Source organism: Panulirus ornatus, chromosome 50 (genome assembly GCF_036320965.1).
Source record: "Panulirus ornatus isolate Po-2019 chromosome 50, ASM3632096v1, whole genome shotgun sequence".
Taxonomy (NCBI): Eukaryota; Metazoa; Arthropoda; class Malacostraca; order Decapoda; family Palinuridae; genus Panulirus; species Panulirus ornatus.
Window position 1 is genome coordinate 3,167,564 of NC_092273.1, and position 288,358 is coordinate 3,455,921.

Here is a 288,358-nt window from a genome sequence, read left to right on the forward strand (position 1 = left end):
ACACCTCCCCGCCCTGGTTAAGACAAGAGGTCTGGGCGCGTGTCTTTTGTCTCTCGCTGCCATTGTCACAACACCTTTTGACGCGAGGCTCATCACGATATTGAAATAGACCTTCCATGGTCGGAGGACGGCGGAAAACGCTTACTTTTATCAGGACTAAAAAGAGAAAGGTTCCTCATCAATGACATCTTAAGTTACCCCCAGAGAATCTAACTCCATTTCTGTGACGAGTGTGTTTCTGCGTTGATACAAATCAGTTTTGATGATGATGAGTAAATGTCGTAATATTAGTTATGTCTCAGTGTCATGTGAAGAATATAGTTAAGTGGGAATATCATGTCGGACACTTGTATATAATACGTTGCAACCCTTGAGCACGACGCTCCGACCCCTGAACACAGCAGTAAGGCCTCTTGGGTATGATGACCTGGCCCTTGACGTAAGGGTCAAGGCAAAGACCCGGCCATCATACGTAAGGGTGACAGCCTCATACTCAAGGGTGGCAGTTCTGACCCCTCTGGCTGACACAAACACTGACACATCTGTAAAACGTATACATGTACGAGAACGTACATGTACACATGTGGCAGAGTCAGTCATGTGTGTAAATATATATAGGGAGTAAAAACATGCATGTGATCACAGACGGTGTTACTTACACCATATATATATATATATATATATATATATATATATATATATATATATATATATATATATATATATATATATATATATATAACATTTTGAATACAGAAAACATGAAAGATTTCAGTTTCCGCCCCATGGCTATATAGCCTGGGGGTCGCTGAGCCCAAGGCGGCTGCGACAAAGTCAATGGGTTTATATTTTTAGCGTAGTCTCCCCCTCGTCCGGGTCCTGGGGGGGGGGGGGGTTGCCATGTAGTGGTATCAGGGTATGGACTCACTGTTTATGTCTCATATGGTTCACTTAGTATTAGCTCAAGTTAACCCTTGAGCGTCATACTGGGACCCTTGGAAGGCAGAAAGTGTTCCTGGGAAAGCAATTAACACTCCCCAGTTTGGAATTTGAATAATTAAGGTATACAGGAAGTGTTTGCATCTGTTGTGCATACATGTTAAGCCACAGTCAGTTGGGATGTAAGGTATAGCTGTATATGGTCTTATAGAAAGACAGATAATGAGGAGACTTTGTGACGTAGCTGAGGTTAGAGGTCATTGTAGAGGAAAAGGAAATATTTCTCTCTTAAGAAGCGAGAGTAAACACAAGCAAATTATTCAGGTCTTCATTACAAGGAGAAGGTCAACAATCGTCCATGTCGGGAAACATGTAACGTAAACACTGCTGCTGTTGTTGTCGGTGTGACGTGGAGCGTTACACAGGGCGGTAACGATACTCTCTTAGTAACGATGATTATCATGGAGCGTTACACAGGGCGGTAACGATACTGTCGCAGCGTTATGTAAGAGCGGTAACAATGATGACTTGCAGAGTTGTACAGGAACACTTCAGTCCTTATGGTAGAGGACGTTACAGCAGCTAGTCTCTGTAACGAGATAACAGCGTGATAGCTCTTATCAATATAGGATGATCATAGTTCTGTACCAGCCACAGGAGACACTGGATGATAGTCCTGTCGTTAAGATAGAGTTCAGTATCTACGAATTAAACATCGTTACAACAATCATTTTACCTTGTCTTGTGCACGATGCCTTACAAGTTACCCCTGATCTACACCCATCTGAGTCTCAGCCTTGTGGTGTGTCCTGTGAAATACAAGAAAACTGTAATAGTTATTTCCACGTCTTCACAATGGATGACACTCAATGCAAGCGTCAGACGAAAAGTTTGAATCTTGTATTAGTCTTCTTACAGTTTACAGCTTCCAACAGTCGAGGTGAACAGATTTAAACGTGAAAGCCAATATTGCGTATAAGTGGGTCGTAGCTCTTGCCTGTCATAGCTATTCTGAACCTCCAGTGACTGTGTTCTGTTGAGCTGTCGTGGGTGGCAGTCGGCATATCGGGAGAAAGAAGCTCTTAAAGCACACACTTAATACTCCTGCTCGCTCCCTCATCCCCCTTAAGAAAACGGGATGTGTATCGAGGTTCGTGTGTGTGTGTGTGTGTGTGTGTGTGTGTGTGTGTGTGTGTGTGTGTGTGTGTGTGTGTGGAGGACCTCTGAGGTCGCCAAGGGTTCCAGCCGCCAGTGACCCTTGACCTTCCCCCCTCCACCCGACTCTCCCTGCCTCCCTGCCTCCCTGCCTCCCTGCTCCTCATGCAGGGAGAGGACCGGCCTGTGAGAGCTCTCACTATAATGAAGGATGGGCTTTGTTCTCCCTGGCTGCTGGGGGATAACTGGGGGATCAGAAGGGGAGTAGAAATGGGTGAAGATAAAGGACCCCACCACACAGTGTCCTGACCCCACCACACAATGTCCTGACCCCACCACACAGTGTCCTGACCCCACCACACAGTGTCCTGACCCCACCACACAGTGTCCTGACCCCACCACACAATGTCCTGACCCCACCACACAATGTCCTGACCCCACCACACAGTGTCTTGACCCCACCACACAGTGTCTTGACCCCACCACACAGTGTCCTGATCCCACCACACAGTATCTTGACCCCACCACACAGTGTCTTGACCCCACCACACAGTGTCCTGACCCCACCACACAATGTCCTGACCCCACCACACAATGTCCTGACCCCACCACACAATGTCCTGACCCCACCACACAGTGTCCTGACCCCACCACACAATGTCCTGACCCCGCCACACAGTGTCTTGACCCCACCACACAATGTCCTGACCCCACCACACACCAGTGCACCACATTTCATTACTTCCACAAGTTTATGATAATGTCTGTAAATAAATTTTGCAAGAGGCTGTACATCTTCCTGTAAACGACTGTAAATGCATTTTGTAAATTCCTTTCTCTCTGGAGCAAGAGGGAAGACCATACGTCAGGTTTACAACAGACGAATATTTCTGGGAAAGACAGGAAGAAATATTATTTTTTCCTCAGGATTCTGGGAATTGTGGAAAAGGGAGAGAATATCTTGCTTACCTTCCTGGGAATGAGAGGTTAACACACACATTGAATTATACAGAGTTAATTGTCCAAATTCATTCTTGATGCAGAACTAATACGAACCCAACCTGAACACGAGGCAGTTCACGCATCACTCACGATTACCCTCACAACATGAACTGCCACCACAACTGGTCAAGGAAAAGAACCTCTCATTATCCTGTACGAAGACTTCATCCCCTCGTGCCTAACCTATCCCACACCTGCCTCCTCTCCCAGCCTGGCCGATGCAAACACACCAAACCCGTCAACCACACAAGACAGAGAACCTAGAGCAATCACCGGCTACCCCAGCGACCACACACTCTCGTGACCAACATAACTGTATACACTTCCTCCTAGTGTACCACACCACCTCAACATAACTGTATACACTTCCTCCTAGTGTACCACACCACCTCAACATAACTGTATACACTTCCTCCTAGTGTACCACACCACCTCAACATAACTGTATACACTTCCTCCTAGTGTACCACACCACCTCAACATAACTGTATACACTTCCTCCTAGTGTACCACACCACCTCAACATAACTGTATACACTTCCTCCTAGTGTACCACACCACCTCAACATAACTGTATACACTTCCTCCTAGTGTACCACACCACCTCAACATAACTGTATACACTTCCTCCCAGTGTACCACACCACCTCAACATAACTGTATACACTTCCTCCCAGTGTACCACACCACCTCAACATAACTGTATACACTTCCTCCCAGTGTACCACACCACCTCAACATACACGCCACTCAGGTCTGTGCAGCAACACAATATACTCCTCCCTTGCACACCAGCAACACACCAGAACGTACCATGAATCCACAACTGGGACTCTCACCCGTGCCTGACTCGCGCCTCATCATCAGCTGCACTTACTCCCCCAGCTAACATAACACCGACACACACACACACACACACACACACACACACACACACACACACACACAACGAAATGACTACAAACACCAAACACTTGACCCTCCCAACTCAGTCTTGTACCTGTAATGACTGTTCTTATGTGTGTGTGTGTGTGTGTGTGTGTGTGTGTGTGTGTGTGTGTGTGTGTGTGTGTGTGTGTGTGTGTGTGTGTGTGTGTGTGTGTGTGTGTGTGTGTGTGTGTGTGTGTGTGTGTGTGTGTGTGTGTGTGTGTGTGTGTGTGTGTGTGTGTGTGTGTGTGTGTGTGTGTGTGTGTGGTGTGTGTGTGTGTGTGTGTGTGTGTGTGTGTGTGTGTGTGTGTGTGTGTGTGTGTGTGTGTGTGTGTGTGTGTGTGTACAGGTAATATAGATACATGAGGTCAGGTTGTGTCGTTTCACAAAAGCTTCACAATAGTGTTGTCCAGGAAGCAGCTCCTCACAGGCAGGTCCCTCCACCACAAAAGCTAAGCCTTTTATCCCAAACTCTCGCTAAAAAGCTAAGCCTTTGCTTGCAACTCCCTTTAAAAAGCTAAATCCCGACTGGTTCTAAAAGCTAAGTCGTTATTCCCGCGTCTTTAACACGACACAGAAGCTATGTACTGCCTCAGACCTTCCTACAAGGAAGACACAAGAGCCAGTGCCAAGTTTGGAAGCTCCGGCAAAGTTGAAATCCCATCAGGCTTTAGCGGGCGTCGTCTGTGGCAAGCTTTAGCCAAGATAATGCTGTACCGTCGTGCTTAAGGGTTTTCCCGTTACGCTCAAGTTGACCCGAGATGATCCTTATGTTATCTTCCACTTTACTGAGAGTCTCGAGCTGATACTTTCCCCAGCTCGAGCGAAGTCATGAAGGAAAATCGTCAAAGAATTTCGAGAAAGGAAAGTATTGTGATGATGTGGTAATGGTAGGGAGGTGGGTCTTGCCATAGTTACAGTGTTACTGTTGGCGGTAGTGGTAGTAGTAGTAGTAGTAGTAGTAGTAGTAGTAGTTGTAGTAGTTGTAGTGGTAGTAGTAGTATTAGTCACTGCTAGACAGACACAGACATCAACAGTTAGTGTGGACGAGCAGAAGACACTGGCCATTAAACAGTGAGTGTTGCCCCGGAGACATGATGGACCAGACGTAAACGGTGTTGATATTATGGTGTCGGGGGTTGGCACCCCTGGTGTCGGGGGTTGGCACCCTGGTGTCGGGGGTTGGCACCCCTGGTGTCGGGGGTTGGCACCCCTGGTGTCGGGGGTCAGTGCCACAGTGACTCCCACCACACACGTAGGCCTAGTGGCACTCCTCTCCCCAGTAGGCCTAGAGTTATCCCTCTCCCCAGTAGGCCTACAGTCCTCCTCCCCCTTACCTCTGGGGGCACCTCAAGTGGTCGTCTGCTTCGCACGACTGCAGGTGGAAGACGACCCGGGGGGGGGGGGGCACCGCGGGCCATCTTGTTGAGTCATGTATTGACGCCGTTTCCCGCGTTCGTGAAGTAGTGCCAGGAACACATGAAGAAATGACCTCACTCACTCACTCACTCACATTCCTGCTCCAGCTGCCATGTGTCATGCAATGAAACCACAGTTCCCTGTCTTCAACCAGGCCCTACAGACCTCTCCATGGTTTACTACTGTTTTCTGGTTTCATTGGGTGGACGTGGCTAGCTTCCTGGGCGCTGCGGGAACCCCACGGAAGTGAGTCGTGAGGCAGAAAGTAAAGTATTGCAATGTTGCTCAGAGATTGAGAATTGATGGAGGATTTTGCAAAGTGATATCGCTTCACCACCACAGTAGATCAACCAAGTTAGGAGCAGACCTTCTGGTCCTAGACCACATATATATATATATATATATATATATATATATATATATATATATATATATATATTTTTTTTTTTTTTTTTTTTTATACTTTGTCGCTGTCTCCCGCGTTTGCGAGGTAGCGCAAGGAAACAGACGAAAGAAATGGCCCAACCCCCCCCCCATACACATGTACATACACACGTCCACACACGCAAATATACATACCTACACAGCTTTCCATGGTTTACCCCAGACGCTTCACATGCCTTGATTCAATCCACTGACAGCACGTCAACCCCTGTATACCACATCGCTCCAATTCACTCAATTCCTTGCCCTCCTTTCACCCTCCTGCATGTTCAGGCCCCGATCACACAAAATCTTTTTCACTCCATCTTTCCACCTCCAATTTGGTCTCCCTCTTCTCCTCGTTCCCTCCACCTCCGACACATATATCCTCTTGGTCAATCTTTCCTCACTCATTCTCTCCATGTGCCCAAACCATTTCAAAACACCCTCTTCTGCTCTCTCAACCACGCTCTTTTTATTTCCACACATCTCTCTTACCCTTACGTTACTTACTCGATCAAACCACCTCACACCACACATTTTCCTCAAACATCTCATTTCCAGCACATCCATCCTCCTGCGCACATCTCTATCCATAGCCCACGCCTCGCAACCATACAACATTGTTGGTACCACTATTCCTTCAAACATACCCATTTTTGCTTTCCGAGATAATGTTCTCGACTTCCACACATTTTTCAAGGCTCCCAAAATTTTCGCCCCCTCCCCCACCCTATGATCCACTTCCGCTTCCATGGTTCCATCCGCTGACAGATCCACTCCCAGATATCTAAAACACTTCACTTCCTCCAGTTTTTCTCCATTCAAACTCACCTCCCAGTTGACTTGACCCTCACCCCTACTGTACCTAATAACCTTGCTCTTATTCACATTTACTCTTAACTTTCTTCTTCCACACACTTTACCAAACTCAGTCACCAGCTTCTGCAGTTTCTCACATGAATCAGCCACCAGCGCTGTATCATCAGCGAACAACAACTGACTCACTTCCCAAGCTCTCTCATCCCCAACAGACTTCATACTTGCCCCTCTTTCCAGGACTCTTGCATTTACCTCCCTAACAACCCCATCCATAAACAAATTAAACAACCATGGAGACATCACACACCCCTGCCGCAAACCTACATTCACTGAGAACCAATCACTTTCCTCTCTTCCTACACGTACACATGCCTTACATCCTCGATAAAAACTTTTCACTGCTTCTAACAACTTGCCTCCCACACCATATATTCTTAATACCTTCCACAGAGCATCTCTATCAACTCTATCATATGCCTTCTCCAGATCCATAAATGCTACATACAAATCCATTTGCTTTTCTAAGTATTTCTCACATACATTCTTCAAAGCAAACACCTGATCCACACATCCTCTACCACTTCTGAAACCGCACTGCACTGTATATATATATATATATACAGTATTTTGGTACAAAATGAATACCTTTCTGGCCAGTAGGTAGGCCAAGGTGAGGGAGCCAGCTGATGCCACACACCTGTTAACCTCATCCATGTGTGAGGGAGGGAGTGAGGGAGACGAACGATATACCACACGTCTTGCTCAGTCGAGAGAGAGAGAGAGAGAGAGAGAGAGAGAGAGAGAGAGAGAGTAGCCCCCTGATGGACGAGTTGCCGATGATGGCTCGTGGGAGAAGCAATGAGGAAACAAACTTGCCAGATAAGAGAGGTGTGGCAGGGCCGCTGAGAGATATCGGAGATAAGATGGGAGCCTCACCCCCTGACGCCTCCGCCCCGCATGACTGATAATAACGTGCCCGGAAAAAAGTTCGTGTGTGTGTCACTTTCTCGGTGAGGAAGCAAACACCTTGATAACAGTGTCGCCTGGAGGCATGGGGTCCGCCAGCTACCTCGCGCCTCCATCACCTTCAACAAGTAATTTCGGCGGAGTCACAGTTGGTGGCAGGTTGTGACGGGAGGAGTACGGTAGTGTAGATGTTGTTTCACCCCCCCCCAACACCCACACCCACACACACCCCCAACACCCACATCCACACACACATCATCTTACTTGCACTTAAACTCTACTGTTACCTCTTTGTTTACCTTAATCTACCTCTCTAATTACCTATTTATCTACTTCTTTATTTCCGTTTATGTCTGTCTGTGTGTCTGTTTGTTCGTACGTGTGTCTGTCCCAGTGTCTGGGTCTGTCTTTACCGATCCTTTTGCTTGTAAGTTCCCCCAAGCCTGTTTTGTATGGATTTCTATAAATGTGTTTGATTCTCTTAATCTGGCTTTGTGCGTGTGTGTGTGTGTGTGTGTGTGTGTGTGTGTGTGTGTGTGTGTGTGTGTGTGTGTGTGTGTGTGTGTGTGTACACCTCACGTGGAGCAGGTTCCCAGCATCAAACCTCCACTTCTACCAGAACTACATGACTTAAGAAGTCATTATTTCTGTATATTTTGTACGTGAACATAAGGTCGATCATCCTGATCCAGTACCATCACCATGTAGGCTTACTGACACCAACCAACATACATCACCTGATACCACGGTCAGACTCACCTGATACCACGGTCAGACTCACCTGATACCACGGTTAGAAGATACAGGGTGATGAGGTGCCACATCCTGCCATTGCCATAGGTAAGGGATTATGGCACCCGTGTTGCCAGCAGATGCCATACTGACGACCTGTGCCAATATATTCATCTTATTGTATTTTCTGGGATGGATGTCCCAGGACTGATCCCAGGCTGGGACATCCACCATTTCAGCACACTATATCTGACCCAAATACACCAACAAACACAATATATCATAAACTCATACATCATAAACTCATAACACTAATACAGTATCCTTATGTCATACAACTTATACAATATCCTTATAAGTCATACAACTTATACAATATCCTTATAAGTGATACATCTTATACAATATCCTTATAAGTCTTTCCTGTGCCTTATACGGGTCGTTATACCAGATCCCTCATCCTCCCTTATACCAGAGTATGTAAGAGACGTGTAAGGACATAGTGTATCTTCATCTCAAAATATACCGTAAGAAAATATCTTGTATAGAAAGATATGTTTTAAGATACATTATCTTGCAGCTCGCCTGCTCCTGGCTGCTCTTGCTTGAGCTAATCAACTCTAGGCACAAAACACAAGAACCTGCTTTCATATGCAAATTAGTTTGTAAAGGGTAAAGTTAAAGCTTTGTACCGGTGTGATCAGCTTAGCTGGCAAGCTCAGCTCTTCCACGATCTCTCTCTCTTACCTCCCGTACCTCTCCCTGTGCGTGGCCACAGTGCCACTCTCACAGTAGCTGGTCGTAACTCTCCCAACTCTCACTCACTGCCACATATTTCCATTTATCAAGACCCCCCCCCCTCCCCTCCTCCACCCCTACCCTTGACCCAGCAACCCCCCCCTCACGTGACAAGGGCCAGCCATAGCCCGCCCATAGCCATCTTGTGCTGGGGAAGATTTGAGTTTATGAAAAAGATTGAGGAAATTAATGCGAGGTGAGAAGGTGTTTGTAGACCTGGTTCTTAAAGAGAGAGAGAGAGAGAGAGAGAGAGAGAGAGAGAGAGAGAGAGAGAGAGAGAGGTTATGGGAGGAAGGAGAGAACGCACAGGGAAGAGAGTTGTACACCATCATTGTTTGAGAGAAGAACGAGGCATCATAACGGTCCATCCTCGTGTTCCTGGCCTCCACACTGATACTAGGGGAAGCCGCAGCCACGACACGCGTTCATCGGGTCCAAACCTTGGTGTCAGGGTCGACACACGCTGGTTACATCCAGTGGCAGAAATAATACCTGTAGAACAGAGATACAACGGTATTGTCCTAGCAGACAGGAAGGCGAGGGGACGCCCTGCAGTACAAACCAGAGAGGAGCAGAGAAACCAATGGAAGAAGTTTGGAAAGCAAGTCTTGTGCCACGTCGTAATGCTTCGGAAATGTCCAGGACCAACACAGAACCAACACAGGACCAACACAGGACCAACACAGGACCAACACAGAACCAACACAGGACCAACACAGGACCAACACAGAACCAACACAGGACCAACACAGGAGATAAGGTCATATCTCCCTCGTCTGGTGTGTGTTGTATGGTCGACCACTTGTGTTTCGTGTGTTGTGTTACATGTGTTACGTGCGTCTGACGTCACGTGATGTGTTCCGCTTGTGTGTGTGTGTGTCATCAATATCTCTCATTACTTGTTGTGATAACTTGCTTTCAGCTGATCAAACAAACTATGTTAGCAAAAATTAATTTGTGTTTACCATGCAAGGATTGGCTTATATTTGTGTGTGGTTGGGTGTGTTGGTCTCCAAATGTTTATATGTATACATGGATAGGTATAAAGTGAATGAATCACTCTCTCTCTCTCTCTCTCTCTCTCTCTCTCTCTCTCTCTCTCTCTCTCTCTCTCTCTCTCTCTCTCTCTCTCTCTCTCTCTCTCTCTGATTAGCCCTGCGTCTGTACGTGCATCTGACATTCCATTTATGTTTTTTCTTGTTTTTCAATTATGACATTGCACCTAGCAGACCCTACCTCAATCACCTCCTCTCAACGCACGAACCTCCAAACTAATGACCAACTTTAATGTTTGTTGTCCACATATTAACCTGTAAACAGCGTCATGTTTGGGGTTAATCATGATTCATTTAATTCATCATTTGTGAGGACGTTAAGAAATCTGGCATCTTAGTGACAAGTGATATCGCTGTTTTCCAATCCTTTTTTTCATTAAAGTTTGTGAAATAACTAGATGGAAATAGTTACGGCATTTGAAAACATACCGAAAAATGCATGACGAAAATAACAGTAATTGTCATGCACTCCGTTAACAACCAGCGCATGAACATCACAAACAACCAGTTTGATTAATGACGTGGTTGTTGTATAGAACGAGAGAGGACGATATAACCAGGTAGTAACGAAGTAATCACTTAACACTATCATGACAACTAACAAGTCATGGTCATTGACATTCAAGCAGTTAATGGAGCAATTAACCTTAATATCAGGGACAAATGACAATAACTACATGACAGCTCGTTTCATAGACCTTTTCCCGTCCCACGAGAGAGAACGGGAAATTACGAGAATTATTTTTCATTAAGATTTTTGTGATTAATTAATCGTTTCCAGTGGATGAGTCGTGGGTTAGAACTGCACAGTTTAGCGTGCCATCTAATTACCGGCGCTCATTAACATTTTCCACTGTGATGAAGAGTGACGGAATCGTAGTAATTGTAAATGTCATTTTTGTCTTTCTGGCTCTGATGAATACCCTGGCCTGACAGTGGTCCGTGTGTGTGGGTGTGTCTGTCTGTCTGTGTCTGTGTCATCTCCAGTACCGTGTGACCTGTCGTACAGAAACATATCTTCCCAGCCACAACAGGTGCCATAGATCGTGCCATAGATCGTGCCATAGATGGGTGTCATAGTTGTTGCCATGCCACAGATTGTGTCATATATGGAGGACAGAGTGGGTGTCATATACGGGTTGCCAGAGGAAGAAAGTCATTCGGTTCCCTGCTGTTGACGAGCGAGACACAGACTGATCCACAACAGCCACTGCTCTTGTTCAGAACTCGTCCAGGAATACAAGTACGGAAATGTGGAGACCATAATTCCCAGGCCAGGTCGTACACAAGCATGAACGACCCCTGATCATGCCGGACGATGTAACCTGCCGTGAAGAAGGCCCACCTGCTTGCTGCCGTGTTCAAACCTGCAATATGAATTTCATGTTGGGTTTACCTTTATGTTCGTGGTGTGCGGTCGTGCCATGCGTAACCCCGTCCATCACCAGACCAGGTTACCTGGCCAGGTGTGTCATCACCAGACGTAATGAGAGGTTGGACACCTTTCTCATAGTAAACATGGCATTATTACCATCTATATCGTCTGCTAGAATCATTATAAGGTTAATGAGTTTCTTTACATTGTGTTTATGAGTGGTTGTAACGTAGACAACCAGCTTACCTTCGTGCTCATTAAAGCAAATCGTAAACCTTGGTCGTGTTAAGTGCTCATTAGCATACTCCACGACCCCTTCCCTGTTGTGGGAGGGGCGACATCCCCCCCCCCTCTCTCTCTCTCTCTCTCTCTCTCTCTCTCTCTCTCTCTCTCTCTCTCTCTCTCTCTCTCTCTCTCTCTCTCTCTCTCTCTCTCTCTCTCTCCGGGTCAGGTCAGGTCAGACCAGGCCATTGGGTTCAGTCGGACAGTCGTGCTCAAGGGTCGTACCATTGTGATCAAAGGTCGTACTGTCGTGCTCAAGGGTCGTGCTTCAGTTGTTAATAACATGGTCCCATCAGCCCAGAACCACTCTAACCACGCCATACATGTCTTTTCTGGATCAATGTATTCCAGGACTGTGGTTGTATCCATCCCTGGCTCGTACGTTCTGCAAGTGTCCATCTCTGGCTCGCACGTACAGCTGGCCTTCATCTCTGGCTCGCACGTACAGCTGGCCTCCATCTCTGGCTCGCACGTACAGCTGGCCTCCATCTCTGGCTCGTATGGGAACAGAGTAAGATTCCAGATACCAATTCATGTTTCCAGTAGTGGTTGAGATCCTCCTGAGGCTTGTATCTTGTGCGTTTTATCTCCTTCTTTTGTTCCCGAGATATTAAACTCTTTTTCCGTGTCTGGCAATGTTTATTGCGATCTTCCTGTGTGTCTGAGTTGACTACGCCTCTTACTGCTTTTGTGATGTAAATACCTCCTACATCCACGTCTCTCATATGCTAATTAGATCATTTATCTTAACTCGCTTGCGTTTTATCAGCATTTGTTGTGTATCTGTTTCATGAGCTCTGTGGTGTAGGGGTTAGTCTTGCTGACCATGACTAATTCACAGCTCGGCCGGATATATATATATATATATATATATATATATATATATATATATATATATATATATATATATATATATATATATATATATATATATATGAAAAAAGTTAAGTTTCAGTATTGCCGACTCCATCTGTAGTACAAGATCCAGAATTTCACAACAAAATTTCTCTATGAATATTAAAGTGTGTTTGTGGCGAGGTTTCTGAATGTCTACTTCCCTGGTGTAGGTTCAAGCAGTAATGGAGGATTGGAATCTCTCATGGAGATTCAAGGAGTGATTGGGGATTAGATTCCTCACGTGGGTTTAGACTCGAGTGTTGGGCCGTTGGATTCCCTCGTGTAGGATCCAGGTGTAATAAGGGATAGGATTCTCTTCCTCACACAGGATAAGGAAGCAGAACGTGGGATCAGATCCTCCGTGAGGGACCAGCCTTCCTGAGGGAGACTCGCTAATCTAATATGTCTTATATAAAAGATAGCAGACGTTAGCAGCAGGTCTTCATGTGAAGCTGGTCCCTGAGGCTGGGAAGGATTTTAACATTCTCTCTCTCTCTCTCTCTCTCTCTCTCTCTCTCTCTCTCTCTCTCTCTCTCTCTCTCTCTCTCTCTCTCTCTCTCTCTCTCTCTCTCTCTCTCTCTCTCTCTTGTAGGATACCTGCGTACACACACACACACACACACACACACACACACAAATAGAGAAACACTTTAATCTTGGTTTGGATCTTGTCGTGGTTGGTGTTTATCATTTATTAATCCATTTCGTGAGTCGTAAGGTTCATGTATCCTCAAGCTATACATCCGGGCGCTGAGCTGACCAACATTATCTATAGATACGTTAGAAGCATCATAGCACTATCTTCTGCCGTAGATAACACCAATCAGTCATCAGGCCATGATGATAACAGAGGATGTGGTCCTTCCAGTACTTGCAGACCTCGCTGGTCTGGAATCACTTCGAGTCTTGTGGTGCTGGAATATCTGTTCAGTCTTCAGAAGACTCCAGGGGTGACGAAGCTGGAATGCTCCGGGCGCAGAAGAACCCTTCCATGATTAAAACATTTGAGGCATCCTGGAATGATTTCAGTCCAGACAAGCACAGCTTTCGTCCAGACATTCCAGGGAGGTCTGGAATGCCCCCGTGACTCTTGTGGGCAGCTGGAAGTTCCAGAGGTTAAACCTGGAACCTTGCTTGGCTGTGCGGGGCGTGATGTGTTCCAGGGAGGGTCAGTGGACGGCAGGCCTGGAAGCTGGAAGTTGTGTTAATGGTTATACTACAGATGAAAATGTACTGTTTTTAAATACAATTCTTGAAAAAAACAATATTTATGTCTTGGAAAGTATACTGGGCATTTGGGAAGCAGATAACGTCTCAGAAAAAGTATATTGATAAAGATATCTTGAAAAAGTATATTGATAAAGTTACTTGAAAAGATAATGTTGGAAGAGGATTGTAAAGTATGGAATACGTGGGAAGTATGTATAACTTTTGTGTTGTGGTGAAGGTTATAGTCATGCAACACGTATGTGTAATCAATCCCTTCATTTGTATTCATAACCTGATTATATGTTGACGCAAATCACAACAACAACAACAACAACAACTTGAATGTATTGAAGGAACATTTGGTTATGGATCATTACGTCAGAAGGGCCACCCCTGACGTCACTACCCTGGCCATCTGGTGGCCAACTGGGAACTCCACCACCTGTCCACCCCGTCATCAATCTTACATATAATTCAAACTTTAGCGTAGCGCCATCTGTCCACTGGCTGGGTTGACAGACGCCGTCAGCAGACGGGAGATGGTAGAATGGACGGGAAATTCCTGTATGTATTTTCAGTCATTTCATTTCTTGATTTTGACGTTTGTAGGTTAGTTCAAACCATCATTTATGCAACAAACGTTTATTAAATCATTTAAATTAGTGTTTCTCATAAATTATTTATAAAAAATGTTTAATTATCTCATAAACACGTATAGAACCAGTATAGAGACTCCAGACATATAACACATTCATGATCACACAAGTGGAATTCATGACCTATATTGAGAAAGAATATAACAATATACCCAGGATCCTACACTCAGTTATTCATCTTACAACAAGTGAAGAATCATTTACCGAATAACTTACAATCACACAAGAAACTTTGATGACCCGAAATGACTCAAAGATGATTGTTGAAACACATGATGATAAATGTCTGTGTTATTAATGTTTATCAATATTATGTAACCCCGCCAAGTCTGTAATGCTGCCCTGAGGCTGCGCTCCAACCAGGAGCTGGGTAATGGTGGACTTCTTTAGGGAGAGAAGGTCCTGGAGGAAAATATACTCCTTTCCGTCCAGTGATGATGGTAGATACATACATGATTATGTAATTTATGTAGATATTATCTAGAAAGATCGGTGGACTCACGCTACCAGCAGCTGCAGGGCAAGTTAAACAACTAGCCAGGTTCCAATCATTTTCCCTCCATCAGTCTTGTATTCCTTGACCGTCTCGCTCACGTCGCGGTCTTTCAAAACGCCGGCAGCTCCAGCCCTGAGCGGTCAACGCAGCTAAAACGCGTTTAATTATGTCCTAATGGTGTTGACTCGACCATCTGGCCCAGAGCCAGGTCACGGGTCAGTTCACGGGGCCAGGGGTCAAGGTCGGAGGTCAGGAACCAAGGGTAAAGGCTCAGATGTTAGGGAGAAAGGGCGAGGGGAAGTCTGTCTGTCTCTACGTCTGTCCTTCTGTCTGTCTGTTCGTCTGTCTGTCCTTCTGTCTGAGTGCCAGACCAGGGTTCTCACCAGCTGCTTGGCCCTTGACGTACCCTGAGGGTCGCCCTGTGTCGTACATCCTACTCATGCCGCCTTCAGTAGGCCCCAGGGCGTCCCGGACACCAGACATCACATTAAGAAGTTGTATGGTAGAACTCCCCGCTTGTAGTGTACATGGACGTGATGAGAAAGCGGTAATTGTACACACACACACACACACACACACACACACACACACACACACACACACACACACACACACACACATACACACATACGTACGTACATACACGCCCCTAATAAGGCCTAGTATGTATAATTGGTTCAGTGATCGCTTTTCTCTCGTGCCGTTGTCGATGTAAGTCATTATGATTCCCTCTGCCTCCCCATGATCCCCCACCCACCCCCCGTCCCCTGTCCCCCTCTAGTGGCGAGAATCAGCAGGATTAGCCAGTCAGAATCGCCCTTCCCTGCTTCCAATATTACGCTGTCCTCATTATACACCGACGCTACTGCAACGATAATGAGTTTAAATCTATGATATATATATATATATATATATATATATATATATATATATATATATATATATATATATATATATATATATATATATATATATATATATATATATATGTGTGTGTGTGTGTGTATGTGTGTGTTGTAATCATCTTTGATTATCAAGTTCAAAATACTTTATCACGTTATATAAGGTAAATTTCCTTGACAATAAGTATGGACTTTTAAAACAGAAATCAGTATTTGGAATAGTATGACAAAATAATCCTCTATTATTGGCTTTACAATATTGAAATGCAATTTGTCTGTTTGATTAAGTTGCAGTAAACTATGATGACGAAGGAAACTGGGAAAAACATAACATTGTCCAATCAGGGAAAATATCACATACAATAATATTGCCGTGATTGGCTGTCTGTTGACGGTGTATATCGACTTAATTGGTTGGGAATATAATCCAATGTAACTGTTGTCTGTTACATGTGTCTAGCCTCACGTTACACACCGCACGAAGCACAAACAAACTAACGGCTTTTGCTTTGTTTTTTTTTCCTCTGCTTTTGTCTTGAAGGATTCGATGCGGTGTTCTGGCCGTATTTGGACGACATGTTACCCGCTCAGCCATCCAGGTGACTCCGACGGGTTCTAACGAGCTTTGTGACGTAGTTAACCACCACCTCTGTCATCTATACACATACCCGGGAACCCAAGGACCTGAGTTCGAACCCTCGAGTGACTGACTGGTTCTCTGGCCTCCATCTCGACCCCGACTCGGGAGGTGTTGGGTTCGAAACCAGGGCAGTCGTTCTCAGAATCACCGCTAGAGGTACAGAGAGGAACCTCTCTACCTCTGTCTTATACATCGAGTTGGTACCGATGCTGACACCTGCCATGTGTTGGTACCGCTGCTGACACCCGCCATGTGTTGGTAGTGCTGCTGACACCTGCCAAATCTAAACCTGACGTTGCTGACCAGCTGAGATAATGTATCCAAGTCTCATGTAGAAACACGAGAGAGAGAGAGAGAGAGAGAGAGAGAGAGAGAGAGAGAGAGAGAGAGAGAGAGAGAGAGAGAGAGAGAGAGGAGGGGGAGAGGAACAGTTTCATTACACCAATTTCAGGGTAAGTGAGAGTTAAGACCGCGTTAAGAATGGTAACCCCTCCCTCCCTCCCTCCCTCCCTCCCTCCCTCCCTCCCTCCCTCTCCCTGCCACGCTCCTCCTGTACCCTCCCTCCCCCTCCCCCCCCCTCCCCCCAGCTATCCCAGAGGCCTTACTAAGTTATCCCAGCTGCCTGGGGGGTGGGGGGGTTCCCCCCCCGCCTACCCCTCCCTCCCCCCTCCTCCACCAGGTCCCAGGCGAGTATTGGAAGAATTGACCAAATTCTCACTTGGGCCAGATTAACCCAGGAAGGAACCGTGACTCTAGTTGGGCAAGGAAGAGAGATTGACTCCAGTTGGGCAGGAACTGGTGAGGTGGTTTCTGCGGGAAATACTGCTGGGGTCAGACACAGGTGTTGTCACTGCTGGGGTCAGACACAGGTGTTGCCAAGTACCAATGTAGGCTTATTACAGCTGTAACTACCTGTAGACTGGCATATTACAGCTGTAACAAACTGTAGACTAACGCTCTATAGCTGTTACAGACTACAGACCTGCACATTACAGCTGTTGTGACTGTAGTCGGTAGATTACGACTGTAACCTGGCATAGAGAGACACAGACAAGACCACAGCGTTCTCTGTAACGCTAAACTTAGACAGGTATGGATCAAGCACTGTAACCTGTAGATCAAATAGGGCGTCGTAAGGTATCTTAGACCATCATGTAGCCAGAATCTGATTAAATGATACGTATTTTATTATATAATCAGTACATATCTGGCAGGTGTGTGTGGTGCACAGCTCCCCGCCACGGAGGGAGGGTTCGTATTGGTCAGGGGAGGATCAAGACCAGCCAATAGGGAGGTGTGTTTATGGACGTGGTTCTGGTAATGGACACCAGGAGGCGTCGTCTACAGTAGATTCCCTAATATATGGCCTTATATTGAGGAAATACCTGGACGCTGACTGGAAACAGAAGAATAATGTAAATATTATTATATCTTGTGGTACAGATGGCAGCAGGTAGTGGGAGACCAGGCCACAGTGTTCCTGTGTTACACAGATGTGTTGATTCTGGAACCAACTTTGTTGCCCTCCTCTGGACCTTCTCTAGTGCCTCTCTGTGGTGACCAAACTTGACACTCATGTTGTAGTTCTGAGTCCTTTTGTAGGATATGGGAGAGAGAGAGAGAGAGAGAGAGAGAGAGAGAGAGAGAGAGAGAGAGAGAGAGAGAGAGAGAGTCCTCCTCCGTGAACACGTAGACCCAGCCTTTGTTTACCATGATCCTTGGCGTACATCACTGTTAGGGATGCCCTAAGACCCTGACCATACACGTCTTGAACCGGTACAGTGAGAGCTGCCACTCTCCCACACCTCTCCCACACCTTACCCATACTTCTCCCATACCTCTCCCATCTCTCTCTCTCTCTCTCTCTCTCTCTCTCTCTCTCTCTCTCTCTCTCTCTCTCTCTCTCTCTCTCTCTCATCCATTATTCCTAACCGGTTACATCACAACAAGAGAACCAAGGTCCGGGAGTTGCATGAACCAGTTCTGGTGTAGGAAGGAAGATATGATACCTTCATTTGCATACCCATTTCTATGCCATTTGAATGTCTTCCATCCTGCCCTCAATTCCGACATCCCGTTTGAAGGCTGTCTATCGTGCCTTCAACTCGCGTGTCGTGAAAAAATTGATTTCTTTGGCCCAGAAGCGAGGCGAGGCAGAAGGTGTAGTCAGAATTGAGTTAGTCGGTGAGAGAGTCACACGAAGGGAAAGGAATGGTGGGAAAGGTCAGGGGATGGGTGAGAGAGGGAGAGGTAGGTCGTCAGTACTGTGAGAGAGAGAGAGAGAGAGAGAGAGAGAGAGAGAGAGAGAGAGAGAGAGAGAGAGAGAGTCTTGTCTATGTTACCATAATTCATATTTTCTCTTGTTCGAGTTCATATGTGTTTTGTGTTTGTGTTTGCGCTTTTTTTTAGTTTCTGTGTTTGTTTCCGTCTCCTTGTGTGTGTGTGTGTGTGTGTGTGTGTGGTGTGTGTGTGTGTGTGAGTGTGTGTGTGTGTGTGTGTGTGTGTGTGTGTCCCTTCCCTCCTCAGCGCTGCCAACGTAAACAATAATTGAATGTTGTCCAAGAGTTTCCCTTCAGTGTTGTTTCTCGTCATTTCCCCTCCTTCCCTGCCCCAGTATGTGGCCCTCCATGCTCAGGTGTTTGCGCTACACACGCTCACCAACCACAACCTCCACACAATATAACCACAACCTCCAAATAATATAACCACAACCTCCAAATAATATAACAAACACACGTCAGCCAACGTGGTCTTCATTTGTTATCTCGGAGACTACAATGTCGTACCCACTTGACCAAGTTGTTTTTTAAGCTGTTTCTGTTTTGTATTTGCACTCCACTGATCGCATCTCCCATGTGTACACTCGCTCGTGTCTCCCGTGGGTGGCTTATATCCCACACACACACACACACACACACACACACACACACGGCTGGCTCTATTTTTTCTTGATTGTGTCATGTTGTAAGATCTTACTTACATCTTTCTAAGCCAGTTTCTTGCATATCTTCCTGTGTTGTTCTCTAGTTGTTCTGTATTTACATCTGTTGAAGAACTGTTCACTGTTGACGTCATCAGACCGGTTAAGAGACTTGAAGGTTGTGATCATGGCACCCCTTACTCTTCTCTCTTCCATAGTGTGCATGTTTATGGCCTCTAAGTATAACTCAGCTAACCTGACCATGATGTCATCTTTGTGGCTCTCCTCTGGACCTTCTCTAGTAGTTCTTTGTGATTCTTATCCACCTTGGGGAACATTTTCCAAAGTTGACATAATCAACGGTTTACCCAGTTTTCTGAAGGTTTCCATATCCTGTACGTAAATAACATCCCAATATTTTCCATCACACAGTTAGACTCCTGGGCTGCTCTCCTGAGCTGTGGCTGTGACAACAATTTAACTACAATGTTTCCTCCTGAGTCTCTCTCACGCAGACATTCCTGCAGCTTCTGCATTGCTGAAGTTAGATGTCATCGTTCAATCTGTCCACATCTTCGTTAATGGACACTTTCTCTGGTTTAGTTTCATCAGTGTTGTATGTAACGGACCAACATGTATGTACCGGACCAACATGTATGTACCGGACCAACACTATATTTTGTCTAGGGTTGTAAGTTCATGTAATCTTCATCTCTCTTTAGTTTCCTCATGACCTCGGCATCATCTGCAAACATATACAGGTGAGTTCACTTTTCTGTCAAGTCAGATACTAAGATTAAGAACAACTGTGGCTTCAGGACTGATCCTTGCGATATCTCGACTCATTTCAGGAAACCAACGTCAGGTATAGTGAGGGTAAGGTCCTACACTCACCTGTCGGGGTACAAGACCAATTATCTCCTCCCATCTTCAGTGTGAGGGATGAGTACATGTCTCCATGTGTGTACGTGGATATCCTGCATATGTAAACACGATTAGCGAGCAGTCAGGCTCTCACCACACACGACCCTCCATAACTTCCCAACATTTCGAAGAACGACACGAACACAAACTCACAAACCCGCTCACACAAACTCACAAACCTTTCGTCGTTATTAGTAATAGAATTCTTCAAAAGGCACACGGCCGCTCGCACACCCACATCCAATTTTCCGGTGGGTGGCGCGCGAGCAAACATGGCCGCCTCTCCTACCAGAATGGCTCCCACCTGCCTAAATCTTTTTTCTGCCGTCGACGGATAATATGAGTTTTCAGACGAATTTGAAGATCCAGACGTCACTATTATATGTGAGTGGCTGTGCCGACTGAAGTGTTATAGATGAAGAAACGAACAGTTGAATATTGGAGTTGGTTTCACTATCATCTCAAGATGGACATGTTTGGTTCACGTCCCTACGAGCGTAGTTAATGTATCGCGAGGCATCATCATCATCATCATCATCATCATCATCCAGAGCGTCACAAAGTGTTTTTCTTCTGGTTGGGTTACAGAAGAGCGTGAAGGTTCTGCCCTGGACGATCAACCTCAACCAAACGACCACTTGACAACTTTCCTCCACCTGGATGGAGGCAGGTGGAGGGAGGGGGCGTCCTTGATCACCTAACTAGAAAGTGAGTCCGGCCACACTGGCTCCCCGGACCTGGCCACACTGGCTCCCCGGACCTGGCCACACTGGCTCCCCGGACCTGGCCACACTGGCTCCCCGGACCTGGCCACACTGGCTCCCCGGACCTGGCCACACTGGCTCCCCGGACCTGGCCACACTGGCTCCCCGGACCTGGCCACACTGGCTCCCCGGACCTGGCCACACTGGTGGAGGGAATGAAGCAAGTGTGTCAGGTACACAGGAGTGACTTCCTCCCTCCTTCCACGTGGACTGAGATGCGACCAATATTTAATGTATATACACCAACACATCATCTACCTTCCCAACCTCTCTCTCTCTCTCTCTCTCTCTCTCTCTCTCTCTCTCTCTCTCTCTCTCTCTCTCTCTCTCTCTCTCTCTCTCTCTCTCTCTCTCTCTCTCTCTCTCTCTCTCTCTTCCTCTCTCTCTCTCTCAGCTCTTCTGCTATACTCCCATCTTGTCAGCATCAACAACTTCCCCAATAATTCCCTCGTGTCGTAAAGATCTGGGCCACGTGAGCCGGTCTGGGTGAGGGGGAGGCCCCCACCCCCCCATCTCTTCACCCTCGGCAGGACACACACAAAGGCTCAGGCTTTTTAGAAGTCTTGTTGTATATCCTCCTCCACCGAGCTAAAAGCACTTCTCGTGTCTCCGGCTCCGATACCGAATATCTATACGACCATTGTCCTGGGTCAAAGGTCGAATTACCCCCGTGACCTGTCTTGTTTAGAGGAGGAGCTGGGCGGAACACGGGGTCAGCAGCCGGGCTGAAACACTGTCGTGGAACGTGGTTTATCCTGGGTACTGGAACACGTCAGACACACGGCCTGGCTCGCCTCTGGTCAGGCTGATGACCTGACTCAACACCTGACACACTTGTTGTGACCTTTGGAGGTAACGAAGGTTTGGTCACTCTGGCTCTTCCTCCAGGACTGACCCCGGCCGGCAGACTGCTTGTGTCTAGTGTCATCCATTATGTTGACTCTCTCTCTCTCTCTCTCTCTCTCTCTCTCTCTCTCTCTCTCTCTCTCTCTCTCTCTCTCTCTCTCTCTCTGGGCGATGGTGTGAGCGTGCCGTTTCTTGGGCCTGTGGACCAATAGGGCCCATAACGAAGCTGTGAGAGTTGCTGCCTTCCACTGGTGATTAATTGGGAGAGTGAGGGAAGGGGGCCTGGGAGAGGGGGAGTGGGAGAGGATTAGGGACGGAGGGGGATGAGAAGAGAAGAGAGAGAGAGAGGCAAACCGATAAACCAAAAAGCAAGAGAAAAGCAGTCTTGCACACATACAGACACACAGACAGACTGATTATATGGAGAGAGAGAGAGAGAGAGAGAGAGAGAGAGAGAGAGAGAGAGAGAGAGAGAGAGAGAGAGAGGAGGGGCAGAGAGCGAGAGATCGTTTGTAAAACAAGTGAAGATTCAAAGACGAAAACCAGAGGGAAGTTAAACCAGATTGTGATAAACCGCTTTGGTGGGCCAGCCATGACAGACCACGCTAAGATAACAGACCCATGTTGTAGTCTGGTACAGCAGAGAGAGAGAGAGAGAGAGAGAGAGAGAGAGAGAGAGAGAGAGAGAGAGAGTTATTGTCTTAGAAGGCAGGGGTAGCGCGTAACGCTCACTGCTGTTCCTCAGCCACCTGTCGTTGTGTCTGTTATCTGGGAAGAACTGCCATTTATCAAGTTTTGTTTTGACTATTTTTTTTTTGCGATTGTTTCCTTCCTCATTCTCGTACGTGGTAATACAGAGGCCAGTCTTCACAACACTACAACCGGACTCATGTATGTGGTTGTAGATCTTCGTGTTGAGTGCCTGATGTCCCACCCTTGTTGTGAGGGTTTTACAGCCATATGATATCACATGTCTTCTGCTCTCTGTGAGGTGTTGTGGTCGAGTTCCCCCAGGCTGGCTTGATGGGTTGTATGTTCCAGCCTCGTGTCAAGCGTCTCGACATTAACTTGTTCATTTCCATCCGTTTGACTGGAGACCAGATGACGCTAGTGAAGTTTTATTCTCATGTCCACAGCAACTATTACCATCATCAACCATGTGTCTCTCGTCATGAAGTTTGCATCAGCAAACCATCCTGAAGCAGCTTTACATGGCACTCTCATGCCTGTGTTCCAGAAGGTTAGTTTTCTCCAATATAACAACTTCCAGACCTCTGACGCTGGTCCACTTCCTGAGTCTTCTTCGTGTCGAGTCTTTCCAGGGAGTCCTCGATGTGTTGTTCATCTTTCCATCACTTCATTATTCAAAATTGTCTTCGCTGAATTCTCACACGTTCTCCTGTGACGACCATGTCTGTATCAGCATCAGGTCCGCTTGTATTTTTTTGTGTCTTCGAGTGATGCCATCGTGTTCGTCGTCCTCGTGTGTGCTCAGGAACACACAACACTTTTCCTTTCCTCTCAGAGCCTTTGGTGTCTAAAGTCAGGATCACAAACACTGTTGAAATAACTGCCGAATCTTATGGCCCCCGCGAGAGCTGCAGCCCGTCCTCCTCCTCCTCCTCACTCATGCCTCCATCTGTTGCCAGTCTGGATTTCGTCTTGGTTAAAAACGTTTGATGCATTTGCGATGAGTGAGTGAGGGAGTGAGTGAGGGAGTGAGGGAGGGAGTGAGGGAATGAGTGAGGGAGTGAGTGAGGGAGGGAGGAGTGCTGGCTGGTCAGGTCCAGCGTGCTGCAGGAGAGTAACGCTGGCCCAACACGAGTTATCCCTTGATTACCTGGAGATGGAAATTTACTTTCTTAAGAAGGAAGTGAGAAACTAATTCCCCAGAAGGAAATTGAAAGATATTTTTTTTTCTATGATGAAGGAAGTAGTTGATTACCTTACAGGTTAACGAAGGAGCATGGCCGGGAAACACATATGGTGTAGTGTAGGGTGGCTATGATAACACGGCTGGGGCAGCCACCTGGCGAATGACAGAGATGGTGAATGAAAAGATCAATGTTTCCGGTTACTTCAGACGGCAGTAATTGTTCAGTGAAGACAGTGTGTGTGTGTGTGTGTGTGTGTGTGTCTGGCATGATCATCAACACACACTAGCCACTTGCTACTTCCGCTGGTTTCCATGAGTAGGTGGGTGAGTCTTCTCTTCAGTATATTTCCTCTCCACTCTCCTCCAGGTCTTCCCGAAGGACACGAACTTTATTGGAAATATCTGACGTCGCCCGAGACATATCACGTCCGATTTAGATGAAGTAAATGAGCTGGAAAATTGATGGTACGACACCAGTTATATGGCGGGAAGACGTGGCTTCCTTCACAGCTGTCAGCCGTCGTGATCTGCTACTGACGCCGCTCAGACCTACCTCCCGCTCTTCCTGGTGTGCTCCTACTGACGCTTCCTTCACATCTGCCGGGGGTCCTGAACTGCCGGTGGAGCTTCCTTCACATCCGCCGGGAGTCCTGAAGTGCCAATGGAGCTTCCTTCACATCTGCCGGGAGTCCTGAAGTGCCACTGGGGCTTCCGTCACAGTCCAAACAACGTCATAAAGTCAAGAAAACCAATTGCGTCGTTAACATTGAACACTGTGAGTGATTTCTGTACTCCTTGCGGCTTCGCTGGAAGACATTACGCTAGAATGGTGTACTTTCATCTTTGTCTGCGGACAATATGGAACATAACCATGTTGTGGCGAACACATGGGGATGCTCAGGGCAACATACAGCGTCACATAGTAACAACTTATACATTATAGATATGTATCTTCATACGCATACCCTCACACATACAAATATGTGCATTTATAGACACATTCATGCTTATAAGTGTACATAAACGTACATACAGACGCATATATCTACACACACACATACACACACACACACACACACACACACACACACACGTGTGTGCGCGCGCGCGTGCCACCTCCAGGGAGGAATCATTTAAGATCACATGAAATTGAGTTAAGAAATAGTGAATGACAGATTTCCCCGAGGACGAACAGCGGAGGATGGAGCGAGACAACAGTGAATCAACCTCCCGTTAACAGAAGGAAGAAGACAACAGGACTGTTGTTGGAGGTATCGTTGGAGGGCTGTTGTTGAGGGAGATGGCTGAGCTGTTGGTTTGCTGGACGGCTATTGTTTACAAGCTTTTATTAGCGAGAGTTGTTGTGTGAGAGACATCACCACACACCTCACAGGAGACGTGAGCAACATAAACTATATGAATGACCTCTCCAGGTCAACCACACACTCCACCAGGCTTCCCATACCCATGTCTTCACCCGATTACCCATCCTTTTAACCCCTTCTTCCCCCTTCACTCCCGTGAGGACCCCAGGTACAGCAACATTGATGACAAATCTTTCATTGCTGGTTCTCAGTACCGCCGGCCGACGTCGCTCAAGTGGAAAACCAAAAAGCTTGATCCAGTCCAGCGATTGTGGGTGGCCACTCGTGGCAGCAGAAGTGGAGTGGGTGATGGTGGAGGAGAGAGGGTGGGGTGGGGGGGGACAGAGGTGGAGCAGTAAGTGGAGGAGGGGAAGGGATGGGGGGTTGGTGGAGTCAAGAGCTGTAGTGTGTTATGGTTGAGGCACAGGAAGCCGCAGTATGGCCCTCATACCCACCCTTGGGTCTTGCCCTGAATGATCCAGGGTCTGCAGGAGGGCGCCCCTAGCGGCACTCAGGCTCACTACCTTCCTAGGCTTCCTACACAATATATGTCGTCCTCTCACAACTGATAGATAATTATCTATTTCTCCTTCTCACACCAAATCGATAATCTATTTATTCCTCTTAAACTGACAGATAATCTATTTCCTCCTCTCGCAGCTGATAGATAATCTATTTCTTCCTCTCACAGCTGATAGATAATCTATTTCTTCCTATCACACAGTAATCAGGGCCGCTGAATCGATACGGTTGATATAGGATCTCTCTCTCTCTCTCTCTCTCTCTCTCTCTCTCTCTCTCTCTCTCTCTCTCTCTCTCTCTCTCTCTCTCTCTCTCCTGTGTTTATGGTTCAGGTAGTTTCAGTAAAAGAAATATAGGAATCTAAACGTAATAGACTTAATGTGTTTTATACCATAAAACACAAAACCACAAATACGAAGGCTTTTATAGACTTAAAAAAAAAGAGACAGAAAACCTCGAGATAATATTATAGTAAGTCCGAGAGGTCTCATGTCCGTGGTTCCTCAGGAGAATTCCGTCCTTCTGGTGAGAAATGGTTGAAACTGGATGCTTGATGCGGGGAATCTGTTTTCCTGGGGAGTATTACTAGGAATCCCGAATCCGGATTCAGAGCCGGGCGGTACGAACGCCGCCAGCACCAAGCATGATCCACACCGACCCGAGCCGCTGCCACCAGAAGCCCTGGGAATGTTTCGTTTGACATTCCAATTTGAGTGAAAGCCGAAAAGTTTGCGTTCCATACGGCGGACTGAAAGGAGATTCCTGATGAAATCTGAATCCAGTTTGCCGTGGGAACACGTCCGAACCTACACCCGGGGTTCGAACCTACTAGTCAGAACGAATTATTCTCCATGTGGCTTTGCTCATCTGCGGGGAAAATGAAAGAAAAATACTTTAATACCAGAAATGTACGTTAGTAGGGATAGTGAATAAGGATATAAGCTTATATAACTCTTGCATTAAAAGAAATGTTCATTTCCATATTTCAGCAACTTTTAGTTCTATGAATACTGGTAGGTAATCACGAGGGTTCACTCCTGAGTGGACCGGCTTCGTTCGAAACAGTACAGTGAGTTGGACCAGGGGAGTGGAGGGGTTGCCAGTCAATGCCAGAGTGACATCTGTTGAGAAAGTGGACTCTTCATGAGCTGAGGAAGTAACGTCTCTGTATATGAGTCACATAACATCACAAGAACCTTATCTGATAACATACCAAAGCCTTAAGTATGACCGAAGTATGTCCAGCATTGTTGTGGGTATGATGGCGGTATAATAAATATAACCAATGAAACGAACCATCATGGTTGTAAGTGCTGTGCCAAACATACTTCGTCCCGTATACCGGATGTCTGGATATGACAGGAACATATTGAACATATCTGGCCCCTCACGACCAACAAAGGCAGATATATGAGTCCCCCCGCTAAAGCTTAGTCAAGATTTATTTCCTTGTAACGTTTTATCGTCTCGAAATTTATAGCCTATCCTTTCAACAGCATGGTAGCTTTATGGTGATTGGCTGAGGCCGCTGGAGCCATTATCCAGTATAGACGCATCTTCGCCTGGATTAAGTACACACGAAGACCACAAGATGTTTATTTACCCACTTACCTACGAAGCATGATGGCTTTACGGCAGTTGGGTGTAATATATATATATATATATATATATATATATATATATATATATATATATATATATATATATATATATATATATGTATGTATGTATGTATATAAGTAATAACCACATGAGAGTCGTTCGTCTTCTTTTCCAAACACCAGACAAAGTTTATTTATATCGTCACCCAGACGGTATGGTAGGTTGGCTATGATTGGTTACAGCTCCCTCTTACGGTATGGTAGGTAGGCTGTGATTGGCTACAGATCTCTCTCTGACGCTTAGGAAGAACGTGTCATAATGTGTCAGAGTGCAGGACTTCCGCAGGGGTGGGCTTTTCCGTCTTATTTCGCTCCTCCGTCAGGTTTATGGTGAGTAAGGAGTTAATCTGTATTGTCATGATGTATTCAGGAAGTGAGTTATGGAGTTGTAAGAGTGGGTAGACCCTGTTTCTCCCTGTTATCATCATGATTACACCACCTTCCCCGGGAGTCATCACCTGATGTCAACTGTCCATTTTTTCGTTTCATATTTATTTCATTTTTTGTTTCGTTGTCAAGATGATTAACTTTTTGGAAGCCAAACGGGTTCTTGTGCTCCCTTCTTACTTCAGATCGATATAGATATGAACAGTCAGTCAACGAGTTTAACAGACACCATTATTGATATTAAATCATTTTAGTAAGAAAACGTATAAGGTCAGTGTTGTTTGGGTAAAACACTGATACATTGTAAGGTAAGAGATGTCACATAGGAGTCAAAATTCTTTGTTTAACCCCCAGGTTCATCTTTACGTCCCATGACCACGACGGTACGACCCTTGAGCACGACGGTACGACCTCTGAGCACCATGGTACGACCCTTGAGCACAGTCTTCTCAGAATGAAGGATGCGTCAAGACCCACGTGACTGCAGTTTGTTGAGGTGAGTCAGTGTTGAGTTTGTTGAGGTGAGTCAGTGTTGAGTTTGTTGAGGTGAGTCAGTGTTGAGTCTCTAGTGAGAAGGCCTTCCTCCCGGGGGGACCGGAGGCTACTCAAACAACGAGACAAACTGGTGATTAGGTAGTTGACCTTGTCAGCTCTCGGTCCAACACCACTAGAAACAGAGATACGTATTTTACCCAATTTATCTTGATTGTTAGAGACATGCAGTGTTGTGTATATATTCGTGTTTACGTTCGAAATGGGAGTGAACAAGGGCCGCAGTCATCAGTGGACACGGGAATGATGCATTTAAATGACCACTTCATAAGGTCGTTCCAAAGAGTCCAAAACTCACTACGCTCCACTTCATTCATTTCATTCATTCCCATCAATTTCAATCGTAGCCTCATTAGAACTCTGGACGTTCCAGATTTGTTTGGTTCATGTTGTCTAGCAAACATGAATTCGTATGTAACTTACCGATCGATAAAGGTTTTCTTAATTTTTCATCACACATAAATGTAGGCAATAAGGAGATGTATATACATTATACGTAAACTACCCAAAATAATCATGTAAATCGACCTATTAGTAACACTAAAAATTCCAAATGACTATTTGTGTGCATATCTCTAGGAGGCGCGGCTACCAACACATTCATAATGCAAAGATTGTTTTAATGTCGTCATTTGATTACAATGATTACAACCTCCTTCAATACGACGGGTCGGTCCTGGAACATTCCTTAGTGTACGGTTCTCATTGGTCGTTCCGACGTGCACAAGGGGGAGTGGATACCCCTGTGTGGAAGTGGTCGTACCGTCGTGTACCAGAGGGTCGTGTGGAAGTGGTCGTACCGTCGTGCACCAGAGGGTCATGGTTCTGTGCAACATGTAAGGATATGTCGAAGTATATCTGGACTGAATTATATTACAGTTGATCAAGTACGCCTCATATACGCGTATATCAGATTGGAGGATGTTTTAGATATGTTAGGTTTGGGGATATCTTTACTTCTTATCATTCAATATGTGGGACATCCCAACCCACGTGTTACACAAGGGATATCCCAAGCCAGCTGTGATATATACGACATGACACAGCTGGCGGCTCTCAAACAGATATTGCCATTTTACTGGGTTTTGTTTTGATATGTCTTCGTAGTAACTCGTAGAAATGGGGTGATAAGTCATATGATTTTTCAAGGAAAAGTAAAAATAGATTAAGAAAGAAAAAGGTGAAAATAGGGCGAAGGAAGTAGAAAGGGATTAGAAAGTAGATAAGATGAGGGAAGTTACTAAAGAATGTATTAGATGTGTAAGTAGGGAAAGTGCAGCATAAAAGTAAAAGTATCAAGGAAGTCAGGGAAAACGTGGACAGAGACGAATGAGTGTAAAGAAATCACAGAAAAGCCATACAGGTTAGTCAGGCTACAGATAGCAGAAGAGGGCAGTCCTGTTGCCCATCCAGAGGCCAAGCAGGAGAGAGAGAGAGGTAATTGGATTTCTGAGAGGAGCTTGGCTCGTGGCGAGGTATTGTCTTCCCCCAGGTGGGTGATCTTAGCCCACCCGTGGGATCTAAATGAAAGATCAGAAGTGATGTAATGGCTTGGCTCACCGCGGGAGGCGACGTGTGGGTACACTTTCCTGTCGATTTGGGTCATGACTCAAAGATTTTGATTCGCTGATTCTGTGTTTAAGAATAATGGTCGACAGGCATTAGCAGGGTCTTACAGAGGACAGTACGTAGCTGTATATAGCTAGCTAGTCGAGGTCGTCTGGTCGGGGCTGGCTGGTCGAGGTCGTCTGGTCGGGGCTGAGTGGTCGGTGCTGACTGGTCGGGGCTGAGTGGTCGAGGTCGGCTGGTCGGGGCTGAGTGGTCGAGGTCGGCTGGTCGGGGCCAGGGTGTCGCCACCACACGACCCACAACCAATAGGTCGGGGAATCTACTGATCCCAACTGAATCTCCTAGATTGATTTACCCCCCACGACCCCTCACGTCACCCCCCCACGACCCTCGGGGACACCCATGCCCCAAGGGGCGGCCCCGTGATCCTGGGGAGTTTACTATCATGACCCCCCTCGCCCAGGGTGCCCTTCACTACCTCTATAGTTCCATAGACCAACATGGTCCTCTCCTTCACAGGCCGGACACCCCCAGAGACCGCAACTTGTCCCCCACATTCCAGACGGCCCCCCCAGGTCCCTGGGACCCCTCCCCCCCCACTCCAGGAAGTGTACGGGGACCTGGGACCTCCACAGCGGGGGAGGGATGGGACCCCAGCAGTGCCGGGACGGACCTCAGCCAGTGGATGGATGGAAGTTATCCAGAGTATTTGTTTATCTTCCGAACTCCATTTGCATGTTATTGTTTTTTGTGTGGATGAAGTCAAGTTTTTTCTTTAATTTGGAAAGTTTCTTTTCGTCCTTCTCATTAACGATACATAACACCAGGAACGAAGGAAGTCTTTCGATATAGAATGTTAATGAAAACGGTATGATGAGCTACTGATTACTTGAGGCATCATAGCAGGACGGCAAAGGTCAAGTGAGGTTGAGGCAGGTCAGCAGAGGTCAAGGGTCACGTGATGTCATGGGTAGACTATCGATAATCAGGTGTTCCAGGTCCCCTGACCCTTACCAGGTGAACCCAGGTGACCCACCAGCGTCAGCTCTCTGTCCTCCCTCATGATGTACTCATGATGTACTCATGATGTACTCATGATGTCCTCATGATGTACTCATGATGTCTTCATGACTGTACTCATGATGTACTCATGATGTTCTCATGATGTACTCATGATGTACTCATGATGTACTCATGATGTACTCACGGAACTCAATACAAACCAGTGTATCCATTCCTGTAGCTTTCCTCACACAGGCATTCCATGACCCTGGTGCCAGACTCATGACCTGACCTCGTCATGTGGGTCTGCCCAACCTGGGTCATTCTCAGTGCGTCTTCGTCAGCGTAGGCACCTGAGGGTCGGGGGGGGGAGGGAATCATGGCTTACGATCTTAATGGAGAGCTTTGCTTGAGTGAGTAATGACGTCATACACTCACCTCTGGAGAGGCGAGAGCTGAGTAGGAGTGAGTAATGTGACCTCGTACTCACCCTGTGTGACGGGAAGATTCAAGATGGCCATTAAAAGGTGACACGAGAGTGTAGAAACACTCCAGTCATGACCAGTGGGTGTCTCTCTCTCTCTCTCTCTCTCTCTCTCTCTCTCTCTCTCTCTCTCTCTCTCTCTCTCTCATCAGTAATCGTACAGAAACAGGTAAACACTCAGGTCACGAGGGGTTGGTTGTTACAGGTCGTCTCCCAGGGTAGCCAACATTACGTGACACAGGTCGTCTCCCAGGGTTGCCAACATCACCGGTGGCTACACTTGATGGTGGCTGCTGGGGTGGGGTGGGGGGGGGGAGGAGCCTCAGTGTCTGGGCTGTACCAACACGGGTCGGGTCCTACCCTCGACATACTCATTTGCATACTCCAGTCTTCTCATTAAGATAGCGTCAGCCGATGTGATATGGCCAGCTGAACGTGCGGTTCAGTCAGCTGGCGACGCTGTACGTCCGTCAAGCTGGTGCAGGTCAACCATCTACATAACAGATGGTTCGTGGCCCTACATGGTGGGGTAAGGGCTCAGGTGCGATGCAGGTTCAGAGCCGTCTTCCGCCGTATTACACCCAAGGGTCGTACCGTCGTGCTAAAGAATCGGACCGTCGTGCTCAAGGGTCGTGCCGTCTAGGTCAAAGGTCTTACCGTCGTATTCAAGGGTCGTACCGTCGTGGTCAAAGGTCGTACGGTCGTGTTCAAGGGTCGTACCGTCGTGTTCAAGGGTCGCACCGTCGTGCTCAAGGGTCGCACCGTCGTGGTCAAGGGTCGTACCGTCGTGGTCAAGGGTCGGTACTCTATTCTCTGTACTCTATCTACTTTATCTACTTTGGAGAACATCAGTTGACCATGATGGAAAGAGACGCCACTGGCAATGCCATCATGTCTAGTAGGTCATACCTCTGCCGCCCTCCAATAGATGGCTCTGGTGGGCCCACGCCGCGTCATCTGCTTTACCGGACCATATTCCCACATTCCCCCAATAGATGGCTCTGGCGGGGCCTGGGGGAAGCATATGCTGGGTTTCTCAGGCAGTTGCGTGTCTTACTGGCGTCCAGCAAGGGCGCCGCGCGCTGTTGCCACATCAGATTTGTCCCAGGATTTTATTATTCGTCTTCCTCAGGGAAACTCGCTACAATATATTTTCACTTTATCTCGTCACCTTTTTTTCCCTGTGTATCTTTGAGAGTGATAACTGAATAAATGATAAATGTGGAAGTCTTGTGACGTGGAGGAGTTCCTGTATCATACCAGCAGTTATTTAACTGAAATTTTAGATAATTCTTTTCTTTCCTTGAAACTTGCTTCGTTCTGTGGGATTATGAGGGAGAGACAACACAGGGAGTGGGGCACAGGCAGTGGGAGAGGTGAATAACACAGGAAGTGGGGGGAAAGACTGGGAGGGGAAGTAGATGACACAGGGAGTGAGAAGTAGAGTGGGGGGAGAGGTGGATAACACAGGAAGTGGGAGACAGACAATGGGAGAAGGGGTGGTTATCACAGGGAGTGGGAGACGCAGGGAGGGCACCATCAGAGGGAGGGAAAGGTCATCGTGTGAATGAAGGAAAAAAGTTTATGGTGACTCTCTCTCTCTCTCTCTCTCTCTCTCTCTCTCTCTCTCTCTCTCTCTCTCTCTCTCTCTCTCCCTGGCAGCAGGAGGGGCCCCCCACCAGGCCAACACCAGTCACCACTCCCCACCCACACCAACACCCCACCATTAACCTCCCACTCATACCCTCCCCCACGCAAGCTCCTCCCTCTAACTCTCTCTCTCCCTCACCCCTGACAAACTCTCTCCTCTCTCTTCTCTCTTTAACATGTCTTCCGACCTCCTGCTGTACTGTCCTCTCTCCATCTATAGTGGTGAGTGGGGAGGAGCCTTCTGCTTTGCTACTCTGTCTTCATCCAGGGGTCGTACCTTCGTGCTGAGGGGGTCGTACCGTCGTGCTCAGGGGGCCGTACCGTCGTGTTCAGGAGGTCGTACCGTCGTGTTCAGGGGGTCGTGTCGTCGTGTTCGGGGGGTCGTACCGTCGTGTTCCGGGGTCGTGTCCGTCGTGTTCAGGGGGTCGTACCGTCGTGCTCAGTGGGGTCGTACCGTCGTGCTGAGGAGGTCGTAGCCGTCGTGTTCAGCAGGTCGTACCGTCGTGTTCAGGAGGTCGTACCGTCGTGTTCAGGAGGTCGTACTGTCTTGTTCAGGGGGTCGTACCGTCGTGCTGTAGAGGTCAGATTCGTTTCCCACACTTCCTCACGACCATCCCCTGTAACTGGGGTCAAACAACATGGTGTTAAGACGCGAGCAGATCTTCCCCAGTGTCCACACCAGCTACGGCTCTGGCCACACAAGTATGGCTTAAAATACCACTTCAGAGATAACGTAATCCAGGTTTGATCTTTGATCTCGTATAGCATTTTAACCATACTTAAGTTTTGACCTTTGACACCATTTCATTAAGGCCTGACCTTTGATGTCTAAACCACCTTATTACACTTTGACCCCTGACCTCTATCCAGACTGGAGATAGAAACTTAAAAAGATTCTCATTGCAAAAGACCAGAAGGATTTCAAACGTTCTTTTAAGTTAAAGAATCTAATTACTCGGCTTAAAGGAACGATACAAAGTGCTCATTTAAAAAGGCTTTAAGAAATATTTCTGTTTACATTCGTAGGTCTAATCTTCTTTCATTACGCTTAATTAATTCCAGGTTATTATTTTTAATTATATATTTTTGTTTGCATTCGTGGGTATAATCTTTCATTACGCTAAATTAATTTCGGTAATTATCTTGAATTATATTCTAAAAGAACGATTTATCTTGCTCCTCTGCCTGGTGTTTACGTTCATGCATAACGAACTTAATACAGACACAAGAAAATACAGAACGAATTTCTTGAATCCTTGCCTCTCCTCCTCCTCCTCTCTTCTTCTTCTTTTTCTTCTTCTTCTTCTTCCGTCTTGTGTGAGAGGCAGACATTAACAAAGTACTGTTGATAGATGATGGTGTGTGTGTGTGTGTGCGTGTGTGTGTGTGTGCGTGTGTGTGTGTGTGTTCAGGTATAGTTAATAGGGGCGACATGGTCCAGTGTTGTGGTCGCCCCTCCGCTGGTCCAGGACCGTGACCCCCCCTTCCTTCCTTCCTTCCTTCCTTCCACTGAGAACAAGACACACATCTCCTGGTCCAACCCAGACGGAAGAAAAAAACCTTTAATTGTTTGATAAAGAGGAGGTCCCCCTCCCTCCCCTCCCCCCCCATTCCCCTCCTCCAGGCCTTGTTGGATGAGGTCTGCCTCCCCCCCCTCCCCCCCCTCCCCCCCTCCCCCAGACCAAGTGAGGGGGGGGTGGGGGGAAAACACCCTGGCCGGGGGTAGAAACTCGTATATATATAATATTGGAACTGTTGTTGTTGTAGTACGTAAATTCTCAAAGTTTCTGTGAACCTCTTCTAAAACAAGCGTCTGTATATACTTTCGTTCACATTTACTGTGGCAAGAGCAGTGTTCTGGCCATTACAGGAATTTTGGGAGAGTTACGTACGAACTGTTGGCTGAACTCGGGTTATGAAATCGGCCAATCAGACGCCGCTGTGGTGTCACGTGACCAACATTCTCCCGCGCAAATTGACCCAACGACCTAGCTTTTGTCTTTGGCGGGGGGGGGGGGGGGGTAGGGCAGGCTGACCACGACCCGTGTTTGCCCTTCCCATGTCTCAGTCCTAGGAGGCCACCCACAACAAGCCTAGGAGATCACTGATAACCCTAGGAGGCCACTAGCGACAGTCCTAGGAGGCCACCCACACCAAGCCTAGGAAGCCTGAGAATACATCAGATTATGTATCATTGTATTACTGTATTACAAACTGTATTCCACCATCCACTCACCACATGACAATAGAGCCAGAATAAAGAAAATGTGATATGGAAACTAGGTAGGGAAGTTACGGAAATATAGATTTATAGAGAAACTATGGAGATAGAGCCTTGTGGTGGAGAATATAGGAATATAGATCCTTGGAGAACCTTCGAGATATATAGAGACAGTGGAGGACTACAGCAATACAGACTTGTGGTGAAAGCTATAGACATGTGGTAACTATAGAAATTAAGCCTTATGGAGGTTAGATAGACTTATAGAATGGGCAGGAATTTAGCTTTCGTGGTAGACAATATTTTCATGAATACATGACTTTGTTTTTTATTCTTTAGCATTAACAAAAACGTTTCTTAATTCTCCTTGTTATTATAAATGATATGATGTTATATTATCAATGAACAGACAGATAAGCTTTGAACTTGGCTTCAAAGTATAAGGCCAAATACAGGTGTCAGTCAAGATATAAGTATACTTTGCCGCTTTATGAGTTTACGTTAATTACAGCATATAATTACCCCAGTAATTACTGAATATTAACTAGGGTAACGTATGGTTTTGAGGGGTTGACAATATTGTGTATGTATATCCTGCTTTATGTTGGTTGATGTACCATTATGGTTTTATACTATCACTCGATTATAATCACTTTATGTTAATTATATTAATTAATTCATTACGAACCTCGTCATTAATAATTTGAAGGATACTAATCATATTCCCACCATACATTCTGGTACTTAGCTCAATGGCCGGGACATTGTACACCAAGGGTCGTCCCGTCGTGCTCAAGGGTCGTACCGTCGTACTCAAGGGTCGTACCGTCGTGCTCAAGGGTCGTACCGTCGTGCTCAAGGGCCACCTCCTTTCTTAACAAGATGGAGGATATATAGAGGGAAAATAGGGAAGGATGTCGCTCCTCCATCACCCTAGCTGGAAGAGAAGGATCCATAATTCTAGTGGGATAGAGGGTTGGGAGGGATCCCAGGCCGGGATGGGATAGAGGGTTGGGAGGGATCCCAGGCCGGGATGGGATAGAGGGTTGGGAGGGATCCCAGGCCGGGATGGGATAGAGGGTTGGGAGAGATCCCAGGCCGGGATGGGATAGGTCCCTGAGCGTCAGTAGGGCCACCCATATCTGCCCCCGTCCGTTGCGCCTGGCCCGTCTTATATCGTCTTAACCGAATATAGATGGGTATCCGGCGGCCGGTTATAGGGACAAATGAGCACATTATATCCGGTGGTCATAAGAAAATACCCGGATGTATCGAACAGGTTGGGGGGGGGGGGGGTGATGAAGGCGTAGGCTCCCCCCCCCCCCCCCCATCATGATGTGTTCTGCCAGCTTTAAGCCTTAGCTGTTGTGTCAGCTTACAGCATAGCGAGGAAGGGTCTCTCTCTCTCTCTCTCTCTCTCTCTCTCTCTCTCTCTCTCTCTCTCTCTCTCTCTCTCTCACTAGGTCGTCTGTACTGTAACGACTCCGTCACAGTCGCAACATTTCCCAACGTCACATGCGTCACACACGGAGGTAGGGGGGGGGGGGAGGGCGTTCACCAGTTTGAGTAACAGATAAGCTGGTGAGGTGCAGCAGCTTGAGCGTATGTAGATAATTACATTCAGCTTGTAATGAGCCATACTGCCGACCTCAGACAGATGAAGACCATAATAATGTTAGTAAAGTAATTATGGAATTATCTTTACTGAAATAATAATTTCTTAAACAGTAATTACCTAAGGAGGTGTTATCCGGGTTACAAAGGTAATCACTGATTACAGCACGTAATTAATGGACTTAATCTTTTACTTCAGAGGTTATTTAGGGAGATTAATGACGTGAGAGACGAAGTTATGGATCAGGTATCTCCAGTAATTACAACCTCATGAGAGATGACTCATGATTAACAGGTAACATGCACCACCGACTAATTGGGCCAATTATTACAAGGGTCATTAACAGGAATAATCAGACAGATGCCAACGGCAGGCCAAATGTCCGGCCAAATACCGACCTTCCTCCCGGCCAAGGGCTCCCGCTCCCCGGCCAAGGGCTCAGGGGTCCCCGGCAGGGCTCAGGGGTCCCCGGCCAAGGGTTCAAGGGACCCCCGCTAAGGGCCTAGATCCCGGCTAAGGGCTTTGGTCCCTGCCCAAGGGTTGAGGGTCCCTCGCTGAGGTGCTCGGGTTCCCGGCTAAGGGTTCAGGGGTCCCTGGTCAAGGGCTGAGGGTCCCCCACTAAGGGTGCCCCTGGTAAGGGCTTGGTGGCCGGGCAGGATGGAGAACTGGAGCATGATCAGTCATGGCCGAGGGTAGAGGTAGGAAGATGAAGACCTTGCCTCGCTCACATCACCAAACAATTCAACTTTAATGTTCGTAATTACCTCCTTGTCTCTCCTTTGTCTCTACCTGCCTTCCACTCTCATTTATCTCATCCATTATCACCATCTTTATCGTCTTTTCTCCTCATTATTCATAATAACTGGGAATCTTTATCTCTGCTTATTATTGTCTTTTCTCGCTGCAGCTTTCACTCGCTTTCTAATCAAGTTCATTTTTCTGTCACGTTGGACTGTAGCAAGGCGATGCCCCCTGAGTGGCCCTCGAGGTTGTCGTGCTCATTGAGTGGCTTACCCAATGCTTTGGTGCTTAGTGAGTGGCCTTATAGGCCATCATGCCTCCAGAGGGGATAGTGTTACTCACTGAGTGGCCCTCAAGGCTGTCATGCTCACTTAGGGGATGGCAGGTTATGATGTAAACAATATCAGTGGAGCCCAAGTGTTAATTAAGCTCAGGTTTTAGTTTGCTCAATATAGAAAACGTGATATACTTTGATGGATAGATAGATGAATAGATAGATAGATAGATAAAGACAATGCGATATGTTCATAGATAGAGAACAAGAAGAATAGATTGAGATGTTTAGTGTAGGTCAGGTTAGGTTAATGATACAGGATCGTGTGTGTGTGTGTAAGTGTGTGTGCGTGTGTGTGTGTGTGTGTGTGTGTGTGTGTGTGTGTGTGTGTGTGTCATCATGCAGGAAGCACTGTGTCTCGTCTCATGAAAAGTAAGCTCAAAAACTGATGGTCTCCTGTGTGAGTGATGGGGTTGCCAACCACTGTATATGAGACCATTCATTTCCGACCCCCCCCCCCCCCCCGGGGGGGATGAGAGATAGGCACGCCATGCCTTCAGGAAATAGTGTCAATTTCAACACCTCCGCCAATTTTTCCAAATGGTGCCAATTTCAGCAATACCATCAGGGGTTTGTAATGGTTCAAGATCAACACGTCTCTGCCAATTTTTCAAATTTACGTTTTTTTTTTCTTAAATAGTTCTGATCTCTTCACTGTTTCCGAGTTGTTTTTTAAATGCCAGTTTTAAAGCCTTTTTTTTTTTAAATGCCAGTTTTATCATATCCCAATTTCCGGTAATAATGGTCACATTAGTTATAGTGCCAATTTAGGTATAATTGTCAGAATCATTAGAGTTGATATTCGAGTGTTTATTTCCGTAATGATGCCAGGATCATTAATTAGGCTTAGGTCGTTAATAATGCCATTCTCGGTAAATCGCCAGCGTCATTACGTGACACTGAACATGATATCCCACTTCAACAAATACAGATGTTAGTAACACTGGTAACACTGGTAACACTGCCACCGTTTGCATCACTGACAACATTAGTAACAGTGACAACATCACTGGCAGTGCCAAAAGACAGAAACACTGCCAGTACCGCAAACAGTGACACACACACACACACACACACACACACACACACACACACACACACACACTAATTCATGAATATGTTAATGAGGAAAGAAAAAATTAAAATTGGCTGACTATAATGTCTGAGAGGTGGATAGACTTAAAGTCTAACTAATTCAAAGTAAATAAGAGCAAGGGCAAGAGTCGTTAGAATTACATGCAAGATAATGAGTGCATAATACAGGAGGAGGGGAGGTAATGACCATCTGGAGTTACATTAATGAAGAAGGTAATTACTTACACTCACACGTCTTGTGGAACCCCATCCTTGGCTGGTGAGTCACCAGGATAATTGTGACATCATGACCCTGAGCACCAGCATGAGGTGACCTTGACACTGTGACCTGGTCATTACTGGGTCACCATTACGACCTGGGGATCTGGTCTGCTGATGACTGGGTCACCAGGATGACCTGGTCATTTCTAGGTCACCAGGATGACCTGGGAGTGTGACCTGGTCATTACTGGGTCACCAGGATGACCTGGGAGTGTGACCTGGTCATTACTAGGTCACCAGGATGATCTGGGAGTGTGACCTGGTCATTACTGGGTCACCAGGATGACCTGGGAGTGTGACCTGGTCATTACTGGGTCACCAGGATGACCTGAGTGTCTAGGTCATTACTGGGTCACCAGGATGACTTGGGAGTGTGACCTGGTCATTACTGGGTCACCAGGATGACTTGGGAGTGTGACCTGGTCATTACTGGGTCACCAGGATGACCTGTGAGTGTCTAGGTCATTACTGGGTCACCAGGATGACCTGTGAGTGTCACCTGGTCATTATTGGGTCACCAGGATGACCTGGGAGTGTGACCTGGTCACTACTGGGTCACCAGGACGGGAGACAGATTGCGAGACAGTAAAGTGGACGGGTCCCGCTCACCACGACCCGCCAAAGCTTCTGCTCTGTCATTCTTTACGTCATTTTCATGAACTTACTTATGTACGTCCAGCATGAGTCCTGGGTCGGACTCACCTCCTACAGCATCACAACACATCATGGTGATGGAACATTCATTTTCATTCCTTCAGTCGTCCTTCATTCTTCATTCTTTCCCTCCCACGTCAGAAAATAGGTATGTAGTATGTGGTAAAAATTGCCTGGCTATGAATTTCAACACATGTCGTCAATGCAGAGCATGAATATTCATGAAGCTTTCATTCACATGTGAAAATTTATAATCAGTTGAATTTTTAATCTGTACCGCTATCAGTGGCAGTGTTGGTGTGTGGAGAACCTGAACTGGTATATACCAGTCTCTCTCACCTGATATATATATATATATATATATATATATATAGAGAGAGAGAGAGAGAGAGAGAGAGAGAGAGAGAGAGAGCCGTAAAGGCCATTCTCCATAAGACCAGAGAGCATTATCCCATGTATCACCTTCTGGGAGCATGATAGTGTGTATATAAGGAGCCTAAGGCAGGTTTTCTTAGTTAGGGACATTGGTAATTAGTCCCTGTACAACATGATACGAGTCACGCCACGTGTCCGGCTGCCAGTACACATGAGTCTAACTGTTATTTACCAAGGGAAAGTTGGTCACCCGCCCGCTGTGTTCTGAGGTTGGTCACCTGTGTACAGCTCATTGTACTGCTGCTGCTGCTGCTGTAATACGTCTAGTGTTCCGCTGCACAACGCTGGAGGCCTTCCCCACCCCCCTCACCCCGCTCTTTGTTATGCCCACAATAGACACTGATTGTATATTTTTCCGTCTGCTTTACGATACTCCGCCGCTCGACGTCATTGTAGATACGGCCACTGATTGTGTCGTTCGCCTCCACTTTACGAGACTTCCCCGGAGACATTGATTGTGATTTGTTGACCATAGTTCTGGAGGATGGTTGACACAGTCTGTCTGTGTTGCATGTCTCTGTTTACATTGTGTTCTGTGTCATGGGCATCTCCTCCCAGTGTGTGGGTCTGCCCCCTTCCTCACCAGCTCAAGGCTCCCCAGTCTCCCCCCCCCCACCACCAGGGGCTTCAGTCTCATGAAGGCTATTCTTCAGGAGCTGTGGGCTCCGTCATCACCTTCAGAACACCATTAGAGGGAATGTGTATGTTTGTGTGTCTTTGTGTACGTGTAATGTGTGTGTATATTGTGTTCTGTGTGTATGTTTGTGTGTCTGTGCGTACGTGTAGTGTGTGTGTGTATATTGTGTTCTGTGTATGTTGTGTGTCTGTGCGTACGTGTAGTGTGTGTGTGTATATTGTGTTCTGTGTGTATGTTTGTGTGTCTGTGCGTACGTGTAGGTGATATTTGTGAGGGTTGTTTTTGTTGCCCAGTCTCTTAACCTTATGCAGAAACGTCCATGTCGTAACTTTATGTACACACACACACACACACACACACACACACACACACACAGACACCCAGCTGCCGCCAGGTTTGTGTGTGTGTGTGTGTGTGTGTGTGTGTGTCTTCAGCAAGGACTTACGAGCAGTTCAGGGATCCACCACAAAAACCATTGAATTACCCAACATTTCCACACTGGCAGCCAAGCCTGACCTTCCACCGGGGGTTGACCTCGACCCCGCAAGGTCAACATCAGCCTAGGAGTCCCCATGAATGACCTTACAAGGTCAGGACAGGACTGGCACAGGTCCAGGTTTGTTCCGCCATATACCAGGTCAGCATCACTCTCCTCAGACACTCCAGGACTGTCTGTTTGCCCGGAGATCTAGTTATCAATGACCTCTAATTACACCAGGTACTTGGACCATAGATAACTTTCATAAGACTTGAACGGACACATATTAAGCACTTTATGTACATCTCCCTTAAGTAAGACTGTACGACCTTTGGTATGATGGTCTACCCTTTGACCTGATCTTTTAGGTATAGGTCAGGGACCGGGTCATCATGCTCAGTGGTCGTAACGTCGTGCTCAAGGGCCGTACCTCCTACTCAAGGGTCGTACCGTCGTGCTCAAGGGTCGTACCGTCGTGCTCAAGGGCCGTACCTCCTACTCAAGGGCCGTACCATCGTGATCAAGAGTCGTACCGTCGTGCTCAAGGGTCCTACCGTCTTTCTCCAGGGTTAACTTTGGCTGAGTGGCTACAGTCCCCCCCCCTCTCTCTGTGATGTCAGGGGACAGGGGTGTAATTAACCCATCTCTCCTGGTTGCTCCAACATCGTTTTAATGGTGAGTCTCATTCCCTCCTTTACGTTGTGGCGGCTGGAGCCAACTGAGAAACTCTCTCTCTCTCTCTCTCTCTCTCTCTCTCTCTCTCTCTCTCTCTCTCTCTCTCTCTCTCTCTCTCTCTCTCTCTCTCTCGGTGCGTGGTGAGAGAGACGGCGGTGTTTCGTGTTGTCATGGGAGACATAGAGTTTACCCTGACATACGTGATGTGTTCTCGTCTTCCAGGACCACCCCCCCCTCACCCCAGTTGGCAGGGCTTGAGGACTCCCTTCCCTTCGCCAGGGACTGCGGCAGGAGGCCTCCCTGCCGCAGTCCTCGTCATTAATATCGTCCATAGTAAACAAACGTCTCACAGCCTCCACTTAGCTCAGAGGAATCTCATTTGCATACGTCTCGGGTCCCTGGGGTGCTTATAGACGTAAGGGAGAGACCTGGTAGGGGTGATGACTCCCCACCACTCTCACACTCTCTCCCCACCACACTGGCTCCCCAGCTGGGTATCTGGTACCCCAGGGAAACCTTCACGTGTCCCCAGGAGCCGACCTATATACATTATGGTATTTCGTGCCCCACCCGGAGGTGTAACCCTTCACCACCAGTTACCATCCAGGCACCAGCACCACCTCCCACGCCATCTTCACCGAGCACTTAGCTTGATGACTTTATGACCCCGGCTTGGTGACCTCGTGGTCTTAGCCTGGTAACATGGGGGTCTTCGCTTGGTGCCCAGCAGGTCACCAACCACTGGCGACCACCATTAACATAAGACCTCACCAGCAGGCACTTAGTGCCGGGCAGTGAAATGTTTGACAGCCGCTGTTAAAGATAGGCAGTAGTGAAGGAGAAAAAAAAAAGCACAGTAGTTAAGCGCGATAAACGAGCTCGTTAGAGCTAGCTCGTTAACGACGATAGTAAGACTGGCGGCAGTGTTGTTAGGAGGGTGGTAATGGCCTTCCGGGATTGCCGTCAGGGTATGAGATGTGACTAAGATTAGACCAAGAGTTAGGTGTAAACAAACATATATTTACCAGGATGTGTGGCCATTACTGCCGCTCACCTAACCCACACACACACACACACACACACATACACACACACACACACACACATACACACCCACCCACACACACATACACACACACACACACACACACACACACACACACACACACACATACATACATGGCTCAACTCATCTTTATAAGTGACTACAGTCACGTGCTTCAGCCTGGCGTGCCATCAAGGAAACACGAGGAAGATAAAGATGCAAAGGTAAATAGAACTCTGATTTTTGATGAGGTGGCCAACTTCGTCTTCGATTAACTTGAGAGAGTGAAAAGTTCCAAAGTTTAGCGACAGAGAGAAGAAATAAAGATAGCAAGGTATCATGGCGACCCACCCACCTGGAGGGTTGACACAGAAGCTGACCCTCGCACCACAACCTCACCTCACCAGCGTTGATAAAGATTGTGATCGTATATATTCATCAATGTCATGATCACCTTCAGCCACATGGGAGACGATATGTGGAGGAAGCTACGTGTACTGTGCATAGATCATACACCTGACCTGACGTATGGGGCTGGTAGAGAAGGTCTAGTGGAGGACAACAAAGATTCTTCCTGAAGTAAGAAAGTTGAACCACAGGGACAGTATTCCCAGCCATAGACCCAACCGCCAGGTAGGGAGAAAGAAAACGGGAAGAGTTGATTACACATAAGGCGTTAACACACACACACACACACACCAACCATGCTCAGTTACCAAGGAATACGAAATAAAATCATTCTATTTACTAAACTGTGAGTGTGGCACATTGTGAATAAATTAGTTACCATAAACACAGCTGGGCCTGGAGCAGTGTGGACCTGACTCTGTATTAAGAAGTCCACCAAAAATCATGACAGGGAAAAGAAATGCAAGATCTTGTGTTGGCAAGAGTGGAGAGTGTTGCCACTCGGGCCAATACTATTGACAATATTACGGAGCGTATGTTGACATTTCGTATTGACTCGGGGGGAGTAAGGAGAGACACTCGTGACGTCACCAGCACACACACTCAAGTCTTAATAAACCAAATAGACCGCACAACCTAAACCTCCTCCCCCTCCCCTCCTCCTCCTCCCCCTCCTCCCCCAGGGTAAACCTCCCTCGATTTGTTTCGAGTTGTAAAGTGCGAGGTGGCAACTAGCAAAGTGTGAGGGGGCAACCATGTGAAGTGTGAGGTGGTAACCACTTCAGTACTACAGTAACACTTCAGTACTACGAAGGATTAACACTTCAGCAGGTGAACACCAGTGATCACTACAACCTGTTATGTGCAGGTTATGATGTATGAGTGTTTACCTGACTTGTGCACTACAGGAGCCACAGCTCGGGAGGAGCGACCTGGTCTGGTCCTTGAGGAACGACCTGGCCTGGTCCTTGAGGAACGACCTGGCCTGGTCCTTGAGGAACGACCTGGTCTGGTCCTTGAGGAACGACCTGGCCTGGTCCTTGAGGAACGACCTGGCCTGGTCCTTGAGGAACGACCTGGTCTGGTCCTTGAGGAACGACCTGGCCTGGTCCTTGAGGAACGACCTGGCCTGGTCCTTGAGGAACGACCTGGCCTGGTCCTTGAGGGTTGACCTGGTCTGGTCCTTGAGGAACGACCTGGTCTGGTCCTTGAGGAACGACCTGGCCTGGCCCTTGAGGAACGACCTGGCCTGGTCCTTGAGGGTTGACCTGGTCTGGTCCTTGAGGAACGACCTGGTCTGGTCCTTGAGGAACGACCTGGTCTGGTCCTTGAGGAACGACCTGGCCTGGTCCTTGAGGAACGACCTGGCCTGGTCCTTGAGGAACGACCTGGTCTGGTCCTTGAGGGTTGACCTGGTCTGGTCCTTGAGGAACGACCTGGTCTGGTCCTTGAGGAACGACCTGGCCTGGTCCTTGAGGAACGACCTGGCCTGGTCCTTGAGGAACGACCTGGTCTGGTCCTTGAGGAACGACCTGGTCTGGTCCTTGAGGGTTGACCTGGTCTGGTCCTTGAGGAACGACCTGGTCTGGTCTTTGAGAAACGACCTGGTCTGGTCCTTGAGGAACGACCTGGTCTGGTCCTTGAGGGTTGACCTGGTCTGGTCCTTGAGGAACGACCTGGTCTGGTCCTTGAGGAACGACCTGGCCTGGTCCTTGAGGAACGACCTGGTCTGGTCCTTGAGGAACGACCTGGCCTGGTCCTTGAGGAACGACCTGGCCTGGTCCTTGAGGAACGACCTGGTCTGGTCCTTGAGGGTTGACCTGGTCTGGTCCTTGAGGAACGACCTGGTCTGGTCCTTGAGGAACGACCTGGTCTGGTCCTTGAAGAACGACCTGGTCTGGTCCTTGAGGAACGACCTGGCCTGGTCCTTGAGGAACGACCTGGTCTGGTCCTTGAAGAACGACCTGGCCTGGTCCTTGAGGAACGACCTGGCCTGGTCCTTGAGGAACGACCTGGTCTGGTCCTTGAGGAACGACCTGGCCTGGTCCTTGAGGAACGACCTGGTCTGGTCCTTGAAGAACGACCTGGCCTGGTCCTTGAGGAACGACCTGGTCTGGTCCTTGAGGAACGACCTGGTCTGGTCCTTGAGGAACGACCTGGTCTGGTCCTTGAGGAACGACCTGGCCTGGTCCTTGAGGAACGACCTGGTCTGGTCCTTGAGGAACGACCCCACCACAGGTCTGGTGGTGCTCCAGGCACGACCTGGCTACACACGCCACATTTGCACTTCTCAGCTGATTATTGTAACTGACCTTAGCAATCAAAGAGATATAGGATCTGGATTTAGAGAACACGTGGGTTGGTGTGTTGGGGACGTGAGATTGGTGTAGTGTTGGGGACGTGGGGTTGGTGTAGTGTTGGGGACGTGGGGTTGGTGTAGTGTTGGGGACGTGGGGTTGGTGTAGTGTTACATAAAGAACTTCAAAAGGTCCTTAAACTTATCAGAAATTATTTCCAAACTTTTCCCATGACAACTTGTGGACTGTTCTTGCCCGGGGCTGATCACCTGCTCTGAAAATTGTGTATGTGTCGAAGAGAGAGAGAGAGAGAGAGAGAGAGAGAGAGAGAGAGAGAGAGAGAGAGAGAGAGAGAGAGAGAGAGAGAGATTAGCTGGTAGGAGTCAGAAAGCCCAGCTGTGAGGTAGGAAAAATTTATGCTCCAAAGTATTGTGAGAGTTTTGCTGACGACTTCAGCACCTCGATCCCGGCGCCGAGTAGTGTATGTATACACATGTATCCCTGCGTGGATGAAATGTGTATTTATACACATGCGACTCGCCAGGTGGTAATTTGTTTCCGTACGTCAGGTGCAGCAGAGGAAGTTGGGTGCCCGGCCAAGACAGATGGCTGGCCACTCGCAAGATATAATTGTTCTTATGTTTGTTGGACCTGCCTCGGGGTTGTGTGTGTTTCTGTCTGTCTGTCTGTCTGTCTGTTGTACTCTGTCTATGAGTCCATCTGAGAGAGAGAGAGGTTGTGAATAAAGAGGCGGGAGGTATCTAGAGTGAGTGATACCTTGTGTCGGGGTCACAGTTTGAATTCGTTGTACCTACTCGGCCCTGACCTCCTCCTGCCACGCAACCAAGATGTGTCGTGGCAATATCTGGGCCAGCGGTCCTGGACGGGCAGGTTCCTCCGCCCATATATGGGACGGACGGTATCCCAGCTTATGCAGGGTGAGGAGACATCATCAAAACATGTACAGACCTCGTATTGTCCCAGTAGTTGAAGGTGGGTAGAGGGTGGGAGGGGAATTACCCCACGAATGTGTTCCAGGATTTATGATTTCATTTGGACTGTTTGCTCGACACAATATGTAATCCAGTTTAGTAAACAAAAGACTATGTCATCAACGCGATAGAGAAAACAAAAGTCTTCCACTAATGTTGTTTTTCTGGTAGTCGGACGAAAATGTGGTGCTCCCCCGCCCACCAATCCGTTTTCTATCACGAACAAAAACTCCCATTTTCTCTCTGGATCACAAGAAAAACTAACAATAATTTCCATTATCAGTCTGGATCAATAGATAAGAATAACTTCCTTTCTCTGCTGCCGATTTTCTGTTAGTTATTGGAGGCATAATGGGAGGTTTCTGGTCTACAGGTTTTTTCCCCTCCATTTTATCTTCGTAAGAATTTATAAAGACACTTCAAGATAATGACGGTGATTGAGGACATTCGTGTGGAACGCACGTCTGGCCCTGGGGAAAGAAAACGGCCTCCTGCTTTAGGATTTTCCTCAGGAAATCCGGATTGGACCGATACAGTAAACAGGGCGCGACATTCCTTCATGTTTTCGTTCAAAAGGGAAAGTTATAAAGTACTCACATGCACATATATACTGCAATATATATGTGTATATATATATATATATATATATATATATATATATATATATATATATATAAAGACAGGAAGGAACTTTTTTTTTTCTATAGCAGACATCATGGCAAGATAAGGCAATTTACATGTATGAGGTAACGCTAAAAGCTATGCCCAAAAATGATTAATAAATTAGTTTACGAAAACGTGATTTCAAGAGAGACCAGGTGTGGCCGAGCGAAAAAGCTTAATCCTCATAAAATGATTAATCAAGGTTGTTGGGCCGCGTTATGTTATGAGGCACCGCTCATGAGAGTATGAGGATTAACATAAATAATGAGGGAAGAAATGGGGATAGTTTGTGAGTTTAGTGTGCAGGAAGAGCAGCACTTTACCCGGAAGCGGGATTAGGTCTTTCTTATAGAGCTGAAAGTCTTCAAGGCAAAAACATTCTTAGACGAACGCCAACGAAAACTATGTACACTTCGTATCACAAGCTAATTAATCCGCAGAGAAATCAATCCACATTACCGTAAAAGTATTTATACTTTGTACACAAGCAGGCGACCCATTTCGAAAGTGAAAATAGAAAAATCCATATGCACAAAAAGTTAATATATTTTGTATGCCATTGAGCCACCTAAACTTCTGCCGACCACAAACTTCCCGGGTAAAAGTTTTCCTAAAGTCGCGGCGGCGCGGGAGTACAGGAAAACATCCAACACAAAACACTTAAGTTAGCTTCCTGCTTAGGAGACTTTGTTCTTACGGATCCTCGGTCGGGCCGGCTGGGATGAATTGCTGTGCTTGGCCTGCCTGCTAGTGCCATCGTAAGAGCTACAGGGATTAAGTCTCCTGAAATACACGCAAACTTGTATTTCTGATCGTTTTCGTTCCTGAAGAGTGACGTATGGAAGTCGTGTCCTTCCCGTATGAGATACTATTTTTCATCTTCGCCGGACTTTGTAAAGTGTTACAGATGGACGGTTAACACCTCACTTGTTGTGTTGTTTATTCCACGTTGCTCTCGCAGAAGTAATGCTGTTTATTTTTTCTATTTTTTCTTCCCTCCTGGGCAGGTGGGTTATGGGCCGATACATTTGCTCCGGATGAAAGGTAAACCAATCCGGCCGGCTACAAGAACGTAATGTTTACAAACATGACCGCGGGGCCGCCAAGCTCTTTTCTAACTCCGGATTGTAATATATTTGTTTACATTTTTCTCTGATCAGTAGTCAGGGCATTTTTCCATTTCATTATTTTTTTCATTTGTTACTATCCATTCTCGGACAGACATAAGCGGAATGGGAAACATGTGTTTGAAAAGCCATATTCGATATTTTTATTTTTTGTTGAACTAGACACGGATATATGTCAGGTGATGACGTCAGACGGAATCAACACCTGAGCTACAGTGACGGGGAATGTTTTGTAATGAAGAAAATATGTTGTTGTGCAGAATATTAGAAAATCTTCGCAAATGTTCATAGTTACCTTCCTTTTTTCCTAAGTGTTACGTTTGAGGGTTAACAATGCTAACCACTATACATTCAGAACTATCAACTGATAATTCATCAGGGAAATTACTGATGGAGTATTTTAGAATATGAAGCTAATCGAAAGAAATTATTTGTTATACGTAATGGATCATCCTTCGTGAACTTTCTGTTGACAAAATAGTCAAGATAGACCATGTGTGGCATGATGACGTGTCGACTGTGGGAAACACCCGTGAAGGTCAGGTTGTACTGTTGTGATGTTGTAGGTCAGGTAGTGCTGTTGTGATGTTGTAGGTCAGGTTGTACTGTTGTGGTGGTGCTCAGCTTCATTTTTCTTCCATAACTTATGGGAGGCGGAGCTGATCCTCACAACCCACCCTGCCACACATACACATTCAGGATTGTATCCCAGTGACCCAGGAAGGGGACCCAACCCACTGGTGCTTTCACTCACCTGTACCCAGCTGCCAACGTGTGACACATGACCTCCGGGTCACATGTAATGTTATCTGGTACATCACAAATATAAATGTCGTCATAAAAGTAGAGAGCGAGAGAGATGACGACCATTAGGTATGATAGCCTGACCTCTGACCTGACCTTTTCTTAAAGGTCACGTCCGAGGCCAGGCTCTCATATCCTAGGGTCGTACCGTACCGCCCATGGGTCGTACCACCATCGTGCTCAAGGGTCGTTAGCCCGACCGTGCTCAATCGTTTAAATGCCATTATAGAAAACGGGAATGGACTAAAGAAGTCAGACGATATCTATAAAAGAATAAATTTCCATATAATTGTTAGTCATCGTTTTAAGGAGCGTCTGCCCTCTGTCCATAAATAGTGCTCGCAGAGAAACTGGTTCTTCTGTGACGCACCGTCTGTGGTGGCACAGGCAGGGCTGTGGCACAGTCTTATTAAATAAATATAAAAGAGAAATAAAATCGCTTTGAGTAAAATTCGTCCTAATGCACCCGATATCTTCTATATGGTGTTGTTATAACATGTTATAACACATGATAGTCGGTGTGTCATCATATAAGCTTGTGCAGACCATGATAAGGAAAGGTGTACCTACAGAATCACTGCTGAGATATCACAAGTCTACGATAGCGATAACGGGGGAATAAGAAGTTACCGATTGTGATAGCCAAGATAACAAGCGACACAGATGACGATAGCGAAGATGTCAATAGCCACAAATGATGAAAGACATCAAGAATTGCTGGTGAGACAAGTGGAGGCAACGATAATGATAGCCAGCATAACAAGCGTCAGCGACAATGATAGCCAGAGATGTGTATGGCAGGACATCAATAGCCAGGAAAAATGATCGCTAGTCTATCTAGAATCACCGATAATGATAGCCAGGACAACAAGCGTCAGCGACAATGATAGCCAGAGATGCGGATGGTAAGTTTTTAATGAAGGCTTGATGGATGTGGGAGGCTTGGGAATGAGCTGTGTCCTGCCCGGAGCTAACAATGATGCCGGTGATTAAGGCCGAACGATCGATCGATGGTAAGGTTTTCTCTCAATTGCATAGCGAGAGAGAGAGAGAGAGAGAGAGAGAGAGAGAGAGAGAGAGAGAGAGAGAGAGTGTGTGTTTGTGTTATCTCTGTAAATATTGACCAACACCATCGCGTCAGCTGGTAAATTCGTCTCGCCACGCATTACTGAGTGGGGCTCTGACGTATGGAGGGGGGGTGGGTGAGGGGAGGTTCGCCCCCTCCAGAAATGGCGGCACTAAGAGGCTAAAGGAATGTATTGTGCAGTGGGGATGTTTGTATACACTGGGATGCTGCATACATTACGTTCGCCGGGGAATATGTGGCTTTCCTACCCGCTTCCCGTTTTCTGTGAACGTTCCTGTAAATTTTCCGCTCGTTTTCATATGGAAATGACCCAATATTCTGGAGCCTCTACGAATTTGTATTAGAATCCCGGGTTTCCCCAGACATGTATTTGTTATGTTGTTGTTGTCAGACAGGCTCGGTACAAAGACAGGTTTGTTTGTTTGTTTCCAGACCGCTCTGTTATCATGTTGATTTACCGTTTTCTTTGCCAGTTTTATAAAAGAAAACTGTTGGTTATATATGTATGTATTACATGCTGACGTGCATTCTCTTAATATAAATTTAACTATTAAGTCTGTACCTTAGTATATATATACCCATTTCGATGGAGTGAAGGGGTTACGGTAATTATAGAAATAAATAGAATAATCATAGGTATTAGATTTATGATATAAGGAATAGTGCAAATATGGTGGGAGGGGGGGTGAATGACGGACACCCCTAATTAGAACCCCCCCCTCCCCTTCCCTTAACCGCCGTGGACCAAAATTTTAAAGATATTTTAAGACACCTTAAACGATAATTTGAAGAGAAAATGTGAGATCAATAGATCAGAAAACGTCTTTCTATTATCACAATATTTATTGTCACTCTCAAACGTTAGCCTTAATAACCAAAATGAGTCTGAAATTTACAAGTTCATTTCTTTATTTTTCTTTTCGTTTTTCCTGTTAAATACAGGCCTGTTCCTTACCTATGGTGCGATTATAGTCTTAAGAGTAATGGTAATTTCTGGTCCCTGTGTAGCAGTATATAATCATGATAACATAGCTATACCAATATCTTAATATTTTTGTCCATGGTATATATACTGTGTTCTACATACGTAACGTCTTCATAGTCTTTAGTTTGACGCATCTTCCAGTGAAATGTCTTGATGGTACGGCCACAAGAGGTGTAGATTACATCACAAATCAATTTTTCTAAACGTAAATTGGATTTTCCTGAATCGTTACATTCCATTTTACTGGTTACTTATTGTCCCCCATTCTCGAGTACTTAATCACTCCGTTTTCTACGGTGGGAGGAGAGAGCAGCAGTGGGACCTGGGCTCCTGAGAACTGTTTCTGTGTCATGTTTGCCCAAGCCAGGCGGAGGGAGGGTGTGAGGTGTGAGGCTCTGGCCCACCTCAGGGTCCACTCCTGTGAGGGACACGTTCATTGTTGTGCCTCATGAGGCCCGGCTGTATCCCGCAGTCCGCTCATCCGGTAGTTATGAGGGGCTGCTTATGAGGAACTCGAACGCTCCTCATAAATTATGAAGTGAATTGCCACCTTTTACTGATATTGCTCAGGAACGAACTCAGACTCATAAAATAACTCACCGGCAGTCCATTTATGAGATGTTACTTATCACCAGTTCTCCACTACACAAATTATGAGTAAATGTAAGTTATTATAATGAGATATGTCAAACCTCGTATTGTACCACACCAAAATAACGAGATCCTAACTCATACAATATCTAATTTACGAATGAATGATGAATTATGTGTCACTTTTATATGTTTTAGCCGAGACATGAGTTGAGTGATATATATATATATATATATATATATATATATATATATATATATATATATATATATATATATATATATATATATATATATTCTGGTAAATGGTGTGGTTATTACCTTCCCGAAGTGAGTGAGTGAGTGAGTCAATAATGAGGGTAATAATGATAGAGATGACTCATCTCCCACACAACTTGGGAGACCAGATCACGAGATGGACATGAATGCAAAACGAAAATGACCTTCCCTGGATTATAACTTGTAAGTGACTTAACCCGTTTATAAGTAATTGTAAGTATAAATTAAGATACTTTCAAGTCCCAAGTATGACTTGCCAGCCACTCGGGTTCTTCCTTTACTTGAAGGTGAGTTTAAATTAAGATCAGACGAGGAAAATATCATATAGTGTGGGAGCCATGATGAGGTGTCACTATGGGCATATACCTTTACCCAAGATTCTCGTGAGGAAAAAGCCTTAATGTTCAATGTACGTAAGGGTCAACTTCCATCCCTACCAGTCGCATTCAGCCAGAGGCATTTTTCCCATCTGATCAAATTCCAATTTTCATCTCAGGTTTCTATGGCTGCCTCAGGGGTCTCTCTCTCTCTCTCTCTCTCTCTCTCTCTCTCTCTCTCTCTCTCTCTCTCTCTCTCTCTCTCTCTCTCTCTCTCTCTCTCTCTTATATGGCTCGCGCAGCATTAAGGCTGCACTCCACTCAGGAGTAGGGAAATGTTGGACCCTTTAAGGAGTAAGTCTCCCCTACGAGAGTGTGGCTCCTTACCATGTAGTGACTGTGACCCATCCTGGCTAATGACGGGGGCCCCACACGTCCTTCTGGCTACTGACGGGGGCCCCACACGTCCTCCTAGCTACTGACGGGGGCCCCACACGTCCTCCTAGCTACTGACGGGGGCCCCACACGTCCTTCTGACTACTGACGGGGGCCCCACACGTCCTCCTGCCTACACTGTGCTACACATTACCACAAACTTCCTTACCAAATGTGTACTATCAAACACATATGGAAATACATAAACAAAATATGGCAATAGTACTCCGGAGAGTTCGTCACAGGGGCCCCGCCCGCCTCCCTCACCCACCCACGCAGGAGAAACAACGTAATTTATTTTGTTATACGTCTTATTGTTAAGACATAACAGCCTTCATAGCAAAGCTGAACACATTACCATTTTTCTCGGAGGGACTCCAGACACTTGACATGTAAAGGCTCAATATGGTTCAAGATGAAAAAGAGAGAGAAAAAAACTTGTTAGATATAAAAACAGTTTAGCTCCGCCCTCGCTCGTAAACACTTTAACCCTGGCCTCTCCCACGTCAACAGAAACCCAAGTACCGTCACCACCTTCCTCCCTCACACACACACACACACACACACACACACACACACACACACACACACGAAGATATATTTCTAATGTTTTCTGCTATAAACGTTATAATAGTATATATATATATATATATATATATATATATATATATATATATATATATATATATATATATATATATATAGGGGTCAGGCGCAGGTCATATACTCTGGTGTGTATGTGACTCAATTTTATAACCTTAACCTGTTTTCAAAGTGTTATGATTATAAATGTTTAGATCCTCCACCACCACAGCTTCCACCACCACAGCCTCCTCCACCACCACCATAGCTTCCACCACCACCACAGCCTCCTCCACCACCACCAGCACAGCCTCCACCACCACCAGCACAGCCTCCACCACCACCAGCACAGCCTCCACCTCCACCTTAGCCCACTTGAAATTTCAATGGTTTTCAACCATCTTTACCACAGACCTTCCAATCAGACCTCCCCACCATGCCAATCAGACTGGTCCCCCACGAGGATCTCTCGACCATTCCCAATTATTTAGGGAATATTCCTGATCCCAAACACTGGACTTCTTCTCACCAGGGAGGTCTTGCTAAAAGTAATTGTCTCAAAACTCATTATTTTTCTTGATATGAATATTGATGTAAACGTCAACACGTCACTTGTGAAGTGGGCTGGAGTGCAGTTGTACATCGTGTGTCTGGACTCCTTATGAGAGTGCGTCATGACCTGACCTGCAGGTCAGAGGGCGAATCATCATGTCCAGGGGTCGTACCGTCATCCTCGAAGATCGTACCGTCGTGGCTAATGATCATCCTTTTATGTTTGATGACCATATTGTCGTGCTCAAGGGTCGTACCGTCGTGCTCAAGGGTCGCACCGTCGTGTTCAAGGGTTGTACCGTCGTACTGAAGGGTCGCACCGTCGTGTTCAACGGTCGTACCGTCGTGTTCAACGGTTGTACCGTCGTGTTCAAGGATCGTACCGTCGTGTTCAAGGGTCGTACCGTCGTGTTCAAGGAACTGATCCTGGAATGTACTTGTCCCTTCCCCCATCTTCATCCCAAGCTCTCACTTCAGCATCCCAGATTTCTATCTTCTGTCGCTCTCATTTAAGTCCCCTTGATTCCTCTCTCATCTCACATTTTACCAAGAATCTTGCAATGGGAAACAACATTTAAGAGTCGCCACTCCAGTCATCGTAAAATTCTTATTAGTTTTCTGTAAAAACTTGTCACTTCAGTCCCGGGATCCAGGCGGGAAGTTCCTTGATTCTGATGGGGAGGTGGGGTCATGGTGAGGCTGCCGTGACGTCATCACCATCAAGGTCAAGCAAGGGTTAGAAAGTAAACATTGCCATCCACCAAAAATCAACAGAAAGTCTAGTGGAGATGAATTGACTCTTAAAATATGAATGTGGACGAATGTATTTGAAGTTAAGACAATCATTGATATTAAAATGAAGTTTGGAGAGTAAATGCCTTTATAGGAGTCAAGCGAGAGACTGTAATATCAAAATATCTAAAACGAAAATAACAATACGAAAGACAGGCCAGGAATACGATTTCCCAAAAATACAAACATGGACGTTATCAAGCGAGAAACTTTACAAAATGTCGAGGAAAATTCACCAGCAGCAGAGTCAAGCGAGCAACAAAATACATTATGTTGATGATATCAAGTGGTTGCATGGTGGACGCCTGATACATTGTGAAGCCTTCTCCAGGTATTCCCCCAATATGTCGCGGGGTAAGTGGGGCGACGCAGCCATTTTGGACGATAATAAAGTTGAATTTGAAAACCTTAAATTCTGGCGGGAGGTTTTGGAAAAGCGGAAGTGGAAGGGAGGCGGGTTTATTGATCCCGGGCGACGGTTTAGAGAAGTTTGTTTAAAGTCAAGACAGATAAAGAAGGAAGAAAACTTTTAAGAAAGAAATATATAATGGAGAGAGAGAGAGAGAGAGAGAGAGAGAGAGAGATAGTTTGATATCCCCCAACTAACTTTAACAAAAGGACGGTATTTTAGGTTCATTAAGCACCATATATAAATGGACAATGGGTCCTTCTATGTGCTCTCTCTCTCTCTCTCTCTCTCTCTCTCTCTCTCTCTCTCTCTCTCTCTCTCTCTCTCGTACTGCTTAACTCCCGTAAAAACACATGGTTTCACTTGTTTAAGTGGTAAGGAATATCCTGTGCAGCCAGAGATCCCCTGGGTATATGAATAAAGCCAAAACATCCTCCCTCCCAGTATTGAGTGACGTCTGGTGACCTGAGCACTATAGTTCCCCCTCGAGAAGAAAATGAGACGACCGGTAAATTTAGAAAACGTATCGTCCATCTATTTTATACTGTGTGTCACGTGACATTTGTAACCAAATGGTAGAACTGCAAATATTTTAGTGTTAAGGGACGTTTCATTGGTCGTTTACTGGATGAAATATATATATTGGAGTCACACTTACTGGCTCGTGTGCCTCACCTCGGCTCATACATGACATACTCAGGGAAAAGGTTAATTTTATGGCTATTTCATATATAAGTTTCAAGGTATATTTTCCAGCACGATTACCCTGCACTTCCCTGGTACCAGACCCCAGCCGGGGAATTGTCTGTCATTATTGATATAAACGACCACTGACCACCTTAGTTAATACGCACTTCAGGTAGATGTCCACAATTTCCCAGACTAATATGCCAGTTTAGATTTATGTGATGGCCGGCCATACATGTCCCTGTACTGCTGCCACCAGTGTCCCTGGACCGCCAGTGACCCTGGACCACTAGTGTCCCTGGACCACTAGTGTCTCTGGACCGCCAGTGTCCCTAGAGCACTACTGTCCCTGGACCACTAGTGTCCCTGGATCACTAGTGTCCCAAGACCACTTGTGTCCCAAGACCACTAGTGTCCCTGGACCACTAGTGTCCCAAGACCACTAGCGTCCCAAGACCACTTGTGTCCCAAGACCACTAGTGTCCCTGGACCACTCGTGTCCCAAGACCGCCAGTGTCCCTGGACCACTCGTGTCCCAAGACCACTCGTGTCCCAAGACCACCAGTGTCCCTGGACCACTAGTGTCCCAAGACCACTCGTGTCCCAAGACCACTAGTGTCCCTGGACGACTGTTGGTGCGGTGCGTGTCCCAGATGAACCCGGGTGCCACCTGTTAATCCCTTCTGCCGGTCGGATTAAGGGAGAGAGGGAGTGTGGGAGAGCAAGGTGAGAGTTGGCCATATGGGAGTGTGGGAGAGCAGGGTGAGAGTTGGCCATAAGGGAGTGTGGGAGAGCAAGGTGAGAGTTCGCCATAAGGGAGTGTGGGAGAGCAGGGTGAGAATTGGCCATAAGGGAGTGTGGGAGAGCAGGGTGAGAGTTGGCCATAAGGAAGTGTGGGAGAGCAAGGTGAGAGTTGGCCATAAGGGAGTGTGGGAGAGTAAGGTGAGAGTTGGCCATAAGGAAGTGTGGGAGAGCAGGGTGAGAGTTGGCCATAAGGGAGTGTGGGAGAGTAAGGTGAGAGTTGGCCATAAGGGAGTGTGGGAGAGCAAGGTGAGAGTTGGCCATAAGGGAGTGTGGGAGAGTAAGTGGTGTCACATAAGAAGACAGAATGTCACTTTACATACTAATGCTGTACGATAATGTTGACGTGGAGATGCCAAGTGTACAATAACAGTCAGTTGGGACTCAAAAGCTGCCAGGAGTACAATAACAGTCAAGTACGTAGGGATCCTCAGACAAACATGCCAGAGTTTTGAGAATAGACGTTAAAGTGACGTCATTCCCGGAGATACATCAAAAGACTATCTTCTCTTTCATCTTTTGCTCCAAAGAGAAAAAACAAATGTCGACTATGGTCGGGGTGGAGGGGTAGGGGGGGTTGTGCTGGAGACGGTAGCACGGGACGAAGCCCGGCTGCCGGGGCTTAACAGAAGTTATCGTACTGTCTCGAGTTTGGCCTCCGTTTTCTGTTGGTTCTGTTCTTCCGTATGTATGTATGTAAGTTCGTCTGAGGGTTGGCCTAACATTCTTACATGTTACAAGACACACACACACACACACACGCGTGCGTTATCAAGATCGTTTTTAACCTAACCACTAAAGTAACTTGATAAAAATAATGATATTATTAATGATGACTATAATAATTATTATTATCATATTTCAATTGATAGAATCTTCGGGCAGCCTTGAATACAGCCTGGTTTGGGAGCCAGGTCAACAAGGTCATCTTCACTACACCGTCATGATCACTACACCCTCATCATCACTACACCCTCATCATCACTACACCCTCATCATCACTACGCTTTTATCTTCACAACAGATTCACCGTGATATTAACTACCCTTTAGCCTCAGTGCATCCTGTCTTCACCTTACCCTTGTCTTCACTGACCAAGGAAGGTTCAAGGACAACTTTAAACCTACATTGAAATATTCTTTCACATTATTATTATTACAATTATTATTATTATTATTATTATTATTATTATTATCATCATCATTATTATTATTATTCTTCACAACGCCCTTATTTTCACGGCCATCTCACTACACCCTTCATACCTTCGACCTTTGACCTAATCCTTCCGGGTAAGGTGATAGGTTAACACACACACACACACACACACACACACACACACAGTAATATAAAGATGAAGTTGGTCACAGCATCACTTGTTTCTAACAGCTAAACCCTTTCAGATAAGAGCCGCCAGGCCATGTAACGTTTGCAATAAAGCATGAAATGCTTCCACTCAGCCATAAACGTTTCCATTAAACCATAAAATGTTTCTATTGATCCAGAAACGTTTCCATTTTACTATGTATATTGAAGGAAATGGGACAGTCTGGCCCGTATCGCTCCCTGTAGTATGCAGTACATGTAATATGTAGCATAATACATATGGCGAATATGTATTCTGTACCATGTGTGAGGGCTGACAGAGTGTAACGTCTGTACGACCTTCAGGGTCAGCTCAGGTCAAAGGTCAGTCTGTGACACAAAAGGGTCGTACAGTCATGCTGAAGAACTTAAACGATAGTTATATATATACCATTCACTATATATACCATTGGGTAAACATGTGATTGTCCAAGACAATCACATGTTTACCAAATGGCGTCCCAGCTACGTCTCTCCCCTGATGTGATTATTACACGAAAGTGCACTTGGGAACTTATCGTGTTTCGTTTTCCCCGTGGACTCATAGGAATTTACTTGATCACGCACAAAATTGTGATCCTTTCATATATATATATATATATATATATATATATATATATATATATATATATATGTGTGTGTGTGTGTGTGTGTGTGTGTGTGCTTCTTGCTTAGGGGTTTTCTTGATGTGAGGTCGCTGGGTTAAGATATTTCCCCCATAAAGTGCTGGTAGCTGGGTCAACCCCCCCCCCTCCCCTGTCCCTTTAATTATGTGGTGTTGGGTCAGACTGTTTCCTCCGTGAGGTGTTGGTCGCTGGGCTAAATCATCTGACACTAACGTAATTGTTAAACTGTTTGTTTTCATTTAAGGGTCGCTGGGTCAGAGCGTGTATATATCCCAGAAGTTTTGTTCGCCGGTTTAAAGCAATTTACAGTAACACGTAAATCATTGTGATTCATTTCACGTAGAGGTCGCTGGATTAGAATGTTTGTATCCCAGCAGTGTTGGTCGCTGGGTTAAAACAATGGGCACAAACTTGTTCATGGCTTGGCTTGCTGTCTGGCAGAGGTGGCTGGGTTAGCAACACTGGGTAAGGTGAGGTGTACATCATGAAACATGCATCATTAGGGTGTTGCTGGGTCAGAATATTTAGCACTGTCATCCTAATAACCTGACCATGCCTTCTGCACGACCATACGACCCTTAGGTATAATGGGCGGGCCTTTCACCTGACCTTCTGCAGGGGAGGTCAGAGGTCAGGTTGTCGTGGCCGCACAGGGTCGTCTCGTCGTGGTGGCAATGGTGGCACTGTCGTGTTGTAAGGTCGCATGGTGAGGACAACATGAGGTCATGCATATCTCATGACCCTCCCACCAGTAGTCCTCCCCCCCCCCTGCCCCAACACCTCCCCCACCACCCTGAATGGCACTACCCCCCCTGGGCCAGCCTGCGGCCCCGCCCGGCGGTCCTGGGCCAGCCTGCGGCCCGGGGCTGCCGCAATATGCCAAGGACGGCCGCAAGACGGACGTGTGTGCATGATATTACCGCAGGTGTGTGTGTGTGTGTGTGTGTGTGTAGGATGCCAGAGGTTGTGATAACGCTTATCTACCGCCGTTATCTGCATACTATTATTCCTGGGGGCGCCGTGTGAGGAGCCCTGGTAACGAGGTGGTTGGCGAGCAGTACGTGATGATGCGCCACGTCATTGTCCAGTAAACCGCCAGCACGACGTGACGACCGCCAGGGCGACGCTGGACGACCAGGCGATGTGCACTGTACATACATATACCATTCTCATGGGATACCATCACATAACCATCACATAACCATCACATAACCATCGCATAACCATCACATAACCATCTCATATCATCACATACCATCACATAACCATCGCATAACCATCATATAACCATCACATAACCATCATCACATAACATACAGGGTGAAGATTGCCAGTTGGTTTACGATCAGTCTTGTCAGTCATGAGAGCATTTCAGGTTTTATCATTATTTCTAATTCTTGAAGTTGTTCTGATTTTTCGATATGTGATTATAACGACGCTAACGACCCTTACAGTTGACAAGTGGAACGACCAGTCAGCCAACCATCGTAATTACTTCCTCTAGGACAATATTTCAATATATTTCTTCAAGTTATATTTGCGTTTCACTTTACTAGACTCCGAAAAGGTTTAATATATATATATATATATATATATATATATATATATATATATATATATATATATATATATATAAACAGGATGACCTCAGCTGTGAATGAGGTGAGCATGATGGCGGAGTCCATGGGAGGGTTGACCCGCTGTTATCTTGGTTTCAACTACGATAACATTATTCAGTACAAGTCACGTGACCAGATCCACCAATCAGCGCCGGCCATTATCTTCACAGGTGTGTGCGCGCGTTCGGACGCGACGCCACGACTCTGGTCTTGGCTTCGCCTCTCGGTCTCGCCAGGTTTGTGTGTCTGTTGGTGAAGGAGACGTGTGCAAGCTGGCTGGCTGGCTGGCCCTCTGTCTTCTATGTCCCTCGTGTGTCTGATTCTCCTGTGTGTGTGTGTGTGTGTGTGTGTGTGTGTGTATATGTGTGTGTGTGTGTGTGTGTGTGTGTGTGTGTGTGTGTGTGTGTGTGTGTGTCTTGAGAGAGTAGATTTATCTTGCTCTTATCACAGAGGAATTTTATGAATGGTTGACTATTATTTGAATGATCTACGATACAGATGTACCTTAATATCTGGACACCAATGCTTTATGGTCTTATACCTGAAGGCACATTACGTCTTCACTGTGGATGGTTTTGATGACCAGACATCAATACGACGAAAACACAAACAACAGCAGGAGCTCAGACAACTGAGGTAAACAACCCAATAATAGTAGTAGCTCAGACAACAGAGGTAAACAACCCAACAATAGTAGTAGCTCACATAACAGGTAAACAACCAAACAATAGTACTAGCTCACATAACAGGTAAACAACCAAACAATAGTAGTAGCTCACATAACAGGTAAACAACCAAACAATAGTACTAGCTCAGACAACAGAGGTAAACAACCAGCTGGTTCAGACAGCAGAGGATTACTGTATGATAAACATGTGTGTACATACAGTGGTTGTCACAGTGTGTTCTCATGATTTTACCGCCGGTGTTTTTTTTAAGTGCATGACAGGATTCAGTGTTTGTTTACCATATTTCATTTGTCTGACATGGACTTTGAACTTCATTTGGCATGACAAAAATGTCCACAGAGAGTGACAGTGCTTGGCAAGAATATGTTATGACCCCATGTTAAATTCTAGAATATATAACGGAATAATATGAATGTGTAACGTGTTGTGGCAGCCCTGACCTGGAAGCAGTGGTATTACAACTTTATAAACTAATTTGAACATGACGACTTAACTTACGTGTACATGGTGACCATACTTGATGTTGTAAGATTGTAGGGAAAAGTATATGTGTGACTGAAATGGTATGTGGTTATATTTACATGGTGTACATATTTGACGTGATCAGTATAATGCTTTTGTTGTTGACATGGAAATATGTGTACAGGGCGAGTAGTAGATGTAAGACCCCACGTCCGTTTTCAGTCTATCATGAATTTACGATGACCATCATCACATGATGACCAGATCTACACGACATGGAACTGCTAACGATCGTAGAGGGAAATGGTAATCATTATGAAAGTTTGCAGGTCATTGTCATTGTTACGTGAGGCACCAATCACTCCCAGATCACGTTTTCTGTGGCGTAGCTCTGCCCCTGCACGTTTCCTGCGGCTTGGGTGGGGGGGTGTATATCAGGTGACATTTACGGGTAATGAAGGTGTTTGTGTCAAGAACGACGCGTCACGTGAGCTGCAGGGGGCGGGGCTACACACACACCCTCCCACCCTCTGATTGGTCGGCGTCCGGGGCATTACTGTTTGCACAGTTAACAGTTCACAACTGAATTCCGCTTCCGTTAGCCGTATGTATGTCGAGAATATGGTGATTCTCAAAGGTTATCTACACTATTATGTACCATTGATACATGGATGAGAGAAAACACGTAGTAATAATACCTTCGCGAAGCACAACACGATATAGAAAATGAACCATAACAGGAAAGATACACGAGTCTGAGTTGGGTCGTGACCCAGCCTAATGAAGCCACCTCCTGTATTACCGTGAACGAAACTAATATTGTGAGGAGACACTGGAATATGTACACTAATGATCCCGGGGCGAGCAATACAGACACCGGGGGAATGATGGTAATTATCTGGGTTGGTTGGTGCTTGTTTGCCCGGCGCTGTACGTCGTCATTAGGGCCATTCCGTCATAGTCCCCTCACGGAACGACCCCCCCCCCCTACGACTCTTGAGCAGGTAGCTACGACCTTTGAGAACCACGCCACGACCTGTATATGATGGCGTGGTTAAAGGCCGCGCCATCATATTTAAGAGCGGTGTATATCATATTTAAGAGCGGGGTATATCTGGTTTGATACGAGTATATGGTCCCATTTAGGTTATTTATGATAATTATTCCTCTAAAACAACCCGAGGTGAATCCAGGGAAGGTGGCCAAGTTTTATAGTGTTGGTGAAATATGTGTTGTTGAGCCGGTAAGCAAGGAAGGAGGGTTGTGTGCGTTAGTCAACACGTAACTTATTAATCAACTGTTTAATGGGTCAATATAATGACGTTATCCCTAACTTTAAAATACTGTGTCCTTCACCCAGTCTTAAATGTACGGGGTACAAAAAAAAAACAATTTGTTTGGACTCATTATTGAAATGTGGGTCACAGACGTGTGTGTGTGTGTGTGTGTGTGCATGGGAAGCACGGGTTGGTATAACCATACAAGATATAGTGTAATAGTGAAATGTTTGTTGATGTGTCCGTAGACATTATGGTAACGTGGGTCAGGTCGTACAGTCATCAGTGTTACAGAACTATACTATACAGGTTTGATAAGTTTGTTCATATTATGTGTGGACATTATCCCATATATGGGCTAGTAGCGAGTGTGTGTGTGTGTGTGTGTGTGTGTGTGTGTGTGTGATCCATCCAACACAAGTATATGTTTCACAATGAACAAACCATCTGGTAATGTAGAAATATCTTCAGTTTGGTGTTGTATTTGATGATGCGTCTCTTATCTCCTTCCACCAAGATAATGTTCTGTTCATCTAGGATGTGTTATCAGTGTTCGTGGTTGGTGATATGGTTTATCTAATGAGCCATCCTTGCTGTGTGGTGTCAGAGGGTTGCTGGTAGTGCAGATGTAAACAAACCACTCAGCTTCCTCTTCCTTCCACATGACCTTTCCCTGACACCTTGATGACATATCGTCATAACCATGACCTTTGTAAGGGTCAAGACCTTTCTGTACATTGCTGGTGTGTTTCCTGATAACATACACAGTTTTGAACTTGTGTAGTTGGTCACATATCCTCACATTATTATATACAGTAATATACTCTGACTCCCACACCTGTGTACCCGCTCCACAACAAACAATTGATCGTGTTCCTATTTTTCTCCTGCCTTGTTTACAATAGGTTTTTTTTTTTTTTTCAAAGTTCCTTTGTGTGTCATTTTCTTATCCCGCTACAGTAACCGTTCCTTCCTCCCTCATACCACCATTCCTGTGCTGGCTGGGTGTAGTAATGTCATTGCACATCTCGTATCTCCTACATTCTCTGACATCTTATTAAACCATCTGTCTTATGTGTTGTCATTCGTTTGGATTTAAGCTGGAGAGAACCAGTTTCTTGCTTCTTCATTGTAAATGTCACCTTTTTGATTATACCATATATATATATATATATATATATATATATATATATATATATATATATATATATATATATATATATATATATATATATATATTACTTAACCGCCGTCCCCCGCGTTAGTGAGATAGCGCAAGGAAACAGACGAGGAATGGCCCATCGGATCACTCATATACACACATATGTATATATTAACGCCAACACACGCACATATACATATACATATCACATATAAATGCATATACATACACAGACATATACATAAATACACATGTACATTCATACTTGCTTGCCTTCATCCATTCCTATCGCTACCTCGCCCAACAGGAAACAGCATCGCTTCATGTGTCCACAACACGATCACTTACATAGTCTCCCGTGCAGGAAGGCCAGTAACACTTACGTATAGCGACCGTCTGGGTCATAATGAAAGCGTCATACTACGAGATTTTAATGGAACTGTTTCGTTTTCTGTTCCTGGAAATCTACAGTGTATCCCCAACTCACGTTTTCACTGCCACCAAGGCATGGGATGCGTGTAACTCAGCTAGGCTTCATATTATCCTTTTTTTTTATAAATAACTGAAAATAGAATATCAGTAAAGAGGCGTCAAACCGTGTATCCTCTACCTAACATGAGGAAAACATTTGCCACCGTCAACAGCCACCAGAAATAATCATTCATACGTAGTATTACCTGATCAGCGGGCGGGCTCAGCTGGTTGCTCTCGCCATGAAAGAGGGTACCATCACGACCACAAGCGGCCCCTGATTGGTGCTCCCTGGCGGCGACACTCATCAAAATCCGCAATTATTACTGTGATTGGTTAATCGCCGGGGGTGTGGCTACTGTCCCATGCTAGATGTTGCTAGATTTTATTTTGTGAGTATATCTGATAGAAATAGAAATCGTCTCTTCTATTAAAGGTTAATATCAGTTAAAAAAGTGCGATAACTCATGAAAATGGATACGTTTTTGATGGATTCCGTGAATATTTTCACATATTGGCGGGAAATACGTTCTCTGTGAGAAAATATATATGTAATCTTGGACTACTTGATTGCAATGTGTTGCCTAAAGGCCAAAATTTCTTTGAAGTGACTTCCAGAACATGTTGTATTAGAAACGTTGGCAACACCTGGTTCCTTCACACACGTAACTATTCCTTCACAACCTTTGGTTCCTTCACACACACACATTCCTTCTCTCACAATCTTTACTATCTTCGCACATACGACCTTCCTTCACAAGCTGTTTGCGATCCATAATCCTTCGAACCATCCACTGAATGTGATTGACTGCAATACCTTAGTGAGTGTTGATGAGGTTGTGAAGCTTCAGTTCCTCGGGTTTGACGTGTTTGAAGGTGGTTGTGAGACAATTATCAGACCTGAAGCAGACAATACAAGTCATTGTATGAGGAACCTGTGATGGTATATCATTCAAGCAATGAATGATAACAACATGGTCTCCTCCTGATAACATATCGTGAAGGAAGTGTTGATGAGGTAGATTATAGAACACATAGAGGGAAGGAACAGATGGAGGCAGAGGATGTAGAGAGATTGGTGGCGAGCGCGATGCGTCGCCAGGTGTGGCGAGCGGAGGTGAACGGGTAGTAAATGAGTGTGTGGAGCTCAGGTGTGGAGGGTAGATGTGGATAGATAACCAGGTATCTAGAGATACTTGGTACACAGATACTGGTGCTTTCAGTATGGAAGAGACAGATGTAGGTATACGAAGCAGCGTCGTGCCCTAAGGCTGGTGTGCACGAAGCCTGGCCTGTGTACATGGGGTGTGACGTTGGATGCGTCCACTTGCGTCGCGTCGTGTGGCCACCTCAGCGTCATACAGTGGGCAGCAGCAGCACCACCCCAGCACCGGGATGCACCATCTCTTGTATCACCCTTCCCCAGGGCATACGTTTACACCTTCCTCCACAGTGCATGCCATTACACATGCTCCCTTGTCTGTCGTATTTCCACAATCGTGAGAACGTTCATCACCGAAGGACAAATAACATCTCTAGATCCTCCCGCATCAAATATAAGTCATGACACAAACGAACAAGATCCCGGGAGAGAGAGAGAGAGAGAGAGAGAGAGAGAGAGAGAGAGAGAGAGAGACCCCCTCCCCTCCAGCCGTCGTGGTCCGCGAGCCTAAAACAATATTGGTCGCTGGGGATTACAAAAGGATTTATCTTTTTGCCGCTGGTGGAGCTCATTAATATTGCACGAGTCATCAATATGTAAAGGCTCAGACTCTGATGAACAGCCACGGAAATTATCGAATTATTTCCAGTTTGGATAAGAAATATTTTTCCTTGTTCATCGAGTGAGATTTACTGCTGTCTGTAATGACTTGTGTGAAGATGTTATAGGTTGTATGGTTTTAGTTGTGAAAATAGATGTTATAAGCTCATTAGTGCATTGTCATTATATTTATGTTTGTGATTTGTTATATTTTTGCGTGTGTTTCAATTTAGACCTCCGTATTATTAGTTCTCTTAATCTCTTACAATAACGTTTATCATCATATTATTCTATGTTATGTATGCAACCTTTGGTGTTTTCAAAATCGAGCTAAACCTAAGGTTAGTGGAGGAGCGACCTGCCACAGACCACCTGCTGCTCTGACCCCGGCACGTATTGTGTGCGAGGCGTGAAGTGGTGTATGATGTTGACCATGGCTGTTACCACATTATTATTACCTTACGGACGACGGTACGACCCTTAGGAGGATCATTTTACCTGATCCTGGAACACCTGGTGCAGCAGGCGGCCCTGGTCAGTGCAGACCTGTAACGTAACGTGTATTAGTCCTGACCCCTGTCACACACAGTCTGCCACACACAGTCTGTCACACACCGTCTGTCACACACCGTCTGTCACACACCGTCTGTCACACACTGTCATACACAATCTGTCACACAGTGTGTCACACACAGTCTGTCATACACCGTCTGTCACACACAGTGTCACACACAGTCTGTCATACACCGTCTGTCACACACAGCCTGTCATACACCGTCTGTCACACACAGTCTGTCACACACCGTCTGTCACACGCGAGATGTTAGACACTTAGTATTTACACCAGTTCAACGTCTGTCAACAGAAGCAGATTTCTGTTGTTCATGTTACATTTTTTTTTTTTTTTGTAGGTTTCAGTCACGAGAACGGTCCACATCAAGACCGGGCAATAATTGAAATACATTATGAAACACAAAAGAAGAGACAAGGAAAAACATGTACGAATTTTGGAAGAAGTGAAAACTGTCATATTGCCATATCATAGTTTTTGGAAAAGACATGAGAAGTTAGAGTGTTTCAAAGCTTTCAGATGTAGGGAAAGAAGCAGATATCAAAACGGCCCACCCTTGACTTGCCGACGGCCACACAGTAATCGTGTGACACAGCAGCTTGCCGAGTATTGCGTGGTGTATCTGCTAGTGGGGGCACACAAGCAGCCAACTCTCGGGGGCAAACCCTAAGTAATACCTATAGAAGAACCAATATTTCGGCGTAGCAAGCGAATCAGTTTTGAAGTTATCCTGGGAGAGTTTATAAATATGACTGCTTTCGACACAACTGTGTCAGGTAAGGACGCAGAGCTAAAACCACCACAGATGTGAGAGTAGTACTCCATACAAGGACGCAGCAATCCTGTGTATAAAAGGAACAACTGTTCAGAAAAGGAATTTCGACATCTTAATAGAATTCCCAGTTTCTGAGAGGCAGACTCTGCTATTTCTGTAATGAGGTTATCATGGAAGTGTGGATGTTATGGTAATGCCAAGGATGTTCTCTGAGTCAAGAGGTGGAATTCCAGAACCGTCAAAGGAGAGACGAGAGTTGTGATGAGTTTTTGACCGAGAGAAAGGAAAATACTGGAATCTTGGAAGCATTAAACTTAACCAAATTTCGTCTGCCCCATTGAAATATCCTGTCCAAGTATATAGAGGAGGATGTGTTAAGACGAGATGCAGATCGAGTCAGAGAAGAAGAAGCGGAACTGAAGGATGTGGATGAACGCAGTGTTGAGTCGTCAGCACGTGAATGGACTTGCTTATTTGTGAAGGAGAAGAAATCGATGATATGATGGGAAAAGAAAAGTGTTGGAGCATGACAGTGCCTTGAGGAACACCGGTGTTGATGGAGGAAGGAATGGGAGTCTGATCCATCAACAACCACTGAGATAGATCGTCCAGAGAGGAGGCTAGATAGGAAGGAGCAAAGTGAGGGAGGGAAGCCAAAAAAAAGGGAGCTTAGAAATGAGATCCCGATCCCACACCGTCAAAAGCTTTGGATACATAGAATCCCAAAGATTTTTTTCGGAGAAGATGACCAGACTTTAGTAAGATAGGAAAGAATATCACCTGTGGACCTCGCCTTACTGAAGCCATACTGGTGATCAGGGAGATGACTGTGAGATTCAAGATGCCTGAGAATGTAGGAATTTAGGAGGGATTCAAAGACTTTGGAAATGGTGGATGTCAAAGCAATAGGACGATAGTTAGAGAGGTCAGAACGGTAACCCTTCTTAGGGATGGGATGTATCAACTTAGGCTTTTAGGAAGGAAAAGTTATGGTTTTTACACAGAAACGGAACAGACGAGCAAGCACACAGGGATGGATTCCATCAGGACCATAAGCCTTGCTTGTGTCCAGAGAAAAGCACTTTATTACGGACAGTCCATAAAGAGATTACGGGAAGAGGCATAGGATTAGAAAGAGGATCATCAGGGGGTGAAATAATGTTTGTCATCCAAGGTGGAGTTAGATGAGAAACGGGAAGTTGCTCTTTCTACGGGAGAGACAGCTATAGTACCGTCAGAACGGAAAAGTGAAGGGAAGGCAGACCGACAGAAGTTGTTAGAGATGCCCTTAGCTAAAGACCAGAAAGACCCATCAGTGGATGACGAGGAGAGGTTATCGCACTGCATTTCAATAAAGGAATGCCTCGCCTCCCGGATAACGTGATTGCAGTGATAAAAGCTGAATGGGAGCCAGAGGAAGACGATTTTTTTCAAGCCCGATATGCCTTGTCCCTTTCGTGAATGGCCTCAGAACAGGAACGGTTGAAACATGGACTGGATGAAGTCGTCTTAGAGGAAGAGGGGATAAATGCTTGCATTCCTGCAAGAATAACCTCTGTTGTGCGTTTGGCGGAGACAGAAGCATCACACATAAGAGGCTAATTTACTCAAGGAAAGTCAGAAAAGAAGTTACATAAGTCATTCCACTCAGCTTTGTTGAGGTGCCAGTATTTACGCTTAGATGGGGCTGTGGAGTGGGGGGGGGGGGAGGCGGCGTTTAGATAGCGTGTGAGCGTTGTGAGAAGTGTGTTTACTGTTGTGCATCTGTTGTGTGGGACAGAGCCCTGTGGTTCATCTGTGAGCCGTCGCGGGGGGAAAACAGGAGTTAGTGTGGTGTTCTGTAGGGCGAAGCAGCCAAGGTTTAGCTGGCGTCAATCGCCCTTATGGTGCTACGTGTTTCCTTTTCCCCCCTCGCTTGTGGGGAGGGTCAAGACGGCTCTCTCTCTCTCTCTCTCTCTCTCTCTCTCTCTCTCTCTCTCTCTCTCTCTCTCTCTCTCTCTCTCTCTGTCATTACTGCACATCCAACCGTCTCCAGCGGCCGTTAGCAGAGAGGAAATTCTTGACAGATTACCACGCCGGCGGGCGGGCCAGTGAGGCACCACCTCGGTCATCGCTTCATAAACTTTCAATTTTCCTCTTCATAAATAATTATGTGATTACTTTAAAGTGATTTTTTGATTCAGATATGGATTATAATGATCGTGAAGTTCACCCTATATAAGTTGTGGAGAGTAATAATTCATTGGTATATTTTTTCATCACAAAAAACGGGAAGTGGAGTGGTTGAGGGGAGACTCGAGCGGTGGGGAGGTCCGGGTTGTGACGGGGTGCCACGAAAATAGTGCGAGGGTGGAGGTGTTGGCCTGTCTGTCTGGCTCACTAGTCCTCACGCGCGCCTCCACACACCAACCACACCTCACGACTGCCATCCCAGCCACTACACGCACTGCCACAGCATTTACCAATACCCAACTACCTCACCGCCATTTTCCTCACCATTTACGAACCATAACACACGACATCGTACATAGAAAAAAATATACCGTTATCTAGTGACCGTGTTTATACTCTTGTGTTGTGTGCTTACCGACATATTACCTCATTCAGGGAGGGACAAGTAAGTTTTTAAGTATTTCTGTGTTCCAGATTTAAATTTATGCCTGGAAGATAGTTGAACTCAAACGTCTGGCAGCGTGTTGACCGAGCTTGGCTTGCTCAGATAGCGAGGGAAACCCCCCCGTGTGCAAGGCTGTAGGTCTCCGTGTGTACATATATTTAAAGAGTCGGTGGCCATGTGAGTACATCAGTAAAAGCAACCAGCTCATGTACACACAGGCCGAGGAAACGTTTATGTATGTGTGTCTAGGGTCCAAGCTGTGTCGTCTGGCGGTGCCCAGTTTTTTGCCTTTATTATTTAATCTCTAGAGCTTTCCGGGTGGCAATACAGATTTTGAAGCAGAGAACAATAAATCACTTGATATAATGTATGTTGTTGGATAAAGTGCGAAGGAAAACGATGTTTACAGACTAAAAATAGAGGTAAAATGGTTACACCAAAGCGTCTGGCAATGAGCCTCACCTCTTGAGTACTGTACAGTTGCCAGATACCGCTATAAATTAAGCGAATATTGCCTTGCTAAATCAAAGTTTAAAAATATTGTGTTATTTTTTGTTTAAGTCTTCAGTATTAAGCATAAGAGTGAAGAACCAACCATGCAAATTAAAAGAACGTAATTCAGGTAATTCAAACTTATCACTGACACATTCTAAATCTTCATTTTCATGAGTCGTTACTCATCGGTCTAAATATCCCTGTGAGTCAGTCGACCAGATAAACACAGATTCCTTAATCTTCTAGTGCATATGATGTTTTCATACCCAGGCCATATTGATGTTAATATATTGTTGAGTTAACCAAGTCTTGTGGTGTGTGTGTGTGTGTGTGTCTGGGCGGATGGCAGCAAGCGGTCAGTCGTTGGTAATGGCGCCAAATAATGCGGGTGGTAGTTGTCGTGGTAGGCTGGTGGTACTTCTTTATTTCATATTGTTCCTCGATAACTTTCATCGAGAAATACGTTCATAAGCTTCTGAATGTACAAAAAGATTTTTTGTTATTTTGAGCGTTTATATTGTGGTTACAATCATATGTTCCCGAAGATATTTGTGAATATGTACTCACCTCCTCCTACACTCGTCCAGTTATACCCATGTGGGGATTGGTTTGTTTGTGTGTTGTTTGCTAGGTGTACATACACACATTCTTCTGTGTACATTGATGTACTCGTTCATACATAGATTTTGTTACGTGTGTGTGTGTGTGTGTGTGTGTGTGTGTGTGCCATTCAGCTGTTTGTATGTGTGGTAATTATATCCTGGTAATATAGTACCTCACGCTGGTACTTAGGTGTATTAGTTAGTGTAGGTTCGTGTAATGTACGTATGGATAATAGGTGTAGGTTGTGGGTAGTGTACGTGGGGATGAGTTAGTGGGTGCAGTGGTGTGTAGGTGGGCATCACGTAGACCATGTGCCGTACATCCGGTGGTCGGTCCCAGCTGCTGGCCCCTCTCTCTCTCTCTCTCTCTCTCTCTCTCTCTCTCTCTCTCTCTCTCTCTCTCTCTCTCTCTCTCTCTCTCCCATCCTTGACTACTCTCCAGCACCCATTCACTCCCTTTTCCCCCCATTCCTCCTCTCAACCCATTTCTGATCTCCCTGCATCTTCTCTTCACTTCCTCCCCACGTATCATTCTCCCCATCTTATGTAAACTTCTCACATTTATTTATTTTGTTTCCCTCTCGACTCATGCCATCCACCCACTCTCTCGTGCCACACCTCATGCTCGTCCACACCAACCTCTCACACTCGTCCTGGTCCTCACCTGACCCCACTTGACCTGACCTCACTCACTCTCACACCTCTTCCAACTTTATCACCTACCCTATCACCCTCCCCAACCCTCCAGCAGCCACCGGAACCTCTGCTAACGTTCCTCGTGGTAAACAGAAAACGGGAGCGGCTCAGAAAACGGGTGTCTGGCGCCCTTCTGCCAGCCATAATATGATCATGACGTTTGACATTTACAGATAAGTGTGGTTCGTCTTAACCTAAGCTGTGTGTTGATATATGACACGGAGAGAGAGAGAGAGAGAGAGAGAGAGAGAGAGAGAGAGAGAGAGAGAGAGAGAGAGAGAGAGAGAGAGGAAAACGAAGGTGACACATACTTTTTAAGATAAGGTAAAGACAATGACTTGTAAAGTAATTGTGGAGTTGATGATCATTAGATGATGGGTTGTTTATGTTGATTATCTTGATGATAATGATACAGATGGAGCAAGAGGGACCCAGGGTGACCTTGTGTGCGGGGAAGACCAAGGTGGGGAAGACCATGCTGGGGAAGACCATGCTGGGGGAGGGAGAGGCGAGGTCGTGCGGACCATACCTGGTCTACGTACATGTGTTGTTGTAACCATCCTGTGTTGCCGTTACATTGTGTGTTGTCATCATCTGTCATCTTGGTCTGGGTGTTATGGTTTTACACTCAGGTTCGACTCCCGCTACGAATTGTCCATTAATATTACCTCCATAACGTTAACCCTTTATACCCAGTCAACCCAACATACATACATACATACATATATACATACATACATACATACATACATATATATATATATATATATATATATATATATATATATATATATATATATATATATATACATACATCATACATACATACATGCATCATACATACATCATACATACATACATGCATCATACATACATCATACATACATACATACACACATACATACATACATACATACATACATACATACATACATACATCATACATACTTACATCATACATACATACATACATACATACATGAGTAGTGTAAGGACCGGTCAAGGGGAGAGATTACTTGATAAACTCTAAATTATAGGCGTATGAACAGTAGTCCCCTCTCCCAAGTTTCACACACACACACACAACGCGTCAGACCTGCTTGTTTACACATTTGTGATCGAGGGGAAAATATTACTTGGCATCTTAACAAATAAGTCGTTGCCAACTAGACGTTTGATAAACTGTATTTTTAGCTTGGGCCGTGTGTGTGTACTTGTGTGTGTGTGTGTGTGTGTGTGTGTGTGTGTGTGTGTGTTTACTTGTGTGTGTGTGTGTGTGTGTGCTGGGGAAGGTAGTGTAGGTAAGATGTCAGTTGTGGTTCTCGTGTGTATGTGTGTGTGTGTGCCGGGGGAGGTAGTGTAAGTCATAGGTCAGGTGTGGTTCTTGTGTATGTGTGTGTGCTGGGGGAGGTAGTGTAGGTCAGAGGTCAGGTGTGGTTCTTGTGTACATCATGTCATCTCCCCCAGGATGCTCAACCCCAGGATCGTCTCCCTCCGTCGTGGCATGGAAGAGTTAGAATCCCGTGTGACCTCACTGGAGGAGCAGGTGAGCCGGGAACCTCTTCTAGGGGTCAAGTCTCACCACCTGCTCAAAAACGCTCACAAACACATCAACGAGCTCACATTCCAGGTCAGTGCCAGCTTAACTGGGAGGCTCTTGTGAGATGATGCTAGGTTAAGATGTGTCAGGTCAGGTTTCTGTCATTAGGTCATACCTTGTCTTCTAGTTAAGGTATTATGTACATTCAGGGTGACCTCAGGTCAGGCAGGTCAGGTCTCGGGCACTTACAGGTCTTGACCTTCGTATCTCAGGTCAATTCGGGCTCATAATACGGCCTTCAGGTCATTATAGGTCATGGTTGTAGCATCTCCAGGTCTCTGCAGGTCTGGTACCAACGTATGTCTCACCCGGTCCTGCAGGTCCTGCTCGTAGCGTCTTCCAGGTCCTCTACACCCGGGCCTGCAGGTCTTGTGGTGGTCCTCGGCCTGGTCCGCCTGGCCTAGATTACCGTCACTATCATGACCAGACCACAAGGTCCGTAAGGTCTTGTCCACCGTCACTATCATGACCAGACCACATGGTCCGTAAGGTCTTGTCCACTGTCACTATCATGACCAGACCACAAGGTCCGTAAGGTCTTGTCCACCGTCACTATCATGACCAGACCACATGGTCCGTAAGGTCTTGTCCACCGTCACTATCATAACCAGACCACATGGTCCGTAAGGTCTTGTCCACCGTCACTATCATAACCAGACCACATGGTCCGTAAGGTCTTGTCCACCGTCACTATCATAACCAGACCACATGGTCCGTAAGGTCTTGTCCACCGTCACTATCATAACCAGACCACATGGTCCGAAAGGTCTTGTCCACTGTCACTATCATAACCAGACCACATGGTCCGTAAGGTCTTGTCCACTGTCACTATCATAACCAGACCACAAGGTCCGTAAGGTCTTGTCCACCGTCACTATCATAACCAGACCACATGGTCCGTAAGGTCTTGTCCACCGTCACTATCATAACCAGACCACATGGTCCGTAAGGTCTTGTCCACTGTCACTATCATAACCAGACCACATGGTCCGTAAGGTCTTGTACACTTCCCTGTCCAGTCCATTCCCACCGATTCGTTCCCGCCAGCTGCATTCCCGGCGTCCTGGAATCCAGATACTTGCATTCCAAGCGGATTCCTGAATCGCTTTGACCATTTCGCCGGTAAATTGCAAACTTTCACTTGTTGCACGGCGAGCAGACAAGGTGCCCGAGATAGCTGGAGTCCAGTACATTCCAGCGAGTGGCTGCTCGTGTTGCTGGCCTGCTGCTCGAGTCCCACTCATTCCATCCTCGGTGTTGTGCATCCTCGCTACCTCCACCGCAGTAGGGGCGCCCCCCCCCCCCCCCCAGCCCATACCGTCCACATCAGGTATCCCCATCGTTTCCATCGGGTTCCAGTCGGTATATCCAGTTTAATCGATTTTCCATTTGTCAGAACTAACAACCATGGCAGTCTGGAAGGTACGCCCCTCCCAGCGGCCTCGCTCCAGGCCAGCCTCCTGCAGGGGGACGTGGGGATAGGTCCTCCTGCAGGGGGACGTAGGGGTAGGTCCTCGTGCAGGGGGACGTGGGGGTAGGTCCTCCTGCAGGGGGACGTAGGGGTAGGTCCTCCTGCAGGGGGACGTGGGGGGTAGGTCCTCCTGTAGAGGGAGGTATGGGTGGGTGCTGGAGCCAGAGTGCCGGCCCACCACCACCACTACAGTGGTTGGTGTAGTGTGGTGGAGCAACACACCGTCGTCAGTAAGGTATGGTCAGACTCAGGCCTCACACCCGCCTACATCACGAAGGTCTTCACCGTCGGGTCGTAACCAACCGTGACAAACCTTGGTTGATCGCCTTCCTCAGACGTTCATCATCCTCATCATGGTACGTGTTCACGTACGTACGTGGCACGGCTGTATCCACCATGCGCACGTACGTACGTGGCGCTTCGTACGTGGCACGGCTGTGTCCACCATATCCTGGCTAGGGCCTCTGACAGCACTTCATGTTGGGATTTTTATAAACCATATCTGACACACCTCTGCCACTGAGTGCCCTTATCATGGCCACTTCTCATACAACATATATATATATATATATATATATATATATATATATATATATATATATATATATATATATAGGTTATAGTACATATGTTGTTGTGATTTCATGTGTCTGTTCGTGGAGTCAGTGTAGGTAGGGAGGCGCATGAGGTCACTCATGTTGTGAGGTCCTGGTCGGTCTTTAACAGAGTCAGGCCGGTGCTAACCTGCCTGGCTGGTGTAACCTGGCTGGTGTAACCTGGCTGATGTAACCTGGCTGATGTAACCTGGCTGGTGTAACCTGGCTGGTGTAACCTGGCTGATGTAACCTGGCTGATGTAACCTGGCTGATGTAACCTGGCTGGTGTAACCTGGCTGATGTAACCTGGCTGGTGTAACCTGGCTGATGTAACCTGGCTGGTGTAACCTGGCTGATGTAACCTGGCTGATGTAACCTGGCTGGTGTAACCTGGCTGATGTAACCTGGCTGATGTAACCTGGCTGGTGTAACCTGGCTGATGTAACCTGGCTGGTGTAACCTGGCTGATGTAACCTGGCTGGTGTAACCTGGCTGATGTAACCTGGCTGGTGTAACCTGGCTGGGTTTAACAAACATTACCTCTGTTGGTGGCGAGAGGCGTGGACAGCTAGGTTATATGTTAGGTGGGGAGTGCCTCACACAATACTATGTCAGGTTTAACTCTCTCTCTCTCTCTCTCTCTCTCTCTCTCTCTCTCTCTCTCTCTCTCTCTCTCTCTCTCTCTCTCTCTCGGGAACAGATATTGGAATATTCTTCACAACGGCTCATCCTCAATACACGGTGATTCCCACCAGTTCTTGGGTATTGGAAATTAAAGTCATATTGTCTGGTGATTATGAGGACGACCATCGATTGATCATTCCACTGTGCATGATGGCACGACCCTCGAGCTGGGTAATACGACCCCAGAGCGGTACGGTACGACCCTTGGGAACGCAGGCCTTGACCTTTGACCTTACCCTTTAACGGTCAGGTCAGAACTCAGACCAACTGGCGAAGGGTCGTACCACCGTGATCGATGTATTAATTGCTTGAGAATCAGCTGGGACGACTCGGGTCTCTCCCTCTGGCGGCCACAAAGACCAGTAGACCATCAGTGTGTGGTGTGCACGTGTGACGCTCACACACTCACGGGTTCAGGAGGCCACCTGGTCTATGAACCGTAGCATCGCTGGGGAGCAGCAGCCTCGCTCTGATTGACCACGAGCGTGATATTACCCCCGGCTGGTAAAGCTGTTACTGCACCAAACAGTTTGTTAGAACAATGTGCAGCCTGGCTTTGTTCAGGGCGAGTCCTTGGTAGGATGTCTTGCTTCGTGCCTCCCCCCCAATACCCAGGATTGCCAGAACCTCTGGTTAGTCTCCAAGGAAATGTATGCTTCTATCTGGCCAGTCTGGTATTTTCTTTATGTTCCTATTTATCTGGGGGTAAGCTCAAGAATCCAGGAGGGCGGTGAGTTGTAGATTAAAAGTCAGGATTGTACACAACATATTAGCAGTAAATAATGTTGTTATAATGTGCAGGCCACACGAACGGTAAAATGTTGCTTTCCTACTGCCTCAGTGTGCGTATGGTGTACGTACATGACTGCCTCAGTGTGGGTATGGTGTACGTACATGACTGCCTCAGTGTGGGTATGTTGTACGTACATGACTGCCTCAGTGTGGGTATGGTGTACGTACATGACTGCCTCAGTGTGCGTATGTTGTACGTACATGACTATCAGTGTGGGTATGTAGTACGTACATGACTGCCTCAGTGTGCGTATGTCGTACGTACATGACTGCCTCAGCCCAGGACATGTTGTTGGTGTAGACATAATTCATATTAATTATCTTACCCAGAGCTTTCAATATTGGCCAACAAACAAGGCTATATAAGCCTCGTCCAATAGTTCACTGTAGGTTTAGTGAACAGGAGTAGATGTTCAGGTGATCACATGTAGATGTTCAGGTGTTCACATGTAGATGTTCAGGTGTTCACATGTAGATGAGGTCAGTGCTCTACGTAGCCCTGGTGATGTAAAAATGATCATTTCAGTTCCCACAGAATATGGTTAAGAAATTCATCGCTTGTTGTCGTACTGAAATTCTTAATAATGTTGGAAATAATATGCCACTTGCTGGGTTCCACGTCGGTCGATGCAGAACGAAGGAAATTTCAGTGTTTCTGAAATTATTAGAAATAATACGAGGAACGTAGACACACAATACACACAAAATGTTTTCACTTCGTCCACCACAGAAGAAACATAAACTGACTGTGGTCTTTGCCTGCCCGCCCTACCAAAATTATGTTTTGCAAAGACCACCATGAATAACCCGGGGGGGTCCGTCTGTAAATACAACCCACGAATATTCTATTTGAAATTACTCTCAAGCACGAAGGTGTACATGCACGACAACCTCACACACACACACACACACACACACACACACACACACACAGCTTTCATGTACACTCACATGGTTCCTCATGCACACATCTCGTACACACACACGTTCTTATGTACGTACACACACACACACACACATACCCAGCTACGTACATGAATCATGCTGGGACTGCCCATACCCATATTTCCCTACGTGTCATCACCATTCTCAACTCCCACGAGCGTCAGGGTGTGCGACCCCCTGGAGCACGCAGGTGTGAGCTCAGTTTGAAGCCATCGTTGGTAATGTCATGCGTCAGGGGCACAACACCGCACATTGCTCTCACATACGTACAGTTGATTGTGAGGGCAGTAGACGGCGCTACAGGGTAAGGGAAGGACTGTACTAGGTTGTGGGTAAGGGAAGGACTGTACTAGGTTGTGGGTTGTGGGTTGTTATTCCCGGGAGACGCCACAGCTGGGCTGGTCCGGCCGGCAGGGTAGACATAGAGAATTCCTTATAGCAACATTGAGGTGGCTCTGGCTGGGTCATACTGTTGACTGTCGTGTGGCAACGGAGGAAATCATGATCAATGTTTGTTAGCGTTACCTAACCACAGTCATACCAACGGTCTGGTAATCCTTGAGATGGTGGTGGTGGTGTGGTAACGCATTTGTGGCAACACTACCTAAATAGTTGTAGTTAAAACTCGTTTTCTATTTCAGCCAAATTTAGGAATAACATCTTGTTTTTTGTCAAGTGATAATTGATTTGAATCACTCATGTGGGACAAGTTACACATACACAGTTTTAAACAAAATATATATACTGTGATAATTACCTGTGATACAGGAATCACTAACTGGGTCATTTGTGATTAGACAAGATGCAATGATAACAACACACACACACACACACACACACCACACACACACACACACCACACACACACACACACCACACACACACACACACACACACACCACACACACACCACACACACACATACACACACACACACACACACACACACACACACACACACACACACAGTAACTAACTAACTAATGGCGGTGGAAGCCAGGCATTGTGAGGCCAACTTTCTTAATCCTCTTATCTCATTTTTCAAGTCAGTAAAGAAGGCGAACATTTGGTATTTCAACACTGATAATTCTGCAGCTAAAAATGTCAGCAATGTTAAGGATTAGTTGAGGAATAACCAGTGTGTGGTGATGGGCAGTGATAACCAGTGTGTGGTGATGGGCAGTGATAACCAGTGTGTGGTGATGGGCAGTGATTACCAGTGTGTGGTGATGGGCAGTGATAACCAGTGTGTGGTGATGGGCAGTGATTACCAGTGTGTGGTGATGGGCAGTGATAACCAGTGTGTGGTGATGGGCAGTGATTACCAGTGTGTGGTGATGGGCAGTGATTACCAGTGTGTGGTGATGGGCAGTGATAACCAGTGTGTGGTGATGGGCAGTGATTACCAGTGTGTGGTGATGGGCAGTGATGTGTGTGGTGATGGGCAGTGATGTGTGTGGTGATGGGCAGTGATGTGTGTGGTGATGGGCAGTGGTCTTCTGTCAGTGCTGAGGCCACATCATTATGTGACTCATGAATCTCACATGGTAGCCCCATCATGCCTAGAAGGCGAACTGTACATTATCATGGCTGTCATGCAGTCATGGCTGTCATGCAGTCATGGCAGTCATGCAGTCATGGCAGTCATGGCTGTCATGCAGTTATGAACGTACAGTAGGAAGATAATGTCTGACCCAGTCACCTTTCCATGTCCTTGATGACCCTGAGCCAAGGTTATACAGTCAACAATATTGTAAATGTAGATTAAGAACAGAAGTCATGTATTCATTGCATTACTGTTGTACCATAACAACAATTTTTTATTTAGATGTTAAAGTTTAGCAACACTGGGCACCGTTGATAATGCTGTAAATGAGGAATATATCACATGGGAAAAATATTCCATGACAGTTTATTATATTACATCAAACTCTGACACAATGACACATTCTGGGGGGGTTTCAACAGTTGTTACATTGTGGCTGTACTGACGATATTATGGCAACACTGATCACAGACGAACATAAAGTTTCCAAGTATTAGTAACACTGCTGATTGCTCTCTCTCTCTCTCTCTCTCTCTCTCTCTCTCTCTCTCTCTCTCTCTCTCTCTCTCTCTCTCTCTCTCTCATAACATCCTAATATATTTGATATCATGTTATTCCAAGATGTGATAATATTGATCATTTCAAGTACTGGGATGATGAACATACAAACATGTGAGATGATTGTTCTCACACTTTGACCTGAAACCATGTGAGAAGCTGGTCTCATGGTGAAGCTGTCGGGGTCTCTCAGAAAAGAGGGGAAGAAAACTTGAATTAGATCACGTTCAAGTTTTCTAACTGCTTCTAACTACGGAGGGGAGGGGGGGTATTAGTGTAAGGAGGGGGTTGTTACAACAGTATGAACTGTTTTGTGATTGTCGTCTTGTAATGCATGATGTTGATGTGTGTGTGTGTGTGTGTGTGTGTGTGTGTGTGCAGCTGATTGGACAGTATTAACGTTAATGTAGCAGAATGTTAACACACTCACACTGACCTCAGTATATTGTGAAAGTGTTGTACATTTGACTACAACAGACAGTAGAGGCGTTACGTCCGTGTTCTCACACATGAACGTGTTTAAGGTTAGGAAAAGTTTACTGTACATGTGTACTTCAGAGGTAACACAACTGTACATGTGTACTTCAGAGGTAACACAACTGTACATGTGTACTTCAGAGGTAACACAACTGTACATGTGTACTTCAGAGCTAACACAACTGTACATGTGTACTTCAGAGGTAACACAACTGTACATGTGTACTTCAGAAGTAACAAGTTACCCTGGAGTGTATCAGGCACGCTCATTGGTCGAGAGCTTAAAACTTGGCAGGTTACAGCGGTAGTTAACCATGTCCGTCAGTCCCACCTGTTGAATATAACTGGGAGGAAGGAAGCGTCGAGAATGCCTGGGGGACATCCTGGGTGAACCCCGGAGCCTGGTCAACACAGGGGACATCCTGGGTGAACCCCGGAGCCTGGTCAACACAGGGGACATCCTGGGTGAACCCCGGAGCCTGGTCAACACAGGGGACATCCTGGGTGAACCCCGGAGCCTGGTCAACACAGGGGACATCCTGGGTGAACCCCGGAGCCTGGTCAACACAGGGGACATCCTGGGTGAACCCCGGAGCCTGGTCAACACAGGGGACATCCTGGGTGAACCCCGGAGCCTGGTCAACACAGGGGACATCCTGGGTGAACCCCGGAGCCTGGTCAACACAGGGGACATCCTGGGTGAACCCCGGAGCCTGGTCAACACAGCTACACGTTTGTAGTAAGAAAACTGAACATGTCATTGTCAACACGTTGACCCACACACGACGATATGATATTAATATCTGTCTCTAAACCTGACATTCAAGCTCAGGGTTTACCTGTAGTTTGTATTGTGTGTTCTTCGTCGAACACTTGGCATGTACAATGTGTCGTGGATTACAGAAGAGGTCCCACTGTATCGTACATTCCTCATGCATAGTACAGCGTAGTGGCTTCAGGTCAACGGTAAACTATGTTTGATTTACATATTTACAAAAGAAAATCCGATCATTATATGTGTATGTACTGCTGTAGCATTATATGTGTATGTACTGCTGTAGCATTATATGTGTATGTACTGCTGTAGCATTATATGTGTATGTACTGCTGTAGCATTATATGTGTATGTACTGCTGTAGCATTATATGTGTATGTACTGCTGTATCATTATATGTGTATGTACTGTTGTAGCATTATATGTGTATGTACTGCTGTAGCATTATATGTGTATGTACTGCTGTAGCATTATATGTGTATGTACTGCTGTATCATTATATGTGTATGTACTGCTGTAGCATTATATGTGTATGTACTGCTATAGCATCATATGTGTATGTACTGCTGTAGCATTATATGTGTATGTACTGCTGTAGCATCATATGTGTATGTACTGCTGTAACATTTGAAAGCTTTCGTTTGTACTCTAATGCTATGTACTTCATTGAAGTTTCTTATTCATATATGTAAGTAAAACTAGATCATGATGTGGGGGGGGGGGTCGTGCCGATCTAAGATTAGTCAAAAAAAAAATTGAAACATTTATGTTTGAGTCATATCAATGAAGTAGTTTTCGTATTGGTCATAAGAAAAAGAAAATGCCTGGGGGGGGGTAAGTATCCATCTATAAAGCTTTTATTGAATGTTAGATTTATTGTTTCATAAAAGATGAAATACCAGTTGTTTTACACAGCTGGTAGTTTACTAGTGATGACGTTAAGATATAACAATGATGCACAACTGCAGAACACCTGAGGTAGACCATAATCCTAACTCACAACATCTTTTACTAACTCTAACATAACAGTGTTGATCAGCTGGTCTTCAAGTGTGGTTTCTGACTGAATTTCAGTCACCAGGTTCGACCAGTTATCACTCTCACTAGAGAGATCACATGTGTTTACATTTGTTAGTATTTCCCGATAAGATATTTCAGGAGATAAAAACCTCAGGTATCGTACCGTACCTGACAGGTGCATCACTGACGTACGGTTGGCAGTTCAGTTTGACAGTGCAGGAGTGTGTGCGCTGCCTAGCGGCTGGCAGAAACTGTCGTACGCTGCCACACGCGGGATATCCACGATATTACGCGGTAATATTAGTATCACAGGATCATGTCTAGAAAACTGGCGTTACGCAAGAACTTCAGGAAATCTGTTCTGTAACTAGAATGAATATTTGCGCCCAATTGATCACTGTAGGTCAGACTGGCTAAACCCTTTTTATTTTGTGCGTTTAACTGGCAAATTCTGATGTACGAATGTAAGACGTAGAGTCGTTCAGTATTCACTATGATTCATTTCCATAAACTTTACTCTCAGATCCCATTCCATTGATGTGCACGACCTACAGAAAGTGGTAGTAAAATGTAAATTTGATCCTTTGACTATCAGACGGTAGAGTATGTGTATTTACCGTGTCACATCCTGGAAACAAGTGAATGTTAATTCGAGCGTTGGTATAAAAACTAAGGATACACTCAGATAAAAGATGTAGCTAGCACAGTGGACAACGGTTCAGCATCCATACGTTGGTAATTTGAGCGTGGATTACGGCGGGAAAATGGCGACTTAGCGCTAGATCCGTGAATAACCCAGAGTTGGCCTAACCATGGCACACGAGCGCGACCACAGTTCCCAACACTGGCAGGAAGGGATTATAATAACAGTTTAGTTAACAAAGTTGGTCGTAAGGTATTGGTAATGGGTTATCTAGGCGAGGTTAGGGTCGGCAGGTGGAGCGGGGAGCCAGACGCTACACACACTTCATGCTACTGTTATGTAGCGCAGGCAGCCATGTCAGCTGTTGCCCCTCCCTCAATATGTCTGAGGAAAACATCAACGAACACTACAGGCTCTTAACATTACTTCCATATCTAATATATATCTTTCTTTTCTTTCATACCATGCGCCATTTCCCGCCTCAGCGAGGTAGTGTTGAGAACTGAGGACTGGGCCTCTGAGGGAATATCCTCACCTGGTCCCCTTTCTCTGTTCGTTCCTTTGGGGGAAAAAAAGGGGGGGAAGATTTCCAGCCCCCCGCTCCCATCCCTTTTAGTCGCCTTCTACGACACGCAGGGAATACGTGGGAAGTATTCTTTCTCCCCTATCCCCAGGGATATATATATATATATATATATATATATATATATATATATATATATATATATATATATATATATATATATATATATGTCAAACTCCAGAATCCCTTTAATGGGGTTCCTACGGCTTCGGGTTTGCACTCCAACCCGTTGCAGGGAAATGGTGGGCTTCGTGGAGCGAGAATGTCTTTGACAAGACTGTTTTCCTTTCCCTCCACTGACGATGAAACAGCCTCGCCGAAGGTGATTTTTCGCTCAAAGTTTAACCACTGCGGTTGCCGGACACACACAGACACACACACACACCACACACCACAGACACACACATCTTGCGTCTTCGATAAAGTTTCTCTGACGTATTTTGTTTTTCGACGTCCTTCCATTGTTGTTATCCATAAGCGTCACGTATTGAATGTTTCTGTAGTCACTCTTGTGTGTATTACGAATCTGTTCCATCGTTGGGTGTACATGTACGATGTCATACGACCAACGTTACCCAGCTCACAGCTTAGTATAAAGGTGGGTAGGTAGAGTGTGGCACCATAATTGTGTACATCCGTAGGACAGGCAGCTCACGAGGCTACACCTGATGGTTGCCTCCTGTTCTAATGATTGGTCAGAACCTACCAGTAAGATGGTTCTGACGTCACAAGAGATTAGGAAGCTATGAATATATGATGACCCCCCCCCCTAAAAACTCCCGTTTCATTTGGTATGATAATTTGCTTACTGCATTATCACGTACATGAAGCTAATTATCGTATTGAATTAGTGTTGAATCTTGAACGAGTGATGAACAAATAAGTAATTTTGTCATCATAGAAAAGATATTGTTATGCTGATGACTGGTTATTGGTGCATGATGTTCTCCAGAATTTCATGCTGCTCGTACTAACACATCATGCACCACGTACATCCTACACCTGTCTCACGTCATGGTCGCACATGTTATCACTTCCTTCAATGACCAGTCCACCACACTGATGTGGCGTTCCATCATACTAGGTGAACCTTTCATAACATATACACACAGTACAACAGCAGTAGAGCGCATAATTGTTTATCTCTGTATAAGATCATTAGTAAACAAACATAGATTAACAATATTTGATTGCAAAGTTCATCTCGACATTACCTTTCTGGGGTCAACTGAGAGTATATACTAGTCGAGTATATTGACCTTGTGTGACCTGATCAACAACATCCGTGTGAAGTTTGAAATTTATTTATGACAGGAAGTTTGTTAGGAACTGATGGTAAATGTCAACCATTTTTGAAAAAACAAAATGTCGTAATTCCACAATAATGTTCCTAATATTGGTTTAGAAGAATATTTCATGTTTAAGTTTATATATATATATATATATATATATATATATATATATATATATATATATATATATATATATATATATATTAGAGGATCGATCATTAAGAGTGAGCGTAGGTAGTGGAGGTATCATCGCATGGCACGGGTGGCCGGTAATACTGAAGCACACGGTGCTCGCCCACAGGCGGAGGAGGATCGGAGCAACACGGCCATGATGGTGGATCGCGTGGTACACCTGCAGGACCAGCTCAGGACCTACGCTGCCCACCTGCAGGACGTACGGCAGGTCGCTGACGCCAATCTGGCCAAGTATAGACAAGCCCAGCTCGCCAAAAACCTCGCCGGTGTGAAGGAGGAGCGCGCCAAAACCGCCGGCATGAAGGAATGACACTGTTACCAGTGGACACAAGTGTTGTTATATCCCATGTTTACCCCCATAAGTACGATGACTTAACACCGCGACGAGCACGATGACTGGACCCCCTTGAGTACGACGACTCGATCCCATGAGTACGATGACTTAACACCACGACGAGCACGATGACTGGACCCCCTTGAGTACGACGACTCGATCCCATGAGTACGATGACTTAACACCACGACGAGCACGATGACTGGACCCCCTTGAGTACGACGACTCGATCCCATGAGTACGATGACAACCCCTTGAGTACAACAGCTTTACCCCTTGAGTACGATAACATCCTGAGTATGATGACTCAACCCCATGCGCACGATTACTTGCGTACGATAACAACCAGTTGTTAAGACGATTTGCATCCCATGAGGAGGAGGATCTAACCCCCTGAGTACGACAGCTTAACCCTTACTGAGGTGTTTGAGTCGTCCTTATTAAGGTAGTGACCCATCTCTGTCATGGGTTGCCTTAAGGTGAAGAAGGGCCTCATGAGATCGTATGTAGTCTTATAATTATCTTGAACACCAGAAGAAGGAATTCGATTTTTCAAATGGTTGTTATGATTTGACCCTTATGGCCTACGACCCTGGTGGTTAATAGGCTTAATGCCCATATAACCAGTAAACGAAGTTGTTCCAGCGAGGCTAATTTTAATTAAACCCCAGGCCAAGCTTAATATTATATCCTGGGTGTAATGAACTTTGTTAAGATGGTGCAATCGTACCATGTCATCAGGTAAATGCAGTTAAGACTTGCTAACCCAGACATGAGAGACATGGTAAACAGACCGCTGGGTAGTGCAGCCTAACTTGTGAAGAATGTTACACAAGTCAGTTCGTTACCAACAACTTCTCATGACAAAACTTTTCTCCACGACATGAAAAGCCAAGAAGTTGTGAAACTTAACACAGCAGCACAAGGCTGATATAACAATGACCTGCCCCGCGCCGAACTACCACTGCTGTGTCTGTCGTAATTAGTGAACTAACTCTGGTGTGTCTGTCGTAATTAGTGAACTACCACTGCTGTGTCTGTCGTAATTAGTGAACTAACACTGGTGTGTCTGTCGTAATTAGTGAACTACCACTGCTGTGTCTGTCGTAATTAGTGAACTACCACTGCTGTGTCTGTCGTAATTAGTGAACTAACTCTGGTGTGTCTGTCGTAATTAGTGAACTAACACTGGTGTGTCTGTCGTAATTAGTGAACTAACACTGGTGTGTCTGTCGTAATTAGTGAACTACCACTGCTGTGTCTGTGGTAATTAGTGAACTACCACTAAATATTCCAAATATTCGATAGAAAATTGTATTCATTTTTCAATGATTGTTACCATTTGTTATGAATCGGTAAGATAGCTGTAGTGATATGTACCTGGTGATCAGCAGGATATGGTCTGAGTACTACCAGTACACAGCATCCGGTGTACATGTGTTAAGATTGATCTTGTAGTGTTGCATCACTTCTACACTACGGATAAGCGCTGATGTTTTACAGTTATGGCAGGGTCACATGCATCTGCAAATACATCTTGCTTTATATGTTAGATATTTACCAGTATCTGTGTATAGCGTCATCGCCGGAGAGTTAGCAGTGCATGTTCAGGTTTCGTTATCAATGTACATTGATTCTTGGAATGTTATGTTAATTCATTTATTTTTGAGGATTTTTTTTTTGTTGTTTACATGTTTATGAAGCTGCAAATATTTGTAAATCGTTTTCCTGAGTAACTATACCGTTTTGGGTCGTTCATCGTCAACACGGCATGACCAGAATTAAGAGTTTAAAGGATACATGAAATTGAAATAAGATGGATTACATTGGCGAGGTACATAGCGGCCTGAAGTACAGTGAGAATCATGGCGAGCAACTGAAGTTTCATCTTTGGAGAAAGATATGTTCAAGCTGTTTGACCGGGGGTTGTCTAACATAGCTAGCAGTAATGTTTCTTGAAGCCATCTTGTTAGTTCACACTGAAATTCACCTAAAAGTTTTACGCAGTTACTAGTAACGAAACTCTTAAGTGCATACATTATTTTTCACTTACAGACTCTTACAATATATCATATTGAAACAGTCATAAAACTGTGAATTTAAACTTACGAGCGTGGATGTCCTGAAGAGAAATATGTACTTAAAAGACATCTTTCTCATTTGCAAGCTATAAACAGTGTGCCAAACAGGGTCATATACAAGGTCAGGGTGTATGAGTCTCTGATTTATCTTAAACTTTCTAATTATTTAATTATTTTTCGGTCGAAGATGTCATGAGGTTGATGGCCCTACTGACCACCATAGCTGTCGACACGCCTAAAACCCAAATAACAAGCCATATATATATATATATATATATATATATATATATATATATATATATATATATATATATATATATATATATATATATCATGATGTCTAATTTGTACGTAATAGTTTATGGTTATATGACCATTATTAAGACAACTGCCATTAAGACCAATATAAACATACTGGTCACAGTTTAATGTAGTAGTCAGCAGCAATAACTACATACCAGACATCAATATGTTGTAATGCCACTCGCATGGTTATAATTTACTTAGATCTTTCATTTGGTCTATTTAATGAAGTTTTCAAATTTTTAAGGAATTTTTATTTTTATTATTTATAGATATTATTAGACTGTCCTCTTGTATTTCAAAGCCTTGACTGTTTTCTTATTGTGTATTTCTTTCTCATTATAAATATTTGTGCATTTTTGTGGTCATCCCTGAGTAGTGACTGTGTGTGCCAATAACACAGTTACAGTTTGACCAGTTTGGTTGATAGCAACACATACTAACCCTGTTGTTTTATAAGAACGTGGATTGTTACTTGTGCTGTATACGTCCTTGTGTTCCGTAAATAATATGGCATAAACTTACAGGAAATGAAAACTATTTACAGATATAATAGGAAAATAGAAAATCAAAAACCAGTGGAGAGAGAGTAATACACTGGTGTTGCATAAGTTCCGTCAACATAATAATATGCTAGATACATGAAGTAATACTACATCAATGATGATAACAATGCCAGTATGTATGAAGGAATGAAAAGATAATCTAGCAAAATTTTCTTATAGTGTTAGGTGGTGGAAAAGGCACGCCGGGCAGGCGCATAAAATTGTCCTGTTAACCCAAGCTTGCACCTCCGGGGAATTATCCACCATTAAAAATCTCTTTTTTTTTTCCTGCCCTGTAATGAGGTCTTTGATATTTTCAGGCAGTGACGAAATAGTTGCGACAGAGTTTAATGAATTTATTGATATTTTCAATTTAGTTAATTAAAATATAAATATCTCATTGTGTTGGTAAAGTTCTATCGGTGTGTCCTTTGTTCATGTACAAATTAACTTGAATATTAAACTAATGTGATTCATATTTGTGTTTAACCTTAATCTGAAATGTTACTTTTATTGAAAATCGTCCAATTTGGCTTTTACTATTTTAAGGATGAATCGTTTTGAAGCAGGAAGATCACTCGCTACGTCTTCATGTTTGCATAATTAACTCAAACACATTTTTAACAATCTTTCCTTGTTCATCTCTTATTTGTCTATCCTTATACGCATCCACTTTCCACGACTTCATTTGTTAGCCGTAATAATATACATCATTTCTCATATATATGAGAGTTGGGGTGAGAGAGTATCATTAAATTTTAGGGAAAATAAAAAGATGTTCTGGAAGGAGGTAAATAAAGTGCGTAAGACAAGGGAGCAAATGGGAACTTCAGTGAAGGGCGCAAATGGGGAGGTGATAACAAGTAGTGGTGATGTGAGAAGGAGATGGAGTGAGTATTTTGAAGGTTTGTGAATGTGTTTGATGATAGAGTGGCAGATATAGGGTGTTTTGGTCGAGGTGGTGTGCAAAGTGAGCGGGTTAGGGAAAATGATTTGGTAAACAGAGAAGAGGTAGTAAAAGCTTTGCGGAAGATGAAAGCCGGCAAGGCAGCAGGTTTGGATGGTATTGCAGTGGAATTTATTAAAAAAGGGGGTGACTGTATTATTGACTGGTTGGTAAGGTTATTTAATGTATGTATGACTCATGGTGAGGTGCCTGAGGATTGGCGGAATGCGTGCATAGTGCCATTGTACAAAGGCAAAGGGGATAAGAGTGAGTGCTCAAATTTCAGAGGTATAAGTTTGTTGAGTATTCCTGGTAAATTATATGGGAGGGTATTGATTGAGAGGGTGAAGGCATGTACAGAGCATCAGATTGGGGAAGAGCAGAGTGGTTTCAGAAGTGGTAGAGGATGTGTGGATCAGGTGTTTGCTTTGAAGAATGTATGTGAGAAATACTTAGAAAAGCAAATGGATTTGTATGTAGCATTTATGGATCTAGAGAAGGCATATGATAGAGTTGATAGAGATGCTCTGTGGAAGGTATTAAGAATATATGGTGTGGGAGGCAAGTTGTTAGAAGCAGTGAAAAGTTTTTATCGAGGATGTAAGGCATGTGTACGTGTAGGAAGAGAGGAAAGTGATTGGTTCTCAGTGAATGTAGGTTTGCGGCAGGGGTGTGTGATGTCTCCATGGTTGTTTAATTTGTTTATGGATGGGGTTGTTAGGGAGGTGAATGCAAGAGTTTTGGAAAGAGGTGCAAGTATGAAGTCTGTTGTGGATGAGAGAGCTTGGGAAGTGATTCAGTTGTTCGCTGATGATACAGCGCTGATGGCTGATTCGTGTGAGAAACTGCAGAAGCTGGTGACTGAGTTTGGTAAAGTGTGTGAAAGAAGAAAGTTAAGAGTAAATGTGAATAAGAGCAAGGTTATTAGGTACAGTAGGGTTGAGGGTCAAGTCAATTGGGAGGTAAGGTTGAATGGAGAAAAACTGGAGGAAGTAAAGTGTTTTAGATATCTGGGAGTGGATCTGGCAGCGGATGGAACCATGGAAGCGGAAGTGGATCATAGGGTGGGGGAGGGGGCGAAAGTCCTGGGAGCCTTGAAGAATGTGTGGAAGTCGAGAACATTATCTCGGAAAGCAAAAATGGTTATGTTTGAAGGAATAGTGGTTCCAACAATGTTGTATGGTTGCGAGGCGTGGGCTATGGATAGAGTTGTGCGCAGGAGGATGGATGTGCTGGAAATGAGATGTTTGAGGACAATGTGTGGTATGAGGTGGTTTGATCGAGTAAGTAACGTAAGGGTAAGAGAGATGTGTGGAAATAAAAAGCGCGTGGTTGAGAGAGCAGAAGAGGGTGTTTTGAAATGGTTTGGGCACATGGAGAGAATGAGTGAGGAAAGATTGACCAAGAGGATATATGTGTCGGAGGTGGAGGGAACGAGGAGAAGCGGGACACCAAATTGGAGGTGGAAAGATGGAGTGAAAAAGATTTTGTGTGATCGGGGCCTGAACATGCAGGAGGGTGAAAGGAGGGCAAGGAATAGAGTGAATTGGATCGATGTGGTATACCGGGGTTGACGTGCTGTCAGTGGATTGAATCAGGGCATGTGAAGCGTCTGGAGTAAACCATGGAAAGCTGTGTAGGTATGTATATTTGCGTGTGTGGACGTATGTATATACATGTGTATGGGGGTGGGTTGGGCCATTTCTTTCGTCTCTTTCCTTGCGCTACCTTGCAAACACGGGAGACTGCGACAAAGCAAAATATATATATATATATATATATATATATATATGAAGGTGAAATTGCACTTCAGTAAAAGTTCATACAATTATATTTAACGTAATTTTTCTATACATGTGACACATGTTTCGTGGAGACACTCCACCTCATCATCATCATCAGGTACCAGTGCTTAACAAGGATATTTCAAACCCAACATCACACTTGCTTCCCGCTGTCCAACACCAGTCTTTCCAGGCCATGCAGTCTGCTTTGTTTGGTCGTAACCCTTGTAAGGGAGAGTGATGAAGTGGGGTCAGGTGATGGGGGTTAAACCTGGGTAGCTGGGTGTATCTGAACAACTTTTTTTATGTTATCGTGTTTTGTCAGTTCTCTCATAATGATTTGGTTAATGCTAGGATGGGCTTTGAAATTGTCTGGGGACAAATCAAGGTTTTTAGTATTAGCAATTAAGACAGATTCATTGACGTTACATGTGGCACAATCAGCAGAGGGGTATAAAAGAATGGGATTTTCAAGATTTTTTGGGTGGTTATTATCATGACACTGTTTAGCGATCCCATTTTTGTGGTCATCCCTGCGTAGTGAAGGTCTGTGTCAGTAAGACCTTTGTTCCAGTTTGACCAGTCTGGCCTACATATATACGTGCCTTACTATTGATGCCGTAAACACTCCCAATCATTGCATGATTTGGCCTACTATTCATTAAGGTCTTGCTGATATATATATATATATATATATATATATATATATATATATATATATTATTTTTTTTTTTTATTATACTTTGTCGCTGTCTCCCGCGTTTGCGAGGTAGCACAAGGAAACAGACGAAAGAAATGGCCCAACCCCCCCCCCATACACATGTATATACATACGTCCACACACACAAATATACATACCTACACAGCTTTCCATGGTTTACCCCAGACGCTTCACATGCCTTGATTCAATCCACTGACAGCACGTCAACCCCGGTATACCACATCGCTCCAATTCACTCTATTCCTTGCCCTCCTTTCACCCTCCTGCATGTTCAGGCCCCGATCACACAAAATCTTTTTCACTCCATCTTTCCACCTCCTATTTGGTCTCCCTCTTCTCCTCGTTCCCTCCACCTCCGACACATATATCCTCTTGGTCAATCTTTCCTCACTCATTCTCTCCATGTGCCCAAACCACTTCAAAACACCCTCTTCTGCTCTCTCAACCACGCTCTTTTTATTTCCACACATCTCTCTTACCCTTACGTTACTCACTCGATCAAACCACCTCACACCACACATTGTCCTCAAGTATCTCATTTCCAGCACATCCATCCTCCTGCACACAACTCTATCCATAGCCCACGCCTTGCAACCATACAACATTGTTGGAACCACTATTCCTTCAAACATACCCATTTTTGCTTTCCGAGATAATGTTCTCGACTTCCACACATTCTTCAAGGCCCCCAGAATTTTCGCCCCCTCCCCCACCCTATGATCCACTTCCGCTTCCATGGTTCCATCCGCTGCCAGATCCACTCCCAGATATCTAAAACACTTCACTTCCTCCAGTTTTTCTCCATTCAAACTCACCTCCCAATTGACTTGACCCTCAACCCTACTGTACCTAATAACCTTGCTCTTATTCACATTTACTCTTAACTTTCTTCTTCCACACACTTTACCAAACTCAGTCACCAGCTTCTGCAGTTTCTCACATGAATCAGCCACCAGCGCTGTATCATCAGCGAACAACAACTGACTCACTTCCCAAGCTCTCTCATCCCCAACAGACTTCATACTTGCCCCTCTTTCCAAAACTCTTGCATTTACCTCCCTAACAACCCCATCCATAAACAAATTAAACAACCATGGAGACATCACACACCCCTGCTGCAAACCTACATTCACTGAGAACCAATCACTTTCCTCTCTTCCTACACGTACACATGCCTTACATCCTCGATAAAAACTTTTCACTGCTTCTAACAACTTTCCTCCCACACCATATATTCTTAATACCTTCCACAGAGCATCTCTATCAACTCTATCATATGCCTTCTCCAGATCCATAAATGCTACATACAAATCCATTTGCTTTTCTAAGTATTTCTCACATACATTCTTCAAAGCAAACACCTGATCCACACATCCTCTACCACTTCTGAAACCACACTGCTCTTCCCCAATCTGATGCTCTGTACATGCCTTCACCCTCTCAATCAATACCCTCCCATATAATTTACCAGGAATACTCAACAAACTTATACCTCTGTAATTTGAGCACTCACTCTTATATATATATTTATTGGAAAGGATCACAATTTTGCACGTGACCAAGTATATTCGTATGAGTCCACGGGGAAAATGAAACACACCATTGGAGTTCTTTAGTTATGGAGACTGTTGCCGTGGCCACCCCTTTGAGTGAGTCCCAATTGGAACAGGCATCGGAGATATAGATAGATAGATAGATAGATAGATAGTAATCTCTATTTTGATGATATGAAGGTCCCAATGTACATGAATTGCATAGGTTTTGGTGTTGTGCAGCTCTGAGGCAAGATATGGAATGACTTGTGGAAAAATCTGTTTTCATTGTCAGAAAATTGGTTGCAATATGTCTTAAAAGATACATTTTCTCCACTCTTAACTGAATTTTTTTGGTTAACTGTGATGCAGTGAGCAATGAGCACAGTGAACCTTTCCATCAAAATGTCTCAGCAGTAAAGAAATGGCACCAGGGCAAATGGAATTCAGCAATGTTAGTGGACTGTTGCTGGATGTTAATGAAATGGTCCTGGACTTGTATACATTTGACAGGCAAAGAGGTGTCACATTTAATCAAGGCAAGCCAGTGACTGTACCCAATACAATGTGTAATACATGTAAAACATAGTAAATTTTTCTTGGAAACTGTGGCCAGTTATATTCCGTTTAGCTTTGTAAAGCAAAACACTTACTCTTTGTCTGCTGATCAAACACATAACCATTCTACATGACAAGTAAAGTATTTGAGAGGAGAATTTGGTGATTCTGTTTAAGGGGAATTGGGAAGATTTAGACCCTTTTCAGAATCATACCCATTCCAGAGGCTCACCATGGGATACACAGATTTATGACATAAATTCATATCAGATTCATATCATACTCTTATATGATATCTGTTACATACCATGTGAATATCCTGTGACATACAGTATTTACAACTTTCATATCCATTGATACAAATATTCTGTGTTTTTTCACCATCTTCATTTTCATGTGACCCCATACCTACATATCATTCAGTTTTTTAATATTCCAGGAGTTTTTCACCACTTCTGTTTTCTTGTAACCCCATAAGTGCCTATCATTCCTTCTTTTATGTTAATCATGCACCAATCTTTCACCATGATCATTTTCATCTGTGACCCTATACCTACCTAACATTCATATCTTTACAATTATTCATGCAACACAATTACAGAACAGTTTAGAGTTCACAAGATTTGCTCATCATACAAGTGACAAAAGTTTATCCAAGCTAAATGAAAGCCATCGGAGTAGTTCTAATGAATTTATTTATATTAATAAATTGAAAAGCCTAAATACAAATGTGTACCCAAACAAGAACATTATATAACTAATTGTTTATGCTCTTTGTATTTTATATATGTTACAGCTCTTGTGCAGATCAGTTTAGTTATGAGCAAATATTTTTCAAACTATCACTTTTAAGCTTAAAATAAAAGTAATTGCACTTAAATCAAAGTGAGAAGTACAATTGAAGTGAGAAGTACAATTTCATATTTTCAAGGAAAAACGTAAAATCCCTTAAATGACTGTCTTGCTTATGAAATTAACATAATGAGTGTGCTCAAAGTCACTGTATATTACTTCAGATCTGCACCTACACAGAGCAAAATTCCAATTTACAAATCTTGGCAATGCATGCCATAGCTTATGCACTTAATTTTAGTTCAGAAGAGCTAGTTACTATACATTCTAACGCTATTCATGTAATTACAGTACTTAAGGTTTAGTTTGTAATAGAAAGTTAACACCAATCACATGAGTATTTTATGGTTACTTTTTAACAGATCTTGTAAGGTGAATATGGAAACATATCAGTCATCTGATGTGAGAACTAGTAAAGATAGGAAAATCATAGGTCTGTTGTGAACCACTGATACATTATGGGTACAATAGCATACTCCATGGAGTGTTACTAAACAAAAAGTTCTGGACATTAACAGTTATTAACAACTCTTATGGAGTAAATGTTTTCAAGTTAAAAACAAAACTCCAAAAAATCATGAAATTTGCACACAGTATACTGTTCGCTACAAAAATAAATTGCTCAGAGATAACCATGCCATACTTTCATAATCATTTTTGAACTTGTGCAGATTCTAACTTGCAGACGTGAGTAAATTTCCCAGCATAACCACAGTGGAGTCGGTCTAGCACTGGTTAATAACAGCAGCTGCCTGTTCAGTGTAAAGGGAAGTACCCTTGGATTTCTAGAACATTGGTTAGGTGTACATCACAGTTCATACATTGCAGGTATAGCAGGATATTGCTTGAAGTTGCCCACACCAGAAGCTGTAGAAATTGTTATAGAAAATTATCAGAGTTCTGTAACTTCTTTAAAATCATATTAAATTTAACTTTTACACCCAAATTCTCAAATGACATACATCATTACTGTGCAAAGATATATACATCACTGGTGAATCACATAATAAATATTGAACATAAATAATTGATCATAATCACCTGCTATGCAAATACTGAAGTGCTTTTTTCAATAATTTACCTATTTCATGCCCACCTCATAACACTGAGTTCAGAGCTACAGAATATATTATCTATTTATGATACCTCATGACCATTTTCTAAGTAAAGGTCCTGCAGCTGAAGACTGCAGTACGTCCAGTTGCAGGGAAATGATGGGCTCCTTTGGAGTACGAAGCTCTTTGGCAAGACTGTAATCCCAGTGATACAACCATGCCAGAGGTGACTTTTCACTTACAGCGTAACCTTGTATAGGCAGTCTGGTAACACTGAGCTAAAGAATCACATTATAATACCAGACTGTGCTATATCTTACCTATAAAGATTTTACTAACATCTATTCTGAAATTCATCATTAACTGACAAATCATATAACAGGATAATTGACCCTAAATACATAGTCTCTCTGGAAACCTACTTGGTTTACTAAAAGTGACTCACCAAAAGTATGAATTTTTTTTTTCTCTTTTTTTTTTCATAAGGTATGTATGCAAGTAAGGAAAAAAGGAGGATGGGTCGTTTCAGGATAAAGTGGTGAGGGAAATGAATGAACAGGTCTTGGAGAAAAGCAGCCAGGATGTATGGGGTAAGGGGGCTTGGGAGGTAAGTCAGTTATTGTATGCTGCTGACATGTTGCTGGTGCCTAATTCAAGTAAAAAGCAGCATTAGTTGTCATTAGATGGTTTCTGTGTCTTGAAGTGTTTGTGAAAGAAAAGTTTAAGTGTAAAATATTTAATAAAAGTGGGGTTATGAGAATTAGAACTGGAGAACAGTAGGTAAGTTGGAATGTGTGTGAATGCCAAAAACTCAAAGAAAGTAATGTATTATAGATACCTGATAGTGGACATGGCAGCAAATGGAAACATGGAAGATGAACTGAGCTGTAGAATGGGTGATGAGGTGAAGGTTCTTGGAGCATTAAGGAATGTGTGGAAGGAGATGTGAAGAAGGTCATGTTTGAAGAAATAGTTGTCCAGATGGTGGATGCATATTATGGCTCTGGATGAGCATGTACAGAAAAGGGTGAAATCAAATGTTTGAAGGAAATATATTTATAGGAAGAGGATTGACCAAGTAAGAATTGATAGGGTAAGGGAGAGGGTGCGGTAGTACAAAGAATATGGTTGAGAGCTGAGGAGTGTGTGCTTTATGTCAAATGGTTTGGAAATATGGAGAGAATAAGTGATGAGAGGTGGACAAAAAGGATATATGTATCAGAAGTAGAAGGGATAAAAAAGGGGGTTGACTGACTTGGAGATGAATGGAGTGAAAGGGGCACTGAGTACTAAGGGCCTGAACATGTAGAAGGATGTAAGACATGCATGGGACAGAGTGAATTGAACCAGTGTGGTATACAGGGGGCGACGTGCTGTCAATGGACTGAACCAGAGCATCTGATGTGACTGGAGAAATCAAGGAAAGCTGTAGGATATGATTGTGAATAAGTGCTTGTTATTTCTGTGCATTTCACATGACAGCTAGAGATGAGGCCATTTCTTCATGTGATCCTAGTGCTACCTCACTTACACGAGAAACAGTGAACAGGTAGGATGGGTACAGAGGAAGGTGGATGTGTTGGAAATGAAATGTTTAGGGACAATATGTGGTGTAAGGTGGTTTGCTCAGGTAAGTAATGAAAGGGTATGAGAGGTGTGTGGCAATAAAAAGAGTGTGGTTGAGAGCTGAAGAGGGTGTGCTAAAATGTTTTGGACATACGGAGAGAATGAAAGGAAAGGTTGCCAATGAGTATATATATGTTTTAGAAGTGGAGAAAACAAGAACTGGGAGACCAAATTGGAAACAGAAGGATGGAGTGAAAAAGATTTTGAGTGACCAGGGCCTAAACATGCTGGAGGATGAAAAATGAGTAGAGGACAGAGTGAATAGGAATGATGTGGTATACAATGTGCTATTCATGGACCAAACCCTGTTCCTGGTACTCCCTCACTAATGCTGTGGTTTCATTGCATTACACATGACAGCTAGAGACCGAGTGTGAACAAATGTGGCCTTTGTTGTCTTTTCCTAGCGCTACCTTGTGCATGTGGGGGGAGGGGGGGTGCTGTTTTTCATGTTTGGCGGGGTGGCAACAGGAATGGATAAAGGCAGCAAGTATGAATTTGCACATGTGTATATATGTATATGTCTGTGTATGTATATGTATATATACCTTGAAATGTATAGGTATGTATATGTGCGTGTGTGGATGTTTATGTATCTACATGTGTATTTGGGTGGGTTGGGCCATTCTTTCGTCTGTTTCCTTGCGCTATCTCACTAACTTGAGAGACAGCGACTAAGTATAGTAAATAAATATAATAATAAATATATACCATACTATATATGCTATACCACTTAGTAAATGGTGTGGGAGGTAAGTTGCTAGAAGCAGTGAAAAGTTTTTATCAAGGATGTAACGCATGTGTACGAGTAGGAAGAAAGGAGTGATTGGTTCCTAGTGAATGTCGGTTTGTGGCAAGGGTGCGTGATGTCTCCATGGTTGTTTAATTTGTTTATGGATGGGGTTGTTAGGGACGTGAATGCAAGACTTTTAGAGGGGCAAGTATGCAGTCTGTTGTGGATGAGAGAGGGCTTGGGAAGTGAGTCAGTTGTTCTGACAGCACTGATGGCTGATTTGGGTGAGAAACTGCAGAAGTTGGTGACTGAGTTTGGTAAAGTGTGTGAGAGAAGAAAGCTGAGAGTAAATGTGAATAAGGGCAAGTTTACTAGGTTCAGTAGGGTTGAGGGACAAGTTAATTGGAAGGTAAGTTTGAATGGAGAAAAACTGGAGGATATGGGATAGGGGAGAAAGAATGCTTCCTATGTATTCCCTGCATGTCGTAAAAGGCAACTAAAAGGGGAGGGAGTGGGGGGCTGGAAATCCTCCCCTCTAGTTTTTATTTTTCCAAAAGAAGAAACAGAGAAGGGGGCCAAGTGAGGAATTTCCCTCTTAGGCTCAGTCCTCTGTTCTTAATACTACCTCACTAATGCAGGAAATGGCAAATATGTATGAAATAAAAAATATATATATTCATATATATAGGGAGCTGTGATTTCAGTGCATTAAACGTGACAGGTCCTGTAGGGATATGAGCGGATGTGGCCTTTCATCTCCTGTTTCGTGGCACTACTTCACTAATGCATGGGGGGTGGTGCTGCTGTTTCATGTGGGGTGGGGTAGCATCAAGAATTGATGAAGGCAAGGAAGTATGAGTATGTAGATGTGCGTACATGTATGTGTATGTATATGGACATTTATGTGTATGTATGCATATGTGCATATATGTATATATAATGTAAGAAAGGATCACAATTTTGGGCATGATCAAGATATTCCTATGAGTCCATGGGGAAAATGAAACACAATAAGTTCCCAAGTGCACTTTCATGTAATAATCACATCATCAGGGGAGACACTAGAGATATATAAGTCAGTTGATATACATTGAAGAGACGAAGCTAGGACGCCACTTGGTAAACGTGATTGTCCATGTTTGCCAAATGGCGTCCTATCTTTGTCTCTTCGATGTATATCAACTGACATATTTCTCTCTTGTGTCTCCCCTGATGATGTGATTATTACACGAAAGTGCACTTGGAAACTTATCGTGTTTCATTTTCCCTGTGGACTCATAGGAATGTATATATAAATGTATGTTATAGGATGTTTCTTCGTGTTTCCTGGCACTGCCTACTAACACAGGAAATGGCAATCAAACACAAAAAAATAGATGAATAGATACATAAAAAGATAGAAAAGTAGACAGATATGTGTATATAGATATGTATCAGAAGTAGAGGCGAATGGGAGATCAAATTGAATATGGAAGGATGGGGTGAAACGTTATATCGATACAGGGAAAATACCACCTTACTATGCTTGCCTCAATTAAGGACAATACCACTAAAAGGATTAAGCATTGGTTCTTAATATTTATTCAACACTTAAACTATGTAAACCAAATCCTTAACCATTATAATTCTAATTTTGAAGCAGCCTGTTTCACTGCAAACATTAGTCACATGAGAATTCAGTTTATGCTATACTGTAAAGCTCATGGTTTTTAATCTCTGCCATCGTTTTTAAAATGGCATCCTTCAAATTGGAGATATAAAATCCATCTCTTTATATAACAACTGTATTGCAGTTCATACAAAAATTTGAAAAATAATAAAGAAACAATAATTCCTCACCATGATATCCCAATGGGGCATTTGAAATCTTACCAACACATCCGTCATCTGCAACCCACTGTTGAAAATCGGTGCCAATCATGGATGACTGTGTTTACGGTCCGTGAATTTGCTTGTGCTGGTATGGCATCTATACCTCAATCCTAATAGGGGTAGGCAGCTGGACAAGATATTAATTGGACTGCAATTCTAATAATTTAGGAGAATATTTCTTCTTTCTTTCTACAATTTCCTCAATGTGCTTAACTTAGCCACTTTAAAGGCAACTTATTTTTAAAAGCTTAACTTTATATAATATTTATAGTACTGAAAGATGGTCAGCAAGGCTAGACTAACATGGTGAATCACATTGCAAGTGTTTTATACTTGACTTATGAATGTGTTGGAAGGCAAGATTCTTTTTCTCTCATACTATTCGCCATTTCCCGCCTCAGCGAGGTAGCATTAAGAACAGAGGACTGGGCCTCTGAGGGAATATCCTCACCCGGGCCCCTTCTCTGTTCCTTCCTTTGGAAAAAAAAAAAAGATTCATGGTAGACAAATGTTTTAGCTCCTAAGCATACATATTCTTATCTTAATATATCATTCCAAAAATATAGTGGGAATAAACAACTATTTTCTAAACTCTGTTTTCTAAATCTCAACTCTTTACTTACCTTGTTCCATTTGTCTGCAACACAATAAAAAGGGAAATACTTTACATTTCTTATTTTCCTCTTAGTTTCTTCCTGTGTTCTTCAATCAGCAAGCGCCTCCATTTCAAAGAACTGTTAAATACTGACAGGTAAATTAGATTTAGAAACATCATTTCTACTTCACTCTTTCAATGCCGACAAGACTGTAAATGCTAACTTATACCTGGAGCAGTGTTCCCTTACCTAGAGAAAAAATTTGGTTTTCTGTAATTGCATCTTTTCTAACAAATGTCACCTCAAATAGGGTGACCAAAATGGTAATGCAGTTATTTGCACACAGGCTTGTTATTTTCTTTATCCATGTACTTGAGGGTAGTTTTGAAATTGATCAACGGGTAAATTTAGCTCTCTAACAACTCTCCTAATGACATTATTTGGTCAAAGGTTTGGTACCACAACAAACTTTAGGTCCCCCACAAGGGAAGATTCCAACTGGCCTAATTTAATTTCAACTGGCCTAATTTCACTGCATCCCAACTTATGTTTTTAAACATTAGTTAACTTGGATTTCACTAGTCATGTATCTCAAAAAATGGAGCCTAGGTGTCCTTGTGAGATTAAACAAAGTTGTTCCGATCACTCATCTTTTGTTTGGATAACAGATCTTAATGAGTGGCTAGGTTGAGTATGAAACTCCCCAAAACACTTACCTCAATAGCTTACCACAGCACATAATACCTTAAATAGCCAGTCTAGCATTTCTGCAGAAGTAGGAGCATTCGGTAGAAACATCAGGTAATAGTAGGTAGGAATACTTGATGGGGGCACTGGGTAGAAATACTAGGTTGGAACATTAGGCAGGGGCATTAGGTAGAAGTACTAGGTTGGAAAATTTGGTGGGAACATTAGGTGGACACTTTGTAAGTAGTAGTAGTCATAAGGAACATTAGGCAGGAGCCTCTGGAAAAATTGCTCCACAATTGCCCTCTGCCAGTGACATGAAAGGCTAAGGAGCATGACAAGAGTTCACCTGTTACCGAGACTCTTCTGCCATGGCCACCCCCTAGAGGAAGTTAATGGATGTCAAGGCTTTAGACAGATAGTACTTCTGTACATTCCTTGAGGATATAGGGGAAAATATGATAAAGATTATGCACCTGATAGGCATTTAGGTTCTTTAAGAACTTGCTTATATCTTGTCTGACATTCTGAATGTTTTCCATAGTTTCATAACACCTAATTAAATTAGCGTCCATGTCCTCCATTGTGAATAAACCTTGAAATGTCGTATTTATCCTCAACCGTAATTTTCCTCTGAATTCTGTCTTCTGGTAATCAGTCACCTGAAAAGTACTTATGATTGATTTATTGAACAGTTTTGACTTTCTCTGGAGAAAGTACAGAACTCAATGTGCATCTTGCTTGTTTCTCATTACTTAAGTGTTCTGTAGCAACATATTTTCTAATTAAGTATTCCGGGTTGATTGTATTAAGTATTCCGGGTTGATTTAGCCACGACCAGAGTTTCCTCATGGTTTCAGTGCTCAATGTTCATATTTCTGATCTCTATGGACACAATCTCTGCTTGCCAGGCTTTCAGGTATTTTTGTTTGGTGTCTATTTCAAGATATATCACTTTATAAGAATACTTAGTTTTAATTATTCTGTATGTTCCAACATGAGGCTTTTTTGTATTGAAATATTTTTTCAATTTTATGATAGTTCAAGTGTCCCATTCCTTCAGTTTTTCTTAAAGAAAGCATGCATATTTTCTTCAGTGTATCAATTTTAGTGATTAGATGGTGACCATACAATGCATGGTAGCATTCATCTTTATGTACACACTGAACATTTTCATCATCTACTTTCTATCCCTCATTGTGAAAGCTCTTATCATAGCACCCATTACGTGGCTCAGTAATACAGTCTTTAAGTGTCTTTTGTAAATACCAACTTATTGTTTATAATGACCTCTTGGTCTTACACATATAATTCACTTTGTTTCTTTCCCTCCTTGGACCTTTTCACAGAAACAAGCATGAAAGCAAGAACACAAATGCATATGAATATTTATGCACCACACTACTCAAGGGAAGGGAGCCTTATACTTTGCAGTGACATGTCAAAGATTTCTATTATAGACTTTCAAGTTTTCCAATCTTATCTACATTTTCTGCATCTTTGCTTCATGCATTGGCAGAAACCTGCTGTATTTACTTTAATATTACTACTATTGAGAATATTCCATTCAGTTCTGTTAGAATGCTTTGTTCATTTCATTTTTTCGGAGTAGATATGGAAATTATTTGTAATATTCATGTCTCCATAATTTCATTATTATTATTATCTGTTTTTACCATATGGTTCACAGACATTCTGTTATGTTATCTGTCTCTATATCTCTGGCAAATTCATGAGACAAAGTACAAAAGCTGGTGTCTTGAGTTTGGGATAAAGTGTGAAAGGAGAATGTTAAGAATAAATATTAATTTAAGCTTGTAATAGCTTTCTTCAAGACCATAAATTCATAACATCTTCCAAAAAGCATCTCTATCGACCTTAATACATGCATTTTTCCAGGTCCACTAATGCCGTATAAAGATCTAAAAGAACTAATTATTTCTCTCATTCTTTGAAGCAAACACATGATCCACATCCTCTAACCACTCATCAAGCCACATTGTTCCTCCCCAATCTAATGTTCTGTGCATGCCATCATCTTTTCAATCAATACTCTTGCATACAACATAGCAGATACACTCCATAACCTTACACCTTTTTAATTCAAAAACACACCTTTGACCCACTTGCCTTTATACAATGGCACTATACATGTGTTCTGCCACTCCTCAGGCACCTTACCATGATTCAAACATACACTGGATATCCTAACAAGCCAAAAAAAACATATTCACCCCTTTTCTGAAGAAATTCAACTGCAGTACCATCCACTCCACCCACCTTTGCCACATTTCATCTAATGCAAGGTTTCCAACACATCTCATTTCATCATACAGCCTGTCATGACTTTCTCAAGCTGCATAATTCCCCAACCCAAATACCCTATATCTCCTGCACTAATATCAAACACATTCAGTAATCCCCTCGTCACCTCATATCTGCCAGTTTTGCCCTCTTCACCAGTTCCCATTTATCTTTTGTTTTTCTCATTCTGTTAACCTCCTTCCAAAAGGTTTTCTTATTCTCTGAGGTTGCTGGTACTCACCCACCCTCTTTTTCAACCCTTGCATCTTTCTCTTGATCTCCCGCCATTTCTCTTGAAAATCTCCCAATCATTTGCACCCTTCCTCTCTTTTCACTCACTAGCTTCCGAGAGAGATTCTAGGTAACACCAGGACTCTTCCTTAGGAGGAGGTCCTGGGGCAATTATATGTGTGTGTGCATGTATCATCATCCATTTGTAATTGACAGGGATGAAGTTTTACATTCATAGGGCCTTATCTAATGAACATTCTCTTCCGCACAGCTTTAATTTCTGGGTGATTCCTGCATTAACCGTCTTTGACCATTTTATTACACTCGTCCACCACTCTTACAATATAAATGTACTTTCTTGTATCATTTTTACCAAGTTTCTTGCTTACCATATCTTTCTTTTTTCAGTTTCTTGCTAAATTTCACATTACATCCTGCGTATTTACTTATTTATATATACCTACACTATATGTAATGCATGACAGGGATTTCTACACGTGTGGCTCCATCTCTTTTACATTCTGTATCATAAAACTAATTAACTTAATTCCTGCTGTATGTATTAATCATGTCATTCATCCACCATTCTTACACTATGAAAGTACATCATTTTTTTAACTTTTTTTTTGCTTAATTTCAATACAGCTTCTGGTTATCTTATCCCTACATCTTCTGAAGAACTGTTCACTGCTTACATCATAATTCTGGTTTAAAATCTTAAAGGTTGTGATTAGGTTACCCCTTACACCTCTCTCTTCCATATTGGGCAAATTGAAGGCTTATAGCCTTCCCTGTAACTCAGCTCACATAATTCTATACCATCTTTGTTGCCCTCTATTAACCTTCTCACTTGGCTCTTTTTAATTGCCTATTTGTCCTGTTTGATTTCATATTTGTGCTTCTTTAGGTGTGGAGACTAAAGTTAAGAAGCTTAATTCTGGCATTACATAGAGTGTTAAGAGCTTGCTAAATATTTCCTTATCCATATATTTGAAAGCAGTCTTCTAAAATTTGTCTGCAAATATTTTGCCTCCAATATTCCACATTAGTGGCAAAGTTTTGCAATGTTGGCTCCTATAACCCCTTCACAAACAGATTCCTGAAGTTTATTTCCTCATAGATAATAATCATATTGATACCCATCACTGTCCCTTTCTCATTGAAGGTCCTTGGCCTGACTTTGCTAAACCATGTCTCAGACTATCTTTGGAGTCTGTCTAGGTCCCCTTCAAGTTGATGCAATCTTCCTTGCTTCTCCCCTTCCTCTTAAACTTTGCATCATCTGCAAACACATTCAGGTAGGAGGCCATACTTTTTAGCAAGTCATTCACATACATCTAGAGGAGTAACTGTCCCAGAACAGAATGCTGCAGCACTCCTCTAGTAACCTCCATCCATTTGAAAAAAGTTCCTCCACTGTTTCCTTTGGTCCCTTCCACTGCGATGATAATATGTCCATCAATAGAGTTTCTTCCCTTATTCCTGCCTGGTGATTCTGCTTTAATCAGCCTTGTTTGGGGTACAGTGTCAAATGCCTTCTGGCAGTCCAGATGCAATCAATGCACTCAGCCTTCCCTTTTGTCTAAGACAGCTTGCACACTGGTAAAAAAATACAAGATTCATTACACGACTTTCCCTAAAAACAGTCTTCTCTCACCTCAGTAATTACTCCTCTACAGCAAATCTCTTTTCCCAGTATCTTACAGACCACACTCATTACATTTACTGGTCTGTCATTTAGCACCTCTCCCTGGTCTCCTTTCATGTAGATTGATAAGATGTTTGCCCTTTTCCACTCCTTTGGCACTTCGCCATTTAACACTGACACCTTCAAAAGTATTTCAAAAACTGTGTGCATGTCCAAGAACATATTGAATAGTATGTCAAGAGGTGTGTGTATGTATACACTTAAAGTTACTGTCACCTAATAACTTATAGATAGTACTCTTTACTAAAAAGTGGCACTGGAGTTCACTAGTTATGGATACTCTATTGCTGTGGCCACCCCCTTCAGGGAGTTCCAGTTGGGAACAGGTGTCAGAGATATAGAAAGACAGATAGCTCTGATCCTAATTAAATCACCAATTAAATCACACACTTTTCTGTATTTTCTATAAACATTACAGATTCAAATAGTCTGCTCTAAACACCTCTCATTTACCTCAAGTTTTGTGTAGAAGGACCACTGTCAGCTGACAGTATTCTGCATGGTTACAGATGCTACAACAGTATCAAATTGTATTCCCATGAAAACTGACCATTCAGATAAGAGCAGTTATACACTGTGTCTTGTTTCAGATTTAAGTGCTTTTCAACATATTTCTGGGGTATTCTTCAGAACACACTATAATCATTAACCTTACATCAAATTTATTTGTAAGAACAGTGTCATCTAAGTTAGTTGGGACAATCCTGAAAACATCCCTACACAGTATTTATAAAGACAAATAATTGAGACCACCTCTGTAAAAGTTAATGCTATGAAACATGGACACTGTACTTACCCTCAGTAAGCTTTTAGTAAATGTACACTAAACCTAATTGCTCTTAATGCTACTAAATGACATTATTATCCATGTACAATGTAACTTCTCACTATATCTTTACTATTATCAATCATCTTTAACATCAGCTTCAACTAAAACTTACAGCAATATCACTTCATTAAAGGAGCATCATTAAATCATTTACCATTAATTTTTTCCCCACCTTTTGGATGCACTAACAGAACTGTGAGTGGCCTGCATCAGACAGACTATGGGGAATTGATAATACTGCTACTAAGATCTACGCTGAAAATTATATCCTTCAAAACTAATTATGTCCCTCATAATGGTCTACAAAAACCCTAAATTTTTAGTGAAATGCATATATTTTCATTGTTTATGTAGTGTACATAAAATTCTTTCTTTATGATGAACAAAAAATACTGACTTCCCTCCAGCCCTTGAAATGAAATGACAAAATTGGAGTATAACCCACACCAGTAGTGCTATCAATATAATGAGAAATAAATTTTGCATAACAAAAGTGAGGTAAAGAGAAGGAAACATCAAAAAGAGTAAAATCTGACCTCTCTACATATACTTCAAATGATATATTTCAATACTCTCATCCTCAAATTCTAAAACAAATATGAGTAAATGACTGACCTAAATTTTTATATAATTAAGAGAAGAGGAATGATTAGTGCAACATTTTTTGTCTACTGGTAAGATACAATATTTCCTTAATTGTGAACTATTTATAAACACAAACAAAACTATGCATTTGCCAAATGTCATCTAGAAGGGGAAAAGGGACTTCTTTTTCTGTACCTCAAACATTCTGGAGAAGGGTGATTCCTTAAAATTTACATTAAACAAAACTGATTTATTTAACTTAATGCAAGTTTTATTCATGGAATAAATCACAGCTAATATAGATTCTAAGCTGATCATAATACCAGTACATTCACTTACATTTTGAAACATTCTATCACTAATACATTAAAGATCTTGGATCAGTAGTTTATATTCTTTTTAAAACTTTATATGTACACGTAACCATGGGAAATTTCATGCAACTACTATGTTCATATTGTAAATGATCAAAAGATATCAATATTTTACCAAACAATTCAGTGAATCGCCCTTCTGGTTTCATCATCACAAAAGTCACATATTAAGAATAGGGCATAATAAAAAATAACAGACATAAACACACTATATTTCACGTTTAACAGAGTAATATTACTACTACTTTGATACATCTCTATAGAGCAGTAGATATGTTGGACTCCTAAAGAATAATAATATTGTTAATAATAATAATAATATAATCATTAGGCTTCTGGATGTAAACATCAGGTTATACCAAGCCTATTCACACACCATCTAACAAGCCATAAAGTCTTTGGGGATATTATGATACAATAATAATTTGGGCACTTCAGTCCGAGTTTCTGGGTCATTAATACGAGGCTCCCCTCAAATCAAGCAATAGTTCATGATGTCAACCCTGTGACTTGAAGCACAGCTTGCCTAACTCATAATCTGTTGACAATTACAATGTATAAAAACACATGTCAAACCAGTATAAGAATTAATGACATCAATGCCTCAAGGCATGAACTGACAACACAACTTCCCATGGGTATCACTTGATACAGTATGCCTCTTATTATGACAATTACTTTCCTATGCACCTAAAATTAACTTCCCAGAAAGGAGGAACCAGTGGACAGGACAATTTAAATGAAACTGCAGAAGGCACATACTCAAACCACTAATGAGTTCTTGCCAATTGGGCATTATCTGTTTGTAATGACATTCACAGGTCCTTCCTCTCTGGGACTATAACGATGGAAGATGTGAAAACTTCCCTTTGCCAAATGAGCAGAAAACATTAAAATGGGTACACACTAATGGTGTGGAATGATGAAACAGGGCTGTTCCAGGAGGACCTCTCATATAAAAATCAGAAGACAAAAAGGCTCTCAAACACAGGAATTATGATCAGTGCTGACAAAGGAAAGGCCCTTTACATGAAAAATATTAATGACAGGCATCAGGATAGTGGACAAGCACTGAATAATTTATATATATCTAGATCTATCCTATAATCAGCATATATATATATATATATATATATATATATATATATATATATATATATATATCAAATGACTAGCTAGAGATTCATAATTACAAAAAGGTATGTTATTATGAAGCAAAAGTCTTACTAAAACTTCTCTGATGACAAAGCAAAACATGTTGAGACCCTTGTTATGAGATGCTGGATCTGCTGGTAGCACTCTAGCCATTTAGTGAAGATCCTTATGCTGTACTTCCCACACTACACTGATACCATGGGTGTTGACACAGATGATTCATAGTAAATATTTACATGGGAGGCATTCAATCAGGACCTAAAGATTTACATCCATCGACAGTCATCACATTGTTTCATCGTTCTTCTCTTCAAAGCCCAGCTGCTTATCTTCACTCCGAATCGCTTATGGCCCAAACTAGTTTAAAAACAAGAACAAAAAACAGAATGACAGCCTTGAGGCAAAACAAATAATGGGTAAACTAAAACGTTACAACAGTATCTAACACAAGCTGTAGGCATTCTTATTTATGCATTATGAGATCAATGGGTGAAAGCTGACTGTTACAAGTAGTTTCACTTCTTAAAATCTAAGTATCTAAAGCAGATCCGTTCGTACCAGATACATCTTACTCTAGTGACTGGGTAAACATGGTCAAGATTATCAACAACTGATACATTAAGGAACTCTTGTAATTAAAACAAAGAATTCTATTCTCTATGAAGAGGAAAGTATCTAGTCAAAGTTAATAGTTAAACACCTTGCATAAAGAACATCTAGAGTTAAAACTGTACAGACCATGAGAATTAGACTAAAAGACTGTACAGGGTAAGCCAGCTGCCAGAAACGGCTGACTTAACCTGGAAACAACTTTGCCTTAACTAAACAGCCAACAGCTTGTGTTTGAAAAGCAACAAATAAGGCACATCAAAATCATAAATCTGGAACAACCCTCGTTCAAGAATATATCAATAACAACAAAATATTACTGAAAAGAAGATAACAAATAGTAATTAATTCTGGTGCAGACAAAGGGCAGAATTCTTTCTACTGACACCCATTAGTTAATTTATACATATATATGTACATATACACATGTATTTGCAAGATCAGTTGTTTGAGGGCACTGGACACACCCTAAACAAGAACCTTTCAGGTAGTAACGCCACACACACCCTACCCATGCATTCCAATCATTATATGCAAGCCCAGTTCACCATGGGAGGGTCTGGACCATACCCACCCCTGGATTCCCTGGGCTTGGGGGGTCAACCATATTCAAGTATTCATTACAAATCAAAAGGTAATTGGGGTGTGCTTAATACTACGAAAAAAAGAGGAAGTTCTTAACATATCCATATTTTCTAAGATCTCACCCTTCAGATCTGCACTCAGTCTGCACAGGAATAGAACAAAATAGACATTACAGAAAATCTGCATTAACATCAATATGTGAGAAAAATCTTCAAAGTCTACTGCTCCTCCTGGCTATGATCCTAACTAGTGGTATCTTAGCAAGACCTTATGTTCAAAAAAACTTTTTTTTCTTGTCATGAAGCTCTCACCCACAGATTCACCAACACCTGTCCTGAAAAGCAATTTAGCTCGCTGCCCAGGCTGCATGTAAGAGAGAGGCTTTGCATCAGTTGTTGCTGGTTAGAAGCATTTAGGAGGAACACACTGGCAGGCAGACAACCAAATCTTCTCAGTCTTCCTAACATTCACAACTCTCATTTCCTCATCAGAGCAAACAAACATCCTTGTAAAGGAACCAGAAATTCCTTCACCCCAAAGTTGAAGACAATCCCCATTCCAAAATACACAAAATATTCCACACAAAAATTAAAAGTTCAGTCACTTACTCTCCATATGAAACATCAGGAGCACAGCTAGATGCAAATAAAAGAAAGCAACATTTACATAGTCAAAACAATGCACTTCCAGATTTTTCTTGTTGAAGCTGTGATGTACAAAAAAATATGCAAGTCCATGTAAAACCCAATGTTTAACATTTACTGACAATGTTTGGAAAACACCATGTGGCACTGTTGCTTAATGTGAGTCTGGTCTAGCTCTTCTTCTGATAATCAAGCATTTACTAACATTTACAAATTCTCAAAAATAAGCTTAATACTGCACTCGGTCTCCAGAGACAAGGCTGAAATGTATTTACAAAGGTTACAAATTTTCCTCCTAATCAGGATAATATAACAATATATACATCAAGAAAATCAACATATATTGATCCACAAAATTAAATTTAAAAAACTTCTACAAATTCTCTCCTACCACATATTCTTCATAATCCTTCCATGCATAAATCTTACACATTCTTTCATCAATAAATACGACATCACTTGTGTCAAAATATTGACACTATTATCTCTCTCCAACCACAAAAATCTGCATAGTCTCCTCATATACAATATCATCCAACAAGCTTTCTATCTATCTAGAGTAACTTTCAACCTCTCTCCTATTCATGTAACATGAGGTGGATAAGTATACAGTTCACCCAAAAGAGCACATGCACCCCTACTCTCTTAGTAGCCTACAATACCCAAGACATAAGTGAAAAGTACTCTCTCTCATCAAGCAAGACATGTCATCATAAGTCATTTGTGAAAACCCTGCCACTATGGCAAAATCTCATCCTAAATACACAAAGGTTTTACATACTATCTTTTCCCTTATCCACTGAATAAGATGTACAATGAGTACTTCGTGCTATCTCATCATAGGTACTTGAAGGTACAAGGTACCCTCTCTCTCTCTCTCTCTCTCTCTCTCTCTCTCTCTCTCTCTCTATATATATATATATATATATATATATATATATATATATATATTATTTTTTTATTATACTTTGTTGCTGTCTCTTGCATTAGCAAGGTAGCGCAAGGAAACAGACGAAAGAATGGCCCAAACCACCCACATACACATGCATATACATAAACACCCACACATGCACATATACATATCTATACATTTCAACATATACATACATATGCACAGACATATACATATATACACATGTACATATACATACGTGCTGCCTTCGTCCATTCCCGCCAAAACCCCGCTACATATGAAATGACACCCCCTCCCCCGCATGCGCGTGAAGTAGCACTAGGAAAAGACAACAAACGCTACATTCGTTCACATTCAGTCTCTAGCTGTCATGTGTAATGCACTGAAACCACAGCTCCCTTTCCACATCCAGGCCTCGCAAAACTTTCCATGGTTTACCCCAGATGCTTCACATGCCCTGGTTCAATCCATTGACAGCAAGTCGAACCCGGTATACCACATTGTTCCAATTCACTCATATTCCTTGCATGCCTTTCACCCTCCTGTATGTTCAGGCCCTAATTGCTCAAAATCCTTTTCACTCCATCCTTCCACCTCCAATTTGGTCTCCCATTTCTCCTCGTTCCCTCCACCTCTGACACATATATCCTCTTGGTCAATCTTTCCTCACTCATTCTCTCCATGTGACCAAACCATTTCAATACACCCTCTTCTGCTCTCTCCACCACAACCTTTATTACCACACATCTCTCTTACCCTTTCATTACTTACTCGATAAAACCACCTCACACCACATATTGTCATCAAGCATCTCATTTCCAACACATCCACCCTTCTCTGCACAATCCAATCTATGCCTCACAACCACATAACATTGTTAGAACTATTCGTTCAAACATACCCATTTTTGCTCTCCGAGATAACGTTCTCGCCTTCCACACATTCTTCAACACTCCCAGAACCTTCACCCCCTCCTCCACCCTGTAACTCACTTCCTCTTCCATGGTTCCATCTGCTGCCAAATCCACTCCCAGATATCTAAAACACTTCACTTCCTCCAGATTTTCTCCATTCTAACTTACCTCCCAATTGACTTGTCCCTCAACCCTACTGAACCTAACCTCATGGATACAGGAAACAGCGATCATAATTAGATAATATATATATATATATTTTTTTCATACATATTTGCCATTTCCCGTGTTAGCAAGGTAGCGTTAAGAACAGAGGACTGAGCCTTGGAGGGAAATCCTCACTTAGCCCCCTTCTCTGTTCCCTCTTTTGGAAAATCGAAAATGAGAGGGGAGGATTTCCAGCCTCCCGCTCCCTCCCCTTTTAGTCACCTTCTATGACACGCAGGGAATACGTGGGAAGTATTCTTTCTCCCCCATCCCCAGGGATAATATATATATTTTCCAGGAACAGAGAAGGGGGCCAAGGAGGATATGCCCTCTAAGGTTCAGCCCTCAGCGCTACCTTACTAACACAGGAAATGGCAAATATGTATGAAAAAAATATATATATATATATATTATCTAATTATAATCGCCGTTTCCTGTATCCATGAGATAGCACCAAGAAACAGACGAAGAATGGCCTAACCACTCATATATGCATATATATACATTTTCATACTTGATTGCCATTTCCCGCGTTAGCGAGGTAGCATCAGGAAACACATGAAGAAAGACACATTCACTCAAATACACACATGTGCATATACATGACAGCTAGAGACTGAATGTGAATGAATGTTACCTCTTTTGTCTCTTTTCCTAGTGCTACCTCAATGACACAGGGTGGCGGTGCTGTTTCCTGTGGGGCATGGGGGCACCAGGAATGGATGAAGGCAAGTATGAATATGTATATGTCTACATGTATGCATATGTTGATAAGTACATGTATGTATATATGTGTGTATGCAAGTGGATGGGTTTTTCTTCCTCTATTTCCTAGAGCTGCCTCATTAGCACACAAAACAGCGATCAAGTATAATAATAATAATATATATTCTTTTTTTTTTTCCATTCTTGTTTGTTGTTTCCAGTAACAGTGAGGTAGAGCCATGAACAGAAGAAATGGCCTCACTTGCTCACTTCCACTTACCAGCTGTAATGTGTTTTGAACTGAAATCACTACCCCATAACCACAACCAGGCCCCAGAGGCCTTTCCATGGTCTTCCCTGGCCACTTCATATGCCCTAGTTATCTCCATTGACAGTGCATCATCCCCTGTATACCTCATCTCTCCAATTACTTTACCCCATGCATGCCTTACAATCTCTGGCATGTTCCAGTCCTGAGTACTTGAAATCTTTTCCACTCCATTCCATCACCAATATGGACTCCCTCTTCTTAACCCCTCCACTTCTAACTCGTATATCCTCTATGTTAACCTTTCCTCTCATTCTCTCCATATGTCCAAACCATTTCTGTACACCCTCTTCAGCTCTCTCTCAAGCATTCTCTTATTACAATACTTCTCTCTTATGCTATAATTTCTTACTTCAGCCTTCCTCATAACACTAATTGTCTTTAAACATTTCATTTCCAACACATTCACCCTCTTCTGTACATTCTCATCAACAGCCCATGCCTCCATCTATACAATTCAGAGAGACCAATATACCTTCCCCAGATATGATCTCTCTCATTGTAAATTCCTTAATATTCCCAGAATCTTCATCCACCCATCCATCCTACAACCCACCTCATCTCCCATGGTTCTATTTGTTGCCATGCCCATTCCCATGTATCCAAAACACTTCATCAAAGTTTTCTCCTTTCCAACTCACACCCCAACTAACCTGTCTCTGCACAGCTAAATCTTATATAACTTGCTTTTATTTACATTTGCTTCAAAATTTCTTTTCACACACACTCCCAAACTCAGGCACCAACTTTTATTTCTCACTAAAATCGGCCACCACTGCCATATCATCAGCAAACAGCAACCACATTATTCCTCCCAATCTGATGCTCTATTTATATCACCACCCACTCAATCACCACTCTTCCATACAACTTACCAAGTATACTCAAGAATCTTAAATATCTGTAATATGAACACTCACCTCTATCCCTTGCCTTTATTTAATGGCACTTGTAGATACAGGCATTGTGCCAATCCCAGGCTCCTCACCATGATCTATAAATGAACTGAAAACCCTAAATAACAATTCAACAACACAATCCCCTCCTTTCTTAAGAAATTCAATAGCAATACCATTCATTCCAGCTGCCATACCACGTACATTTCATCTTACGCAAAGCTTTATCCACCACCTCTATTTTTACCAAATCACTTGTCTCGACTCATCTCATCACTGCAACCCAAACGCCCAACATCAAGCGCAATCAACAATTCTCACTCCATCTTGTCTTCAACTCATCATTGCCTGTTACCACTTCTTCATTTGCCCCCTTCACTAATATTCCCATATCTTCTCTTGTTTTTCTCATACTAATAACCCCCTTCAAAAATAGTTTCTTCACCCTGACATCTGCTGATATTTGCACACCCCAACTGAATCCACAACCAGGCCCCAAAGAACCATCCATGGTTTTCCCTGGTTTAATTCATTAATGGCACATTGCCCCGTGTAACACTGCTCCAATGCCCTCCATCCCATGCACAGCCTACATCCTCCAGCACATCAAGTCTCTAAGCATTCACATCACTTTCCACAATATCTTTCCATCTCCAATTTAATCTACCCTTCTCCTCATCCCCTCAACTTCTGACATATCCTACCTTTTTTTTTCTCTCCACACTCATCTTTTCCATATGACCAAACCACTTCAATACAACCTCTTCAGCTCTTAACCATTCTCGTCTTATCATTACATCTTTTTCTTACCCTAACATTTTTTTTTCAATCAACCCTCCTCATATTATATACTGCCCTTAAGCATTTAATTTCCAACACTCTCACCTTCTTCCACACTTTCTTGTCTACTACAATCGATGCCTTACATCCATATAAACACCGCTGGGTCTACTACTCCATAAATCATGCCTATCTTTGCCCTGTGGTTTCGATGCATTTCACAAGACAGCTATAGAAAAAATGTGAACAAATGAGGCCTTTCTTTGTTCCTGGCAATACCTTACAAATGTGGGAAATGGCGAACAAGTATAAAAAATACACAGGGTATTCTCACAAAATAATTCAAAATATTACAAAATACTCTCAACATTCTTCTTACCTCAACAGTGACAATGCATATATTCTACTAATCAACAAATATGTAAACCATCCACAAATTCTTGTAAAAAAAAAAACTAAGCACATCAACATAAAAATCTAGGCAAAATTATCAGCATTCAGGAAATCATATAATCTCAATATCCATCAGTCCCCTAGATCTCTCTAACAAAAAACCATTAATTACCTTTATAAGAATAAGAAATATTCCCAAACCATATAATAATCTTGCTATCAACAGCAAACACACTTTCCTACTACATAATCAACTAGTATTCACTTTCACTCATTCACTCTTAAGTTTATAACCATTATTCTCATTCACAAAATGTCATTTAGTTCTCACCTTGGAACTACCGAACAATGTCCACTTAAGAAATGCTAAATAATATCTCCATCCACACTGCACTACCAATTTTTCTCCATTCAGTCGTGAATCCAAAATAAATTCCAACACCCAGCTCTTGACTTTGATCACACTGACATCTGTAAACACTGATGAGTATTTTATTCTAAGAGATACACAACAATAGATTCATACAGTACACGTACCTTGAGGATGGAATAATTTTCCCGAGGAATAATTTTCTCCTAATATTTAAACTATTTTCTCTGAAAACCCCAAAAGCAAATCCTGAACACTAACTTTAGGTTCATTCTGTAAGGTTAAACCATATTGTTGCATGAGTAACTTCACTATTACTGACAAGCAATCCTGGCTGTTATTTTACTGAAGAGCAATTTCAACTACCAACGCATAAAAGTAGCAACAATACGTGGGTGTACAGAGGTGCAGTAAACACAGCATCTGGAGATTTTGCATGGGCCTTCTTTGAATTCAGAAAATGGTGTGAGATGGATAAAAACAGATTGGAAGTTTGTTTATACCAATAAAATTGTGGTGCCATTATTATGCCAAGATTCTGCTTTCAGTCATCATCAGCATTTACATACCCAATTCATCATTAGTCAAGAGCTGCTGAGGGTGATAAGATGATGAATGAACAGTATCTGTTCAGTTTTGATTTACAAGACCCAAAATTAGTGTTAAGCTTCATGCTACTTTGTGCAACCACCAGCCAGCAGCTGTGCAGTTTCTGGCCAAGAGAAGAACATTAGTCTGCCAATGATATAAGTGTTATAGCATACACTGATAAGCTTAATTCTAAGACTGTGCAACATTTACCCAGTGACTGCACAGTTGCCATCCATCAACTGTATGGTATGTAGTCAGTTGCCAAATAACCGATTACAGTCAGATCTTGCTAATCCAATGTATTTACAGTTTCCCCAAAAATACAGTAAGATCTTGCTAATCCAATGTATTTACAGTATCCCCAAAAATACAGTAACAGCAATAAATCAGTGACCCTCAACCCTAAAATTAGATATAGTGGTTATATTGTACAGCTTAGGACATAATTTCTTGCCTACCCACATATAGAAATGCATAACCAAGATTGTTCATGGGAAAACTTGAAAGTGCTTAACACATTTCATTTGTTCTAACACTTGTAACTAGTAATGGTAACTGCTCAAATAGTGCATTTATCTATTGTGAAACCTAGGGTTCCAACCGAAAGATTCCTCAAAATCAGATTTCAACATGCATTACTTGCATTGATGTGTAAGATGAATACAGCAAAGAATGAATAGAACACATCTGGAAAATGGCATGAAAAACAGGTCTGTGTAAACTGAATAATCCAATTTCTTAAGTAAAAAACATCAGGCCAGAGTTGATTAAGACCCTACTCCAATGTCATGTTGTTATCATCAAAAGTAAAAAATGCCAATGAAAAAAATTCCATCAAGTCCCAGCAACATCATCAATTCCTCTATAGAACTAGACAGAACTAGGGATCATGAAGAGTTTTCACAGAGCACTGCACAATCATGTCCACTCTAATGTCACACTACTGGTTCCCTGATAAGGATGATGGCACACATTCAGTATGCGTGATCTGTCAGATTTGATGCATAGCTGCACAAACATCAACCATAAGATCCATTCCCAAATAAGCTCAGGTGATTTCCTGGACCTCAAATTTTTCTCTTGCAAAACTTTTACCTAACTTTTACTTCAAAGCAATAAAAATACAGAGCTCTTCTTGAAACTAATTCACCATCTTGCATTCTACAGGAGCGAGGACAAATTTCTAAATGTGTCAAAAACTACTGTACAACCTAACAATCAAAGGGTGTTCAAAAATATAATATAGTTTCTCAGACTTATATCAACTTCACTTTCATTTGATATATGTTTGTAAGTAAGCAACAATCAAATCAAAGGGGACTAAAACCACCTTTTATCAATCTTTCACACTGTTTTGTATGCTGCAGACTGTTCTGTACAACTGAAACTACTATTGTGCACCATTTTGTGATTGCACAATCTACAGTCTTGTTACCAATTATGACACAGCTGCATAGGTTTGGTTTGTGAATCATCCATTGGGAAGAAGATCTGTTCCAAAATACAGATAACTCAAAGTGTAAGCTGAAAACATATACATTTCCCTATTTCTAAGGGATGGCAAACTGCCAGGATAGAAGGGTTAGCTCACAGTTTTTGACATGACAGTGATTGATTATGCTCACAAAAATAAAGTAATGACCTGCTAACCCTGCCAGCCACAGAACTGAACTAGTTTCATGGGATATGAGTGGAAAGTATGACTAATACTATGATGCCTCACTTGCTCTAAAACACACTTGGTTTCTTCTCTGGACTTTACTGTTATATTTCACCAACCTTAATTTGAAAATCTTTTACTTTTGCAGTACTAATAATGAAAGAGATAAAGTGGCTATTCCAATACATCTACTCCCTCTACCCCTACAACACTTACATACTTGGATTAGCCTGTGCAGGATTTGCAAGAGCTGACTGTACTTTTTGTATTACATCCAACCTAAGATTTAATGTAGTTGGCTGAATTTTTCACAGTCACATGTACAGTAACTGTAAAATGTACATGCAGAAGAAAGCAAACAGAAGTACCTAGGGTGGGAAAACTTGTGTTATTTTACAAAATCTGAAACCTGTAAAATATGTAAAGTTGCCAGTATCCATCCCACGAGATGTGCATTCTTTTCTCTCCTACTCGTCATGTAAACGAGGTATTTTCTTACATGTGAAAAGACTACAAAGTCAAGAATGCATTAGAATAAAAAATATTATGCTAGTTAAATTCCTCTAGTACCAGGCAAGATGTGTTAGGATATATTTTCCCACTCTGGTGCAGTTGCCAACCAACAACTGCAGTATTTCAGTTATTTGGTAACTAACTATTTGTGCAATATTAGCAAGGTGGCCCACAGATCCTGGACAACAGATATTCTAAATTACCCAATCATAGGTGTAGTTCATATTATTTTTACTTAATGCCTAACATCTGTGATGCTTCTAACCAATATACAAACATTAGCTAGCTTATTACCTTTCAGTATCCATCCAGCAGCCCCATAACACTCCAAGCTATACTCTTTACCTGCCAAAAACATTCGAGGAGAACAGGGCAAGGATTTTCTCCTAATTATTCTTTACCTTCCCAGTTTCCAAATTTTACTGGTGTGTAATGATGCATTCCAAGTTTTATGAAAAACTTGACACTGCATCAAATGAAACTGGCCTTCAAAAGGGAAACTGGTACACTGGATACATTCCACCCTCAACCATACGAAGAGTACACCAGTACCTTGAGATTAGAAGTTCCAGTAATCCATGATAATTATCCAGTGACATCTCTCAAATTTGGAACGCTGATGCTAAATCATGCATCATAATACATATGTATAAAAATATTATTAACAATGTTCTGAATCATCAACACATACTGGAACTTTACACAAACAAGGTATTATGTAAATGAAAATGCACAAGTCCACAATAAAGAAATAAAAATCACTGAACACATCCACCAGTACAATATGTTAATTGATTCTATTCAACAGTGGACCAAAGAAATACAATAAAACTAAAATCTGACTCGCTCTTTACTAAGCCTAGAGCAGGGGAGTTGAGGGTACTGCAACTCTCATATCTCTTGACACAGATTTGGACTACAAACTATCCAGTAGGCCTTAAGAATGAGTATAATGACCCTCCAAAATACATAAATGACCAAAAACTGGTAATTAGCCTTTCACTCATAATGTAAGCAAACATATTCTGTTGCCTGTCAACCATCAGATGGCAGCACCTATAAATCTTGGGACAATCTGCTTATCAAGTACCAGAATACACTTGACCAATGGGATGAATACAAAAATGCATCTCATTAGCTTCTTCACCCATCTACATTCACTATTGAAAAGGTTCAATCCAATTCTCTGAGATATGTGTGAGCCAACTGCACTAAAGCTCTCAAACACAGTATAAACACCTCTATAAATAAGTGAAAGCCATTCACTTTCCCTCTCCCATAATTATGGAGATGATTAAACATATGGGCTACTGCCTGTATAAAGTCTGAACAGGGTATCGGGGTGAGGTAGGTATTGCTATGAGCCTAATTTCTAAAATGAAGACATAAACCAGTATGAAAGACAAACTATATACAATTTGACCTGATAAAGTGCAAAACAATATCACCTGGAAACCAAACTGCTTCAAAGAAGTGGTAAAACTGTTCATAGAAGGCTAGCTTCCACAGTTACCCCTTAAAAATATGTATTAGCTAATCTCAGAGTATGACAAGTAATGTTCAACAAAACTTTAAATTGTGATGCCAACTAACAGTTGCCCTACCCCCTATTCCCCAAACTTCAACTCATTAATAGAGGTAAGCATAAAACCAAACAAAATAAAACTGTTCAGTCACTTGTGGTGCAGGTAGGAGGGTAACTGTCTTCATAGTCTGTTATGTAAATGTAGAGAAATTTCTCTTAATAGAACTTACTTTCTGCATAGGAAAACCATAGCTGTAAACATGCATATCATTTGATAAAATTGTTACATTTCAAGGCAGGTGACCACTAACTAGTCCAAGTTTAAGTATGCATGCCTAAAAACTCAAAGGAATATGTTATCAAAGACCCTTCTTGAGATGCCCAAGCAGCTGCAGTTATCAAATCCTATTATCTAAATATTTGCTCTGTATATGTGATCAACACACACTAACCTCATTAGACTAGAAACTCCCACGTTACAAAGGATGATTACATATCAATCAATCTGAGAAGGAAGCTACACAAGAAATATCCATCAGACAACAGGATAAAGTCTTACTTGCCTCCCTTAACTGCTTAAAGTGAGAGTTCTCCAATATTAAGATGGGAAAAATAATTTGTGTGTGTGTCGAGCAGAGTAACCATAAGATGAAGTACTGCAAGCTTATGGTGGATTCAAGCACCAGAACAAATCTTTGTAACAGCTGATGAAAAGTTAACTTTTATTCATCAGTCATTTGTGGTGATTTTGAGACAATACACTTTCTTTTCATTCACACTCCCTAAATAATTTATTAGTCTAAATCTGTGCCTTTACAAAACAAAGCTGTAGTACCCTAAGCTCACCTTCTGTCTGAGAAAAAGCCCATTCTTCACCAAAGGGGCCCAAAGTCTCCCCAAGCCATGTGGTTAGTTTCACTTTACTAGTTAATAACCAGCATCAACAGGGAACACATCCACATGAAATGTCCTTCCAAAAAATTTGATTCTATCCCACCAAAATGAATTTCTGATAAATGATAGAAAAACATTACTGGAAACCCATGAAAAATAATACAAAAGCTAATAGATGTTAAGGAAACATAATAAACAAAACTATGCAAATAATTTTTTTCTCCATTGTATACCAATTAAAAAACAAAGATTTAACCATTACATTTGAGTAACGTTAAGTTCTCTATCAAAATGCTGACTTAAGAAAACAATACAAGAATGGAAACCTAATTTCAAACATTAGAATCATTATGAATATTCATAATTGAGTAAATCAGAATAATAACCAGAATATATGGGAAAATATTAAATTTTTGTAATTCAAAAGAAATGCAACATACATCAAAAGTTTTAATATAAATACAAAACATACAATATAAAATGCTCATGCAATTATTGGGTCCATCTGAAGTCATGCTGAATTTTGAAAAACAATGATAAACATGTAATATAAAATGTGTGATAGTGACATAGAAAGGCAGGTCAATATCTAGAACATAGTGTCCAGCCATTTTGCCACCTTCTGGTAGTCATCATGTGCAAAGATGGCCTTCTAATGTCTTTACAGCCATCAACAAGTCTCTATGCTTAAGATCTTTAGTCAGCACTCTTGCTTACTTTGTTCAATGTCTATGTAACTGCAAAACTCTAACATGATTATCTTCAAACTCTGTTGTAATTCCTAATTGAGAGAAGCAAGAATAAAGACTGATGACTACTCTAATTCACTAAACATCTAACCTCTTGATTAATCCATCAATACAGTGCTCTAAATGCATATACAAAAGTACTGCTACCATACCTAGATAAATATCCAACAAAAAATCACATGGTTAATGTGAAAATGTGCTTTCCAAACTTCAATGCCAGAGACTGTGCACCCACAAATGTTTGTAATGCTATGGATTTCATTGCGAACATTAAATTTAAACATCACTCTTGCAAGTGTCTTTTCTGTTAAAGGTAAGTTGTAGAGTTATAAAATTACTAGAATCTACATACTCTCATGTGAAGATTATGATCAATCTTATCCCTGATACATAATATCATGAGCAAAATCTTTAGTGATTTTCTTTCCAGCCACATATTTTTTTTGTGTGTGTGTGTGTGTGAGTGTGTCTTTATTATGAAAAAACACAGGCAGCCCCCAAAACAGCCTTTTGGAAATGTATCAAGATTATATTTTACCCTTTCAGTGTAGGGTTATTTGCTGGCCTTACCTATGGATGGGGCAAAATATTTACTCTAGAGCAATGGTTGTAATGATAAAATAAAAATGAGATTTGGAACAAAAATATCAAAATATTCACTGCATGAATATATCAAGATGGACTCATGCACTATCTTTTTTGAAGTCAACATATTTGAGAGCAAAAATATAAATCTCAAGAGCAGTACTTTCACTAAATAAGCATGATTCTGTCACTATGCAAGTTACATCTCAGGGGAAAAAAATTCTTCACATTCCTCTCAACTTTTTACTGATTTCTAGTTCTTAAAAGGATCTATCTGTTCATTAAACTGAAATTCTATAGTTATAAGGTGCAACCTGAATAACGACAGAGGTGCCAAGTGTGAGAATGATGCATGAAAAGTGCATGAGAAATGCATGACCATGTGCATTTAAAGGACCATTCTTGCGGATGGCCCAAACAAGCAAGTACGACCAACAAGCTCCGTGCATGACCAACAGGCTGGCACCAGTGTCTCTCATGTAGGGCCTAAGACTTGACTTCTCTAATCAATGTATCCCAACTTATTCACTGTAAATATATTGCCTAAATTCAGGAATTTACTTTAACTTCATTATTAATTGAAAGCCTCTGATACACCATCAGAAAAGTCAGGCCATATATAGATGAGTCATTCCTCAAAAACCGAGGTAACCAGGCAACCACGCAACCTCCGCGAAAAAAATGGATGCTACCCCTAGTGTAATGTGAGAGCGAGGTGACTGCATGTTCCTCGTTTACGGCATTCTGTGTCTCTAACGGAGGCACTTTTGCATTCTGCCTTAAGTATAAATGTTTACAAATAAGAGTGTAAACTTTGTCCCAACGGACCATTCCCGTGAACTGCAGATCTCGTTACCTCACAGTAGGTGAGAGGAGAGAGGTGACTCACTACACCTCGACTAAGCCCAACTTGACTGCAAAGAGTGAGGGGCGTTATTGGCGTTATTCATCATGTTGTTGGTTGTTGGGTTGATGGGTTGAGCGTTAGGGTTGACTACAACATTGTCCGTCTTGTTTTCACCTCCCTTTGGAAGGTAGGGCCCTTTGCATTGAAAAGAAGGCAGGAAAGGAAAAGTGGTGTGAATTTTTATAAGTTCTAAAAGACATAATCAACTTGAAGAAGGGAGACAGGTACATAACGCCGAGACGATGATGATGGTGTTGAAGAGAAAGAGGTCGAGCCCACCTGTGCCACCGCAAAGAGTTGAAAAGGCGCCCAGCAACACAGGCCTGACTCAGGTCTACAGAGTAACAAGAGGTATTAGTATCATGTAATCTTTTAATATATATATATATATATATATATATATATATATATATATATATGAACAGAAGAAAACAAGAAGGAAACCCTCCACCCCCCGCCAGCCATCATCAGTTGTACAGGTTCCTCGGTAACTGCACATGCATGATGGGGTCAGCTATTGTGAACCTTAATGCATCTCTGCAGAAGGCTCAAAACTGCTGCACATGTCACTTAGTGATGATTTGTGAATGCCCTACACTAACAGACACCTGGGAGGGAGCTGTAGTTCATGGGTTACAACAGCTAAGAAAATCACTACCTACTGGAAAGCTACTCACTAAGACGTATCACAATACTTTTGAAGCATGGATTTTATAATCAAAGTGCCAATGTTACGAAATTGAAAATGTTGCATACATGAATACTAGCATTTTAGATAGCACTGCACGTGTAATTTCTTTTGAAGAGGTCTTACCGAAATATATCTTTCTGTAAGCAAAAGTTAGCTGTTACCCATAAACTGTAGCTTTCACAAGTGCTGCTACTGCCAATCAACCACTACATCAGAGCTACAACCACCAACATCAATAATCACCAGAGGCACCAGCCCTCACCTTCATGGAGTTAATAATCCAATTAAATGCCTGTGAGTGAGCAAAGACAAAATTGGTCAATATCAAGACAACTAATGACAATATTAGGGTATGGATGATATCTGAAAAAACTTACCACATAAAAATAGTTTATCCATTCTTGTCTCTACAACGATGATTTATAGCAAGATTTGGGTCATTACTTTAGTTTGTTAGTTTGCTAAATAGGAAGGTTATAGTACTCCATGAAGGAGAGTGAGTCTGTGTGAGCAACAGTTAGTACACACGTTATTACACATGTTAAAACAAAAGTTAAGACACACGTCAACACACACTAGGGCACCATACATCCAAATAGAGCCTGACCTTGTTTTTTGTTTCAAGAGTGCACATACAGAAGACATTGATACACGGCGATTTACATGAAGTTAACTATAAGAGAAAAACTCGGGGTTAGACTTCATGTTAATTTATGGTATCAAAATAATTACTAAAATTAAGGAAATAAAACCCACAAAACCAAACTGTAAACACCAACACCATATTGAAGCTGAAACTGGATCTCAGCCCCTCACACACATGCCCAGAATTACATGAAGTGATCTCTTAATTCTTGACACAAAATCTGTACATCTCTAACTGTATAATGAATAGTGTACATCTATTATCATTTACCTAGACTGCTGCAAAATCATGATGAATTTCACTTAAACAGTATTTCATCCCCTCAGAATTGGAAGGAAGAACTGACCTAACTTACCAATCATATTAGAGTAAATAGCACTTACCAAGCCAAAGGCTCAAATCAAAGTGCCACCTCTACATCAATGAGCTCCCTTAAGATCTTCCTGGAAAACATTATAAAAAGCACTGCCAAAGTATATAAAACAAAATTTTTAAAAATTACTCACAGTTTTTCTGCTTTAGCAAAGTAACATCAGGAACGGGTAACATGCTACAGTTGCTATTTAAAATGCACTTCACGTAAACTTATATCAGTCCTTTTACTATGAATAAAGTTGTACGGTGTATATACAACATGAAACCTAAGGCTATGCTTCTTGGCTTGTGAGTGAGGGCCTGATTCCAGAAACACCAAACTTTGTTACAACACACTGCTCATTAATAACTCAAGTAAGCATTAGTTGCACATGTCTGGGGGTGAAGTCATGTTTTCATGGGAAAATGTTGACAAAAAGCTCAACTTTAAAGTGTCCTGGGTCAAGACTGCTAATTTATTTACTCTTTAGTGTCATTCAAAGCCTTTAATAAAAGATGAAATTGCCAACACTTAAGAGATTAATGACCCAAGATACAGAAATTATTCAAAAATAAATAAATGCACAAGATTAACCCCATCATTGGCATCCTAACTCATGCTATCCCTAACTACTAACAAAACTCCCCCTCATTACCAGCTCAACAGCCAAACCTCTAGATGTAACACCCATATTCCAAAAGCATTACTTCACAATCTTACTTTCTATTACTTACCACACTATAATCTTAAACATTATAAGGGTTATGAAGGTTGCCATGAGATTTCTTCAAAACCGTAGTAATCAAGTGCCATTTTTATTAAAAGACTAAAAAAATTCATGTTTATTTACTGTAGGTACGTGTCTATAATTCCATCTGTAAAGTATTTCAATTCTTTCTAAAACCAAAGATATGAAGGAACTATCATGATCCATAATTAACAGTATTAAAAAGCATACTAATTTTCTCTACATTACTCAATAAAAAACTACAAAACACAATTTCTCTACTAAAACATATATTACACACAATTTTATATATATATATATATATATATATATATATTCCCTACAAAGTTTATCCCATCACCACTTGAATCAGTATCAACTATGAAATGTGGATTACAGTAGATACTATAACAGTAAATAATGAGAAATTGTCCCATTTTGAATTATGCTATAAATTCATATTCTGCAACTTCATCTAAGAGTCATAAAACAAAATATAAGAAACACTTATTAAACAAACTTTTGATGGCTAACCATAATAATCTAAAATTTGCTGTGATGCTCTACATGGGCTGAATTTTCATTATTTCTGAGTGATATCTTGTAATTCCAAAATAAGAACTCAGAAAACAGGATTTATTCCCAATCAATTTATGCTTAATCATTAGATATTATATTTTTATGTATCCATAAAAGTTCCTTTAGATGAAACAATATGTTTCACAATTGGAATGAAAAGCAGTCTGACAACAGCAAAATAACTTGTGATGATATATGCACAAAAATAAAGCTATACAGCAAAAACATTTCCTATTATGGTTAAAGAGTCTTCTAAACCCCTCATCCATCCCATCCCACTCTGCCTCAATACTCATATTGTAGAAATAAAAAAAATCACCAACGTTACTTACCAACAATGATGATGAGGACGATAATACCGATGACACCCATAATGATCATCATCTGTCATTAAAAGCAGTTATCAAAAGCTGACAGAATTACGAGTCATATATACTAAAATCCTATCTCAAATTAATAATACTTTACATCATATGAATGATTCATATGATTACCTCAATATAAAATAAAATCTTGAGATGGCATTTTGCCCAAAAAAGTTCTCAAACACAATCTTTTAAAAAAATATCGAACATAACCAACTACATTATTCAGTAGGGTATTTCAAATGGTCATTCACACATCCCAATCCTTGCAAATGTTCACATACTACTCTGTCACAATTTGTTTTCTTTTCTTTTCATTTTTTAAACCTGAGGCTTGCTCTCTCACTTACTCTTTCTTTTTCATTTTTCATTTCCTTGTATAGTCAGACACCCTTCCATTACGATAAGATCACCTGAAATAATTCTTTATCATTACAGCTACCTGTACTCTTTTTCCATGCATCTACCTAAATTTGCTCATGGTGACAATCCAAATAGTACAGAAAACTACTCATGACAAGGATTTCATTGACAATGTTGAAGCTGGAGAAAAGTTTGGTAAAACTGATCAGTGACAAATAACTTTTGAGGTCGCTTTCCACACTGCATATAATACTGGTCAACATGACAGTTGCAAAAACAAAAAATACCCAATTTTAAACCAGCAAATTTTAATTATCTTTGCTTTGCTCTTAACAGACAAACTGGGGTAATACGATCAATGAAAATGATATGAGCGTATCTTGGAAAAGCTCAAGTAAACCTCAAAGAAGTAGAACATATGTGTAGGTGCCAATGCGTCATTTCTAACACAAAGCCAAGGTGGAATTGATATAAATTAGTGCCTGTTGTCTAAGGAAAAAGCTAGTATGAAACTCTGAGACCAATAACCAACATGACAAATTAATTTATATAAATGTGAATAGAGAAACTAAAGGATTTGTACAGCAAAGTAAATGTCAATATGAACTGATATTGCTGAAAATAGCACATGTAACCCTAAGGAGCTTTATAGTTAAAAGCAAAATATTTTTTACCCATTTAATTGGTCCAGTTATCACAAAAAATAGCAACTTGATTCAAGAAAACTTTTTTTTTTTTTTTTTTTTTTTTTTGCTTTGTCGCTGTCTCCCGCGTTTGCGAGGTAGCGCAAGAAAACAATACAATGGCAAAAATATTTTTTTGCATCAGTACTGATAATCAAAAGGCAACTCAAGTCCCAAATCAAGTTTCACTGACAGCATAGGACAACATTCTGCAACAAACTGACAAAAATGAAAGATACACTATCAGCAATGAATGGAACATAAAAGCTAAAGGTAGTAATAAATGGAACGAAGCACATAAAATGACAGGCCCTAAAGTGTCTGCAAAAAGCCTTGTACACCCCTACATATTTTCAAAGAAAATACATATATATACACACACAGACATATACATATATACACATGTACATAATTCATACTGTCTACCTTTATTTATTCCCATCGCCACCTCGCCACACATGGAATAACATCCCCCTCCCCCCCTCATGTGTGCGACGTAGCGCTAGGAAAAGACAACAAAGGCCCCATTCGTTCACACTCAGTCTCTAGCTGTCATGTAATAATGCCCGAAACCACAGCTCCCTTTCCACATCCAGGCCCCACAGAACTTTCCATGGTTTACCCCAGACGCTTCACATGCCCTGATTCAATCCATTGACAGCACGTCGACCCCGGTATACCACATCGATCCAATTCGATGTGGTATATATATTTATATTTATTTATTTATTTGCTTTGTCGCTGTCTCCCGCGTTTGCGAGGTAGCGCAAGGAAACATGAAAGAAATGGCCCAACCCACCCCCATACACATGTATAAACATACATGTCCACACACACAAATATACATACCTATACATCTCAATGTACACATATATATACACACACAGACACATACATATATACACATGCGCACAATTCACACTGTCTGCCTTTATTCATTCCCATCGCCACCTCGCCACACATGGAATAACATCCCCCTCCCCCCTCATGTGTGCGAGGTAGCACTAGGAAAAGACAACAAAGGCCCCATTCGTTCACACTCAGTCTCTAGCTGTCATGTAATAATGCCCGAAACCACAGCTCCCTTTCCACATCCAGGCCCAACAGAACTTTCCATGGTTTACCCCAGACGCTTCACATGCCCTTGTTCAATCCACTGACAGCACGTTGACCCCAGTATACCACATCGATCCAATTCACTCTATTCCTTGCCCGCCTTTCACCCTCCTGCATGTTCAGGCCCTGATCACTCAAAATCTTTTTCACTCCATCTTTCCACCTCCAATTTGGTCTCCCACTTCTCCTTGTTCCCTCCACCTCCGACACATATATCCTCTTGGTTAATCTTTCCTCACTCATTCTCTCCATGTGCCCAAACCATTTCAAAACACCCTCTTCTGCTCTCTCAACCACGCTCTTTTTATTTCCACACATCTCTCTTACCCTTACGTTACTTACTCGATCAAACCACCTCACACCGCACATTGTCCTCAAACATCTCATTTCCAGCACATCCACCCTCCTGTGCACAACTCTATCCATAGCCCACGCCTCACAACCATACATCATTGTTGGAACCACTATTCCTTCAAACATAGCCATTTTTGCTTTCCGAGATAATGTTCTCGACTTCCACACATTCTTCAAGGCTCCCAGGATTTTCGGCCCCACCCTATGATTCACTTCCACTTCCATGGTTCCATCCGCTGCCAGATCAATTCCCAGATATCTAAAACACTTTACTTCCTCCAGTTTTTCTCCATTCAAACTTACCTCCCAATTGACTTGACCCTCAACCCTACGGTACCTAATAACCTTGCTCTTATTCACATTTACTCTTAACTTTCTTCTTTCACACACTTTACCAAACTCAGTCACCAGCTTCTGCAGTTTTTCACATGAATCAGCCACCAGCACTGTATCATCAGCAAACAACAACTGACACTTCCCAAGCTCTCTCATCCCCAACAGACTTCATACTTGCCCCTCTTTCCAAAACTCTTGCATTCACCTCCCTAACCACCCCATCCATAAACAAATTAAACAACTATGGAGACATCACGCAGCCCTGCCACAAACCAACATTCACAGGGAACAATTCACTTACCTCTCTTCCTACTCGTACACATACCTTACATCCTTGGTAAAAAAAAATTTCACTGCTTCTAGCAACTTACCTCCAACACCATATACTCTTAAAACCTTCCACAAAGCATCTCTATCAACCCTATCATATGCCTTCTCCAGATCCATAAATGCTACATACAAATCCATCTATTTTTCTATGTATTTCTCACATACATTCTTCAAAGCAAGCACCTGACTCACACATCCTCTACCACTTCTGAAACCACACTGCTCTTCCCCAATCTGATGCTCAATCAATATACTCCCACATAATTTCCCAAGAATACTTAAACTTATGCCTCTGTCATTTGAACACTCACCTTTATCCCTTTTGCCTTTGTATGATGGCACTATGCATGCATTCTGCCAATCTTCAGGCACTTCACCATGATCCATATTTACATTGAATATCCTTACCAACCAATCAAAAACACAAGTCACCCCATTTTTTAATAAATTCCCCTGCAATACCATCCAAACCCACCAGCTTGCTGCCTTGCATCTTCTGCAAAACTTTCACTACCTCTCCTCTGTTTACCAAACCACTGTCCCTGACCCTCTCACTTTGCACACCACCCCGACTAAAATACCCTTTATCTGCCATTCAATCATCAAACACATTCAACAAACCTTCAAAATACTCACTCAATCTTCTAACTTCACCACTACTTGTTACTACCTCCCCATTTGCCCTTTGGGTGAAATCATCATATATCTGGTCACTGAGACTACTGTTTCTAACAGTATGAGCACCAGCAACCCAACCTGGTGTACCCCAAGGGAGCCACATTCTTTCTTTACTCTTCCAGGATGCCACTTCATTTTTTGAATTTCTGAGTGCTGTATTTCTTCCACCTGCATTTCAAGATGGTTGGCTCTTACCTTCCTAAAGGGTAGAAAGCTCAAATTCTCAACTGGAAGTAAGGAAACGTGGGTACACATGAGGTTTCTAAGTGCACTGGGTGCCGAGTCAGAACTTCCTGCAACAACTCATCAGTACCTCACCTTATTAAAAAGAATGAAACCTTATGGTCCTAGAATGTTTCAGGAACCCTGCCAATTCCATGTCCAGACATCTGCAGCAGGTAATCAAGGCCAAAGGACAGGTAAAGTAATACAACATAAAGGGAGGCAGACAAGGCTTTTTGTGGACAGAGTAAAAGGACAGATAAAGTAATACAACATAAAGGGAGGCAGACAAGGCTTTTTGTAGACAGAGTAGCAGACAAGGCTTTTTGTAGACAGTAACAAGTTTTATCCAAAGGCAATGAGAGGCAAAAACAAGATAGTTAAGCCCTTAACTGCCTTTTTCAACAAGCTGCAACAGGAAAAGTTCCAAATGAATGTATGTTTAAAAAAATGACACCAGTATTCAAAAAAGGTAACAAGTTACTGCCAAGAAATTATTTTCCAATTAGGCTATGTCTTAAATGTGACAACCTTGCATTTATTTGCATTTATTTTCAACTTTCTCCTTTCACACATAATCCCAAACTTAAACAACAGTTTCCACAGTTTCTCACTCAAATCTACCCCAGTGCCATATAAACAAACAACAACTGATTCACCTTCTAGGTCCCCCATCACCATCAGACTGCATAAATACTCCATTCTTCAAGACCCTTGCATTCACCTTCCTCAGCACCCCATCCAAAAACATAAACATGCCTTACTCTCTTGATAAAAACATTTCACTGCTTCTATAAGCTTACCTACCTTTCACACCATATATCTGTAGCACCTTTCACAAGGTATCTCTGTCAACCCTGTCACATGCCTTCTCCAAATCCATGAACACCACATACAATTCCTTCTGTTTCCCTTAGTATTCCTTACATACATTCTTCAAAGAACACCTGAACCACAAACCCTCTATTTCTCCTGAAACCACATTGTTCTTCTCCAGTATGATGCTCTGACCATGCCATCACCCTCTCCACCTCTACTCTTCCATACAACTTACTATGTGCACTAAATAAACTTATACCTCTGTAATTTGAACACTCTCCTTTGTTCCTCTTGTCTTTATACAATGGCAATATTCATGCATTTTACCATTCCTCAGGTACCTCTCCATGATTTGTGCTTACGTTGAAAATCCGAACCAACCACTCGACAACAAAGTCACTTCTTTCTTAAGAAATTCAAATGCAATACCATCTACTCCAATCGTCTTGCACATTTCATCTTATCCAAATTTTTCACTACCTTTTCTCTTTTCAACATACCATGTGTTATGACCCTCTCATGGTGCATTCCCCCACCCTCCCTCAAACACCCTACCTCTTCCAACCCATCATTAAACACATTTAACAATCCTTCAAAGCACTCAAACCATCTTCTCTTCATTTCATCTCTGCCAATTACCACTTCCCCATTTGCCTCCTCCATATTACAATTTGTTCTCTCATTTTTCTCATTATCAACTTCTTTCCACAACATTATCTTACTCTCCCTGAAGTTTGCTGATAAAGTTAATAATTCAGAATAATAACCCTAAAGTATATTGCTTAAATGACTCTAGTGGAATAATTCAGAAAATTAAAGCTGAAAAATGTGGTCCTGTTTGCAGAAACTCTCAAAGGAACACATTCCCAGAAACTAATCCAACCAAAGGGAGTATTACACGATACACTGTAAGAATCATTACAAGATATCAAAACCAAAAGTGTGAGGGTTATTATCTGAAACAACACATTTGCTTACATTAAAATGAACATCAAAGCCCCCCCTTTTTTTTTTTTACTAATAAGCAGATAGGTTACAGAAAAAATGAAGTTATGAAGCAAAATATGAAATACATTACTTCTTACCTTGAGGTTCTTCCACCACATTTTCCTCTTTAGCTTGCCAGCCTGTTGTTCAAACTGTGAAGCTCCCTGCTGGAGAGCATCTGAAGCATACCAATATATATTATCAATAAAACATGAAGTTTCTATACTTCGTTATAAAAAGTTTAAAGATATAATACAGCAGAATTCCTAGCTATCACCCAGGTGTACTATCATTATATTTACTATACCTGACTAATGTAAATGACTGTAACTTAGTAATTGGCAAGTTAATCATAAAAACCATTTCTTATTTAATCTTCAACAAATGTAATGAATATCAAGCAAGCTTAGCTACTTTTAATCTTATAATAAATAATGTTTTGAGTAAAGCAACTTAATATCTGCAATATGTCAAAAGGCCTTGATGGATTCTGTAACAAAAGAGGCCGGAAGGATTCATGCTACTAAATACTATCTAATCAAGGCAACTGGACCCTGACAAGGAATGTCCAACTACACTAAAAGTATCCAGCACTCCCATGAAACCATCTTCGATGAGAAATACAATTACAGCTCCATGCAGCAAATGAAATGAAACTGAGTAGTTATTTCTGCTACCCACCACCACCACCACATGGGTCATTGGGTTCACAGTCTGAGTACCAGCCACATTTCCAAGGAAAAAAATAGAAGGGGAATCACAAACTGATGTAGAGAGATAGGATATGCATTTGCCCTAAAACCCTCCTCTATGATTAAAAAACTCTTCTCTCCATTCAAAACTTACTCTGCACTGAATAAAACTGAACACATATGATTATCAAAATGAAAGACATCTGTATAAACAGAGACGTAGATAGAAGCTTCCATATAGCAAGGATACATCCATGCCTCTCTATTTACAAAAAAACAAGATAGTAGTTAGAACAAGAAAACAAACTGAACTTCTTTCCAACTCCAACTGACTGATCACAAACAACATGCCCATGAAAAGTAGCAAATTACTATTCTAAAATGACAACAAATGATATTTCATTTTGAAGTACATGAAAAGCTGTTCTTAATTAACATGAACATCACCAAACCAACATTTTCATGAAATTCTGCTGACCACTTATCAAACTTGAAAATAGACAATGCCAGTCGACTTTATCAGATTTATTAAGGTTACAACTGAGGTAGTGAGCATTCCTAATATGTAGGACAGTTATAAGTCACAAAAGGAAGTGTCTGAAAGCGGCAGACACAAACCTAAGCACGTGATACAGTATATTACCTCCATCAAACTGATCAGAAATAACTGCTTTAAACTAAACTGATGAGTATTTGTCACAGTGATCCCGAATGCTACATGACAAATGTTGCTCATGCTTCTGCCATCAATAGCAAAAAGCAATAAACTTAAGAGCTACAAGATAAACACTTACAAATCTCAAATTTCTATTGGTTCGAGGAGGAATTTAGTACCTTAACTTCTAAACAAGTATGAAAACATCTAGCTTTAATCACAGGACCGCAGTTAACAACCTTCATAAAAAGCTTTAAGTAAACAAAAGATGAATTATTTGGAATCAGTATATATATATACCCACTTAACTTGCCAGCTAACAGAGCAAATAAATAGATCAAATTAGGGTAACACTGTCTTTTTCTTAAAGGACACTGCGAAGAGTACATAAAGTATATAATTTCTAAGTTATTACAAATCTTCACATCCTCAAAGTAATCATCAGCAATACCAAAATCAACATTAACAAATCTCAAGAATGGGTCCCAAGTGCAACATAAGTGTAGGAATAGTTACACTACTGATCCCAGGATAACAAAAGCCCTCTCAAGAAATCCAAGGATAGCAAAATCCCTATTAAGAAAAATCTGATGAAAACCCTTTTGGAAAAATCTTGAGAGAATATAATTACCAAATAATAATTGGGGGTACTTGCAGTATTACCAGTATACCTGTGCACCAGTATTTTTAACCGCTGTGAAGGCTACAAAGATAGTGTGTGTTTTAGTGAGATCTTAGAACTACCTTTAACACCTGGAGGAGTCAAGTGATATTTCGTTTGGTGGTAATAGCCTGATGCTGGTGGCCTTAATGATTCTGAAAGTTGAAAGGCCTAACGCCCAATCAACCAACCAATTCACCTTCATGGTTCATGGTATGTCCTGTGGTACCTTTGTGCTGTTATGGTACGTCCCTGCAGTATTAATAGCCAAAAACAAAAATCCTAATTAAGTGATAATTTATCAATTTCATGAACATAAATACATATCTAACTGCAATTACATTAAGAGTAAATATCATGTCAAATCTTGAAAAATTCCATAAACAAATCTTTGAAGAAAGTGTAATTTTCAAAACTTCCAGCAGCACGTGATCACAACTTGACTACCACTAGTCTAGAATATGGCTGCTGAGGCAACTATTAATGTATTATGGAGAACGTAGTATAATATGGTATATACTATGATATTTTGAGTGGACTGAAGTTTGGATCTTCAGGGAAATGCAAAATGTTAAAAGTTGAGATTTGTTGCAAAAGGGTTAACAAATATGTTATTATCATTACATTATCATTATACTTTGTCGCTGTCTCCCCCATTAGCAAGGTAATGCAAGTAAACTGACGAAAGAATGGCCCAACCTACCCATGTGTATGTGGGTGGGTTGGAACATTCTTTCGTCTGTTTCCTTGCACTACCTCGCTAATGCAGGAGACAGCAACAAAGTATAATAATAATAATACTATTATATTTGTTAACCCTCTTGCAACAAATCTCAACTTTTAACATTTTGCATTTCACTGAATGTCCAAACTTCAGTCCACTCAAAATTCTTAACTTAGCATCTTTAAGACAGCATCAACGTCAATGGCATGGGACAAAGTTGCCAGAGACCATAGTGCTCACTTATATGAAGGAGAATCAAGGTTTTAAAAACTTAAATTACCCGCTAGATGTCAGGAGAAGGAGTAAGATTTCACACTGCTGCAGCAGCAGAGTAAACTCCAGAAGAGTTTGCATAGTAATTCATTTAAAAATCTAACAATTTCAGCCAAAGAACATACTCATATAAACTAATGTGTTACCAAAACACTTTAAAAGTGCTAAAACGAACAATATTTACTAATGTACTAAACAAGAAAACTGCAATAGCACAATCATATATCCAGCTGCAGATAACCAGAGACATTTAGGGTTCAACACCTTTGTAATCAGGGAGTACTTTATTCCCCACAAGTAAAAATCATCTTTCTACATTCTATTTGGGATTTTTCCATTAGGAGTGAAAGTTCAAAAATAGTGGTATGCCATGAAAATTTTTCCAAGGTACACAACTCTGTTAATTACATTAAGAAAAATGAGGATATCTCATCAGTAATGTTCTACAAAACCACAAAGGATGGATGATGACAGTTACTGAAATATAACTCCAGTCACTGATATTCATCTAGTGTGACAAACAGTTGGTGATAACACCCAAAACTATTCTGAAAATGTTACCTCAAACAGTTGAAATGATTCGGTGACTTAATATCACACTCCTTAAAATACGCAGACACCAATAAGCTATCTCTACTAAGCATACCAATAAGACTGCACATGTTTGGCAACTAGCAGTTGAGCCAAAAGGTAACAAATCAATAACCTGGATGGAAGTGAGGCTAACCTCACCTAAAATGTCTTCAGGATGTGCATCTGGCCTTGGTAACAATAAACAACCACAAAATTTAACTTAACTCAAGGAACACTCCCTTTAACTGATCCTTACACATTTTACTGATCCTTAAACAGAGATATTAAAATGGTATTACTCCCATATGGTAAATGGTTACCCATGGGAAAAAGAGTGGCCTAATAACTTTTAAACTTAACACAATTACAATAAACAGTGTTTTCTCTCTATTCATTACCCTGTGGTACAAAAATCCAATAGGAAAACTACATACTTCACTCTGCCTGATTATTCAACTTTCACAAAGGTAGCTATGGCAAACAACTGAAGGCAGTATAAAACTCACTTCTGAGAATGAATAAGGAGAAAATACCTAACAATCAAAGTAAAAAGCTTTCCTTGATGCTGACCCCGTTCAAATGAATTACATGAAAAGTCATGGTAAAATAGTATAATGTGGCTGCTGTTCTCCTGGTTTCTCTAAACCATTAAAACAACTAAACTTTCCTATTTGCAGATTATGATAAACATTACAATGTAAACCATCTATTAATCCATTGGAAATACAGTATACCCCTTACTTGCAGGCAAATTAATAATCCTAATTTTGCGATTCACAATATACAGAAACTTTAAATCTTCATAACGACCATAGTAAATCATAAGGACATGTCTTTTCTGGTAACTGGCTGCCTTTCAACCATGAACTCCAATAACCCTTAGGGTGGGGCAAAGACACCATTACTAACTACACTTCCTTTAGTGGCTGCGATTCAGTAAGACATAAGCAACAGCTGAAAGTAGGGAGTGCTTCATATTTTCACAAAAACTGGAAAACAATTTGCCCTTCAAGTCCTGCTATATACAAAGGCAGTAACCACAATAACATTCTCATGATCACTAAGCATAAAGAATAATAAATTAAGTAAAATACTAAGAAAAGTAACATGTATATATCTAACATTTAAATATGAATGTCATTGTAACATTTCATAAGCAGGTTTATATGTTGCTTTTATAAATATACATCCAGTTATAAGTGTTTGTGTGTTCGCATAAATTTATATGTATATATATATATATATATATATATATATATATATATATATATATATATATATATATAGCAGGTCACAGTGGTGTGCGGGATCTAGTATCTGCTGATAACAACAAGGAAAATGAAACAGGATAAGTCCCAAGTGCACTTTCGAGTAATGATTACGTCGTCACGGTAGATAAAAGAATGAGATAGAAGATTTAGAACAGTCAGTTTATATACAAAGAAGAGATGGAGCTAAGACACCGTTGGTACACAAGTGTTTCCAGTTAGTGGTTCGTGTCTGGCTCTGTGCCTCTCAGGATCATTACACAAAAGTGCACTTGGGGCTTACTGTGTTTCATTTTCCTCATTAGAGGAAGTGAAGTGTTTCAGATATCTGGGAGTGGACTTAGCAGTGAATGGAACCATGGAAGCAGAAGTGAGTCACAGGGTGGGGGAAGGGGGGGGCCAAGTTTCTAAGAGTGATAAAGGATTGGGGGAAGGGGGGGGCCAAGTTTCTAAGAGTGATAAAGGATGTGTGGAAGGAGAGATTGTTATCTCAGAAAGCAAAAATGCAAAAATGGGTGTGTTTGAAGGAATAGTAGTTACAAAAATGTTAAACGGTTGCGAGACATGGGCTACAGATAGGGTTGTACGGAGGAGGGTTGATGTGTTGAAAATGAAATGCTTGTGGACAATATGTGGTGTTAGGTAGTTTGATTGAGTAAGTAATGAAAGGGTAAGAGGGATGTGTGGAAATAAAAAGAGCAGTTGAGAGAGCACAATGTGTGTTGAAATGGTTTGGACATATGGAGAGAATGAGTGAGGAAAGATTGACAAAGAGGATACATGTGTCGAAGGTGGAGGGAACAAGGAAAAAGCAGGAGACCAAATTGGAGGTGGAAGGATGGAGTGAAAAAGATTTTGAGCGATAGGAGCCTGAACATGCAGGAGGGTGAAAGGCATGCAAGGAACAAGAGTGAACTGAAACGATGTGGTATACCAGGGTCGACATGATAGAGGAAAGCAAAGAAAGAGTTGATGAAGATTGTAGAAGTGAAAAGTTTCTGGATAATGAATACTACACTGAAAGGAGATGAAAAAAGAAAGAGGTGGATGTATGAGTGGAAATGTTGATGTGAGAAGTAAGGAAGGGGAACTGCTGAATCAAAAGGAGGAAGTGAAAGAAAGATGGAAAGAATATTTTGAAGAACTGATGAATGTGAGAGAAGGAGAGGAAGCAGTTGTTACATGCATGGGTATGGTATGGAGGAGGGAAGGAAGAGGATACAAGTCTAGGGGCCTAAAGCAAAGAGGGAGGTAAGAAGGGCAATAATGAGGCTGAAGGTAAGAAAGGCACCTGGAGTGGATGGGATTTCGACTGAAATACTGAACTATGGAGAAGAAAGTGTGACAGGATGCATCTTATATGTAATTATGCATGGAAACAAGGTGGTGCCTCAGGATTGGGTGAAAGCTATTACTGTTCCTTTATTCAAAGCAAATGTAGGGGAATATCTGTAAAGTACACCAGGAAAAGTGTATGTAAGAATATCAACTGACAGGGATGGAAGAGACTGAATGCAGAATAAGTGAAGAGCAAAGGGGTTTTAGGAAAGGTAGAGGATGTGTGGATCGGATTTTTGTAGTAAAGATGACCATGGAAAAATATTTAGTGAAAGGTAAGAAGTTGTATGCAGCTTTTATGGATGTGGAGAAGCATATGACTGAATCAAGTGGAATGCTTTGCAGGATGTATTAAGGATATAAGGTAGGGATATAAGGTATAGAAGAAAATCTGTTGGATGGTGTAATAGCCTTCTATAGAGGAGCAAAGGCATGTGTAAGAGTGGATGGAGAGCTGAGTGAAAGTTCTGGGATACATGTAGGTGAGAGGCAGGGCTATGAGATGTCACCATGGCTTTTTAATAAACATATATATATGGATGGAGTGATGGGAGATGAAAGCAAAACTAGGGAAAAGGGGGGAAGAGATGGAATGTGCCAGTGAGATATGGTGGCTAGTGGCAAGCCTGTTTGTGGATGATACTGTATTGTTGCAGAGAGTGAAGAGGAGTTGCAGAAGGTTCCAAGTTGTTTTATGAAGTGTGTAGGTGGAGGAAATGGAAGGTAAATGCAAATAAAAAAGTAACTGTTTGAAAAGAAGCACAGTGAAAGTATATATTTTGTAAAACCATATAGAGTGAAAGAAGAAAGTGTACTAAACTGTGCTGTTGTATGTGGCAATTACGGGTCAGAAGAAAGCATGTCAAAGGACTGATAGAGACACCTTGTGAAAGGTCTTAAGAATATATGGTGTGGGAGGAAAGCTGTTCAAAGCAGAGAGAAGTTTTTATCAAGAGTGTATGGCATGTGTGCTCTTTTGTGTGACGATAAGTTGGGGAACAGTGCTGTCAAATGCTTTGTTGCCATTAGTACAGTGCAAAAGGGGTTGTGACTGGTTGAAGCCAAGTCCATTTGTATGATGGTAGTGGGGTGACAAGGTTTAAAATCATGCTGTGTGGCTAAGAAAAAGGAAGAATGCATGACTCTGCTGAGGCAGAACTTTGATACAGGGAAACGAGGGGGAGTTAGGAGGTTTGCAAAGTTTTCAAACCAGTACTATGTTGACAAATTTTCTGATGTTTGGGATGGAGTTGTGTAACCAATTGTTGATGATATTTGAATGCTCTCGATTGTAGTGCAGCCTAGAAGCTACACAAACCCACCCCCCAATAATAAAGGTCCTAACTATTGTGTGCTTTGTGTAAGAGGTTAAGCATACATTCATTATGCAATTATAGAAAAGTGCCTCTTCTGACTATTAGGTATTACTTAAAAAGTAGGGTCCTAGGCAAAAAATCATGCAGGGGAGAATATATAAGAAAAAAGCTACAACTAATGCCAAAGTGACTCTCCTATTTCAGCAGATAGTCATAATGAGCAGGTCTGTGTCTGGGGAGTGGACAGCCATGTCCAGCTCCCTACAACTTGACAAAACCTTGTTTCAACATAAACATCTAAAGACTAATTTAACAAACGAGCAACTCTGTCAACATGCAACTTTGTCAATCCACTTCTAAGCAACCTGTCAGGATGCCATTCCCTATCAAAAGGCTACAAAATTCATCTTAAGGAATAACTCCAATATTTTTCTGAATGCTTGAAATCATAAACTTACATAATTTGTATCTTTTAAAGGAAAATAAGTATGGAAGTACCATGTAATAATAAAAAGAAAAAAAAAAATCTTGACTTTCTACTATCCATTTTGTAGAGGTAAGAGAGGGATAACTATTTAAATATGCTACTTAACTCTCCATATGATGTTTTCATTCCAAACATAAGACAACACCTAGCACAAGTTTCTAACATTACCTCCTCAAAATCAAAAACATATTGCCTAATTCACAATAAAACCCGCAAAAATTTTCTATAGTTAGCAATTATCAATTTAACAAATATCCATGTACAACAAAAATAGGCTAACTGTTACAACTTAAAACAGCTTTATCTTGGCTTTTGTTTTCCACGGCACATGTTACTTTCCAGCACAAATGTGAGCAAAATTGCAGCAAAAATTTCATTTAAAATTTTTGTTACTGGAGTGCTTCCCTAAGATGATGTTAGCCATGCTGTGGGGATGTGTAAGACAATGTAAACAATCCCTAATTCATAAACACTAAGAGATGAAAAGACAAGACATTAGGTACTGCAGAGCCTTAAGTACCACACCATACAAGTCATACAAGCAGGTATACAATGATAAGTGTAACAATCAATGTTCTTGATCAGAAAGGCCCGCTTCAGTAAAGCCAATCGATTTGTAAATACTGTTATCAATGATAGTTCAGATATGACGTATCCATAATTTTCCAAAATGAAGACTAATTAGCACTTGGGTGATTTCTTTAAGATTATTTACATACTGCTTCCTGGTTGTCCATTATTTTGAAGTCACACACCTATAATTCATGACCACTACAGGTTTTAAAAGTCCATATAAACATAGCACCATTTCAGAGTATGTAATCAATCCTCCTAGCAGTGACCAAATCTTTGATAAACAGTAAATAAAACTAGGATTATCAGGTGAGGGCCACAAACACAACTGTTAATAACTAATCAACTCCCTCAGGTTGGTACAATACATGGCTACAGCACTTGACCCATTAAAATAAACACTCATACAATTCAAAGCCGTTCAGTGATGCAGTGACAAAATGCTCAAGTCGTGAATACGTGTGCAAGTCATTGAAGGACTTGTGAATGTAAATAATAGGCTTGAATTGAACCTGAAAGGAAATCCTGCTGAAGGTTAGCTAATCCTCCTTTTATGGATACTATAAAATACTGTAAATCACACCTAAATTATAGTTTCACTGGACTACCACGGACTAGATTACACATTGGTAGGCAGAGCAGCATCACGACTCAAAGGCAATACCGTAACTTGCAACTCCCATAAACACCTCATAATGAACATTATGATGTCATAAATTCCAAAGCAGAATTAAGATATTACACTAGATCCCTATGCCCATGAGGTAATGTAATGAACAATATGGTACCTTTGCCTAACAGTACAGATGCTCTAGATGCTCTGCTATAAAGAAATGTTATTCTGTTATACTGTGATATACTTTTCAATCTACAACACTTGTCTCTAAGTTACACACATCATGATTTAATACTACATATCCAATTTTGGAAATGCCAAATTACTTACACCATGACAAGAATTATTTTTTTCTAATGCTTTGCAGTTATAAAACAATGTTGTATATAAAATGCATTCAATGTTAGTCTAAAAATGTTTGTGATATAAATAACCCCCTCCCAAAACTAATACAGCAATCTTCAATCTTATATATCATCCTTGTTGCTGTCGCTGCTGGCTTCAGTTACCACCTCTAACAATACCAGACTTGTTAAGAAAGAAAGAAAGAAATCCTGTGGAGCAGGGTAGTGCCAGGAATGGATGTAGGCAAGCAAGTATGAATATGTACATGTGTATATATGTATATGTCTGTGTATGTGTATATATATGTATGTATATGTGCATGAATGGGCATTTATGCCTACATACGTGCATATGAGTGGATGGGCCATTCTTCATCTGTTTCCTGGTGCTACCTTGCTGATGCAGGAAATGGCAATTAAGTATAATAATTTATATTTTTTGATTCATTTATCATACATAGTCGCTGTTTCCTGCATGAGCGAGGTAGCACCAGGAAACAGACAAAGAACGGCCCATCCACTCATATACACATATATATATATACATAAATGCTCATATATGCACATATAAATACACAGACATATACATATATACACATGTACATATTCATACTTGCTTGCCTTGATCCATTCTGGTGCTACCCCGTCCCACAGGAAACAGCAACACTACCCCCTGCTTCAGTGAGGTAGTGCCAGGAAAACAGACAAAAAAGGCCACATTAGTTCACACTCAGTCTCTTGCTGTCATATGTAATGCACCGAAACCACAGCTCCCTATCCACATCCAGACCCCACAGACCTTTCAATGGTTTACCCAAGACATTTCACAAGCCCTGGTTCAATCCAGTGACAGCACGTCGGCCCTGGTATACCACAACATTCCAATTCACTATTCCTTGTACGCCTCTCTCCCTCCTGCATGCTCAGGCCACGATTGCTCAAAATCATTTTCACTCCATCATTCAACCCCCAATTTGGTCTCCCATTTCTCCTTGTTCCCTCCACCTCTGACACATATATCCTCTTTGTCAATCTTTCCTCACTCATTCTCTCCATATGTCCAATCCATTTTAACACAATCTCTTCTGCTATCTCAACCACAGTCTTTTTATTTCCACACATCTCTCTTACCCTTTCATTACTTAATCAAACCACCTCACACCACACATTGTCCTCAAACATTTCATTTCCAACACATCCACCCTCCTCCACACCACCCTATCTATAGCCCATGCCTTGCAACCATATAATATTGTTGAAACTACTATTCTCCTTTAAACATACCCATTTTTGCTCTCAGAGATAACGTTCTCTCCTTCCACACATTCTTCATCGCTCCCAAAACCTTTGCCTCCTCTCCCACTCTGTGACTCACTTCCACGTTCATGGTTCACTCACTGCAAAGTCCACTCCCAGATATCTAAAATACTTCACTTCCTCCAATATTTCTCCATTTAAACTTGCATCCCAATCAAAAGGCATCTCTACCTTACTGAACCTACCTTCCTCTCAACTTTCTCCTTTCACACACTTTTCCAAACTCACTACCTTCCTCTCAACTTTCTCCTTTCACACACTTTTCCAAACTCACTTACCAACTTCTGCAGAATCTACCTCGAATCAGCCATCGGAGCTGTATCATCAGCTAACAACAACCGACTCACTTCCCAGGCCCTCTCATCCCCGACAGACTGCATACTCGCCCCTCTCTCCAAAACTCTTGCATTTACCTCCCTAACCATCCCATCCACACACAAATTAAATAACCACGGGGACATCACCCATCCCTGCCGCAGACCAACCTTCACTGAGAACCAATCATTATCCTCTCTTCCAATTCGTACATATGCCTTATATCCTTGGTAAAAACTTTACACTGCTTCAAGTAGCTTAACTGCCACACCATATACTCTTCAAAGACCTTCCACTAGGATCTAAATCAACCCTATCATATGCCTTCAACAGATCCATAAATACAACATACAAATCCATCTGTTTTTCCAAGTACTTCATACTTGCATGTTATCAAGGTACCACCAGGAAACAGAAATGGAAAGGTACACACTCTCATACACATATGTATATATACATACACACACACACACACGTACATATACATGTATGTACTCATACATAGACATATTTCTTTTTAATTATTATACTTTGTAGCTGTCTCCCGCGTTAGTGAGGTAACGCAAGGAAACAGACGAAAGAATGGCCCAACCCGCCCACATACACATGTATATACATACATGTCCACACATGCACATATACATACCTATACATTTCAACATATACATATATATACATACACAAACATATACATGTATACACATTTACATAATTCATACTTGCTGCCTTTATTCATTCCCATTGCCACCCAGCTACACATAAAATGACAACCCCTTCCCCCCACACACGCACGAGGTAACACCAGGAAAAGACAACAAAGATCACATTCGTTCACACTCAGTCTCTAGCTGTCATGTATAATGCACCAAAACCACAGCTCCCTTTCCACATCCAGGACCCACAAAACTTTCCATGGTTTACCCCAGATGCTTCACATGCCCTGGTTCAATCCATTGACAGCACATCGACCCCGGTATATCACATCGTTCCAATTCACTCTATTCCTTGCACGCCTTTCACCCTCCTGCATGTTCAGGCCCCAATCGCTCAAAATCTTTTTCACTCCATCCTTCCACCTCCAATTTGGTCTCCCACTTCTCCTCGTTCCCTCCACATCTGACACATATATCCTCTTTGTCAATCTTTCCTCACTCACTCTCTCCATGTGACCAAACCATTTCAATGCACCCTCTTCTGCTCTCTCAACCACACTCTTTCTATTACCACACATCTCTCTTACACTTTCATTTCTTACTCAATCAAACCACCTCACACCACATACTGTCCTCAAACATCTCATTTCCAACACATGCACCCTCCTCCGCACAACCCCATCTATAGCCCACGCCTCACAACCATATAACATTGTTGGAAACACTTTTCCTTTTAGTTATCTTAAATACAGCACACTAGAGCATGGGATGCAGAAAGAATATCTCTGTCAAGAGTCTATTCTTATCACTGCAAATAAAACACTGTATAATAGCTTTTCTCAAAACCATGCGTCTGCACCATCTTCCTGAGGGAGTAATTGGAATTTTTTATCACATGTAGTCCAGGCAAAGATTTGAAGTCTGTAGTCTACTGATACGATATGTAAATCATGTAACGTTTGATCAGTTTAAATTCTTCATAGAACATATGATTGTTTTTGCAAAGTCCCAATTATTCATTCCTGTTAATCTTCACACTACAATGCTTATGTTTCCTTAATAGTTTAGCACTCACATGCATCTGATTAATGCTGTAATAAATTTCAGTGGAAAATAGCAAATCTCAAATGCTCCATTAATGGCATATTTCATTATAATTATGGTACTTAAAGCTCTGAGAACATTTAAAGTGTGCCATACCATTCACCTAAGAACCATTGTGTCCTGTTCCGATTCAAAGACTAAGCTGAATAAACGGTGCAGAGTACTGCCTACTAGCAGTCTAGAGTATTACAAGATCTGAAGTAATTTTCAACAAAATAACCTCAAACTCGTGGCACAGAGAGAGGCAACATATGCTGAAAAACCCAGAGCCATGCAATACCTTATGTTTAATATAAAGGATGTATGTGTACTTTTGCAAATAAAAAAAATAACTAGTGTCTGTAGGAATGATGCATCCCCTACATATACCTGCACGATCGTCAAGCTCGGAGAGTTTCTGGTCTCTCTCGAGCACCTTCTCCACGTTGGTTCTCATCATGTCCACAACCTAAACTTGGCAAGATGGCACAGTGTTCATAAGGGAAAGACATATACACTAACCAAAGCAAAACTTATCACAGGATAGATAAACTGTAGCTTAAATACATATACAGCTGAACTGTGCATACATATGTACTCCTGTTTCTCAATGGTATGGTTCAGTATCATATATTGTTGTAAATAAACATAAAAGTCTGGGAAGAAGTGTGAGAATAACATACAAGGTGATAAAATGCATGGCAAGAAACACCATCAGGTCAACTGTTAAAGCATCCGACAGCAGCAAGAAAAGAATATGCACATTAGAAAAACTAAAATACACAGATGAAGAAAAGACTGGAGTTATGTTAAACTACAGTACTACAAACTGGAACACTGTCAAATGCAACTCTGGATCTTCAATTATATTAATAATATCAACTTCGACTAACCAGGCAAAAACATTTGCCTACTGTCATCACAAACAGATTCAACACTCCAAAATTACATCTGACAACTTAGGAAGTAAAATGACTAATTCTACAGAATGGTTCTGTTTAAAAAGCTGCAGAATCATCTAAATAATACTTTTATAGATATGATGACCAGCTGAGCAAAGAAACTTTCCAAAATAAAAGAGTCAGTTCCTGACCTTGCAGTGTATAATAAGAGAGTCTATTTATTACAAGTTTTCAGCTTTTTTGGACAACCCTTTGGTACATATAAAATCCACCATTTATTTCTCTGTGAACTGTGCATCTGAATCACCAAAAAAAGTTACTTCAAACTTCCAAATTTTTAATCTTCATCCTACAGCAAAGACAAAAATTAAGAAACTCAATACGATACTTCATTATTAACCAATCAGTTAAGAGATGAAACACTTCAAGCTAGCAATTTGAAGAAAGCTGTACATTAATCCAGCATAAATATGATGCTACAAGATCTTTCAATGGCATTTTTTATTCCTTTAATGCTAATGTGAATAAAAAAGCATATTCTGTCAATTTTAGGTTCATATAGTGTGTTCTACATTATCTACCATTCTAAAATTAATTCACTTGAACCAGAATTCCATTCAATAACAGTAAGAGCACAATAACAGAGAAGTGTGGTTATCAAAAAGTAGATTTGCTGTCATTTCCTGAATAGTTTTCTTTGAGGTCTAATAGATGAGAAAATGGGCAACCATCAGACTGAATAAAAAATCAGTTGCAATTCAAATGACGTAGCATTATGTATCATCATATACTTGAAATATGAAACTTATTTATATTATGCTATCATATACAAGCTTCTGTAATATTCCTAAATTTCATGATCGCTCTCAATTTCGTGGTAAAGACCATGCTTACAATATAGTATGCAACTTTATATAACGCTCCAAAAACATACAAAACTAAAATTGACATCTTCAGCAAACACCATATACAATTAACTTTTGATACAAAAATCATGACAAGTGCAACGAATACAGAAAACCTGTCAACATAAAAGCTTAACCAAGTTTCTGAAGGGCATTCAATAATAATACTTAATCATTTCATATCCTATCCAGTGTACATAAATGAAAAGTGAGTTTAGCACAGCTTATCTGGTGTATACCTTTTCCACATGGGGCTAAGTGCTTTAGCTGCCATCTATGTGTAACAGTTATAAAGGACAGGTTGGAGGATGATGGTGAGGCTATATCAGTCAAAATGTTCCCAATTCATTGCCTAAGGTCTGCAACACGAGTGTCCAGCTTAATGCAATTAATGACATAATCAATATCAAACCTGCCTGACTCAATCTTTGAATACATTCCCCTGGTGGCAAATGCAGAGCTTTGCATGTCACTATGGTGTCTAATACGAGATATAAAAAAAGAAAACAAAAAAAGGACCATTCTGAGAGAAAGCATCTCTGATTCAGCTTAAGTGTAAGATAGTCTAAATATTCATTACAAATTAGTAACCCCAATATTTCAGTCAATCTGCAGCTCATAAACATAACCAAACAGTGTAATTTATTCTGAAAGACAGGGAACAAACATTTGGGCAAATTGAGTCGAGATGTAAACAATGCCTGGATTATGGGTACCTGCACGGTCATCCAGCTCTGAAAGTTTCTGATCCCTTTCCAGGACCTTTTCCACGTTTGTCCGCATGATGTCGACAACCTAGGGTTCACAAAAATCCACCACACATGATAACAATGAGATTGGGAAGAGGAAGAAAGAAGAGGCTAAATCAATCATAAAAAAATTACATATACACCTTGAATGACAACACAAAATAATAATGGGACACCTGCTAACATGAAATTAATACATAAACCCCATAAGCCAAACTCAAATGCAGAAATTCAGAGTTAACTGACAAAAACCCACGACAGGACAGAGATTAGTTACATTCAACTCAAAATGCCAGGTTCAAAATCCAAGCAATATAGTTTATAGTATATAGTCACCTGGAAAGCTGAACAAGAATGGTTAGTTCCATATAGCAGACTAAGAAATACAATAAGTACATGGTCAAAATCAGCTTAAAACATTGATTTTAAGTATCTCAAGTAAACTAAAAACTGCATCTCTTGTTCTGCTTAATACATTAAAATTATTCATCAAATTTGATACTTGGTTTTGCAAGAAGCAGCAGACTAAATGATGAAAACTCATCTTTACAACTATGCTTTAAAGTTTGACCCCAATTATCCACATATGCTAAAGAATGTACATTACTGTACCCAAATTTGCTGTTCTATATTTTTACCCTTTTCCCCTTTATACACCTTCTGTTCACTCTGACTGAGCATCTTTCAACATTATAAGAATGTTTACATACAATGATATGTACATGCATTCAGAAAAAACAAATCATACACAAAATGCATTAATAAAAAATAATAAGAATGCTCAGGAAAACCATGTCAAGTCCTATTACATTCACACACCATTCTTACTCAAATTTTTGTATAACAGAGTATGTTAAAAGTTATATTCACTGATAGTGAAAAATATGTAAATATTACAGAACAAACTCTGAGACAACTAAATATCCTTCTATCATGCCAACTTATTCATAATCATAAATAGTCATTACATGGTTAAGCATTCTTAGCCATATAAATGTTCCCACAGTAGCTGACCCCTCCCCATCCCACATTTCTCTTTCTCTCATACTACCATCTCCTCAGTGAGTGTAGTTCATTTACAGTCCACTCATTTTCTTTAACTCTCAAAGCTTTCCCAGTTATATCTAATTTCAAATAACTGATCTTCATAAACTTATAGTAACCAAAGCCAATATGACTCTTGAATCAATAAAGTTAACAGTCTACAGACTGCTATACCAGGTTCAAACAACATTTCTTGTTAAATCTGACAGGGAAAGCAATGGGAAAAATAATAATCAGAACAACAGTCTATATTCTGGGTTTTCAACATAAAGGCAATTAGAAAATACCTTCCAAAAAACAGGACAGATCAACTTTTGTCACCAAGGAAAATATTGTGAAACAGGATGTCTCCCTAATTTTCATAATGTGGAAAACTGGGGTTCTTTAAATGCAACAATGAAAAATTACATAACCATACATAATACACACATGAATGCGAAAAATATTTTTCAAAGGGCAACAAACACAGCTTATATATATAAAGTAGCTTCTTCCAAAACTCAAGTGCCATTGACCCTTACAATAAATCTAGAACCCTTAGCCTCACCAACAGCATGCAACAAGACATTTCACACTTCAGAAGAGAGGCCCCTGGAAGCACAACCTGAAAGGTTATCATTCCAACTAAAGCTCTAACATATGAGCAACAGTGTGGATATTAGTTAGTATGCAGTCTGTCTCCAACAAAAGTAATTAGTGAAAGCAAAGCCCCAACCATAATGTTTCCCTAAAGCTGGCAGGCAGGTGGATAACAGCTGGCCCAGACTCTTGGACTCTCACCTGCTCCTTGATCTAGTTCTGAAAGTTTCAGGTCACGTTCCAATACTCTCTCCACGTTGATTCGCATTATTCCAAAAACCTGTTTAGCCAAAATGCAAGCAATGCAAAAACAAAAATAATAAAAAAGAAATAGCAAACAATGTAATATCTGACACTCTTAGTCTTTATAAAAAAAAGAATTTTACAGGCCTTCCTGCTGGTCAAATTCCTCGTTCTTCTACTTTAAACGTCTCATTTCTAAACGGACTTCAGTGCTTAAACTAACACCCATAATCTCTAATCAAATTTTCATAGAATTTTCTGTCATCCCACAACTTCTAACTCAAAGCAGTGCCAAAATACTTCACAGTAACTACTTTCTACTGACGCATCCAAGGTCCTTTACTTTCTATGCAGCGATTCCTTTTCCTTATTTTTTTTTTCAAACTATTCGCCATTTCCCACGTTAGTGAGGTAGCGTTAAGAACAGAGGACTGGGCCTTTGAAGGAATATCCTCACCTGGCCCTCTTCTCTGTTCCTTCTTTTGGAAAATAAAAAAAAAAAAAGAGAGAGGGGAGGACTTCCAGCCCCCCACTCCCTCCCCTTTTACTCGCCTTCTACGACACGCAGGGAATACGTGGGAAGTATTCTTTCTCCCCCATCCGTGTATATATATATATTTTTTTTTTTTTGCCGCTGTATCCCGCGTTTGCGAGGTAGCGCAAGGAAACATACGAAAGAAATGGCCCAACCCACCCCCATACACATGTATATACATACGTCCACACACGCAAATATACATACCTACACAGCTTTCCATGGTTTACCCCAGACGCTTCACATGCCCTGTTTTAATCCACTGACAGCACGTCAACCACGGTATACCACATCGCTCCAATTCACTCTATTCCTTGCCCTCCTTTCACCCTCCTGCATGTTCAGGCCCCGATCACACAAAATCTTTTTCACTCCATCTTTCCACCTCCAATTTGGTCTCCCACTTCTCGTTCCCTCCACCTCTGACACATATATCCTCTTGGTCAATCTTTCCTCACTCATTCTCTCCATGTGCCCAAACCATTTCAAAACACCCTCTTCTGCTCTCTCAACCACGCCCTTTTTATTTCCACACATCTCTCTTACCCTTACGTTACTTACTCGATCAAACCACCTCACACCACACATTGTCCTCAAACATCTCATTTCCAGCACATCCATCCTCCTGTGCACAACTCTATCCATAGCACACGCCTCGCAACCATACAACATTGTTGGAACCACTATTCCTTCAAACATACCCATTTTTGCTTTCCGAGATAATGTTCTCAACTTCCAAACATTCTTCAAGGCTCCCAGAATTTTCGCCCCCTCCCCCACCCTAGGATTCACTTCCGCTTCCATGGTTCCATCCGCTGCCAGATCCACTCCCAGATATCTAAAACACTTCACTTCCTCCAGCTTTTCTCCATTCAAACTTACCTCCCAATTGACTTGACCCTCAACCCTACTGTACCTAATAACCTTGCTCTTATTCACATTTACTCTTAACTTTCTTCTTTCACACACTTTACCAAACTCAGTCACCAGCTTCTGCAGTTTCTCACATGAATCAGCCACCAGCACTGTATCATCAGCGAACAACAACTGACTCACTTCCCAAGCTCTCTCATCCACAACAGACTTCATACTTGCCCCTCTTTCCAAAACTCTTGCATTCACCTCCCTAACAACCCCATCCATAAACAAATTAAACAACCATGGAGACATCACGCAGCCCTGCCGCAAACCTACATTCACTGAGAACCAATCACTTTCCTCTCTTCCTACACGTACACATGCATGAGTGGGGAAAGATTGACCAAGAGGATATATGTGTCAGAGGTGGAGGGAACGAGGAGAAGTGGGAGACCAAATTGGAGGTGGAAAGATGGAGTGAAAAAGATTTTGAGTGATCGGGGCCTGAACATGCAGGAGGGTGAAAGGCGTGCAAGGAATAGAGTGAATTGGAACGATGTGGTATACCGGGGTCGACGTGCTGTCAATGGATTGAACCAGGGCATGTGAAGCGTCTGGGGTAAACCATGCAAAGTGTGTGGGGCCTGGATGTGGAAAGGGAGCTGTGGTTTCGGTGCATTATTACATGACAGCTAGAGACTGAGTGTGAACCAATGGGGCCTTTGGTGTTTTTTCCTAGTGCTACCTCACACACATGAGGGGGTTGTTATTCCATGTGGGGCGAGGTGGCGATGGGAACAAATAAAGGCAGACAGTATGTATTATGTACATGTGTATATATGTATATGTCTGTGTGTGTATATATATGTGTACATTGAGATGTATAGGTATGTATATTGTGCATGGGTGGACATGTATGTATATACATGTGTATGTGGGCGGGTTGGGCCATTCTTTCGTCTGTTTCCTTGCGCTACCTCGCTAACGCGGGAGACAGCGACAAAGCAAAAATAAATAAAAATAAATAAAAATATATATATATATTATATTATTTTTTATTAAACTTTGTCGCTGTCTCCCGCGTTTGCGAGGTAGCGCAAGGAAACAGACAAAAGAAATGGCCCAACCCCCCCCATACACATATATATACATACGTCCACACACGCAAATATACATACCTACACAGCTTTCCATGGTTTACCCCAGACGCTTCACATGCCTTGATTCAATCCACTGACAGCACATCAACCCCGGTATACCACATAGCTCCAATTCACTCTATTCCTTGCCCTCCTTTCACCCTCCTGCATGTTCAGGCCCCGATCACACAAAATCTTTTTCACTCCATCTTTCCACCTCCAATTTGGTCTCCCTCTTCTCCTCGTTCCCTCCACCTCCGACACATATATCCTCTTGGTCAATCTTTCCTCACTCATTCTCTCCATGTGCCCAAACCACTTCAAAACACCCTCTTCTGCTCTCTCAACCACGCTCTTTTCATTTCCACACATCTCTCTTACCCTTACGTTACTCACTCGATCAAACCACCTCACACCACACATTGTCCTCAAACATCTCATTTCCAGCACATCCATCCTCCTGTGCACAACTCTATCCATAGCCCACGCCTCGCAACCATACAACATTGTTGGAACCACTATTCCTTCAAACATACCCATTTTTGCTTTCCGAGATAATGTTCTCGACTTCCACACATTCTTCAAGGCCCCCAGAATTTTCGCCCCCTCCCCCACCCTATGATCCACTTCCGCTTCCATGGTTCCATCCGCTGCCAGATCCACTCCCAGATATCTAAAACACTTCACTTCCTCCAGTTTTTCTCCATTCAAACTCACCTCCCAATTAACTTGACCCTCAACCCTACTGTACCTAATAACCTTGCTCTTATTCACATTTACTCTTAACTTTCTTCTTCCACACACTTTACCAAACTCAGTCACCAGCTTCTGCAGTTTCTCACATGAATCAGCCACCAGCACTGTATCATCAGCGAACAACAACTGACTCACTTCCCAAGCTCTCTCATCCCCAACAGACTTCATACTTGCCCCTCTTTCCAAAACTCTTGCATTTACCTCCCTAACAACCCCATCCATAAACAAATTAAACAACCATGGAGACATCACACACCCGCGTTTGCGAGGACAGCGACAAAGTATAATAAAAAAAAAATATATATATATATATATATATATATATATATATATATATTTTTTTTTTATACTTTGTCGCTGTCCTCGCAAACGCGGGAGACAGCGACAAAGTATTAAAAAAAAAAAAATATATATATATATATATATATATATATACTTCCCTTAAAGCTTGATTATATATTCATTTCCTTCTTCAGATGCAAGACCTCTTTCTTCCATGGCACTGACAAACTTCCATCAAGCATAAAGCAATATTCCCAACAATCCTTTTAATTTATACTGTACCATGATGCTAAACTTGATCTTTTAAAAAACTAACTGATAGGTTCAAAAATCTTTATCAGTACAAAAGCATCTATTTCACTAACGATATTCACTAATTTCAATGCGTCATGAGAATAAGAACTTCATATATAAGGATATCTACCAAAGTATATCAATCATGAGAATGTTAACCTAAGGTTCGCATGAATTTTTTATAAGAATGAGAAACTAATATTCAAATAAAAAAAATTCAAAAGTTCTAAATTTTTATCAAGAGTGAGAAACTGTAAGAATCAGGAAGCCTGATCACTACTTGTTCCATGTTCCCAAATTCTATGTAACAATCCACAGCCATGTGACAAACACCAATTCAGTACTAATGGCTCATATAAAATACATCCATCCCCCACATAATGGCAGCCAGTTTACTGGAATTTCATTAAAAAATAACTCTTGAATTAGAAAACTAATCTATTTACTAGGATTAAATTCTTTATAACAAAATTCTAAATATGTATTGTCCCCCCCCCTCCAATCTTTCTTGTCTTGGCAACTAAATGACTTTCTGCTGCAATTAAATGACTGCTTTGTTCTCTAACTCTACTGTTTTCAGCAACATACTTATTGTAGTGCATTAATAAAACAAAAATATTATTATGCAACAAGTTTCAGTACATCTCCTTCCTGCTACCTAAACACACACAAATGTAAAAGATCCTCCCCATACATTACAAGTAAGTAAATACAAACAGGTAATTCCACAGGGATAAAAAGAGATTCCAAAGTTTGTCTGATATGATGGCTGACAAAATTCAACTTAAATATACTGAAAGTAGAAAGGGTAGGACACAATGAAAAAAGACCTCAATATGAATATTATCTAGCAGGAAATGACTTGTAGGGATCTACATGAAAGGGACTTGTAGTTGATATTGTCTCTAACCTGCTCTCCCAGAGTCCTACATTAGAACAGTACAGTAGACAATTTGTATGCTGTTAAATATCAGTACAGCATTTAAATTTGTTATTATTTTTATTATTACTTTGCTTTGTCGCTGTCTCCCGCGTTTGCGAGGTAGCACAAATTTATAGATTTAATTTAAGAATTTAATTTATGGATAGGGAAAAATTAAGCAAGCTGTTCACATCCCCCATTACACCAAATCAATAAGTACTTTTCTAGTATGGTCACTGCACCTATAGAATTCCAGACAATTTACAAAGGTCCAAGAAAGGGCAACAAAGATGGGACCAGAATCATGCAAGTTGAGAGCCAAGAGAGCTGAGTTACGAGGCTAGAAGCATTAAATTTGCCCAACATGGAGAAGACGAGAAAGAGGGGTAATACGACTGCAACCTTTTTAAAACAGACTGATACCAATAACAATGAAAAATATAAGGACAGAACAAAAAGACATAATATAAAATCGAGCAAGAAACCTGTTAAAAAAAATTTTTTAAAAAGTACTTATACAGAACAAAAAATAGTGGATGAATGTAATGAGCTGAGTGAAGACATGATAAATGCAGACATGATACAAGAATTGACAAGGTTGTGTGAGAGAAAGTGTTCAAGAGATGGGCCTTAAAAGCATAAAACTCCTTCCCCTTACAGTATATGGAGGTAATTACATAAAGGATGCATGTCAGAGAAGCCTTCTTAAGATGAGCAGAAATCAGTAGAGTGCCAAATGTTTCTGTTCTAGGACAGTTACTCGATGTACATGAATGACTTGCCAGAAGGTATGGACTCTTTCCTGAAAATGTTTGCAGACAATGCAAATGTCATGATGGAACTGAAAAGCAAGGAGGATTTCAAGTTACAAGGGGACCTAGAAAGACTCCACAGTTGGTCTGTAAACAAGTATTTGTAATGCCATCTACCGAGATGATGGGAATGATGGAAAACAAATCTGGAAACCCACATGAGTTATCCCAGGATAATCTTTCTAACATAAAGTGATTCAACCTGGTATAATAATTATTTACACAAGAGCTAAGTCCAAGTACATATGGGATAATGAGGGAAGGGGTAGACTCTAATGTTTTGATGGTGATGTTACTGATTTCTTGAGTCAACTATATATCAACTACTATGTAACTGTTATGCTTTATTTTTCCCTTTTATGCCAATACTGGCCAAAGCCTAGAGAATAAACTACTAAACAGATGATGCCAATACTGGCCAAAGCCTAGAGAATAAACTACTAAACCGAGTTCCTATTTTCAAAGTTTTGATTTCCAAAATGTTTCACTTTCCCATAGCAATCATAATAAGACAAAAGCTGATGCAGAAAAATGGTACTTTAAAAGCAAAGCCCCCAGAGGTTTTAAGTAGAAGCAGGAATCTCTCACGTTAATAATTCGAACTATTCTGACAAAAGTGCATTCCATGTGCATACAAACTCTCAATAACTGTGTAGTTTATTTTCCCACTTAATCATGTAAAACTGCTAATGAACTGAATCATATTTATACATAAAACAAATATAATTTGTACTGCTAAGCAACAGTTTCTATTTTATGGTTATTTTTTCATATACGATAAATAACATGGTTTATATAGCATTAGGAATGTTACTTAAAATGCAGATACCACTTATTCTTGCTGAAGAGAAACAGTAACTTTGTATGATATACAAAAACATTCTATTTAGAACACTTCTAGCATATTTGCATCAGCATAATGTATAGTGGGTTTGTTTATAATGAGTATGGCAGCATGCACAGAAAAGATCTTCTGCAAGCCTCCTGTGCCCCTAGTGCCTCACCCAGCATGATACCCATTAACATCTGCTTCTCCTGATGAAAACTGCAGACTTACTGCACAAGTGCAATGGTAGGCAACTATCCATTCTGCTGATGCAGATATGCCCAAGAAGCTCCAAATAAAAGATCTGTATATATGATGTGAAGTTGCTATTTCCTCTTAGTAAGATTAAGTGGCATCTGCACTTTAGATTGCAATCCTATTGACAATAAAAAACTATGCACACCATATCATTATCATGTATACAAAAAAAGTAACCCTAAGGCAGAAACTATGCAAATCAAGACAAATTTCAATTAATTTCTTATCTACCTATGCCTCTGATGCCTGTTCCCACTTGGAACTTCAAGGGTGTGGCCAAGCCAAGTGAGTTTCCATGATTTGTGAACCCCTCCTGAGAGATTTTAAGTGACTGGGGCCTAAACATGCAGGAGGGTGAAAAGGATTCACAGGATAGAGTGACTTGGAACGGTGTGTTATACTGGGGTCAAAATGCTGTCAACTGACTGAACATAAGCATATGAAGCTGCCAGGGGAAACCATGGAAAATTCTGTGTGGTCTGGTTGTGATTATGAAGTTGTGGTTTCAACAGTGAACTACGCAACAGCTAAAGAATGGACACGAGTTAATGCGGCCTATCTTCATCTGTTCCTTGTGTTACTACTTCACTAATTCTGGAAATAGCGATTATGTATGAAAACATATTTTTTTCTACACTTGATTGCCATTTCCCACATTAGGAACAAAGAAAGGCTGTATCTGCTCATATCCATTCTCTAGCTGTCACGTGTAATTCACTGAAGCCACAGCTCATATCAACAAACAGACGCCACAGACCTTTCAATGGTTTACCCTAGATTCTTCATAAGCCCTGGTGCAGTCCACAATGACCAAGTCAACCCCTGCATATCATATCATTCCAATTCTTTCTGTTCCACGCTACTGCATTTTCAGGAGCCAATCACTCAAAATATTTTTCACTCTATCCTTCCATCTCCAATTTGGTCTCCCTGTTCTACTTGTTCCCTCTACTTCTAACAAACATATCTCTCTCTCTGTCAACCTTTCCTCACTCATTCTCTCCATATGTCCAAACCATTTCAGCAAACCTCTTCAGCTCTCTCAAATGCACTTGTTTTATTACCAAACCTCTTTCTTACTCTTTCATCACTTCCTCGATCAAACCCTCACCACATACTGTCCTCAAACATTTCATTTCTAACACACCCACCTCAACCACACAGTCTTATCTAGAGCTCATGCCTCGCATCCACATAATAATGTTGGGACTACTGTAGCTTCAAACATATCCATTTTTGCCTTCCCAGATAATGATCATTTCCACAGACTTCAATGCTTCCAGAACCTCTGCCCCTTACCCAACCTATGACTCACTTCTACTTCCATGGTTCCATTCACTGCCTGTTCACTTCCAGATATCTAAAACACCACATCCAATTATTCTCCATTCAAACTCAAACTACAACTCACCTGTCCCTCTATATACATATAGCAAGCAGTCACACTAGTGTGCATGATCTAGTATATGCACATAACCAAGAGGAAAATGAAACATTAAGTTCCCAAGTGCACTTTCTTGCAATGATCACATCACTAAGGGAGATACAAGACTTAGGACAGCCTTTGCTACGTTTCCTCATCAACTGACTGTTCTACATCTTTTATCTCAATCTTGCATCCCCCTGACGATGTGATCATTACACAAAAGTGCACTTGGAAACTTATCATGTTTCATTTTCCTCGGGGTTATATATTTTTTACAATTATTATACTTTGTCGCTATCTCCTGCGTTAGCAAGGTAGCACAAGGAAACAGACGAAAGAATGAACCCCCCCCCACATACATATGTATATACATAAAATGCCCATACATGCACATATACATACCTATACATTTCAATGTACATACATACATACACAGACATATACATATATACACATGTACATATTCATACATGCTGCCTTCATCCATTCCTGCTGCCACCCCGCCACACATGAAATGAAACGCCCCTCACCCCACATGCACACGAGGTAGCGCGAGGAAAAGAAAACAAAGGCCACCTTCGTTCACACTTAGTCTCTAGCTGTCATGTGTAATGCACCGAAACCACAGCTCCCTTTCTTCCACATCCAGGCTCCACAAAACTTTCCATGATTTACCCAAGACGCTTCACATGCCCTGGTTCAATCCAGTGACAGCACATCAACTCCGGTATACCATATCATTCCAATTCACTCTATTCCTTGCACGCCTTTCACCCTCCTGTATGTTCAGGCCCTGATCACTCAATATCTTTTTCACTCCAACCTTCCACCTCCAATTTGGTCTCCAACTTCTCCTCGCTCCCCCCCCCCCCCCCACCCCCCCACCCGACAAACACGTCCCCCTTCTCAATCTCTCCCCATGCAACCAAACCACTTCAGCACACCCTCCTCTGCTCTCTTAATTACACTCCCTTTACCACCACCACCTCTCCTACCTCCTCACCACCTACTCAATCAAACCACCTCACACCATACAGTCCTCAAACATTTCATTTCCAACACATCCAACCTCCTCTGCACAACCTTATACACACACACACACACACACACACACACCTATATATATATATATATTTTTTTTTTTTTTGCTTTGTCGCTGTCTCCCGCGTTTGCGAGGTAGCGCAAGGGAACAGACGAAAGAAATGGCCCAACCCACCCCCATACACATGTATATACATACGTCCACACACGCAATATACATACCTACACAGCTTTCCATGGTTTACCCCAGACGCTTCACATGCCTTGATTCAATCCACTGACAGCACGTCAACCCCGGTATACCACATCGCTCCAATTCACTATTCCTTGCCCTCCTTTCACCCTCCTGCATGTTCAGGCCCCGATCACACAAAATCTTTTTCACTCCATCTTTCCACCTCCAATTTGGTCTCCCTCTTCTCCTCGTTCCCTCCACCTCCGACACATATATCCTCTTGGTCAATCTTTCCTCACTCATTCTCTCCATGTGACCAAACCATTTCAAAACACCCTCTTCTGCTCTCTCAACCACGCTCTTTTTATTTCCACACATCTCTCTTACCCTTACGTTACTTACTCGATCAAACCACCTCACACCACACATTGTCCTCAAACATCTCATTTCCAGCACATCCATCCTCCTGCACACAACTCTATCCATAGACCACGCCTCGCAACCATACAACATTGTTGGAACCACTATTCCTTCAAACATACCCATTTTTGCTTTCCGAGATAATGTTCTCGACTTCCACACATTCTTCAAGGCTCCCAGAATTTTCGCCCCCTCCCCCACCCTATGATCCACTTCCGCTTCCATGTTTCCATCCGCTGCCAGATCCACTCCCAGATATCTAAAACACTTCACTTCCTCCAGTTTTTCTCCATTCAAACTCACCTCCCAATTGACTTGACCCTCAACCCTACTGTACCTAATAACCTTGCTCTTATTCACATTTACTCTTAACTTTCTTCTTTCACACACTTTACCAAACTCAGTCACCAGCTTCTGCAGTTTCTCACATGAATCAGCCACCAGCGCTGTATCATCAGCGAACAACAACTGACTCACTTCCCAAGCTCTCTCATCCCCAACAGACTTCATACTTGCCCCTCTTTCCAAAACTCTTGCATTCACCTCCCTAACAACCCCATCCATAAACAAATTAAACAACCATGGAGACATCACACACCCCTGCCGCAAACCTACATTCACTGTGAACCAATCACTTTCCTCTCTTCCTACACGTACACATGCCTTACATTCTCGATAAAAACTTTTCACTGCTTCTAACAACTTGCCTCCCACACCATATATTCTTAATACCTTCCACAGAGCATCTCTATCAACTCTATCATATGCCTTCTCCAGATCCATAAATGCTACATACAAATCCATTTGCTTTTCTAAGTATTTCTCACATACATTCTTCAAAGCAAACACCTGATCCACACATCCTCTACCACTTCTGAAACAATATATATATATATATATATATATATATATATATATTTTTTTTTGCTTTGTCGCTGTCTCCTGCGTTTGCGAGGTAGCGCAAGGAAACAGACGAAAGAAATGGCCCAAACCACCCCCATACCCATGTATATACATACACGTCCACACACGCAAATATACATACCTACACAGCTTTCCATGGTTTACCCCAGACGCTTCACATGCCCTGATTCATATATATATATATATATATATATATATATATATATATATATATATATATATATATATATATATATATATATATATATATTTTTTTTTGCTTTGTCGCTGTCTCCCGCGTTTGCGAGGTAGCGCAAGGAAACAGACGAAAGAAATGGCCCAACCCACCCCCATACACATGCCTTGATTCAATCCACTGACAGCACGTCAACCCCGGTATACCACATCGCTCCAATTCACTCTATTCTTTGCCCTCCTTGCACCCTCCTGCATGTTCAGGCCCCGATCACTCAAAATCTTTTTCACTCCATCTTTCCACCCCCAATTTGGTCTCCCTCTTCTCCTCGTTCCCTCCACCTCCGACACACATATCCTCTTGGTCAATCTTTCCTCACTCATTCTCTCCATGAGACCAAACCATTTCAAAACACCCTCTTCTGCTCTCTCAACCACGCTCTTTTTATTTCCACACATCTCTCTTACCCTTACGTTACTTACTCGATCAAACCACCTCACACCACACATTGTCCTCAAACATCTCATTTCCAGCACATCCATCCTCCTGCGCACAACTCTATCCATAGTCCACGCCTCGCAACCATACAACATTGTTGGAACCACTATTCCTTCAAACATACCCATTTTTGCTTTCCGAGATAATGTTCTCGACTTCCACACATTCTTCAAGGCTCCCAGAATTTTCGCCCCCTCCCCCACCCTATGATCCACTTCCGCTTCCATGGTTCCATCCGCTGCCAGATCCACTCCCAGATATCTAAAACACTTCACTTCCTCCAGTTTTCCTCCATTCAAACTCACCTCCCAATTGAATTGACCCTCAACCCTACTGTACCTATATTTTTATGTATGTTTATTATACTTTGTCGCTGTCTTCCGCGTTAGTGAGGTAGCACAAGGAAACAGATAAAAGAATGGCCCAAGCCACCCACATACACATGTATATACATACATGTCCACACACAGCACATATACATCTCAACGTATACATATATACACACACACACAGACATATACATATATACACATGCACATAATTCATATTGTCTGCCCTTATTCATTCCTGTCGCCACCCCACCACACATGAAATGACAACCCCCTCCCCCGCATGTGCACGAGGTAGCGTTAGGAAAAAACAACAAAGGCCACATTCGTTCACACTCAGTCTCTAGCTGTCATGTATAATGCACCGAAACCACAGCTCCCTTTCCACATCCAGGCTCATGGTGAAGTGCCTGTGGATTGGCGGAATGCATGCATAGTGCCACTGTACAAAGGCAAAGGGGATAAAGGTGAGTGTTCAAATTACATTGGTATACATTTGTCGAGTAATCCTGAGAAATTATATGAGAGGGTACTGATTGAGAGGGTGAAGGCATGTACCGAGCATCACATTGGGGAAGAGCAGTGTGGTTTTATAAGTGGTAGAGGATGTGTGGATCAGGTGTTTGCTTTGAAGAATGTATGAGAAATACTTAGAAAAGCATATGTTTTTGTTAGTAGCATTTATAGATCTGGAGAAGGCATATGATAGAGTTGATAGAGATGCTCTGTGGAAGGTATTAAGAGGATATGGTGTGGGAGGCAAGTTGCTAGAAGCAGAGAAAAGTTTTTATCGAGGCATGTGTACGAGTAGGAAGAGAGGAAAGCGATTGGTTCTCAGTGAATGTCAGTTTGCGGCAGGGGTGTGTGATGTCTCCACGGTTATTTAATTTGTTTATGGATTGGGTTGTTAAGGATGTGAATGCAAGAGTTTTGGAGGGGCAAGTATGCAGTCTGTTGTGGACGAGAGGGCTTGGGAATTGAGTCAGTTGTTGTTCGCTGATGATACAGCGCTGGTGGCTGATTCGGGTGAGAAACTGCAGAAGCTGGTGACTGAATTTGGTTACGTGTGTGAAAGAAGAAAGCTGAGTAAATGTGAATAAGAGCAAGGTTGTTAAGTACAGTAGGGTTGAGGGACAAGTCAATTGGGAGGTGAGTTTGAATGGAGAAAAACTGGAGGAAGTGAAGTGTTTTTGATATCTGGGAGTTAATTTGGCAGCGGATGGAACCATGGAAACAGAAGCAAGTCACGGGTGGGGTGGGGGGAGGAGAGAGAGAGAGAGAGAGAGAGAGAGAGAGAGAGAGAGAGAGAGAGAGAGAGAGAGAGTTCTGGGCGTATTGAAGAATGTGTGGAAGGCGAGAAAATTATCTCAGAAAGCAAAAATGGATATGTTTGAAGGAAAAGTGGTTCCAACAATGTTATATGGTTGCAAGGCATGGGATATATATAGGGTTGTGCGGAGGAGGGTGGATGTGTTGAAAATGAGATGTTTGAGGCCAATATGTGATGTGAGGTGGTTTGATCAAGTAAGTAATGAAAGGGTAAGAGAGATGTATGGTAATAAAAGGAGTGTGGTTGAGGGTGGGCAAGGAATAGAGTGAATTGGATCGATGTGGTATACCAGGGTCGACGTGCTGTCAATGGATTGAATCAGGGCATGTGAAGCGTCTGGGGTAAACCATGGAAAGTTCTGTGGGGCCTGGATGTGGAAAGGGAGCTGTGGTTTTGGTGCATTATTACATGACAGCTAGAGACCGAGGGTGAACAAATATGGCTTTTGTTGTCTTTTCCTAGCACTACCTCGCACACATGCAGGGGGGAGGGGGTTGTTATTTCATGTGTGGCGGGGTGGCGATGGCAATGAATAAAGGCAGACAGTATGAATTATGTACATGTGTATATATGTATATGTCTGTGTGTATATATATGTATACGTTGAGATGAATAGGTATGTATATGTGCGTGTGTGGATGTGTATGTATATACATGTGTATGTGGGTGGGTTGGGCCATTCTTTCGTCTGTTTCCTTGCGCTACCTCGCTAACGCGGGAGACAGCGACAAAGCAAAATAAGTGAAATGAAATAAATATCAAGAAAATATATTTCCTTTGATAATGAAGATTTAGAAAATGTCAAATTAGTAATTATATTTTTTGGTGGATTACTGTCTCTTTTCAGGAAACCCACCCTGAAAATTAGTAATACAGTATGGCATATGTACATGTGTATATATGTATATGTCTATGTATGTTTGTATATGTTGAAATGTACATGTATGTATATGTGTGTGTGTGGGTGTTTATGTATAAACATGTGTATGTGGGTGGGTTGGGCCATTCCTCGTCTGTTTCTTTTATCTACCTCACTAACACGGGAGATGGCAGTTAAATATAATAAAAAAAATACTAAAAATCTATTTCTGTATTCTTAATTTTGGTTTTATCGTATCTTGGGGCCACATTTCTTTTCAGTACAAAACCTTCAGTTAAACAATTCATAGAAAAAGGGGTTTCTACCAGAAGCATTCAACTTGACCTACTTTTCAAAAACCACCTACTGTTATGCAGGGGATGGGTGTACCGGATCAAAATGTTAAGCTGAAGGGAGTAAGAAACCAAAACCAACTGCAAGATCCAGTATAAATACACTATGACATCAAAAGCCTCCTTTTCAATAATTCAAAATTAGATTTCTCCGAGTCATTTCAGGAGACAAAATTCACAATTTAAAAGTCCATCACTTTGTGGAAACTTACAATCCAAAAATCTTTATGAATTTGAGAAAATCTATAAAAATTCTGTAATCTAACTCCATTTACATGGGGTGCAAGTAGCCAAGTTCCTTCGTGGTAATTAATTCTGCAATGCTGGTGTGCCCTGACCCAACCTACAGGCTAACAAACATCTTGGACATGGACTCGCTATCACTACATCTAGACCACATACACATTTCATGTGACAGTCAAAAACAGGAAAAGTTAAACATCCATAAAATGCCACGGTACAATATTTTGCAAAGATAAAATGCCTGCAAGTCATATTATCAATACATTACTATGCTCTGTTATCGCCTCAAATAATACTGGAAAAATCAAGGAAATCTGCAGATCTGCCACAATTTCAATTACATTATGTCTATAAAATCTGTGAACTAAAGTTATATGTGTACGTAATGATATGTTAAGGACCTAAAATCTTATAACCTTAAACTGGAAAATAACTCAATTGGCTAATAATCTGCTACTCACATATGAGGTTGACGAGATTACATAGTGCCAGGAAACAGACGAAGAGTGGCCCATCCACTCATATACACATACATATATACATAAGCGTCCATACACACATACATACATATGCATATCAACATATACATACACAGATATATACACATTCATACCTGCTTGCCTTCATCCATTCCTGTAGCTACCCCACCACACAGGAAGTAGCATCCCTGCCCCTTCAGTGAGGTAGCACCAGGAAAAGACTAAAAAGGCCACATTCGTTCACATCCAGTCTCTAGCTGTCATGTGCAATGCATCCAAACCACAGCTCCCTTTCTATATCCAGGCACCACAGACCTTTCCATGCTTAACCCCAGATGCTTCACATGCCCTGGTTCAGTCCAATGACAGCATGTCGACCCCAGTACACCATATCATTCCGATTCACTCTATTCCTTGCAAGCCTTTCACCTTCCTGTATAATCAGGCCCGAGTTGCTCAAAATCTTTTTCACTCCATCGCTCCACCTCCAATTTGGTCTCATGCTTCTTCTTCCCTCCACCTCCGACACATATATCCTCTTTGTCAATCTTTCCTCACTCATTCTCTCCATACGTCCAAATCATTTCAACACACCCTCTTCTGCTTTCTCAACCACACACTTTTTATTACCACACGTCTCTCTTACCCTTTCATTACTTAATCAAACCACCTCACACCACATATTGTCTACAAGCATTTCATTTTAAGCACATTCACCCTCCTCTATACAACCCTATCTATAGCTCATGCCTCTCAACCATATACTGTTGTTTGGAATTACTATTCCTTCAAACATACCCGTATTTGTTCTCCGAGATAACATTCTCTCCATCACATTCTTCATCACTCCCAGAACCTTTGCCTGCTCCCCCATACAATTTAGGTGAAATTGTATTCAGTAGTTCATAACTTTTATCTGTGTACTTTTCCTATACATGTAGCATATGTTTCATAGAGACATTCTGCATCGTCTGGTGGAAATAAATCAGTTTTCAAATCCCAACACCGCAACAAATATAACAAGAAAATTTTTTCAATAATGAAATAGAGATGCCTGAATATGTGGTAAGAATGAAGTGGCAGCTTATTTGGCTCCTGAATTATTGAGTCAGTGATGTATTGGTGCACATAATATTATCCCTGGGGATAGGGGATTAAGAATACTTCCCACGTATTCCCTGCGTGTTGTAGAAGGCGACTAAAAGGGGAGGGAGTGGGGGGCTGGAAATCCTCCCCTCTCGTTTTTTTTTTTTTTTTTTAATTTTCCAAAAGAAGGAACAGAGGGGGCCAGGTGAGGATATTCCAAAAAAGGCCCAGTCCTCTGTTCTTAACGCTACCTCGCTAATGCGGGAAATGGCGAATAGTTTAAAAAAAAAGAAAAAAAAGATGCATAAAATTCCTTCATAACTTTATGAATTATTGGCACCTGATGAAGCAGATTCTCTCCATGAAACATACTGTATCACATGTATAGAAAAATTACAGGTTAAATTATATCATATGAACTACTGAATGGCAATTTCACCTACATAACTATCATAATGGACTAGTATGATTAATATATATATATATATATATATATATATATATATATATATATATATATATATATATATATAATCCCTGGGGATAGGGGAGAAAGAATACTTCCCACGTATTCCCTGCGTGTCGTAGAAGGTGACTAAAAGGTAAGGGAGCGGGGGGCTGGAAATCCTCCCCTCTCGTTTTTTTTCTTTTCCCCCAAAGAAGGAACAGAGAAGGGGGCCAGATGAGGATATTCCCTCAAAGGCCCAGTCCTCTGTTCTTAACGCTACCTCACTAACGCGGGAAATGGCGAATAGTTTGGTAAAGTGTGTGGAAGAAGAAAGTTAAGAGTAAATGTGAATAAGAGCAAGGTTATTAGGTACAGTAGGGTTGAGGGTCAAGTCAATTGGGAGGTGAGTTTGAATGGTGAAAAACTGGAGGAAGTGAAGTGTTTTAGATATCTGGGAGTGGATCTGTCAGCGGATGGAACCATGGAAGCGGAAGTGGATCATAGGGTGGGGGAGGGGGCGAAAATTTTGGGAGCCTTGAAAAATGTGTGGAAGTCGAGAACATTATCCCGGAAAGCAAAAATGGGTATGTTTGAAGGAATAGTAGTTCCAACAATGTTGTATGGTTGCGAGGCGTGGGCTATGGATAGAGTTGTGCGCAGGAGGATGGATGTACTGGAAATGAGATGTTTGAGGACAATGTGTGGTGTGAGGTGGTTTGATCGAGTAAGTAACGTAAGGGTAAGAGAGATGTGTGGAAATAAAAAGAGCGTGGTTGAGAGAGCAGAAGAGGGTGTTTTAAAATGGTTTGGGCACATGGAGAGAATGAGTGAGGAAAGATTGACCAAGAGGATATATGTGTCGGAGGTGGAGGGAACGAGGAGAAGAGGGAGACCAAATTGGAGGTGGAAAGATGGAGTGAAAAAGATTTTGTGTGATCGGGGCCTGAACATGCAGGAGGGTGAAAGGAGGGCAAGGAATAGAGTGAATTGGAGCGATGTGGTATACAGGGGTTGACGTGCTGTCAGTGGATTGAATCAAGGCATGTGAAGCGTCCGGGGTAAACCATGGAAAGCTGTGTAGGTATGTATATTTGTGTGTGGACGTGTGTATGTACATGTGTATGGGGGGGGTTGGGCCATTTCTTTCGTCTGTTTCCTTGCGCTACCTCGCAAACGCGGGAGACAGCGACAAAGTATAAAAAAAAAAAAAAAAAAAATATATATATATATATATATATTTTCTTTTCTTTCTTTTAAACTATTATCCCAGGGGATAGGGGAAAAAGAATACTTCCCATGTATTCCCTGCGTGTCGTAGAAGGCGACTAAAAGGGAAGGGAGCAGGGGGCTGGAAATCCTCCCCTCTCGTTTTCTTTTTTTTTTTATTTTCCAAAAGAAGGAACAGAGAAGGGGGCCAGGTGAGGATATTCCCTCAAAGGCCCATTCCTCTGTTCTTAACGCTACCTCGCTATCGCGGGAAATGGCGAATAGTGTGAAAGAAAGAAAATATATATATATATATATGTGTGTGTGTGTGTGTGTGTGTGTGGTTTCGGTGCATTATTACATGACAGCTAGAGACTGAGTGAGAACGAAAGTGGCCTTTGTTGTCTTTTCCTAGCACTACCTCGCGCACATTTGGGGGGAGGGTGTTGTTATTTCATGTGTGGCGGGATGGCGATGAGAATGAATAAAGGCAGACAGTATGAATTATGTACATGTGCATATGTATATGTCTGTGTGTGTATACATACGTATACATTGAGATGTATAGGTATGCATATTTGCGTGTGTGGATGTGTATGTATATACATGTGTATGTGGGTGGGTTGGGCCATTCCTTCGTCTATCTCTTTGCGCTACCTCGCTAACGTGGGAGACAGAGACAAAGCAAAATAAATATATATATATATATATATATATATATATATCTTTTATTATTTTGCCTTGTCACCGTCTCCCGCATTTGCGAGGTAGCACAAGGAAACAGATGAAAGAATGGCCCAACCCACCCACATACACATGCATATACATACACATCCACACACGCAAATATACATACCTATACATATCAACGTATGCATATATACACACACACAGACATATACATATATACATATGTGCATAATTCATAGTCTGCCTTTAATCATTCCCATCGCCACCTCGCCACACACACATTTATTTATCTGGTGGCTGATTCATGTGAGAAACTGCAGAAGCTGGTGACAGATTGGTAAAGTGTGTGAAAGAAGAAAGTTAAGAGTAAATGTGAATAAGAGCAAGGTTATTAGGTACAGTAGGGTTGAGAGTCAAGTCAATTGGGAGGTAAGTTGAATGGAGAAAAACTGGAGGAAGTAAAGTGTTTTAGATATCTGGGAGTGGATCTGGCAGCGGATGGAACCATGGAAGCAGAGGTGAATCATAGGGTGGGGGAGGGGGCGAAAATCCTGGGATCCTTGAAGAATGTTTGGAAGTCGAGAACATTATCTCGGAAAGCAAAAATGGGTATGTTTGAAGGAATAGTGGTTCCAACAATGTTGTATGGTTGCGAGGCATGGGCTATAGATAGAGTTATGCACAGGAGGGTGGATGTGCTGGAAATGAGATGTTTGAGGACAATATGTGGTGTGAGGTGGTTTGATCGAGTAGATCGAGTAAGTAATGTATGGGTAAGAGAGATGTGTTAAAATAATAAGAGCGTGGTTGAGAGAGCAGAAGAGGGTGTTTTGAAATGGTTTGGGCACATGGAGAGAATGAATGAGGAAAGATTGACCAAGAGGATACATGTGTCGGAGGTGGAGGGAACGAGGAGAAGTGGGAGACCAAATTGGAGGTGTAAAGATGGAGTGAAAAAGATTTTGAGTGATCGGGGCCTGAACATGCAGGAGGGTGAAAGGCAGGCAAGGGATATAGTAAATTGGATCGATGTGGTATACCAGGGTCGACGTGCTGTCAATGGATTGAATCAGGACATGTGAAGCGTTTGGGGTAAACCATGGAAAGTTCTGTGGGGCCTGGATGTGGAAAGGGAGCTGTGGTTTCAGGCATTATTGCATGACAGCTAGAGACTGAGTGTGAACGAATGGGGCCTTTGTTGTCTTTCCCTAGCGCTACCTCACACACATGAGGGGGGAGGGGGATGTTATTCCATGTGTGGCAAGGGGAATGAATAAAGGCAATGTGAATTGTGTGCATGTGTATATACGTATGTGTCTGTGTGTGTATATATATGTGTACATTGAGATGTATGGGTATGTATATTTGCGTGTGTGGACGTGTATGTATATACATGTGTATGGGGGTGGGTTGGGCCATTTCTTTCGTCTGTTCCTTGCGCTACCTCGCAAACGCGGGAGACAGCGACAAAGCAAAATAATAATAATAATAATGGTTCAGTCCATTGATGGCACGTCGACCCCTGTATACCACATCGTTCCAACTCACTCTATTCCTTGCATGCTTCTCAACTTCTTGTATGCTCAAGCCTCCATAACTCAAAATCTTTTTCATGGTCTGCTGATTCTCATTGTTCCCTTCAACCTCCAACACACATATCATCTCTGTCAACCTTTCCTCACTCATTCTGTCTATATGTCCAAACCATTTTAACACTTTTGCTCTCTCAACCACACTCTTTTTATTTCCACACATATATGAGAGATAACTACTTTATCAACCAACCCCTAGGGGTGGATGAACATCTGGGTTGACTGTGGACTAACCGCCACAATAAGGATTCGATCCTACGCATTCAACTTTGGGTGGCCCAAGAATATGTAATAGTCAGGAATGTTAACCATTACACCACAAAGTTTATGTAATAGTCAGGAATGCTAACCGTTAGACCACAGAGTATATGGACTTTTTCATTTTATGTCTTCTTATGCCAATATCTTTTCCAGCCACATATTCTTATCAGTGTGGATCTTGTAGGTAATAAAATTCACTGCACTATCATTGCAGTTTCTTGATGTCACAGTGTACTGTACAATAAAAAGTAGATCTTGCAATTAGATCAATTACCCTCTCCATCCCTCCAAAAGCCCTCCAAAATTCATAAATCCCTTTGCACAATTAGAACGAGAAGACAGCAGGAATTACAATATTACCCAGTTTAAAGCAAAAGTTTAACAACCATCAAGATATTTTAGCAAACAAACCCTTCACCAAGGCTGCAAACACATTTTCAAATACCAAAACACTTGAAAATGGCATTAATTATTTCTATTTTGCATGCTCTCACAAGCCTACCTGCATGGGCTTCAAGTTCTGACAGTTTCCCATCTCTGATCATCACGAGTTCCATGTTCTTACGCATTACTGAGGTCAGCTGTTCCACCACATAAGAAATCAGATCAAGCTTACTGTTTATGGTCAGAGCTAAGTGGCACTTGGAAACTAAGTTGCTGTAAGCAAACTTCCGCAGCAGTCATAAATGAAAAGGATTTCTTATACTGCTTTTCCTTTACAATATATAAAAAAATATCAGTGAAAAGGATTTCTTAAACTACTTTTCCTTTACAAAAAAATATCAGAAAAGTTGACACTCCAATCTTTACAAAAAGTTAACCAGAGAGACAACAAAATCCTTCTCATTTATTTAAAACCCAATTTAACATGTCAACACTAAGGACAACATATATACAAGGTCAGTCACTGCAAATTATCATTTGTAAATTAATTATAAATCAACAGTAACTGACCTTATCAAACACACACAAGAATCAAGATTAGTACATAGATAATACAATACTAAAACAGATGTCCTATTGGATTAAACATCATGTAACCAAGGCCATTGATGTCATGATCACAATGGTTCTAAACAAAGAACTTAAATGAACACTCTCTGGTTACCAAATAACAAACATCTACCTCACATTAAGCAACCCGAAACATATTAATCATGCTCCCTTCAATCTTTTTTGTGTTTGACTCAGTATCATATGTAAATAACTTAACTATTAATTTTCAAATGTAATTTTTGACAATAATAATCAAAACCCAAAAAATTCAGTAATTATGTACTACAATAGTACCAAAGCCACTTGCAGCTTCAATTTCAATTCATCATCTCAGTCAATCAATACTACATAGCACTGAAGTCTAAACGCCACTCTAATGCTCCTTAACTGCTAATGTACTATATCACTTTAAAGCAAAACTATAAACTCTGTGTGCAAGCAACAAAATACTCTCTCTCTCTCTCTCTCTCTCTCTCTCTTTAGTTAACAACTTCCAAGGTTAATATCCTGGGCACAGCGGTCAGCGCACAGCCAACCCAGCTGTTCCATAAACCCTTAGGGAATGGTTGATAAATAGATATTTGGCTTAAGCAGAGATAAGTGTACAGTATGTGTATGTATATATGTACACATATATACCTATATATATATTTTCATACTTGTCTGCAGTTTCCTGCATTAGCAAGGTAGCGCCAGCAACTTATGAAGTAGAGGCCTCATTAACTCATCACTTCTCTTGTTGTCATATGTAATGACCCGTATTGGTTCAGTCAACCAACAGTACATCACCCTCTTTATACTACACTGCTCCAATTCACTGTATCCAATGCATGCCTTTCACTGTCCTGCATGATCAAGTATATTCCTATGAGTCCATGGGGAAAATGAAACGTGATAAGTTCCCAAGTGCACCTTCGTGTAATAGTCACATCATCAGTTGTACATCAACTGACTGTTATATTTCTCTCTTGTGTCTCCCCGATGATGTGATTATTACATGAAAGTGCACTTGGGAACTTATCGTGTTTCATTTTCCCTCTGGACTCATAGGAATGTATATATATATATATATATATATATATATATATATATATATATATATATATATATATATATATATATAATTTACACATAAGTGTATCACTTACTAGATGACCATGAATAAGGCATTCAGTTGCCCATGCCATATAAGCAGTGTGCCATAAGAAAAAATAAACTGCATATCAAAAATATTTTACATTTCTAAACATTCATCTGGCCCTCACATTTAAATATATCAAATATTTACATATACATCAAATTCCAATCAAATTTTCCTTCACATCCTTCAGACACTCATACTCATTACCAACATTTCCATCATTACTACTTTTTAGCTTTTTCATTTTATTTTCACAAATCATCTTTCTACATACAATAAAGTAGTCTTGCAAAGCACGGTTACATGAATTGATCTGGGTTACAACAGATTTCTATTCAACATAAAATTCAACATGCCCTAAGTTAACACTTTTCAACTCTACATCTATTAATGCATTCACAATATTTCTACCTTAATGAAGCCCTCAGAAACAATCAGCCTTTAAGATTACTTATCACTAGATTATCTTTTCAATCTTCTAGTCTTCTATGTAATGTTTGCATATTACCCTGTACTCTCTTATGCCCTTACAATCTCATTTGCACTATTCAAATATTCAAAGAAACTTACTCTATTAGAACTCCTTACACCTTTCCAGTTGTACTTCCTAACCAAGTGCTACCCTCATACCTCATCAACTTGCGCTTGAGTCTGTTGCATTCGTTTCTGTGCTGCCACCTGCTGTGGTCCACGGGGTCCCCCCACAATTTCGCCATTTTCACCCGTGGGAGGGTCGCCCCCAGGAGCAGCACCCCCTGCAGCTGCCGCACCACCCTCAGCTGACCTGTAAGCCAGCAAAATAATTACTAACATGTACACAATAATTTGGTCAAAGGAAGACAGTATATCTTAGACTTGCTATACAATTAATGAATGACTATTTATAATGTACAGAACATTAAGGATGCAAACAATGCATATAATGATAAACTGAAAATGTGAAGAAAAAAATTTAAATAGCTACTACTATAATTACAAGTTCTACTTTACAAGGTTACTGTCGTATAAAGGAACAAACAAAAGCAAAGTGCATAACAGTATCATCAGCTAAAAAAGTGACATTCCCTGGATATAAAAGCAATCTACAATTTGACTAACAACTGATGAAGCTTTGTACTTCATTTTAAAACTCCATTTTGACACAGGGCTAAGGCATTCTCAAATCCCTCCAATCCTAAGAAATTCATAAACTAAATCAACTGAATCATCCTGAATTCACTTATATCCCAAAACAATCATTGCTGCTAAACAGAAAAAATATACACATTCAAAAATTACACTTGAGTTACACCTAATATCTGCACAGTTTACCAACAAATACAATGAGTTAAGCATATTAGTAAACACACATACAGCCATGTTGGGCATTTCCTTATTTCTGAATCTGAAATCAATTCAGGCTGGAAGCTACCATGAACATGATACTAAAGGAGCAATCAGAATGATACATGCAGCAATAAAACATGCATGTCTCAGTGATGGTCAAGTACTGATAATGGGGGTATTCTATTATAAATATAAAGACAAGAGGAACTTGGATTCTCATGGAGATTGATAACCGTGGAGACACGTTCTTAGAGTGGGTAAAGAAATCTTTCAATTACATGTCAATGAACATACTGAGTGGAACCAATACACTATTAGATCTTCACTATACATAGTTCCATGGAAATGATTAATATTGTACATGATACACCAACAAAAAAAAATGATCATGTAACATCCCAGTTACATTATGTGGTAAAGAGGATGCAAAATGGCAGAAATGGGACTAGACCTAAAGACAATATAATAGTGGAAGCCATAAAGAACTCAATTTCCACAAAATAAACAGTAGAAAGGAACGGAATTGTGGTTGAAAGTTCTGTGAAATATACAATGAATGAAAACAAACATAGGTACCTCAAGCCCTAAATAATGATGGAAGAAAGAGACAGCAGGAGTTGTGGATCAAAATGTGCTGTGAAGAAGGTGCAGGCAATGCTCCAGCCACCCATCATTTATAAGGCATAAGAAAGCAAGAAACATGTATATGGGGATAAAAAAGGGGGAACAATGGAAGAACATGGTGGTCAAGGCAGGGAATAATCCAAAACTTTCCCATAAATCCCTCCGGAGTAATTTGTTAGTAAAAGAACAGCTAATAGTTGTACAGGATAATGCAAAAGATATGCATGAAAATTCAAAATTTCAAAAGCTGTTTCATAGCTTAATACACTGCAGCCCCAACACCAGAGATGGAATGGAAGAAAGTATTGAAAAGCATAAATATATCTAAAGAACACAAACAGAACACAACAGGGTCGTGATCCACATAAGGTTCACAGTCCTGATGAAACATCTCCATGTTGATGATATGTGCAAATAAACTCTACAAAAAACTTGAAATGTTCAAGGTGTTGCAGGAAAATGGTAAAGTGTCAAGGGAGTGGAGGAAAGCAAACATACCCTTCTATAAGAAAGGAGATGAAGAGAAGGCAGTAAAACAGGGACTGATTTCTCTGATAAGTGTCCTTTGTAAGGTACAAGAAAAGATAACTGAACAAATGGATGACTTTATGCAGTGAAAAAACCAACTGCACAAGAGGAAGCAATTTTAGGGAAAGGAGGTCGTGCCTAGCAAACTTCTTTTATTTCTTAAGAAAGTGTGTGCACCATTTTACAAACTGTAAGCTGGTAACAAAGCTGGATCTTCAAGCAGGATTAAGGAGAGGACTCCTTTGATGTAGAGCTAATCTTAGTGGAACTGAAAGGACACTTCTCAGGAGAGCTTTCCAGAAATAGGTTGAGGTCACCACTGACATGCCTCAAGGGTCTGTTTTGAGACCATTACTGTTCTTGATCTTTCTAAAAAAAAAAAAAAATTACCACGACTGGACAGGTTTACAAATGATGTGAAGGTCTTAAGGGAAACAAGAAGTACAGCGCATTGCATTGACCTGCAAGAAGACCGACACTAAGTCCCAAATTAGTCCAATGCATGGTTGTGATTTAACCCATGTAAATGTAATAATGATGGGTAAAAATGAAAGAATGCCTCCCTATGCATATTATTAGCAGGATATAACCTTCAGGAGTCAGTATGTAAAAGAAACTTGGGAGCTGACATCATCCCTAACCTTTCCCAAAAATCCCATCTTACGAAAATACGTAGTTAAGATCAACTGTCCACATGCAAATATCAAAAATGCATTTAAGTTCATGATAAGGCAATATTCGATGAGATGTTCATGTTCTACATAAGGTTAAAACTAGATTATGTCTCTAAAGTTTGGTCATCACACCTAAAGGGAAAGATTGAAAAGATCCAGAGAAAGGCAACAAAGATATCAGAATTAAGACAGCAGAGTTACAGAGAAAGGCTGAAGGCCTTAAATTTCACACCATGGAAGGTAACAGAGCAAAGAGCAACAATCAGAACCTTCAGATTTTAAACCAGAGATAATATTTGCAATTACCTATTCATATAGCAAGGGAGAAGGAGAAGAGTTTACACTCATGGAGCCCTGTCTCCTGAACTTTCTAAGCTATCATGTAGTTAAACCTTTGTAAACTGCCACCATTCACTCTCTCCTTGGTTAGTTTATTCCAACCATCCACCATCTTAAGAACATACCAGTACTTCTTAACATCCAGCTTTTTGTTGTGGCTTCTGGTTACTCTGATGATGCATCTTTGGAAGAAATATTCCCAGTTAATATCACCCAGCTGATTTAGAAAACTGAAGGCTGTTATCACATCCCCTTTCTTTAGCCTTTCCTCCATGGTGGACAGCTTTGTAGCCCTCACCCTCTTATTGCAGCTTATTTCTCTTAATTCAAGTAACCATCGTTGGTGCTCTTCTATGTGCACCTCTTAATCACATCTTTGTGCTTAAGTATGGAGACCAGACTTGAGGCATAATCCAGTTTTGGTCTAATATATGTATGTAGTGTATAATTCTATAAATGCATCCTCATCCAAATATTAAAATGCATTTCTTATTTTTGCCAGCAGTTTGCCTCCCACAATCCTTCTGAGTATCACAGGCCACACATTAGACACAATGTCGACTCTAGGTCTCTTTCACACAGAGATTCCTTTAATTCATTTCCTGCTAGGTAATAATCACATTGAGGCCTTCTTTTACCCTGTCCCATCATCATCACCTTGCACTTACTTGGACTGAATCTCACCATCCATTTATCATACCAACACTGTTTCTTTAGGTGTCCTTAGGTTGATGCAATAATCATTTCTCTCATGATCTTGGCATCGCCCGCAAATATATTTAGATATGATTTGCGTCCAATGCACAAGTCATGTATATACACAAAGTTATAATACAGGCAATTAACAGTTATTTGAGAGATGAAGAGACCAACCACTGGACCTTAAGAAACTCATCTAAAAAGATATGTAGAAATACTTTTACAGTATAAGAGTGGTGGATGAATGGAATAAACCAAATTAAAAAAAACAGAAAATGTGGACAGCACACGGACATTTAAAAAGTTTTACAATTTTAGAAAAGGTTCAAAAGATGGGACTCAAGTGTAAATCTCCCTTCCCATACATTACAAAACGTCAATTACACACATACAAGAAGGGGCAACTAAGTGTAAAACTCTCCCCATAACACAAATAGTAATCACACACACACACCAAAAACTTGACAACAAAATAAGGGTACTGGGAGATGCTGTCACCTCATGAAAGCATAATTCAGGCAAGGCAGGGAATGACAAGCAAGAGTTTATAGCTAATCCCAACACTGAAGAAACAACAAAGCCAAGAAAATGGAGACTAAGAATGATAAAGTAAACAGCCAGATAATGGGTAAGTCTGAGACTGAAGAACATAGGTATGACAAAAAAATTAACCACCTCAACGAATGTATATTCATCCTCAACAAGAACATCTTCAATTCATTCTCTACGAACACATCTTCACCCTCAACAAATGGATCTTCACTTCACCCTCAATAAACATATTCTCACTTCACCTTTGAAAGATGCATCTTCGCCCTTGACAACTGCATCTTCACTTCACCATCCATGAACATATGTCCACCATGCTCTTAACAAACACATCCTCACTTCACCCTCAATGAATAAATCTCCACTTCACCCTTGACAAAAGCATCTCCACCGATGACACACACATCTCCACATCACCCCTGACAAACGCATCTCCACTTCACCATTGACAAATGCATTTCCACTTCATCCTTGACAAATACACCACTTCACCCTTGAAAAACACACCTCCACTTCACCCTTGACAAAAGCATCTCTATTTCACCCGTGACAAATGCATCTCTATTTCACTCGTGACAAATGCATCTCCATTTCACCCTTGACAAATGCATCTCCACTTCACCCTTAATAAACACATACTCATGTTACCCTAGACATACACATCACTTTACCCTAAACAAATGTATCTTCACCTCAACAAAAGCACCTTCATCCTCAAGAAACACATCTTCAGTAAACCATAAATAAAGCCAAATCTGCTTTATCTTTGACAAACTCATATTCACTTCAACACACTCTTCACAGCAAAGGACCTTACCCTGACCCTTATGGGGCAAGTCAAAGGCTAGGAACAGGGTGTCAAATGTTGGAAAGAAAAAGAAAAATAAGCTAATATTCCTGAATGAAAGCAATGTATCCTTTCCAACAAAGAAATCTTAACTTTACCAGAAACAAACCATTCTTCACTATACCCCTGACACTTTACACTTGATAAACAAACCATCACTATATCCTCAATACACCTAAATTCGCTTCATACTCGACGAACATACCAAACACACTGCTACGACCTTGATAGTGACCTGACTCTTCCAAGGTAGGTCAAAGGCCAAGATTAAGGTATTTGTTAAAAAGAAATAAAGAATTGAAGTGCCAACATTCAAATGAATGCAGTGTCTCCCTATATCAGTCACAATCGTTTCACTAAGGAGAAACCAAAATCTTCACTACACCACACCCTCAATAAACCTAATTCTGCTTCTAGGGCCTTTTACCAGACACTTATTGACTAGGTAAATGGCCATCTTCAATACACCCTTGATATCCTTGGTATTTTGGTCAAAGACCATCTTCACTACTTTCTCAGTACAAATGACCTTCAGATCAAAGGCTAATAACTGTGCTGTTATTTAATTCAGTTTTAGTCATTATGAAATTACCATATTTTGAATCTAGTTCAAATGTACTTTTGTTCTCTAATTGTTATTTTTCTCTAAATTTTGCCACCAATCATTTTGAATGACATGATAACCATACTGAAAAAGTTCTTCTAAATACTCTGTGCTATCTAGCCATCTATATTTCTGACCTACCATTTCCTCAAGGAACTCCCATCAAGGGGGTGGCCATACATGCCCATACATGTCTCCCTCACTTACACCAATCAATAAATTCTTCCAACATTTCCCTCCCTTCAACTCTTACATTCTATTTTTCCATGTCAAAGGTAATCTTCCTCCCACACCAGTCCCTTCAATTTTACTATCATATATCTTTGTGCTATACTCATGAAATATTCATACATGTACAATGTACAAGTATTTTGCCAAATATACCCAAAGCCAATGCCCATCTCTACAATATTTTCAACTTCACAACACCCTTGGCCTTTGACCTAACCCAACCCATAAGGGCCTGTTCACAGGTCAGGTTCAAGTTCTCTACTGACCCTTTCAGGTCAGTTCAAATGCACCTTCACTACACCCTGAACACCACTGGCCTGACCTGAAACAAAAGGGTCAAAAAAACCTTTACTACATTCTTGACAACTATAAGAGTTAGGTCAAAAGCATCTTTACATCATCTTCACTAAACCCTTGACACAACTGGTCTTTGACATAAACCTTCAATAGGCTACTCACACACATCTGCATTTCACCCTAAATACCACCGACATCTTCATGGTACACTTAACATAAATGGCCTTTGCCCTGAACCCTATGGATCATATCCAAGAACATGGTCACAATACTCAACAGGAAAGAAAAATATGAAAAACTGATCAAAAATACATTCATCTTAATATGAAGGTGGAAGACAAATGCGACTAGATTCTGCCTCCCATGTTAAAAGTAAAAGATTGAGGAATATATCTAAATTAAAACTCAAAAGTTATATTTCACTTGGAATGTGAAAATCTTTTTTTCATCAAATATTTTCTTACAACAGCACAAACACAAGGCTTAAAAGAAAAAAGTAAAACTCAAAAGAAAGATCACCTGTAATGGGGACGAGTAAAATGCAGAGTAAGGTTCAAATCAGGATAAAGAATGCAGATTTAACAGAAAAATCCACGGTAAGAGGAAATCATTTGAAAGAGCTATGGATGAAAGTCCCAGACTTATGATCAGAATGTACGAATGACAGGAAGTAAGTCAAAATTATACAGACTAGTTAAGCCAAGGGCACAAAGAGGAAGCAGACCATGTTAGATATGGACACATGCAATGAGAGAATCAAATAAAGCTATTTCTTGATTAGCGGTATGATTTGGAATCAAACACAAAAGAATTTTGCATACAGAGGTGGTGTGAATGGAGAATCTTCCCCTGGAATGAACTCAGAGCAGTACAAAATATGAATAACTTACAGAGTGTAGAAATTAATGTTTCACCTTAACTCACTGAGCATGGGATGGGGTGAAGACCATAAGCACCAGATCAACCCAATGAAAATGGAAGCAATACTAATTATGGAAAAGACATCACATGCACTAATGTATGAAAGAGCATTAATGAATAAATGGCAACAGTTCTGCTCAAAGAATAAATGCACATCTTGCATACGACGGGAAACATGAAGATTACTCATTCCCATACAAATTAATCAAATTTCATCTCAAACAGGAAAATGGACAAGAGAACTGGGATACATTTTCTAGGCAGAGTACCTGGTACATGAAATTGATGTATAGCTAAAGACACAGATTACTACATAAGGAATGCTTTTTCCCTTTTGTAACCAATATAAAAGAACTTTCTCCTAGAGTTCAGTCTCATACATGGAAAAAATCTATGTTGAGTCAATGATCAACCTGATTGCATAACTAATCTATTATCATGTTGTATTACTGCATTCAATTCTTTAAACATTGAGTACTACAGACACACACACACACACACACACTGCAACCACTTGACAGACTGAACCCAAATTTCAATTAATCTGGGAAATGAATGAGAAATTACACATATCTTGATGTGATGGCTTGACAATCAGCTATTGACGTGTATACATTTACAAGCATTGCAAATTACGTTCGCCCATCATCTTGACCCCACCCATATTGACTGGTGACCCAAGATAAATGAAGTGATCTTCTCCACTACTAATGCCACCAGTCACGCCTACACGTACTCCATCCTTATTATTACAGCTTCCATCTTCTCTCCTTCAGTCTCTACCCGTTACAACATATCACAGGTTACACTAGACACTCGACATCAGCCTTACATGTCTCGTCTTCAGTTGGTGAGCGACAGAGAAGGTCAAATGCGGCTCAAGTTGACAGTTGTTTCGTCTCCAAGTCCAGCCGATCGATGCCACTCCCGACACCCCCACAAATATTCACAGATTTTCCACCGCAACCAAACCAGTATTCACCACTCTCTACACCCGCTGCATCCACCAACCCTTCATGAAGGAGGGCAATACACCAAACTGCGGCGTTTACTTACATTTCCTGTGAAAGGGAGCCCAAAATTAAATGATACACAAACAAAAATGGCAGCAGCTGGTAAGATAGGTGTGCGCACTCGCCAGCCTCGGACCTCCTGATTGGCCAGCCTTCTTGCGACTTGTCAATACCATATATTTGAGTACATTTTGACCATTATTGCACTCATTAAATTGTTATTAAATATCAATTATGTAGGAAGATACATATTTAAGGAAATTAAAGTCAATTATCTATTGTTACTTGGAGAACTAAAAATATACTAAATTTCATTAATTACGCTCGTTTACTCTAGTTGTAATTATAGTTAAGTTTCTATTCAGACCAAAATATTAGCTTATATCTATACATATGATATGTGGAAAATAATCATCCATCTCTTCTTAGATCGTAAGAATAATGATACAACTTCACTGTATCATGACTCGTCGATATATAAACTCTAAATCAATAATTTAAGTATTTGATATCAATATGATTATCATATATTAATTATCGTTGACAATATGTAAAAGAAATTCTCACATTAACGAAAATCGGCTTCAATAGGAATTTGGTGTGGATGTTCGTGTGGTTGGGAGTGGCTGGGATTAGCCACGCTCGCCGTTTCTCTGACCTTTCCCAACACATGAGCCAGCATGACGGTGGTAAGTGATGGTTCTCTTATCCATTTTCCACTCTAGGCTAGTTATTTGATATTAATTAGGCTAGACTATGTTTAAATAGAAACATAGCTTCCTTATGAATCTTTTTTTTAAGGTAACATTTATAAAGGTGTTATTTTTGTGCGGCTAAAGTTACAATACCGCGTGGTGCACTGGACTTGGGGAACTCGTATATCATAACGAAGGTTGATGCAGTAATTCGTGTAATCGAATATTGTATCATTTTACAGATCGATGTTTTGTTGTTTATGTTATATTGTGTTTGTGCTGAGCCTGATAGCCCCGGTGGCAGCCTGGAGGAGGCAAGATGGTTAGGGTCACAGTGAGGGGTACTTGTAAGATTTCCGTGTGGCACCACAGACCACACTTAATGGTTGTTAGTGCCTTCCCACAGCCGGCAGCACCAGAGGAATGGTTGGTATTTGTGTTATAGTTAAGCATTAGAGTACGAATTATGAAAATTGTCCTATGGTCGATTGATTTTGAAATATGTAATTTGCAGGAAGTAGTCAGTTGTTAGATCAGAAGGAAGTCTTCGAGTTAATGATTTCGAAATTAACGAAGGCAAAGGTTTTCAACGTTTATTTAGAAAATACAACTTATTTCTCAAATCCAGTTCGATTGCTAAGAGGGGAAAACGTTTTTCAACATATTGAAATTAAATTTAAAGATATTCTATAAGACTGAATGGTCAGAAACAATACAGCAGGCCCAAAAAAGTTGACACAGGAGGTAAAAGATGAGGTAAACCATTTTTTGGCTTTTTTTTTTCAATGTCATTTGCTTCCAGAAATGGTTGGAGGAATGCAGTTTCCCAGTATAACACGTCCAAAAAAAGATGTAAATCACAGCCCAGGTTTTATTCTCCAATTATCTTGACATCTGTAATTGCTTAAATAATGGAAACCATTATTTCGGGGTAAAATTTTAAACCATTTAGAGGACCACCTCATAAATTCTTAGCTTGGTTTTCAGCAAAATCACTCGACGAACCTGCCAGATTTCTTTACGAAAGTAAAGTAGTTAGTAATCTATTTTAGATCTTTTAAAAACATTCAGTAAAGTTCATCAAAGCTTACTAACAAAACTTGTATCATAGTATAGATGGGGATGTATTTTTATGGTTAGGGTTTTTGGCCGACTGTAAACAAGAGTTTAAATAGTAGTGATCAAGAGGTCAAGCCCCAGAATGGGTAAACGTTTGGAGTTTTGGGACCTGTTCTCTTTCTCTTGTATATTAATGTCTGTAGCTTCAAGACTGTGGACTAAGCTAGCAGGTGGCAAATGATATTTAATGTATAGTACAAAGTTCTACATATTGGTAGTAAAAATGAAAAGGTAAGCTACAATATAAATTCTGTTGAGCTACAAATAGTGTCTGGTTTACCCCAGACGCTTCACATGCCCTGGTCCAGTCCATTGACAGCACAACCCATTTATACCACATCGTTCCAATTCTCTCCATTCCTAACACACCTCTCACCCTCCTGTATGTTCAGGCCCCAGAATTGTTCAAAATCTTTTTCACTCCATCCTTCCACCCACAATTTGGTCCCTTGCTTCTCATTCAACTCTTGACACATGTATATCCCCTTTGTAAATCTTTCCTGGTTCATTCTCACCATGTGTCCAAACCATTTCAGCACACCCTCTTCTGCTCTCTCAACCACACTCTTTATTTTCCACACCTCTCTTACCCTTTCGTTAATCAAACCACCTCACACCACATATTGTCCCCAGACATGTCATTTCCAACGCATCCACCCTCCTCTGTACAACCCTGTCTATAGCCCATGCCTTGCAATCATGTAACATTGTTGGAACTATTACTTCAAACTAACCTAGCCTTACATTGTAAGTAAGGTGGTATTGTTAAGGCTTGTGAAGACTAGGAAAAGTGTAAGGTTAATGTAAAAGTAGGTGAAATGCTTGAAAAAATTAAAACTTTCTCGAGCACAGATTTATTGTAATTTACTTTTTCCAGTGCCGTAACAATAGATTTTGACTTCATATACTTGGCTTTGCAGTGCATGAGCCAAGTATCTGCATTTTAATTTGTGTAGATTTTACACCACTTTTTAAAAAGGTGGAATGGGTTTCACGTGAGATTAGTAACACGGACAGGGAGCACACTGCCCTGGCCAGGCGTTGGTGCTACTTTTTATAAGTGTTATTTTCCAGGCTCCGTAATCACACAATTTGAAATGATGCTTTATCCCTATACTGAGTCATTGGCATTGCAGACAAGCTCATCACCCACAAGACTGATCATTAATTCCATATACTCCAAATTTTTGTTGATCGAGCTATTTTAACTTAGGGTTTTACACTCGCAGGCTAAGCCTCCAGCAAAACGGCCTGTGGCTAAGGCTACAAGTTCAAAGAAGCCACAGGTCCAAGCAAAGAAAGTACATGCAACAAAGGGGGGTAAGGCTGGCAAGGTTGGCAAGGCTGGCAAGGGACGCCGTGGCAAGAAGTTACAGCTCAAGTTCCACATTGACTGTAGACAGCCTGTTGAAGATGGCATCATGAATGCTGCTGACTTTGTAAGTATTAAACCTGTCTTATTAATGAAGTTCCAAAGAGTACCTTTAATGTCATAGTTCCCGTCAGAGTATATTCCTTTAATTTTTTTCCACACCATATATAGTTATTTTTGTAAGTTATTTGGTTTACGTAATGTACCTGAAAAGGAAATTTTATTGAATATCCTTTGTTGGGAAAGAGAGAGTAACCTTTAACTTTTAGGCAGGTTCAGATGATTGCTTTATTCTTGAAAGTTGGAAGGTATCTGCATTTTTATAACATTGACAAATCTTTTACTTTACAGTAAGACTTAGATTTCCTTATTCTCCCCTCTTTCATGATTCTCTAAAAAGAAAAAAAATATCAAATAATTGTGGTTGTTCCATTTCACTGTAGTGTGGGTGGCAAAAGTAATGTGATTTCTTGCATCTTCATCCCTTTCAAGCTCAGCAATTTAAGTCCATTTCCTTGATTGCCTTGTGGCTTACCCTGATCGGTTTGTCATCTCTCTCCTGTTGTGTATAAAGTGTTGACATTATTAGATTTCCATTATTTTAGTTCTGTACCAACAAGCTGTTGGTAGATAAGAATAGATTTAAACATTTCATTTTGGCATTTATTGTAATGATTAGCATGTTCTGGAATGTTCTAGCTTTGGACTATTCCACCTGTATCATGTTACTATTTGTCAATTTCTGAAGCTGTTTGGCTTGAAAAAATTGACAAATATCATCCTATCTTAGGTTTTGCAAAGAAGTAAAATGCTTTAAGCAGTAACAATTCACGAAGTAAGCTTTGTTGTCTGTCCTGGTTATTACATTTGTGTATCTTGCATGTGGACTGGTATTAATGAACTATCAGTTAGGGTGACCTTCCCTAGCTGGGTGCTAGTAGGGCCAACTTCCCTACAGTACTGCATCTGGATCATCCTTGCAGGAAACGTTCCTGCAGCAGCGCATCAAGGTCAACGGCAAGACTAAAAACTTTACCAACCAGGTTTCCTTGGAGCGAAACAAGCATAAGATTACTCTAAATGCCGACATTGCTTTCTCCAAAAGGTATGATATAAATATCAAGTGATTATATTTTACATATGTAAGCATTTGTACCAAAGTTCTGTTGTGGAGATTGAGATATATGTTGAATATCTTTGGTATGCAGGAGGGTGAAAGGCATGCAAGGAATAGAGTGAATTGGAGCGATGTGGTGTACTGGGGTCTAGGTGCTGTCAATGGATTGAACCAGGGCATGTGAAGCATCTGGGTAAACCATGGAAAGTTCTGTGGGGCCTAGATGTGGAAAGGCCATTCTTTCGTCTGTTTCCTTGCACTTCCTCGCTAACGCGGGAGACAGCAACAAAGTATAATAATAATCATCTTTGGTATATCACACTTTGTTAAAAGCTGTTTCATTCTAGTATTTTGAAATAGCTGTGTTAGTAACACGTTAGCAAAAGTGAAAATGCCATTTTTTATAAGTTATGTAAGTTGGCCTTTACGATCCAAAGGTGCTTAAGCTCTAGGTGGATTTGATATAAGTACCTGATACAAATACTTGTATTGTTGCTCTCCTGTGTATGTCTTTCATGCCTAATGTTTTTTACAGATACCTGAAGTACCTTACTAAAAAGTACCTGAAGAAGAATAACCTCCGCGATTGGCTTAGAGTGGTGGCCCCACCCACTGCCAAGGACACTTATGAGCTTCGGTACTTCCAGATCAACAATGAGGAAGATGATGATGATGATGGTGATGATTGATTTACAGCTCAATAAAGATGTGATCTGTGGAGGCCTTTGATTCATTCCCATGACTGATATAGGTAGATGCTTATGCAGTTTTTGCTCGGCTCAGCTGTCATTAAGACTGCAACCGTTACCACACCTCAGTCTTACATTTACAAATAATGCGCCTTGCACCAAATGGCTTCACCTGTCGCACCTTTATGTTCTCACAATCACTTGCAGACATTTCCTTTAGATACCTCACTGAAGAGGGGGAGGTAGTGCTAGAAATGGATGAAGGCAAGTTTATGCCTGTATATGTCTGTGTTATGTATATGGGTGTTTATGTAATTGTATGAGTGGATGTGCCATTCTTCATCTTTCCTGGTGCTACCTCGCTGATGCAGGAAACAGCGATTATGTATCATTAATAAATAATCGTCCTCATATATCTAATTCCTCTTGTTAGCAATATAACTTCATTCCACATATATCACTTTCATTGCAGGAGCGTTAGTATACTGTACGATGTCAGAGGTATTCTCAAATTTTCTCTAAGAAATTGGTTTTGTCTAAGATCCTCATAAATGATAAACTCAACTTGGTGAAAGTCTCGACTACCTGCCTTATACTGCTCCATTGCCATAAGTATGCCAGTGTGGTATTTCTAGATTTTTAATCACCATTTTCCATGTTAGGCAGCACTGATTTATGTACATATATACTTGTTTGCCATCATCCATTTCCAATGCCACCCCACAAGAAACAGCATAAATGGATGAAGGAAAAAGTAACTCCTTTCTCCCCACTTGATCGCTGCCCCCTGCATCAGGAAAGACTAAGAAAGGTTACATCTGCACTTGCCCATAATCAAGCTGTTACATGTAAATGTCTGTGATAGGCACAATAATTAAGTTAAGTATTTATTTATATATTATACTTTGTCGCTGTCTCCCGCGCTTGCGAGGTAGCGCAAGGAAACAGACGAAAGAAATGGCCCAACCCCCCCCCCCATACACATGTATATACATACGTCCACACACGCAAATATACATACCTACACAGCTTTCCATGGTTTACCCCAGACGCTTCACATGCCTTGATTCAATCCACTGACAGCACGTCAACCCCGGTATACCACATCGCTCCAATTCACTCTATTCCTTTCCCTCCTTTCACCCTCCTGCATGTTCAGGCCCCGATCACACAAAATCTTTTTCACTCCATCTTTCCACCTCCAATTTGGTCTCCCTCTTCTCGTTCCCTCCACCTCCGACACATATATCCTCTTGGTCAATCTTTCCTCACTCATTCTCTCCATGTGCCCAAACCACTTCAAAACACCCTCTTCTGCTCTCTCAACCACGCTCTTTTTATTTCCACACACCTCTCTTACCCTTACGTTACTCACTTGATCAAACCACCTCACACCACACATTGTCCTCAAACATCTCATTTCCAGCACATCCATCCTCCTGCGCACAACTCTATCCATAGCCCACGCCTCGCAACCATACAACATTGTTGGAACCACTATTCCTTCAAACATACCCATTTTTGCTTTCCGAGATAATGTTCTTAATTTGTAATTGTAGTGTTACACAGTCCTATGATATGCCACGATTTGAAGTAAAGTTACATATTTTTTGATATGCAAAGTAAGGAACAATGTGTTTCAGCAGTTCTACATAAAAATGTCCAGTATTCTTCAAGTACACATGCGCAAAAATTATCTTTACACCGGTAAATGGCAGGTCTCAGAATGATTACCTGTAAACTGTAAGAGGTTGTTTTACCTGATTGGGAAACATCCAACTGAAGTGAAAGGTCCCAAATAGGAACATACCTGAAGTGCAGTTACTTCCCACAAATCACATTATTGTTTTATTTGCAAGAAAAATATTTCTTCCTCCTTATGTCATATGTTACTTTTAAAAGTGTAAAGATTAAATTTTGTGCCGTGTATACATTTTAAGGATATTAATATTTGCCTTTCCAAATATTTTTTTTTCTCTATTAAGTAAATAGCTTAAGAGGACCAATGCCATGATTGTTGCGAAGCAAGATTTACATAAGGCTTCTTAACAGAGCTGAAGACATAATATTCTCATTGAAATATCCACTAATTGCATTATGATGCCCTCTTGTTTCAACCAGCAAGATGTCAACTACAAAGCCAATAGTTGCACAACCCTCCCAGCTTCACCCTAATATAAACATGAAAGAATCATTCAGAATTTTCAAATAGTAAGTAAGTAGTAATGAGAAGCCATTACTTATGGGTTGTAGCTGTGAAGAGCAACAAAGTAAAGCAAATCAATGCTATAGATACTACAGTGCCATACCTTTTCACCACATGAAAAATTTTTGACCCAAAATTATCTCCTTGTTACTTAACCTTTTTAATGTGTGATTAATATATTCAGCCTCCTCTGTGCCAAAACATGTTTTTATTTTTCACTATTTTTCTTCATAAGTTTCCACTCTTTCCTGCATGAGCAAGGTAGCATTACGAACAGATGAATGAGCCTACTGAATTTAATGCTTCTGACATAGAAAAAAAAATATTTCTTAGATTGGCCTGTACCAAGTATCCAAACACAAAGTAAATTTTGAATATGATTAGGTACACAAAAAAGTATCAGACTATTATCAAGGTTTTGTTTTAATGAAGAGATAAGCATTCTAAGCCTAAGAAAATAGCCAATTATCAGATTGACTGATCCTAAGTGAGGGCAGTAGTGGGTGCCCCAGCCATGGAGAGTCTTAAAAGAAGGAAGTGCAACCAACTATTAGTGGATTACTGAGGCCTCCAGGCAGCTCTAGTGACTTGCCTTTTATTCACAGTGCCATCATTTGCAAGCCAACAATGCACACTGAATTCATCATTGTAGAAAATTATGTTTGTAGATTAATGCCAGGATAATCAAAAAGGTTAATGTGCATGGGAAGTGTCTGAAAAAACAGTCAGCCTCTTTGAGTCTCCACCACCATATTGCCTTCATGTGGGACACTTGTGTTGATTTGCTATTAATGTCTCCTCAGTGAGGAAGTGATAATAGATTTCAAAAACGATGCAACAACAGTAGTTGTCATGACAGATTTTTGAACAGCTGGAAATGCAGCCCAGAGAAAATTGTGAGTTAAACAGATGAGTGATTGCAGATTTTGAAAAATAGAAAAGATGTATGAAGTTATATGCTATCATATTGATTATCCCTTACTGGAAAAACAATCACTCTTGAAGTAGAACCTTCAGACACAATTGAAAATGTGAAGGAAAATAGTGAAATTGGAAAAAAATGTAGCTTAGACATTGAAGCTTATTGATACAGTGGTTAAATTGATGAGAACTGCTATTGACGTTTGTGTAAATGAATTATACATTTCCTTTTTTCCATAGCCAGAGGTTGAACCATTATGTGACATTCATTTTTTTCATTCATTTCAAGCTAGAAGTTTCAGTTTTCTAAATTGTTTCTTACATTTTTCATATGTATATATATGTGTGCGTGTGCGTGTGTGTGTGTATGTGTATATATATATATGTATATTATCCCTGGGGATAGGGGTGAAAGAATACTTCCCACGTATTCCTCGCGTGTCGTAGAAAGCGACTAGAGGGGACGGGAGCGGGGGGCCAGAAATCCTCCCCTCCTTGTATTAACTTTCTAAAATGGGAAACAGAAGAAGGAGTCACGCGGGGAGTGCTCATCCTCCTCGAAGGCTCAGAGTGGGGTGCCTAAATGTGTGTGGATGTAACCAAGATGTGAAAAAAGGAGAGATAGGTAGTATGTTTGAGGAAAGGAACCTGGATGTTTTGGCTTTGAGTGAAACGAAGCTCAAGGGTAAAGGGGAAGAGTGGTTTGGGAATGTCTGGGGAGTAAAGTCAGGGGTTAGTGAGAGGACAAGAGCAAGGGAAGGAGTAGCAATACTCCTGAAACAGGAGTTGTGGGAGTATGTGATAGAGTGTAAGAAAGTAAATTCTCGATTAATATGGGTAAAACTGAAAGTTGATGGAGAGAGGTGGGTGATTATTGGTGCATATGCACCTGGGCATGAGAAGAAAGATCAAGAGAGGCAAGTGTTTTGGGAGCAGCTGAATGAGTGTGTTAGTGGTTTTGATGCACGAGACCGGGTTATAGTGATGGGTGATTTCAATGCAAAGGTGAGTAATGTGGCAGTTGAGGGAATAATTGGTATACATGGGGTGTTCAGTGTTGTAAATGGAAATGGTGAAGAGCTTGTAGATTTATGTGCTGAAAAAGGACTGATGATTGGGAATACCTGGTTTAAAAAGCGAGATATACATAAGTATACTTATGTAAGTAGGAGAGATGGCCAGAGAGCGTTATTGGATTACGTGTTAATTGACAGGCGTGCGAAAGAGAGACTTTTGGATGTTAATGTGCTGAGAGGTGCAACTGGAGGGATGTCTGATCATTATCTTGTGGAGGCTAAGGTGAAGATTTGTATGGGTTTTCAGAAAAGAAGAGTGAATGTTGGGGTGAAGAGGGTGGTGAGAGTAAGTGAGCTTGAGAAGGTGACCTGTGTGAGGAAGTACCAGGAGAGACTGAGTACAGAATGGAAAAAGGTGAGAACAATGGAAGCAAGGGGAGTGGGGGAGGAATGGGATGTATTTAGGGAATCAGTGATGGATTGCGCAAAGGATGCTTGTGGCATGAGAAGAGTGGGAGGTGGGTTGATTAGAAAGGGTAGTGAGTGGTGGGATGAAGAAGTAAGAGTATTAGTGAAAGAGAAGAGAGAGGCATTTGGACGATTTTTGCAGGGAAAAAATGCAATTGAGTGGGAGATGTATAAAAGAAAGAGACAGGAGGTCAAGAGAAAGGTGCAAGAGGTGAAAAAAAGGGCAAATGAGAGTTGGGGTGAGAGAGTATCATTAAATTTTAGGGAGAATAAAAAGATGTTCTGGAAGGAGGTAAATAAAGTGCGTAAGACAAGGGAGCAAATGGGAACTTCAGTGAAGGGCGCAAATGGGGAGGTGATAACAAGTAGTGGTGATGTGAGAAGGAGATGGAGTGAGTATTTTGAAGGTTTGTTGAATGTGTTTGATGATAGAGTGGCAGATATAGGGTGTTTTGGTCGAGGTGGTGTGCAAAGTGAGAGGGTTAGGGAAAATGATTTGGTAAACAGAGAAGAGGTAGTGAAAGCTTTGCGGAAGATGAAAGCCGGCAAGGCAGCAGGTTTGGATGGTATTGCAGTGGAATTTATTAAAAAAAGGGGTGACTGTATTGTTGACTGGTTGGTAAGGTTATTTAATGTATGTATGACTCATGGTGAGGTGCCTGAGGATTGGCAGAATGCGTGCATAGTGCCATTGTACAAAGGCAAAGGGGATAAGAGTGAGTGCTCAAATTACAGAGGTATAAGTTTGTTGAGTATTCCTGGTAAATTATATGGAAGGGTATTGATTGAGAGGGTGAAGGCATGTACAGAGCATCAGATTGGGGAAGAGCAGTGTGGTTTCAGAAGTGGTAGAGGATGTGTGGATCAGGTGTTTGCTTTGAAGAATGTATGTGAGAAATACTTAGAAAAGCAAATGGATTTGTATGTAGCATTTATGGATCTGGAGAAGGCATATGATAGAGTTGATAGAGATGCTCTGTGGAAGGTATTAAGAATATATGGTGTGGGAGGAAAGTTGTTAGAAGCAGTGAAAAGTTTTTATCGAGGATGTAAGGCATGTGTACGTGTAGGAAGAGAGGAAAGTGATTGGTTCTCAGTGAATGTAGGTTTGCGGCAGGGGTGTGTGATGTCTCCATGGTTGTTTAATTTGTTTATGGATGGGGTTGTTAGGGAGGTAAATGCTAGAATTTTGGAAAGAGGGGCAAGTATGAAGTCTGTTGGGGATGAGAGAGCTTGGGAAGTGAGTCAGTTGTTGTTCGCTGATGATACAGTGCTGGTGGCTGATTCATGTGAGAAACTGCAGAAGCTGGTGACTGAGTTTGGTAAAGTGTGTGGAAGAAGAAAGTTAAGAGTAAATGTGAATAAGAGCAAGGTTATTAGGTACAGTAGGGTTGAGGGTCAAGTCAATTGGGAGGTGAGTGTGAATGGAGAAAAACTGGAGGAAGTGAAGTGTTTTAGATATCTGGGAGTGGATCTGGCAGCGGATGGAACCATGGAAGCGGAAGTGGATCATAGGGTGGGGTAGGGGGCGAAAATTCTGGGGGCCTTGAAGAATGTGTGGAAGTCGAGAACATTATCTCGGAAAGCAAAAATGGGTATGTTTGAAGGAATAGTGGTTCCAACAATGTTGTATGGTTGCGAGGCGTGGGCTATGGATAGAGTTGTGCGCAGGAGGATGGATGTGCTGGAAATGAGATGTTTGAGGACAATGTGTGGTGTGAGGTGGTTTGATCGAGTGAGTAATGTAAGGGTAAGAGAGATGTGTGGAAATAAAAAGAGCGTGGTTGAGAGAGCAGAAGAGGGTGTTTTGAAGTGGTTTGGGCACATGGAGAGGATGAGTGAGGAAAGATTGACCAAGAGGATATATGTGTCGGAGGTGGATGGAGCAAGGAGAAGAGGGAGACCAAATTGGAGGTGGAAAGATGGAGTGAAAAAGATTTTGTGTGATCGGGGCCTGAACATGCAGGAGGGTGAAAGGAGGGCAAGGAATAGAGTGAATTGGAGCGATGTGGTATACCGGGGTTGACGTGCTGTCAGTGGATTGAATCAAGGCATGTGAAGCGTCTGGGGTAAACCATGGAAAGCTGTGTAGGTATGTATATTTGCGTGTGTGGACGTATGTATATACATGTGTATGGGGGGGGTTGGGCCATTTCTTTCGTCTGTTTCCTTGCGCTACCTCGCAAACGCGGGAGACAGCGACAAAGTATAAAAAAAAAAAAAAAAAAATGTAATTGTGTATTTGTTACATAAAAGTATTTTTATGGCTTATCATTAGCGTTGGAGTCTTAAACTGTGTTTGTGCCCCCACAACTAGCTGGACTATGCAGTACTCAGCAAGCTACTTTGTCTATGATTACTCTGGCTGTTGGCAATACGAGGGTGGGCAGTGTTGATAACCATTTCTCTTCCTATACCAATAAGCTTTGGAACTCAACTCCTGTGCCTTTCCCAGTAGATATGACCTAGCACATTAAACATGGTTTTCACTTCCTCCAAAATTCATGAAGACTTTTCATTAACATCTATTTTCGATTAATGCCTGAACTTATGTTAATGTCCGGAGTCTCCAACTTCAAAAAAAAAAATGCCCCTACAATAAGCACTTTAAACAAATGAGCATCCCCTCAACCATGGAAAAATGATCTTAAAAGGTTTTTACTAAGTCTGCAAAAAAATTAGCCTATTAGCTGGTTGTCCTACTCCATAAAACAATACACACAACTGTCAAACATTCAAGAGGGAAGATTGCTTTTAATTGCACAACATAAGAAACCTCTTGCATTGTTCTTGCTGCTTCAAATATGTGCTACAATCAAGTTTGCAAGTATTAGACTCCTTTGGAAAGAATTATAGTGGTGGTAATTTTATACAACCTCACTGAAGGCTCCTTATTACTCTGTACAACCTTGAACTGGCAGAGTCCAGGAACACTTGGCTAGTTAGTGAAATATACATTAAAAATGCAGTTAATATATTTTATTTTCTTTTTTAAAGAAATTTCATGCTATAAAAGCTGGGATTTTGTCCACAGTTTGGAAGGAATCATACCAATATTTAATTACATTTTTGTGTTCGTTTTACAAAATGAAATAGTTTTGCATTTATATGCCTTTTTCAAAGAATCTTGTCATTTTCTTCAAATTCATCATAATCAGAATGCACTGACTTGCTGGCAGTATATAAACATAATGCAAGTTGTCTTTTGCTTAATTCAAAAAGACGAAATACTTTCAGATTTAAATTCTTGACTTTAATTCCTTCGTTGTACACGAGAGACAATGGGTGTTACAATCTCTTTATGTGCATGGGACACCTGGCCACTTATCACTTTCTTTCTCAGTCGCTGAAATGAAAAAATAAAATTCATATATTAAACAATATATAGGGGTGGGGCAGGCCAAAACCCTTTCCATCAAAAATCTGAAAAGCAAACTGCACTGCTTGGAGTGCCTCTCAGACCTGCTGCTGCTCTATGTATGTGTTATTCAAATTCAATTTCTGGAATTTAGAATTTAAAAGTATCAATTAAAAGGGAAACCTGTATCATACCTGGCTATAAAGTCTTGCCATAAGTTGATTGGTGTGATTTTGAGCCAAACGTATTTGTTTGACACCTGGGATACTGGCCTCGGGCAGTAGCCGGTACAAGCGGCGGTTTTGCTCTCGAATATCCCTGTATGAGAAAAGTGGTGCCAGATCTGGAAAATTGGATACAAATAGGTAACCATTTTACTGAATTAGATATATAGGTAATCATTTTAAATTAATCAGTAATGCTGCTGGACTCCACCTGCTTGTGGTTGGACTGCAAGTGAAAAGACATCCACAATAAGACTATCCTCATCAGTTGACAAAAAAAAAGTTTATATATTTATATTCACTTATACTTTGTCGCTGTCTCCCGCATTAGCATTACAAGGAAACAGACGAAAGAATGCCCAACCCACCCACATCCACATGTATATACATACACATTCACATGCACATAATTTATTTTTTTTTTTTTTCAAACTATTCGCCATTTCCCGCGTTAGCGAGGTAGCGTTAAGAACAGAGGACTGGGCCATTGAGGGAATATAATAAATATATAAATATAATAAATTATAAATACAATCTCTTTTTTTAGATATCTGGGAGTGGATCTGGCAGCGGATGGAACCATGGAAGCGGAAGTGGATCATAGGCTGGGAAGGGGGGCGAAAATTCTGGGAGCCTTGAAGAATGTGTGGAAGTCGAGAACATTATCTCGGAAAGCAAAAATGGGTATGTTTGAAGGAATAGTGGTTCCAACAATGTTGTATGGTTGCGAGGCGTGGGCTATGGATAGAGTTGTGTGCAGGAGGATGGATGTGCTGGAAATGAGATGTTTGAGGACATTGTGTGGTGTGAGGTGGTTTGATCGAGTAAGTAACGTAAGGGTAAGAGAGATGTGTGGAAATAAAAAGAGCGTGGTTGAGAGAGCAGAAGAGGGTATTTTGAAATGGTTTGGGCACATGGAGAGAATGAGTGAGGAAAGATTGACCAAGAGGATATATGTGTTGGAGGTGGAGGGAACGAGGAGAAGAGGGAGACCACATTGGAGGTGGAAAGATGGAGTGAAAAAGATTTTGTGTGATCAGGGCCTGAACATGCAGGAGGGTGAAAGGAGGGCAAGGAATAGAGTGAATTGGAGCGATGTGGTATACCGGGGTTGACGTGCTGTCAGTGGATTGAATCAAGGCATGTGAAGCCTCTGGGGTAAACCATGGAAAGCTGTGTAGGTATGTATATTTGTGTGTGTGGACGTATGTATATACATGTGTATGGGGGTGGGTTGGGCCATTTCTTTCGTATGTTTCCTTGCGCTACCTCGCAAACGCGGGAGACCGACAAAGCAAAAAAAAAAAAATATATATATATATATATCCTGGGGATAGGGGAGAAAGAATACTTCCCACGTATTCCCTGCGTGTCGTAGAAGGCGACTAAAAGGGGAGGGAGCGGGGGGCTGGAAATCCTCCCCTCTTTTTTTTTTTTCTCTCCAAAAGAAGGAACAGAGAACGAGGCCAGGTGAGAATATTCCCTCAGAGGCCCAGTCCTCTGTTCTTAACGCTACCTTGCTAACGCGGGAAATGGCGAATAGTATGAAAGAAAAAAGATATATATATATATATATATATATATATATATATATATATATATATTCTTCTTCTTTCAAACTATTCGCCATTTCCCGCATTAGCGAGGTAGCGTTAAGAACAGAGGACTGGGCCTTTGAGGGAATACCCTCACCTGTCCCAATTCTCTGTTCCTTCTTTTAAAAAAAAAAAAAAATTCCAAAAGAAGGAACAGAGACGGGGTCCAGGTGAGGATATTCCCTCAAAGGCCCAGTCCTCTGTTCTTAACGCTACCTCGCAAATGCGGGAAATGGCAAATAGTGTGAAAGAAAGAAAAAGAATATATGAAAAAAATTATACATTTTTTTAATATTCGCCGTTTCCCATGGTAACGTGGTAGCGTTAAGAACAGAGGACTGAGCCTTTGAGGGAATATCCTCACTTGGCCCCCTTCTCCATTCCTTCTTTTGGAAAATTAAAAAAATAACGGGAGAAGAGTATTTCCAGCCCCCCACTCACTACCTTTTAGTCGCCTTTAATACATGCAGGAAATATGTGGGAAGTATTCTTTCTCCCATCCCCAGTTTTATCAAAGAATATGCCTCAAAAGACTCTAGCCTTTCCCTGCTACTGAGTGTAACTTGGAGCTGCAGGAGGCCCCAAAAGAGGAGTTGTACTGTAACAACAGGACCCTTTCCAAGAGAACTTCTGGGGTAGTAATGATAATGAAAGAAAGTTAAGAGTAAATATGATTAAAAGCAAGGTTATTTGGTTTAATGGACATTAACTTAATCATTGCACTTGTCTATACAAAGCACTTCTTGTGAAATTAAGAATGCACAAAAATTAAAAAACAGTAGTGCTACGTTAACGATTTGGGGTGACTAGTTGCAAAAGTAGGAGTCTGAATCTTCCACACCTAGGACAGAATCAGTTTCTCAGAACTTTCCTTGAAGTAATACAAATGAACAGTTACACAAAAGGGATCTCATGAAACTGAAGTGCCTGAGGATTGGTGGAATGCACGCATAGTGCCATTGTGGAAAGAGGATAAAGGTGAATGTTCAAACTACAGAGGCATAACTTTGTTGACTATTCCAAGGAAATTATATAGGAGGGTATTCGTTGATAGGGTAAAGACCTGTACAGAGCATCAGATTGGGGAAGAGCAGTGTGGTTTCAGAAGAGGTAGAGGATGTGTGGATCACGTGTTTGCTATGTAGAATGTATGTGAGAAATAGAAAAACATGGATATGTATGTAGCATATCTGGAGAAGGCATATGACAGGGTTCATAGAGGTGCTTTGTGGAAGGTTTCAAGAGTATGTAGTGTGGGAGGTAAGTTGCTAGCAGAAGTGAAAAGTTTGTACCAAGGATGTAAGGCATGTGTATGAGAAGGAAGATAGGAGAAAGACTGGGTCTCAGTGAATGTCAGTTTGCGGCAGGGTTAGTGATGTCCCTATGGTTGCTTAATTTGTTTATGGATGGGGTGGTTATGGAGGTAAATGCAAGAATTTTGGAGAGAGGGGCGAGTATGCAGTCTGTTGGGGGTGATAGGGCTAGGGAAATGAGTCTATTGTTCGCTAATTATACAGCTCTAGTGCCTGATTGTTTGAGAAACTGCAGAAGTTAGTGATTGAATTCGGGAAAGCGTAAGAAAGAAGAAAGTTGAGAGTAAATATGAGTAAGAGCAAGGTAGGGTTGAGAGACAAGTTAATTGGGATGTAAGTTTGAATGGAGAAAAATTGAAGAGAAGTGTTTTAGATATCTGGGAGTGGACTTAGCAGCAGATGGAACCATGGAAACGGAAGTGAGTCAGAGGTTGGGGAGGGGGCCAAGGTTCTGGGAGTGATGAAGAATGTGTGGAGGGAGATAATGTTATCTCGGAGAACAAGAAATGGGTATGTTTGAAGGAATAGTAGTTCCAACAATGCTATATGGTTGCAAGGCATGGTCTATAGATAGGGTTGTGTGGAGGAGGGTGAATGTGTTGGAAATGAAATGTTTGAGGACAATATGTGGTGTGAGATGGTTTGATCGAGTAAGTAATGAATGGGTAAGAGAGATGTGTGGTAATAAAAAGAGTGTGGTTGAGAAAGCAGAAGAGGGTGTGTTGAAATGGTTTGGACACATAGAGAGAATGAGTGCAGAAACACTGACAAAGAAGATATATGTGTCAGAGGTGGAGGGAAGAAGAAGCAGGAGACCAAATTGGAGGTGGAAGGATGGAGTGAAAAAGATTTTGAGCAATCGGGGCCTGAACAGACAGGAGGGTGAGGGGCGTGCGAGGAATAGAGTGAACTGGAATGAAGTGGTATATCAGGGTGGACGTGCTGTCAGTGGACTGAAACGAGGCATGTGAAATATCTGGGGTAAACCATGGAAAGGTCTGTGGGGCCTGGATGTGGATATGGAGCTATAGTTTTGGTGCATTACATAATTAAACATAGATAGAGATATAAAACTTTACTAACTTACCTGATTTGTACAAAAAGCGTTGCAATGTTGAAGGTGTCTGAAGATTTGCTGGAATTTGTGCAACTATTTGATGATTACGGTCCTGAGCATCTTGCCTCATTTCCCGCTTCAGACGAATCAGTGCACGACGGTCACTAGCCTCCCGTATGTAGTCTGGGCGGGCTTTTGCTAAGGCTTCCTATTCAAAAGCAATAGTTATGCAAAGGGGGTCTCAATTTCAAATAAGAAAAATTTTTATCCCACATCAACTACACTTTAGCAATATTCTATCTATCTATCTATATCTCTGATGCCTGTTCCCTCAAAATTTGATTCCTAATAATACTGTTAAACTCAATCCAGCCTTAAAGATGATACTTCATGAAAGAGTTATTATTAACCTCATTTTCATATGCATGGGATGGATGAAGTGCATCTTTTCTCTGGTTATTAAAATTTAGAGAACTGAGATTGAAAGCCTAACTGCTACTGGCTGATAAAAAGGACAAGGATGGCTGATTCCCTGAGACACGGTAACTTTACGCTGATGGAAACATTTTGACATCCATTCCTATTCTTTTTATATTTTTACTTTATTTCAAAGAATCACAAAGATCATCCTATGCTATCTATATCTGTTTCATTTTCCTAGGAGATGGTTATCCCTGCCCTTTTCATGACAAAAGTCTCCAATATGTCAGTAAAAACAATGAGAAAATCCCAGTGAGTGATTGTAATGTTCAGCACTGATGATTTAGTAAAGAGTTCTACATTAGTAATGTAGGCTTTTTAAATCCTACATGCATTACAGGAATATAAAAGTAAGCAAGATTGTAGACCTTAAGTCTGGGATCATCCCTCTATCAACCCCCTAAATCAAATCCTGAAGTGAACACGTTAGGTGTCCAGCAGACAACTGGTGAACACAGTATAAATTGAAGAATGATAGAAACCATGAGTTAAAAGAATAAAGAGGCTAAACAGGACTGAATACACTTTTCAGATCCTTGAAGAATATTATATGCAGTAGAAACGTTAATCTTACCTGAAGTGTCAAATTTTCCTTAGTCTTATCCACTTGCATGACAGCTTCTGAGGTAATACAATTTTCTGTTATTTGAGGCTGTCTTTGGTATAAATTTTCCTTGCCAAAAGATACATCAAATCTAATAGGTTTCTTGTTTCTTATGATTCTTTGCTTAACTGCTGTTTTTTCCTCACTGAATGTTTGTAGCACTGTTTTATTTTTTGGTCCTAAGACTTTTGTGTCACACTTCAAATCATCAGTGGTGTTACTAACATCTGATGATATCTGATTACTGTTAATGTACACAGACATATTTTTGCTGCTTCTGAGGGTACCTGAACCCTCACTCAATGCTGATGATGATCCAACTGGAGGTGAAGTCAAACCTTTTCTTCTGCTGAACTCCCTAAGACTTCCTGAGACTGATTTAGTTACCACTTGAATTCGTTTCTCACTTTCCTCCTTTTGTGAGGCAGAAGGTATTGCAAAGAGAGGTCTGTTATGATCTATGTCTAAGGATACTTTGGCTCTCTCCCTGTTGTACCCTTGTAAGAATGGCTCTGAATTCTGTTCATCCATAAAATAACTGCTTTTCTCTCTCTCGTTATGGATTCTTAATACATCCTGTCCTGTCTGATTTAAAACTTGCCATTTATCACTTTCAGCACCCTTCCTAATCAAGGAATTATTCTTGGTGCTGTCAGTGCACTGAAACTCTTTCCTACTAGAAACTGCATTGAGTGAGGTTTCTCTTGTACAGCCATCCGTGAATATATCATTTCTTGTAGACTCTACTCCAGATGATGCTTCACTTTCACTGCCACCATGGCTATCTTGAGTTTTTGCAGTTTCTGGCATAGATAAGTCTCCTGACCTAAAAGAGGGTTCTGCCCTAAACTCGACAACATGTGCCCTTTCACTTCTTGCAGATCCTGGCATAGATGATGTCAGAGCCTTACCCTCTTTCATATGTTTACTTTCTTGTTTCTTGTATCTTGGACTGGATAATTCTACAGTTCTATGTTCCTCTTCATGCCTACTCTCAGTGCATCTTGATGATGGTCTAGATAATGTCACAACTTCATTATCTCTCATATGCCTACTTGCATCTTTAGCAGATCCTACTCTATAAGAGGTTATACTCCTGTGACCACTGTTTATACCATTTCTGTCCCTTTTGGTTTTTTGTTTCGTGGTAGACATATTACCCATATCCTTTACAGATGCTTTTTTATTTCTATCAAAATCTGTTTTTGAAGATCTTTTATTCTCTCCATCTAAAGGCTCATTAAGTGGCACAATATCTCCCTGTATTTTACAAAGCCTCTTTTCATCTCTCATTGAACCCAGCCTTGATAACTGATTTTTGCCTTGTTCACTGGCATTTATATCATCACCTCTGTCTGACACAACACCTGAAGCTTGTCTGCAATCATTGACTTTCCTGTTTTTATTTTCTCCAGGTTGTAATCTTGAGGAAGTCGTATTTGTAGATGAATCACTACTCACATCCTCAGAAACTCTATCACTGGTAATGCTAGAACTTGGTCTAGAAGAGATTCTTCCCTTTGATTCCCTTGGGCTTCTAACTATATCTAATAATGAATCACTAGTCTGAACCCCAACACTGTGACCACTGAGATGCATGCTAGAAATACCTTTATCTTTCTTTACTAAAATATTTTCCCTACTTGGAAACATTTGACCAAAGTCTTTAAACAGTATATTTCTTGACTCCTCTTGTTGCCTCTCTACATTTCTATCTATAACCGGTGGAGACTGCAATGCAAAATTCTTGTCATCATCACTCTTATATATCAAGGGATCAACCTGACTTATCTGAGTTTGATCCCTTTCTTCACGTCCATCACCCTGTCTTGATATCTGACTGTCAGAGACGGCTCTGTTGGTGATTTCCCCCTCAGATATTGTATGTGTCTCAGATGGCAGTTCACCTACATTACTGCTTGTTCCCTCCCAATCCAATACATCTTTAAATGACTTATTTTTCAGAGATGTATTACTGTCTAATGTATTGTCTGAAATACTCCTTCTACCAGGAAGACGGGATTGCACTGGATCTTCCTCTCCCCGAGGATCTTCTCGTGGCATTTTCCTTATTTTGTCCTGGGACTGTAAGACTCCTCTTCTTACAACAGGTGGATGTAACCTTGAGTTTTTCATCAAATATCGTGACTTCTCTTCAGTAAAGGCCAACTTTCTGACCTCTTCCTCTACCTGCTTCAGTGTTGAGGTACGAGAGCTGGTTAAATCAGAGCTTAAATGGCTCAAAGTGACTCTTGGAGATGATGTGTGGGACTGTAGTGTTGTTGATCTCATGCTCTCACTCTTTCTCCCTGTAGAAAAAGAACTGTCCTGACCATCTGGTTGAGTTTCAATACCTTTGGTCTTGGAAAGTCTTCCCATCTGACAAAACTGGTATGGTTGTTTTTGTGTCATTTCATCACTGTAATCACTTGATATAATGCTGCTAGTTGCTGTTTCTGGAAAATAAATTTCCTTCATCATAAGTTATACAAAATGAATACTATTACTTTAAAAGCAGAACACAAATATCACCCATCAGCTAAAACATGTCCATCAATACAATATAAGAACTGAACAGTGAATGCTGATGAGTGTTGCATCCTTAAGAATAATCATCCATCAGCTAAAACATGTCCATCAATACAATATAAGAACTGAACAGTGAATTCTGATGAGTGTTGCATCCTTAAGAATAAGAAAGAAAATTTAAATGGGCAGTATAAAAATATAAAAAGCTACATGATATATGACCATTTAACAGGAAGTCTGAGCCCTTTTACTGAGTGAAACATTTGTTCTTGCTGCCTCTTTCTTAATTAATTCCATGCTTATTAGCATGAGGTAAATCAAATGTTTTTGTAAAACCTTAAATGTCTTTCATTTGGGTACATCAAGTTACATATATAAAATGTCATTCATACAGAGGGAACTTAACCAAATGATTACACTAATGTATTTCTGATGAGTCATTTCTCCATGAACAGTAAGATAGTCCATTAAATATTATGTACATGATGTGGAATAAAGAATAATTCCGCAGGTAACAGACAGGCCATACAAAGGGGAGACTTTTGAATGCACTAAGAGAAGCAGCTTGATGGAGATGAGGATAAAGGTTTATAGATGCTCTTGAGAAAAGAGAAAATGTATGGGTGGGAAGGTGGTGAAAGTGATTGATCTTGGAAAAAAGGCATGTATTAAGAGATGCTAGGAGATTTTGATTTTAGAATGGCAAAAGGTGAGAGTAAACGAAGCGAGGGGAGTGCATGAGGGATGGGAGATATTCATGGAAGCAATGACTGTTTACAAGTGCAAAAGTGGAGAGAACAAGGAGAAATGGGGGGACAACAAGGAGGAGCGGCTGGAGATCAACAGGATGGTGCAAGGACTAAAAAATTGTGCAAATGAGGGTTAGAGTGAGAGAGTATCAGCAAAATCAGGGAGGATAAGAAAATATTTTGGAAAGATATTAGCACTGTGAGAAAAAGAGCAAATGGAAGCATCATTAAAGGAAGCAAGCAAAGAAGACGTGATGAGCAGATGATGTGAGTATTTTGAGATGCTGAATTTATTAGGTAACTGCATAGCAAGGGGTGTTTGGGACTTGAATGTATGGAAAGCAAGAGAGTATTGGTGAAAAGAAAAGAGGTAATAAATTACTTGCACAAGTAAAGTGTGGCACAGCAGATGAAATGGGTGAGATTGCTGTTGAACTTCTCATGGGCTTACGTGGTGTAGTGATTAGTGTTCTTGACCATGATGAAAAATCCACACTACCAATATTTCTTGGCAACTTATCATAGATGGCCCAACAAATGAGAGGATGAAGGAATGACTGTGAGCCAGTCTCACAGTTCTTTACACATGGGCCAGCATATTACCAAAAATCACTTCATGCCGCAAAGGTAACTTACCAGACTGACCAAGAATATCTCGTGTCTGAGATTTGCCATTTGTATCTGACTCTGTGTGTGAACGTCCCTCCGTTACACATCTTCTGAAGCTATTTTCTGACCCTATGCTATCTCCTAACCGTACTAGCAGAGCTCTGGAAAACAATAAAATGGTTAATAACATTCTTACACTAATAACATCATTACAGAAGTGGTGTACGCAACAATATGAATACACCCTAATCACCTTTGTTTGCATGTCTTTTAATCTTGCCGTATCCTAACCCTTAAACTAATGGCCATCTATAATGCTCTTAGAAAACAGTTTCCAATGAAAAATAATGCTTTAATATATCCTGCCTCTTTTTAACATCCAGCAGACTTCCTGCACTATTAGTAGTCTACAAAGATCTCTTCCACCATTTAGGAGAAATCCACTGCACCCCTACAAATACTATCATAAGTCCACAGAAGTCCACCTGAATGTTATGCATGCATGGAGTTCTTGCAGAAAGTATGTAGTTTGTTGGACAACCTAACTTTTTAGGAGGAGCACTTATGTTGTGTAACAAATAAAGATAACAAAGAGGAATAACATGAAAAATGAAAAATAAGTTATTGGGAGTGATATTTCCTCGGATCAGATAAGGAGTTGAAGGCATCCCCAGTTATGGAAGAAATTACATAATTATGCTTTATTATCTATTCTAATTATCAAAGTTTAATGGAGGACATTGGTAACAGATGACAGGTGACGAGTAAGAATATTCAAAAAGAAACACACCTCCAATATCCTCCCTATAAGTGCCAACCACTCAGCCTCCTCACATATAGATACAGAGTGAAAGGTTTAATATTTCTACGTATATATTATTCAACTTGATCACTATCAATGTTGTGCTTGCATATGAAATATGAATGTGTGAAATACAACAGTGTATGAAAAGTGAAGTTTTCAGTGTAAAGAAACAAATCCTTCAATATCCTCTGCACACTTGTCAACCAATACCCTCATATTGAATATCATTGCAAATATGGTGTAATATTTCTAATACATTCATGTTATTTACAACTAACCACTAACACTGTGCCTGTGTATTAATCAAAAGTTCAGTAAGAAAACAAGTTATATCATTTCCATGTCTTCGTATCTTATCAGGAGCCATCAAACACCATTCGCAAACCCTTCAAGTGTTCACTTAGCACTGAACCAGACCTACACAAAAGTAAAAAATATAACTTTCAAAGTTTTCTGTTACTTTTTGATTGCTGATCCATCATTTCATGAAGGAATTACATTTTTCTATTTTACTTTTTCTGCACACTTCATATCTATTACCCATATTTCTAAGTAGAAAGACCAATACTGAACTTTCCTAAAATATTTACTTTCTACAAGACAGTTGGTACATACAATCTACACTTACTAAACAAGGGTGAAGTTCTCTTATGTACATCTCCCAAAATGGAGGGTTCCTAGGCTGAAAAAACATTTCTCTATCATTGGCAAAAGCATATGATGCATTTGAGAGAGTGCTTGCTCAGTGATGAGTTAAAATACTGTTTCACCCAAAAAACTAATGTCTGTCCACAAGGATTCATCCCCTATGACAACATAAAAGATATAAGGCTGGCTGATGTTCATTCACAGGGACTGTACAACAACACAATAAACTGTTCAGGCCTTTGAAATCACCTTAAGCAGCTGACGTAGTGCCACAAAGCCTGGTATCCTCATTCATTCAGTATTCCCTTGTGTCTGTGCATTTTTTTAAGTAGCCAATATGGCCCTAGCAATGCTGCTGTATATAAATAAAAACTAATACTGATGGTGTATAAGCCCCTTTGATTCTACTATATTCAGTGACATGCAGGTACAAAATATTTTCCTATATACACTCCAAGACCTTGTTTCCATGAGAAATTAATTCTCCAAGGATAATGCTTTACATGTGTGTAATTATCTATTTGTAATTGCCTATTTCCAATATATGGGGAGGGAGTTTTACACTCCTGTATCTCTTGAACATTCTCTACTATCATACAACATATCAAATTTCTGTATGCTGTCTGTATTAACCTTGTCTCCAGTCATTTATTCCATTCATCCACCACTCATACTATAAAAGTGCTTCATATCTTCTTTAACAAGGCCCTTGCTTAATTTTATGTTATGTCACCTGGTTGTCCTACCCATAAACCTTTCAAGGAAGTATTTACTGTCTGTATCATCAATCTGGTTTAAAAAATCTAAAAGTTTGTGATCAGATCACATCTCACTCTTCCTCTTCACAGGTGAACAAGTTTAAGGATTCTAGCCTTTCCCTGTAACTCAGCTTGTTTAATCAAGGAACCACTTATGATGCCCTCTTCTGGAGGGTATGTCTATGCACAGTGAGTCTGGGTGTATCATAAGCCATTATAAATTGTGAATTCTGACATGTGAACTTAATTCTTTTCCTTTTCTTTGTTTCATTAGTCTTTTTATTCTTATCCTGGCCTCAATACTAGGGATCTGAAAGAGAGCAATGATCCTGAGGATGATTATGATGAGCTTCACATCTCTCTGATTAAGACACATTAAATTCTGAACTGTATACCACATCCTAGAAAAACACTTCTCTATGTGATGGTGTATGAAACCACCAGGAAAGAGATGTAAGTGTAAGAATGTGAGACACATCACTGAGTAAGACATTTGTAAGTGTAAGGATGTGTAACATACTACTTGGTAGAAATGAGTGGGGGATTGGTCAACTCAAAAATTAAGACTAAGTCTGAGGATGTGTGATATACCACTAAATGCAACTGCCATGTGCAATACATCACACACTAAAACTTTACCAAGTACGAGAATATGACATTATCAAGCAAGATTGCGGTATGAATGCAAACCACTAGTGGAAGAAAGGAACCTAAATGAAATACATACCTTTCTAGTTTTTCAAGAGTATGGATATGACGTTGTATTTTTCGGACATAATGCTGTTTTTGCAGCTGGATGAAGGACACCTGGCTGCTGACATCCATTCCATCTGTTACATAAATACTATCTTTACTGTTTGCACTACAATAAAGGTCTAGGCTTATGACGATCTCCCTATTTCATATCTATGAATAATCTATATACATATCATAAGCAACACCTTTAACCAGCATAACTTAAAATTACAATGTTTATCTATCTACAGCAAATGAGTCCCCACAACAGATGAACTCCAGTGCAGCTTCCAAGCCTTTGGCACCTCACCCTTAACAGGCCACTTGCATAGGGCAACTCTTGCGCAATGTTTCTAGAGGTTCCTAGCTAATGTTCCTACTGTCTAATTCTACCTGAAGTGTCTGACTAATGTTCCAACTTCCTACTTTTACTTAGTGCTTCTGCCTAATGTTCCCACCTACTACTTCTAATTACTGTTTGTTCTTAATGCTCCTGTCTAATGTTCCTACCTACTACTTCTGTCTATTGCTCTTGCCATTTTGCCAAAAGACAGGGCTGGCACATAGGACTTAGTGCAGGAAAATCTAGAGTAATGAAAAATGAGTTGTGTAAATCAAGGGTTGTCAAAAGTTGTGTGACAAAGAGAGACTGTATGTTTGCAGACCGAATACCAGCAGTCCACAAGTGGTTGAGAAAGAAACAAAAGACAGCTACTTGGGTCAGAGCAGTGCAACTTGACAACCACAGAAGTGCTGGCTCACAACTCAGTTGTCATTAACCCTCCTGATAACCAGCAGGTATAATATCAATCCATCTATCTATAGTAAAATGAAAACCTTGTTTTCAACATTTCTTGCTGAGTGCAACAACCAGATTCCCTTCCAAATACATACTCAAGGCAATAACTCATAAAAATTACTGACTGAAATAAGCATAACATATAACAAACTTCAGTAGACTGCAGTTTTCATCATTTATCGACATCAGTGATGATGCATCCTGCACCTGATACCTGGTAAGTGCAATGAGTTTTGTCATATGTTACTAGTTCAGTAGAGTAATGCTACTTCATCCATATTAGCATCCATTGTGAGCAAATACATCTAACAGTATCTAGCAAACTGAATTTTCTAAAGCGTTATGGTGTATACAATCTTTTCCAAAAATGTTATCCTTCCATGCCTGAATTCTCACTTGTCCATATAATCCTTAACTGCCACTGATACTGCTTCATTAAAGCATAAAGTTGTTTTATAGTATTTGTACCATACTCATTTATGTCATGAGTGAACAACTGACAACGATTTGTTCCTTTCTCTGCAACTGCTTCCTTTACAGTTCGGTATCTTACTCCAATCTTGAACACATCTTATCACTCACCTCAGTGGCCTATGCCATCCCTTCTTGCAATATGTACCACAACTGAGTATGAGCCTTCTCTCCATCACTCTCAAGTCCTCAATTACCATTTCTCAATCTCTACTTAACTATCCTCTTATCAATAACTTTAAACATTCATGCCTCCTCAGTTCATTTAGCTATGTATCAGTCATAAAAGTATTTGCAAATTCTCTCAGGAGTGCCTTTAATTTGAGTATACCATATATTACATACAGCACACAAAAAAATCAACAATATTACATACAGCACGCAAAAAAAATCAACATTCATTCATCCAGCTGTTCTTCCCTTCTATAAAGAGCCTCTTATTACATCCTTAATGTGAACCAACAGCATTCATGAAGTAGGAGTACAGCGGTATTTGATCCACAAAGAATCTTTCTTACCTGTTTGGCTGGAAAGAGAAGAGTTTTGTCTGTCTGTCACCTGATGTTGCTGCTGCCTTTGAGAAACGTGTCTCTTTAGGCGAGCTGTTCCACTAGGTGCCAGCTCCTCACTTATAGGTGGACTTGGTGGTAGTGGCAGAGGTTCTGGGGATCCTTCTTTTTGTGACTGCTCCTCAAATTCTTCTGGATCCTGCACATGTACAAAACCGAGTTCAGATTCCTTCTGTTTCCCCTTGAAGAAAGTTAAAATACAAGGAGGGGAGGGTTTCTAGCCCCCTGCTCTGGACATGCTCTGTGGAGGGTGTTGGGAGTGTGTGGTGTGGGAGGTAAGTTGTTGGAGGCGGTGAAAAGTTTTTATCGGGGATGTGGGGCATGTGTGCGAGTGGGAGGGAAGGAGGGTGATTGGTTCCTGGTGAATGTCGATTTGTGGCAGGGGTGCGTGACGTCTCCATGGTTGTTTAATTTGTTTATGGATGAGGCTGTTAGGGAGGTGAATGCAAGAGATTTGGAGAGAGGGGCAAGTATGCAGTCTGTTGTGGATGAAAGGGTCTGGGAAGTGAGTCAGCTGTTGTTTGCTGATGATACAGCACTGGTGGCTGATTTGGGTGAGAAACTGCAGAAGCTGGTGACTGAGTTTGATAAAGTGTGTGAAAGAAGAGAGGCCCCACAAAACTTTCCATGCTTTACCCCAGACGCTTCACATGCCCTGGTTCAAACCACTGACAGCACGTTGACCCCAGTATACCACATCATTCCAATTCACTCTATTCCTTGCACGCCTTTCACCCACCTCCAATTTGGTCTCCCACTTCTCCTTGTTCCCTCCACCTTTGACACATATATCCTCTTTGTCAATCTTTCCTCACTCATTCTCTCTATGTGACCAAACCATTTCAAAACACCCTCTTCTGCTCTCTCAACCACACTCCTTTTATTACAACACATCTCTCTTACCCTTTCATTACTTACTCGGTCAAACCACCTCACACCACATATTGTCCTGAAAAGTCTCATTTCCAGCACATCAACCCTCCTCCATACAACTCTACCTATAGCCCACACTATATATTTATTTATTTATTTATTTTGCTTTGTCGCTGTCTCCCGCGTTAGCGAGGTAGCGCAAGGTAACAGACGAAAGAATGGCCCAACCCGCCCACGTACACATGTATATACATACACGTCCACACACACAAATATACATACCTATACATCTCAATGTACACATATATATGCACACACAGACATATACATATATACACATGTACATAATTCATAGTCTGCCTTTATTTGTTCCCATCGCCACCTCGCCACACATGGAATAACAACCCCCTCCCCCCTCATGTGTGTGAGGTATATATATATGTGTACGTGTAGGAAGAGAGGAAAGTGATTGGTTCTCAGTGAATGTAGGTTTGCGGCAGGGGTGTGTGATGTCTCCATGGTTGTTTAATTTGTTTATGGATGGGGTTGTTAGGGAGGTAAATGCAAGAGTCTTGGAAAGAGGGGCAAGTATGAAGTCTGTTGGGGATGAGAGAGCTTGGGAAGTGAGTCAGTTGTTGTTCGCTGATGATACAGCGCTGGTGGCGGATTCACGTGAGAAACTGCAGAAGCTGGTGACGGAGTTTGGTAAAGTGTGTGGAAGAAGAAAGTTAAGAGTAAATGTGAATAAGAGCAAGGTTATTAGGTACAGTAGGGTTGAGGGTCAAGTCAATTGGGAGGTGAGTTTGAATGGTGAAAAACTGGAGGAAGTGAAGTGTTTTAGATATCTGGGAGTGGATCTGTCAGCGGATGGAACCATGGAAGCGGAAGTGGATCATAGGGTGGGGGAGGGGGCGAAAATTTTGGGAGCCTTGAAAAATGTGTGGAAGTCGAGAACATTATCCCGGAAAGCAAAAATGGGTATGTTTGAAGGAATAGTAGTTCCAACAATGTTGTATGGTTGCGAGGCGTGGGCTATGGATAGAGTTGTGCGCAGGAGGATGGATGTGCTGGAAATGAGATGTTTGAGGACAATGTGTGGTGTGAGGTGGTTTGATCGAGTAAGTAACGTAAGGGTAAGAGAGATGTGTGGAAATAAAAAGAGCGTGGTTGAGAGAGCAGAAGAGGGTGTTTTAAAATGGTTTGGGCACATGGAGAGAATGAATGAGGAAAGATTGACCAAGAGGATATATGTGTCGGAGGTGGAGGGAACGAGGAGAAGAGGGAGACCAAATTGGAGGTGGAAAGATGGAGTGAAAAAGATTTTGTGTGATCGGGGCCTGAACATGCAGGAGGGTGAAAGGAGGGCAAGGAATAGAGTGAATTGGAGCGATGTGGTATACAGGGGTTGACGTGCTGTCAGTGGATTGAATCAAGGCATGTGAAGCGTCCGGGGTAAACCATGGAAAGCTGTGTAGGTATGTATATTTGTGTGTGTGGACGTGTGTATGTACATGTGTATGGGGGGGGTTGGGCCATTTCTTTCGTCTGTTTCCTTGCGCTACCTCGCAAACGCGGGAGACAGCGACAAAGTATAAAAAAAAAAAAAAAAAAAAAAAATATATATATATATATATATATATATATATATATATATATATATATATATATATATATATATATTATTTGTCTGAGAAATTCATACGAAATCTAATACAGTAAATGAAATAATACACAAAATCACCCATATCCACATACTCGATGAACTGTCAAAATATTAAATCTCCCTTCGAGATTAAAAACACCAACCCATTTTCCCGATTATGATTGTTTTGTTGTCTTTTTTGTTTTTCAATTATCTCGTAACATAATTTGAGGGAAACTTTCTTTACTATGGCAATGATATTACTCTTTGAAGACAACTGTCTTTCTCTTCTACATGTAATCCACTGAAAATTCCCAACTGAACAAATCAATTGTAAAGTAAGAACCAAAGTTTTCCCTAATCCTGGATTAGGTAGGCCTCAGGCTTCAAATAATGGGGATATGCATGCTGAGTCTAGAGCAACACTATCTGACTACCCTTATTCTAGTTTACATCCTTACCATTAAACTAGCTATTTGCATCCTGATCTTTCCAACACCTTATAGACCAAACTCATCAGGGATACCAGTCTATAATTCAGACCTCCTCTGTTTCCACTCTCAAAGATATGTATGATGATTGCCCTTCTCCACTCCCTCGGCAATTTACCTATATTTTCAGTAACATTTTGCAAAACATTGGTTTGTCAGCTGATGGTACCTGCACACGTGTTAAGCATATATGTAGAAATTTCATCAGAGCCATGAGCCTTAATAGAGACAAGAAACTTTTTGCATTCTGATTATCTCATCTTTAGATAGTTCAAGACCTTCCAAGACCTCGTCCCTATTCCATCTCACTAGGTTAGGGCTATTGTGTCTTAAATTGTGAAAACACTTCTGAACATGTCTTTCAGTTCCTAACATGGATATCATCCTCTGTAACTACTGCCTTGAATCCCTTAGCCTGAGTTGCAGCTCTAACTGAAAATATACTCATTAAAAATCTATGGACAAGTTTTGAATTATCCTCTATTCCTCCTTTCTTATCCTGCTATACTTATTTCTTGTTCTCTTATATATTATACAGTAATGCATCAATGCTGGCCAGCTGGAGTGCCATCAGTACTTTTGTCACCGCATACTGTGAAGCTCCATCACTTTTTGATATCCTTTATTGAACTGCTTAAGACTCTCTTTCAACTTTCTTCCCATATCTGAATCAAAGGTGCCCATCTTCCTACTCCTTCAATGGTAATTCTGGAGAATCTTTTATTATGCTCTGTTTCCTAGCTACAGAACTCCATTTTCCAGATTATGTCACCACAGAAACTGCTGAGTCCTAATTTCCAAAAACATATCTCTTCTTTATGACCGTATCACCAATGACAACTTCACCAGACATCATAAATGTTGTGCAAATTATCAAATCTTTGTCTTCAGAGCTTACTCTACTACCTTAGTCATTCTGAAATTCACTATACAAACTTCTTGCCTTCTCCCAAATTATCACAATATTTATCAGTACATTATGCAGGGTCTGATCTTCAATCCATATACTTATGAGTTATGCCATGTATGGCATCAAATCACTTTGTGAAAGATAATGTACAAGCACTTGAGGCTGTAGCTACATGAGCACTGCTGTTATTCTTCTACTTCCTGTAGACACAGCAACCCTTAATGTTTCTGCAATCCAATTTTGGCTTTCAACTGCATCAAAACTTCACAATAATTCAAGTTTTCTGTCTTAACATTATTTTGCTACTTTCTCTTTTACCAACACTGCTACCACATGCACTTAATGGCCATTTTCCAAACATCTTGAAACAAGAAAGAGACACCAAAAAGTCTTGAATAAGATATGAGAGAAAGCTGAGAGTACAGTACTGCACTCAAAACAAATTGAGAAGACCTCATGCTGACATCAAACAAGTGGCATGAGTAATAGTATGATGCTCACTGGCAAATGTTGTATGAAATACAAGAGCGGAGTAACATGAAAAAATTGTACTTTCTGCCAAAATTCACTGCATATCACATTTACTGTGTTAAAAACGTACCCCACTTCTAAAAGGTTAAATTCCTGAACCATAATTGGATTAATGATCACCCTTTACAAATTTCATAGGGGGTAAATTTCATAATCTGAACATCCATAATGATGGGTACACCTGTGTTGTAACCCCAGCATTCTATATAGATGTGGCTTGTGCCCTGAATGTAAAAGAAAGGAAGAGGTTAACATCCTAAAAATCAAACACCTGATGATTATAAGCAGTGCAAGGGGGGCTTCATGTAAAGAATTACAGATAGCTAACAAGGATGTGTTGAAATGACTGAGAGAGCCTGAGAGAATGAATGAAGAAAGAATAAGAGGATCTATGTGTCCCGTATCCTCACAGGTTCCACTCTGGTCACCAGCATGGCTTCCATAAGGCAAGAACCACTTCTGATATTTATTTTCGTCTGAAAGATTTTGGGGAATCCTATGTAGATGCCCGTGATATATCCAAAGCTTTTGACAGGATGTGGCATTGGGGTCTCATCTCTCAGCTCCCCACTTCTGGTTTCCCTCCCTTGCTTTGCTCTCTCATATATAACCTCCTCTCTCTGGCCAGTTTATCTCCATGTTGTTGATGGATCAGCTTCTTCTATCTCCATAAACAGTGGTGTCCCTCAAGGTTCTGTCCTGTCTCCTACACATTTTCTTCTTTTCATCAACAATTTCCTTCCTTGTACATATAGCCAAATGCACTAATATACTACCGACTAAACACAGCATTACTCTATATCTTTCAATTCTTCTCCTCTCACTCAATCTGCATCTCATTTTGATACAACTTCCTCATTAATCTCAAACTTGGGCAGGATATCTCAGTGGGGTAAACAAAGTCTGGCAAAGTTTAATGCCTTCATGCCTTGCCTCAGTTTCTGCCCATCTCCCCATAGATATTTCCTCAGAACTTTCCACTCTCCTTCAACGGTCCTGTAATTCCATGTCGACTCAATGAACATAACTGATATTACCATAACATCCACTTTACCTTGGAAACTCCAAGTTGCAGAAATAACTAAGTTTGCCTCTTCAAAACTGGGAGTCCAATTCAGGTGTGTGAAGTACTGCTCTCATATCTGGCGTGGTTCTAGCTCTACAACCTTACACAACAGAGAAAGGTCGAAAGCAGTCCGAGTTATCAACTCTCCCTAGCTAACTTCAAAACTTGATCCACTTGCCCTATGTCGCAACAATGGTTCACTTTTACCTCTACTACAGGTATTACTTTGGTTTTTGCTCCCAAGAGCAGACTTCTTGTGTGCCCCTACCACTACCTAGTCCACACAATACTTGGCAAACTGTTGTGTCACATGATTACTGTGTGACTACTGGCAACTCAAGGGTGGGCCATTATGATAACTGTTTCTTTCTCTATATCTCAAAGCTTTGGAAATCTCTATTTGCTCATGTCTTCCCCAATAACTATAACCTGTGACCTGGCACTTTTTAAAAGACAGGCTTTTCTCTGCCACCAAAATTTGTAAATATTTTCCTTTGTCTTCTCTTTTTCCCTTTCATTAATTTCTCTTATTTTCATTTAAGGCCTGGCCTTGATGTGGACCTCTGTCCATGACTGGAGCCTAAAAAAGAAAGTTAAAAAATCAAATCTGATACCTTGCCACCAAAATTCAATCCTCTGGAACAAAACTGCCAAAGCATTCAAGCAGCTTCTCCCAAAATACATTCATATCTTTACTTCTCCGACTACCAAGTACATAAGCACTAACATCATCCATCTCTCAAAGCATGTTGTCATTCTTACCTATATTAATCTTGAATTCACTTCCTTACATTCCTTAACAAAGTCCTACAACTCTTCCATCAAAAGTACCACCCCCCTCCTTTGTTCTTGCCCTTTTACTAACCCAACTCTAGCCCCCAAACATTTCCTAACCAATTTACCCCCTTCCCCTTGAAGAGCACCCACCACTCCCTTCACATCTTGGTTTCATCCACACACATTCAGATCCATCAGCCTGAGTCTTTGAGGAGAAGTCTGTGCTTGGCTGTTCCTTATTCCTATTTTTAGAAAGCAATGATATGAGATGGGAAGATTTACAATCCCTTGCTCCTGTTCCTGATACTCACCCCTTATGACAGGCAAGAGTTATGTGCATAGATTTCTTACTCTCCTATCCCCTATCCCTGATTAACCAGACCCTAAAATATACAAAGAATCATGTCAAATTTGGGAGAAAAAAGGAATATTAAAGGATTACCTGGAATCTACCTGCATCACTAGAAACATAGCCCAGCAGCCTAGTATCCCAAGGGGAGGTGGAATAAAACTCAAAGCTTGATGCTAGTGCCTCATCCACATGTCGGTGCCGTTCCCTGATTGTTTCATATGCACTCTCTGATCCTGAGCTGGTCCAAGGTCTGGCTAAGGCTCTCCTTACATCTTCCTGAGTCTCAGCAGGATTATTCTGTTGGTGGTAATGTTCATGATCTGACATGGATTCACTAGGATGGCTATCACGATCATCCATGTAACCAGGAGGCTGATTAGCCACATGAAGAGTGCCTCGCCTATCTTTATACAGCCTTTCTGATCTTGTTGTCGCAGACCACCAATTAACAGCATCTCTTGAGTTCTGCCCTAATTCTTCATGCCAACTTGACTGACATTCCCAAGCTGACTGTTGGACAGCATGGAGAGGGGAACATTCTTCAGAAGAAACTACGTGGGGCATAACTCCATGAATCTTCTCCTTTTTAAAACAAGCACTTGAATCATGTAATGAAGCTGTTGCATGGAAAATTGATTCAGAGTCATCCTTTATCTGGTCCTTTGTAGAGGCACTGTTCTTAGGTAGTTCACTCTCCACATCTGGAATCACTGGATCTGTAGTTTGAAGAAAAAAAGACACCTTGCTTTATAAAATGATCACTTCAAAAATTAAACATCAAACTACGGGTAAGACTGGCACAATAACTTAAAATTGTGCAGAAAAAACAGCAATTAGCAGATAAAACAAATAGGAAATTCATTACAAATGTTAGGAGTTCCCATAATAATATATTTACCGGCGACAAAGCAAAATAAATAAATAAATAATACCATAATAATATATTTATCTATATCATTCATTTATTATATTCAGTCGTTGTCTCCCGTGGTAGTGCAAGGAAACAGAGGAAAGAATGGCCCAACCCACCCACATACACATGTATATACATAAACAACCACACACACACACACATACATACCTATACATTTCAACATATACATACATATACATAAACAGACATATACATATATATACATGTACATATTCATACTTGCTGCCTTCATCCATTCCCATTGCTACCCCGCCACACATGAAATGGCACCCCCCTTCCCTGGGCACATGTGAGGTAGCACTAGGAAAAGACAAGGCCACATTCGTTCACACTCAGTCTCGAGCTGTCATGTGTAATGCATCGAAACCACACACACTGACGTAGGAGACAGCAACACCCACATACACATGTATATACATACATGTCCACACACGCACATATACATACCTATACATCTCAATGTATACATATATATACACACACATACAGACATATACACATATACACATGTGCATAATTCATACTGTCTGCCCTTTATTCATTCCCGTCGCCACCTCACCACACATGAAATGATAAACCCCTCCCCCGCATGTGAGCGAGGTAACGCTAGGAAAAGACAACAAAGGCCACATTCGTTCACACTCAGTCTCTAGCTGTCATGTGTAATGCACCAAAACCACAGCTCCCTTTCCACATCCAGGCCCCACAAAACTTTCCATGGTTTACCCCAGATATTTCACAGGCCCTGGTTCAATCCATTGACAGCACGTCGACCCCAGTATACCACATCATTCCAATTCACTCTATTCCTTGCACGCCTTTCACCCACCTGCATGTTCAGGGCCCGATTGCTCAAAATCTTTTTCACTCCATCTTCCCACCTCCAATTTGGTCTCCCACTTCTCCTTGTTCCCTCCACCTCTGACACATATATCCTCTTTGTCAATCTTTCCTCATTCATTCTCTCCATGTGACCAAACCATTTCAAAACACCCTCTTCTGCTCTCTCAACCACACTCTTTCTATTACCACACATCTCTCTTACCCTTTCATTACTTACTCAATCAAACCACCTCGCACCACATATTGTCCTCAAACATCTCATTTCCAGCACATCCATCCTCCTCACAACTCTATCTACAGCCCACGCCTCGTAACCATATAACATTGTTGGAACCACTATTCTCTCAAACATACCCATTTTTGCTTTCCAAGATAATGTCCTTGACTTCCACACATTTTTCAACGCTCCCAGAACTTTCACCCCCTCCCCCACCCTATGACTCACTTCCGCTTCCATGGATCCATCTGCTGCCAAATCCACTCCCAGATATCTAAAACACTTCACTTCCTCCAGTTTTTCTCCATTCAAACTTAACCCCCAATTGACTTGTCCCTCAACCCTACTGTGCCTAATAACCTTGCTCCTATTCACATTTACTCTCAGCTTTCTTCTTTCACACACTTTACCAAACTCAGTCACCAGCTTCTGCAGTTTCTCACCTGAATATAATATGTATATGTATGTATACATTGAAATTAGGTATGTATATTTGTGTGTGTGGGTGTGTATGTATATACATGTGTATGTGAGTGGGTTGGGCCCTTCTTTTGTCTGTTTCCTTGTGCTACCCCACTAATGAGAGAGACAGCGACAAAGTATAATGAAATATAAAAAGAATTAAATTATTCTTTTTCATTTCTTATTACACTTAGTCGCTGTCTATATACTATATATAAATGCTATTTTCTGTGGGGTGGGGTAGTGACAGGAATGGATGAAAGCAAGCAAGTATGAATATGTACATGTGTATATATATTATGTATGTATATATTGATATGTATATGTGTGTATGGGCATTTATGTATACACATGTGCATATGAGTGGATGGGCCATTTTTCATCTGTTTCCTGGCACTACCTCGCTGATGCGGGAAACATCGATTAAGTGTAATAAATATTTTTCATACATATTCGCCATTTCCCACATAAGTGAGGTACCATTAAGAACAGAGGACTGAGCTAGAGGGACTATCACTGTTCCTTCTTTTGGAAAATTAAAAATGGAAGGGGAGGATTTCCAGCCCCCCGCTCCCTCCCCTTTTAGTCACCTTTTATGACATGCAGGGAATACGTGGGAAGTATTCTTTCTCCCCTATCCCAGGGAATGTGAAATGTCTGGAGTAAACCATGGAAAGGTCTGTGGGGCCTGGACGTGGATAGGAATCAGTGGTTTCAGTGCATTACACACGACAGCTACAGACTGAATGTTTTCCTGGCGCTACTTTGCTGAAGCAGGGGGCAGTGATGCTGTTTCCTGTGGGATAGGGTAGCTTCAGGAATGGATGAAGGCAAGTAGGAATAGGTACACATGTATATATGTATATGTCTGTGTATGTATATGTATATGTATGTACATGTGTGTGTGTATGGGCATTTATGTGTAAATGGGCATATATGAGTGGATGGGCCATTTTTTGCCTGTTTCCCGGCACTACCTCGCTGATGCAGGAAATGGTGATCAAGCATAATAAGAATTAGTGATGTACGGAGGAGGGTGGATGTGTTGGAAATTAAATGTTTGAGGACAATGTGCAGTCTAAGGTGGTTTGATTGGATAAGTAATGAAAGGGTACAAGAGATGTGTGGTAATAAAAAAAATTGTGGTTGAGAGAGCAGAAGGTTGTGTGCTGAAATGGTTTGGACATATGGAGAGAATGAGTGAGGAAAGATTGACAAAGAGGATATATATGCCAGAGGTGGAGATCAAATTGAAGGTGGAAGGATGGAGTTAAAAAGATTTTGAGCAATTGGGGCCTGAACATACAGGAGGGTGAAAGGTGTGCAAGGAATAGTGAAGTGGAACAATGTAGTATACCAGGGTCGATGTGCTGTCAATGGCTGAACCAGGGCATTTGAAACATCTGGGGTAAATCATGGAAAGGTCTGTGAGGCCTGGATGTGGATAGGGAGCTGTGGTTTCTGTGCATTACACATGACATATAGAGACAGTGTGAACACATGTGGCCTGTTATGTCTGTTTTCCTGGTACTACCTTCCTGAAGATGGGCTCAGCGATGCTGTTTCCTGTAGGGTGGGGTGGCGCCAGGAATGGACTGAGGGCAAGCAAGTATGAATATATACATGTGTATATATGTATCTGTCTGTGTATGTGTATGTAAATATGTTGATATGTATATTTCTTATATATGTACATGTATAGGCATTTATGTATATATGTGTATATAAGTGGATGGGTCGTTCTTCGTCTGTTTCCTGGCCCTACCTCGCTAGTGCAGGAAATGGCGATCAAGTATAATAAATACATAAATAAAGTACAAATATAAACCCTAGCCTGAGCCAGGTACCGATTTCATCGACCAATCCCTATGGATGGATGAACAGCTGGGTTGACTGTGGACCAACTGCCACAACCAGGATTCAAACCCATGCACTCGACCCAGGGCAGCCTGTAAATGTGTCTCAGTCAGGAACACTAACTACTACAACACACGATTCCATAAACATTCAGTTGAAAAATTTACTGAAAAAAAGCATAACAATGCTAAATAGAAGAAACTTTCTGATGACATGCACTTCCATACCTTCAAAATTAGAGTCACCACTGGAGTAATCATCTCCATCTGGGAGCTGATGTACTGGTGAAGTAGAAGGGGACAAGGTAATCTCCCCATCTCCCCTTTGCCCCTCAGCATAGCCATGAGAAATCTTCAGCTCAGAGTCAGAAGTTAACAATAACGGAGAGCTAACCTTCGGAGTGGGAGGATGCTCTCCTTCCACCAACCCTTCATCACACTCTGAAATGTTGATAAGATTATTAAAATGTTGCCACTTAACTCAAAGGATTTTTTTGAGAAAAAAAAGAAGCCTTACAAACATTATTATAATTATCTGGCAAACAAATACATCCCAGGTCATCAAATGAATGAATTATCAAACTCATGAATAATTCTGACCCCACCTACGTAAATATCTAAAGAGATACATACCACGTGAAACAGCCATGAAGTATGTCCGAGTGGCTGAGAGGGGACGATACGGCACAACACATACAGTGCTCCCTGACTTCATGGAATATTCCTGCCCACAAATCCCTGCCTTTTCATTATCAGGTGCAGTAATCAGATGGCAAGAGTCTGCTGCTTCCAATGTACCTTTAGAATCTTGTATATTCAAGATAATCAAAGAAAAATTATTATCCTAATCACATCTTTGAATATGCAGAGAATGATCATTTAGGGACAGTACACATAATTTCAATCTTTATTTCTACTTAAGGTATATAAACTAGACTTTCAATCTTTCTAACATGAAAGAAATGTAAATGTATATAACTTACCACCTTTCAGAGAGCTTGCATACCTGTTACAAGAATAATTCCCCGTGCAATAAGGAACTTAAATTCTTCTTTCCTTTTATGTCTGTTCCGTTTCCTGCCTTAAAGGGTCAGCATCAGGAACAAGTGACTACGCCTTCACAGAAAAATCCTCATTTGGCAAGTTTCTGAATTGTGGAGTAAGACTAGGAACAAAGACCAGTCTCATTTCCTAACATCCACTCCCTAGCGACCATGTAAGCTGCACTGAAACCATAGTCCCCTATCCACTGTCATGCCCTACAGACCTTTTTGTTTTTACCTGACCACTTCATAAGCCCTGGTTCAGCCCAATGACAGAACTTTGTCTTCTGCAAACCACAACACTCCAAATCACTTTATCCTGTGCAAGCCACTAGAGCTGTGTCATCAGCAAAAAACAACTAACCCACTCCCCAAACCCCCTTATCCCCTACAGAGTGCTTACTCACCCCCAATCATGCAGCAGATCACACTTCACCTGGAACCATTCACTTTCTTCTCTTCCTACTTACAAATATGCCTTACACATGATAAAAATTTCTTACAACTTTCAGCAGCTTCCTCTTACACCATATATCTGTAGGACCTTCCACATGGAATCTCTATCAACACTATCATATGCTTTCTCTAGATCCATAAATACCACTAACAAATCCTTCTGTTTTTCTAAACATCTCTCACACATTTTTAAAGCAAACACCTGATCCACACAATCTCTACTACTCCTGAAACCACACTGTTCCTCCCCAGTCTGATGCTTTGTACATGCCTTCACCCTCTCAATCACTACCCTCTAATTCAATTTACAAGGTGAACCCAACAAACTTAAACAGCTGTAGTTTGAACACTTACCTTTGTCCCTTTAGCCTTTCTAAAATGGCACTATACATTCATTCTACAATCCTCAGGTACCTCATCATGACCCATACATACAAAGAAAATCCTGACTAATTAATCAACAACATAGTCACCCCCTTCCTTATGAAATTCAACTGCAATATCATCCACTCCAGCAACCTTGTCATATTTCATCTTACGCAAGGCTTTCATCACCACTTCTCTCTTTGCCAAACCACTTTCCAAGAGTCTCTCACTTCACATAACTCCCTAACTCAAACATCTTACATCTGCCACCCTATCAATCATCAAGCACATTCAACAGACCTTCAAAATACTCACTCTATCCTACTCACCTAAATGCCTGCAAGAAGTTACATCACAAATAAATAATCACCTCTAGCAATGCTATCAGTGGGAGTAAAGTCTTGTCAAAGAACTTCTAATTCCACAGGAGTCTATATTTCCTTGCCACTGGAAGCATAGCAGCATTTTGCTACAAGAGTCTTTAAAAAGAGGGCCTGAGTAACTGAGTAATACCAGGACTCTTTCATGGAAACTGGTCCGTGGGTAATAACAATTGATTATATCCTAGCATAATCCAGGTACCCATTTCATCATCTAGCCCCAGGGAAGATGAGCATTTGGTTGACTGCAGACAAACTGCCATGACCAGGATTCATACCTAAAAGGGCTAGAACCCACATTACTAAAACTGAAGGGAATTTACAATGTTTAGTGGGAAGAAGTCATCTTTCACTGCTCTGTTTGATTTCAAGGAGGTGTCTGTCATCACTATGGTTGACATCAAGGAGGCATCCATCACCAATTTGGGTGACATCAAGAAGGTAACTGAAGACAGCATAAATGAAGTTAAGGAAACATCTGTCACCACCATGTTTAATATCAAGGAGGCATCTGTCATTGCCAAGGCTGACATCATGAAGGTGTCCATCATTACTTTTGTTGACAGATTGGGAGGACTGCCACAGCAATCATCAAGGTTGACATCAAGGAGAAATCCATTTCCAATGTAGCTGTTAATGTCAAAGTCAAGAAGGTGTCCATCATCAATGATGTGCGCATTAAAAAAGAATCTATCACTACTATGGCCAATGTCAAATAAGTATCTGTCATTACCTTGGCTGACGTCAAAGTGGAGTCTATCATGACTTACATTTAGGAGACATCCATAACCAACACAGCTGAATATTCCCGGATAATGAAGGTAAGGATTTTCACCTCAGGGTATACACAGCATACCTCTGATATCAGCCCTTTTCAGACACTGATTATGGGCATCACTGGCTCCTTAGGTTGTTTCCTATGGATGCAACTGATGCCAGTCTTCCCTAGGTATCAACCATGGGCATCTCCATCATGGGTTCCATGTGTATCCTTTCCCTTGGGATATGCACTGCATGCCTTAGATTGAACTTTAAGCTTCCTCTTCAGCAGCATATACTGGCCTACACAAGTGTGCTTGCACCTCCCTCTGGGGGAGAGGGAAGTCAATCATCCTGGCAGAAGCATGGAAAGTCCTCTTCCTATACCAGATAAACCCATGTGACACCAAGAGGAAGATGACAGCCAATAAACCATGGTAAGGGCTTACAAGCTCCCTAAACCCTACACCATCATGTTACAGTGAACCCCCAATTCAAGGAGAACCTTGTGGGTCACATCCAACAAACTGTGCATGCATTCTCCATGGATCACCATGTTAGTTGGTGGGACATCATACACTCAATGTAGAAACATGTCAAGATAGAAAAAAGGAAGAAAAATATGGGCATAAGTATAATGAGATAATGTGCAACACTCTAGAACAGCATATAAATAAGTCTGAAGAACACTTTGAATTGCTCACCTAGCTTCCACAAAGAATGAAAAGATGAAACAAATAATCAAAACATAGCTAACATCTGAATAACAATATTCACTTTTCAAAAGGCTCACAAGGCAAGAAGCTAATTACAAATAAAACATGAATATAAAACTAATTTAAAAATTACTGGGGTTGCCAAAAGGATTCAAACATATATAGCCCTAGTCAGTCCAGTGCTTCACACTATAATTACAAACGAACCTGTCTTCTTACCTTGGTGAAAAGCAATATCCAAGTCTTCACTGTTTGCAGCAGTATGTTCGTTCATATTCTGAAGGTGTTGGTCACTCATTTGTGAATCAGTTGTTAACACTTCAGATGTTTCCGAGTTGAAAGTGTTTGATGTATCAGTGTCATCTAGACCAATTTCACCAAACATTCTCATGATTACATTGGCTACACCTTGCCGTAACTGATATTCCTCCTCACTGGCTGAAGGTATACCAATAAAATGAATGTAGTCTTGCAGTTTGTTGTAGTCCTGAACCTTCTTTAGGGACCCATCATCAATGAGTGCCTGAATCCTTTCCTTAAGTCTGACAGAGAGAGCTTGTAGGGCATTGTTTGAAGACAACAGTGAAATCTGACTCTCCAAGACAGACTCTGCATTAAGAGAAGAACCCCTTTGCTTTACCAGCTGTAGTGAACTTGAACAACCATTAATATCATTGTCTTTCCATTTTTGTTCTTGACTTACTTCTGCAAACTTAGTGCACTTCTTGGTATTACTTTCATGATTTTTGGCATTCTCACTGTTTTTTCTGGCCTTGAGGTTAACTGGTTCATCATCAGATAAGAGATGAGAAGTGCAGCTCTCACCATCAGTGTCTTTCATGTCTGGAGGTGTTTCCATGTCTGAACTGTCATGAGATTTTGAGCTAACACAACTACGTGGTATCCATGTTCTTCCATCAGCACTACCCTTACTTTCCCTGTCATGTGGCTGCAAGGAAGAATGAGAACTGTGTTTAGTAATCTCAATTACAGATCTGTGTTTATCTATCTTTCCAATGGCATGCTGATGTAGATTCCCCCGGACAAGTGTACTGTTAGTGCTTCCAGAAACCCCAGTTTGAGGAACAGGGGAAACACTCTGAACTAAGGTGCTAGCACTTGTAGAGACATTGGCAGTACTGGAAGTTGCTACAGTATCCTTAGACATGTTCTTCTGTTGTACTGCCTTTGTGATGGAAAAGGGACTTCCTTCCATAACACTCATAATGGACTTACCATTGCCAACATTATCTAAAGTTTCCTGACGAAGAGAAAGAGACTGCTGACTGCTACTTCTCCTGTACTGAGAAGCACTTACAGAGGCCATGGTAAGTTCCATAAGACTGCTTGATTTTCCATCACTGCAGAGTTCCTGCATGACTTCCTTTAATCTTCTCAGTGGCACTTGCTTTCTCTTACTTACCCTTTTCTGAGGTGAATCCACTTCCTTGGTGTTGGTTTGTAACACTCTTCTTCGAGGTCTCCTTCTTGGACTCTGCGCAGGACTTGATAATCTACCCCCAAATTCCTCATCACTAGAGGAAAAGTTCATTTTTTCCCTTGTTTGGTGAATACGAAGTAATCGTGAGGGGGATGAAGAAACTCCCTCCATGACAGTCTGTCTATTGATAAATGAGCTACTTCCAACTTTTGTACCAATAAATTTATTACTCTTTTTGGAGACTCTCTGTTTTTCCTTTACCTGTGTAGTTCCCTCAGGTTCAGTACGTAGAACAGAGGCATAATTACCAATAGCTATTCTCTCAAGGGTACTCAAGGATGTTACTAAGTGCTCATGAGTGCTTCCTGCCACATTTCCAGAATAACCAACATCAGCACCTGAGTCCCACTCCATCCGCCGACTTGATGCAGCACTAGAAACTGATAAAACTGATGGAGAAGTGACACGTTCAGAAGACTCTGGATGGTTGGTTGACTCAACAGATATCATGGACATAAGTGATACTTCTTGTTCACTTACTGGTGTGACAGGTTGGTATACTGATGGCTGACTAAGGAACTGATCACGGTCAACATGAACTGGTGAATCTAAGCTTGGCTGTAGCTCAAGTGAAGCCTTCATGTCTTGCATTCTATCTCGCACAGTGTTCTGGAACTGTCTGAACTTTCCACGGGGACTAATAAGGCCTCCTACTACAAAAGCTGGCTTGGAACATGACTGTGCACCATAGGGTTCTGCTACTAGTGCAGAAGACAACACAGGGGTATCTAAAATATCCCCTCCTTCACATCCTTGAATTTCACCTCTACTCATATCAAGAACAGTATTAACGCTATCAGTATTCTCTGACTGGCTACCCAATGAGCCTGGCTGAGTCTCAGGAGCAGATAAGAGATCTGAGGTAGCCTTAGCCGGTAATCTCCTTTGATTTTCGTCATCAGATTCTTCACCATCAGTTGACCCCAAATCTTTCCGTGAGGCTTGAACCAGGAGCTCCTCACTCTGTCCCATTACTGGAGGTCTAACATTATTCTTCAATTTTTTATGAATCAAAGTTTTTCCTGCTGAAGCTGTCAGATCTGTATCGACATCTGGCGTGCTTAGTCCTGCTGGTGAATTTCGTTCCATTTCCTCAACACCACTTGGAATCACATTCCCAAGATAAGCTTGAACTGCCACAGTAGAACCATCAGCCCCTTCGACAGCATCACGAACTGGAATAAGTAATTGGGCACCATCCTCCCTATCTACTGCCCACTCCAGAGTTTCAGTATCAGACTCACTGCCATAATAAGCATGAACACCACCAGGCACCATGAATCCTTCATCTCCCCCTGGTGAGAAAATAAGTTCACTATTTGAGGTTACTGAAAAGTTTGTGTCCAACATAAGTGGCTGCCTTAATGTCCTTGAGAAAGCTCCAATTCCTGCAACTGGAGGACAGTCAGAGCCTGGTGTCTCTCCCCTCTGGCCAGAACATTCAGTATTTCCTACAACTTCCAATACAACATTATTACTATTATCAGTTTCCTGAAGATAAGAAACATTGCTATTTGCATCTTTAGTTCCCTCATTATTCAAAGTTATTCCATACAAAGCTTGATTTCTATCCACCATAATTTTCTTTCCTTTTGTAAAAGAATTTTGAGATGAATCACCTTCAATTTCCTCTCTTAAGCCAAGAGAACATGAACCTTGATGCTGCTCCAAACTAGGTTCTTGATGCATATGGTGCAAGTCTTCCATGACATTTGTCTCAGGAATTAATGGAGTCCATGTTTCATTATCTGTATCATCCCATTCATTTTCCTCACTATCACTGGATATAAGCATGTCTTTTTTGCCATGCTTAAAATGATGTGATGGGCTGAGATAGATTTCTGGCAAGCCATCTTGCCCTTCCTTTCTTCTATCCATTCTCCCTGTAATACAAAAATAAATGTTGTGCAATACGCATAGCTATTGAAAAGGTAATAAATCAAAATTCTCAACTTGCAATCAAATGCTTTTAAGGGATGAGAGACTGACTTAATTAAAATACAATATAAACATGAAAAATAAAATTGCTGGTCATTCTGAATAACAAAATTTCATATTTCAAAAAATGCATTAGATCAAGTGTTATGCAGCGGAAAAAATCATTATAAACATTTATCTAGAATACTCATATAAAGCCATACATGTAAAATTTACCTTAAAGTAGATTTTTAGCATGAAAAGAAATAAAAGTTAAAAAGAAATTAACTCACTCATTTGACAAATGACTTGTCAACTCAACCTTCACTAATTGTTGTCATATTCTCATGAGACTGCACACTATCAATCATAGTTCACAATCACAGGACATTCTCAACCATTGTATGATTCTAATTTTTCTTTAAAAGAATTTTCATGCTGATGTTTCCTAGGGGCATATATCACTTCAAAGTGTACATGTCAACACCTTTGACTTACATGCCAGCAAAAATAAAATTTTACCTATCTAAACAATGTACAATGTTTCACCTTAACAATCATCAAAAGATTATTTCACAAAGCTTTATACTGGTATACTCTGAGTAATGTTCTTCATTCAGATGTGATGCTTTTTGTCAATGATCAAAACAAAAGCCAGAATTCTCCGAACTTATCACAACATAACACGTCCCATTTATTTTGTTTATCTTTATTCATCTTCATTCTAAACCAGGACTAATTTACCTTTATTGCCCATAGCACTTAGTGTCACTTGCTTAGTCTGTCTCATCCTCGACCTATATCAGAAGAGCATTATTATCAAAACTAAATTGCTAAAAAATGCAAGTAGATTATAACAAGAAATTATGTGTGCTTTATGTAAACACCTGAGGGGTAAGAAATAAGCATAGCAGTTTTAACTAGTTTGTATTTACAAACACGTACAGAACTGAGCACAAAATTGACAGCAATTATGGGCACCTACATATATATTTTCAAAAGGGAAAAACATGTACAGTCCTAAGAACAAATACTGCCAGTTCTTTAGTAACTCATGTTCTACCTAATTCAGCTCTGGTAACATGATGAAAGTTTTAATGTAGTTATGAAAAGATACAATAACGTTTGATCCAAGTGTCAAATGAGTTAGCAAAACAGGTATTAATCAACCAATGCCACCTAGACGAAAAAACTGCCTTTGGATCAATAATTATATTGCCGACTATTAGGAAAAATTACAAAAGCCCAAAAATGCCTCATATGGAATGATAGTGCCTTTTAATAACGCATGTAGATTTATCATTTCTCTTTGTTAATCTTGTCAAATATATATCTATAATTACAAGTTCAGGGAAATTATATACAAATATCTAAATGATCAATAATGTCATAAACAGCAGCTTGCAAACCTCTTTGATTATAGTACTATAGAAACGGAAGTTTGAACATCCCAAGAAATGATGTCTCCAACGTTGTTTAAATAAGAGCAATGGAACACGTGCCCTGACCTACAACATGTCTATTTCCTGTGGATATTCTTCACTTGAATACACAACTATTAACATGATACTGAAGCAATGCACTGACAAAGCCTCGTGGAATTCCGTTAAATACAGTGATTCCATTAATCTACAAGACGACACTATATTTGCTATTATGGTTGCGGTCTTAAACTATAGTTTCTTGATATTTCTACATACTTCTTTTTGGGTCATGTGCCTGTAAATGTAGTAGTCATCTTCCTTGACCTTTGGCACAGTGGTCGTCTTATATTCAGTTGAGGTTTGTGTACAAACAAAGCTGTCAATATGACACAGACATGAAACCTACTGCCATTACCACAGGTTAACCATAATATTAATAATGCGTTGTGCTGCCATCTATATGTTGTGCTGCCATCTATATGTTGTGTTGCCATCTATATGTTGTGCTGCCATCTATACGTTGTGCTGCCATCTATATGTTCTGCTGCCATCTATATGTTCTGCTGCCATCTATATGTTGTGCTGCCATCTATATGTTCTGCTACCATCTATATTCCGGATTTTGGGTTAGTGTTTTCCAAAAAAAAAAAAATCAAAATATTTTGTCAATTGAATGTCATCCGAGGTTTAAATTCAACATTGCAAGGAATAAACGATTCGCCACTAATACAACAATTATATAAGATAAATATAAGGGGGGATATCACATTTTATTGGCATAGGACATATGTGCAATAAGAGGGGGAGGTGGTCAAGATTTTTCAGTTGAGTATACTATGAGGTTGATATACTTCAATATGTAGGAAATCGATGGGGCTAAACCAACAAACCTATCAATCATCTACTCTTGTGTGATATGTAAACTGGAGATATTTTACAGACGTTATGATCAATTTCACAATCGTCTATCTTTCCGGTAATTACACCATTTCTTAGCATGAGGGCCCATGCGACAAAATGGAAGCATTACAGGATGATGTTTGTTACAGGATAATGTAAGTTTGGTGGTCGTTTGAAAATTTGTTCTGGTCGTGTTGATGGGCACTGACCTTAAGTAAAAATGAACACCTGGGTAGGGTGGAGGCAAACTGCCGCACCCAGATTTCGAACCCATGTTGGCCCGACCTTGGGTGGACTTGTGTTGACAGTGAAATTAGCGCTATTCACCACATAACGGAGGCTCGGGGTATAAATGTGATTACTTACTCATCATGTCCAATGTGTTTAATAATAATAATAATAATAATAATAATAATAATAATAAGAAGAAGGAACAAAGAAGAGGGCCAGGTGAGGATATTCCCTCAAAGGCCCAGTCCTCTGTTCTTAACGCTACCTCGCTATCGCGGGAAATGGCGAATAGTATGAAAAAAAAAAAAAAAAAAAAATAATAATAATAATAATAATAATAATAATAATGATAATAATAATAATAATAACAATAGTAATAATAATAATAATAATATACCCTTTTTCCAAAGTTAGCGATGTTGCGTCAGAAACTAGAGAACAATGGTTCCATTTGCTCACAGCCAGTTCCTAGTTGTTATTTCTAATGCACTGAAACCATAGCCTACCATACACCCATACACACCCATGTGTATGTGGGCGGGTTAGGCCATTCTTTCGTCCGTTTCCTTGCGCTACCTCGCTAACGCGGGAGAAAGCGATTAAGTATAATAAAAAATGAATAATGATCATGATAATAATCATAATAATGATGAAAATAATAATAATAATAATAATAATAATAATAATAATAATAATAATAATAATAATAAAAATGGACATCGATGATAATGAAAATAATGGATGTAACGGTAATAATGACTAACTATTTTGTTTCATAATAATGATAAGCAAAATAAAGAACCATATGTGTAAATAGACCAGTTTGTTGTATGTTTTAAGACCAGGTTTTTGCACGAATAGAAAGGAAGACTCATGCTATCAGCTACGTCTGTTAAACATATACATCTTTCGTGTTTTAGATTATCCTACCATTTTCCACATACATGCATTTTATTAGCCATTTATATGATAGATTTTTGATCATTTGAAAAAATATCTTACTTCGCAAAACTTTTCGTTATGATCGAATATCTAATTATCATTATGGGTTACAGTATAGTGCACATACAAATTCACACAGAGCTATATTTGAAAACGATTTTCTACCTTTGGAAATATTTGTAAAAATATTGCTAGATTCACGAAGTGGTATACAGAAGATATTCTATGATTCTTGGAAAATATTAGTATGATTAAAGAAATTAAGATTATATATCTTTAGAAGCCTCTTTCTTTACAACGATAGAAATGAGTTACAGCTGCTTGCATGATTATGAGTAACGTCCTTTTAGATATATATTTGTTACTTTATTATATTCCTCGGTCAATATCTTCAAATAACAATTCATTATCTTTATTATATACTTTTATTACAGACTAAAAAGAATTAAAAAGTTAAATATAATAAATAAGAGATAGAAAAACATGAAAAATATAATGTAAAAGAAAAGCCATGGTATTAGTGTTGGCTGTAATGGTTACTCGGGAGAGAAAGGACAATATCAAAATACAATATCTGTATCCTTTAATGAAACGTGTGTTACACTTTAGAAATTGCTAAAGCAAAAAAAAGTTTTAATAGGAAAAATAAGATTGGGAGAAGCAGCATAGTGTGTGAAGGCAAGGTTAGAGAGGAAATCTGTGCTGAAGATAATTACTGTCTGGTGTGGGAGGAGCTCCCATGATCTTGATCCTACCATGGTAAGTTTTCTCCACCCCATAGTTTCTGTTAAACTTCTTTTTAAGTTTGATTGTATATTATGAACACGTGTGTTATTGATGCGAATATTCACTGCTTCACAAAGTAGAATTAAATTGGAAGAATATAAGTTTTAAACCCCAGATAATTAGTAATTTTGTTTTGCATTGGTAGTGAATAGCTTTTTTTTTTAGGAATGGCATAAAAGTGGCTAAACATGACTTTGATCATTTGTTTCTTTTAAACATACTTATTATAAGATAACCCATGATCATTTGTTTCTTTTAAACATACTTATTATAAGATAACCCATGTCATTCTTACCGGCTAGTAAGCTATATTGCCTAGTAGTCGGCACCGATGGTTCACATTTCATTTTATCGACTAATGTATGCATTAATCCCCCTTGTCATCGTTTTTCATCAAGCTGAATCAGTCATATTCTGCATATTATGGTTATTTGTTGGCCGTTTTTCTTCGTAGTATTGGCACTTGATTCCTTAATGTGACATTGAGGTACCAAACCTAACACAAGTGGTAAAAGACAGAGTTAGTTATGCATTGATGCTAGTGTTGGGAAAATGTTACTTATGTTTTAAATACTATATTGTTTAAGTTTGATGCGATGACAGAACTGGTGTGACAGAGCATTGTTTCAATAAACATTAGGAAATAAAACGATTAAGGCCATGTATATTGTCTAAAACATTGGGGATGATATTGTTAAAAGTATGGTAAATACTGTACTTATTTATCAAATGTCAACAGAACATTTTAAACCTCATGGAATCTTAGATGATATCCAGAGTGATAGATGTTATAACATTTTATTGGTCTCATGCAATGGATTATATTGGTGGATGATGCGTAGTGTATTTGTTGATATCCAAAGCCATATTTGCTTTGAACTTTGAATCTTCATGAATGTGACTAGTATATTTTGACGAGAAAACTTTGCATCATGTCAAATCTTGTTTACTTAGGGTAAAGGATGATCCCCATTCCTGCAAAGAATTTATGCCAAAGGCATATCAGTCCACTGAAAGTAGGCCTGTCTGTGCCTTCCCATAGTGAGGGTAAAAAGCTAGTTCAAGCAGTGAATACTAACTATCCTTCAATTATAGGGCTTTTAAGGTATGGATGACCATAAACGTCCATACACACACATACACATATACATAACATATACACATTTACATACATATATATACTCTTACACGGACATATACATATATACACATGTACATATTCATACTTGCTTACCTTCATCCATTCCTGGCAATACCTCACCCCACAGGAAACAGCATCACTACCCCTTGCTTCATTGAGGTAGTGCTAGGAAAACAGACAGAAAAGGTGACATTCGTTCACACTTCGTCTCTAACTGTTATGTGTAATGCACCAAAACCACAGCTCCCTATCCACATCCAGGCTGCATAGACCATTCCATGGTTTACCCTAGATGTTTCACATTCCCTGGTTCAGTCCATTGACAGCATGTCGACCCCGGTATACTACATCGTTCCAGTTCACTCTGTTCCTTGCACGCCTCACCCTCCTGTATGTTCAGGCCCCTGTCACTCAAAAACTTTTTCACTCCATCCTTCCACCTCCTGTTTGTTCTCTTGCTTCTCCTTGTTCCCTCCACCTCTGACACATATATCCTCTTTGTCAGTCTTTCCTCACTCATTCTCTCCATATGCCGAAACCACTTCAACACATCCTCTTCTGCTTCTTCAGCCACACTCTTTTTATATTGAAGGCTCCAGTCATGGACAAAAGTCCACATCAAGGCTGGGCCTTAATTGAAATATAGGGAGAATTATGAAAGGGTAAAAGAAAAGACAAAGGAAAGTGTTTACAAATTGTGGGGGAAGTGAAAATATAAACAAAGTTACATTGTATATGATCACTTGTAGTAAGTAGAATATGCAGTGAGTTGTGTACAAAGCTACACATCATGGAATTATTTATAGTAAGAGGAATGTGCTCTATATTTACAAAATTACATGTTATGTGAATATGCTTTTTATGCTCAAAGCTACATTGCATATGATCCCTGTAACTTTCTGAAAGAGCAGGAGGCACATTCACCCTTTGTGGTCCAACTAGCCCAAGAATACCTGGTTTTGATGGGTTCTTTGGCTGTTTCTCATAGTTAATTTAGTGTTGCCAGTGAAGTGTTTTGGCCTGATTGCTGCTATTTACAGGACAGCTTCAGAAAGAGAATGATATGGTACATTGTTGAAGTATCTATCTGGTTGTGACTGCAAGTCTTTGTAATGTAATACTAAAGACAAAGTTTTTCAAGTGATGTCTAAATTGTAAGTAGTAAAATAGCATTATATAAGGGAAGATTTTTGTAATGCTTTGTGTGAAAAATAACCAAAAAGTAATTAAGGACATGATGAATAATTTTAATCACATATTTTTAGGTTTCTTTAATCCATTTCATAATGTCAGCAGATAATCATAACGATTTAGTGTGTGCCACATAATCAAATGCATCACTGTTTGACCTCATTTTCATCACACACCTTTTTCTTGGTGCTCTTAGATCTTGATGTAGGCAGTCCTGTAATTGATTGAAACCACTACACAACTAGCCTTCCTTGTATTAACTTCTCATTTATACAGTATTTAATGTCCCATACCCTCATCTTCCCTCTGTATCATAGATATCTCATTCATCAGTGCTACATGCATTTAGGTGAAGGTACATATTTGCCCATTCCACTCTATCTGAATGAATCCTTGTCAGTTTTTCTATCGTTAAAAAGTTATGGAAATATGTTATACTTGTCTTTTGATTTTATCTGCCTAACTCTCCTTAATCTTTTGTCATGATATACAGTTATGCTTTTTTTTTCATCTAAGTGGGCTGCATGTAGAGTACTGTTCAAATAGTCAAGTCACTTTAGTGAAAATGCCAATATTTTGTTGTGTCCTGGAATGTCTGATTTCTTTGTACTCTAAATATAAGAATAGTTTGTATTAAAGACAAGATTTTTAGAATTGTTAAGACTGTACCTTTATATGTTTTTTCTTTTTCAGATGCAGTTTATGTTATTATTTAGCCGTCAAGGCAAATTGCGCCTTCAGAAATGGTATGAAGCTCACACAGACAAGGTGAAAAAGAAGATCACTAGAGAGCTTATTTCCACAATTCTTGCAAGAAAACCAAAAATGTCATCATTCCTTGAGTGGAAAGACCTCAAAATTGTTTACAAGAGGTTAGTTTTTGACCATTTTGTATGGGAAATGAAAAGTGTGAAACTTGTACAATACTTTTTTGACAGTTTTTTCCACAGCAAAGTGTGCTGAAGTCTAACATATGTATTTTCTTCTTTTTAATGCATCTTTGAAAATTTATCAAAATGATAACTGCTACGAGTCACTTGTGTCTTAAAGAGTCAATTCAGAAATTTGAAAAATTCTAGAATCAGGCGGTGCGTAGGTCCTAAGCATGTAAGATTTTTATGGATCATCCTTCTTACACCGGGAAATTAAGATGATATCACACAGCTCTCTCTCACTCCCATGTCAGCTTCAGAACAACTTTTGCATAACCAATCATTTATTTTCACATGCTTTTCTGTTTTTGTTGAATAATTTTGTTTGGTCAAATTTTTATCCACACCATCGACTTTCAATACCTCTCATAACACATTCAGTCCACCTATTATTTGCTTTTTCAAAGGCCTTGAATTCTGCATGCATATTCTTTCTTTATGATATATATTTTTCTGTCATTGCTTTCACAGAGATTTGACTTATTAAAAAACCACTTTTGCTCTTCTCTTAATCCGTACTGTCATCATCTTCACTCTTTCCACAACAGTTTTCCTGTACCCATTCCATGGTATGCTTAGTAACTGATTCCTGTATAATTTTCCCACTCTACCTTACCACTGATTTTTCTGTTCAGAGGCACTTACAAAGGTTCCATCACTGCTCCTGCCCAATCATTTCCTTTGAATAGTCTGTCCTTCCTCTCGATCCTCACTTACATCCTGATGTCATCAGCTCTTCAAAATCAGTTTAACTCATCTGGTATAGTCAGAGTACATCCTTCTGTTTCGTATTCTTTTTCCTGTGTCACTTAACCCCTCCTTTCTTTTTGTACATCCTTTCTATACAATTTCATATTCTCCTTTCATTTATTTGTACTTGTTTTTCTTACAGTCATCATCAATTTTTTCTTCTATCTATCTATATCTCTGATCTTGTTCCCTTTAGGAGCTTTCTCAAGGGGGCAGCCAAAGCAGAAGAGTCTCCATAGCTGGTGAAATTCCGTCACCACTTTTTAGCCTTTAGTGCCATACCCTGAACAGGCCACTGGCAGAGGGCTACTTTGGATCATTGTTTTCAGAGGCTCATGCCTAATGTGTCTTCCTAATCTCCAGCCTGTTACTTCTGCCTAATGCTCTCACCTGATATTTCTACCTAATATTCTTTTGGTCCCCCCCCCCCCCCCCCCCCCCCCACACACACACACACACACACACACACACACACACACACACACACACACACACACACCATCATCCTCATTCATGTGCCCCAATCACCCCATATCTTTTTCACTTTATCCTTCCATCTCTGATTTGGTCTCTCCTTTTTCCCTCCACTTCTGACACATATATCCTCTGTTAGCCTTTCCTTGCCCAATCTCTCTGTATGTAGAAAAAATTTCAGCACCGTTTTCAGCTTTGTTAACCACACTCTTTTGTTATCACACATCTCTTTTACCCTTTCATTACCTACCTGATCAAACCACATCTTGTCCTCAAACATCCACTCTCTGTACAGCCTTATTTATAGTGTTTGCCTGTCTTCCACACAGTATTATTGGGACTACTGTACTTTCAAACTTACCTGCTTTTGCCTCCCAGATAACATTCTCTCTTTCCACACATTCTTCAGCTCTTCCAGAACCTTCACCCGCTCACCCACCCTATGACTTCCTTTTGTTTCCATGGTTCCATTCGCTGGGATGTCTACTCCCAGTTACCTAAAGCATATCTTTTCCTTTAAGTTTTCTCCATTCAGACTTACACCTCAACTGACTTTTCCCTCATACTTACAGAATCTAATATCCTCGCCTTTACTCACATTGACTGAAGTTCCTGCTTTCACACATGCTTTTTAAGTCAGTCACAAACATTTTCTTACTTGAAGTCTTATTTTAAGTCAGTCACAAGCTGTTTCTTACTTGAATCTGCTACTAGTGCCATATCCTTAGCAAACAGCTGACACTTCCCAGACCCTCTCATCCCCCCACTGACCGCATACTCACCCCTCTCTCTCCAAAACCTTCACATTTACCTTCTTCACCATTCCATCCTTAACCATGGTGACATCACTCTTAACTTTACTGTTACCATATACTAATGTAGGTTCAACATAATTCACTTTTTACTTTTGCTTCCAATAGTTCCTTCTTGGATTTTTTATATACTGTATTACCACATAAACTTTCATTGCCATTTGCTTATTTCTTGCTCCACCTCTTCCCCCAGTGTGTGATTGTTTTAATGGATGTCAAAGTCAATTTACCCTAGTATGTTACAGATTATGTTAGCTGTGGTAACTTGTGTGAAAGCATAGAGAGGTCTAGTGACTACAGGAGTTTTTACTAAGAAAACTTTTAGGTATCTATACTGTCATTGGAAAGTAATTGAGAGAATGAAGATTACATAGGTGAATAAGAATGAAAGATTATTTTAGTGTCACATATACTATTTACTAAATCCTTTTTGAAGACAATTCTTGGAGTCATCATCTAACAGGAAAAAGAGGGGAGTTGTTTTCTTATATTTACATGATAGTTTATTTGTATGTTTTTTTCTGTTAAATTGAATACGATTACCATTGTTTTTTCCAGGTATGCTTCATTGTATTTTTGCTGTGCCATAGAACAGCAGGACAATGAGCTGCTCACACTTGAAATAATTCACCGTTATGTTGAACTTCTTGACAAGTACTTTGGAAGTGTAAGTACAATGTGTGGAAACTTATTTTATTTCAAACTCCCATTGCCTTTCACCTCTTCTTTATTTTTGGGTATGAGTACTCAGACTTTGCAGCAAAATGTACCAGGTACAACTTTTCTGATGTAGGTTGTTTTTATTTGTTGCATTTGAAGATTCTTTTGGCCAGACTCCACCTCTGACATGATTCAACCTCTACAAGTATTTTGAAAGGCATATAATTGAAAGCGGGGATTCTGTTTAGATCCAAAACACTTTTCATCTCTGTTGCTTATTGATCAACTTAGAAGCTTTATTTATTCCTTTGTTGAGTATTGGTCCATAGAGCATTCTTCTAAAGAAAGGAAAGAGAATACTGGTGTGTTGTATGGCCACCATTGAAACAGATGGAAATATATATGGCCTTGAAAGAATGCAGAAACATTTCAAAAGCAAAACTGATGGTCTACAGCTTGTGAATTTCGACAAGAAATTAGAAAGACTTGAACTCTACAATTTGGAGGGTGGAGAAAGATACATCATATTATGGCATATGCATGCATGAAAGGTTAAAGAAGGAATATAGAGTAACATGTTAGATCTCAAAGTATCTCACCAAAAAGATATGTACATACCAAGTAGAGATTGATTCCAGGGAACACATTATAAAGATTTTTCACTTAGATACTGGGAGAAATAAGGAACATATTCCCACATTTTACCACAAAATTTAATCAGAAGAATAGAAGCACAGCTGGGATTGATCCCTGATGAACCTAGGATTGACAATTAAAGAAGATGCATGGTGCCATAGTGGTATTTCATTATTAAACAAGCAAGACTTGTGGTAAGTGCAGTGCATAGCCCTACCATTGTGGCAAATTCTTATTGTAGTTGTAGGTAGAAAGTCTCTCTCTGTCCCTATTACTAATTCTCGTCATATGCATTAATAAGAAGGTCCTCTCTGTTTTTCTCTCCCTTTCTCTCCTTCACTCTTGATGCATGGATAAATTGAATTATGAAATGTTTAACCAGTCTGATGAAAATACTATCATAATATTTGAAATATCAGATTTTAGAATCAGAACAATTTATCTAGTCAGAGGATATTTGTCTTCAGAACCAGATGAGATCCTAGCTATATTCCTTAAGAAGAAAATAACAATTACAAAATCACTTTTTTATTATTAAGGCAAAGTCTTGATGGATGCAAATTTGCATATGTAACACCAATACACAAAGGAGGATCTAAGCATGTACCCACACTAAAGAGACCATTAAGCTTGACTTTGCATGCAATGAAAGTCTTTGAAAAATTAATAAAAGGAAATGTAACATTTGAGTAAGAACAGATTCATAAATGAAGGCCAGCATGGATTTGTATCTTTATTTTGTAAAAGTATTTGGTTAAGTAAACCAAGGAATGTTGGATGAGAAAATAGCTAAACAGTACATTATGGGTAAGATAAGAAATGGATGAAAGAGTTACTATTTAACTGAAAGTTCAAAGTCATAGCAAACAGAACAATGTTTGAGGAAGTTGTTCTGTATCAGGTACCACAAGGAATTGTAATACTGTAGCCTTAAAATAATGATATCAGACATTGACAGTGAAGTAAAAGAAAGTATAAGAAGAGTTTTACTGATGAGACAAGAGTAAGCAAAATGATTGGATCACTAACTAATCAAAAGGAGGTGCTAAAAGACTTAGACACAGTTTACAAATGGGAAGAAGTAAATTTGATGGAATTTAATGAAGATGAATTTAAGCAAGTAAGGTATGGAACAAGTAATAAGACAATGATGACATCATAATCATATAGAGGCCCAACAGGGAAAGTGGTAGAAAGAAATATAAAAGATTTTGGTGTCATCATATATAAGAAATTAAGATTCAGAGAACTTACTAAGAAAAGTAACCAGTTAGCCAAGTTATGAGTGGTGTGTTTGAGAACTGTCTCTACAAGAGAGAGAATCCTATTGATGATAATATTTAGTGGGTTGATTAGAAAGGGTAGTGAGTGGTGGGATGAAGAAGTAAGAGTATTAGTGAAAGAGAAGAGAGAGGCATTTGGACGATTTTTGCAGGGAAAAAATGAAATTGAGTGGGAGACGTATAAAAGAAAGAGACAGGAGGTCAAGAGAAAGGTGCAAGAGGTGAAAAAAAGGGCAAATGAGAGTTGGGGTGAGAGAGTATCATTAAATTTTAGGGAGAATAAAAAGATGTTCTGGAAGGAGGTAAATAAAGTGCGTAAGACAAGGGAGCAAATGGGAACTTCAGTGAAGGGCGCAAATGGGGAGGTGATAACAAGTAGTGGTGATGTGAGAAGGAGATGGAGTGAGTATTTTGGAGGTTTGTTGAATGTGTTTGATGATAGAGTGGCAGATATAGGGTGTTTTGGTCGAGGTTGTGTGCAAAGTGCGGGGGTTAGGGAAAATGATTTGGTAAACAGAGAAGAGGTAGTAAAAGCTTTGCGGAAGATGAAAGCCGGCAAGGCAGCAGGTTTGGATGGTATTGCAGTGGAATTTATTAAAAAAGGGGGTGACTGTATTGTTGACTGGTTGGTAAGGTTATTTAATGTATGTATGACTCATGGTGAGGTGCCTGAGGATTGGCGGAATGCGTGCATAGTGCCATTGTACAAAGGCAAAGGGGATAAGAGTGAGTGCTCCAATTACAGAGGTATAAGTTTGTTGAGTATTCCTGGCAAATTGTATGGGAGGGTATTGATTGAGAGGGTGAAGGCATGTACAGAGCATCAGATTGGGGAAGAGCAGTGTGGTTTCAGAAGTGGTAGAGGATGTGTGGATCAGGTGTTTGCTTTGAAGAATGTATGTGAGAAATACTTAGAAAAGCAAATGGATTTGTATGTAGCATTTATGGATTTGGGGAAGGCATATGATAGAGTTGATAGAGATGCTCTGTGGAAGGTATTAAGAATATATGGTGTGGGAGGCAAGTTGTTAGAAGCAGTGAAAAGTTTTTATCGAGGATGTAAGGCATGTGTACGTGTAGGAAGAGAGGAAAGTGATTGGTTCTCAGTGAATGTAGGTTTGCGGCAGGGGTGTGTGATGTCTCCATGGTTGTTTAATTTGTTTATGGATGGGGTTGTTAGGGAGGTGAATGCAAGAGTTTTGGAAAGAGGGGCAAGTATGAAGTCTGTTGGGGATGAGAGAGCTTGGGAAGTGAGTCAGTTGTTGTTCGCTGATGATACAGCGCTGGTGGCTGATTCATGTGAGAAACTGCAGAAGCTGGTGACTGAGTTTGGTAAAGTGTGTGAAAGAAGAAAGTTAAGAGTAAATGTGAATAAGAGCAAGGTTATTAGGTACAGTAGGGTTGAGGGTCAAGTCAATTGGGAGGTGAGTTTGAATGGAGAAAAACTGGAGGAAGTGAAGTGTTTTAGATATCTGGGAGTGGATCTGGCAGCGGATGGAAACATGGAAGCGGAAGTGGATCATAGGGTGGGGGAGGGGGCGAAAATTCTGGGGGCCTTGAAGAATGTGTGGAAGTCGAGAACATTATCTCGGACAGCAAAAATGGGTATGTTTGAAGGAATAGTGGTTCCAACAATGTTGTATGTTTGCGAGGCGTGGACTATGGATAGAGTTGTGCGCAGGAGGATGGATGTGCTGGAAATGAGATGTTTGAGGACAATGTGTGGTGTGAGGTGGTTTGATCGAGTAAGTAACGTAAGGGTAAGAGAGATGTGTGGAAATAAAAAGAGCGTGGTTGAGAGAGCAGAAGAGGGTGTTTTGAAATGGTTTGGGCACATGGAGAGAATGAGTGAGGAAAGATTGACCGAGAGGATATATGTGTTGGAGGTGGAGGGAACGAGGAGAAGAGGGAGACCAAATTGGAGGTGGAAAGATGGAGTGAAAAAGATTTTGTGTGATCGGGGCCTGAACATGCAGGAGGGTGAAAGGAGGGCAAGGAATAGAGTGAATTGGAGCGATGTGGTATACCGGGGTTGACGTGCTGTCAGTGGATTGAATCACAGCATGTGAAGCGTCTGGGGTAAACCATGGAAAGCTGTGTAGGTATGTATATTTGCGTGTGTGGACGTATGTATATACATGTGTATGGGGGTGGGTTGGGCCCTTTCTTTCGTCTGTTTCCTTGCGCTACCTCGCAAACGCGGGAGACAGCGACAAAGCAAAAAAAAATATATATATATATATATATATATATATATATATATATATATATATATCTTTTTCTTTTCTTTCGTACTATTCACCATTTCCCGCATTAGCGCGGTAGCGCTAAGAACAGAGGACTGGGCCTTTGAGGGAATATCCTCACCTGGTCCCCTTCTCTGTTCCTTCTTTTGGAAAATTGAAAAAAACGAGAGGGGAGGATTTCCAGCCCCCCGCTCCCTTCCCTTTTAGTCGCCTTCTACGACACACAGGGAATATGTGGGAAGTATTCTTTCTCCCCTATCCCCAGGGATAATATATATATATATATATATATATATATATATATATATATATATATATATATATATATATATGAAGCAAAATTGATTACTGTTATGTTGTATGGTCACCAGCAAAGCAGAGAGAAATGAATAAAAATCAGAAGCACTTCAAGGTGAAATCAATTGAATTACCATGAAAGACTGAAAGAATTTGAATTATGTAGCCATGAAATAAGACAAAGATATAAGATATTCTATATAAGGCAATAAATTCAAGTGTAAAGGAAAACGTGTTAAACCTGAACTCTTTCCAATTGGCCTTTTAACAAAGTTATAAAATCTTTAAGAATGCTGTGGAACATACTGGAAATTAATCAGTCAGTTTATGAAAGCCCAACCAGGAAGCTAGAATGACTTTCAGTTGTATACAGTACTACCAGGAGAAGGAAGAAACATGCATGGATCAATTACTTAGACATTTAAAAAATTCTAGGTTGAAATCAGTCCCAGATGGACCCAAAATAGATGATTATGCAGTGAAGGTGGAGCCCTCTCATCCACAACAGACAGCATACTTGCCTATCTCTACAAAATTGTTGTATTCACCTCCCTAATAACCCCATCCATAAACAAATTAAACAACCATGGAGACATCATGCATCCCTGCTGCAAACTGACATTCACTGGGAACCAATCACTTTGATTAAGTAAGTAATGAAAGGGTTAAGGAGATGTGTGGTAATAAAAGGAATATGGTTGAGAGAGCAGAAGAGGGTGTATTAAAATGGTTTGGTCACTTGGAGAGAATGAGTGAGGAATGATTGACAAAGAGGATATGTGTAATGCACTGAAACCACAGCTCCCTTTCCACATCAAGGCCCCACAAAACTTTCCATGGTTTACCCCAAACGCTTCACATGCCCTGGTTCAATCCATTGACAGCACGTTGACCTTGGTATAACACATTGTTCCAGTTCACTGCATTCCTTGCACGCCTTTCACCCTCCTGTATGTTCAAGCCCCAATCGCTCAAAATCTTTTTCACTCCATCCTTCCACCTCCAATATGGTCTCCCACTTCTCCTCGTTCCCTGCACCTCTGACACATATATCCTCTTTGTCAATCTTTCCTCACTTATTCTCTCCATGTGACCAAACCATTTCAATACACCCTCTTCTGCTCTCTCAATCACACTCTTTTTATTACCACACATCTCTCTTACCCTTTCATTACTTACTTGATCAAATCACCTCACACCACATATTGTCCTCCAAAATCTCATTTCCAACACATTCACCCTCCTCCACACAACCCCATCTATAGCCCATGCCTCACAGCCATATGACATTGTGGGAACCAATAATCCTTCAAACATACCCATTTTTGCTTTCTGAGATAATGTTCTCACCTTCCACGCATTCTTCAACACTCCCAGAACCTTTGCCCCCTCCCCGCCCTGTGACTGGCTTCTGCTTCCATGGTTCCATTCGCTATCAAATTCACTCCCAGATATCTAAAACACTTCACTTCCTCCAGTTTTTCTCCATTCAGACTTACCCCCCAATTGACTTGTCCCTCAACCCTACTGAACCTGATAATCTTGCTCTTATTCACATTTACTCTCAGCTTGTTGTTCACTGATGATACAACACTGGTGGCTCATTCGGGTGAGAAACTGCAGAAGTTGGCGACTGAGTTTGGTGGAGTGTGTGAAGAAGGAGAGCTGGGAGTAGGCATGAATGGGAATGGGATAGTTGGGTTCAGTAGGGTTGAGAGACAAGTTGATTGGGAGGTGGCTTTGAATGGAGAAAACTGGAGTAAGTGAAGTGTTTTAGATATCTGGGAGTGGATTTAGCAGCAGACGGGACCATGGAAGCAGAAGTGAGTCACAGGGTGGGGGAGGGGGCAAAAGTTGTGGGAGCATTGAAGAATGTGTGGAAGGCAAGAACGTTATCTCGAAGAGCAAAAAGGGTGTGTTTGAAGGAATAGTGGTTCCAACAATGTTATATGGTTGCGAGGCATGGGCTATAGATAGAGTTGTGCGGAGAAGGTTGAATGTGTTGGAAATTAAATGTTTGAGGACGATATGTGGTGTTAGGTAGTTTGATCGAGTAAGTAATGAAAGGGCAAGAGATGTGTGGTAATAAAAAGAGTGGGGTTAAGAGAGCAGAAGAGGGTGTGTTGAAATGGTTTGGTCACATGGAGAGAATGAGTGAGGAAAGATTGACAAAGAGGATATATGTGTCAGAGGTGGAGGGAATGAGAAGTGGGAGACCAAATTGAAGGTGGAAGGATGGAGTGAAAAAGATTTTGAGTGATCGGGGCCTGAACATACAGGAGAGTGAAAGGTGTGCAAAGAATAGAGTGAACTGGAACAATGTGGTATGCTGGGGTCGAAGTGCTGTCAATGGATTGAACCAGATCATGTGAAGCATCTGGAGTGAACCATGGAAAGTTTTGTGGGGCCTTGATGTGGAAAGGGAGCTGTGATTTTGGTGCATTACACATGACAGCTAAAGACTAAGTGTGAACGAATGTGGCCTTTGTTGTCTTTTCCTATGCTACCTCACACACGTGCGTGGGAAGGGGGGTGCCATTTCATGTGTGGTGGGGTGGTGACGGGAATGGATGAAGGCAGCATGTATGAATATGTACATGTGTATATATGTATATGTTGAAATGTATTGGTATGTATATGTGCATGGGTGGGGGTTTATGTATATACATGTGTATGTCGGTGGGTTGGGCCATTGTTTCATCTGTTTCCTTGCGCTGCCTCGCTAACACGGGAGACAGCGACAAAGTATAATAAATAAATGAATAACATACTGATCTGTTCCTTAAATTCATATCTTACATTTACACTAACTACCAATTTTTATATGCTTCCCTTGCTTCTGGGGTATACCATGGAAAGGCCACATTCATTCACACTTGGTCTTTAATTGTCATGTGTAATGGACCGAAACCACAGCTCCCTATCCATATCCAGGCTCCGCAGACCTTTCCATGGTTTACCCCGGACATTTCACATGCCCTGGTTCAGTCCATTGACAGCACATCGACCCCAGTACGCCACATCATTCCAATTCACTCTATTCCTTACTTGCCTCTCACCCTCTTGTATGTTCAGGCCCCAATTGCTCAAAATCTTTTTCACTCCATCCTTCCATCTCCAGTTGGTCTCCTGCTTCTTGTTTCCTCTACTTCTGACACATATATCCTCTTTGTCAACCTTTTCTCACTCATTCTCTTCATATGTCAATACCATTTCAGCACACCCTCTTCTGCTCTCTCAACCACACTTTTTATTTCAATACCTCTCTCTTACCATTTCCTTACTTGCTCTGTCAAACCATCTCACACCACACATTGTCCTCAAAATTTTTATTTCCAACACATCCATCCTCTCCATACAACCCTATCTATCGCCCATGCCTTGCAACCATATGATATTGTTGGAACTACTATTCCTTCAAACATACTCATTTTTGCTCTCCAAGATAACATTCTCTCCTTCCACACATTCGTCATTGCTACCAGAACCTTTGCCCTCTCCCCCCTCCCTGTGACTCACTTCTGCTTTTTTTTTTTTTTCTTTAAGGCTCCAGTCACGGAAGTCCACATCAAGGCCAGGCCTTTATTGAAATACGGAGAGAATTTCGAAACGGAAAAAGAAAAGACAAGGAAAAGTATTTACGATTTTTTGAGAAAGTGAAAGACCTTTCTTTTGAAATGTTAGAAAGTTAGAAAGAATACAGTATTATGTCACAAATAGAATTGATTGAATGAAGCACATAATCTATCATGGGAAGCTGAAAGAGCTTGAACTATATGGTTATGGGAAGAAGAAGAGTTTCATATTTCCATATGCTTTGCAGCAATTAGAGGCATAAAAATTATGTTTTATATCTGAAATCCTCACAAAAAGGAAGAAATGGAACTATCACATCCCAGGGTTATTCCTGTTAACATACTAATGAGATACTGGACGGAAATGTACAGGTGTCTCGCAAATAAACTTGAAAGACAATTCAATGCAGTAAAAGGAGAGTTTAGAAACATTCATAGAGTGACCGCAGAAGTTGACTCATGGCTAAAGCTAGTCACAGATGAACCTCAAATAGATAATTATGCCAAGGGAATGGATGCTTAGAGAAACAGCATTATCCCACAAGCCTTACTTGTCTTAACAGAATCTCATCATAGGTAGTACGTGTAATTAGGTAGAAACTGTACTCTTTCTGTCTTTCTTAGATGCTAGAATGATTATTCAGTGCTCTGCCAGGAAAAATAAGAAATGATTATGGAGTAACTACTGAAACAGTTAAAAGAAAACTTAACATATGATTGAAAAAAATCAGTTCGAATTGAACCAGAAATTGATAATTGTGTAATGCAGGTGGCAGCAGAGAAAAATTATCTTTTACATCAAGGAGGATGTGTTGTAAGTACTTATGCTAACTCTGCTATTCTGGCTAAATCTTGTTGTAGGAACCCCCCTCCCCCTCCTCTCTCTCTCTCTCTCTCTCTCTCTCTCTCTCTGGCACTTTATTATGGTCATTACCTTTAGTTGTTTAATTTGTTTATGGATGGGGTTGTTAGGGAGGTAAATGCAAGAGTTTTGGAAAGAGGGGCAAGTATGAAGTCTGTTGGGGACGAGAGAGCTTGGGAAGTGAGTCAGTTGTTGTTCGCTGATGATACAGCGCTGGTGGCTGATTCATGTGAGAAACTGCAGAAGCTGGTGACTGAGTTTGGAAAAGTGTGTGGAAGAAGAAAGTTAAGAGTAAATGTGAATAAGAGCAAGGTTATTAGGTACAGTAGGGTTGAGGGTCAAGTCAATTGGGAGGTGAGTTTGAATGGAGAAAAACTGGAGGAAGTGAAGTGTTTTAGATATCTGGGAGTGGATCTGGCAGCGGATGGAACCATGGAAACGGAAGTGGATCATAGGGTGGGGGAGGGGGCGAAAATTCTGGGAGCCTTGAAGAATGTGTGGAAGTCGAGAACATTATCTCAGAAAGCAAAAATGGGTATGTTTGAAGGAATAGTGGTTCCAACAATGTTGTATGGTTGCGAGGCGTGGGCTATGGATCGAGTTGTGCGCAGGAGGATGGATGTGCTGGAAATGAGATGTTTGAGGACAATGTGTGGTGTGAGGTGGTTTGATCGAGTGAGTAACGTAAGGGTAAGAGAGATGTGTGGAAATAAAAAGAGCGTGGTTGAGAGAGCAGAAGAGGGTGTTTTGAAGTGGTTTGGGCACATGGAGAGAATGAGTGAGGAAAGATTGACCAAAGGGATATATGTGTCGGAGGTGGAGGGAACGAGGAGAAGAGGGAGACCAAATTGGAGGTGGAAAGATGGAGTGAAAAAGATTTTGTGTGATCGGGGCCTGAACATGCAGGAGGGTGAAAGGAGGGCAAGGAATAGAGTGAATTGGAGCGATGTGGTATACCGGGGTTGACGTGCTGTCAGTGGATTGAATCAAGGCATGTGAAGCGTCTGGGGTAAACCATGGAAAGCTGTGTAGGTATGTATATTTGCGTGTGTGGACGTATGTATGTACATGTGTATGGGGGTGGGTTGGGCCATTTCTTTCGTCTGTTTCCTTGCGCTACCTCGCAAATGCGGGAGACAGCGACAAAGTATAATAAAATATAAAAAAAATACCTTTAGTATATGACCATTTTCTATTGATAGCTTGATTTTTATAAGAAATGAGTGAAAGATATCTTGCATTCTCATTTAGTTACTTATAGAAATTGATTATTGATTAAATAAGTGATCGATCAACAGGTGTGTGAACTAGACATCATCTTCAACTTTGAGAAGGCATACTTTATGCTGGACGAGTTGATGGTTGGTGGGGAAGTGTGCGAGACCAGCAAGAAAAATGTGCTCAAAGCTATTGCTGCCCAGGACCTTCTACAGGAGGTTAGTTATGGTGACACAGCATACGAGTTGTGACTGCAAGGGTCCTCCAGGATCTTGCTGCTTGGTTTTGTAAGTGGTTGGCTGAGATAGTTCCATGGTAAGCAGCTTTTTTAGATAAAAGATAATATATTTATTGATGAAGGAACTTGTATTTTCTTAAATATTTATTAATATTATTTAGAGACTTAAGTGTAGTGACTACTGGTTCAGCAGGAATTAGCTTGTATTATTATCAAGCCAACCATTTGCAAACTGAAAATGTAGTGACATGTCCTGGTAACCTTTATAGGTGCCATGGTGCCATGAGGATCCATGAAAATTTATCATTTCAGAAGTACTTTTTTGTCGTAATGCATTCATAGGTAGGGCTGCAGGTGGGTTCTATTCTTGTTACAAAGCCCGTCTCTGGAATTCTTTGATACCATAATTCTTTGAACATGTTTGTTTGAAACAAAAGTTCTCTTTTGGAGAAAAAATTTGAATGCTGATGAACATATTAGACTGGGCTAGTTGATTCAGGGTTTCACATGATTACTGAAATTTATTTCAAAAGTTATGGGATGTATGCTCTGACAGTGATGTTTTCTGAGGGGATGGGGAAGGATGAATATGATTTTTGTCACAACTTTATCTTGTAAATGGAATAATACAAGAATTCATCTGATTTCTAACTTGAAGTGAATTATTTTGTCATTTTTCAATTTGTAAAAATACATATGGATGATTAGATTAATTGTAACTCACCAGTACATCCAACACTTTAAAAGTAGCCCTGGCTAGGAATGATAATTGTTGTGGATATCAGTGCTTAACTTGACAGAACTGCAGTTCAGTCAAAGTGATTGGATTGATAGTGCTGTGCTGTAATTGCTACTTTCAGGCATGTCTTTTTTTGAGCTGATATTCATAATCTTGAGAAAACAGCCATCATTTGTAAAAATAGTCGCGAGAGTAATATTTTCGTTTCATTTGGGAGTAACCTGTATCACTGCAGATGCTGACATGTTAACACCAATATCTCTGCATATGAGGTAGCTGTTGGTAAACTGACTGTTGTAGCAGCTATTTTTGGTTCCAAGATTATGAAATATGTGTTATTGTCTTAGTGTCTATCTGTAGTTTTGCATGTTGCAAGTGAAGTGCTGCCAGAATTTCTTGTCATTGGCTTAGCTTTAAAGATTTGGTGCTTTAGTATCCAGAATTTTTTGTGCCTAAATGAGTAAAAATTGTTATTGTATAATCGGCGGACTTCCACTCGGCCAGTGTGTTGTCTTAGGTTACATGGACATGTACACACACACACACACATACCAGTGCATGTTAATTCTTTCCACAAGTGGTTTTATGGCACAGCTGTTTCAATGTTGTTAGCTTAGCTTTAAATTTTTTGTAACTGCATGCTGGCATGCATGCCTTTGTGTGTGTTTGTGTGTGATTGTAAAGCATCCTGTTATTTTTATGCTTTCTCAGATGCTTTTTTTTTACATTAAAAGACAAAGATATTAGATTTTATGAATTTGATTTTATTTTATTTATAGTTTATGTAGATTTCAGTCTGTATTCATAAGACACTATAATGATACATATAAGTTTTATTTAAAAGTTTACTGTATATAGATATTTGTTATTAGTAATCACATCTATGTACGTAGAGATTCATACTTTTGTTAAGTACAAGTGGAACAATAGTACAGTTTTGAATAAGAAACATGGCCATTTTTGATGAACATGTAATGGGGATATGTGGATGACAAACTTTGCCATTTGCAGTGGCAAAGGTAAGCAATATACAGTAAGCTTTACTTTCATTCATAAATAGAGGATTGATGAGTTGCCATATATCTTGTGAAGACAGACTATGAAATGATTAGAAATGTACCATTATCAAGATTGTTCCTCCTTACTAGTTCCTGAGACCTGTCATATCAGTCTTCATCAGTCATTTTACTTGGGTTTGGGAAATTTATATTTTTTGTGAAATTTTAGCATAAAATGTTAGTGTGTATATCCTCATTGGTAATGTGCTGGTTTTAAGTCATCCTTTGTTTTCCAATTCCAACCTCCTCTTTATCTTTGCATATCAGAAATTTGTACGTTCATATTTTGGAAATTTATCATAGCATGTCTGTAGTCTCCTAGGATTCGGACATGCTTGATTGTGGGAAATGTTTAGTCTACAGTATATGACTAATGATTATTGGCATTCTGTTTTAGTAGGGAGAGGGGACATGGGATGACATGGGTTGACAAGATAGATTAAGCACTAGGTTTCTTTTACTTATCTTTAGTGATACATTCACTGATTATCCCTTTTCTGTGATTGAAAGCTAAGGTCGTAAACATCTTTTTTTGCTGCATTTTCTTTATGATGAATTAATTAGAAATGAAAGTAAAGTGAATGTAAAGACTTTTATCATTATATATTTCAGTTCATTGAACGATATAACCATTAGTGTATAACACACAAAGCATGATGTCCAAAGTTTTCTTGGACATTATATTGATGGGTTGTTCCTGTCCAGTAGTTGAATTAGTTTCTTAGTGCTGAGATCACTAACTGTACTTCACTGGTATGTCAACATTTATATCTTTGCACTTATCTTACGACCTCTCCTTTTGTCACTTTTCTTTTCCTTGAACTAGGTAATGCTTTCTTGACTTTTTTCTTCAGTTTAAAACATTATTTAGTCTTCTGCAAAAGAGTATTTCCATTGATAATGGCTAGTCAGATTAGTCCTGTGACATATTTTGTAATACTAATATGAAAGATAATCTATATATAACAGAAAAGTTGTAGTGTAGCCTGTAGGCCTATTATCTTCAGTATTTACGTATTTATACAGAGAATGGATAGATGTAGATCATGTTAATAAATAGAAGAAAAACAGTGCTATAAGGTCAGCCAGATGACAATAACTGTAATTTCACATAATATGTCACTATGTAATATTTATAAATACATGCATGAACCAAAATTCGACCCTTCTCATTTCACTGATCCTTAGAGGTTCCTTGTATTAATATTTTGCCGTAGCCTAACCGCATGCTCGTGTTGTTTCGTTTAAAAAGTGAGATAAACCACATCCAGTGCGTCTCGTGGTTCCGTGGAAGACAGCATTTTAGTTAATGAAGCATAGTATGATGTTCAGTGAATGAACTTTAGAAAATCTGGTCTAGCCTTCCCCTGAGCCACAAAAATTTGGATCGTTGCCAGCAAGGCATGTATGTGTTATTTCTTTAGTTGCTTCCCAGTTGCTCGGCCAATAACTGCAGCTGCAATAAGTATTCTGTGCACGGGAATGCATTCATTTAATAACCCTTGATTTTCATTATAGTAACCTGATATTCATAATTCTATTCAGGTAGGAAGCCTGATTTAAGTCAAATTTTTCTAGATTATTTTCATAGCCAATAATGCCAGTAGTTCATAAGATTTTAACGTATAATGTTGTATATAAATATTTAAGATCACCTCTTAATTGAGTTTGAAAAATTATTGAAAAATTCTTGTTTCACATGTTGTAACTTGATCATCAATAAATCTCTTTGACAAAAAGAAAGGAATAGGTTCTTAACAGAGAAAACTGTTAGGAGTATTAGAATTATGTTTAGGGAAACATTCAGTCAGTGATGTGTAATCATGATTTATCACCAGCAGCAGATGCCCAGACCCTGTATATTTCTTAGTGTTGGTTTCATACAAACATTCACTGAAGAGATTCAGCATGTCTCTGATAATATAGATACAGTATGAGAACAACATAAGATTGCTTTTGGTGCATCAACTGTAGGGATTTATCATGACTTTCCTTCATTTCTTGAATGTGTCCCTGAATATTTCACATAATCATCCTGAGGTCTCTCGGGCAGAAGGGTTTTTAACCCATAATGGCTAATGTCCCATTTTCTTTTAAGGATGAGGCAGTGGAAGGGGCTCTGCGCGAGATTGGGCTGTACTAGCTTGTCCAGAATGACAGACACCTGCAACATTTCCTTCCCCTTCAACTTGCACCCCCCCCCTCCCCATCTCTAAGTTTCTTTTCTTGTCATCAGCATCAGATAGTTTATAGGCAATTGTAGAAATCTTGAAAAATCAAACTGAGCACTGTTTTTGGTGTTACTTATTAAGATTTTGAGTCTTTTAAGACTTAAATATTTGAGTCACTTTGACCATTCCAGGCAGATGCATTGAAACTGGAAAACCATTAAGCATCTTTTTTTTTCCATCTTGAAGTACTACAGCAGAATATAAGAGTATTATCATGTTTAGTGTTTGATATATGGAAATGTTAGATTAATGTTAGAGGTGGAAAGGAAAGATATTGCCAACTATCACTGAATCCCCATCCATAAGAATATATTAGTGTGAAGTTAATCCAAAGAGAGGCAGATACTAGGAAACACAAGCATACATATTAGATACCTGCTTCCATAGATTGTACATGATTATAGAAGCATGTGTAGAATTGCTATGCTTTTGGTAATGTATTTATTGTAACTCATATTGGAGTGCATAGTTCAGCATAGACTTTACTTTTGTTGGATCTGTGAGTTAAGAAAACTGTGCCTTTTTGTTCAGGCTGGGTTCCATTCGATAGCAGTTGCCCCTGGAGCACCAATTGACTGACCCTTGTGCTCATCCAGTAGGGAATTTATTTCATGGGCCCAATTTGATTGAGCTTCACCCTCCATCACTCATGCATATGACAGTAGTCATGTAGATTTCATCCAGGCATTGGTAAACCATACCTCAGACTTTCATTTAAGTCTTGCCATAGTTCAGAATGGAAGGCATGTTTGACAATAATTTTGTAAAGAACATGAAAATGCTCTGAGATGACCAGTCTTCATGTATTCTTTACATAGAAATGATGAGAAATCCTATTTAGAAGAAATGGCCTAAGGTGACCAGAGTGTTCATGTATACGTAGAAATGATGAAAATGCTATCCAGAAGAACTTTATCAAGCTGTGGTTAGTCAGGAATATATGTCCACTTTTCCAGTTTTATATCTTTTCTCAGGAATTTTGTTTGTGATTGGCTTTAAATTATGTCTGGTCATTGTGGTAGTGTTTTTGTGTGTTCCTGAAATTTAGTTGAGCAGCAACAATGAAAACAATAGAATGTTAATCAACCATTTGCAGCATAACAGAGAGGTATTCTCTTATTTTTATTATTTGTGTAACAGCTTTACTTATCATAAGCAGGACATAGCTTTGTTTGTTGATGTTATTGAGAATAAGCTTTTCCATCTAGCTGTATTTATTTGTGGCATAGGTATATGCTAAATGTTGCCTCGGAGATATACTGCCCATTTTATATATGATGTGATAACTGTCCTTGAGGATCAGGTTGTAATGGAAACAGCATGGTTCTTGCTGATGATATTCAGCTGCTGACTTGGCATTTTCCTGTTTTCACCATGATCCATTTTTATACAATTTTAGGTACATAGGAATCTGTTGATTTCGGAAAATTTATTGAGAAGAAATGATCATAAAGTATCTCGTCACAAATAATACTTGGCAACACTAAACTCACTCAACTTATTCTTCGTAACTATAGATTTTCTTGTGGTGAGTGTTATATGCTAGCCTAGCCTCTTGGCAAAACGGTTGGAGCAATACATAGAAGTAGTAAGTAGGAACATTTAGGAAGGAGCATTAGGTAGAAGTAGTAAATAAGAATATTAGATAGGAGTATTAAGTAGAAGTTGTCAGTAGGAATGTTAGGTAGGAGCCTCTGCAAACACTGCACTAGACTTGCCCTCTGCCAGTGACCTGATAAGGGTGTGGCAATAAAGGCTAACAATTGGCACTAGAGTTCATTAGGTATGGAGACTGTTGCTGTGGCCACCCTTATGATGAAATTCTAGAAAGGAATAGGCATCAGAGATATAGATAGATTATAAAGTGGTTGTAGTTAGTCTGAACCATCTTTATTATTTGTCAGTCTTTATTTTAGTGTAATATATTGTGTGCACTCTTAATCTTTATTTGATGTAGATGAATGGCACCAAAATTTTTGTTCTCATCCAAGTATTGCTGGTTCAAGTTGATTATATTGATATGATATCAGTGGCTATAAGTGACTGATATGAGTTTATGCCACAATTGAAATTTTAATTTCAGTTATAACATGACTTCTGTGGCTTTTAGATTGAGCTTGAATGAGGCAAGAGGGGACTTATTAGCCTCTGCTGTTTTCAGAACTATTTGTTCGGAGCCGCATTTGATATTTTACTGATATGTAAGCAACATAGTTGTTTGCTTTTTGATGACTAGAGGCAATTTACAGAACAATACAGGAGAGTTGACTTTCTTGATGACTAGAGGCAATTCACAGAACAATACAGGACAGTTGACTTTTGATCACATGGAGTGGAGGTAATTTTTTTTTGTGGTAAGTGCAAAAGTGTCTCACATTTCATTTTCAAGTCATAGTTGTTCACAGAATTTTTTTTTTTTTTTTGAAAACTGCCATTGTGATATGGAAAGCTTTGTTCACTCTGGCAGTCTGGGTATATTTTGAAGATGTGTGAGCGAGCTAAAAGACTTTATACACATGACCTTATCTGTTTAAATGTGGTTTAGTCTAAGAATATAGATATAGTTTTGTAGTGGATTGTGTTATAAAAGATTGTCACATATCTTCAGTCCTTTTAAATTTACCCAACTGTTTGAAACTGGTTAATAGATATGGGAAATAGTGCTAAGCTGATTTAACTAGGTTTTGTAAAAGGTCCAAGGCTAAAGAATGTATACAAGGGTATGAGTTGTGTTTTAATATATGTGGAATAAAAGGAGCTTGAAACAGTGTCTCTCTAGGTTTCAAAGTGGATTTAAATCCCTTGAAGTCTTTCTTATTGTATTGTATTGAAAAATAAGAACTTTTAATGAATACATGAGGATTTTATGCTTAAAGATATTTTAGAGACAAGATCTTCCCATAGTTTTTTATTTCTTGAATGTTTATCTGAAAAAGACAGTGGAGGCTGAATATTTATTTATCATTCAAGAAAGAATTTTTGGAGAGTCTAGGTCTGAAGATGAAGACAGGTTCTTATTCTCTGTGTTATTTTCATGGTGGATCTAATGGATGCTTTTAGATTTTCATTCTTTGTAAAGGATCCTTATATTCTATTCAGATGCAATGGCTCAGTAATTTTATCCTACATTCTGAGGGATACTATTTTCTTCTTGCTTCTTTTGGCTTGTCACTAGCTGTATGAATGTTTCCATTGTCTATAAAGCCAATGAAATCCCTTTGTTCAAAGGATGAGAGTTTCCTTCCTGTCTTGATGTTTCACTTGTTTTGCACAAAAAGAAGAATGTTTTAATTGCGGAACATATGTGTTGTTTTATTGCTCTGAAAAACTAGGATCTTATAATAACTAGAAAGAAAATTTTGTTTTATTTTTCTCAGAAGTTAATGTTTTCAGAAATATATAGTTATAGTAGATTTTCAGTAATATTATTTTTTAGCTGATAGCCATGAAGATGAGGGATAATCAATTTCTGTTGAAGTAATATGTTTTTATAAGGCAATTTGTGTTTTTGATGGGATACTTTTCATTTTGCACATTTGATTGGTTTATCAGGGGAGACTAAGTTTCTGTTCATAGCTTCACTCTCAAAAAAATTATGCCTCCATTGCATGCACTCAGTCATTCCCGTGGCATCCAGTTCTAAAGTACTTTTAACCCTGTAAACATTTTATCCACTGGATTTTTTTTTCTTTTTCACCGTATATCTTTTCCCTTTGTTAAGTCAGCAAAAGGAATCACTAAACTTGCCATGGTTTACATTTTGATACACTGGACAAGGATTTTTGATATATTCTCCTGGATGTCGTCATATATTGGTAGGGTTGCTTTCTATATTTGGCAGATAATAGAAAGATACGAAACTTACTTAGTAACAGTGGAGGGGTGAAGGAACTTCCTTGAACGGAATTACAATATACTTTTTTATTCCTAATGTCTGCTATCTGTTATACTGAAAATTTTCTTGTGTTTGATATTGTACATGACAGCTAGAGAGTGGATGTGAGCGAATGAGGCCATTTCTTTGTCTGTTCTTGGTGCTACCTTGCTAAAGAAATGATGAGCATTTAAGAAAAGAGTTAAAGTTTGCGTTAAAGAAAGGAGTGCGGATCTCTGCGGTGCAGCAGTTGGTGATGCTGACCATGATGTGATTATGGGTTGCCTGGGGTGGAGGCCATTGAGGTGCAAATTTTGGTTGCAGTAGTCAGATCACGATCAACCCCCTCTCTGTGTTGAATGATGAACTGGGTACTCGGTGATACAGCACTGGTGGCTGATTTGAGTGAGAAAGTGCAGAAGTTGGTGAGTTTGGAAAAGTGTGTGAAAGAAGAAACTTGAGAGTAAATGTGAATAAGAGGAAGGTTATTAGGTTCAACAGGGTTGAGGGACAAGTTAGTTGGGATGTGAGTTTGAATGGAGATAAATTGAAGGAAGTGAACTGTTTTAGATATCTAGGGGTGGACTTAGTAGTGAATGGAACCATGGAAGTGGAAGTGAGTCTGTGGGGGAGAGGGCAAAGGTTCTGGGAGTGATGGAGAATGTATGGAAAGAGAAAACATTTTTTCGGAGAGCAAAAATGGATATGTTTGAAGGAATAGTAGTTTCAATCAAGTATAATAGAATATGAATGTATATATTTTTCTTCATTCACCATTTCCCACATTAGCGAGGTAGCATTAAGAACAGAGGACTGAGCCTTAGAGGGAATATCATGTACACATATATATACATAGACACCCATATACACACATATACATACACACACACAGGCATTTATGTATATACACATGCACATATTCATACTTGCTTGCCTTCATCCATTTCTGTCACTACCTCACCCTAAGGAAATAGCATCACCATCCCCCACTTCAACGAGGTAGCACCAGGAAAGCAAACATAAAAGGCACATTCGTTCATGCTGAGTCTCTAACTAAAGTAGGGGGCAGTGATGCTATTTCCTGTGGGGCAGGGTAGCGACAGGAATGGATGAAGGCAAGCATGTATGAATATGTATATATATGTATATGTCTGTGTATGTGTGTATATTTATGTATATGTTGATATGTATAAGTATGAATATGTGTCCATGGGCATTTATGTATATATATATGTGTATATGAGTGGATGGGCCATCCTTCGTCTGTTTCCTGGCCCTACCTTGTTGATGCAGGAAATAGCGATTAAGTATGATAATGATAGATGTTTCCATATTTTTTTATGTGCCATTTCCTGCATTAGTGAGGTAGCATGAAGAACAGAGGACTGACCCTCAGAGGGAAAATTCTTATTTTGCTCCCTTCCCTGTTCCTTCTTTTGGAAAAGTAAAAACTCAAGGATACACTGTGAGTGAAGTCCTATTTAGTGAGGCTGTATCATTAGGATTACAGTCTCATCAAAGAACTCATTCCTAAGGATTCAACATTTCCCTGCTACTAGAAATAGTGCTGCCTTGGACTGGAAGAACTTTTGGAATGTTCCTGGTTAACACCAGGACTCTTTCATAGAAATTTGTCCTAGGATAATTTCGAATAAATAGTTATATACTAGTTATATACCCAATGAAGTCTAGCAGGGATGGTGCCAAAGAACATTTAGCTCACATTTTTACAACAGACAGAGTGTTTCCTCTCTACAAACTCCCTTTTTAATGAGTTTGTCCCTACTTTAGTTTACGTAAACCGTTTAGGATATTAAGAGGCCAGAGGCCTTCAGTAAGAAGACAGTATTTGTTTGCAAGACTAGTCTATAGGAACATGAACAGTTATTTATATATGTACTGTAAGTTTGATATTTTAAGATATCTTTTGTATCTTTAATACTTTCGCTCGTGATCAGAGTCTTAATCTCAATTTTTCATTAGATGTATGTTCATGCATAGTCAGAATAACACCCTTCAGCAAATTTGTTGCATATTTGCTATTTTATCTGATATCCAAAGACAATTTCACCGATTCACAGTATTAGTCTTTTAGTTTCCTCGTGTACAAGCCACCTAATGCTGTTATTCTCATATCAGCATTATCTTTTTGGTGTATGATTGAATAAGTATGATAAAGATTTCTTGATAATGTTAGAATATTGATTCTTAATCTGCTGTATTATCAGATTCTTGTGTAGCTGGCTGAGTCATGGAAATTCAGTTCAGCATTGATCAGGTATGTTAGTGCCCCTCATATGACCCAAGTTTTATGTATTATATTGATCAGAAGTTTCTGTGGATGACATTCAATTTTTAGGACTTGTATCATTTGCTGCATTTCAGTAATATCTGTTTATTGTGAGTGGTATTAAATCATTATGAATGCAAGTAGTAGCATAAGCCATGATTCCATTGGTTGTGTTTAGATTACTGCTTTCATTCTTGTTGCATTTACATTAAATATAGTTCTGTGCTGTCTGAATTATGATCTTTTGTACTGCAAATGTGTATTTTGAAGTATTTTGCTTGAATTCTGTTTGAAGTACGTGTAGTAAAGTGTTTCTGAGCTTCCTGTTCATGTTATTTTGTAACACTGAAATGAAAGAAATTGGGAGTAAGTGACTACAGTAAATGTATGTGGTATTGTTAAGTTTGTGAAAAAAGTAACCTTGTCTGCATAATACAGCTATAATAACCAGAGTGGGTCTTGCTCATCATATTATTTACAAGTGCAATACTGTAGTAATTAAGGAACCATGAAAACTAGAATAAAACCTCAAAAGATATGTATTATATTGAATCATCCTGCACATAATAGATGAGTAATGATATAACTTTTCAGTTTGTTTTCCATTTGGAATCTTTGCCCCTCAACCATGTTTACTTAAGAAATTTATTAAAATGTTACAGATTTGTTTTTCCTGAGGATTAGGGAGAATGAATACTACCCATATATCTCCTGCATGCAGTAGAAGTCCTACATCACCACTCCCTAAAAGAAGGAACAAAGAAAAGGCTTAATTTGCTCACATCCATTCTCTTGCCGTCATATGTTATGAAACCACAGCCCCCTATCTAGTCAGGCCTCACAGACCTTTCACTGGTTTTCCATTGACAGAACATCTTCCTGTATATCACATCACTCCAATTCCCATTATCCTATGCATGCCTGTCACTACCTGCATGTTCAGGCACTGAGCACTCAAAATCTTTTTCATTTCATCATACCATCTTGAATTTTGGTCTCCCTGTCCCCTCTATGTCTGACGTATATAATCTTTGCCAACCTTTCCTCTTGCATTCTCTTCATATGTCCAAACCATTTCAGCACACCATTATCTCTGTCAAACATACTTATTACTATCCCTCACTCTGAACCTTTTAGTACTTGATCAAGCCTCCTCACAATTTTATTGTTCTCAGACATTTTAGTTTCAACACATCCACCTTCCTTCACACATCCTCATCCATAGCTATGCCTCACATCCATACATCATTCAAACGTACCCATTTTTGCCATCCCAGAAAATGACTCTTTTTTCCCACATTCCGTAATACTCTGAACCTTTCCCCCCATCCACCCTTTGACTTACTTTGGCTTCCATGGCTCCATTCACTGCCATATCTGCTTCCAGATATCTAAAACACTCAGCCTCCAAATTTTTCCCATTCTGTCCCTCTGCCCTTTGCTTTTATTCACATTCATATACATATATTTATTGATCATAGTTACCAAGGGATCAGTTTCTGTGAAAGAGTCCTAGTGTTACCCAGGACCTTTCTAAAGGTTGCTGCAACTTAAGGCTGCAGTACTTCCAGTATCAGGGAACTGTAGATTTTTTTATAGTGAGAAGTTTTTTGATGAAACTGTGCTCTTAATGATATAGCCTCACCAAAGGTGACTTATCATTCACAGTGTAACTATGAACAGGCAGAGACCAGTAACACCTTCGTATATATGCAGAGAGTGAATTGGAGCAATGTAACACCTTCATATATACGTAGAGAGTTAATTGGAGCAATGTGTTATTGGGTTCCACATGCTGTCAGTGGACTGAACCAGGGCATGTGAAGTGTCTAGGGTAAAACATGGAAAGTTCAGTGGGGCCTGGTTGTTGATAGAGAGCTGTGGTTTCAGTGCATTACAAACGACAGCAAAATACAAAACGGGTGTAAGCAGATGCAGCCCCTCTTCATCTGTTCCTTGTTCCTCGTTTTCTACCTTGCCAACCCAAACACCCCACATCTACTGCCCTATTGTTAAACACATTCAATAGTTCTTCAGCCTTTTTCTCTCCACTTCATCTCTGTCAGTTATCACTTTCCCATTTGCCCTTTTCACCAATATTCTTATATCATCTCTTGTGTTTCTTCTGTTATTAACCTCTTTTCCAAAACTTTCTCCCGTTCTTTCTAAAGTTTTTTGATACTTGCTGACCCTAGTTCTCATCTGCCCTTTTTTTCAGCTCCTACACCTTCCTCTTAACCTCTTGCTGCTTTCTCTAGTATATCTCCCCAATTGCTCACACTCCTTCCCAGTAAGTAATGTCCATGCATCTCTCTCTCTCTCTCTCTCTCTCTCTCTCTCTCTCTCTCTCTCTCTCTCTCTCTCTCTCTCTCTCTCTCTCTCTCTCTCTCTCTCTCTTCACCAACTTCATCATCCTACCACTCTCTGGCCTTTATCACCTGCCCACCTCCATACTTCTTCATACCACACACTTCTGTTGCACATGCCAGCAATGCTTTCTTAAACATCAGCCATTCCTCACTCACAGTATATACCTGCTCCTCTCTCCATGACCGACTTCATTTACTTTCATCTCTTGCAGTTTTATATACTATCTTTCCTGGTATGTCTTCACACAAGCCTCTCTTCTAAGCTCACTTACTTGCACCACCTTCTCACCCATATTATTTCCTCTTTTCTGAAAACCTTTACATATCTTTGCCTTTACCTCCACTAGGTGATGATCATACATCCACCAGTTGCCCACCCTAGCACATTCACATCCAAGAGTTCCCTTTTGCATGCCAGTTATTTAGTTTATATTGCAGTAAAGGTCACTGACCTTCTTCCCTAATGTAAACATGTTATGTTTATCCGTTTGTTTTAAACCAGATATTTGCAGTCACTAGTCCTTTTTCAACACTTAACTCCATAAGCTGTTCATCATTTCCATTTATATCACTGAATATCCCATAACCCCCTCAGCTGCCACATTACTCATGTTTGTGTTCAAATCACTTGTCACCAATACCCGATCTCTCACATCAAAACCACTGACACACTCACTCAACTGTTTCCAAAAATATTTGCCTCTTTTTGTCACCCTTCTCATGGTTGGTATATAAGCACTTATAAACACCCACCTCTCATAATCCATTTTGATTTATGTCCACACCAGTCTAGAACTCACTTCTGTGCAGTTTTTCACACATTCCCACAACTCCTTCAGCTGAAGTGCTACCTTTTCCTAAGTTTTCACCATCACAGTAACAGCTCACTTTATGTCTAAGACATTCTCAAGCAATTCTTTCACAGAGAGCTTGAACATATAGGTTCCTTTCCTCAAACATACTGCCTGTTTTCCCCTCTTCACTCCATCACTACCTGTTATCACTTCCTCCCTTTCCTCCTTCACCAATGTTCCCATTCATTCTCTTGTCTTCCTCCTTCTAAGATATCCTTTTATTCCTCCTAAGATTTACTGATACTCTTTAATCCCAACTTTCATGGCAGCGGGACCCTGTGAGTGTAAAAGTCTCCTCATGATATACATCGATATTAATCACACACTGAAAAGTCTTTCAAAATGGACAACTTATCCTCAGCATTCAGTGCCAGAATCCTCCAGGGCATACAGACCTAGATATAGGCTCTGGGTGGTTGGAGCAAGTTTGTTCAAGCCATTCCCCATCTCAGTTCCTTCTTTTGGAAAAGTAAAACAGGAGGAGAGGATTTCCAGTCCACCGCTTCCAACCCTTTTAGTTGCCTTCTATGACGTGCAGGGAAATCGTGGGAAGTGTTCTTTCTCCCCTATCCCCAGGGATATGTAATTTTTTAATGGTAATGAAATATACCCAGCAACAGAAATACATTTTTGTTACTTGTTGGATCTGTAAACACATCGATTGCTCTACAGCACCTAACCCTGAAAGAGATTCCACAATAAATCCAAAGCCAGGTATTGTGCTAGAGCTCAGCATTATGTAGTATTTAAGAGTACACAATGACGTAATATTTGTGTATGAATTGACACAAGAAGTTGATTTTGAAGTGATTAATTCCATTGAATTTTGTAAAGTATCTAATTTTTTAACAAAGGATGGTATTGAGTGGGTAGAGGTAAGTACAAAACACTGACTGTCTGGCCTATACCAGATTAGGGTTTCATGGGAGTATTTGATACGGTTGTTTTAGCTTTGCAGCAAGAATTCATGAGTACTTTTAACACTGTCTGTCCTTACACCAAATTAGGGTTTCATGAGAATGATTGATATGGCTGTTTTAGGTTTGCAACAAAAATTCATGAGTGCTCTTACCTAGTATATGTTGAAATGAACCATTTAAGAGCCAGTTTAAAGACAGGTGATAGTTGATTGCTGTTTTATGTTATTAACTTTCAAAGTATTGCTTTAACCCATTGACTGCACATGCTCTACATGTAAAAAAGAAAGAACCTGTTAAAAGTTTTTGCATTTTCTTTTGAAGGAGCTATTTTAATCTGAAACAATTGCGTTTGTTTCCTTGCTCTACCTCACTTACGTGGGAGACAGCTACATAGTATAATAATTTTGATAGTCAATGGATTGAACCAGGGCATGTGAAGCATCTGGGGTAAACCATGGAGAGTTCTGTGGGGCGTGGATGTGGAAAGGGAGCTGTGGTTTTGGTGCATTATACATGACAGCTAGAGACTAAGTGTGAACGAATGTGGCCTTTGTTGTCTTTTCCTAGCGCTACCTCGTGCACATGCGGGGGGGAGGGGGTTGTTATTTCATGTGTGGCGGGGTGGCAATGGGAATGAATAAAGGCAGACAGTATGAATTATGTACATGTGTATATATGTATATGTCTGTGTGGTATATATATGTTGAGATGTATAGGTATGTATATTTGCATGTGTGGACGTGTATGTATTTACATGTGTATGTGGGTGGGTTGGGCCATTCTTTTGTCTGTTTCCTTGCGCTACCTCGCTAACACGGGAGACAGCGACAACGTAAAATGAAATAGAATATATATATATATTCCCTGGGGATAGGGGAGAAAGAATACTTCCCACGTATTCCCTGCGTGTCGTAGAAGGCGACTAAAAGGGGAGGGAGCGGGGGGCTGGAAATCCTCCCCTCTCGTTTTTTTTTTTTTTTTTTTTAATTTTCCAAAAGAAGGAACAGAGAATTGGGCCAGGTGAGGGTATTCCCTCAAGGCCCAGTCCTCTGTTCTTAACGCTACCTCGCTGGTGCGGGAGGTGGCGGGTGGTTTGAAAGAAAAGAAAGAATATATATATATATATATATATATATTTTTGCAGGGAAAAAATGCAAATGAGTGGGAGATGTATAAAAGAAAGAGACAGAAGGTCAAGAGAAAGGTGCAAGAGGTGAAAAAGAGGGCAAATGAGAGTTGGGGTGAGAGAGTATCATTAAATTTTAGGGAAGATAAAAAGATGTTCTGGAAGGAGGTAAATAAAGTGCATAAGACAAGGGAGCAAATGGGAACTTCAGTGAAGGGGGCAAATGGGGAGGTGATAACAAGTAGTGGTGATGTGAGAAGGAGATGGAGTGAGTATTTTGAAGGTTTGTTGAAGAAGGCGATAGAGTGAGTATTTTGAAGGTTTGTTGAATGTGTTTGATGATAGAGTGGCAGATATAGGGTGGTTTGGTCGAGGTGGTGTGCAAAGTGAGAGAGTTAGGGAAAATGATTTGGTAAACAGAGAAGAGGTAGTAAAACTTTGTGGAAGATGAAAGCCGGCAAGGCAGCAGGTCTGGATGGTATTGCAGTGGAATTTATTAAAAAAGGGGGTGACTGTATTGTTGACTGGTTGGTGAGGTTGTTTAATGTATGTATGATTCATGGTGAGGTGCCTGAGGATTGGCGGAATGCGTGCATAGTGCCATTGTACAAAGGCAAAGGGGATAAGAGTGAGTGCTCAAATTACAGAGGTATAAGTTTGTTGAGTATTCCTGGTAAATTCTATGGGAGGGTATTGATTGAGAGGGTGAAGGCATGTACAGAGCATCAGATTGGGGAAGAGCAGTGTGGTTTCAGAAGTGGTAGAGGATGTGTGGATCAGGTGTTTGCTTCGAAGAATGTATGTGAGAAATACTTAGAAAAGCAAATCGATTTGTATGTAGCATTTATGGATCTGGAGAAGGCATATGATAGAGTTGATAGAGATGCTCTGTGGAAGGTATTAAGAATATATGGTGTGGGAGGCAAGTTGTTAGAAGCAGTGAAAAGTTTTTATCGAGGATGTAAGGCATGTGTACGTGTAGGAAGAGAGGAAAGTTATTGGTTCTCAGTGAATGTAGGTTTGCGGCAGGGGTGTGTGATGTCTCCATAGTTGTTTAATTTGTTTATGGATGGGGTTGTTAGGGAGGTGAATGCAAGAGTTTTGGAAAGAGGGGCAAGTATGCAGTCTGTTGTGGATGAGAGAGCTTGGGAAGTGAGTCAGTTGTTGTTCGCTGATGATACAGCACTGGTGGCTGATTCATGTAAGAAACTGCAGAAGCTGGTGACTGAGTTTGGTAAAGTGTGTGAAAGAAGAAAGTTAAGAGTAAATGTGAATAAGAGCAAGGTTGTTAGGTACATTAGGGTTGAGGGTCAAGTTAATTGGGAGGTAAGTTTGAATGGAGAAAAACTGGAGGAAGTAAAGTGTTTTAGATATCTGGGAGTGGATCTGGCAGCGGATGGAACCATGGAAGCGGAAGTGAATCATAGGATGGGGGAGGGGGCAAAAATCCTGGGAGCCTTGAAGAATGTGTGGAAGTTGAGAACATTATCTCGGAAAGCAAAAATGGGTATGTTTGAAGGAATAGTGGTTCCAACAATGTTGTATGGTTGGGAGGCGTGGGCTATGGATAGAGTTGTGCGCAGGAGGGTGGATGTGCTGGAAATGAAATGCTTGAGGACAATGTGTGGTGTGAGGTGGTTTGATCAAGTAAGTAATGTAAGGGTAAGAGAGATGTGTGGAAATAAAAAGAGCGTGGTTGAGAGAGCAGAAGAGGGTGTTTTGAAATGGTTTGGGCACATGGAGAGAATGAGTGAGGAAAGATTGACCAAGAGGATATATGTGTCGGAGGTGGAGGGAATGAGGAGAAGTGGGAGACCAAATTGGAGGTGGAAAGATGGAGTGAAAAAGATTTTGTGTGATCGGGGCCTGAACATGCAGGAGGGTGAAAGGCGGGCAAGGAATAGAGTGAATTGGATCGATGTGGTATACCGGGGTTGACGTGCTGTCAGTGGATTGAATCAGGGCATGTGAAGTGTCTGGGGTAAACCATAGAAAGTTGTGTGGGGCCTTTATGTGGAAAGGGAGCTGTGGTTTCGGGCATTATTGCATGACAGCTAGAGACTGAGTGTGAACGAATGGAGCCTTTGTTGTCTTTTCCTAGCGCTACCTCGCACACATGAGGGGGAACGGGATGGTATTACATGTGTGGCGAGGTGGCGATGGGAATGAATAAGGGCAGACAGTGCGAATTGTGTGCATGGGTATATATGTATGTGTCTGTGTGTGTATATATATGTGTACATTGAGATGTATAGGTATATATATTTGCGTGTGTGGACGTGTATGTATATACATGTGTATGGGGGTGGGTTGTGCCATTTCTTTTGTCTGTTTCCTTGCGCTACCTCGCAAACGTGGGAGACAGCAACAAAGCAAAATAAAAAAAAAATATATTTTTTATTTATTATACTGTGTCACTGTCCCCTGCGTTAGCGAGGTAGCGCAAGGAAACAGACTAAGGAATGGCCCGACCCACCCACATACACATGTATATACATGCACGTCCACACACACACACACATATACATACCTATACATCTCAGCGTATACATATATATATATACATACACAGACATATACGTATATACACATTTACATAATTCATACAGTCTGCCCTTATTCATTCCCGTCGCCACCCCGCCACACATGAAATGACAACCCCCTCCCCCACATGTGCGCAAGGTAGCGCTAGGAAAAGACAACAAAGGCCACATTTGTTCACACTCAGTCTCTAGCTGTCATGTATATATATAAATATGTATTATAATGTCAGTACATGTATAGCAAAACTTTATTTGATGTGCATGGTGAGCTTCCCCAATGAATAAATGTTCAGGATATGACCCAGCCCACCGTATAATTTCTCCACATGCCGTAATATTCACACATTTGAATTTCTTAGTATTCATTTTGATAAGATTCATCTTTACACTTATAGGTTTTACCAGACTTTTTGTGCTTAAAATTACACCACAAGAGAAAAGTCACTTTTAGTTTAGGGTGGTTGTATCATTGTCAGTTGACAAAAGAGAGTATAGTCTTGTTAAATAACTTCCCACTTTAAAAGAATCCATCTTGTCCTTGGTACTAAATCTAGCACAGCCTTAGAGTTGGGGGAGCCTCAGTAAAATGGGTCCTGGAGTAAAAACAAGACCCTTTCAGAAAGTATCCAGGGGTAACATTAATAAAACTGTTTTATCATTTATTGGCATTATAATTATATACATTTTCCTCAGCCGTATGCATTTGATATATAGTAACCTTGTGACTTTTGGATGGGTACCGACGAGTTCAGTTGAAGAAATATGGCTGAAGGATATGGAAACATTGGCTGAGTTGCCTATATATGTTTTTTATCCATGCCTGAGATTTATGAAAGCCCCTGACCACATATGGTGCACTCACTGTCAACTGCCAAAGGCATACCATACTGCATATGGCACGTTAGCAGTCAGTGGGTTAAGCTATATGAACTACATCAAACCAGAATACAGTACAGATACTTAGGGAAAATTTTTGACCCAGGGCATAATAATGGCTAGTATGGCTTACTTTCCTGAAAGCTACCTTTTTTCTAAACTAACTGCTTACTTATCTTTGATTGTCCAGAATCTTGATTATCCAGGGCTTCAGATAGATGTGCAGACCAGCAAATCTCTCTACACTTTCTGTGATGCTTACAGCTCCTAGATAAAAGTCCAATCCTAGGTGGACTTTCACCTACAATACATGATAAAGTGCATGCACAGCTTTTTAGTTGGTGACAAGAACTCATCAAGAACTCATGAATTGTGCCTCTCTAGGGAAAGGCATACTGTAATGAAACATTTTGTATCTATTCATCATTTTCTAAAAGAATTTTTCATGGTTAGAAAACATGAGATTTCTTCATGGTTGTTACAGATTGATAAAGCCATAACTTTTATTAAGTAAAGTATGACTATGAATTGCAGGTACAGGAACACCACCGATTTTCTGGCACTCTTGGTTCCAAAGCCTTGACAAATTAACCATTTTGCCAGACCAACTGTGGTCATGTAATGATAGTTCATCAACACACCTCAAACCCAGTAATTTTACATCTCCCTTGTGTCTAAAAAATATCTTGGACTTCTAGGAATTTAAATTGAACAAATATTAAATGTAAATTAAATAGATGAATGAAATCCATTATACGCCTGCTCAGGACTTAGGTGCTTGTCAGCTAAGAGTTTCGCAAATTTGTCCACATACTCAGCAGCTCCTTCGTGATTTGTAGACTGCTTTTCTCCACACACTTTATTCATGGAAATTCCATGACACTTGAATCTTTGAATCCATCCTTCACCATAGTCACACTAATGCTGTAGTTTAAGTTCTTTATGGAACAACTTAGCCTGGTCCATTATTATACTACCTGACAAGTCCACTCCATCACTCCAATGCTGTTGAAACCATTGCATCATCACTCGATCGTCAGTACTCATACCATCTTTCATAGTTTTTCTAATTGTCAATTGCTTCTTGGAATCGCTGTCTACATAGAATTCCAATATTCTCTCCCTTTGTTTCTTTAAATCATAAACAGTTGATGAACCAATACTGTGGATGTCACACAGCTTATGCACCGAAACACCATGATCCATTTTTTTCAACAGTTCTACTTTATCTTGGATTGATATGGACTGTTGTTTACGTTTGATGCCACAACTGACACTCATATATCTTAGAAACCATAGCTAGGGTAAATTTAAGCAAGATAAGTGTAAAGAATGTGAATATGCACATCTTACAACGCCATCTGTGGCCGTCCAGTAAACTAGTCTGGTGGCCGCGGTAATTTCAAGTTCCACCACGTAATTTTGTCTGGACTAAAGAAGGTGCTGGACCATCAGTTGCTGGAAAATCGATGGTGAACCTGTATATGATACACAGTGGGAAAAAAGATAATAACAATTATGTGTATCATATTTTGCAGCTTAAAATAGGTGCCAAAAGAGGATGTTCATTATATGGTTGTTATTAATGGCTTTAAGAGTGACAGAGGATGTGTGCACTAGATGTTATAGATTGCAGAGAGTAGTCATGATAGTGTATGGAACTGTAGGAGCTTAAGTGAATCACAGTGTAGGGGATGAGGCAAAGGTCCTGGGTACATTGAGGTATGTGTGTGAAGGAAAGGTCACTCTTTAAGGGCAGAGGAAGAAGTTAATAACCCCAAGTACAAAGATGGGTATGTTTGATGTAATAGTTCCAATAGTGTTGTATGGATGCAAGTTGTGGACCCTTGATGCATATTAATGGAAAAGGGTATGTACTAGAAATAGATTGCCAATGGAAAATATAGTGAAGAGAGCTGATCATATAAGGAATGACATTGTTTGAGAGATGTTTGGTAGTAGACAGAGTATAAGTAAGAAAGCTAACTAGGGTGAGCTGAAATGGTTTGGATGTATAAGATGAGCTTAAAGAGACTGACTCGTTGGAGATATGTATTGGAAGTGGAGGAAGCAAATGGGAGGAAGAGACAAAGGAGACGGTGTGAAAGAGGCTTTAAGTTACTGGGGCCTGAACAGTCTGTAGAGTAAAATATTTGTATGAAATGGTGAGAAATGGAATGATGTGGTAAAGGGTGACTTTCTATCATTGGGCAAAACTAAGGCATGGTAAGTGGTCAGTGTAAACTACAAAACAGTTTGTGGGGCTTGGCTTTGAATGGGAGCTCAATTTTAAGGTGAGTTATACATGGCAGCTATAAATTATATGTGTGCAAATGAGATCATTTTTCATGTTCTTAACACTGCCTTGCTGACAATTATTGAGCTATAAAGTACTAATGCAGATTTTCTTTGGAGCTTAATTCTCTTCAAAGAATGTTATTTCCCAGGAATATTGTTTTATATCTTGATTTTATGTTTAGTGCAATGGAAATGAACCACCAGAATATTATATATATGTGTGTGTGTGTGTGTGTGTGTGGTTGTGTGTGTATGTTTGTGTGTTATATATTTTTGTTAAGGTTATTCATCATCTTAATATGAAGTAATATGAGTGAAAATATAGTATCTAATTGAAAACCTTTCCCTAAGACCAAATTATAGATAAAGAGCAGTTAATTTTAATCTCGATATTTAGGGGAGGCATTCATAAATGACTTAAAGGAATAGCACAGGTTGTAATGCGTGATGTTTTATATATTGAAAAAATCACTGCAAAATAAATGCATCAAATTCAAAAGTTCTCTTTAATTAGTTTTATACAAGCTTCAGTAGTGGCTAAGAAATTCGTGTTATTTGATGTCATTTCACATCTAAGAAATAATAGTTATTGTTAAGAATTGTGTTGTACCACAAAAATAAAGGCTTTTGCATGCTTGTGTTTAATGTTATTTTGGTAGTGTGCTTGGTTTTGCAATACAACACTTTGTATACTTGATTTAGGCTGTACATTTATCATATATACAGCAGTTTTTTAACCAGATTTGTTTTGGTCATTGTTGTCATGCATCTTAATATCACCATCTGTATCTGATGAAGTATACCTGCTTGCACTTTTTCATGAAAATATATGTATGTTAACTTGGACATTAGAGTCAACCATATTGATGAGTTTATTCGAACCAGTGAAATGACAATACAACCATATTGATTCGTGGTAGGCATGACCATGAAAGTCAGACTTGGCCTCTAACACACAGAATTGAGCCATTATAGATAAACAGGTATCATTGTTGATATAGGTTGTAAGTGGATTAATGAAAGGTAATGAATTCATAAATTTAACATTTGATTATATGTAAACTTGAACCTGGACCATTCCTTAAAGACATGGCACATATACGTAGGCAGTAGGTCTTTGCTCAGGGGCTGTGAGTGTTAAAGCAAGAGTTGTGCTTAAGAGGACTCATAGCCCCTTTTCTAATATTTATTTTTTCCATCTTACTTAGGATGAGGCAGAGGATGATGCCATGTATTATGGAGGTTACAATATCAGAATGTTATAAGGCTACTTCATCCTGTCATAAGACATAACCCCTTGTTATGAACTCTCATTTTGTATAAAGACGTTACTGTTTTAAAGTCATTACTAATCATAATAACACTAGCACTGTTTATATTTACACTTCTCATTATTAGATGCTGTTACTTATGTAAAGACCACTTGATACCTTGACAAACTTTATATGTTGTTGAGCTTGTGTGTACGACTGCTTATGATTATTACCTATCTGTTGCACTATAGATATTTGAGCTTCCTTTATTGCCAGCTGTTTTGTGTTAATGAGCTAAAGCTCATGTTTTATTGTTCCTCTGTATGAAATTCAGTATCATTTTAGAGGCTTCTGTTTATGAGCTTTATTCCATCCACACACTTTTGGGATGGAAATGGAGCACAGAGCCTTAGATATAACAGAAATAAGATGAGATATCTCGGAACTTTTATATCAGAAAAAGGCATTAAGATATTTTCCTTCCTGTTGTATCATACTGAGCCACTGAACAGTGATTGCTGTTACACTTGGTCATTTATATATTGTGTTAGTTGTAGTTATCATTACAAATCTTTACTGGTTACATTTCTAAGAATTCTTTTAGCCCTTTTAAATGGCCCTAATCATGGCATTATACTTTGTTGTAAATGGTAAAGATTTGTTATACCTGAGGATGTGTAGAGGAGTTTGAAAATGGAGTAGATGTAGCTTTCTGTGTAAATAGGAACCAGTGGTTTGGCTTTAGAGTAAATTCATGATAATTTAGTATTAAAAGCATGTTGCTATAAATAGAACACTCATTCAGACTAGTTACCCTTGTCTTCTTGTTCAGCAGGATGGTGCAGACAGATTATTCTTTTTATTCTGTGACCCCAACACTCTTTTGTTATTAAGACATGCTTGTCACAAACACATTCAGCACATTATTGCAGTTCCTTATTCATGGCTTTCCTTTCATTCAGCTTTCGTAAACTTGTTAGATTCACTTTTATGTTCCATTACTTCACATGATGTACAGTACGTGGGACGTTATGGTGTCACCCTTGCCTCTGTCTGTTTTTTAAATCTTTGTATCTCTCTGTGAGCACATCCTTGTTAATGTGATAACTCAAGAACAATACATGGAAGAAACTTCTTGGTCATGACGTAGGTACCCCTGCAAGAGGTGATGAGCTGATAAATGTATGGAGCAAGCAGTTGCATAAATCGTTATTTAAACAAAAACTTATTTTTTTATTATGCAAGTCCTGTACAAACTCAGGAGTGATAGGTAATGGGAAACTCAGATCTTTAACATTTATGTATGAAATATGCATGTGTAAATGCACATAAGTATCATAGCATACAAATTTTTGCAAATTAATGTGCTTTTATTATGTTGAAACATAGCAGGACAGGCAATACAAAGGCCTCATGTTTGTCATTCCTTCCACCTCTAATTTTCTTTAATATGAATTACCCATCTCACCTCCTCTTTCTGCCCTTTATCACTAACATCTTCAGTATTCAGTTTTTTTTTAATTGATCCATAATAGTCAAGCAAAATATCCCACTCTCATTTTTACAATATGTCTTTAGACCCAATCCCTCCACATTACAGTAGACACAAACATCACACAAAAAACATTTGCAGGAGCATCTTCATGAAATTTCACTCTATTGTCCGAGAATGTGTGCAGATGCGCTTGATAAACCTCTTGAAAAGTATGAAGGTCATATCTATCTTTAAGAAAAGAGACTGGACACAGGCACTAAGCTACAGTGATTCCACTGACACATGTATTTCATAAGAGTCTGGAAAAGGTAATTAGAAAGCACGTAGCTTTTTACAAAAGAAAAATTACCCAAGTGAGAGACTGCATGGTTTTATGAAAAGAATGTCATGTAAGAAACCCCTTTTGAGTTGTATGAGAGAGTGAGCTCTGTCTTTGATAGAAGGAAAGCTTGGGTGGATTGACTGTCATAGAGCATTTAAAACTGTACTGCATGGGAGGTTGATTAAGTTGTTGGACCACTAGGCAGGAATAAGGGGGAGACCCCTTCAAAAATGGAAGATTGTCTCATTGGAGAACAAAAGACACATGTCAGAGGATCCTTCTCCAAATGGGTTAAGATTACCAGCAAATTGCCACGGTTCTTTTCTGGGACCATTAATGTTCTTGATTTATGTAAATGACTTGCCTTAAGGTATGGGCTCCATCATGAATATTTTTGCAGATAATGCAAAGGTCATGAAGGAAGTGAAAAGCAAGGTGGACTGCATCAACTTACAAGGGGTCCTAAACAGACTCCAGAGTTGGCCTGATATTTGGTTGGTGAAAATCAAACTGAGCAGCTGTAAAGTAATGAGGGTGGAACAGATTAAAAGAAGGCCTTAATATGATTATTATCGGGTAGGAAATAAATTCCGGATTCTGTGTGTGAGGAATAGTTGGGAGTTGACATCTTTCCTGATATGTTGTCAGAGTCCAGATAACAAGAACAGTTAAAGAGACAAACTATATGCTGGCAAATATTAGAATAGCTCTCAAGTATAGGGATAGGGAAATACTTAGGAGGCAGTTCATATCCTATGCAAAGCCAAAACTAGAATATGCTTCTCAAGGTTTTTCACTGCACCTAAAGAAGATCAAAGAGATAATGGAAAAGGTCCATAAGAGGGCAGCAAAGATGGTACCAGAATTAAGATAGCTTAGTTACAGGGAAAAGATAGAGGCTTAGAATTCACTCATCTTGGAAGAGAGAAGAGTTAGGAGTGGCCTGATCTCACCCTTTTGATTTTAAAACATTGATTACATAGACAGTGAACAGTTTTTCAAAAGATGTAGGGACAGAGCAACCAGAGGACATGACATGAAATCCTGCAAGAAACGTTTTTAGATAAGTTTGGAAACTATGTAAAGAAGTACTTTTTAACATGAGTGGTAGATGAATGGAATAAGATGATGTAGGACATGGTTAGTACAGACAGCATACTTGAATTTATGAAATTGTCAGATGGCAGAGACTGTTCGAGAGATGGGGCCCCACAAATGTAAAGCCATCTCCCTGTAGTATGAATAGGTATTTACAAACAGGTAATTTAACAGCCAGGATGGCTTCAACCAACCACAATCTTCCTTCCACACTATAAATGGCAGTAGACACTGCTCTTCCCCAATCTGATGCTCTGTACATGCCTTCACCCTCTCAATCAATACCCTCCCATATAATTTCCCTGGAATACTCAACAAACTATACCTCTGTAATTTGAGCACTCACTTTTATCCCCTTGTCTTTGTACAATGGCACTATGCAAGCATTCTGCCAATCCTCAGGCACCTCACCATGAGACATACATACATTAAATAACCTTACCAACCAGTCAACAGTACAGTCACCCCCTTTTTTAATAAATTCCACTGCAATACCATCCAAACCCACTGCTTTCATCTTCTGCAAAGCTTTTAATACCTCTTCTCTGTTTACCAAATCATTTTCCCTAACCCTCTCACTTTGCACACCACCTCGACCAAAACACCCTACATCTGCCACTCTATCATCAAACACATTCAACAAACCTTCAAAATACTCACTTCATCTTCTCACATCACCACTACTTGTTATCACCTTCCCATTAGCCCCCTTCACTGATGTTCCCATTTGTTCCCTTGTCTTATGCACTTTATTTACATCCTTCCAAAACATCTTTTTATTCTCCCTAAAATTATTGTTATTATTATTATTATTTATCCCTGGGGATAGGGGAGAAAGAATACTTCCCACGTATTCCCTGCGTGTCGTAGAAGGCGACTAAAAGGGAAGGGAGCGGGGGGCTGGAAATCCTCCCCTCTCGTTTTTTGTTTTTTTTTTAATTTTCCAAAAGAAGGAACAGAGAAGGGGGCCAGGTGAGGATATTCCTTCAAAGGCCCAGTCCTCTGTTCTTAACGCTACCTCGCTATCGCGGGAAATGGCGAATAGTATGAAAAAAAAAAAAAAATATTATTATTATTATTATTATTATTATTATTATTATTATTACTATTATTATATTATTATTATTATTATTATTATTATTATTATTACTATTATTATATTATTATTATTATTATTATTATTATTATTATTATTATTATTATTATTATTATTATTATTTTTTCTTTCAAACTATTCGCCATTTCCCGCATTAGCAAGGTAGCGTTAAGAACAGAGGACTGGGCCTCTGAGGGAATATCCTCACCTGGCCCCCTTCTCTGTTCCTTCTTTTGGAAAATTTAAAAAAAAGAAGAGGGGAGGATTTCCAGCCCCCCGCTCCCTCCCCTTTTAGTCACCTTCTACGACACGCAGGGAAAACGTGGGAAGTATTCTTTCTCTCTCTATCCCCAGGGATATATATATATATATATATATATATATATATATATATATATATATATATATATATTTTTTATTTTTTTTTCTTGCTTTGTCGCTGTCTCCCACGTTTGCGAGGTAGCGCAAGGAAACAGACGAAAGAAATGGCCCAACCCACCCCCATACACATGTATATACATACGTCCACACACGCAAATATACATACCTACACAGCTTTCCATGGTTTACCCCATTATTATTATTATTATTATTATTATTTTTTTTTTTTTTTTCATACTATTCGCCATTTCCCGCGATAGCGAGGTAGCGTTAAGAACAGAGGACTGGGCCTTTGAGGGAAATCCTCACCTGGCCCCCTTCTCTGTTCCTTCTTTTGGAAAATTAAAAAAAAAACGAGAGGGGAGGATTTCCAGCCCCCCGCTCCCTTCCCTTTTAGTCGCCTTCTACGACACGCAGGGAATACGTGGGAAGTATTCTTTCTCCCCTATCCCCATTATTATTATTATTATTATTATTATTATTATTATTATTATATAACTGTAGTACCCCTTGATCAGGGATGTAGTGTACAAGTAGACTTGAGAGAATGACACACTTGGACCATTATGAATGACTGATAGAAATAGGATTATGGTACTGACTGAGTGAAACATTTACAGGAAATTGTGCATAATAGCAAAGTGAATGAATTACAAAATTTACTTGGACTAAAACTCTTACAGTGAGGAGGAACTGAAGTAAATTTGTGAGAACTTGTTTGAATATTCCAAAATCACACAAAGCCAAAACATTTGAGGATCCAGCAGGAAATATACAGATACTTTTTAGTATTTAAAAACAAAATCAAACCTTTAACCTGTTTACTCCTCTAGATGTAGATTTACCTGAGGCGATGAACTCCTCTATATGTAAATATACACCTCAAGTTTCATACTTGGATTTCAAGGCTACCCTTCAGGCATGGGTGGTTGCCAAGTTGGCAGTGTGTGATAATTTTTCCCCATTGTATGTAAGGCTGTAGCCTTACCAAATGCAGCACATTCCCATGAGTTTTCTAGCAAAGAAATTGAGTGGCCATAGCTAGATTTAGAAGACCAGGAAGATGGTCCTGGATTACTATACAATTATGATGTCTTTTTATTGTTTGGAGAGTGATTTTATGGGCTTTGACTCCTCCAGCATTGAAATTTCACCAAGATGGGGTGGTAGAAGTTTCTAGCACAAGTGGAGGCAGTGCTTCCAATGCCTACTTGCTTTTAACAACACTGCATATGACTGGTGCAGTTAGTTTGAAAAAATTATCAGTGAATCACATTGATAATAACAAGAAAAGGTTTATTATATAAGATAAAGTGTATTAGTAATCAGTAATCACTCTTCGGTGTAGGTAAAATGAATGATAAAACATTCTTAGTGGCAGCTCACTTGACAGTAAGGCGTTACTATCACACTTTTTAGTGTTTTGTTTGGACAACTGTAAAACTTCTACACATTATTAGTTTGATAATTGAGAATGAAATATACTCCTGAAGTGATTTTTTTATCAGTAATTTGAATTTCATTGGAATTGTAAAGTTTAATACATTTTCTTATGTAACTTGAAAAACATGAGATTCTCTGGGTTGGAAAGGAAACCCAGTTGTTGATTAAAAACAGGTCTAGATAAGTCTAAGATAAGCAACTATTTATTATCTGTGGGAGCAAAGTGTAGCAGTATTTTGAAACAATCAATATATATGGTAAATCATTTACACTAACCTTGCCTCATGGCAAAATCTTGTTCTAGTCACTCATAGATAGGTATACAGTCCCTTTCTCTTCCTTTTGTACACACTTGGTGGGCTTTCCTTCTTCATTGATTGTTATCTCAGTATCATGATCATTGTGTCACTTTGTGCCAATTCTTTTTTGTAAGAGTACAGTTGGCAAATTATCTCTACATCAGAGTGCAGTGTGCTAGTTTGTGTGCATTTGTGATTGTTTGAATGTATGTCAGTTATTGTACATGTATTTATTTGCCTAAGAGGAGATTTGTTTTTATTACCTATTTATACTTTACAGTCATGTGGCACCATCTCATGAGCTTTCTCTATTGTCATACAACTACTTAAACTGATGTATCTTGTCCACATTCACAGTCTCATAATACAGTTTATTCCAATTATCCACTACCCTTATACAATAAAAGTACTTCTTTACATCTTTTCTAAGAAGTTGCTTGCTTAATTTCATGCTATGGTCTCTTGTTCTTTTGTTGCTTCTTTCAAATAACTTTTCATAGTCTACTTCATCAAGTTGGTTTAAAAACTTAAGTGGTGTGATCAGGTCACCACTTACTTTTTTCTCCTCCATGGTTAACAAATTGAAGGCCTCTATCCTCTCTCTGTAATTCTGCTCTTAATTTTGATACCATTTTTCTTGCCTTTCTCAGGACTTTCTGTAGTCTTTGATTGCATTGATCAAACTTGTGAAGCATTTTCTTGTCTTGGCCTAACCGTGATTGGTCATTTTCTTATGTCTTGATTATAACCACCAGTTCTTTTTATATCTCAGTGATTGTGTTTGGTAGTTCTGCAGCCTCCAGTAATCTTTTGATGAGCATTTCCTCTTTCCCTTTTCCTCTGTATCTGGCATATGGCCTTCATCCAGTCCAAAAGTAATCAAAGATTTATGTCTGTCAACCTCCTGGTTTACTAATCTTTCTAACTTCCGTGCTACTCACTTTATGGCTATGTCCATAAGTTTTGATTCAACTCTGTGTCTCTGGCTTTCTCTGCAATCCCTGTTTTTGTTAACAAGCACAGATCCTGTAGGCTCTTCACTTCCTAAACTTTCATTTGTTGGACCATAGATTCTCCTGATTGTTCTGTGTAGTGGTGTATGTTATATTGCAGTTTCACATAATCTCTGCAACTCTTGCAATATCCCCAGGTTTTTATCCCACAGCATCACTCATTATGTTCTGATTCCATTGACCAGCCCCAGAAACTGCCCCTTCTCCCCCTCTTTGTCTACTATTTTTATTAGTTTCCATCAGTATTATGGACATCGCCTGTTAAACATTCTCTGAAACATCCAGAATAGCACCTTCTAACCTTTCCTGCTCTTTCATCATTCTTCCTTTTTTCCTTTTGGTATGTACCCACTAAACCCCTCACCTGATGCAATACTGTGTTCACAGTCATATATTCTAATACTTGATTCCCTGAGTTTTTCTCTCATCTCATAACGTGTACACACACACACACACACACACACACACACACACACACACACACACACACACACACACACACACACACACCACACACACACACACACAACACACACACACACACACACACACACACACACACACACACACACATACGACCCATAAATTAATTCCTTAGTTTTTATATCTTTCTCTGTTAATTTTCCATCCTGTTTTTTAGTAATTTCCCATAACGTCTCTAAACTTTAGTTCTCTGCTAATTCATCCTTCATTTCTTCCTCTTGTCTTTTCCTTGTGGATCTAATCACTGTTGACTGGTTTTGATATTTTCCCTTCTTTGAATTCATACCTGATTACTGTCCAGTTTGTGAGTGTATGTGCATTTGTTCAAAAAGAGGAAGTGAGATTGGCACTATTAAGTAGATTATGAATATTCGTAGTGTTGAATCAAACATTGTCAAGTTTTTTTGTTTTTTTCCCCAGTGGACTGCACCAGTTTAAGAAGTTAGGTTTTCTTAGAAAAGACACTTGCTTTTGAGATGCTTGCTTAAAGTGTTGCATCTTTAAATCTCATCCTTTGTGCCAAACATTTTGCAAACAAAGATGATTGTGTTGAAATATATGATATTTTCTAAAAGGTAACTGTTACTACAGTGGCAAATGCATCCTTTCAGACTTTGTCGTTTTGATAATACAGGCACTGTATGATAAACCCAAGAAAGAAATTTTGAGTGTATTTATTTCTTTGGTTGCCACTCTCATTTGAGAGTTTCTCTGTATTAATATGGTTTTCCCTTCCTCCCCCTTCTAGGATGAAATCGTGGAAATGGCCCTTAGGGACATGGGTCTTATTTGAGGGTCATGTAACATAATTCTGATTTGGTCACAAAGATTTGATTGAACAGATTTTCACAAGCTACATAGGTAACATTAACTTGGTAAGTTTAGCATTCCTGTAATGATTTTATTTGAAAAAAGAAATCAGCACAATAAATGTTCTTAAAAGAAGATTATATATCTGGGATATATTCATTCTGGGGAAGCTAATTCTGGCTCTAAAGTATACCTAAGGACAAAATGTGGTAGCCTGGTTAAGTTTGAAACATGAACTGTGATTGGTGATTCTGATATTGAATGGAAATTTTTCTCTATACATTTAAGCTGCCATGCATAACATGGACATGAACCATTGATACACTAATTTTTTCTTCGTGTTGAAATTGTTATCTGTGTAGTTACCTTAGTTCAAGAATTAGAATCTGAGTAGTAAGTTTTTAACATCTTATAATAGTATTGCAAGTTATCTCATGTATTATCTTCTTTATGAATCTAATTGGCTGTCTTTGGCTTGTCAAATTTCGGTGGTGGTTTAGGCTTTTATATATGGTCTTTTGTGACCAAGTGCTGAAATAAATGTAACATGTACAACCAAGCATTTTTCTTCTCCCATATCTGTCTGTATGTATAATGTTTCTGGTACTCTTTTCTTGAATTGCTGGTAATAGCAATGTAGGAAATAATAGATTTTAGGTAGTACTTTTGTAATGCTCATTTTAGTTATAGATTGTAAACCTGAATATGTTTGGAACTTGTACATACAACCTTTTATTTATAGTCTTGTAGAAGTGTGTGCCAGTTGAGAGCATTTGCTTCTTAATGATTGAGCTTCATTTTAATTTTTTTACATCCCAATTAAGACTACCATAATGTGTGATATTTGTACTAATTCTCAGTTCTCTTTACCTGCTTCTTTTGTATTTTGATCATCTCCTTCCAGAATCTTTGCTCTCTGCTTTGCCATGACATCTTTTTATTACACAACCATTTGAAGAGAAGTCCACAAATCACAAACCTTAACCCTGTTAGCATGACATGCCATTATTTCTGTTATGGTTATACTTAAAAGGGGCACATAGAGAATATGTACATGGAGTAAGTGCAATTGCTTGAAATAGCATAAACTTCATTTTGGATTAAAAAGTGGCTTACATTTCAGAATTAGGATTCACCAAATGCAGTATAATTTCTGCAATAAGATTTTTGGGGTATAAACTCCCAGTTAATCATGCAATTTTGTCCAACTTTTTTTTGCATTAAATGGCAGCATACTGTAGTATTATTTGCTGAATAACCATGAAGATATCAGTAAGATACTTAATCATTCTCACAGTTACACTGGGTAACTATTCAAGACATGCTTTTGGCACCTGTACCATTATTTTTTTCTGCCTCAGCTGGAAAACTTTTTCATAGTTGTAAACTAAGGCATTTTCTTTATTTGTTCATGGCTCAGTGAGCCAAGGTTTTTGATTCTCTTGGACAGACATATTAATCCTTAGCCACAAGCCACAAAGATTTTTAGCTGAAAACCTAGGTGTTCATTTATTTGATGAAAGAATAAGAATGAGGGAGTCTGAGAATTTATTCTGAAAGACAAGAATGCTGTGTATATTCTATAGCTATCATTGTACATTTCCGGGACCCATTTCATGGGGCTCCTGCAGCTTCAAGTTTGCACTCTAGTCAGTAGCAGAAAAATGACAAGCTTCTTTGGAGTGAGAAGTTCCCATCTACCTCAGCGAAATTGTACTCCTTTTCATCTGCTGATAATGATACAACCTTGTTAAATATGACTTTCCACTTGCAGTGTAGCCTCATGTTGGCAGAGTCCAATCATATATATAGACATACTTTCTGCCCCAAGATTCCTTCTTTCATTATGAGGCTTCTGCAGTGCTCAAGTAGCTGGCCACATCCACCATCTAAGGCCTTAGTTCATAGAATGTACTAATGTGTGCCTATGAGCAGAGAGTACAGAACAATTGAAAAGCAAGTGCTTGGTGTCTTTGTTGGGAAAGTTGCATCATGGGCAAGAAGGGTCTTGGGATATTTTGAAAAAGTGTTCGATTTTTTTCAGTATGAGTTTGTACTTTGTTGATGTCATGGTTTTTTGGGAATGTAGGATCTATGAGTAGGGGTCTGGTGTTGTTGCATAGAATTAAGTGCAGAGCATGTTAAAGTGAGACTGTTTGGAGGATTTTTTTCCCCCAATGTGAAGTTGTAGTGTTTGTAGTTGCTAGGCAGCTAGGGATGGTTCCCAGTGCCCTATTTTTTGTGTTTTGCAGCTTTGTTTTATTGCTTTTAAGAAGGTGGAAGACCAGGCAGAGCAGGCATAGTTTAAAGTAGAGTGGTTGATTTGTTGTATGGATATGAAGGGATTCTTTTTCTTGTCCAAACCTGTTGGCAGATAAGTTTTCCTAGGGCATTTAGTGTGTTTTGCTTTTGTTAGTCATGTCATTGGTGTGAGGAGTGAATGTCAATGTGTGTTGTATGAGATTCATAGTTTTGCTTAGTGAGATACTGTCCATTCAAGGTGACTGGAGGATGTGAGCTGGATTCATATCCCCACAGTCTTCAATCACTTTTTTAAGTGATTGAAGACTGTGGGGATACAGACATTTGAGTCATTGTTCCAGTTGTATGATATTTGACATTGCTACTTTGGTGTCAGGGTTTTGTTATGTAATTGTGAGGTCATCTGCATATGAAAGGACTTTCTTGATGATGTTTGCCTGAGGTATTGGAATTTCGTATAGGAAGAGATTGTAGAGTTTGTTTTAGAATTAAGCAAACTGTGAGTGATTCTGGCATGACAGCAGACAATGAAATATGTCAACTACCTTTTGTTATTGTTGTGGAGGATGGTGTCAAGTATTTTTTGTGTGAATATGTGTTATGGGACAGTGTCAAATGCTTTGTTTATGTCTGTTGCCATTTGAACTGTGTGGGAGGGTGGTTGTGGTTGGTTGAATCCACTTAGGATATGTTCTGTGAGCTCAGTGTGTAGTGTGGCAGTGGAGTGTTTAGGTCTGAAGCCTTGTTGCCTAGCTAAGAGTAGGAAGTTTTGCTTGACTCTGTTATGTTTCTTTTTTTTCAGTTTGGATACTGAAGATAGAAGTGATATAGTCCAGTATGAGGAAGGGGAGTTGGGTGGTTTGGAGGATTTTATGACTGGTATTATGTTTACAAGTTTCTATATGTTTGGTTGCAAATTGGCCATGGTGTTTTATATGAAAATTCAACATGTCCTCAAGGCCTGTAACAGGATAGTCCTTTAAGGTAGTAATTACAGTGCTTGTATCAGTGGGAGTGAAGGGTGGTTGAGCAGTTATTTCTTGATAGATTTTGTTTAAGTTGTTTATGACATTCATGTTTATAGGGTGTGATTGGTTTGTAACTGATTTCTGAGTAATGCCTCATGAGTATATTTGTGTGTTCTTTGGGTGAACAGATTTTATTGGAATGGGTTATAAGTGCTAGACTGGTGTGATAAGTGATGTTTCTCTTTAAAGCTTGCAAGGGTTGGTTGCTGTGGGTCTTGTGGTTCACTTTTTAGTTTGTCTTTCAGTGATTATGTTAGTGTTAGTGTTATTTAGGGTTTTGATATGTTCTTAGATTTCTATCAATGGTGAGTGGTTCTGTCTGAGCTGGTTTCTTTGCTTTACAAGGTGTATAACTTGTGTGCCCTTGTGATATGTGCTTTTTTTCTGGCTTAGAGATGCCAATGAAGTGTGAGGTTGCATGGTTTCAGGATATGAAATTGTCTATACTGAAGTTTTGGAGCTTTGTTCCCATGCACAGTGTGAAAGCTGGCCATCTCCAATATGGTCTCCCTGTTCTTGTTCCCTCCACTTCTGACACACATATCCTCTTTGTCAACCTTTCCTCACTTAATCTCTCATTATGTCTAGATCATTTGAGCACACCCTCTTTGGCTTTCTCAACCACACTCTTTTTTATGAAGTTGACAAGATCTTTTACAACAGTTTATGGGCAAAAGCATCAAACCTAGATAAGTATATTATCAATCTTTCATCCTATACTTTAACCCAGGATGAAAAAAATTGCTCTGGGATTTGGCCAGTGATAATACTTCTAGGTACAGTGATATGCTGCATAGATTCCTCAGAGCCATTGAAAACCTCAAGAAAAATTAAGATATTCATATCAGAAAATCATATAAGACTAGTCAATTCATGATTTTGAATACAGTGACCTGTAGATGTAAACTTCAGGATCTTTTAAATGATAGTAAAACATATGCAAGATTAACATCCAGTCCCCCTAATAATAAAGTCCTTCAACTCTAGATTCAACCGTTTGTTATAAACACCAGGCCTTTGAGAGGTCAGTAAGGATGATTAATCCCTCTCTTCCTTATACATATGGTCATCCTAAAGTTCACAAAGATGTCCCCTCAGATCAATTATCTCCTTTGTTATTCTTCTGGTTATAGATTACCCAGATGGTTAGCTAAACATCTTAGCAATGTTCAAGGTAAGATGTCTCCATCACATGTTATTGATAGTTGAGATTTTGTAAACAGGGCTAGGAACATTAATTTGCCTGAGCATAAACTCAGTTTTGATGTGAATTCCCTTTTCACTTAAATCCCCATTGATGAAACCATGACATACCTAAGGAAGAAATTACCTGATTTCAGTCTTGCCTTACCCCTGCACATACAAACTTTTATTGACTTAATTGAGCTTTGTGTTTCCAATAATGTTTTCTGAGATGATGAAGGTAATTTTTATAGACAGAAATTTGGTCTTGCCATGAGAAATCCCCTAGTCCTATCCTATGTAACTTATTCATGGAATCCTTTGAGACTGAAATTATGACTTCAATCAGTAATCAACCAAAAATCTCGTTTCCTTATGGTCATCTTTCCAAGACTGTGATGTTTTCTGTAATGAATTAGATGATTTTCATCCCACCGTCAGATTCAAGTTTGAATGGGGAAAGAAGGCAAATTGCTGTTCGTTGATGTGTTGATAACTGGGCAATCTGATCACTTGTCCTTCAAGATCTGCAGGAACCATACCAACTCTGAGAGCTTATAATTTATCTATTTATTGATTATACTTTGTCGCTGTCTCCCACATTAGCGAGGTAGCGCAAGGAAACAGACGAAAGAATGGCCCAACCCACCCACATGCACATGTATATACATAGACGACCACACATGCACATATACATACCTATACATTTCAATGTATACATACATATATATACACAGACATATACACATGTACATGTTTATACATGCTGCCTTCATCCCCTCCCCCCGCACGTGCATGAGGTACCTCTAGGAAAAGCTATGTTCATTATTTTTCAATATACCAGTCTTCTGTGAAAATGTCAGTAGATATGTCTATGTTTTAAGAGCATTACAGATATGTGATCCCATAAGTGTGGTAGACAAATATAGGCATGTGAGGCTTATCTTTAGGCAGTTATGTTATCCTAAGTGGTTTGTGAATAAGGCTTATTGGAAAGCTAGGAAGACATTTTATGCATCTAGTAACAAAAATTTGGAAAAGGATGATTGGTCTAAATGTTTTGTGTTGCTCTATTCTCCTAACATGGCTAATGTAAGACAGGTACTAAAAAAACAGTGTTTTTAATGTTGACTTCCAGTACAATAGCGCTATCAGTAAGACCTGAATTAAAAGTAGGCCAAATTATCCAAAAATTGGTAGTTTACACTGTCAAATGTAAGACATGTAAAGATGTATACATTGGCCAGACCAGTAAAACAGTAACAGAGATGCTATTGGTACCATTATTCAGGACACAGGAATGACCACAAAAATGCAATCACTAAACACTGTCATGAAAACAATCACCCTGCAGAACTTAAAAACCCAGTCACATTGTACCTCTCTTCTGATTATGCTACTTGTAATACTATTACTAAGACCTGGTTTGTTCCAAAGTAACTTTAAAGCACATTCTATTGTCAACCAAATCATTATCATTATGAAAGAATTATCAAGAAATGATAACATAAGAAAAATAGTTGAACACACGTCTTGTTACTCAGGCCAACCGCCTTAACCACAAAGCAACACCCAACTTTCCCTTTAATGGTCAGGCTGGTGTTTAGTTGAGATTGGAAGAGGAGAGATGGAATTTTTGTGCTGGTGTGGGGATTTAGAAACTTTATGAATTATTTGCACTTGATGAGGTGGATTATCTCCATGAAACATTTCGTGCTGTATGTATAGAAAAATTACATATTAAATAAAGATTATCTGAACTCCTACTATATTGTGATTTCACTTTCATATATATATATATATATATATATATATATATATATATATATATATATATATATATATATATATATTTTTTTTTGCTTTGTCGCTGTCTCCCGCGTTTGCGAGGTAGCACAAGGAAACAGACGAAAGAAATGGCCCAACCCACCCCCATACACATGTATATACATACGTCCACACACGCAAATATACATACCTACACAGCTATCCATGGTTTACCCCAGACGCTTCACATGCCTTGATTCAATCCACTGACAGCACGTCAACCCCGGTATACCACATCGCTCCAATTCACTCTATTCCTTGCCCTCCTTTCACCCTCCAGCATGTTCAGGCCCCGATCACACAAAATCTTTTTCACTCCATCTTTCCACCTCCAATTTGGTCTCCCTCTTCTCCTCGTTCCCTCCACCTCCGACACATATATCCTCTTGGTCAATCTTTCCTCACTCATTCTCTCCATGTGCCCAAACCATTTCAAAACACCCTCTTCTGCTCTCTCAACCACACTCTTTTTATTTCCACACATCTCTCTTACCCTTACGTTACTTACTCGATCAAACCACCTCACACCACACATTGTCCTCAAACATCTCATTTCCAGCACATCCATCCTCCTGCGCACAACTCTATCCATAGCCCACGCCTCGCAACCATACAACATTGTTGGAACCACTATTCCTTCAAACATACCCATTTTTGCTTTCCGAGATAATGTTCTCGACTTCCACACATTCTTCAAGGCTCCCAGAATTTTCGCCCCCTCCCCCACCCTATAATCCACTTCCGCTTCCATGGTTCCATCCGCTGCCAGATCCACTCCCAGATATCTAAAACACTTCACTTCCTCCAGTTTTTCTCCATTCAAACTCACCTCCCAATTGACTTGACCCTCAACCTTACTGTACCTAATAACCTTGCTCTTATTCACATTTACTCTTAACTTTCTTCTTTCACACACTTTACCAAACTCAGTCACCAGCTTCTGCTGTTTCTCACATGAATCAGCCACCAGCGCTGTATCATCAGCGAACAACAACTGACTCACTTCCCAAGCTCTCTCATCCCCAACAGGGATAATATATATATATATTATCCCTGGGGATAGGGGAGAAAGAATACTTCCCATGTATTCCCTGCATGTCGTAGAAGGCGACTAAAAGGGAAGGGAGCAGGGGGCTAGAAATCCTCCCCTCTTTTTTTTCCTTTTTTCCCAAAGAAGGAACAGAGAAGGGGGCCAGATGAGGATATTCCCTCAAAGGCCCAGTCCTCCATTCTTAACGCTACCTCGCTAATGCGGGAAATGGCGAATAGTATGAAAGAAAAAAAAAAGAAATATATATATATATATATATATATATATATATATATATATATATATATATATATATATATATATATACCAACTCTGAGAGCTTATATTTTATCTATTTATTGATTATACTTTGTCGCTGTCTCCCACATTAGCGAGGTAGCGCAAGGAAACAGACGAAAGAATGGCCCAACCCACCCACATGCACATGTATATACATAGACGACCACACATGCACATATACATATACATATACATATACATACCTATACATTTGTGGGAGTATGTGATAGAATGTAAGAAAGTAAATTCTCGATTAATATGGGTAAAACTGAAAGTTGATGGAGAGAGATGGGTGATTATTGGTGCATATGCACCCGTGCATGAGAAGAAAGATCATGAGAGACATGTGTTTTGGGAGCAGCTGAATGAGTGTGTTAGTGTTTTTGATGCACGAGACCGGGTTATAGTGATGGGTGATTTGAATGCAAAGGTGAGTAATGTGGCAGTTGAGGGAATAATTGGTATACATGGGGTGTTCAGTGTTGTAAATGGAAATGGTGAAGAGCTTGTAGATTTATGTGCTGAAAAAGGACTGGTGATTGGGAATACCTGGTTTAAAAAGCGAGATATGCATAAGTATACGTATGTAAGTAGGAGAGATGGCCAGAGAGCGTTATTGGATTACGTGTTAATTGACAGGCACGCGAAAGAGAGACTTATGGATGTTAATGTGCTGAGAGGTGCAACTGGAGGGATGTCTGATCATTATCTTGTGGAGGCTAAGGTGAAGATTCGTATGGGTTTTCTGAAAAGAAGAGTGAATGTTGGGGTGAAGAGGGTGGTGAGAGTAAGTGAGCTTGGGAAGGAGACTTGTGTGAGGAAGTACCAGGAGAGACTGAGTACAGAATGGAAAAAGGTGAGAACAATGGAAGTAAGGGGAGTGGGGGAGGAATGGGATGTATTTAGGGAATCAGTGATGGATTGCGCAAAAGATGCTTGTGGCATGAGAAGAGTGGGAGGTGGGTTGATTAGCAAGGGTAGTGAGTGGTGGGATGAAGAAGTAAGGTTATTAGTGAAAGAGAAGAGAGAGGCATTTGGACGATTTTTGCAGGGAAAAAATGCAACTGAGTGGGAGATGTATAAAAGAAAGAGACAGGAGGTCAAGAGAAAGGTGCAAGAGGTGAAAAAGAGGGCAAATGAGAGTTGGGATGAGAGAGTGTCATTAGATTTTAGGGAAAATAAAAAGATGTTCTGGAAGGAGGTAAATAAAGTGCGTAAGACAAGGGAGCAAATGGGAACTTCAGTGAAGGGCGCAAATGGGGAGGTGATAACAAGTAGTGGTGATGTGAGAAGGAGATGGAGTGAGTATTTTGAAGGTTTGTTGAATGTGTTTGATGATAGAGTGGCAGATATAGGGTGTTTTGGTCGAGGTGGTGTGCAAAGTGAGAGGGTTAGGGTAAATGATTTGGTAAACAGAGAAGAGGTAGTAAAAGCTTTGCGGAAGATGAAAGCCGGCAAGGCAGCAGGTTTGGATGGTATTGCAGTGGAATTTATTAAAAAAGGGGGTGACTGTATTGTTGACTGGTCGGTAAGGTTATTTAATGTATGTATGACTCATGGTGAGGTGCCTGAGGATTGGCGGAATGCGTGCATAGTGCCATTGTACAAAGGCAAAGGGGATAAGAGTGAGTGCTCAAATTATAGAGGTATAAGTTTGTTGAGTATTCCTGGTAAATTATATGGGAGGGTATTGATTGAAAGGGTGAAGGCATGTACAGAGCATCAGATTGGGGAAGAGCAGTGTGGTTTCAGAAGTGGTAGAGGATGTGTGGATCAGGTGTTTGCTTTGAAGAATGTATGTGAGAAATACTTAGAAAAGCAAATGGATTTGTATGTAGCATTTATGGATCTGGAGAAGGCATATGATAGAGTTGATAGAGATGCTCTGTGGAAGGTATTAAGAATATATGGTGTGGGAGGAAAGTTGTTAGAAGCAGTGAAAAGTTTTTATCGAGGATGTAAGGCATGTGTACGTGTAGGAAGAGAGGAAAGTGATTGGTTCTCAGTGAATGTAGGTTTGGGGCAGGGGTGCGTGATGTCTCCATGGTTGTTTAATTTGTTTATGGATGGGGTTGTTAGGTTTGCGGCAGGGGTGTGTGATGTCTCCATGGTTGTTTAATTTGTTTATGGATGGGGTTGTTAGGGAGGTGAATGCAAGAGTTTTGGAAAGAGGGGCAAGTATAAAGTCTGTTGTGGATGAGAGAGCTTGGGAAGTGAGTCAGTTGTTGTTCGCTGATGATACAGCGCTGGTGGCTGATTCATGTGAGAAACTGCAGAAGCTGGTGACTGAGTTTGGAAAAGTGTGTGAAAGAAGAAAGTTAAGAGTAAATGTGAATAAGAGCAAGGTTATTAGGTACAGTAGGGTTGAGGGTCAAGTCAATTGGGAGGTAAGTTTGAATGGAGAAAAACTGGAGGAAGTAAAGTGTTTTAGATATTTGTGAGTGGATCTGGCAGCGGATGGAACCATGGAAGCGGAAGTGGATCATAGGGTGGGGGAGGGGGCGAAAATCCTGGGAGCCTTGAAGAATGTGTGGAAGTCGAGAACATTATCTCGGAAAGCAAAAATGGGTATGTTTGAAGGAATAGTGGTTCCAACAATGTTGTATGGTTGCGAGGCGTGGGCTATGGATAGAGTTGTGTGCAGGAGGGTGGATGTGCTGGAAATGAGATGTTTGATGACAATGTGTGGTGTGAGGTGGTTTGATCGAGTAAGTAACGTAAGGGTAAGAGAGATGTGTGGAAATGAAAAGAGCGTGGTTGAGAGAGCAGAAGAGGGTGTTTTGAAATGGTTTGGGCACATGGAGAGAATGAGTGAGGAAAGATTGACCAAGAGGATATATGTGTTGGAGGTGGAGGGAACGAGGAGAAGTGGGAGACCAAATTGGAGGTGGAAAGATGGAGTGAAAAAGATTTTGTGTGATCGGGGCCTGAACAT

General features: G+C 40.5%; 4 protein-coding genes across 23 annotated transcripts in view; 2 read left to right on the forward strand and 2 right to left on the reverse strand.

The window, feature by feature from the left end:
* The first annotated feature begins 73,871 nt into the window (after positions 1 to 73,871).
* RpL22 (Ribosomal protein L22) lies at positions 73,872 to 186,347 on the forward strand. Of its 3 annotated transcripts, none has more exons than XM_071691088.1 (4): positions 73,872 to 74,034; positions 184,371 to 184,580; positions 185,497 to 185,618; positions 186,166 to 186,347. In XM_071691088.1, exons 1-4 carry the CDS (start codon positions 73,873 to 73,875, stop codon positions 186,317 to 186,319), a joined length of 648 nt encoding a protein of 215 aa, XP_071547189.1. In that variant the 5' UTR covers position 73,872; the 3' UTR covers positions 186,320 to 186,347. The 3 variants fall into 3 exon arrangements, with proteins under 3 accessions (XP_071547189.1, XP_071547190.1, XP_071547191.1); XM_071691089.1 differs by lacking the exon at positions 73,872 to 74,034 and adding an exon at positions 181,909 to 182,016; XM_071691090.1 differs by lacking the exon at positions 73,872 to 74,034 and adding an exon at positions 182,427 to 182,448.
* nSyb (neuronal Synaptobrevin) lies at positions 106,694 to 181,491 on the reverse strand. 15 transcript variants are annotated; one of them, XR_011716390.1, is made up of 8 exons: positions 181,371 to 181,491; positions 173,306 to 173,459; positions 148,423 to 148,501; positions 133,110 to 133,189; positions 127,091 to 127,142; positions 125,059 to 125,124; positions 124,714 to 124,743; positions 106,694 to 109,349 (listed from the first exon to the last, which is right to left on the reverse strand). XR_011716390.1 is itself a non-coding variant. In XM_071691098.1 (7 exons), coding segments are annotated over exons 1-6 (393 nt in total). In that variant the 5' UTR covers positions 181,373 to 181,491; the 3' UTR covers positions 106,694 to 109,349; positions 123,710 to 123,741. The 15 variants fall into 15 exon arrangements, 11 of the variants coding, with proteins under 11 accessions (XP_071547199.1, XP_071547198.1, XP_071547193.1 ...); XR_011716388.1 differs by having other exon boundaries at positions 106,694 to 110,549; XR_011716389.1 differs by lacking the exon at positions 124,714 to 124,743.
* Positions 186,348 to 193,894: 7,547 nt separating the features above from the next.
* LOC139764496 (uncharacterized) lies at positions 193,895 to 228,169 on the reverse strand. The gene is made up of 12 exons (XM_071691103.1): positions 228,026 to 228,169; positions 223,127 to 226,291; positions 219,821 to 219,994; positions 219,416 to 219,628; positions 214,966 to 215,591; positions 208,183 to 208,372; positions 206,387 to 206,489; positions 203,476 to 203,609; positions 199,532 to 202,017; positions 198,508 to 198,685; positions 194,483 to 194,631; positions 193,895 to 194,276 (listed from the first exon to the last, which is right to left on the reverse strand). Exons 2-12 carry the CDS (start codon positions 226,284 to 226,286, stop codon positions 194,184 to 194,186), a joined length of 7,506 nt encoding a protein of 2,501 aa, XP_071547204.1. The 5' UTR covers positions 226,287 to 226,291; positions 228,026 to 228,169; the 3' UTR covers positions 193,895 to 194,183.
* A 2,162-nt stretch (positions 228,170 to 230,331) lies between these two features.
* Positions 230,332 to 288,358, forward strand: part of AP-1sigma (AP-1 complex subunit sigma-2) — a 79,355-nt gene continuing 21,328 nt past the window's right edge. Inside the window, exons 1-5 of one of the 4 annotated variants that reach the window (XM_071691106.1) lie at positions 230,333 to 230,581; positions 233,634 to 233,812; positions 236,467 to 236,575; positions 246,766 to 246,903; positions 250,819 to 257,653. In XM_071691106.1, coding sequence (XP_071547207.1) covers positions 230,579 to 230,581; positions 233,634 to 233,812; positions 236,467 to 236,575; positions 246,766 to 246,903; positions 250,819 to 250,863 — 474 coding nt within the window. In that variant the 5' untranslated portion in view covers positions 230,333 to 230,578 and the 3' untranslated portion in view covers positions 250,864 to 257,653. Of the gene's footprint in view, positions 230,582 to 233,633; positions 233,813 to 236,466; positions 236,576 to 246,765; positions 246,904 to 250,818; positions 257,654 to 269,309; positions 269,940 to 277,732; positions 278,350 to 288,358 lie in introns of those variants that run through there. The other 3 variants (XM_071691104.1, XM_071691105.1, XM_071691107.1) reach the window with 3 other exon arrangements.

Excerpts from the sequence above, each read along its gene's own strand:
- RpL22 (XM_071691088.1), top strand. The coding sequence starts at position 73,873 with ATGCTCAACCCCAGGATCGTCTCCCTCCGTCGTGGCATGGAAGAGTTA. Across the intron at positions 74,035-184,370 it reads TCAACGAGCTCACATTCCAG|GCTAAGCCTCCAGCAAAACG; the intron begins GTCAGTGCCAGC and ends TTACACTCGCAG. Across the intron at positions 185,619-186,165 it reads GACATTGCTTTCTCCAAAAG|ATACCTGAAGTACCTTACTA; the intron begins GTATGATATAAA and ends TGTTTTTTACAG.
- nSyb (XM_071691092.1), bottom strand. Across the intron at positions 133,190-148,422 it reads AGAGCTGGATGACCGTGCAG|ATGCTCTCCAGCAGGGAGCT; the intron begins GTACCCATAATC and ends GGTATGCTTCAG. Across the intron at positions 127,143-133,109 it reads TGTGGTGGAAGAACCTCAAG|ATGATGATCATTATGGGTGT; the intron begins GTAAGAAGTAAT and ends TTTTAATGACAG.
- LOC139764496 (XM_071691103.1), bottom strand. The coding sequence starts at position 226,286 with ATGGATAGAAGAAAGGAAGGGCAAGATGGCTTGCCAGAAATCTATCTC. Across the intron at positions 219,995-223,126 it reads GGATATTGCTTTTCACCAAG|ATTCTAAAGGTACATTGGAA; the intron begins GTAAGAAGACAG and ends TGAATATACAAG. Across the intron at positions 219,629-219,820 it reads CTTCATGGCTGTTTCACGTG|AGTGTGATGAAGGGTTGGTG; the intron begins GTATGTATCTCT and ends TCAACATTTCAG.